The sequence below is a fragment of the Phyllobates terribilis genome, unplaced genomic scaffold (assembly GCF_046119375.1).
Source record: "Phyllobates terribilis strain yellow unplaced genomic scaffold, ASM4611937v1 Scaffold_1__5_contigs__length_1240528914, whole genome shotgun sequence".
NCBI lineage: Eukaryota > Metazoa > Chordata > Amphibia > Anura > Dendrobatidae > Phyllobates > Phyllobates terribilis.
The window spans coordinates 450,030,740-450,319,097 of NW_027362761.1; the positions used below are offsets into that span (position 1 = coordinate 450,030,740).

The following is a 288,358-nucleotide window of genomic DNA, read 5'->3' on the forward strand; positions in this document are numbered from 1 at the left end:
CGTCTGGTGTTTTGGGCTGCCTCACTCTGGCTGGCCCTGTGTCTGGTGTGTTGGACAGCTCGCCTCGGGTCTGGAGTGTTAGGCCGCCCATCTTAGGTCTGGCCCCATGTCTTGTGTGCTTGGACGCCTGCATCAGTTCTGGCCCTGTGTTTGGTGTTTTCGCCTACCTGACTCTGGCTGGCCCAGTGTCTGGTGTGTTAGGTTGCCAGCCTCGGGCCTGGAGTCTTAGGCCGCCCGCCTTTGGTCTGGTTCTGTGTCTGGTGTGCTGGGTCAACCGCTTCGGGTTTGGCCCCGTGTCTGTTGTGTTTGGCTGCCTGCCTTGGGTCTGGCCCTTTGTCTGGTGTAATGGACCGCCCGCCTCGCGTTTGGCCATGTGTTTGGTGTGTTGGGCCACCCGCTTTGGGTCTGGTGTGTTAGGACTCCTGACTCAGATCTGGCCCCGTGTCTGGTGGGTTGGGTTGCCCGCCTTGGGTCTGGTGAGTTCAGTTGCCCGCCTTGGGTCTGGTCCCATGTCTGGTGTGTTGGGCCGCCTCTGGTGTGTTGGGCCACCCACTTCAGGTCTGGCCCCGTGTCTGGTGTGTCCGGCTGCCCGCATCGGGTCTGGTCCTGTGTCTGGTATGTTAGGTCGCTTGACTTGGGTTTGGCCCCATGTCTGGTGTAATGGACCACCTACCTCACGTCTGGCCATGCGTCTGGTGTTTTGGGTTGCCTGACTCTGGCTGGCCCTGTGTCTGGTGTGTTGGGTTGCCCGTCTCAGGTCTGGCCCCATGTCTGGTGTGTTGGGCTGCCCCCCTTGGGTCTGGCCCTGTGTCCAGTGTGTTGGGCCGCCCGTCTTGGGTCTGACCCTGTTTCCAATGTGTTGGGCCACTTGCCTTGGGTCTGGTGAATTTGGCTGCCCACCTTGGGTCTGGCCCCGTGTCTGGTGTGTTTGGCTGCCCGACTTGGGTTTGGCCCCATCTGGTGTAATGGACTACCCACCTCGCATCTGGCCATGCGTCTGGTGTTTTGGGCTGCCTGACTCTGGCTGGCCCTGTGTCTGGTGTGTTGAGCTGCTCGTCTCGGGTCTGGAGTGTTAGGCCGCCCATCTTGGGTCTGGCCCCATGTCTGGTGTGCTTGGATGCCTGAGTCGGTTCTGGCCCTGTGTCTGGTGTTTTGGCAGGCCTGACTTGAGTCCAGCCCCATGTCTGGTGTGTTTGGCTGCCTGCCTTGGGTCTTGCCCCTTGTCTTGTGTAATAGACCGCCTGTATCACCGCCCATGTGTCTGGTGTGTTGGGCCCCTGTGTCGGGTCTGGAGTGTTAGGCCATTCACCTTGGGTCCAGCACCGTGTCTGGTGTGTTTGGCTGCCCTCCTTGTGTCTGGTGTGTTAGGCCGCCCTCATCAGGCTTAGAGTGTTGGGCCACCCACCTACGGCCTGGCCCTGTAGCTGGTGTCTTGGGCCGCCACCTTGGTCCTGACCCCTGTACCTGTTATGTTTGGCTGCCCGCATCGGGTCTGGTCCTGTGTCTGGTGTGTTAGGTCACCCACCTCGGATCTGGCCCCATGTCTGGTGTGCTGGGTCACCCGCCTCAGGTCTGGTGTGTTAGGCCGCCCACTTCGGGTCTGGCCACGTGCCTGGTGTGCTGGGTCACCCGCCACAGGTCTGGCCTTTTGTCTGGTGTGTTTGACTGCCCTCCTTGGGTCTGGCCCCTGTCTGGTGTAATGGACCACCTGGCTCGTGTGTTTCCATATGTCTGGTGTTAGGCCTTCCCACTCAGGTCTGGCCCCGTGTCTGGTGTGTTGGGCTGCCAGCCTCGGGTCTGGCCCCGTGTCTGGTGTGTTGGGCTGCGCGCCTCGGGTCTGGCCCTGTGCCTGGTCTGTTTGGTCGCTCACCTCGGGTCTGACGGCTGCCCACTTCGAATCTGGCTCCGTGTCTAGTGTGTTGGGATGGCCCGCCTTGGGTTTGGCCTTGTGACTGGTGTGTTGGGCCGACTCTGGATGGCCCCGTGTCTGGTGTGCTGGGTCACCCGCCTTGGGTCTGGCTCTGTGTCTGGTGTGTTTGGCTGCCTGTCTTGGGTCTGGCCGCTTGTCTGGTGTAATGGACCGCCCGCCTCGTGTCTGGCCATGTGTCTGGTGTGTTGGGCCGTCCGATTTGGGTCTGGTATGTTAGGCCTTCCAACTTGGATCTGGCCCCGTGTCTAGTGTGTTTGGTTGTCGGTCTCAGGTCTGGCCCCGTGTCTGATGTGTTGGTCCACCTGCCTCGGGTCTGGCTCTGTTTCTAGTGAGTTGGGCCATCCGCCTCAGGTCTGGTGTGTTGGGCCACCCTCCTGGGGTCTGGTGTATTGGTCCGCCCTCCTCGGATCTGGCCCCGTGTCTGGTGTGCTGGGTCACCTGCTTCGGTTCTGGCCCCATGTCTGGTGTGTTGGGCCGTCCACCTTGGGTCTGCACCCGTGTCTTGAGTGTTAGTAAGCCTGCCTTGAATCTGATGTGTTGGGCCACCCGCCTTGGGTCTGGTGTGTTGGGCCACCTGCCTCGGTTCTGGCCCCCCTGTCTGGAGTGTTGGCCCGCCCTCCTCGGTTCTGACCTCATGTCTGGTATGTTGGTCTGCCCACCTCGGTTATGGCCCTGTGTCTGGTGTGTGAGCTTCCCGCCTCGGTTCTCGCCTTGTGTCTGGTGTGTTGGGCTGTTCACCTCGGAGCTGGAGCTGGCTCTGGGCCCCCCCAAATCGGGCGCCCCATAGCGACCGCGTGGTCTGACGCTATTAAGGGCATGCCACTGGCCGCCATGCCTGATGAATAGACCTGAGTAGTCTCGAAAGCTTGCAATTTGTTACCATCTTTTCAGTTTGCCATTAAAAGGTATCAACCACTGAGGACTCGTAAATCAAAATATTTTTCTATGTACTGGTTAAAACGGTACAAAGATGTATATTTTCCCTGTATATAAAGGTAAAACTCCTAACTCATTTTATAATTCTAAGAAGCACATTTAAAGGGACCCTTTCATTTTATCTACTGTACAATATATTACCTACTGCTCTATGTACTGAAAGAAAACACAGGACTCCATACTGCCATTCCTGATGGCAGTAAACTACAACTCCAATATCAGCCCCTAATTCAACAGGAACAAAAGAGCTGACAACAGAGAATGATAGATAAGAAGGGGGCACAAATAGTGCCGTTACCGAGATATAACCAAGGTTAGAAAGTGGAATAACTTTGCTCACCTTCTATTTTTGTGAGAAGGCACAACTCATTTAGCTGACTTACGGAGTGCTGCAGCAGACACCAACCCACCGTGGGTGAGGATTAGCACCAAGGAAAAGATGAAGACGTGTCTCTAATTCCACGCACCTCCGTGTGACTGTAGCATCGGCAACTCTGCCTCCTGCTAGGCAGAGACACCGTCCCTCTCACCTTCCTGTTCAGCGCACGGCGTCCTCCAGCGCTCCTTCCCTCGCTACTGCCGGCGTGCGCTCCTTCCCGGGCACTGTGCTTAGGGCGCGCGCGCCCCCCCTCTCTTAAAGGGACCGCGCGCGTCGTCCTAAGGAGTCCCCGGCCAATAGCCGGAGGACTTCCCATATATAAGGCACCTCCTCCAAAATGGAGGTGCCCGAGCAAAGTTGCTGCAAAGCATACTCACCTCAGCTTCAGCCCTCAGGTCCCGTTGCCAGCCTGACTACCAGTCCTGTCTGCCTGCTTGTCTTCTCTTCAGCCCGACAGTCTGTCTCCTGCATGCGCCAGTCTGTCTATGGGCAAGTCCACCTGCGGACCAGGAAGCACCTGCCAGTTACCTGCCTGCTACCTGCCGTACCTGCTAGCCCGCTCACCTGGGTGCGCTCACCTGCTACCCGCCTGCTAGCCTACCTGGAGGCTCTGCCGTCACTTGCCGTGACCACCTGCCTGCCAGCCAAGAGACTCTTACCCGCTCAGCCGTCACTTGCCATGACCGCCTGCCTGCCAGCCAAGAGACTCTTACCTGCTCAGCCGTCACTTGCCGTGACCGCCTGCCTGCCAGCCAAGAGACTCTTAACCGCTCAGCCGTCACTTGCCGTGACCGCCTGCCTGCCAGCCAAAAGACTCTTACCCGCTCAGCCGTCACTTGCCGTGACCACCTGCCTGCCAGCCAAGAGACTCTTACCTGCTTTTCCGTCACTTCCCGTGACCACCCGCCTACTCACCCAGAGACTGCTACCTACCTGTTGTGTCCACCCGCTACTCCGGTCAGTCCCAGCTACCTGACCCGTGGGAGCCACCTGCTCTATTACAAGGTCGTCCCCAGTATAGCACCTGCCCCTCGGGGTCCCTCTTTGTTCCAAGGCACAGAGGTTCCACCACCCGGCCCCGTTACAGTGACGAATTAAAACGGCGGATTAATAAAATAAGCAAATTAATAACTTATTTATTCAAACATGATAAGGCTAAAAACTAGCCTTATCATGTTTGAATAAATAAGTTATTAATTTACTTATTTTATTAATCCACTATTTTAATTCGTCACACAGAGGAGTGCAGAATTAGAGAGACGTCTTCATCTTTTCCTTGGAACAGAGAATGATAGCATTTGCAACTAGATTGCTGTTACACAATGCTATCATTTGTTCACATAAATGGCAAAACTATCCAAAAATGGAGCCTCATAAAGATGTCCCAACTTGACCACCCCCTATCTAGAGCATAGGGATGGCAGAGAGGGCCAGTGCAAAGAGCTAGAAAACTTCCAAGAAACATGTATTATTACACTGTCATCCTCCTGCTATAGGGGGCATGTAAAACTCTGTGTCCTGTAAGGGTCGGTACTTCCCTGTCGCAGAGTGCATCTTCTTACAGTTACCACTGTACTTACAAGAGCTTCAATCAGCAAGATATCTTGAGTAAACAGTATTTACTTCATACTGGTTAAACATGAGATACAATTCAGTGTCACACAGTCTGTGTGCTGCTGACATAACACATTCAGGAAAGAAAGAAAGAAAACACAGGAAGTAAAAACAACCAACAATTGAGCTTTCCTCCCCTATTTACAGCAAGCATATAACTCTACACACTATCGCCATCTGCTGTCTGGTTAGTATAAAGTCCTCCTTACACTTATAATAAGTCTTAATCTGTTGTATATGCCCACACCCTTTCTCAACAGTAAGGACTTATTCAATCAAACCCAACTTTTTTATTAGTCTCTGGTGTTTATCAGCATTCAACGCCTTCGTGAAGATGTCTGCTGTCATTTCTTCAGTAGGACAATACTCTAACTTCAAGACTCCTTGTTCCTGATGATCTCTCAAGAAATGATATTTCACATCAATATGCTTGGTTCTTGGATTGACTCTTTCCATCTGAGCAAGAACAAGACATCCTTGATTGTCCTCTTTCAGTTTTGTTGGTTCCAACTGTGGTTGTCCTAATTCTGTCAACAATTGTCTTAACCATAGTACTTCTTGAGTCGCATGTGCTGCGGCAACATATTCTGCTTCTGTTGAAGACAGTGTCTAATTGACTGTTTCTTACTTGTCCAACTTATTGGTCCACCTGAGAGAAAAAAAATATGTCCACAGGTAGATCTTCTGTCAGTTGGATCTCCAGCCCAATCTGCATCAACATATCCTGTTAAAATGCAATTATCACTTGTGGGTAATTTCAGCTTAACATTGCTAGTTCCTTTCAAATAACGCATTACTCTCTTCACGGCATTCCAATCAGCTTTATTTGGTTTTGATACCTTTCTACTCAGGAGTCCTACTGCTGCTGCGATGTCTGGTCTTGTAACGGTCGCTAGATACAGTAGTTTTCCTATTGCTGTTCTGTATTCTTCATTATTTGGTAGCATATTTTTTTCACTGTTCATCTCTTTGAGATAATTAGTTTCCATTGGAGACTTTACTATTTTTGCATCCTTTAATCCAAATTTTTCTGTTATGTCTTGAATCATGTGATTTTGATTCAGTAGGAAACTTCTGTCTTCTTCTCTTTCCACCTGTATTCCTAGGTACTGTTTTACATTTCCCAAGTCTTTGATTTCGAAATGCTGCTTCAGGATTTTTAGAATGTTTTCTTTATCCCTTTCTTGTTTAAAACAAATCAAAATGTCGTCTACATATATGAGTACATAAATCCATCTATTAATCAGCCTTTTTGTGTACAAGCATGGATCAGCTTTGCTTCTTTGAAATTCTTCATTTGTAAGTACTTCCGTGATTTTGTCATTCCACGCTTTAGCGGCTTGCTTTAAAGCATATATGCTTTTCTGTAGTTTGCAAACTTTGTTTGGATTTCTTTCATCTTTGAATCCTGGAGGTTGTTCCATGTAAATGTTTTCTGTTAAATCTCCATTCAGAAAAGCTGCCTTTACATCCAGATGTCTCAGTTCCATCTGTTTCATTGCTGCAACTGTAAGTAAAGTTCTTATTGTAGTGTGTTTGCCAACTGGAGCAAATGTCTCATCATAGTCTTCTCCATATTTTTGAGAATACCCTTTAGCTACGAGTCTTGCTCGGTATCTTTCAGCTGTGCCATCTGTTTGGTATTTTACTTTAAAAATCCATTTGCATCCTATGGCTTTTCTTCCTTCTGGCAAATCTGCTAGTGTCCATGTATTTGAATCATGCATGGATTTAATTTCTGTTTCTGTTGCTTCTATCCATTTATTAGCTTCTTCTTCAGGAAGTTTAGATATGTCTTCCCAAGAGGTAGGCTCATAGATTTTTATTATGCTTGTCTTGTATGACAGACATTTTGGTGGTTTTCCTTTGTTCTCCCTCATTGAACGTCTTGGTTCTGTGTCTGTTTGTAGTTGTGATTCTTCACTTTCAGTATTTTGTTCTTCATTGATTTCTACTTCTTTCTCATCAGATATTTCTTCAGTTATGTCACTGTTGCTTTTCTCATTTTTTGTTTCAACTGAAATCATTATGTCTTCATTTAAATCTTCAATGAATGTCACAATGTTACTCACCGTAACTCTGTCTGTTTTGGGATCTAGGATTCTATATCCTTTGCAATTTTCACTATATCCAACGAATATTCCTTCCATGGATCTGTTTTGAAGTTTGGAACGTTTTTCTGTTGAAATGAATATAAAAACTTTACATCCAAAAACTTTTAAATGATTGACACTTGGTTTCATACCTTGCCACAGTTCATATGGAGTTTTCGTCAGTTTTCTGGAAAAAAGTCGGTACTGTAGATATGTAGCTGTCATTGCTGCCTCACCCCAATATTTCTCTGGTAGTTTGGAATCCGTCAGCATACATCTTATCATTTCTGTTAGAGTTCTGTTTTTCCTTTCTGCTACTCCATTTTGTTCAGGTGTGTATGGAACAGTTTTCTGGTGTTCTATTCCATTTTGTCTTAAGTAGTCATCTATTCTGTGACCTGTAAATTCACCTCCATTATCACTTCTGATGACAATTGGCTTCCTTTGAAATTTGCTGCTTGATCTTGTTACATAGTCTACAAGTTTATCAAAAACTTCACTTTTGTTCTTAATTAAGTAACTTTTGTTCTTAATTAAGTATATGACTGTGTATCTTGAGTAGTCGTCTATAAAAGTCAACATGTATCTATTGCCTCCTGATGTAGTCACTTTCATGGGTCCACATACGTCAGTATGCACCAAATCAAGTGGTCTTTCGCTTTTCATCTCACTTTCTTTTGGAATAGATATCCTTGTGACTTTGGATTTTATACAACATTCACATCTTATGGTAATTGAGCAATCTGATATCTTTAAATCTTTTGTCAATTCTTTTCTCTGTAATTCCCTTATACTGTCAGGGTGTCTATGTCCTAGACGTCTATGCCACATGTGAATACAGTTTTTGTGATCATGTGTACATACCTTCATCTGTTCCTTTGGTGTGTCAAAATGATATAATTGTTCATCTGCCTTGACTTTGGTGATCACCTTGTTTCCTGCAATAATTGCACACTCATTGTCTTTGAATTTTACTGTAAGTCCTTTTGCTGTTAAACGTTTCAGAGATAATAATCTGCCTTCCAATTTTGGAACATACAACACATCCTGTACAAGTATCTTTGAATCTTGTCCGAACTTGTTTGAACAATTTAGCATACCTTGTCTGATACCTTCTGCGGTTATTTTGCTTCCATCTGCAAGATAAATGGCTTCTTTCTTATCTAAATCAAGATCAGTAAAGAAATTCTTGTCATTTGTCATATGACTCGTTGCTCCTGAATCAATAAACCAACCAAGTGATGATTTCTTGTCTGTTACTTTAAATGTGCCATTCCAATTATTCTCACATGAATCGGAAATTGTGTTTTTTACTTTCTGTGTATGCTTTTTATGTTGTAATTTTTGTTGTTCTGCTTTCCATATGGTACAGTCTTTCTTTAAATGACCTTTTTTCTTACATCTGAAGCATTCTCTTGTCTCTTTATTATAGGGTTTTTTAAATTATGTAGCTTTAAGAGCGTTTTTACTGTCCTTTTCAGTAGAAGAATCATTTCTTTGTTCTTTTCTTCTCTGATATTCATCTATTAGTCTTGTTTTCACAAAATCTAATGTAATGTCAGTTTCTGGTCTCGTCTCAAGGGCATTTATCAAGGCTGTATATGAATCTGGTAAACTGCACAATAATATAGCTGCTACATGACTTTCTTTAATGTCTTCACCAATAGATCTTAGATGTGATATCACTTCCATCATTGAAAATATGTTCTTCTGCATGTCGTCATTTGCACTCAATCTCATACTGTAAAGCTTTCCTAATAAAAATAACTTGTGATTCAAGCTAGGTCTTTCATACAGTTTTCTTAATTCTTCCCACATTCCTTTAGCTGTTTCTTCATTTCTTATATAAATGTTTTTTCCCAGCGATATGCACTCCTGAAGGATGATGATGGAACTTGATATTCGGATTCAAAGAATTTTTATTTCAAACTAAAATACAACCGGTTTCGACTTCTTTGAGTCTTCCTGAGGTATAACATCATGCATATAAACAGATCTATCTACACACATTTTATAGCAGATATCCTTGCTTGTCATTTTGGGTGGAGACTGAAAGATCTGTTTTTCAGACACACCCAGATACTCAGATATGCAGGATTTTGCACTCTGAGGAATCTAACAAAACTCATATACTAAATGACTTTCATACAGTTTTAAAAAAAAAAAAAAAAAAATTTTTTTACACACAAATTTTTTCTTTTTTTTCTCCTTTCCTTCCTTCCTTCACACAGAAAGCATTTTCTTTTCTAAAAACACTATAAATATAATTATAATTTTACCATATATAAAATGTCTTCTAAAATGTTATTGAACATACTAAAAGTGTGATTTCATACAGAAATGTAAAATCCTGCAAAAATGTACATTAGGACAAAATTTAAAACCTTTTCTTTCTTCATATTAAAACCATTATCAAATACAATTTAGTAGAAAAAAAAAAAATATATATATATATATATACACATATATATATACATACATACACATATATACACATACATGCACATATGCATATATACACACGAAAAAATACATATATATATGCATGCACATGCATACCTGTCGACATTTGCATGTCAAATACCCTCTATAATATCATTTAATCTATCTGGGTATAATGTACCCAGACGGAAGATCCAATATGATTCTTTCCGGTTTAAATTTTGTACCCTATTAGTACAATTCTCAGGTATTTGCTCCAACGGGGTCACGGAAATATTAAATATTTTATTATGCTTCAAACATAAGTGCCGAGATAAGCTCTGTTTTAAAAACCCATTTTTGGTATTGTGCCTGTGGCCATTCATACGGGATCGTAGGGACTGGATGGTCCGACCCACGTATTGCAGGCCACAGGTACAGGTAATGACATATATTACAAAATCACTATCACATGTTAATTTTTGTGTGATTGCTATAGTTTCACCCGTACTGTACGATGTAATGTACTGAGTCATATGATTGATGATTTTGCAGGTACAACATTTTCGGGAGCCACATCGATGGACCCCCGATTTGAAAGCATCCGTTTTATTTGTCCTAGTTTTTTCTTTTTTCTTAATACATTCCTGTTCCCCATCTTTGGTCATTCTGAGATTACTAGGGGCAATTATACCCTTCACTGTTTGGCCCCTACGAAAGGTAATATTGGGTCTATCTGGTAGAAGTTTTTTCAAAAATGTATCCTTTTTCAACAAGTACCAGTATTTATTTAAAATGTTTCTTATCTCCGTATTACTACGATTGAAAGCGGTAATAAAGTTATACTGCCACCCATCTTTTTTTCTTTCCTTATTCTTATTAATTATCTGCTTGGGCTTTTCTCCTCCTTCCTTCGTTATCCCCTCCTCCACATCCTTATATTTGTTATTCTCTCTAGATAAGCACTCCTGCTGAGTTCTTGCTAGATTAGTTCTGTATGCTGCCATAATTAATCGTTTTGGATATTTCTTATCTGTAAACCTATTGATCAGAATTTTTGATTGTTCCACATAATCTTCCTTATTTGTATTATTTCTCCTAATTCGACGAAATTGGCTATAAGGAATGTTTTGCTTCCATTTTTGATGGTGTGCGCTCCGAAAATCAAGGAAGCCATTAGTATCAGTTTTCTTAAAGTACGTTTTGATTGGATTTACATGCTTTACCTCAAGATACCAAATAGGTGAGTGGATTTATACTGAGTATATACCCTTGGAATCTAACTACTACACTTAGAAGCCTGCGCTTCCTATTTTCTCTCCCTACAATCCCCTCTTGTTTCATATATATCGTGTTGTGAGGATCGCATCTGAACAGCTACAGAGGAGAAACTTCCTAAAGGCCAAGGAAGAGGACAGCAGCGGCTTATAACATGGAACATTTCACTAATCGAATTGAGAGACGTAAAAATATCCTTTCTACTTTAATCTTATCTACACCTGTAGTTAACATAAATAAGTCTAATCCTTTGGAGATTGATAATGAAACTAAGAAAAATATCTCCAGGTTATTTTTTAGCTTTGAGAAAAATATGAAAGGTGAAATTAAACACCAGCTGGACGCAGACTTTTTGAATATCTGTTTGGAGCAGAAAATTATCCCAAATGGTCTGCGGATTCATTTTAATAGCACATTCATAGAAGATAAGGAATTCACGGAAAAATGGTACAATATATTAGATGATTGTTCCTACAACCTTATGAAACTTTTAATAGAAAAACGTAATAAGTTGGCAAAAAATTTTGCGGCATTATGTGAAAGTGATCTTGGAGAACTAGTAGAGTATAGTTCTTTACCTCTGTATGAAGCACTTAATAGGGATACAAATAGAAATTTACAAACTTTTGAAAGCAATTTAATTGAGATGAAGACCAAAAAGGTTCGCAGAGATTTTTTTGACCTAAAAAAACGGGTGAATAAACATCCGGAGAAACCGCAGCCGGGGTGGAGAGTGACTAAAAATAATGAAGTTCCCACAAAACCAAAAACCTCTGGTCAGGTAAACTCCATAGGAACCGCATTAGAGGTAGATAATAATAGGTTTTTGAAAAAACAAAATGAAATAGTAAAGGGTTTGCGTACCTTTTATAATTCTAAGACTAATTCTGCCCGTATGGAGGGTTCATTTAAACCCCAAAGAACCTTTACTGCATTGGAAGCAGGGGCTATTCCAAAAATGAATATCAAAAATAACATGAATAAAAATAATAATATTTTGGAACCAGAGAAACAAAATACTAGGGTCATATCTTCCACTCCAGGTGCGATTTCTCTACCGTTACATAAGAAAAGAATTTATGGGGCAGCTAGCGAGGAGACTAGTACACATAATTCTGAGGGAGATATATCAATTATGGAGGAAGAGGAATTCAACAATTCACTCTTCTCCTTTCTTTCTCCCAATTTAGTAGAGTCTAATACAAAATCACAGGTAACAATACGACCACAGAATCACATATCTGAATTATGCTCTAACTATAGTATTTTCACAACACATAACACCACTGAATCACCTAATCTTTACACCACAGTAGTGCAAGCACCATCTCCTTCTCCAGCAAATTCAAATATATCTTTTTTAGAGATTGTACCAAGACCAACACGACCACCCATGGAGATCATTTTACCCAGTCTGGAGACTGGCTCGCTGGTAGCGTCTCCAATACAGGTACAAAAGAAGAATCTGATCACAAAGTATTTTCCTCCAACACCGTTGCAATCCTCAAAAAGAAAAGGAGGACCAGAGGTTCTAGAGGAGGGAGAAAAGAAAAAAACTCTGGTCTCCCCATAAGAAGGAGGTGTATAAAAAAGAATAATATTGAAGGGAATGTAGAGAACAGTACGATAAAATTATTTAATTTATCTAAATACCAACTCTCTAAGGCTGAAGAAGCAATTCTATCTAAGGGTCTGGGCTTCTGTCCCACACAGAGAGCCAGGCCTTTTGATTTATTCCTAGATCTAAATAAATATGTCCGCAAATTAACACTTATTAGACATTTTGCTATAATGGATCGAACAGCAGGGTGTAAAGATACGAATGAAGGAAAAACTATTGAAAAAGCTGATACCATACAACCCAGTAATAGTATACATAAAAATGTCCGCCCCAAATCCAATTTTAACCCCACTCACCACCGGGGCAGCCATTTGGATACTTTTTACGCTTTGGTATCCGAGGAATTTCGGGGATTAAATAGGACTGGAGAGAAAAACATACAAAAAGGGAAAACAGAAAACATGAGTTCTGGAGTAAGAACCAGGAATAAAAGATCTATTCAAAAAACGAATATTTCAAAGGAAGAAAAAGAAGCCTTAATAAAACTAAAGGACAATGAAAAAATCATGATTAGAGGGGCAGATAAAGGAGGGGGTATTGTCATTCAGGACCGAGATGACTATTTGGAGGAAGCATACAATATATTATCAGACGCAAAATATTATAAAAAATTAGATGTTGACCCTTCCAAAAAACATATTGAAGAATATCATAGGTTGATAGACACTGCCTTCAAACAAGACATCATAAATAAAAGGGAAAAACGATTCCTGACTAACAAAAATCCAAATACAGCCCTCTTTTATCACCTGCCAAAGGTGCATAAAGACCCTGTGAAACCTCCCGGACGACCGATAATTTCGGGTATAGGGTCACTAACCAGTCAACTGTCACATTACATCGATCTGCACTTACAGGATCTAGTTAGAAAATTACCCTCTTTTCTCCTAGACTCCAGTCAATTAATAAAAGAATGTGAACATTTTGCATGGGAAGAAGATTACATGTTCATAACCTTAGACGTACATGCTCTCTACTCCAATATTGAACACATATTGGGAATCAATTCAGTTTCACATTATTTGAATGGGATAGTAGATATGCCAGAAAATCAGAGACGATTTTTAATAATGGGTCTAAAATTTATATTGGAACATAACCTTTTCACTTTCCAGGGGCAATTGTATATACAGCGGCTTGGCACAGCGATGGGGACTCGGGTAGCCCCAAGTTTTGCAAATCTTTTCATGGGATGCTTCGAGTCCTCATCGCTCTTGTGTCAGCGCCCCCACTGTAACAACATATTATATTATCGTCGCTATATTGACGATCTAATCATTTTTTGGAAAGGTACTGAGGTTGAAGCTCGAGAATTCATCACGACATTAAATAGGAATGACTGGGGGATCACGTTTTCTGCACAGGTCAATAAAGAAAAAATAAATTTCCTCGATTTAGAAATATCCCATAAAAATAAAAAAATCAGCACTAAAACGTACTTTAAGAAAACTGATACTAATGGCTTCCTTGATTTTCGGAGCACACACCATCAAAAATGGAAGCAAAACATTCCTTATAGCCAATTTCGTCGAATTAGGAGAAATAATACAAATAAGGAAGATTATGTGTAACAATCAAAAATTCTGATCAATAGGTTTACAGATAAGAAATATCCAAAACGATTAATTATGGCAGCATACAGAACTAATCTAGCAAGAACTCAGCAGGAGTGCTTATCTAGAGAGAATAACAAAAATAAGGATGTGGAGGAGGGGATAACGAAGGAAGGAGGAGAAAAGCCCAAGCAGATAATTAATAAGAATAAGGAAAGAAAAAAAGATGGGTGGCAGTATAACTTTATTACTGCTTTCAATCGTAGTAATACGGAGATAAGAAACATTTTAAATAAATACTGGTACTTGTTGAAAAAGGATAGATTTTTGAAAAAACTTCTACCAGATAGACCCAATATTACCTTTCGTAAGGGCCAAACAGTGAAGGGTATAATTGCCCCTAGTAATCTCAGAATGACCAAAGATGGGGAACAGGAATGTATTAAGAAAAAAGAAAAAACTAGGACAAATAAAACGGATGCTTTCAAATCGGGGGTCCATCGATGTGGCTCCCGAAAATGTTGTACCTGCAAAATCATCAATCATATGACTCAGTACATTACATCGTACAGTACGGGTGAAACTATAGCAATCACACAAAAATTAACATGTGATAGTGATTTTGTAATATATGTCATTACCTGTACCTGTGGCCTGCAATACGTGGGTCGGACCATCCAGTCCCTACGATCCCGTATGAATGGCCACAGGCACAATACCAAAAATGGGTTTTTAAAACAGAGCTTATCTCGGCACTTATGTTTGAAGCATAATAAAATATTTAATATTTCCGTGACCCCGTTGGAGCAAATACCTGAGAATTGTACTAATAGGGTACAAAATTTAAACTGGAAAGAATCATATTGGATCTTCCGTCTGGGTACATTATACCCAGATGGATTAAATGATATTATAGAGGGTATTTGACATGCAAATGTCGACAGGTATGCATGTGCATGCATATATATATGTATTTTTTCGTGTGTATATATGCATATGTGCATGTATGTGTATATATGTGTATGTATGTATATATATATGTGTATATATATCTATATATATATATATATATATTTTTTTTTTTCTACTAAATTGTATTTGATAATGGTTTTAATATGAAGAAAGAAAAGGTTTTAAATTTTGTCATAATGTACATTTTTGCAGGATTTTACATTTCTGTATGAAATCACACTTTTAGTATGTTCAATAACATTTTAGAAGACATTTTATATATGGTAAAATTATAATTATATTTATAGTGTTTTTAGAAAAGAAAATGCTTTCTGTGTGAAGGAAGGAAGGAAAGGAGAAAAAAAAGAAAAAATTTGTGTGTAAAAAAATTTTTTTTTTTTTTTTTTTTAAAACTGTATGAAAGTCATTTAGTATATGGGTTTTGTTAGATTCCTCAGAGTGCAAAATCCTGCATATCTGAGTATCTAGGTGTGTCTGAAAAACAGATCTTTCAGTCTCCACCCAAAATGACAAGCAAGGATATCTGCTATAAAATGTGTGTAGATAGATCTGTTTATATGCATGATGTTATACCTGAGGAAGACTCAAAGAAGTCGAAACCGGTTGTATTTTAGTTTGAAATAAAAATTCTTTGAATCCGAATATCAAGTTCCATCATCATCCTTCAGGAGCGCATATCGCTGGGAAAAAACATTTACAAAGTGGTATTGCCTATGAAAGCTCTGTCCAGTGCTCTCATCAGCTCCCAGATTTCTGCAGCAAACTGAATGGAAAGAGGAATGGAGTGATCCACTGATTGGATTTACATGCTTTACCTCAAGATACCAAATAGGTGAGTGGATTTATACTGAGTATATACCCTTGGAATCTAACTACTACACTTAGAAGCCTGCGCTTCCTATTTTCTCTCCCTACAATCCCCTCTTGTTTCATTTCTTATATGTATTAATTGAGCATCATCCACTAATAAGCTAATGGTGGCTCTCGCTTGTCTATTCTTCTTATCCCATGTCTGATTATCTTGATCTGGTCTTTCTGTAACAATTAATTCCCATAAATCATCCTTAGATAACAATATCTCTACTTTGAATTTCCATAACTGATAATTTTCACTATTCAGTTTAGGTACTGTGAATTAGAGTTCTGTGTTACTCATCATCTTTATATAGTCTTACTTGTTTAGAGAGTTGTACTGAAGATATTCTCCTGTTTTTTTTCTTCTTGCTGATAGTTCCTGTATGTCCTGCTTGTGTTGAATTCTCTGTAATTATATCCAGCTCCTGGGATCATGAATTCCTCTGTCACTCTGTATCTGGATTTATTTCCTTCTGTTTACAGAGCTTATCTGTGTGCTCCGTTATCTGAGGTTATAAACCAGGATCCTCTTGTAGTGCAGGCCTGTAGTGTCTGGGCTTTAGTGTCTGGGTTCTGGCCTGGGCCCATAACCTGTCGCAGAGTGCATCTTCTTACAGTTACCACTGTACTTACAAGAGCTTCAATCAGCAAGATATCTTGAGTAAACAGTATTTACTTCATACTGGTTAAACATGAGATACAATTCAGTGTAACACAGTCCGTGTGCTGCTGACATAACACATTCAGGAAAGAAAGAAAGAAAACACAGGAAGTAAAAACAACCAACAATTGAGCTTTCCTCCCCTATTTACAGCAAGCATATAACTCTACACACTATCGCCAGCTGCTGTCTGGTTAGTATAAAGTCCTCCTTACACTTATAATAAGTCTTAATCTGTTGTATATGCCAACATTCCCCAGCAATATAGGAACTAATTTCTAGGGGTTTTAGCTGCCATACCCATTAATATCAACTAAACTCCTCATTTATGGAAAGGGGTTATCCTGAAAATGTCTTATTACAGAGTGTTGCTGGCAATCCATGATAAATCCAATGGATATGCTATAAGTATACCAAAGTTTAAAAGTAAAGAGCTACCTACCTGGACTCGTCCCCTTCCAGCTGTCAGGTCCTAATGACACAAGATGGCTCCAGTGCAGGACTTTATACATTCTACTCCAATTGTGATGTCATATGATGTCAATGATGTCATGTGCCTTGTGATGTCATCATAGCTGTCACTATTTTTTCAAATTTACAATAGCAAGAAAAAGTTAATTTAATTGTTTAAAGAAAAAACATGGTGAGTAATTGCACCCTGTGATTATTTTACATACTGTTATTAATATTTGGGGGTATTAGTCATGTCTTTCACCACAGCCGCATCCTGCACTGCTATTTATATACTGTTTATTATAATAATGGACAATTCACAAGCCCTGCATGTAGAATATGTAGTTAATAGCCTCTGTTGAGCGACTAGATGCCTATTAGAGCAATAACATATACTTTAGAAACACCATCTCTATTTCTGGAATCACTTGGTTGAGCCTAATACATAATACGTCATTTACCTGTTGCAGGCATATACTACGTCCAAGATCGTGTCCTATGAAATTATTTTCTCATTGTGGTGCATTATGAATGTGCATTTGATTATTGGTACTAATTTCTTGGGTGGTTCGGCAAAAATAACTTGCCTATCCAAAGGAGGTCTGACCACTGGGACCAGCACTGAACGGGTATTTTATGTTCATTAGAATGGACCACCAGTGCGCATGCTTGACCAGTTCATTCATACCCATAGAAAATGAATGGAGTGCTGTTTGATCATCCGACCTCTGGCTCCATCTTAGGCCCCCTTCACAAGCCAGTGTCTCTGGTATGTGTGGTAACAGTTTTCACATGTACCGGAGACACTTACACACGTAGACCCATTCAAATTAATGGGTCTGCGCACACGTCAATGTGTTTCCACGGACTATGTGTCCGTGGGCAAAACACACTGACGTGTTTTTTTTCCCGCAGCAGGGGCCGCAAAACGTCCCACACAAGTGCAGACTGATGATACATGGATGACAGGGAAATGCGCCATGCGGAAGAAGGTGAAGTGTGCAGGTGCAGGATATGGTCATGGGAACAGCACGTCACAGGGAACTGTGACGTGAAGGGGAGGGAAGAAATATTTTAATTAAACAAGTAGGCGGGATTTCTTCCTGTCCCCTGGACGGGAACACATGATAAGCCACAAGAAATAAAAAGCAATTTCACAGCCACAAGACCTCTAATATGGGCCATACAGATAAGTATGGATTCACATTTCTATCACCTGTATGCTCATATTAGAGGTCTGAGAAGTCCCAGGGGGTGACAGATTCCCTTTAAGGTCAGGTGAGTTTGCTGGCCAATCAAGCACAGAGATACTGTTGTTTTTAAACCAGGTATTGGTACTTTTGGCAGTGTGGACAGGTGCCAAGTCCTGCTGGAGAATGAAATTTACATCTCCAAAAAGCTTGTTGGCAGAGGGAAGCATTAATGCTCTAAAATTTCCTGGTCGATGGCTGCGTTGACTTTGGTCTTGATAAAACACAGTGGACCTACACCAGCAGATGTCATGGCTCCCCAAACCATCACTGATTGTGGAAACTTCACATTAGACCTCAAGCAGCTTGTATTGTGTGCCTCTCCACTCTTCCTCCAGACTCTAGGACCTTGATTTCCAAATGAAATGCAAAATTTACTTTCATCTGAAAACAACACCTTGGACCACTGACCAACAGTCCAGGTCTTTTTCTCCTTGGCCCAGGTAAGACATTTCTGCCATTGTCTATTGGTCATGAGTGGCTTGACACAAGGAATGCGACACTTGTAGCCCATGTCCTGGATACGTCTGTGTGTGGTGGCTATTGAAGCAATGACTCCATCAGCAGTCCACTCCTTGTGAATCTCCCCCAAATGTTTGAATGGCCATTTCTTAACAATCCTTTCAAGGCTGCGGTTATCCGGGTTGCTTGTGCACCTTTTTCTACCACACTTTTTCCTTCCACGCAACTTTCCATTAATATGCTTGGATGCAGCACTCTGTGAACAGCCAGATTATTTAGCAATGAACATTTGTGGTTTACCATCCTTGTGGAGTGTGTCAATGACTGCCTTCTGAACATCTGTCAAGTCAGCAGTCTTCCCCATGATTGTGGAGCCTACTGAAACAGATTAAGGGACCTTTTTAAACACGTAAGAAACCTTTGTAGGTGTTTTTTCTTAATTATTCTAATTTACTGAGATAATGAATTTTGTGTTTTCATTGGCTGTAAGCCATAATCATCAACATTAACAGAAATAAACACTTGAAATAGATCACTCTGTTTGTAATGATTCTATATAGTACAGTATATAAGTTTCACTTTTTGGATTGAAGAACTGAAATAAATTAACTTTTTGATGATATTCTAATTTTGTGAGAAGCACCTGTATATGGTCAGTACCTTGTTGTGATAAAGCCAACGCGAAATGCGCATCACAAGGGTCTTTCTCCAGTCTCAACAGATCACTTCACTATGGGTAAGGGAATTGCTTTATTCTAAGAGGGTTATTTAACTTGCTAATCCTATTAGGGCACACTGAAGGTGTTAATGAGATGTATTCCACCTGATACATAATTAACCCCTCTGTGTAGGATGACTCATGCTTCATATTAGGATAGCGAGGTGCTGCAGTCTGTCTGACCATTGGATTCAATTTTATTGTGGTCCACATTATGTCTTGTCACCATTTTTGGCAGATATACCTTATAACTTACATTCAATCCATGGCTACTAGATAATGAGTATACAGTCCATCAGTCAGATAGTCTTATTCCATACATCTTCCATACTTATGTTGAATAGCTCTTGAAGTCCTGTATACCCTTACGGGGACTACATTGTATTTCTTTCTTGATTGCTCCTCTATATGTTTTATAATATTTATTGTAAATTGTATTTTTGAATACAGATCTAATTATATTGAGTGTATAGCTCCAGTGTTTTTGGAGGTGTTATTTGAATATAGAGACTACTCTAACTTTAATCCAAAATTATGTTCCCAATTGGGAATAAGTACTGGGAGACCACATGGTCCAAATAATATGGTGTTCCCAATGAATAATTTTTCTGTGAATTTAATGATACTATATATGTGGGCAGTAGGTCCATCATACTATATATGTGGGCAATGGGGCATCATACTATATATATGGGGGCAGTGGGACCATAATACTATATATATATATATATATATATATATATATATATATATATATATATATATATATAAATATATATGTGGGAAGTGGGGTCATCATACTATATATGTGGGCATTGGGGCCGTTTTACTATATACGTGGGCAGTGGGGCCATTTTACTGTATATGTGGGCAGTGGGGACCATCATACTATATATGTGGGCAATGGGGCATCATACTATATACATGGGGGCAGTGGGACCATCATACTATATATATGTGGGCAGTGGGGTCATCATACTATATATGTGGGCAGTGGGGCCATTTTACTATATATGTGGGCAGTGGCGCCATCATACTATATATATGGGGCAGTGGGGACCATCATACTATATATGTGGGCAGTGGGGACCATCATACTATCATACTATATATGTGGACAGTTCGGACCATCATACTATATATGTGGGCAGTGAGACCATCATACTATATATGTCGGTGTGGCGCCCTGCTGCGCATTGGTACCACAGAACCCAGAAGGGCGCATAGATGGACTTCTCAACAAGAGGCCCTCACACATTCACACACCTCCACCCTACCACCTCAGACCAGCAGAGGGAGCCCGTTAGGGATATATATAGGGAGGGTGGAGCTAGGCAGCTCAGTGAGTTCTCAGTCAGTGTTCAGAGACAGAGAGGAACACAGCTCAGAGTTGAGCAGAGAGCGTGCTGACGCTCAGAGAGCAGCACGCTGGCTGCTGTGCTTGGGCGAGCCAAGGCCTACAGCACGTGTGAAGGCCTAGTGAGGGCCTTGAGTGGGCTGAAGGCGAGAGGAGAAGGAAGAAGTAGTGAGGGGGCAGAGGAGCATACCAGGCTCACCCCGATATATATACCGGACACCGGGTCCGCGCCTACAGGGACCCTTTACACCCAGTAGGAACCACCGGAACCCCTGGAGGACTACAGGTCCCAGGTTTACCAAACGAACGCTGACTACAGTACCAGGGCTAGGAGTCAAGGAGGTCCCAGCGTCCAGGGAGAGTGATCTCCAAGAGAAGGCCCTACCACCAGGTCAGCAGGTGCAAAGAGAGACAGTAACCAAGCTAGGCCTAGTTCCAGGCAAGTCAGAAGCTTAACAAGTAAAGTCACGGATCAGGAGACCCTATACCCGCTCACTGGGGAGAGTCCAAAAGTGTGCCCTTCGCCTGGAGTACCCTAGACCGTGCCTGCAACATCACCAGTAAAGGTACTGAAGCTTACCCCCTTGTGAGTGTCCGTCTTTCCTCTGGGACCGTCCTGCCGTCTCTCCCCTGCACCACCATCCATTACACCCCCACGCTGCCCTGGAGCTAGCTCTACCTGTGGAGAGCCACACCATCCCTGCTGCCATAACACCAGCTCCAGATGACTGCTCCGCAGCGGCGGCTCCCTCTAGCCGCAATCCACAGGTGGCATCACGAACACTTTCCCAAATCCCCCATAAATCTACCCCTTTTTACTGACCGCCCTGGGTCACGGACGGGGCCAGCCACCGTGATATCCCCCGGCAACCAGAGGCCCGGCTGCCGAGTACCCCACGGCCCAGGGGGCGCGTCATTGGCAGTGGGGACAATCATACTATATATTAAGCCGTGGCACCATCATACTATATAAGTGGGCTGTGGGGACCATCATACTACAGTGGGTAAAATAAGTATTTGATGCACTGCCGATTTTACAAGTTTTCCCACCTATAAAGAATGGAGAGGTCTGTAATTTTTATCGTAGGTACACTTCAACTGTGAGAGACAGAATCTTGAAAAAAAAAATCCAGAAAATCACATTTTATGATTTTTACATAATTAATTAGCATTTTATTACATGAAATAAGTATTTGATACAATAGAAAAACAGAACTTAATATTTGGTACAGAAACCTTTGTTTGCAATTACAGAGGTCAGACGTTTCCTGTGGTTCTTGACCAAATTTGCACACACTGCAGCAGGGATTTTGGCCCACTCCTCCGTACAGATCTTCTCCAGATCTTTCAGGTTCCCTTTAATAGGAGCTGCACAGAAGACCGTTTATGAAAAAAATTCTCATATAACATCTGACTGTTTACATGGAAGTCAGTCAGAATATTTAACAGATGGTTGAATACATATTTGTGACATTATGAATCTATGTACTGTATAAGTTTCTTTGAAGGTACGTAGAAATTCTAGCATCGCTTGCAGCATGGATAAAATCTACACATTTTTGTTTCCTTGGCAAATTAGTAAATCCAAGTATCTGGCAACTTCTCTCTATAGCAGTAAGGGCGAATTCACACATCTGTGTATCAAACACTCAGCACGCAGATGCAAAAGGTATGTACAGACAAGTGCAGAACATTGCAGTCACGTATGCAAATTCCAGATGTGATTAACTCCATGTGCAGCTCTGAGCGCTTATCCACGTAGTGAATGGGTGCAGGAGCTGCCTGCTGTTTCAATGCACTAGTCTGGTCCGTACATCAGACCAGATTAGTGCATGCTGCAATTTTTTCCAAGCAGAGTTAAGAAAATAGACCATATACACTAGCACATAGGCTAACATTGGTTCATTGTTCATGCGTGGCCCATTGTTCTGAACTGAGCCTAAGGGCTCTTTCACACGTCAGTATCTCCGGTACGAGTGGTGACAGTTTCCACATGTACCGGAGACACTGACACACATAGACCCATTCAAATGAACGGACCTGCGGACATGTCAGTGTGATTCCACGTACTGTGTGTCCGTGTGATCCACACGTAGACATGTCCGTTTTTGACAGGCAGCATGGATCACACGACCCATTGAAGTCAATGAGTCTGTACAAACAAGTACCGCACACGGATGCCATCCGTGTGACAAGTACTGGCGCTTGGGAATCAGCGGTACAGTGAGCGCTGTTCCCAAGCTCCGGGTGCTGAACGCTGCCCTCATCATTGTTCCCTGCCATGCTGCGATCAGCACCAGCAGAGGTTAGTGATGAGAGTTGTAGTCTGCTCCCGGTGTCTACACCTGTAAAAATAATAAAATAAAAAAATCCATATACTCACCTGTCCTAAGTGTCCCCCGCTGTAATCCATGCGACCACTCACGATGGGGAGAATCACTCCTGCAGCGAGTGGGCCCCGGAGCTGGGCTCATTGACCGGTGCCTTGTCACTCACTGAGTCATTCCCCCGGTGTGAGCGATCGCATGGATTACAGCGGGGGACACTTATGACAAGTGAGTATATGGATTTTTTTATTTTATTCTTATAGGTAGAGAAACCAGGAGCAGACTATGACTCTCATCATTAACCCCTGCTTGTGCTGATCACAGTGCCGGCAGGGGACTATGATGAGGGCAGCGTTCAGCACCTGGCGCTTGGAAACAGCACTAACTGTACCGCTGATTCCCAAAAGCTGGTACGTATGCTCCTGATGTGGCACATGGGAGTCAGACGTGTGCCACACAGGTGCACACGGACACGGATATCTCCGGTACGGGTTTTGCCGGTACCGTAAATATCCGGACATGTGAAACCGGCCTAAAGCCGAGTTCAGACAAGTGAATTAAAAATCGTTCAAGTTTCATCTAGAAAGCACAGACAAACACAGGCAATCCCCGCATGTTTTGTGACTGTCTAAGAGCCGTGAAACATGCGGCCTTAGGGACTCGAACATGTCACTCGAGCACCCGTGATACTCTGTGCATACCCGAGCACCCTAGGCAAACTCAAGTAACGAGCACTTGCGCTCAGCAATAGTAGTGAATAGTATATATGTTGAATTAAGATAGAAACCAGAACTAAGGGCTATCAGTGTATGAATAGTTATGCGAGTAGGCTAAAAGCAGTGATGTGAGTAATGACATTAGCTAAAAGGATCATGAAAATTGATAGGATTATAAGGACGTTTGTTGCAATACTCATAAATGTTGTCATGGTATGTCATTGCTTGCTTTGTTCTAAAATGTATACGCTCTTTGCCGCAGTATGAAGTTTCCACCAGATCGCCCACCCTTGTTGTACTTGTCTGCACACCTGTGCATGTTTGCGTGCTTCAGCTCACTGTCCTCTGTACCTGCTTTGTTGAGCTTCTCTAATAAAGCTATGTGCCCACGATGCAGAAATGAAGCAGAAAATTTCTGCAGCATTTCTGCATCTCCCTGGCAGAAAAAACGCATGCAGATTGTGCATGCTTTTTTCCAGCAGAATACATGCGGATCCACATGCGGATTCACATGCGTTTCCGCATGCAGATTGACAAGCGCTTTCCAGGCGATAGCATCACTTGGAAAGTGCTTGACAACTAGGTCACACTGTATAAATCCATGCAAACAGCATGGATTTATACAGTGTGAACCGTAAAAATTAAAACAAATAAAGCTATACTCGCCCCCGAGGCCCCGGCGTGTGTAGCAGCGCTCGTTCCTGTCTGGTTCCCGGCTGCCGGTATATCGCGAGACAGAGCGGTGAAGGGCCTGCGGTCACATGACTGTGACGTCACCGCAGGTCCTCAAGCGATGCCGGCATTCAGAGAGAAGACGCCGTACAGGTGAATATAACTTTATTTGTTATTTTATTCTTTTTTTTACAGGTACAATGGTACCCAGGTCTGGATGAGAGTCTTCTCTCCTCCAGGACTGGGTACCATCCGCACATAGAAACGCATAGAAGCCGCTTGTAGAAATGTACAGTCGCGGTTTCTATGCGTTTCAATGCAAGTCAATGGCGGGAGTTCCGCTGCGCTACCGCAAAATTAAATGACATGCTGCGGATTTTTGTACGCAGCATAAACGCTGCGGAAAAATCCGCAGCATGTGCATAGAACATGCGGAATCCCCTTGGGGACCATGGGGTGCGGATTACCTAGCGTTTAACAAGCGTTTACGCTGCGGAAATTCCGCAGCATAAACGCTTGAAAAACGCTACGTGGGCACCCATCCTTAACCTCAGTCTCTGCTTCAAAGAAGGATTTTCCACAGTGTCTTCTCGAATCTTTCATCTCTCAGTAAGGATGTTCTTACATTTCCCACTGTGTATTAAAAGACAATACTACTTTTGGTGCGTGTTTTTCTAAAAGACTTCTGTACTGAGCCTTATAATTGCATGAAAAATCGCAATCTGCCTTTTTAAGTGTGGAATCACAGCTTTCCTGCATTAAAAAACACAATGAGGATGTAATATTCAGTGCAGACAGTATTGTGTATTTTGAGGTGGACACCTGTGGAGAACAAGCAGTGGAAAAACGTGATATTTTCGCTACATGGGAAAAAGACTAAAGACTGTGTAAGGTGACAACTTGTGAGTCTCTGTGAGGGTAACACAGGTCTGAACTGACGAACTGTGCTGTTCTTACAGATGTGCTTTGTAAGATTGAATTGGTTGACTATTTGTTTTGTGATTGTCTCGTTTTATAACCCCCTTAACGACTGCCGTAACGCATTTTTACGGCGGTCATTAAGGGTACTTATTCCACAGCGCCGTTAAAATGCGTAGCTATGGAATAAGTGAATAGCGGCGCCCGGCGGCGGCGATTCCTACGGGTGTCAGCTGTGTGTGACAGCTGACACCCTGCAGTATCGGCCCCGGCCGGTCTCGATGCCGATTGGCAGGGCTGGCTCCTGGTTTTCGTGGGCCCAGGGCGAAAGAGTCTCAGTGGGCCCCTTTAATACATACCACCATTCATGATGCACAGATACGGTAGAGAAATATAGGTATACAACACAAGGCCCAGCCTGGCCCCTCATCCTTCACATATGCAAATGCGACACCCCAGGGGTCTGGTTGCCGCAGTAATAGAGATATTATGTCTGAGAGCAAGTGGGAGGTTTCTCTGGTCAGGATCCCTAAACATGCAACACGGTCCGCCCAGACCTGGGAGGGGAGGAATCTGCCCTTTTAAACTGGGTCTGGGGCGGGATTAGGGCAGTCAGAGTGAAGCTGCAGTCAGAGTCAGAGTCTGGAGAGGGAAAGGAAGAACTAGGAGCTCTGTAGGAGCAGTAGCAGAAGTCCAGGGGCTGGAGCTGAGCAGAGTTCGCCCTGGACAAGGACATTAAAACCGGACACAGGAGTCCGAGGCTGTGGGGACTGATCTACACCCAGCAGCAGAAACCAGCCGGCAGGGGATTCCAGGTTCTCTGGCCATAGAAGCCCGGAGGCTCAGTCACAGAGAAGGGACCAGCGCCGCCATCCAGGAGCGGAAGCTAACAGAAGGCCCCAGGTCACCAGCCATACGGGTGAGCACCACACGGTATACTCAGGGACGTGGGCTACTTGTAACCGCTGACAGCAAGGTAGCCAGGAAGAGTGCAGATTAACGGGGAGGCCTACAACTCCACCTGGCCAGGGGAACTCCTGCTTGCTCGCAGACTGACCAGGCCCCTTATACTAGCCAGTACTCCCGGGAGGGTCTGCCTTGTACCATCAGTAAAGACCCTGAACTGCACCTCACGTCTCTGTGATTCCTTGCCGCTCCAGCACCATTAGCACTGGGACCCTCAGACCATTACTCCCATCATCTTCCACATTAGCTGCCCTGAGGCAATACTTCTCCCGTGGGGAGTCTTCCCATACTCGGCTGCGCAAACAACATCAGCCTCAGCGGTCTGCAGCGCAGCGGCGGTCCCCACTGACCGCAATCCACGGGTGGCGTAGTCGGACACTTATTACAATACAAATAGACTGCCACTGGTTTGACCACCCTGGGCACTGACCGGGTCACCGCCACACGGAGACTACAACCCCCAGCGATCCGGCTCCGGGTATTCCCCCTGCACAGCAGCACAGCGCACAGGCCCAGGGGGCGCGTCAACTTTGGCGTAGTCGGCAGGATTTAGTGCCCGCAACCACCGGGTACTGCGTGCCTGAAAAAGAGACTTTTATACTTACCTGTGGTGAAGTTTCCCGCCGTCCGGAGTCGTTTCCCGCCATCCGGAGCCGATTCCCGCCATCAGACGCCATCTTGGACCGTTTCCCGCCGTCTTCTGCCTTCTTCCCGCCATCCGCAGCTGCTTCCCGCCTTCGGACGCCATCTTCGGGACACCGCACGGGAAGAAGAGGGGCGTGGACGCCGAAAGCGCGCGAGATCCGAAGCTCCGCTCCGCCCCACGCTCTGACGCTGCGCAAGGTCCTGGAAGGGAGGAAGAGCGACGCTGACGTCATCGGAGCGCGACGCCAGGTCCTCAACCCCGACGATCGACTGCGGAGCCGCGGCCTACGGAAGAAGAGCATCGCAAGGTAGGCCACGGTCCACTAGGGGGGAAGGAGGATGTCGGACACCGAGGGGAGCTCCACTGCCACAGCCACCGCCAGCGCAACCGCTGCAGCAGTCATGCCATTCACCATGCCCTATATCCCGGGGGCAACCTGGCTACCCCCAGTACTCAGGGGAGTCACATACCCTAAATGACTTTAGAGAAAGACTGGATAGCCTCTTCCAGGTGTACCCCCTCACAGAAGAGCAAAAAGTGAGCATCCTGGTGGCCCAATTAATCGGGGCAGCCCAAAGGGAGGTAAAGTCCTGGCCACCTGGGAGGAAGAGGACTGTCAGAGAAATACTAACCCGGCTGAAAGACACATTTGACACCCGCACCTCAGCCGAAATAAAGCTCAGATTTTACGGGTGTAAACAACGGGCACATGAGAGTATAAGAGACTATGCTCTAAACCTACAAGAGGCCCTGAGAGCCATTAAGCAGGCAGACCCTGACAGCGTGGGAAATGAAGACAAGCTGTTGACTGAACAATTTATTGAGGGTCTACTGTGCAATGCCCACCGAACCCAGTTGCGGGCAATGGCCTTACAGGACCCTGACCTGGACTTTGCACAGTTCAAGGACAGAGCCATCCGGGTGCTCCGAGAACCGGCACCAGGTGGCGCTGTGACCCACAGGCGCCCTGCTATCACTTACCACCAGGAGACGGCGCCCTTGTCTGCAGGGCCTGTGGGAGCTGATGCGCAGGCTTTAAACAGTGACCCGGCTACAGACCTGCACCATCAGGTCCAAGAGCTGACTAAGAGCGTTGCCGCGCTAACCAGAACTGTGCAGTCTTTACAGGTCTCTTCTCCGGGAAAGATCCAGCTGGCCTCCGGACCGGAGGACGTCCCGTGGCGCCGACTGAGGAGGACCCCACCGGCCAGAGGATGACCCAGCGACAGATACAACGAGGACGGACGACCCATCTGCCGCCGCTGCAATCAACCCGGACATGTGGCAAGGTACTGTCATTTAAACGGGCACAACCTGGGGTAGAGGGCCAACCCCCAGGCATAAGACCATCAGGCCCATCAAACTGGCGTGATAAATACGTAGGGGGACGTCCAATCTTGCCTGTGGTACTGGATAGCATTCCTATGAGTGCCCTACTAGACACCGGGTCACAGGTCACCACCATCCCGTGCTCTTCAAGCAGTACTGGAATGACTCGGACATAACCCGCTACCCAGATGACGACCTGAGTATCATCGCCAGCAATGGTCAGCCCGTGCCGCAGGTGGGATTCAAAGAAGTGACCATTAAGATCGGTAAAGTCGAACTGGCGGCACAAGGACTGATAATAGTGGACATAGACCGTCATGAGAGACACCCTAGAATAACCTTGGGAACTAATGTGATTGAAAATTGTCTTGCAGAGGTGATTCTCATTTTACAGCAGGTTGCCAAGAACGCCAGTTCCGGCCAGCAGCTTGTGCTCCAAAAAGAGATCCGGGCACTGATGAAGCGGCAACAGGTGGAACTATCTGGTGGTGAGATAGGTAGCGTGAGAATGTGTGACCCGTTCCCTATTGCCATGCCCCCAAAAAGTGAGATGATGATTTGGTGCCGGGCAGCTATTGGTCTAAGAGGTAGAGACTACCAAGCAATGGTAGAACCCGTCTACTCAGACAGTAGGCCCACCATTTTGACAGCACGGGGGGTGGTCGATGTACGCCATGGGAGGGTGCCCGTTCGCATCATAAATATCGGGGAGAGAGAAGTACACCTGTCCCGGTATGCCACGCTAGCCAAATTGTTCACCATAAACCAGAATTCTGTACTGGCCGTGGAACCCTTGCCTCCATCTCAACCAGAGGAAGGTAACGGCTCTAAGAAACCAATGGAGGACTGGTGTCAGCAACTGCATTTGGGTACTGACTCCACTCCCTCACACTAGAAACAGGGAGTCTATCGGGTGGTTCGAGAGTACGAGAGAGTGTTTAGTAAACACCCGCTAGACTTCGGGCGAGTAAAGGGGGTAGAACACCACATCCCCACGGGAGACCATCCTCCCATAAAGGAGAGATACCGACCCGTACCCCCGGCACACTACCAACACGCCAAGGGGATGCTTAGAGACATGAAGGAGGCTGGGGTAATCAGGGACAGCTGTAGCCCCTGGGCAGCTCCACTAGTCTTAGTGAAAAAGAAAGACAACACCATGAGAATGTGTGTAGACTACAGGAAGGTCAACCGTATCACACACAAAGATGCGTACCCGTTACCAAGGATAGAAGAGTCCTTAGCTGCATTAAAATCTGCTAACTTCTTCTCTACTTTGGATCTCACTAGCGGGTACTGGCAGGTTCCTGTAGCAGAGGCGGACCGGGAGAAGACCGCATTCACCACCCCGATGGGTCTCAGTGAATTTAACTGTATGCCGTTCGGGCTCTGCAACGCACCAGGAACCTTCCAACGGTTGATGGAATGCTGTCTGGGACACCGGAACTTTGAGACGGTCCTGTTATACCTGGACGATGTCATCGTCTATTCCAAGACCTACGAGGACCACCTGAAACACCTGGCAGAAGTGTTCGAAGCTCTGGCAAACTACGGCCTAAAGGTGAAACCCTCCAAGTGTCACCTCCTGAAACCAAAGGTGCAATACCTGGGACACGTGGTGAGTGCTGACGGAGTGGCTCCTGACCCTGATAAGATCACCGTGATTAAGGACTGGCCAAGACCCTCCAGCATAAAGGAAGTGCGGCAGTTCCTCGGGTTGGTAGGCTACTACCGAAGATTCATTCCCGGTTTCACCAAAATGGCAGCCCCTATGCAGGACCTCCTGATAGGTCAATCTCGGAAAGCCAAAAACCAGAAGCCGCCCTTCAGGTGGGAAAAGCTGGAAGAGGAGTCCTTCTGCCAGCTGAAGATGGCCCTCACGGGGGATGAAATCCTGGCATATCCAGACTACAGCCAGCCCTTTATCCTCCACACGGACGCAAGCAACATCAGGCTAGGAGCCGTACTGTCCCAGATCCAGCAGGGGAAAGAACGGGTAATCGCTTACGCCAGCCGAAAGCTACGGCCCACGGAGAGGAACCCTGAGAATTATAGCTCATTCAAGCTGGAGTTCCTGGCAGTAGTGTGGGCAGTGACCGAACGTTTCAAGCATTACCTTGCCTCCTCCAAATTCACCGTGTACACGGATAACAACCCGTTGACACACCTGGACACTGCAAGGCTCGGTGCCCTGGAACAGAGATGGATGGCCCGCCTGTCCAACTTTGAATTCACCATCAAATACCGGGCAGGACGCTCAAATGCCAACGCGGATGCCCTGTCTAGAATGCCGAACTTACCGGATGTAGGGGAAGATCCAGAAGATCTGGAAGAAGTTGAGCTCCCTGCGTTCCACCGTCATGGGATTACCCTGTATTCCCACCGTGTGAAGGACAGGCGCTCCGTGACGTTCAATCCCTTGCCCCACTACAACTGGGCGGAGACGCAAGACAGTGATCCCGCAGTCCGTTTGGTGAAGGAAATGCTGACCCAGGCCGATGCCGGTCTTGACCCAGACGCTCCAGAGGAGACCAAGCAACTGTGGAAGGAGAAAAGTAAGCTGTTCCTCTACAGGGAGAAGCTGTGCCGGAGAATGGTTAACTCTCGAACACATGAGTTGACCTGGCAGGTAGTGGTCCCAAGACGAGACGCGGCTATGATTCTGGAGGCATACCACAACGGAGCGGGGCATTTCGGATGGAAGAAGCTGGAGTTCTTGTTGCGTGAACGGTTCTACTGGGTAGGCATGAGAGGAGCCATCGAGAGGTGGTGCAGAGACTGTGGCCCGTGCCACCTGAGAAGAAAGGACCGTGCCAGCCAGAAGACTCCATTGCAGCCCATCATCACCAGACAGCCACTGGAACTGGTAGCCCTGGACCATGTGAAACTGGCTCCAAGCAGATCTGGGTATGTCTACGCCCTCACAATCGTGGATCATTACTCCCGGTTCCTGGTGGTGGTCCCGGTTAAGGACTTAACGTCTCAAACAGCGGCTAGAGCCTTCCAGCAGCACTTCTGCTGTCCACACGGGTACCCGGACCAAGTGCTGACAGACCAAGGACCAGCCTTCGAAGCGGAGGTCGTCCAGGAGTTCTGCAACCTGTATGGCTGCAAGAAGATAAGAACAACGCCCTATCACCCTCAAACCAATGGACTCTGCGAGAAGATGAACCAGGTGGTGATAGATCTGCTAAAAACACTGCCCCTGGAAGAACGCAGTCTGTGGCCTGAGAAACTGCCCGATCTGGTGGACCTGTATAACCACATCCCTGTAGGTTCCACCAACTGTACCCCGGCTTACCTAATGAGAGCAAGACCTGGTAAGCTGCCTATTGACCTGGATATGGGAGTCCTGACGCCTGAGGACACCTCGCCAGAGGCAGACTGGGATACAGAACGGCAGCAGCAGTATCGGAAAGTGCAGGAGAGCGTCGAGCGAAGTCTGTCTCAAGCTAGAGAAAGGCAAGAGAAGGCTTATAACCAGTATGCTCCCGCTGTTCCCCTGGTACCTGGAGAGCAGGTCTTGAAGAGGAAGAGGCGGCTCCACAAGTTGGACGACCAGTGGGAGAAGGACCCGTACACCGTACTGCCATCAAGCAATGAGAACCCAAAAATCTGTGTAATCAGTAAGGATGGAGGAGAAACCACAGCCATTGTCTCCAGAGACCACCTGAAGAAGTGTCCCGAGCAGCTGCAAAGCCCTGAAGAAGATCAAGAAAACCCTCAACCCGCAGAGGAAAGGGAAGAAATGATCAGTACCGTACTCGGAGACTTCCCCCGGTCTTGGACACAAGTAAACGGCGCTGTCGTGGTACCCATCCTCACCTTTCTCCAGCCAGCCCCGCAAGTGCCTACAGAGGAACCGGTAGAGCTGGAAGAGCAGCCGGCCCAAGAGGCAGAAGAGTCCACACCAGCAGTACAGGAGGATCAACCCTCTGCTAGTAGTGAGCCTGCTGTGCCCCTAGTGAGCCAAAGAGTGCGCAGAAATCTGCCCAGCTTGCCCATAACACCTCCTACACCCTGTAGTGCAGAACCAGTTAGTGAGCTCCGTAGGTCCACTAGAGTCACTAGAGGTCAGATGCCCGCTCGCTGGAGAATCTAAACCAATGCACTGTAAAGTTGACTGTTTATTGAAAAATGTTTATGGTTTATGTTTGTTGCCTGTTACTAATTATGTTTCTCAGTTACCCTGCAGATTTATTTGGACTAACAGGTTATGGACACTGGATAACCGGAACAGTTTTGTAGATAGTTGCACCTTGGTGCCTCTTGCGAAGACGGCCGCGCAAGAGAAAACCTGTCTGGCGTGGCCTACTTGCGGCCCAAAGTAGCTAGCTCCAGCCTTGCAGCCACGCCCAAGGACAACGCAAGGGGTTTGCTTTGGACAGGTCCCCTATTCTGTGCCAAGACTTCACCTTGGGTGATATGGACACCCGGTCACGGAAACGCCGTGACCTCTACAGACTAAAGCTTCTTGTAAATATGTTGTCTTGTTATTGTTATACCTTGTATTTATGTTTCTTTAAAAACGTGTTTAGTCCCGGAGTACTAAAATTTACTAGGGGGGAATGCGACACCCCAGGGGTCTGGTTGCCGCAGTAATAGAGATATTATGTCTGAGAGCAAGTGGGAGGTTTCTCTGGTCAGGATCCCTAAACATGCAACACGGTCCGCCCAGACCTGGGAGGGGAGGAATCTGCCCTTTTAAACTGGGTCTGGGGCGGGATTAGGGCAGTCAGAGTGAAGCTGCAGTCAGAGTCAGAGTCTGGAGAGGGAAAGTAAGAACTAGGAGCTCTGTAGGAGCAGTAGCAGAAGTCCAGGGGCTGGAGCTGAGCAGAGTTCGCCCTGGACAAGGACACTAAAACCGGACACAGGAGTCCGAGGCTGTGGGGACTGATCTACACCCAGCAGCAGAAACCAGCCGGCAGGGGATTCCAGGTTCTCTGGCCATAGAAGCCCGGAGGCTCAGTCACAGAGAAGGGACCAGCGCCGCCATCCAGGAGCGGAGGCTAACAGAAGGCCCCAGGTCACCAGCCATACGGGTGAGCACCACACGGTATACTCAGGGACGTGGGCTACTTGTAACCGCTGACAGCAAGGTAGCCAGGAAGAGTGCAGATTAACGGGGAGGCCTACAACTCCACCTGGCCAGGGGAACTCCTGCTTGCTCGCAGACTGACCAGGCCCCTTATACTAGCCAGTACTCCCGGGAGGGTCTGCCTTGTACCATCAGTAAAGACCCAGAACTGCACCTCACGTCTCTGTGATTCCTTGCCGCTCCAGCACCATTAGCACTGGGACCCTCAGACCATCACTCCCATCATCTTCCACATTAGCTGCCCTGAGGCAATACTTCTCCCGTGGGGAGTCATCCCATACTCGGCTGCGCAAACAACATCAGCCTCAGCGGTCTGCAGCGCAGCGGCGGTCCCCACTGACCGCAATCCACGGGTGGCGTAGTCGGACACTTATTACAATACAAATAGACTGCCACTGGTTTGACCACCCTGGGCACTGACCGGGTCACCGCCACACGGAGACTACAACCCCCAGCGATCCGGCTCCGGGTATTCCCCCTGCACAGCAGCACAGCGCACAGGCCCAGGGGGCGCGTCACAAACATGCACATATACACAGCCTAAGTGCATGCCCAAAACAGATCCATTAATTAACTGGTGCACAGGGAGGGGTGGGGGCCAATCGGGGCCAATTAACCCCTTAAATACCGCTGATCATGACAGCGGTATTTAATCCCTTAAAGACCTTGGGATTTTCCAATTTTCCATTTTCGTTTTTTTTTTCTTCCCTTGTTCCCAGAGCCATAGCGTTTTTATTTTTTGGTATGGCCATGTGAGGGCTTATTGTTTGTGAGACAAGTTGTACTTTTGAACGACATTATTGGTTTTACCATATCGTGTACGGGAAAACATTAAAAAAATTCCAAGTGCGGTGAAATTGCAAAAAAAAGTGCAATACCACAGTTGTTGTTTTTTTTTTTTTTTTTTACCACGTTCACCGAATGCTAAAACTGACCTGCCATTCTTATCCTCCAGGTCATTATGAGTTTGTAGATACCAAACATGTATAGGTTCTTTTTTACTTAAGTGGTGAAAAAAAAATCTAAAGTTTGCTAAAAAAAAATAAAAAATGGCGCCATTTTCCGAGACCCGTGGCGTCTCCATTTTTCAGGATCTGGGGCCGGGTGAGGGCTTATGTTTTGCGTGCCGAGCTGACATTTTTATTGATACCATTTTGGGGTAGATCCAATGTTTTGATCGCCCGTTATTGCATTTTAGTGCACTGCTGCGGTGACCAAAAAATGTAATTCTGGCGTTTAGAATTTTTTTCTCATTACGTGGATTAATTATTTTTTTATATTGATAGATCAGGTGATTATGAATGCGGCGATACCAAATATGTGTATGTGGTTTTTTTTTTCATTATGATTTTATTTTGAATGGGGAGAAAGGGGGGTGATTTAAACTTTTATATTTTTTTAATATTTTTAAAAACACTATTTTTTTACACTTACTGCATGCTTCAATAGTCTCCATAGGAGACTATAAGCAGCAGTTGTCTGATTGCTTCTACTGTATACAGGCGGTGAGCAGATCGTTTGTATACAGTGGAAATGCTCATGTGCTATGAGCGCCGACCACTAGGTGGCGCTCATGTGCTATGAGCGCCGACCACTAGGTGGCGTTCATAGCAATCTTTCCATGACAACCACAGGGGTCTGCTGCAGACCCGGGTTGTCATGCCCACGCATCGGTGACCCGCGATCATGTGACGTGGTCACCGATGGACGGGCTAATTCCGCGCTTCCGGCGCAGCAATGTTAAATGCCGCTGTCAGAGATTGACAGCGGCATTTAACGGGTTAACAGCCGTGGGTAGATCGCGATTCCACCCGCAGCTGTTGCAGGCACATGTCAGCTGTATAAATCAGCGCCGGAGCCCTCACTGAACCAGGAGTGATGGCCTGGGGCATACTAATACTTTAAAGGGGTTACAGGGAATCTGTCACCCCACTAGGACCTATCAGACCTCTAATATGGGCATACAGGTGATAGAAATGTGAATCTATACTTACCTTTATGCCTCATATTAGAGGTCAGTGGAGTCACTGTGCACAAGTTTCCTGCTCCACAAGGCTACACAGACTGCAGGAGTAAGAGTGCCTTCCATACAGGGTAAATTGCGCAGGCGCGGGATCCGGCTGGGAACTGCACGTCACAGAGCCCTGTGATGTGCAGGGGAGGGGGGGGGGGTATAGAAATGAAGCTAATAGGTGGGGATTTCTTGGCGTCCCCCGGAAACGAAGCTTGCCAAAACTAATTTAACAAAAAGCTATTAAGAAGCAAGTAAACCTCTAATATGAGGCATTCAGGTAAGTATAGATTTACATTTCTATCACCTGTATGCCCATATTAGAGGTCTGAAAGTTCCAAGGGGTGATAGATTCCCTTTAAGTGCTTACCAGGGGGTCGCAAGACCCCCTTAGTAACCATCGGACCCCCGCAATGAGAATCGTGGGTCCCGATGGTTACCATGGTACCCTGAGATCATGTGATGATGCCAGCAATAAGATGGGTCTCACAGGCAGAGTCAGTGAGTCAGACATGACTCACTGACAGGTCTCATGCACTGCAGTACAGATGAAGTGTATGAGATCAGCAATCAAAGTGACAATCACACGTCCCACAGTGGGACTTGGTGAAAAATTAAAAAAAAAGTTAAATAAAATGTGTAAAAAAAAACACACAAAAAGTGCACACAAATCACTAAAATCTATATCGCCGCTCAAAAAGCAGCGTTTGTGATAAAACAAAAATAAACGAGAAAACGTACACATAATTGGTATAGCCGCGTTCGGAACGACCCGCTCTATAAAACTGTCACATTATTTAGTCCATTTGGCGAATTCCGTAAAAAAAAAAACACGCCAAAAACAACGCTTTTTCATCATACTGACTCACAAAAAAGTGAATAGAAAGCGATCAAAAAGTCTTATGTAAAAAAAAATTATATCAATAAAAACGCCAAACCGTCTCGCAAAAAACAAGCCATAATATAGCTGATTCGGCAAAAAATAAAAAAGTTACAGCTCTCAGAATATGGCAACGAAAATAACTACTTTTTATAAAAAAAAAAACATTTTTACTGTGTGATAGCAGAAAAACCTAAAAAAAAAAACATATAAATCTGGTATCGCTGTAATCGCATCGACCCGAAGAATAAATCCACCTTATCACTTATACCACACGGTGAACCGTGCAAAAATAAAAATCTGAACTATTCTGGTACTGCTGTTTATTTCTTCATTCTGCCTCCAAAAAAATCAGAATAAGGCTCGGCTCACGTTTATCCTGCACTCTCCGCTGAGAGCTTACATTGGGGTTTCCATGTAAATTCACCGAAACTGCAATTCAGACAAAAAACCCAGATTGAGACACTCACTTATGAGGCTGATGGAGTCCTTTTGGACTGGTCTCTGTTCCAGTGGCGTTAGTTTAGGCTTTTTTTTAGAGCACAGGTGGGGACGACCACAGATCTGTATGTGCCTAAAAAGATGGAGACCACTGGAGCAGACGTCAAACGGGCTCCAAAGTGTCCCCATCTGCCTCTTTGTGGTGGGTGGTTCCGTTGGGGGTTTAGTCTGAATTGCATTTTTGTGGGATTTACACGGAATCCCCGTCGTAAGTGCTCAGCATAGACTGGTGATCTAGTCTTATTCTGGAAGCAATCAAACATTATGTACCCCAAAATGTTACCAATAAAACCCCTAATTTATCCCACACAAAACCAGCCCCCCCCTCAGGTCCATCATCTGTCGCTGGGACTATAGGGGGTCCCACGTTACTGGTAGAACAAAGACTCTAGAAAAGCAACATGGCTCCCGCCCCCTCAAATAAAATCCAGTGAATTCTGCACTCCCAAATCCAAATGCCCCTTCCTTCTGAGACCCACTGTGCCTAAACCACAGTAAGCGGCCACATATTTGGCGTTATTGTAGAGGGGAGAGCACTTAATTTACAGGGTGTGTGTCACCAGGAGAAATGTATGGGGGCGCTACACTTTATGGGAGCACAATGTATGGGCACTAAACTGGCATATTTGGAATTCTCCAGAATAAAGCCTGGCGTGGATGTTACATAATAGTCACTGCAGCAGTAGATGAATTCATTGAGATTTGTAATTTCTATAATGGGGTCACTTTTGTTTTTTTTCTGCTGTTCTGGCACCTTAGGGGCTCCGCAAATGTTGCCCACAAACTATTCTACCAAAATCTATGCTCCAAAAGCCAAATAGTGCTCCTTCCTTCTCAGCCCTGACGTGTGGCCTAAGGCTATGTGCACACGATGCGGATTTAATGCGTTTTTGCGGTGGATTTTCGCTGCTAAAACGCATTAAAATCACTTGTAATAGGTCTGCCATGTACTGTAATACAAATCTGCATGTGCTGTGCACATCATGCGGAAATTTCCGCTGTGGATTCGCATTGCGGTAAAAACTGCAGCAAGACCAATTCTGGACCGCATAAGATCTTATGCGATTTAATGCACAGATGGTACCCGGGTCTGGAGAAGAGAAGATTCTCATCCAACCCAGGTACCATCGTGTCTGCAAGTTAAAAAAGAATTATAAAGTTAAAAAAAATAATAATAATCATACTCACCTCTCCGGCGCCCCCGGTGTACTCCCGGCGACGATGCGCTCTCCTCGGCTCCCAGCGGTAATCTGCAAGGACCTTCGGTGAGGTCATTTAGTCAGTTGATGGTCACGCGACCATCACCTGACTGCTGACATCAGTGGTCGCGTGACCATCAGCTAAATAAATGATGTCACCGAAGGTCCATGCAGATCACCGCTGGGAGCCAAGGAAAGTGTATCGTCACCGGGAGGACACCGGGGGCCGGCGGAAGGTGAGTATGAATATTTTTTACTTTGTAATTCCTTTTTTTAAACTATTTTATGGTCACACAATATAAATCCATGCCAGTTGCATGGGGAAGCTATCATCAGAAAATGAGCTTTAGTTTAAACCCATTTTTTGGTTTAAATGTATTTCTTTTTAATTTGACAATGATTTTTTTTTCATATCACAATCTATATTAAAAATAAAAATGAGAAATCTTGCAATATCCACACTGGCCACTGGGGCTTTTTTAGACTCCAGTGGTTTCAGTAAGCAACAGATGTGCATTATGTTATTCTTGTGACAACTTTCCTTCACCACTGTCATAAACATTGCACATTGGCTAATGCTGTGACCAGCCTGGTAGTCATTAGACCTGTGTAAGTTATCAAGTAGTACTCATTATTTTAGACTCTGGTCACATCAATTTTGATCAATGTCAAACATAACCGTAATACAGACCAGGCAACCATATTTATATAGTTTGTCTTTTATTGAATATGTTTACAAGTTCAACCGAGGGATGGCAAAGGTTTAACAGCCTGATAACATAATTTGGAGATTCCGAATAAACTTTATACGGATCAAAAAAAAAATTTACACATCAATGGCAGACAGATCATGTTCATGTGATCAATGAAGTCCCAGTGCTTAGAACCACATACCGAAGGAATATCAATGTCCATCAATTTTAGCATACAAGTTTTAGGGTATATTCACATTAAAAAAAAATCCATGCACAAGGTACAGAAACAAATCCCTTTCTGATGTATGAACTGTATTTCTTGGTTGTAGAAAGTTGGGCAATAAATGTGCCACATTACAAAATATCCTTAAGAATAAATTCATCAGATTATTACAACATAATCTGCAGCCTGTCAATTCCCCCTAAGGCTTCTTTCATACGAGTGTATTTTTCATCCGTATCGCATCCATTTTATACAGATTGAAATAGGCTGCTAATGTGAACCAATTAAGCTATTCTCATGAATGTTTTTTCACCTCTGTGTTTCTGAAATATTGCATGTGCTATTTTGTTCTGTTTTACAAATAGGATATGCCAGCTAAAGTTTTTGGCGTGTGCATAAATTATGGATGAATCACTATTTGATCAGTTTTGCATGCATATTCGATTAATATTTCATCAGTCTTCAATCAGTAGTTGCATTTATTAATATTATTTTGTAGTGGCAAAAACAGATAACAAAATAATAATAAATGTGAATACAGATGTAAAAACTGATCAAATTCCTATGCATTCAATTTCATTACATGTTGATCTTGCAGGTCCATATTACAGACAGGACCGTATATGCCACTAGGCACTGAAGGTCCAGTGCCCAAAATTATAGAGAAGCTACCTGCCTTAGTCACACTGACTGGGTGCAAGTAAAGGAATTACACAGAGAATATGTATATACAGTATATATATATATATATATATATATATATATATATATATATATATATATGTATCACACACACACACACATTATACATACACACACATACTCACACACAGCGGGTGAATTAAGTATTGAACATGTCACCAATTTTCTAAGTGAATATATTTCTAAAGGTGCTCTAGACATGAAATTCTCACCAGATGTCGGTAACAACCCATCCAATCCACACAGGCAAAAAAATTAAACTATAGATGTCCATAAATTATGTCTAATAATGAGAAATGACACAGGGAAAAAGTATTGAACACGCTTACTGAAATTTAATTAATACTTCGTACAAAGTCCTTTGTTGGTGATGACAGCTTAAAGAAGCCCACTGTATAGAGAAACTAGTCGCATGCATTGCTCAGGTGTGATTTTGACTCATTCTTCCACACAAATACTATTCAAATCCTGAAGTTCTATGAGCTCCTTCTCTGAACTATGACCTTTAGTTCCTTCCATAAATTTTCTATTGGATTCAAGTCAGGTGATTGGCTGGGCCATTCCAGCAGCTTTATTTTCTCTTACTCTGAAACCAATTGAGAGCTTACTTAGCTGTGTGTTTGGGATCATTGTCTTGCTGAAATGTCCACCCTCATTTCATCTTCATCATCCTGGTAGATGGCAGCAGATTTTTATCAAGAATGTCTCAGTACATTTGTCCATTTGACCCACCTTCAATCATATGAAGTTTGCCAGTATTGTATACTGAAAAACAGCCCCACATCATGATGTTCCCACCCCCAAGCGTCACTGTTGATATGGTGTTTTAACATGGTGTGTATTATGGCATCTAAAGAGTTCAATTTTGGTCTCATGTGACCAGACTATATTCTCCTAGCATTTCACAGATTTGTCTAAATGTTATTGAGAAAACTTTAAACTTGTTTGAACATGCTTTTTGTTCAGCAATGGAGTCTTGTGTGGTGAGCATACATACAGGCCGTGGAAGTTGATTGCATTACTTATTGTTTTCTTTGAAACAATTGTCCCTGCTGATTCCAGGTCTTTCTGTAGGTTTCCACAGGTGGTCCTTAGCTCTTGGACAACTCTTCTGATAATTCTTTTCACTTCTCTATCTGAAATCTTGCGGAGAGCACCTGATCATGGCTGGTTTATGGTGAAATGATGTTCTTTCCACTTCCGGATTATGGCCCCAACAGTGCTCACTGGAATCTTCAGTAGTTTAGAAATTCTTCTGTATCCAATGCCATCAGTATGTTTTGCAATAATAAGGTTGCAAAGGTCTTGAGGCAACTTACTGGTTTTACCCATCATGAGATGTTTCTTTTGTGGCACCTTGGTAATGAGACACCTTTTTAAAGGCCATTAGTTGAACCACATTAAATTATTTTTCACTAAGTGTCAGGATTGCTTTCTAATTACTGATAGATTTCAGCTGGTGTCATGACTTTACATGGCTTTTTGCATTTCCCTTTCTTCACTTCATTCAATAATTTTTTCCTGTGTAATTTCTCATTATTACACATAATTTAATGTATGGACATCTATGGTTTTATTTCTTTGCCTGTGTGGATTGGATGGGTTGTTACCGACATCTGGTGAGAATTTCATGTCAAGAGCCTATACATTTATTTAGAAAATTGGTGACGTGTTCAATACTTATTTCACTATGTATATATGGTATATACATACAAAAGACGTCTTAATATGGGAGGGAACAGACAGTCAAATTAACAAAGCTGACGGGGGCATCTAGGGTTACCAGAAGGCTGTTAAAGAACCGGTCAAGCTAATATTACTGGCCTAAAGTTGGTTCCGGTGCTTTTCCTGCTTTGGTGTTTTACTGAGCTGTGAGACAATAGGAGCTGAAGACTAAACTGCTACCTCTACTGTAGGCAGGGCCGGAATTACACATTTCTATGCCCTAAGCCAATGCACATAATTCTGTGCCCCCCTCCCCTTAAAAAGTTGATTAAAATTTATTGATTTGAAAGTTGTCACGCCCACTTAAACGAATTTCACCATCACATGCCTTATCAGATTAAAGTTTCTTGAGAATCAAATGCTTTTCATCACGCTCATACTTTTTTCAGAAATGTTGAGAGCTTTTTCCTCATATAAATCAAACTATTCTCGCAGTTCTATCAAAAACTTTACTAGTGATTGGAGAACTTAAGCAACTTCCAAAGCATCAATTTCCACCTTTTGTACATACTAGTTCGCTTGGTGTAACCTCAGCAGCACCGTTCCCCAAAACTGTACTATGAACGTTGTTTCAATTCTTTGTAGCTTGACGAGTATACCCCTAGCTTATGCTCAAGTTCCTGATTTTTGGGTTTTGTCACTTTTAATGTATTTTAGAGCATCTATGATGGCAGTAGATATGTAGAAGTCAAGTGATATGAGCATAATGAATCACTATTGTAACAGCAAACCTGGAATTTTCCTTTAACACGTGGTTTACGCTGAGGGTGTGAGACAGAAAGCGCAAATGCTCTTTACCTGTAACTGAGCAAAACAGCCAAGCTGTAGAGATGGGCAATATATAAATGTACCCCTCAATTTACTTTATGTATATGGATGTAAATTTAAAAACCATAATTTTATATGGCCTTTTTAAATTAATAAAAAACATTTTTATTAAAACATTTGGTTATTTCTTCTGTATATACGCCCCCCCTGACTACTACGCCACAGGCCATGGCCTAGGTTAGCCATATGGGAAATCTGATCCTGACTGTGGGACACAGGTGGAAGTGGAGCAGTTAGGGAGGGGTGAGGGCTGTCTCTGTTTCAGTCTCTTCACCAACATTCATCATTGTGGAGCCAATAGCTTTACCCTGTCTGAGAAGCTGATGGCAGCAATAAGTGTATGTTTACACTACATTTTTTTCTGCAAGCCAAAAAAGATGAGTTTTTTAAGTGGAAACCGCTTCAGGAAGCACTGGCATTTTTTTGTCCTGAGGTTTATTTGTTTTTGTTTTTTCAATTTCATCAATGTTTTCCTGAAACGTTTTCTCGGGTGTTTTCTGTTAATGCTTTTTAGCTTTATTTTGCGGGTTTTTTAGCTAACAGTTAATCATAACTGATAGTTTTAACTCTTATCTTTTCCTTTACGATTGCTCCAAAGCAAGCAAATCATGATGATAATCGTGTAAATGTGCCTTTAAAAAGGAGTTTTCTGGGATTGTTGGGACAGACCATCAAGATCAGATTGGTGGTTCGTGACGGTCCAACTCTTGAACGCCGACGATCAGCTGTTTGAAGGATCTGTGTGACATGTCAGTAGGGATTGGAGGATCAGCATTGCAGCATCTTCAATATTTAGATCATGCCATCTACTAGTGCATGGTTTACTTAGTAGCAGTAGAGCAAGCAGGCGGCATTATACAATTTATTTCAATAATCTGCCCTGATGCTACTAAGGAGACAGGGGGCAGGTAGACGGCACAATGACACATTGATTATTTAAAATGTATTTACAATGGTCCCTATAGTGGACAGATGCCTCGACATTCATCCCGACTGTGCATACTTTCGGGCTCAAACCTCCTGTGACAATGGCATAAAACGTAGTGGGGTCCGAGCCTAAGTGATAGGAAACTCAAAGAAAAGCCGGGATGAAATTGAAAGTTCTAGCATTTGCTCTGTGTATCTGAAGTCAGGTCAAAGATGGTGAGAGCATAGATGGAGTACTTCTGCTAATCACATTCCATTCGAAAGGTTTTCATGGTGACTTGTCAGATGATATTATTGGTACCCCCAAGGCTTTGAGATCTGTTCTTGCCATCTGAGGGGGTTATATTTATTTTCAGCACAGCACCGCTGAGGATGGCAGTACAGTTATCTGTAAATAGCCTAAGTGCAAAATTATTAGGCATTGACAAGTTTTACAATAGACAGTTAACACTTGCATGCGCTCTGGTCACATGACTGCGCACCTCTGCTTTGGCAAATGGATGTAGCTTCTATATTCTGCGAGCTCCGTCAGGTAACTGTGTGAAGGCCACTTGTGTTTTTCCACAAATTCCAGTTCCTCAGCTGGAAGAAGCGAAAAAGAAAAGTCTAAGATTACACAGGAGATTTACCGTACACATGTCACAATAGTTATTTGTGGCTGCAGTCGCACAAATAATAAATGGTTAATATACGGTAATCCCCACGTCATACACATACATTTTTTGTGTCTTATTTTGCTTGTAAAACACCCTATGATTTTAATGCCCTTTTCTAAGCTTGCTTTGGGTGGTGTTTTTTATTCAGGCATTTATTCCATGCCACACCTAGAACATGGTTTATTTTGAATGAAAAAAATAAACAAAGCCCCGTAACCCAAAAACACACCAAAAGTAAATAAAAAGCACAAAAATGCACTGTGTTTTAAATTGCTATAATGATTTAAAGGGGTTGTCCACTACTCGGACAACCCCTTCTTAATGACTTCATTCTCCCATGTAAAACTGACTTTCTGAGGGAGAGAGAGCAGGAGATGTTCTGACTTCTTCTGAATGTCAGTTTTGATTGTAGGAAGTCAGAGTGAAGCGGCCGCTGATTAGATGCAGGGCTCTCGTGACATAATGCCACAGTCGCCAACAATGGAGGTAGGTAAAGACTGTTTTTACTTTACATGAAGGAATGTAGGAATTGAGAAAGGGTTGTCCAAGTAGTAAATAACTCTTTTAACCCTCATTGAAACGTCCGTATTTCACCTATGTGTTCTGTGTTTTCAACAGATAGATCATGAACCCATTATACTCTATGAGTCATGGATCAGACTTATTATTTGTATTCTTATACCACGATGTGAGCACTGTGAGGATTCACAAGTCTGCATTCACATAGAGCGACTGCACACTTTCGTGATAAACCTGAAAAATCTGTTTAAAGTCAATGACCATGTTAGTGCAAAGGTCCAAATCCCGTTTTTCTTTTTTAACAATACAATTTTTATTAAGGATTTTAACATATCATAATGCATAATAGATATATAAGTACAACATATTAAAGGAGCTATAAGGAGGGGCTGAATGTATACCAACTTAAACCAAGCTCAAATTCTGTGTTTTTTCTTTGTATATTTGTATATTTTGCATTCTGTGCAAGCCAGGGTGTGGCCTCCGTTCCTAGAGCTGGATAATACATTTAAGGCTTTAAATGAGAAGGTGTGTCCAAACTTTTGGTCTGTACTGTACATGATGAACAAATGTCAAAATGAGACCTAAGATACACTTTTTTGAGTACAATTAAATTTAGACTAATATACTATTCATTTGCACCAAATAGAATAAATGTCTATACCTCACTAGACACTTTTCACAAATGTCTAGAAAAGGGGTCATGGATTTGACAAGCCAAAAAAAAATGTGCTAGATTTATTGTTGGCATGCACTAGTCTCTATTCACAAATTTATGGTCCTACAGTATGTAATCCAACTACAACTTGAGGTAAGAAAAGGTAAATGTGTCAGTTACAGAAATGTCAGCAAAAAATCGGAATCAAGCCATAGTTATATACCCCACCTTCAAATCCATGTGTTTGGTTCAAGTTTTCTATCATTATCACTAATTATGTGTCAATTCTAGAACAAGTTACCTGAAAGGTCTTGGAACTCTTGCTTTTGACTGAAGATCATGTAATGTGTGGCAAGAAAGTAAAGTAGCCATGTGTAAAGACTTTCTGAGTTATGAAACTGTCAAACAAAACCAAATCAATATTAAAAGAAGTAAGCTATACCGAACATATACGGTACGTATAGTCACAGGCAATCTCTACACACAACAATCATTGATATTTAAGCTTTGTGATACTGATCGTGATTATTACTCTACGGCTCCAATTGTATGAAACCGTAAAAAGGCACATACCGCCATATTTCTTCAATTTCAAAAATATGTTTTATATTTATAAAAGGAATTGAAAGCTTTATTGCTGAGTAAGGCACCATGCAGGGCACCATACAAACGGTTCCCAAGTTAAAAAAACACACAAACAAATACCTTAGGGTATACATTGTTTTACTGGATGCATCCATATGGAACAGTGTAGCAGACACTATGTCATATAACAAATAAGGGTATACAGAAGCATATCAACAAATGGAAGCCAAAAGGACACTCTTTGGACATTTTCAGGTGACAGGGGCTTATGGATACATTGCTTCAGGAGACCTGCTCTACATACATCTTTTATTCTTCACCCACACAGTCTATAGAGATACATTGGGGAATTTCCACCTTTATCTCTTTTTTGGGGGGGGATTTATTACTCCCATTGATGAAAAGTGACATATAGGAAATGGGTCTACAACTTTTCTATAACTTTCTTCAACCATGTCTGTGCTATTATCTATTTTTCTTTAGACCACTTGTAAAAATACAGATTTTTTTTTCCTGGTGCTAGAAGCTGCTTATTTGAAATCAATAGTAATGCGCAAAGATTTACACATTCATGTGATTTGGCAGAACAAAATTTGCTTTATGTCCTGCCAGGAAATGGAGACAGTAGAATATACAATGAATAAATAACCCCGATGCATCACTTTCCATGACACTGCCTATCTGCTGTTTGTTTGTACTGGAAGCAATCATAATGACAAGTTTTACTAGCAGATCTTGAGAATCCTGAAACTGCTGCAGAAAATGTTATTAAACAGCTGAGCGATTTCCTAAGGTGATGTGCACACATTGAGTATGATGAGTTTTTTTACCTCAGTATTTGTAAGCCAAAACCAGGAGAGTACCAATCAGAAGAAAAGTATAATAGAAACACGTCACCACTTCTGTATTTATCACCCACTCCTGGTTTTCTCTTACAAATACGGAGGTAAAAAACTCCTGGCCTAACACCCAAGGCCACGTGCACATGTTCAGTATTTTTGTGAATATTTTACCTCAGTATTTGTAAACCAAAACCAGGAGTGGAGGTTTTGGGAGTTTACCATACAATCCGCACAAAAGGAAAACCTCTGCACTCCTTTGTAATGGGATCGTTTTTAACATCAGTGTATGGGCACCTGACGTCTTTTTCAGGCAGATTACGAGTGGAAGCCATCAAAAAAAGTACCACAAAACTGCTGCAAAAAATTAACATAATGCCCAGCAATGTAAAAACATCATAGCTATGCACATGTTCAGGCTTTTGTTATTTCTTTTAACCGCTTCGGTTACGGAAACGGTGATGCAGGGCGGCTTCTGCTAGGAAACCGCTTATTGCTAGTTAAAGTTTAAATTATAGACAAAAAGACATAGGCAGAGAAGCCGACACAAAGATGATGGCATAACCGCAAGCAAAGCCACTTTAGGAAAAAGATCAACAGCTTTGCCTAAGAAAAACTTGGTGAGTACCCCCAGCATTTTAAAGACGCCATGCGCACATACCCTGAGACTCCTATTGGACAGAGTAATATGGTGCACAATCTGTGTAAAAAAATCACTCATGTGAATTGTGCTATCGACTATTTTAATCTGTTGTGCACATGGACAACTGAAAAATTGGTTGTGCAAATAAACCCTGAAGCAAAATATGTTAGCCTCCGTGTAATAAACTAAAGGGGCACATTGGATTATAAGGTGTTTGGGGATTAAAAGGTTAAAGTTTAGTGTGACCAACACTGTTTGTGTTTCTGAGTTTCTTCAAGGGTTTTAGTGGGTTATCTAGTCTCTAGGCAGATAAGGAACACCTGCAGGATTTTCCAGCCAGAATCTGGGAATCCCAGAATTGGTGGATAAGCTGGAAGGAGGCGGTGATCTTTCCTATTTAACCCCTTCCTGATGGCCAGCAAAGGAGCATTGCTAACCTGAAGTTTGAAGGTCAGGATGGATGTGCTGCTGAACCAGCTGATGGAGAGAGCCTGGAGGAGAAGAGAGGCTGAGACGCTGTCTGGAGAACCTACCGATGCCCACTATGACAGACGACCCCAGAGTGCTGCTGCCCGGTCCCACGCCTGATGACATTGGACCCAAGATGAAGCAAGTACCTCCAATGGACGTCCCACAGGCAGAGTAAGGAGACCACTGACATCCTATTCCCCCCGCTGCTGGAGAAGCATCACCGTAGAAGAGGAGCAGCATCGGAAAGGATGTCTGCGTCCACGCTCAGCCCCGAAGTGACGAGGAGCCGCCAATCATCGGGCAGAAGTCCCGCCCGTCGACACCGCAATTCCCCAAGCCCGGCAACAGGAAACCGTTGCTGGGGCAACGGGGACACTGGATCACTGCCAGAGGCCAGGCTGGACCTGCAGCTTCGGTGAGTGAAGGTCCGGCCTGGCAATACATGTCCAGGAGAGGTGATGAAGATGGAGCACAGCATAGAAAAGGCTCGTCTCCTGCAGGGGCCCCTAGTTGCTGTGCCGCAGCAAGGCAGGCTGGCTCTGACCGGGGTCATGCCCCAGAGCTGCTGGTCAAGTTCCAGAAGAGGCTGCCGCAGCGTCAGAGTGAGAGGACAGTACAGGACAGGGTAAGATAACTTCAGGGCTTGCCCCTGGTTGTATTAATGATATCAATAATCCAGTATTACAAGATGTATATAAATACATTGATAGTGCCTTTGCTAGGTCTGTCCCTAGCAACGCTAGCAATGTGGTAAATGATAGTTAGTATGCTAGTTTATCCTGGCTTTTGATGATAGTTTAGTTACCATTTAAAATGTTATTATTATTTATATAACACCATTGATTCCATGGTGCTGTATATGAGAAGGGGTTACATACAAAATACAGATATGACTTACAGTAACAAATAAACGATGATAGACTGGTACAGAGGGAAGAGGACCCTGCCCTTGCGGGCTTACATTCTATAGGATGGTGGGGAAGGAGACAGTAGGTGGGGGTTTCAGCAGCTCTGGTGTTGGTGAGGTTCAGGTTTGGTGTTGGCAAGGCAGCAGCTCCAGTGGTGTTGAGGAGGCAGCGAGGTCATGGCAGGCTGTAAGCTTTCTTGAAGAGATGGGTTTTCATGTTCCGTCTGAAGGATCCGAATGTGGTGGATAGTCGAACGTGCTGGGGCACAGAATTCCAGATATTCGGCAGAAGTCTTGGAGGTGACCGGGCGAGGTGGTTGAATGAGTAATTGTGGAGGAAAGAAGGAAGTCTTGGGAGGACCGGAGATTATGTGAGGGAAAATATCAGGAGATTAGTTCAGAGATGTACGGAGGAGAGAGGTTATGGATGGCTTTGTAGGTCAGTGTTAGAAGTTTGAATTGGATATGCTGGGGAAATGGGAGCCAGTGAAGAGATTTGCAGAGGGGAGAAGCGGAGGAGAAACAAGGAGAGAGATGAATTAGTGGGGCAGCAGAGTTAAGAATGGACTGGAGAGGTGCGAGAGTGTTAGCAGGTAGGCCACAGAGGAGGATGTTGCAGTAGTCCAGGTGGGAGATGATGAGGGCATGCACAAGCATTTTAGTAGATTGAAGGTTGAGGAAAGGAGGGATTCTGGAAATATTTTTGAGCTGAAGGTGACAGGAAAAAAAAAGAGCTTGGATGTGCGGTTTAAAGGACAGGGCAGAGTCAAGGGTTACTCCATGGCAGCGGATGTCCAGTACAGGGGAAAGCATGATGTCGTTTATTGTGATAGATAGATCAGGTAGGCAAGATACGTGAGATGGAGGAAAGATGATGAGCTCAGTTAAATCCACATTGAGGAAGCGAGAGGAGAAGAAGGAGGATATGGCTGATAGACACTCTGGGATTCTGGACAGCAGTGAGGTGACATCTGGCCAGAGAGGTAGATCTGAGTGTCATCAGCGTATAGGTGATACTGTAAGCCATGTGAATTTATGAGATGTCCCAGGCCAAGGGTATAGATGGAGAAGAGTAGGGGTCCTAGGACAGAGCTTTAAGGGACACCAACAGAGAAAGGGCGGGATAAGGAGGTGGAGTGGGAGACGCTAAATGTGCGGTTGGAAAGGTATGAGGAGATCCAAAATAGGGCAAGGTCTTTGATGCCAAAGGAAGAGAGGATCTATAGTAGGAGGCAGTGGTCAACTGTGTCAAAGGCAGAGGACAGGTCTAGAAGGAGGAGTATAGAGAATTGTCTGTTAGCTTTGGCTGTAAGTAGGTCGTTAGTAATTTTGATCAGGGGCCTTTTAGTGGAATAATGGGGACAGAAACCAGATTGTAGGTTGTCGAAGAGCAAGTTAGATGAGAGATGGGAAGAAAGTTTAGCGTGAACATACTGCTCAAGGAGTTTGGAAGCAAATGGGAGCAGCGATATGGGGCGATAGCTTGACATAGCGGTCGGGTCGAGGGATGGCTTTTTGAGGATATGAGTAATTGTGGCATGTTTTAAAGCAGAAGGGAAGGTACCAGAGGTTAGTGATAGGTTGAAGAGGTGGGTTAGGGCCTGGATAAGTGTGGTAGTGAGGTTGGGAAGGAGGTGGGATGGGATCGAGTGCACAAATGGTGAGGTGTGATTTGGAGAGGAGGTGAGTAAGCTCTCCTTCAGTGATGTTGGAGAGGGATGTTATAGGGGGAAGGGTATTGGTCTAGTAGACAAAGGGGTTGTGGTGGTTGAACAATAAAGACTTGCCTTGTTTGGTTGATCTTATTTTTGAAGTGTGTGGCAAAGTCCTCAGCAGAGATGAGGGGGGGTCGGAGGGGGCAGTTGAAAGTGTTGAATAACTGTTTGAGTATTGTAGGATAAGGAAGATATGAGGGTTGTGAAGTAGGCCTGTTTAGCAGAGGTAAGGGCTGATTTGAAAGTGAGTCTTGCTTGTTTGAATGCAGTGAAGTCATCTTGCAAATGTGTTTTCTTCCATTGCCACTCCACAACCCTGGACACTTGCCAAAGTTTTATAGTGAGGTTATTGTGCCAGGGTTGTCTATTGATTCATCGCACTCTGCCATGCACGAGAGGGGCGTCCCCATTAGCTGATGCGAGAGTAGCATTGTAGAAGGAGTGGAGTGAGGATATGGATGCAAGTGGTAGAGTAGAGTCAGAGAGTGTGTGATTGTCTAGATGTGCAAGGTGTCTGCGGGGGTGTGCTAGTTGCTGGACATGGGTGACAGGAGAGGAGGGCAGGGATGAGAAAGTGAGTAGATGGTGGTCAGATAGTGGGAGAGGGGAGGTTGTGAAGTTAGATAGGGAGCAGAGACAGGTGAATATAAGGTCTAATATATGTCTGTCTGTGTGGGTGGCTGACAAGGACAACTGAGTAAGTCCAATAGATGAAGTAAGTGACAGGAATTTGGAGGCTGCTGACTGCTGGGTGTCAATGGGGATGTTGAAGTCGCCCATGATGATGGTGGGAATGTCAGCAGAGAGAAAGTGAAGAAGCCAGGTGGAGAATTGGTCAATAAAGGTAGTGACCGGGCCTGGAGGTCGGTATATGACGGCCACTTGGAAGTTGGAGGGAGAGTAGATGCAGACAGAGCGGACTTCAAAAAAGGGGAGAATAAGGGAGGGTAGAGGTGGGATTGGGTTAAAGGTGCAGTTGGTATAAAAGAGAAGACCCACTCCTCCACCATGTCTGTTACCAGGGCGAGGAGTGTGGGTGAAGTGGAGGCCGCCGCAACACAGTGCAGCAGGGGAGGCAGTGTCAGAGGGTGTCAGCCATGTTTCGGTGAGGCTCAGGAAGGAGAAATTGCGAGAGTTAAAGAGGTCATGAATCACATGGAGCTTATTGCAGACAGAGCGGGCATTCCAAAGTGCTCCAGAGAAAGGGAGCATGTAGTTGGGTGTCAGGGGGAAGGGTTTTAGGTAGCAGAGGTTGCGGTAGTTTATTTTTGGTTGGGAGCGATAGGATGGGGAATAAGTGGGAAGTGGGTGCTGTGGGGGTCCAGGATTGGGAGATATGACGCCAGCAGTTAAGAGAAGCAGAGAGAGTGAGAGCAGGTGGAAGAAGGAGAGTCGCTGGCTTGTTTTGTGTTTTAGTAGGATAGAGCTGAGGTTGAGGAGCAGGTCGGCAGATGAGGTCAGGTGGGGCGGTAAGAGGAACGGAAAGATGATTATTTCGTTAGAAGGTGCTGGGCTTTGGGGATAGAGAAGGAGACTGAGGATTAGTGGAGCAAAAACTGTAAGAGCTTATGTTATCATAGTGAAAGGATAGGTTCAAAGAAAAGCTGGGTAAATGTGATAAGCAGTGCTTACTGTTCCCTTCTGGTCTCTTCTGGTTTATTCCTTTTATAATAGTACACTTATTACAGCTACACTTGCTGCAGCTACACAAACCATGCTTATAAAGTTTGTCTAAAGAACCTTTGCCGTGTGAATTACCCCTCTCAGCTTTCATCTGTCTTCGGGCATAAAAGAAAAATTTGATGTAATGACTTTTTTTTTAGCTATTATCATTACTACCATCTGCAAAAGAGTCATTCAAGCATGATAAAAAGCCTGATGTGACAGATGATGACCGAATAAGGGGTCCTCCTAGGACATTTCATAATTGGTTTCTGTATATTTTCATCAGTAATAGGCGAGAAATTTCCTAACAATTGTTGTCTGGTTGTTTCAGCATGTCGACATGATTCTCGAGGCTTATAAGAATTTTGGCAGAATGGCTTGGTTCTTCTATGACGAGCAATTCTGTCAAAAACTTTCAGTACACAAAAAATTTAAAATGGGGGTGAAAGACGTGGGGTTATGGTAAAACCTCATGCTTCCCCAGAGAACCCCAGGTCCTTTTAAGCCTGAGGATGATACGCCACAGACAGTCAATGGTATACGTAAAAGGTTTGTTTCGCTTTTAATGATTCTTCTTGTAAATGGCTGCAAAACTGTAGATATAGACATGAATGCTCTTTTTGTGCTGGTAATCATCCAGTGTTCAGTTGTCTCATAAAGGATTAACAGCCTGAGTATTCTGCATACAAGGGAATTTGTAAAAAAATAAAATAAATAATGGTTTTGGAAAAGGTTTTTATGTACCGTCGTTCACAGGTTCTAATTTTAAATCAGTTGATGACCATCCATCCGTAGTCAGGGATAAGATATTTAAGGTATTGGAGCCCTTTTGCATTTCCTCCTTTTGTAAATTTTAGAGTCTCGCCTTTAGGTTTAGTCCCTAAAAAAGTTAGGGGTTGACCACTTATTTTTCCAAAAGGTTATTCATTAAACGACTGCATAGATAAAACAACTGCGTAGGTAAATACACGTCTATTGACAACGAAGTTGCATTATTGCATATGAACGTTTGCTACTGGTGAAAGTGGATATAAAGCAACTTTTGGCTACTACCAATTGACCTGGTTGTTTTTTCATCATTAGGTTTTCAGTTTGAGGAACAATTTTTCTTTGATAAATGCCTTCCTATGGGTTTTACATTGTCTTGTTATTATTTTGAGGTACTATCGTCTTTTCTCCACTGGGTGGTAGCAGAGGGTGAGGCTGTAGGTTGTATGGTTCACTGGATGAATTTTTAATTTGTTGGCCCGCCTGTATCCCCAGTGTGTTACAGGTAGTTGCAAAAATTAGTTTCTATAAAAGAAATTTTTGGCATCTTCACTAGCCAAAAAAAAAAATGCTTTACTGTCATGCTCATTGGACTTTCTCAGTATTGAATTTGATAGTTTGAAGTCAGTGGTCAGGCTACTTAGAGTTAAAATGGGGTAATGGTAGAAAGCTTTGTTCACTGTTAAAATATCTAAATGTTGTGTTAAAAGATTAGCAATCTCTTCTTAGGTAATTTCACTTTTGTACTTAGAATTATACCAATGGGTAAAAAGTCTTCTAAGCGTTTAGATTTGCAACCAGGGTTCTGATATCCCAGAGATCCCACATTAGGCTAACTAAGAATTTAAAAGATGATGTCTGCATGTGGTACTCTTTCTTAAAGTGATTTAACAGTCATAGTATCATTCAAGATGAATCTGTTCCCAATGTTATCCCTGTATACAGAGTTTTGGTTGTTATTGGCAGGTTACTGGTCCGCAGAAGCATGCTTTGCGGCAAAAACAAATTTTAAGCAACTTCGTTTTATTAGAACTTTTTCCGGTAGTGGTAGCTGTAGTAATGTGGGGTCAGTTTTTTAAAAACAAAAGGAATTGCTTGCATTCTGACCATATGGGTGTCGTTTTTGCCATCATTTGTTTAAACTGCAAAAGTGTTATGGTTCTTTGATTATCGTTTATTATGATTACTATATTGATTATTATTTATATAACCTTCTCAGGCACCTAGTATTATGCTGCCTGGAGTTTAATATTTGGTTAAAGGCGAAATATATTCCTGGGTGTTTATCCAGTCTTAAATGGAAAAATGTTCAGTAGCTGGTGCTAGGAGCGAACCGAGAAGGAATCCCCTTCCCCTCGGCATTTATGGGACCTGATCATGGCATAGTTTTCAATTTATACAGAAGTCCAACAAAACATGGTTAGATTATTGTTATTCATGGCTGCAGTGGTCAACGTTTTGTTATGATTTTGGTTTTAATGTATATGGTTCGGATGTGAAATCAGCTAATACTTTTATGTCTTTTTTGATTAAGGGTATTCACATTCAACAGTCGTTCAGATGCTACATGGCGTTTCGTTTTTTCAGAAAAGGTCTGATGTAAAGTCGGTGATTAGTATTTTTCAAGCAAAGCAAGCTTTGAGGGGCTTAAGGGTCACTATAAGGGTGTACTAGTGTACCGGATAACCATTGCCAAATTAAGACGGGTTTGTTTACTGATATATTATCGGTTTTGAATAAGATTTGTGTTTCAATTTTGAAGTGTTGCTATTGAGAGCCATTTTTTTTGTCACGTTTTTTGCAGCCTTGAGGATAAGTGGAGTGGTTTCTGCTAATAAATTTTCCCCTTTAGGTATTTTCTTTTCTGCCAATTTTCTTGAGCGTAGGGGCTTTAGACTTTTCATTAGGAGGTCTAAGACGGACCAAGCTGGTAAGGGGGCATGGTTGTGGTGGTCAGCGATTAATACGCAGCTATGGGCCTGTTGGACTACATGTCCATCCGACCAGTAACTGACAGTCGTTGTACATACATGTGGATAAGTCATTTACAGAAAGGTTCCAATTTAACCAAATTTAAAAAAAAGAAAAAAAAAAAGAAGCTCTTTGTTTATTGAATCTGAGCCAGTTTAAAATGTCTTCCGCATTCATTTAGGATTGGGGCTGCCACATAAACTACCAGGTTTGGTCTGGATTGTGATATGGTAAAACAGCTAGGTGGATGGGTCTCAGACAGATAGGTACAATATTTAGGTTAGGCCTCAGTTCATTTTGCCTTAATTTATGTGGTCTTAGGTGAAAAAAGAAAATATATATGTTTTAATGTCACATTTCATTTTATTAAAAAAAATGAATGGTATAATAAAAAAATGCAGAAGTGGTGCACATGTTTCTATTATACTTTTACTCTGTTTCACTCCTGGTTTCGGCTTATAAATATAGATGTAAAATATTGAACGTGTGAACGTGGCCTTACTAATTTATATCTAGGTTTCACTTAGATTTTTTTTATCACTATATTTCAAAGATATCAATAATGAATATTATTCTCTATGCCACTTCCATAAACACGTGTCTAATATTAATATTTTGACCGTGGACCGCAAGATGACATTACCTTGGCTTTCTTGAGCAGACTGACCACATTCAGGCTTGTTGATGCCAGTTCTCTGCTAGGCACGCTCTGGAGCTGAGTGGTGATGTTACACTCACATATATGCTTCAGCCTGGATACTTGATACATCTCAGAACAAATCAAAAGGGACATGGCTTGCAGAACACTGGCTGGAGGAAAAAAATAAAAAGTTAGGGGCTTCTGTCAGATCTCCAGAAGCACCCACTAGTTCATTAGGCAAATGAGGGACAGTGAATAATAAGGAAAAAGAGTAATGAATATTTAGAGGGAATCTGTCGCCACATTTGACCTATCTAAACTATTAATATGGGCTTACAGGTTGCTGCTGAAAAAAGTCATCCCTGATTTTCAATGGGATTGAGGTCTCATTGCTGGCCATTTTAAAACTGTCCATTTTTTCTTTTTCAACTATTCCTGTGTACTTTTGGATGTGTGCTATGGGTCATTGTCTTGCTGGAGGACCCATGATCTTCAACTCAAACCAAGTTTTTTTACATTTCACTCAAATATCTCTTGATAATTCTCTGATTTCATGATATTGTCAAGGCCTCCAGTACCACACGCAGCGACGCAACCCCACAGCATTATGGATTCTCCATCATGCTTAAAGGGAACCTGTCACGTCCTAGCTACTATCTACACTGCCCCCATAGCGTTGTTAGTGATGCAATGTGCATCACTAACAAGTTTTTTTCATTAAAATTAGTGGTAGTATAATGATTTTATAATCTTTGATACACTTTGTCCTACCTGCTCGTTTTCAGTCATGGGGGTGTGATTCTCACATTCAGTCATGGGCGGGCGCAGCATTCAGTCACTGCTGGCGCCGCCCATGTATTTGAATATTGCTCCCGGCAAGTGCTATTATTGTGGGGCGCATTTGTACAAGTACGGCCGCTGGTCCGGCGCCTGCACAGTGAGGCTGGAAGCTGTGTGATTACCAGCTTCACTGCGCATGCGCTATGTTCCCCGCGCATGAAGCTGTGTAGTTCCTAGCTTCACTGTGCATGTGCTATGACGCTCTATTACCCGCGCGTGTGCAGTGAGGCTGTGTGATTACCAGCGACACTGAACTACACAGCTTCACTGCGCAGGGGAACATAGTGCATGCGCAGTGAAGCTGGTAATCACACAGCCTCACTGTGCAGACGCGGGACCAGTGGCCAGACATGAACAAATGAACATGCGCCCCACAATATTAGCGCTTGCCGGGAGCAATATTCAAATACATGGGCGGTGCCAGCAGTGACTGAATGCTGCGCGCGCCCATGGCTGAATGTGAGAATCACACCCCTATGACTGAAAAAGAGCAAGTATGATAAAGTATATCAAAGGTTATAAAATCATTATAATACCAACAATTTTAATGAAAAAAAGCTTGTTAGTGATGCACATTGCATCACTAACAACACTATGGGGGCAGTGTAGATAGTAGCTAGGACGTAACAGGTTCCCTTTAATAAGGTGTTCTGTTCTTTATAAGCATCATTGAGCTGTCAGTAAACAAACTGTTGCTTTGCATTGCCAAAAAGTTCTATTTTTTAACCCTTCTAGGAGAATTGTGGTTTGTCAAGGTACTGTTTGGCAAAGATCAGTAGTTCCTTTTTATGTCTTTCTTCAGCAATGGGTTCTTCCTTGGCCTTTGCAAAATAAAGCTCCGCTTGGTTTAGTGTGTGGCATATGGTACTTGTTGAAACCATGACACCAGACTGTTCCAGGTTGGTCTTTGGATGTTTGACGTGGTGTTTTTCCCACCATTCGAACCAACCTTCGAAAACATCTCTTGTCAATTTTCATCTTTCTACCACGTCCAGGGAGGTTCTTGACAGTTCCATGCTTGGCAAACTTCTTCATAACATTGCGTACTGTTGAAACTGGGATACCAAGGTCATTGGAGATGGCCTTATACCCTTTGGAAGTCTTGTGTTTGCTAATAATAGCAGTTATGATGTCCTCAGACAGCTCCTTTGTCTTCACCATTGTGACAAAGGAACAGGGCCTACCATATGGCTTTTTAAAACACTGAAGTCATCATTCATTGGCCAATTCATGTCACATGAACACCGACAATTAATCACAGGTGAATCTCTTTTGTGATTTACCACAGGCAAGTCAAAATGTGTTTCCATACTAAATTAATGTAAAAGATGCCAATACCAGTATCACAGCAAGCTTTCGGTTTTTCTATTTTTCCCTCCCATTGTTTTTTTGTTTTAATTTATTGTTTATTATTTGGTCTTTTGTATTTAACACGAGTGCTCTGTACAAAAAAACTGTTTAACTTGATTCATTTTTTTCAGGAGATATTCCACATTATGTACTTAAACTTCATGGGTGCCAATAACGATGAACAGGACTGTAAATGACCTCTTACAGGCTCTGTGGAGGACACTGCCTGGAAGATAACTCTGCCTCTGGAGATTATTATACATGAAGGGGGAGTTACCAGTGTGATGTGTGATGGCCGCTCTCTGCTCTCCTGATCTCACTGCAGAGCTGTGTGTGATTATACCTGACACATGTGAAGGTTCTTCTCAGCTTCAGCTTCCATCTCACAGGCAGACAGGGCTGCAATATTGTTGAATTACAACAGAGAAAAGCAAAACATGTGCAAGAATACAAGTTTCAGTTCTCCTGTTCTGTGTTAGTTACTTGTCTCACTGGTAACTCCCCCTTAATGTAAAATAAGCTCTGGAGGCAGAGTTATCTTCCAGGCAGCGTCTTCCCCATAGCCTGGAAGAGGTCATTTATATGAAGTGATAAAAAAGGATTTATCAACAACAACGCATCTGATATGAGACATACAGGTAGAAATTTTTCAGCAGTCTATAACCTATATGGCCATATTAATAGTTTTATGAGGTCAAATGTGGTGACAGATTCCCTTTAAAGGGGATGTCTCCCATTCTTTTTTAGGTAAAATTGCAACATGCTTGCAAAAACAAGCAACGTTGCAATTTATCTCCTATTAAAAACCCTCTACTTGCCCAAGATTTTTAATTTGATAGTGTACAGCTCATTACCTAAGTTATCGGCCACCCTATGGACTGAGTGGTCGGTTACCTAGGTAAGGAATGCACGCTGATTGTAGGCAGTGGCACTATGCTTTGCAGGCTGCTCACAGCGTTCTGAAGCTGCATGAAAGATGGATCCAACCATTTTCAATCCCCTAGCGCTCATCCCATGTTGGGGAGGCAAAACTATCCCTTCTAGCAGCTTGGGAGAGTGCACAGTTTAGACCAGTGGTTGGACCATGCCGATAGTCTGAACTGTAAATCTTAAAGGAGTGCACCAAACCTGGCAAAACAGGAAGCCAGGGGCCAGGATTGACGTGCTTATGAAGATAGAACCTTAGAATAACCCATTAAATGATTAAATTAGTAATTCTCCCATAGTTTATTATGAGGAGCTCTCCATTGCCCATATTTTAAACTGTGCACATGTAACACAATGGCCCCAATTTATCATTGCCTTTGTGCCTGTTTTTTGTCTGTCCCTTTGTTTGCTCCCAATACATTATTCTATTTGTGCCTTTCTTTAGTCTATTTTATATGTGCTCACCTGTTTGTTTGTTTTTTTGTTTTCCACTTTGTGGGTGAAATTTAGCAACTCAAAATGTTTTCTTATGAATCTTCATTTGCAACTGTTTGAAAAGTCGCTAAATTTGGTGCAATTTTGCTCCAGTTCCTCCCTACTGTATTTTTGAGCAAGTCAGTACAGTCATGGCCAAAAGTATTGAGAATGAGGCAAATAGTAATTTTTCCAAAGTTTACTGCTTCATTTTTTGTAATGGCAATTTGCATATACTCCTGAATGTCAAAGAGTGATCAGCTTAACAGCAATTACTGTACTTGCAAAGTCAATATTTGCCCAGAAAATGAACTTTAACCCCCAAAACACATTTCAACATCATTGCAGTCCTGCCTTAAAAGGAGAAGCTAACATCGTTTTAGTGATTGATCCATTAACACAGGTGTGGGTGTTGATGAGGACAGGGCTGGCGATCAATCAGTCATGATTAAGTAAGAATGACATCACTGGACACTTTAAAAGGAGGCTGGTTCTTGGTATCATTGTTTCTCTTCAGTTAACCATGGTTATCTCTAAAGAAACACGTGCAGCCATCATTGCACTGCACAAAAATGGCCTAACAGGGAAGAGTATCGCAGCTACAAAGATTGCACCTCAGTCAACAATCTATCGCATCATCAAGAACTTCAAAGAGAGAGCTTCCATTGTTGTCAAAAAGGCTCCAGGGCGCCCAAGAAAGACCAGCAAGCGCCAGGACCGTATCTTAAAACTGTTTCAGCTGCGGGATCGGACTACCAGCAGTGCCGAGCTTGCTCAGGAATGGCAGCAGGCTGGTGTGAGTGCTTCTGCACGCACTGTGAGGAGGAGACTCTTTGAGCAAGGGCTGGTTTCAAGGAGGGCAGCAAAGAAGCCACTTCTCTCCAGAAAAAACATCAGGGACCGACTGATATTCTGCAAAAGGTACAGGGAGTGGACTGCTGATGACTGGGGCAAAGTCATTTTCTCTGATGAATCCCCTTTTCGATTGTTTGGGACATCTGGAAAACAGCTTATTCGGAGAAGAAGAGGTGAGCGCTACCACCAGTCTTGTCTCATGCCAACTGTAAAGCATCCTGAAACCATTCATGTGTGGGGTTGCTTCTCAGCCAAGGAAATCGGCTCACTCACAGTCTTGCCTAAAAACACAGTCATGAATAAAGAATGGTACCAGAATGTCCTCCAAGAGCAACTTCTCCCAACCGTCCAAGAGCAGTTTGGCGCCCAACAATGCCTTTTCCAGCATGATGGAGCACCTTGCCATAAAGCAAAGGTGATAACTAAATGGCTCATGGAACAAAACATAGAGATTTTGGGTCCATGGCCTCGAAACTCCCCAGATCTTAATCCCATTGAGAACTTGTGGTCAATCATCAAGAGACGGGTGGACAAACAAAAACCAACAAATTCTGGCAAAATGCAAGCATTGATTATGCAAGAATGGACTGCTATCAGTCAGGATTTGGTCCAAAAGTTGATTGAGAGCATGCCAGGGAGAATTACAGAGGTCTTGAAGAAGAAGGGGCAACACTGCAAATATTGACTTGCTGCATTAACTCATTCTAACTGTCAATATAACCTATTGGTACTCATAATATGATTGCAATTATATTTCTGTATGTGATATAAACATCAGACAAACACTAATAAAAACCAGAGGCCAGCAGATCATGTGAAAATATAATTTTGGTGTCATTCTCAAAACTTTTGGCGATGACTGCACTTTGGTGCAATATTTTATGACGTTTGGAAGCCAGAAGTTGCAAGAGCAGTTTGAGAGAGGAAAAAAGTAAATTTTTGACTTTGCGCTGAATTCATGAACTGCGTGCACTTTTTTGATGACTTTGGTGCAAACAACAGCAAATAGTACCACAAGACAGAAAAAGGAAAGGGACCGGAACCCCCCCCCCCCCTAAAAATTATGAATTGGGGCCTATATCTTTTATATGTGATCCCACTAAATTTGATCACTGCTTATAATCTGTTGTCTACTTTTTGGTCACTTTTGTCAATTCCAAGAATTTACTGTTCTTATTAAAAAAAAAACCTTTTTGTTAGTAATTACACTCTGCCCTATTACCTCTTTCATTAACACACTCATTGATGAGTATCACCATAGGTGGATTATAATGAGGGCAATCCGGGCGACCGCCCGGGGCCCCGAGCTTGCAGGGGGCCCACGGCTCCGGGCGGGGTGTCTAATGCCGGATTGCCCTCATTATATGTGCGGGCCGCCGCGGCACATACCGGTAGCAGTGGCGGGAGGGGGGGCCCCGGACCGCTCCCCCAGCAGCGGCCGCCGCTACTTCTTCATCGGCCGGGCCAGCACTGCAGCAGTTAACTTCCCTGTGCTGGCCCGGCCGCGTCACTGCTAGGAGACACGGCCCTGTGCGCGGCCGTGTCTCCTAGCTGTGACGTCACGCAGTGCGCGCCCGGCCTGTACTGCTACTTACCACCGGAGAGGAGAGAGAGCAGGCAGGAGGAATGGAGCCGGGGGATGGTGAGTGTGTGTTTGTGGGCAGATGTGTTTGTGGGCAGATGTGTTTGTGGGCAGATGTGTGTGTGGGCAGATGTGTGTGTGTGTGTGTGTGGGCAGATGTGTGTGTGTGGGCAGATGTGTGTGTGTGGGCAGGTGTGTGTGTGTGTGGGCAGGTGTGTGTGTGTGTGGGCAGGTGTGTGTGTGTGTGGGCAGGTGTGTGTGTGTGTGGGCAGGTGTGTGTGTGTGGGCAGGTGTGTGTGTGTCTGTGTGGGCAGGTGTGTGTGTGTGTGTGTCTGTGTGGGCAGGTGTGTGTGTGTGGGCAGGTGTGTAGGTGTGTGTGTGGGGGCAGGTGTGTGTGTGTCTGTGGGCAGGTGTGTCTGTGGGCAGGTGTGTCTGTGTGGGCAGGTGTGTGTGTGTGTGGGCAGGTGTGTGTGTGTGTGTCTGTGTGGGTAGGTGTGTGTGTGTGTGTGGGCAGATGTGTGTGTGTGTGTGTGTGTGTATGTGTGTGTGTGGGCAGATGTGTGTGTGTGTGTGTGTGGGCAGGTTAGAAAGTCTTGCCCTGTTGAACACTACCGCTGACTTGAGGCCACCACCTCTTGGTTGTCCAATGTTCTTGCTTCTCTAGGGCTCTTCTCAGATAATCATTATACCAGCTCCCCAGAATACCAAAGCTAGGGTGGGTGACCGCGAGCCCTGGTGGTGGTCATAACTGCGGCCACCCAAGGGCAATACTCCATAACAACAGTACCCTGAGGTGGTGTAGGATGTAAGGACCTATTCACACTACATCCAGCACTGCATTCAGGTCTTTACACAAGGCTTACAACTGAATCCCTGAAATTCAGGATTATGCTGTCTGAAATTAGACATCTGAAAGCAGAGCAAATGGAGCCTAAAGATTCAGACTTTAGCCTCGGTTTGCCTTTGTTCAAATCAATGGCTGTGTCAAGGCCCATCTGAATGCCATTTTTCAGGGAAGCCTGGAAAGAGGAGATGAATGCATTGCAAAATTCAGTGTGAATAGGCCCTTATATCTGGAGTCTTGATATTGATGCCACATGCATTTTACTTGTTTTTAACTTAAAAAAAATACACACACACAAATTATACACACACACACACACACTATACATACACACATACATACACACACACACTATACATACACACACAGATGTGTGTGTGGGCAGGTGTGTGTGTGTGTGTGTGGGCAGGTGTGTGTGTGTGTGTGATGTCTGTTTGTGTGTGTGTTTGTGGGCAGATGTCATTGTGTGATGTCTGTTTGTATGTATTTTTGTGTTTCAAATGTGTTTATGCGTGTCTGTATATGTTTGTGTGTGTGCATGACTGCATGCGGCCTCCTGCTGTGTATAGTTGGCGCCGTGCGGCCTCCTGATGTCTCTGGGGGGGCGCCGTGCGCCCCCCCGCTGTGTATAGATGGCTACGTGCGGCCCCCCGCTGTGTATAGATGGCTACGTGCGGCCCCCCGCTGTGTATAGACGGTGCCGTGCGGCCCCCCGCTGTGTATAGATGGCTACGTGCGCCCCCCGCTGTGTATAGATGGCTACGTGCGGCCCCCCGCTGAGTATAGATGTCGCCGTGCGGCCTCCCGCTGAGTATAGATGGCGCTGTGCGGCCTCCTGCTGTCTCTGGGGGGAGCGCCGTGCGGCATCTATACTCAGCAGGAGGCCGCACGTAGCCATCTATACACGTATACTCAGCAGAAGGCCGCACATAGCCATCTATACGGTGCCATCTATACACAGCGGGAGTCTCAGTGCTTTGCAAGAGCAGTCAATAAATTCTGCTTGACTAATTCTGAGCACCATAAAGTCTGGTTCGCTTCTAACCTGCTGTCTTCATTTTCAGCTTGCTGAATTCTAACTCATTTACTGTCATTCGAGACGATGCCTTTGCTGGTCTCTTTCACCTTGAATACCTGTAAGTGCTCCACTTAATGTCATATTTTTGATTCTGTTCTTCTTCATCTTATGGCATGTGCAATTGTATGAGCAAGTATTCATATGAATTTATGACCTACTTAAACCTTCGAGGACCTTAAATTTTATTCAATCAAATTTTTTTCCAGTTTAAAACTATGGGACATATATGTGCCTTGGTCCTCAAAGGGTTTTTAAAGGGGCTGCAAACAGAAATACGAAAAAAATAATTCAATTAGTGCTTTTTGTGTTCATTTAATTTTTATTTGAAGTCCATTTTTTTATATACCTTGAAATTAAACCCTACCCCATGGAATGAAGCCCTACCTACATGACATCTGAGAGCTACATGGATCCCGCTTGTGAGGTGCCTGTCCGTCACTACTATTCAGCTTTAGGGTCCACTCACTAAGCCATATATTCTCTCATGCAAGAGAATAGGGCCAATTATGCTAATGACACTCGGCTCAAACTCTGTCAGAGCTTCAACTGAGTGTGATCCGATTCTCTCGCAGCACAGATATGGAGAAGATGGAGAACTTAATTTCTCCATCTTCTCCATAGTCTCTGTGAGTGTTCATCGGACTGCACTTGGATGACATCCGAGTGCAGTCCAATGTTTTACGTGCACCCATAGACTTGTATGGGTGCACATGGTCCGAATATCGAATGAGATTATTTTCTCATGCCAATAATAGCAGATCTGCGCTGTCCCATAGTATAACATAGGGCCGAGTTCTATCCAATAAAACATCACATAGCATTCGGCCGTGTTATACGACAGTGTGAGTGAGCCCTTAGAGTCAAGGAATATTTACATGCAGATGATATTACTCTCCAAGTGTATATTTTTTTAAGCGAGTTCATAGTAAATGCTTTGCCTTTTTGACATGTGATCAACTAAAGAACAAGAAAGATTTAGGACCTCCCCTATACAGAAACGGAAAATAGTTTGGAGGACTTGCATGTCCTTTTTTATTTATTATGAGAAAATCATAAAAGATCCCGTTTTTTAACCATGCTGTGACTTTCTGCTCATGGAGAGGGAGAGAGCTGCCCTATTCAGAGTCTGTAATAAGACCTGCTGACAAAAGGGTTGAAGATACAGTCTAATGTGAATTAACAATGAAAAAAAGTTAATTTCACAAATGGCTTGTATTTTTTTAATATAAACTTTTTTTGTGTTTACAGCTCCTTTAAAGGGAATCTGTCATCAGGTTTTTGCCACCTAATCTGAGAGCAGCATAATGTAGGGTTAGAGGCACTGATTCCAGTAATGTGTCACTTACTGGGCTGCTTAGTGTTGTTTTGATAAAATCATTGATTTGTCAGAAGGTAATTATCACTAGATGACCAGTAAGTTCTGTAGGACCCCACCCCCATCACTGATCAGTAGATTTCTGTGTACACTGAGCATGGGCAGAAAGCTGCCAATCAGTGGTGTGGGCGGGGCTATACAGAGCGCAGCATTCAGAGAGCTGCTAGATCTGCAGCAGATAAAACGGTGATTTTCTTAAAATGACAACAAGCAGCTGAAAAAGTGACACATCGCTGGAATCAGGGTATCTGCCCCAATATTGTGCTGCTCTCAGATGAGGCAGCACAATTAATATTGTGCCAAATTAATTTCCCGTGAACTATCACATGATCTATCACAGGGGATCATGTGACATGTCACGTGATAAATCAGGTGGGGGGGGAGCCCGCCTTCTAAACTGCCCGGGGCCCTTGCTACTCTTAATCCACCCCTGAGTAGCACCACAATATCTGACTACTGATCAATAGTATTAGTTGATTTGATTTTTCAGATTATAGTTTGGTTTAGGCACCAGATGACATCTGATGGGATGGCACCAACAAACAGAAAGAACTTAGCCCAATGTGGAACATCACACAACACAGCTGTATATGTCAGTGACCGGATCCTCTGAGGAGCTATAAACCTGCTATTCTGCTGTATACATGCTGTTACGTATATTGGTAAGTATGGCTGCTTTTTCTTTATTCCCCTTCCCTAAAGCTCCTCTGTTGAACCTCTCGACAATGGAAAAATAATTGCATAGGGACTGAAAGGTGAATACATTGGGTAAGCTACTCTTATAGCTTTTCCTAATTTGGGGTTCATCTTGGGTACAGTAGCATAGGGTGTAACAGGGAGAGACCACCTATACCCTATCTTGGATTATTTCAAAGACATTTATTATACTTCAAGCTGATGTGCAGGAATCGAGTGAGATTGTATTTGTACTATTGCCCCCCTCATTTAATATCGAATGAGATGGAGATATTCTAGAATTCTTACCCATGAGGTAGTTTGCAGTTATAGCTTTTAACTGTAGAATCAGATATTAAATTATATTTTACTAACAGCTTGCCGTTTCTTTGATATGTAACCCCCTTTGACGAAAAGAGGAGCAGGAAACAATATAATCTGACTCTTTAGTGATGGAAATGAACTGCCAAGAATGATTGTGGGGCAACCAAGGATTGATATCACTGTGAAGATATTATAACTAGACAATAAGATTACACAGAACTTTTGTAGTGACCATAATGTATGTCTTACCAGGGCAGCAGGTATCTGTATAGATATATTCCAGGAAAGCAAGGAAAGAGTCTTTTGATATACACTTCACTGGAATAAGGATGCAGTTTGCTTCCATATAACTTCCTGTAAGCATGGCAGCCATTACTTCACAGCGAGCTACCAATACAGCCCGATGAGCTGGGATTTTGGTATCTGTTGTCCAAAACAGAAAAATCTAGAGTCAGTAATATGCTCTGTTATGCATACTAGTTCCACGTGTTTAAATATACTGTGGGAAGTTCTATAAAATGGTGAAAATGAAAAGATGACATATTGGATAATCAGATTTCAGCTTATTCATGCTGCCCAATCAATGGGCAGCATGAATCAAAGTCTAGCAGCATAACTGCAGCCAGGTATATTTTTCTATGAAACTCTCAAAGATTTCAAAGAAAATATAGTTAGAAGATCTAGACGGGGACTATACCTGGAGACGAGACTAGTCTGGTTTTGCCCCCTGCTAGCTTTTCCCAGTTCCGCTCCAGGAGATTGATAGGTCTCTTGCTATGGGATAGGCTGGCTTTTGAACAATAAGGCCCTGCAGTTATCTTGGTGGAAAATATTAAAGGGAATCTATCAGCAGGTATTTGCAGCATGTGGTAGGGGCTGAGACACTGATTTCAGCGATGTGTCACTTATTAGGCTGTGTGCTGTTATTTTAATACAATGAGTGTTTTATCATCAAGAGATTATCACTGTCAATGGATGCTAATTTGTCCAACCTCGCCCCCAGCACTGCTTAGCAGTTTACTGTCAATACACAATGTACATAGAAAGCTGCCCCCGCCCACACCACTGTTTAGCAGCTTTCTGAGTTCTACTAAATGCTATATCTACAACTCTGCTTGTATAACAACTGCTGCACCCAGTAAACTAAGTGATACATTCAGTTTATCAGCACTTTATCATGACTTAGCCAGTTTAACATTAAAAAAGTGGTGAAAATTCGTTTTTAAGATATCATTAGAGACCTTTATTAATCTAGGATATTTATGTAATAATTGCACTGTGTTTCTTCCTATTTAATTTGTGTTTTTTTAAATGAACTTTGTATATATATTGTAGGGGTTTGGTACTCACTCAGCTGCGGTTCAGGTAGGAACAGGAAATGTTTTCATAAAAATGTTCAGGCAGGTTTATTCTGACTTCATAAACCGCAAAGAAAAAACCTGGGAGTCTGAACTGAAACGTAATTTGATGTGCATGCAAAATGTAAATGCATGTTCACATAAGGCCACTAAACAGAGAAAAACCAAAGACAAGCAAAATACCCAAATAACTGGAAGTGAATGGATATATCGCACAGTGCAAAAAAAATGATAAATAATAAAGGGTATTTAGTTAACATAATTTTGATCAAAATAATGTAAAAGCCATCCGACCACGTCACGGTAACCCTTATGGGACAGTCCTAACTCTAATATAACCTTACCATTTGTCAAGTGACATACATATGGAAAAGGGCAGAGAGACTGAACCCCTAGTAGAAACATAGACTTGAGAGGCAGAATGAACCTTTCAGCTCAGACATGAAAGGGAACGTATCCAAAAGTTTCCTAAGGCTAAGTGCCCATGATGCAGAAATGCTGCATATTTTTTCCGCTTCTCCCTGGCAGGAAAAACGCAAATTTTACATGCGTTTTTCCTGCCAGGTAGAAGCATTTGTCAAACGTTTTTGCATGCATTTCTGCATGCGGGTTATCAAGCGCTTTTCCAAGCGATTTTAGCATCACTTGGAAAACTGCTTGACAACTTGGTCACATTATATAAATCCATGTAACCGGCATGGATTTATATAGTGTGACTAAGTAATAGTTAAAAAAAAAAAAAGAAGAATGGTAAAAAAAAGAGATTATACTTACCTTCCGATGGCCCCCGGTGTTTTCTCCACTACGTTCGGTCTGTTGTATGGGTCGCGGTGGTGTGAAAGGACCTGCCATGAGGTAATTTAGTCATGTAACAGGTCTGCTCCAGACTTGGGTATCATCCGCATATTGAATCGCATAATATCCGCTTGTGCACATGTGCTCATACGGATATTATGCGATTCAATGCAAGTGAATGGCAGAAATTTCACTGAGTGTCCGCAAAATTAATGGACATGCTGCGTATATTTCCGCAATGATAATCTGCAGCGGAATTTTCCGCAGCATGTGCACAGCACATGCGGATTATCATTGGGGACCATGGGGCACGTATTACCAAGTGTTTTAACTGTGGAAATTCCACGGCAAAAACGCTTGAAAAACGCATAGTGGGCACGCAGAATAAATCTATCCTGAAAAAACAACAAATAAGAAGTACTGTGAACAACTCCCACAGTAGAGTCTCATTTAGTTTGTCTGAACAGGGCACACCTATTGGTAAAACAGAGGAATCAGACACTGAAGGTCCCCAAACGTCAAAAAACTCATATTACAGGAAACACAATTATCCATAAAAAAATAAATGGAGAGGAGGGAGAAAGCATAAAAACCAACAGAAATTATGCAAAATATTTTCTGAGGAATCAAAAATAAATGATGTAGTTAATCTTTCCCCACTTGAGTTAATACCTAATCAATATGAGCTACTATCAAGGGGATTACATTTTGCCCCCACCAGAGATTTTGATTTATTTACAACTATTTGTGACATTAACCCCCATGTATGGCACATGTCATTAAGGGGTTAATAAATTTGTCAGAAACTTAACTTTAAAACAACAGTTCATGGAATCTGAAAATACTAATGATATTATAGTGGATACCAATGTGGAAAATATTTTTACATCATTGACATTCAATGAACACATAACATTGCAATGTCTGAATGATCTACAATTGGAAAACCTGGGTAATACTAATTGTGCAGCTACAAGTTTTAAAGTACGTAATCCACAGTATTATTCTACTCAAATACAAAATTAAAGCATGGACAGATTTCAAACGAAAATGGAAGGTGATCTAAAGAAATTGTCTGAAAGTTTATCTGATCAGAGTGTTCATCACGACAGCCCAATTACATAAAGAGTTGTATCAAATTAAAAATCAGACAAAGGAGATTCATCAGCTGTAGTGATAAACACAGCTGACTATATTGATTCGCTGAGAAATATGTTGTTTGATGAAATGATCTACCAAATATTACCTAATAATCTAACTTTTAAATGTAAAGAATGTTTAAGTTAATTGAGGATGGTGTCGTTTTTTTTTTTTTTTTTTACATCTAAGGAAGTCGACTATCTTAAGGTTCTTGATCCCATTACTCCCATTCTACATGCTCTACCCAAGACCCATAAAGAGGTTTTACCTCCCCCCATGCATCCCATAGTATCGGGTATAGCCTCTCTGGGAGAAAGGATGGGATAATGGGTTGATAGTCTCCTTCAGCCCCTTGTCCAGAGAGTACCTGGCTTTTTGAAAGATATGGGAGATGTACTTATGTCCACTAATGAAATTTTTTGGTCTACCAAATTTTCTTGGCTTCGATGTGATGTCACTGCTTTGTACACATCCATACCACATTCAGTGGTAATTTTGCTTTGGATTTCCATTTAAAGAGATATAGTAATTACTCCCCAGCTTTATAGGATTATATTTAAGAAATTGGCACATTTTTAATTAAAAAATAACTTTTTTAGTTTCAATAACAAATATTATTTGCAGATAGCTGGAGTATCGATGGGAGCAAAATATTCCCCCTCGCTCGCTAATTTGACAATGAGCTGGTGGGAGGAATGCTACGTATTTACCAGTGACAATCCATTCATTGAATCTATTCATTGGTGTGGCAGATTCATCTACGACATGCTAACAATATGTTCGTCTGATGAATCTGTCCTACCTGTCTGTCATGGGTGTATCAGACGTGACAGACAGTCTCCCTGCAGTTGTTTGCTGGAGATCTCTACGTTTGGAATTACAGACATCTTCTTAGATGAGAGGCTGTCTCTAGGACCTAGCAGCTACCTCCCTCTGGCTAATTAGCTCTCTGGCCTGGGTGTATAAATACCTGGTGTGTCTAAGAGGGAGGTACCAGCTATATTCATTACTACTTGTGAGGCTTTAGCAAGAGCAGTACTTCATCCTCTCTGGAGCTTGAGGCCGTATGCGCATTTGGAGTCATCTGAAGCTAAGCAATTCCCACCTATTTGTCTACCCTTGTTGTCTATAGAGTTTAGTGGAGATCGACTAATGCTCATCTGCTCCCATCCCTAGCCTTAGCCATATGCTAGGGAAAGTCAGGGCGAGGCACGCGTGCAGCCATTGGTGCAGAGCCAATATAGGGACGGTAGTTGAGACAGGGTGACACTAGACCAAACTAGGAGGTCTCCACTCTCCCCTTTCCTTAGAGTCTGGGCTTCCTTTCCCTCTTCCCTCTGTGTTGCACTAAGTCTTTCCCACACCTGGCGTGACACTGTAGTATCCGTTTAATTAGCGTTTTACATTTAAATTTTAAAAAAACACCATTGAATTTTTAGACTTAAAATTGATTGGAATTCCAAACCAGATAATTTCTACTGTGACACATAGAAAAAAAACTATTCTTCATGGGACCAGCCATCATCCCGCACATACCTTTAAATCTATTCCGGTAGGAGAATATATCAGGGTTAAACGTAACTGTAGTACAAATAAACTCTATGAAGTGGATTCAGAGAAAAAAATAAGTCAGAGATTAGATAAAAGAGAAAATAAAAAGTGTATGTTGAACAGAGGAAAAAAAAAAATTGCAGATAATAAGCCTAAATTCAAAACATGGAATCATAGTGGAAAACATAAACCATCTACATCCCCATTACATTGATTCTAGAATATAGTAATCAGTTCTCTTTAATGAAAAACATTTTTCATTAAGATTATTTCCCTATTAGATCTAGTTGATAAAAACCTGCAGTGATTTTAAACAAAGGGTATCATATTGCGTCAAGAAAATCACCTTCTTTAGGGAAATTATTATCGCCAAGTGACCTGAGAGAATCTAAGGTAAAAAAGACTGGCTTTCAATAAAAGTTGTTTTTTAAAGTGCGGGATGAAAGCCTGCAATATGTGCACATTTGTCAAAAAATTTCAAACCTTTTTTTAATTCCATCAATGACAAAGAACATCAAATTAAACATTTTTGATTTTCCAAACTAATTATGTTGTTTATGTCATAGAGTGTTCGCAGTGCGATTTGAAGTATGTGGGTTGTGCCACGCGGCAATTAAAAATAAGCATTAAGGATCATGTTTATGACATACATAATTATAAAAATACTAATAAAAGAATTTCACAAGCTTCAAAACATTTTATTGAACAAAACCAAAGAAATATATCTGGTTTAAAGGTTTATGCTATTGAACAAATACAAACAAGCAACAGAGGAACAGATAAAGAAGCAATACTAAAAAGAAGAAAAGCCTAGTGGATTTATAATCAAAATACTAGGTCACCACAAGGATTAAATTTGAGAAAGGATATAATGCTTCATTATTAATAAATTAAATAAACTTTAAAAAATAAGGATTGCATACATATGTGATTTGATACCAATATTTGGATGTGCATTCAATTATGGTTAATTGGAGGGGGGAACTACTCCTACATTCTTTATGACTGATCACAAATCAAATGTGTATTACTTGTTATAATATCATCTGCTTTAGCAGGTTATATATAAGTGTGTTTTCTATCAGGATTAGTCAAAGTGTTAGATCATTTAATTATGGAAATTAGACACAGCCTGTGCTGTATGGATATTCTGACTATTTAATGAACCGCATTCCAATTCCTGTAACATCTTGACTAAGGGTGTACCAACCTGAAACGCGTCAATGTTTTATTTTTTATCATGATATTTTAAATAATGTGGACTGGATTTTTGTACTCTTTCACAATGAAATAAAGAAAACTTTGGTTGCATGGAGTTGGACTGCTTTTTGTTTATTGGATTTATCCTGCGTCTAGGCACAAATGCTATCATTGGTTTTGGCTAACAAATACTGATCAAAAATAGTTCACTAAGTACCCTATATTTAATATGCAACTTTGCTTTACATTTATATATAATGATGGTAGGGTATGAGATATATTTTTTGTCTTTTGCAGGTTTTGCTTCTTTTTGCTAGTGTGAACATGCTCCTATTTCTTGCATGTGTACCATCTTAGACCTCAGTTCATATTGCTTGGTTTTTTGTCTTGTTTGCATTCTGTGCAAATTAAGGGTGTGGCATCCCCTTTGTTGAGCTGATTAGTATATATATAGCTTACCACGGGCCTAGGTGGCCTGAAGTTGGGACCCGGTCCTATTTGTCTACCCTTTTATATGCATTACTTCAACTTTGATATACAGTAAGGTTTTTAATATAGACAGTGTAGGTACCGTCCCAATTTAGGGTCACCTTGTCGCTGGTGGGACGGCTTGTATACTTTTTTTGATCAAAAATAGTTCACTAAGTACCCTATATTTAATATGCAAGTTTGCTTTACATTTATATATAATGATGGTAGGGTATGAGATATATTTTTTGTCTTTTGTAGGTTTTGCTTCTTTTTGCTAGTGTGAACATGCTCCTATTTCTTGCATGTGTACCATCTTAGACCTCAGTTCACATTGCTTGGTTTTTTGTCTTGTTTGCATTCTGTGCAAATTAAGGGTGTGGCATCCCCTTTGTTGAGCTGATTAGTATATATGTAGCTTACCACGGGCCTAGGTGGTCTGAAGTTGGGACCCGGTCCTATTTGTCTACCCTTTTATATGCATTACTTCAACTTTGATATACAGTAAGGTTTTTAATATAGACAGTGTATGTAAAGTCCCAATTTAGGGTCACCTTGTCGCTGGTGGGACGGCTTGTATACTTTTTTTGATCAAAAATAGTTCACTAAGTACCCTATATTTAATATGCAAGTTTGCTTTACATTTATATATAATGATGGTAGGGTATGAGATATATTTTTTGTCTTTTGTAGGTTTTGATATAAGAAAGGGTTGCTGAAATGATTGCCAGCAGACTGTGGCCAGAGTCAAAAAAGCATTGAAAGTGACAGCCTATGTTGCAGAAACTAATGTGTACTTCATTCAAGTAAAGCTTTTGTTTCATGTAAAACTATTTAAATGATCAAGATAGTTGCATACCTGTTAGTAAAGTTGTTGAGAATGCAATTTGTGTACGCCTTCATTCCTTCTGCCATATCAAAGAAGGGAACTTCTCTACCACAAAATGTCTCTATATTCTACAATCTTATTTAAAGGTGCACACCACCTAAACATGCTTTGTTTATCTGAACAATCTTGCAGACATGCTCAGATAGGGCATTGACCAATCACTTTCACTATAGGTCTGCAGATATTGTACATATGTAAACTATATACTGGAAAATTCTAAAACATTCTAACATATTTTTTTGTGCCAGTGAATCAGTGAATGGTGAATCAGATGCTTAAAACCAGTCATGCTGCATGACATAATGACAAACAGGAAATTGGCACTATCTCAAAAAACTCTCATGAATATTAGGTAAATTTTAACATTGACTTGTCCTTATCACAGGTGTGTTCCTGCATATTTTATTTAAGTAGTGAGGCATGTAGGCAATGCTAATTCATGAGCAAAAACCCCAAACGTAAGAGGTTAAGCAAATAAATGCGTTGCACTTTTGAATAAAAATAGTAGACCCATGTTTGCAATGCCGATGCAGAGGAAAATTTATTTAAGTTCTGAGAATTAACAGTAGAAGAGCTTCTATAAAACCACACTTACAGTAATGTATAAAAACTGCTGTTCTTAAAGGTGAACTTCATCAAGTATTTCTGTTTTGAACAATGACGTGAATAAGGGAAAATGGCACAAAAGGTGCTACAGAAACTGTAAATAGGGGCTTTGTCTCAAGTTCATCAAGACTGACATTTTTTTTTTTTTACACCAGGCGTGTGCTAGAATAAGGTGGCATTAAGAAGTCTGCACCTCTTAATGAATCCCAGGCATCTTTCAGCTGACATGCCACAGTAAGAGTAAATGTACTCTCGTCAGAGACTGGAGTTTATGTCTGCTGTAATTTATGCCACTTTTTGATGGCATAAAACCGTGAAGTTGTGCAAAAATTTTGCAACATTTCAGACAACTTTACGCCACAGTTCTGGGGAAAAATTTTTGATGAATCAGAGCTTTTGTGAATTTCCACTACTTAAGGCCCCATTCACATGCCCACCTCACATAAACCTGCACAATACAATAAAAGTCCATAAATACGCAACAGGACACGTCCAGGCACTTCTTTTGACCTGCAGATCTATAAGGTTGAAAATATGGTTTGGACCAAGCCTTGCTGTGCCTAAAAACACCGTTGGCTTCTTCTCATCGGGATTTCATTGCTCTTTGCTATCCTGATAAACACAGCATGTGGAGTTTTTCTACCCAGGAAACCTGACAGAACCATTATTAGTCAAAGGGTAGGTTCACATGACTTATTTCTCCACATCTGAGATTATTCTGATCAGAGTAACATCAGAGTGGCATCAGTTTTTCTCAGCTGTGGAGAGAGAAAAAACATTTTCTCCACCTTCTCTATTTTGTCAGTCTGCTAAAATGTTATCCAAGTGTGGTCTAATTTTTCTTATAATCCCATAGACTTGCATTGCTGACTTTGATCTGACACTTGGATCAAAAGCGGATATGTCTCTGATTTTTTCCACATACCACTCAGTGCATGGAAAATATCAAACATGTGCACAGCCCATAGAATTTCATGGGTATGAGTGCTATCCATGAAAACGACAGATAGCACTCATACGAGAAAACTGGTCGTGTGCACGAACCCAAAGGCAGCAAGACAGAGCATAACAGATTAGAACAGATCTCCATGTAATTAATCACAGCACCATCTGTGGGCTCAGCCGTCAAGATACGCAGTGTATAGATATATACAGAACATTATGTCCATGCACTAGGATACACCTTTACTCAAGGTAAGCAGTCCTAGTGATATAACATCATTGTCTTAAGTGTGAAATAGTAATTGTTATATTGATAAATGTTTCATATATTTCACTTCTCACACATTCTTTTATCAGACTTGAATCTCAATATATCCTATTATTATATTATAACTTTTAGTTTCAATGTATTATTGTTTAAAGGTTTGAAGGGGTTGCAGATGCTGATAGGATGCAAAGCAATGCCATGCGAGCGCCGGCAGCCACAGTGCCGACATTGCTGGAATAGCACCAGTCCAGGAGTTGAGTTTATGGTGTCTTCATTTTAAATGGGGAACTGATGAATTTAAGAGGTAGTTGTCCAACTAGTGAACAACCCCTTTAAATGTCAAGGCTCATCAAGTATTATTTAGTATCTTATTGACCTTGATTTCCAGTATGCTGTCTTTGAGAAAGTTCCAGATTCCAGCCACCTGTGGTTTTTGTTTTAAAAACTTAGTTCTTTTTAGTTAAATGTCTTGGCTAAGTTCTAATTATACTGTAAGCTGATTAATTATATCCATGATCATACATAGGTAATGGTATATGTGTACATAAGAATCACTGACAGACAAATAAGTTATACAAGGCAGTATGTGGTGGTCTGATGTGTCACGCAAGGTGTGGGAAAGACTTAGTGCAACACAAAGGGAAGAGGGAAAGGGAGCCCAGACTCTAGGGAAAGTGGGTAAGTGGATACCTCTAAGGCTGGTCTAGCGTCACCCTGTCTCCCCGTCTCCCCAACGTCCCTGTATTGGCTCTTCACCAATCGCTGCATGCGTGCCTCGCCCTGTCTTTCCCTGGCATATGGCTAAGGCTAGGGAAGGGAGGAGAGGAGCACTAGTTGATCTCCACAAAACACTATAGACAACAGGGGTGGACAAACAGGGGGAAATTGCTTAGACGAACTCCAGACAAATGTGCACACGTCTTTAAACTCCAGAGAGGATGAAGTACTGCTCTTGCTAAAGCTTTCACAGGCAGTAATGAATATCGCCGGCACCTCCCTCTGAAACACAACAGGTATTTATACACAGGCAGGGTGTTAATTAGCCAGAGGGAGATAGCCGCTGGGTCCTAGAGACAGCCTCTAAGAAGACATTTGTAATTCCAAATGTAGAGATCTCCTGCAACCAACTGCAGGGCGACTGTCACCTCTGACACACCTGTAACATGAAGGCTGCCTTAGAGGAAATATTTCTTTGCTCTCATTTGCTCTTGCCATCCTGAGATAACCGTGTCATCCTGACTGTAATCGCTCAGTAGAGCTTCACTTCAGGAATACCCTGCAGCGGTTTTTGGGTGGTACTTACTCACAGATCAGTGTTTTTGTGCTGTGGCCTACCTTGCTCACGGCCCTGGCTTCTGAGCTGTGTGGATTTTGTTCAGTTGAGTGTGAATACATCAATGTCAAAAACAAAAAATCAGATGGTATCGGCCCCTTAAAAGACAATAATAACAAGAAAATTATAAAAGACAAAGAAAAGGCTGATATCATGCTAGGTATGGGAAGGACTCCGCGTACGACGACGGGAAAATGGGGGAAGCCCAGCAACTAGGGAAAAGGAGAGTGGAGACCCCTAGGCAGATCTATCAACACCTTGACTCCCCTATCGTCCCTAAATTTCAGCATTCTTCGAACGCCAATTTAATAGCCAAAAGCTCCCTATTACCCACGTCATAATTTCTCTCAGCCGAAGATAATTTTTTGGAAAAGAAAGTGCATGGACGCCATTTGCCAGGGGACGGACCCCGAGACAACACAGCCCCAACCCCCACCTCCGACGCATCAACTTCTACGATGAAAGAATGAGAAGCATCGGGTTAACTGAGTATAGGTGCTGTGGAAAAACATCTCTTTAAGGAGGAAAAAGCCTGCTGGGCGGCATTCGACCATTTAGAAAGATCAGACCCCTTTCTTGTCATGTCAGTGAAAGAGATTACCGGAGGCGCTCCCGTGGATAATGATAGAGACTCCACTGTATGTTTAGTGGAAACGCTCCAATAGGCTCGCAGGTGACTGCTCAAAAGCGCATAGGTTCAAGATATAAAAATTTATTTGGAATTAAAAACCACTCAAGGGATGAGTGGTTGACATATAATAGCATATAATGGTACAACGCGTTTCTGCTCTCAAGGAGCCTTCATCAGGTGCATGTCGAGCTATACAGGGATGGAGGTCCCCATCTGTCTTCTTCACGAAGAAGAACCCTGCCGCCATGGGCGAAGATGAGGGTCTGATATGTCACTTCTCCAGGCTCTCAGCAATGAAATCCTTCATTGCTTGTCTCTCAGGGCCAGAAAGATTATACAGTCTGGACTTGGGTAGCTTAGCTCCGGGAGTCAGGTTAATAGGATAGTCATACGCACAATGAGGAGGCAAATCCTGACACCCCTTCTAAGAAAATATGTCCTCAAAACCAGACAAAAACGCAGGTAAGGTCTCCGTAGAGACCGTAGAAAGGGAAATTTTTAAGCAGTTCTCATGACAGTAATCTCCCCATTCAACAATTTCCCTGGATTGCCAATCCACTATCGGATTATGTTTCACCAACCAGGGTAGACCCAGTACAATCGGAGTGGGAAGGCCCTCCAGGACATAACAAGGAATTACCTCATAATGAAAAGACCCCACCCTCAGTCTTATATTATCTACAATCTGAGTCAGAGATCTCTGTGCAATTGGCGCTGAGTCAATGGCAAAAATAGGGGTGGGCTTGGTTAACGTACAGCAAGTAAGCCCATGAGTTCTCACAAACCCTGCATCAACCATGCTGACTCCAGCCTCACTGTCCACAAACACAGAAGTTTTCTCAGTCCTGCTCTCTAGCACCACCTCTGCGGTCAGGACAAACCAAGAACTGCATGTTGCAGACAAACACACCCCCTGATTATCCAACGCCACACTACAATGGATTAATCAAGGTTCTTTTTGCTTAGGAATCGAGGGACAGACCCCAATAAAAATGTCCCTTTTTACCACAAAAAAACTCACCCCCTTTCTCTTGCGGATTTCAGGGGAAATATGTGACCCAGTAGCTCCCCCTAATAGCATGGGTTCCTCCAACTCCATAAGTACAGGTTCACCTCCAGACTGACCCCCCAAAAAAGGGGCGTTGCCCTGAAAAGTGGGCTTAGGAGAAGGTGAAGGTGGTCTCACCCACCTATCCTTAAGGCGTCTATCCACGCGTATAGCCAATGACATGGCAGCCTCCAAGGACCCCGGGGTTTCGCAATCTGCCTAGACATCCTTCAACCTTTCTGAAAGGCCCTGATAAAATAGGCTTCTAAGAGCCGGGTCATTCCATTTGGTATCGGTTGCCCATCTACGGAATTTGAATTTGAAACTCCATTGAGCGACTCCCCTGCTGAAGGCGATGCAGCCTGGATTCAGCCAAGGAGATTCGGTCAGGATCATCATAGATGAGGGCCAGAGCCCCGAAAAATCCCTCAACTGACTGGAGACAAACAGAACCCTGTGGCAAAGATAAAGTCCAGGATTGAGGATCTCCTTGCAACAGTGAGATCACAATCCCCACTCGCTGCTCCTCATCTCCAGAGGAGTAAGGTCAAAGCTTGAAATACAACTTACAAGCTTCTTTAAAAACAAAAAACGTGTCTCTACCTCCTGAAAACCAGTCCGGGAGGGCAAATTTGGGTTCAAAATGGACCAAAATGGACCGGCCTACCCGCAGAGTCCCCAACATTAGGAGTCAACTGCTAAACCTCAAATCAACGGATAGTCACCTTCAGTGACAAACTTTGAAGCTGCTCTGCCACCACCGAAACGGGATCCATAAACAAAAAAAAATGACACACACAAAAAAAAAAAAAACAGAAAAACCCCCAAAAGTAATTTTTTTTCTTTTTTTTAAAGGCTGGTGATAATGTCATGCTAGGTATGGGAAGGACCCAGCGTATAACAAAGGGAAAAGGGGGGAAGCCCAGCAAATAGGGAAAGGGAGAATGGAGACCCCCTAGGCAGATCTAACAACACCCTGACTCGCCTATTGTCCCTAAATAGGTTCTGCACCTATCGCCAAGCAGGATATCTGTCACGGGTGTGTCAGAGGTGACAGAAAGTCACCCTGCAGTTGGTTGCAGGAGATCTGTACTTTTGGCATTACAGACATCTTCTTAGAGGCTGGCTGTCTCTAGGACCCAGCGGCTACCTCCCTCTAGCTAATTAGCTCCCTGGCCTGGGTGTATAAATACCTAGTGGGTCTGAGAGGGAGGTACTGGCGATATTCATTACTATTTAAGAGGCTTTAGCAAAAGCAGTACTTCGTCCTCTCTGGAGCTTGAGGTCGTGTGCGCATTTGGCTGAAGTTGTCTAAAGTGAAGCAATCACCCCCTGTTTGTCTACCCTTGTTGTCTATAGAGTTTAGTGGAGATCGATTAGTGCTCATCTCCTCCCGTCCCTAGCCTTAGCCATACGCCAGGGAAAGTCAGGGCGAGGCACGCGTGCGGCGATTGGTGAAGAGCCAATATAGGGATGGTAGTTGAGACAGGGTGACACTAGACCAGACTAGGAGGTGTCCCCTTCCCCTTTTCCCTAGCATTTGGGCTCCCTTTCCCTTATCCCTTTGTGTTGCACTACGTCTTTCCCACACCTGGCGTTACAATACCTTAGCCTTGGCTGTCCCTAGAGCTAGGCCTTAGGAAAGGAGGGGGAGGGGTGAGCACTAGTCAACCTCACTGCAACTAACAAGGGAAACAGACAAAGGGATGCACTTCGCTTTGAGAAGACACCAGAGAGATCACAACTACAATCCACAAAGGAACTCCAAGAAGAATCTAGCCGATTGCTAGGACTCCAGACCTGATCAGAGGAATTTACTCTATCACCAGAGATTCCCTGGTGAAACTGAGGGTATTTAAAGATCCAGCAAGGGTGTGTTAATTAGCAGCAGAAGGTGGAGATCACCGCTGGGTCATAGAGAGGGAGGGATGATGAAAGGATCAAGAAGGTGTCTGCAAGGGCAGGCGCAGCGGCAGCGACCTTATACAGCCGGATCCAGAAAGACTGTCTGTCAAACCTGATACACCCGTTACAGCCAAGATATTAAACAGATACTTTTCATCCATGTTCACCAATGAACACTGTGTTCCAGGGATCTTTCAACAAGGCAAAAATCAAAGTTCAACACATGATATAACTAGTTTAACACAAAAAGAAGTATGTCTGCGTCTGAGCAAATTAAACATTGACAAATCCCTTGGCCCAGATGACATTCATCCACAGATACTGAGGGCATTGAGCTCAGTAATTGACAAACCACTATATCTCATATTCTTAGACCCTCTTGTAACAGGGGTGGTGCCACAGGATTGGAGGATGGCTGATGTGGTACCAATATTTAAGAAAGGTAAAAAGGTGAATCCAGGTAACTACTGTTCGGTAAGTCTGACATCAGTAGTGTGCAAAGTTTTTGAGATAAGAGATGACCTGCAGAGATATATTGTAGAGAACAATATAATAAATGATAACCAGCATGGATTCATGAAATATAAGTCATGTCTAACCAACATGTTGGGTTTTATATGAGGACGTAAGTACACATCTGGATGTTGGTAATGCAGCTGATGTGATTTATCTGGACTTTGCAAAAGGCATTTGATACCATATAACAGTCTTATTTGATACCATATAACAGACTTAGGGCAGGGACACACTGCCGTATGACTCGTGCGATGATCGCATCGCACTGAATGGACTGGCCCGACTCCTCTCCTGACCTGAGCATGACAGCATGATGGATTTCTATGCAGCTGTCAAGCTCAGGTCAGGAGAGGTGCCGGCCAGTACGTGGTGTGTCTCTGTCCTTATACTGAAGCTACAGAAGCAAGGACTGGGTCATTAATAAACACCAGAGGCGTTACATCTCGCTGACTGGGCACTGGGTGACTCTGGTGGCTGTGGGGGCAAGCGAGAAAGGGGCTGCTCCACAAGTCTTGGAATCCCCAAGGCTTGCGGGACAAACCTCTGTATCTAACACTTCCTCCACTGCTTCTTCCTCCTCCATCTCTTCTCGGGCCTCCACCTGTGCCCTCAACCTGTGCCATAATAGAAACACGTTACATCAGTGCAAAGAGAATCCCACCCCCCACCTCCGTACTGCGCAGCTAGGGCTCACCGCAATCAGGCAGTGTTAAGATGAATATGCCTTGGAGATCGCAGTCATACAGTTCAAGAGTTGTGGACAGATATACAGGCTGAGTTTGAGCAATGGCTGTCTCCATTGAAGCTGGAGCCAGGTAAAGCTGTGTGCGATAACAGTGCAATCAGTGTGTAGTGCCCTACACCAGGGTAACCTCACACACGTGCTTTGCATGGCTCACGTCCTCAACTTGGTGGTACAGCAATTTGTCCGCCACTATCCCGGCCTAGATTTGCTGCTGCAGAAAGCACGGTCACTGTGTGCTCACTTCCGCCGGTCGCACCCGCGGGTCATCGACTTGCATTGCTACAGAGGTCTTTGGCCCTACCGGTTAACTGGTTGATATGCGATGTGCTAACACGATGGAAATCCACTCTGCACATGTTGCAGCGACTGTGGCAGCAGCGTCAAACCCTGATGCAGTATCTCATGTTGCGTAGCGTAGGCCAACGCAGTACGGACATGGTGCAAATCACGTTTGTAGAGTGGGCACAGATTAAGGACCTCAGCACCCTTCTGCACTGTTTCGAAATGGCTACTAAGATGTTTAGCACTGACAATGCCATCATCAGCATCACTATTCCAGTCATCTACATACTGGAGTACACTTTGAATAGCCTGCGGGAGGAGGTGGAGGTCCCAGAGGAAGAGGAAGATGCAGAAGGGATAACAATATCTCTAAGTTCCAGACTGTCGTCGCACAGGCGAGTGCCAAGGGAGGGTCGATTACATCGATCAAGGGGGGCTCGTGGTAGCAGACAAACAGTTAGTGAAGGTGCAGGAGCCGAGAAACAAATGGAGGTGATGGGAGCACAACAGTCAGGAGATGAAGATAATGATTCCCTCTCTGTTGTCCGTGGTTGGCGGGAGGGGATGGAGGAAGCAAGCCTCAGTGTTACCCTGCCACCAACACACCATGGGCTTGGAAGTCATGGAAGAACCTGACACATGAGAACCTTCTTGCTGCACTATCTGCAACATGATCCCTGTATTGTTAGACTTCGAAATAGTGCTGACTACTGGGTTGCCAATCTGTTAGATCTTGGGTCCAAGAGTAAATGTTGCCAGATGCTTCCCGCCCTGGAAAGGGATGCGCGCATGCTGGAGTATCGAAACACGCTTTTAGACAACTTTAAGAGTGGTTTTCCCCCAGACAGCAGTGAGGCACACAGTGTGCATCGCAGTTATAGACTTCCAACCCCGGGAAAGTCAATTCGTCAACGCAAAAACATTAGCAGCAGCAGTGTAAGTGGCAGAAGCAATTTCTTTGAATCATTTCACACTTTTTTTAGACCAGCCTGTACACCAGCACAACTGAGTACACTTCTGACACGTAATAAAGGACTGGAGAGGATGGTGCAAAAGTATCTCGAGCTCAATATCAATGCCATCAGGGAGGGTTTGGACCCTTTTACACTTTGGTGTTCAAAAATGGAAGAGTGTCCTGAGCTCGCCTGTCATGACTTGGAGGTTTTATCATGCCCAGAAGCCAGCATTTTCTCAGAATGTGTCTTCAGCGCCGCTGGTGGTGTCCTGACGAATAAGCGCATCCGGCTGTCCCCTGAAAGTGAAAAAGTCATGGATCTCCAAGGACTTTTGCACCCCAATCGCAGACTGGGCAGACTAGGCAATGGTGTAGTGTGCTGCATTGATTTTGCGTTATTGCAGTCTGTGACATGTTTGTCGTGGCTTCTGTGTCTGCTGTTGCTACTGCTGCTGATGTTACCAATAATTTTTTGAAATGTGGAGACTCCTGGTTGGGTCTCCATCTGGTGTGTTTCCTGCAGTGGAAGGTGTGTTGGTCCCCATTATACTATTTCTACTTTGATGAAATTGATGCCACTTTGGTGGTGTCTGCCCCTATTTTTTTGAAATGTGGAGAATCCTGGTTGGGTCTCCAGCTGGTGTGTTTCCTGTAGTGGAAGGGGTGTCGATCCCCATTATACCATTTCTACTCTGGTGAAGTTGACATCACTTTAGTGGTGTATGGCAATAATTTTTTGAAATGTGGAGACTCCAAGTTGGGCCTCCTTCATGTGTGTTGCCTGTAGCACTAGAGCTCCTAGACTGTAGACAGGCCTGCACTTATCTTCAGTCAACTACCTGTGTTACTATCCTTAAATTTTTATACCAATAATAGTCTATGAAACTGATGTTTGTGCCACCTGAGTGTGGCTGAGCAGAAAAGCAGCTTGAGCTGTTGAATGTGGTATCAGGGCTCCCAGCACAGCAGGCATACACCGATCCCTCACCCACCTCGTCTTAATTTGAAGTTAAATTCAAAGCTGTAAATGCTGGCCCAGACTCTGATATCTCATGCATGGCCCATGGCTGACTGCTGCTGTGCCATTATAAAATTTGTACCTTGGGTCAATTGAGGCCACTTTCCTTGTGTCTACCCCTAATCTGAGCTGTTTTGGCAGCTTTTGGGCCACTTTGACAGTGTTGTGTGTGCATTTGGTTTTGTATTTTGAATATTCTTTGGACATGATGATGGTAAACGATCTTGAGCTGTAACAGGTGTCCTTAGGGGGAATCACAGCATTTAAGCATTAATGGATACTTGGTCTGCAATGATAGGAGTATCCCCTCTGTTTTTTTGCACTATAACATAGTAACATAGTTTGTAAAGCCGAATAAAGACTTGCGTCCATCAAGTTCGACCTGTTAGTTCTGTAATTGCTAAAGTTGATCCAGAGGAGGGCAAAAACCCCAAATGATTTGGCCAATCTTCACCTGAGGAAAAATTCCCTCCCGACTCTGAAACCAGCAGTCAGAATAAATCCCTGTATCAACCTACTATTTTATTTTATTTTTAAGTATATGCTGAAATCTGCCTGGTATCTAGAAATGCATCCAGTCCCCGCTTGAACTGGTGTAGTGAATCCGACATTACCGTCTCCTCACTCAGTGAATTCCATATTCTCACTGCTCTTACCGTAAAGAACCCCTTCCTATGCTGGTGCTGAAACCTTTTCTCTTCCAGTCTTAGTGAGTGCCCTCTTGTTACCGTAATATCCCTCCTTTTGAACAAATCTCGGGCAAGATCTCTATACTGTCCCCTAACATATTTGTACACATTTATTATGTCCCCCCTCAACCTTCTCTTTTCCAAGCTGAATAGTCCTAGTTTTGCCAACCTCTCTGGGTATTGCAGTCCCTCCATTCCCTTTATTAATTTTGTTGCCCTCCTTTGTACCTTTTCAAGCTCATTTATATCCTTTCTATATATTGGGGCCCATAACTGAGCACAGTACTCCAAGTGTGGTCTGACCAGTGCTTTGTACAGTGGAAGAACAATGTTCTCATCCTTTGCAGCTATACCTCTTCTGATACATCCCATTACCCTGTTTGCCCTTACAGCAGCGGCCTGACTTTGGGCACTCCAATTTAGTTTGCTATCAATCAAGATGCCCAAGTCCTTCTCCATCTCTGAATTCCCCAATGATTTCCCATTCAGTGAGTACTGGTGACTTCCATTTTTCCTTCCCATATGTATGACCTTACATTTCTCCTCGTTAAACCTCATTTGCCATTTAATGCTCCACCTACCCAGCTTATCCAAATCCCTCTGTAGGTCTGCACTGTTCTCTTTTGCATTAATTGTTTTACATAACTTTGTGTCATCTGCAAATATTGATATTTTACTATTTATCCCGTTGACTATGTCGTTAATAAAGATATTAAATAACATTGGGCCTAGTACAGACCCCTGTGGTACCCTACTAGTGACGCTTACCCAATCTGAGTATATTCCATTTATAACCACCCTCTGCCTTCTATCCTTTAGCCAGTTAGCTACCCACTTGCAGACATTTTCCCCCAGCCCCATCATTCTCATTTTGTATACCAACCTATTATGTGGCACGCTATCGAACGCTTTTGAGAAGTCGAGATACACGACATCCACTGGTTCCCCCTGATCTACTCGAGAGCTAACCTCCTCGTAGAAGTCAATCAGGTTTGTTTGGCAGGAGCGATTCCCCATGAATCCATGTTGGTTCGGGATTAAAAGATTATTAGCATCAAGATGCTCCGTAATTGCCTCTTTAATGAAGCTTTCAAAAATTTTGCCCACAACGGACGTCAGACTCACCGGCCGATAGTTTCCAGCGTGACTTTTCGCTCCCTTTTTGAATATTGGCACTACATTCGCCTGTCGCCAATCAAGTGGCACAGACCCAGTCTCAACAGAGTCCTTAAATATAAGATATAACGGTCAGTCTATCACATTACTTGGTTCCCTTAGTACCCGTGGGTGTATGCCATCAGGTCCTGGTGATTTGTTTATTTTAATGTTACTGAGGCGTTTCTGTACCCCAGCTTGGGTTAGATTTGTCATACTTAGTGGAGGATTAAGTTTGTCACTTCTCATTTCTCCTGTTAGTTCGATTTCCTTTGTGAAAGTTGTCGAAAAACAATTATTTAATAGATTAGCTTTATCCTCATCTTTCTCTATGATTTTGCCTTCCTCACTTTTTATCGGTCCAATATTATCCGATTTAATCCTTTTACTATTTATATACGTAAAGAACAGTTTGGGATTTGATCTACTTTCCCTAGCAATACGTCTCTCTGTTTCCTCCTTTGCTATTTTTATTTGTTTTTTGCAGGTTCTCGTTTTTTCCTTGTAACACATTAGTGCCTCCTTACTGTTTTCCTGTTTTAATCTCTTGAATGCCTCTTTTTTGCTATTTAACGCCCCTTTTACGTTCTTGTTCAACCATATTGGTTTCCTCTTATTTCTGGCCCTTTTATTCCCATACGGTATATATCTCTCGCACTGAGTATTCAGAATTCTTTTGAAGGTTTCCCATTTACTATTCGTATTTCTTTGATTAAGAACTTTGTCCCAGTCAATAAGTTGAAGGCTTTCTTTCAGCTGATCAAACTTCGCCCTCCTAAAGTTTAATGTTTTTGTTGTTCCCTTATTGATAACCCTACTGAAGGGCATTTTGAAGTCGATAATATTATGGTCGCTATTACCTAGGTGCCCCCCTATCTGTACCTCAGTTATTCTATCAGGCCTATTAGTCAATATTAAGTCCAACACGGCCTTCCCTCTCGTTGGTTCCTGCACTAGTTGGGAGAGATAATTATCCTTAATATTTGTCAAGAACCTTTTACCTTTCTGAGATCTACAGGTTTCTGTTTCCAGTCAATATCCGGGTAGTTGAAATCCCCCATTACAATCACTTCATTATGTTTTGCTACTTTGTCTATTTGTCCTAATAGCAGATTCTCATTCTCCTCTGTTATATTTGGTGGCTTATAGCAGACCCCCAGTAATATTTTATTATTATTTTTAGTTCCCTCTATCTCTACCCACATGGACTCGACCCCCTCTTCTCCCTCTCCTATATCTTCCCTTAGTCTGGGTTTTAGACATGACTTTACATATAAGCAGACTCCTCCGCCTTTCCCCTGTTTCCGGTCCCTTCTAAATAAACTATAATCTAATAAATTTACCGCCCAGTCGTAGCTATCGTCTAGCCAAGTCTCTGTTATACTATGATATATCTAAGTGCTCACCATATAGTTTATGTCAAGAGTTGTGTGTGTCACTTTTTGAGGCACTCCCTATACACAATTTTTAAAGGTTTTTAATATATTTTTTCAATAAACTATTTACATTTTAATTATGATTGATCTCTTCTATTTCTTGGGTAAGAGACGTACACCTGAGGAATATTGGTTGTTATAGCATTGTGAACTAATACTGTGTTAACATGTTACAGCTGTAAATATATTCCTGGAGCTGGTCTCTGCTTTTATCAGTTGAATCTGACAGCCGACATTGCTATGGCAAATACAAAGATAAAAACTAAATAAAGCCTTGAAAAAAAAAAATATATTATATACAGTACAGACCAAAAGTTGGACACACCTTCTCATTTAAAGATTTTTCTGTATTTTCATGACTATGAAAATTGTACATTCACACTGAAGGCATCAAAACTATGAATTAACACGTGGAATTATATACTTTACAAAAAAGTGTGAAACAACTGAAAATATGTCTTATATTCTAGGTTCTTCAAAGTAGCCACCTTTTGCTTTGATGACTGCTTTGCACACTGTTGGCATTCTCTTGATGAGCTTCAAGTGGTAGTCACTGGAAATGGTCTTCCAACAATCTTGAAGGAGATCCCAGAGATGCTTAGCACTTGTTGGCCCTTTTGCCTTCACTCACAGGAGTATGTACTAATTAAAAGTAATATGAATAAAGGGAAAATTTCAGCTCACCCCTGAGATGTAATTCCAGTCTGGCATGCAGCACGGTGTCCTCGCTGCTGCACAGCGCCTGGGTCAATGAGGAAGTGAGATGTCCATTTTTTGTCTTTTCTACAAGTTTTTAAAAGGATTTGCCAATAAAGATTGTTTAATTTTAGTTAATTGCCCGGTGTGTTGAGCTGGATCCATCTTCACTTCCTTACTAATTAAAAGTGCTCACTACCCCATAAAAGCAGGATTTTATTTGATATGTGAAAAAAAAAATAGTATGTAAATAATACAAACTAACTAGGAGTTAAAATCACTTTTCGTAAATGGGATAAAGTAGTAGCTTAGATCTAGGGGGTTTGTTATGGTGGAGCACACAGGAGAAACAAAGGCTCTGATTCATCAAATTTGGCATTGTTCATTCTGTTCATTATGAGGGGGCGTGCTGGAGTCAAAGGCTACTTGACCATTATATGAAATCTATACATTAGTCCCCCAGTAGTGGTATACAAGCATCAAGTATAGCATACCTTATCTCAATGCGTTTCCCCTCCTGCCTTAGGAGGTTTTTCAGGAAAACCAATAGGGTTCAAAGGAAGCCCAGGGAGCACTCTGATCAGCTGCTTCCATATAAGTGTATTGTCATCTCAGTCGACGGAAGAAAATACTCTCTTTCTCTGGTGATCGCCATCATAACAGACCCTCTATATCCAAGGTACTCCATTATCCCATTTACAAAACCTGATTTTAACTCCTAGTTAGTTTGGTTTGGGATTATTTTCATATTGTTCTTTCTAATACATATCGAATAAAAATGTTTTACCAGTGACACAGCAAGCTTTAGTTTATTCAATTTTCCCTCCCATTGTTTTTTGCTTTAAATTATTGTTTATCATTTGCTCTTTTGTATTTAACACGAGTGCTCTATCCAAAAAAACGGCTTCACTTGATTCATTGTTTTCAGGAGATATTCCATATGTACTTAAACTTCATGGGTGCCAATAACGATGAGAAGGACTGTACATAACTATTTACTGCAGTTTCTGATTGGTGGTCAATGCCCGCGTGGTGTTAGTGACTGTCTACATGTGATGCTCTCCCAACTTTTATTAGAATATATAAAGGGGGCTAGCCATTTTGGGATGGACCTGGCCATAACCACACAACTTAATGTCTGTGTACTTTTTTCACTGGACAGTGCTTATTGGGCATACAGTTGCATGTAAAAGTTTGGGCACCACTGGTCAAAATTACTGTTATTCTGAACAGTTAAAGTTGAAGATGAAATGATCTCTACTTTCCTTTTTGTAGTTTTTAAAATGTAAAAGATGAAAATATATATACACTGCTCAAAAAAATAAAGGGAACACTTAACAGAATATAACTCCAAGTTAATCAAACTTCTGTGAAATCAAACTGTCCACTTAGGAAGCAACACTGATTGACAATCAATTTCACATGCTGTTGTGCATATGGAATAGACAATAGATGGAAATTATTGGCAATTATCAAGACACACTCAATAAAGGAGTGGTTCTGCAGGTGGGGACCACAGACCACATCTCAGTACCAAAGATTTATGGCTGATGTTTTGGTCACTTTTGAATGTTGGTTGTGCTTTCACACTAGTGGTAGCATGAGATGGACTCTACAACCCACAGAAGTTGCTCAGGTAGTGCTGCTCATCCAGGATAGCACATCAATGTGAGCTATGGCAAGAAGGTTTGCTGTGTCTGTCAGCGTAGTGTCCAGAGGCTGGAGACACTACCAGGAGACAGGCCAGTACACCAGGAGATGTGGAGGGGGCCGTAGGAGGGCAACAACCCAGCAGCAGGACCGCTACCTCCGCCTTTGTGCAAGGAGGAACATGAGGAGCACTGCCAGAGCCCTGCAAAATGACCTCCAGCAGGCCACAAATATGCATGTGTCTGTTAGAAACCGACTCCATGAGGGTGGTATGAGGGCCCGACGTCCACAGATGGGGGTTGTGCTCACAGCCCAACACTGTGCAGGACGCATTTGCCACAAAACACCAGGATTGGCAAAATTGCCACTGGCACCCTGTGCTCTTCACAGATGAAAGCAGGTTCACACTGAGCACATGTGACAGATATGACAGAGTCTGGAGACGCCGTGGAGAGCGATCTGCTGCCTGCAACATCCTTCATCATGACCGGTTGGGCAGTGGGTCAGTAATGGTGTGGGGTGGCATTTCTTTGGAGGGCCGCACAGCCCTCCATGTGCTCACCAGAGGTAGCCTGACTGCCATTAGGTACCAAGATGAAATCCTCAGACCCCTTGTGAGACCATATGCTGGTGCGGTTGGCCCTGGGTTCCTCCTAATGCAGGACAATGCCAGACCTCATGTGGTTGGAGTGTGTCAGCAGTTCCTGCAAGATGAAGGCATTGAAGCTATGGACTGGCCCACCCATTCCCCAGACCTGAATCCGATTGAGCTCATCTGGGACATCATTCCTCGCTCCATCCACCAACGTCACGTTACACCACAGACTGTCCAGGAGTTGGCGGATGCTTTAGTCCAGGTCTGGGAGAGATCCCACAGTAGACCATTCGCAACCTCATCAGGAGCATGCCCAGGAGTTGAAGGGAGGTCATACAGGCACGTGGAGGCCACACACAATACTGAGCTTCATTTTGACTTGTTTTAAGGACATTACATCAAAGTTGGATCAGCCTGTAGTGTGTTTTTCCACTTGAATTTTGGGGGTGACTCCAAATCCAGGCCTCCATTGGTTGATAAATTTGATTTCCATTGATGATTTTTGTGTGATTTTGTTGTCAGCACATTCAACTTTGTACAGAACAAAGTATTCAATGAGAATATTTCATTCATTCAGATCTAGGATGTGTTATTTGAGTGTTCCCTTTATTTTTTTGAGCAGTGTATATTTTTGCCTAAAATACAAAGGAAATGTGTCATCTTTAACTTTAGGCCTTTTAGAGATCATTTCATCTTCAACTTGCTTCACAATAACAGTAATTTTGACCAGGGGTGCCAAAACTTTTACATGCCACTGTAATTAGGAACTTCTGAGAGGGAACTGCCGAACTGTATATGAGGTTTTCCAACACAACCTGAATTGAGAAGCATTACTCCAACAAGTGGAAAGCTTATAAAGAAATACAATCTAAAACACTTAAAACACAAATCTAATAGTTTACAGTACCTTGTACCTGGAAGTGCAAATCTGCCAGTGACGTGTTGTTAAAAAAAAATCCAAGAGATTCCCATAATGGCAATGGCTTCTGACAGTGTAAGCCTGTACTCTATCAATTACAAAGAAAATCCATCAGAAAGGTAAATCATAAGATTTCACGTATGCTTACATATGTCGTATGTAAAACTTAGATCTTGACGTGAGCATACAGTTTTCTACAAACAATAAATAGTTAAACTCCACCTACTTTTTAAAAAGTTGGCAGAGCTGGATGAAGGTGCTCCAAGATATCGAAATAAAACAACTTATATTTCCTGTTATGTCATTCAGGATTCAAAATGTAACACCAGTGTGTGCGAGCCCTAAATCTTCAGTAATATTTATGGTTCTAAAATTTACTTATGTGTCAATCACCTCATCTAAAATTATTCTAGTCAAGCCTACTTCTAGTTTCCTTTTATTCTTATTGACAGGAAGCCTAAATATTCAAAATATCAGGAGCGTAATAAAAGTGAATTGGGGTAATGCGACTGACAAGCAAGTGGTTCTTGCAACTTGCTTGTTACAGTTGCTGTACTCTCAGGTTCACAATGCTACCCTATCCATTAGTATGGTGCTATGACGTAGCAGCGACACCTAGCAAATTTTGGTTGCACAACAGATGTCGTGGTCAAAGTCACCATGTAGCCCCCAAAAGGAGTTCAGATACAGTGGGGAAAATAAGTATTTGATACACTGCTGATTTTGCAAGTTTTCCCACATTGTATGATTTTGAAATAATTAAATTGCATTTTATTGCATGAAATAAGTATTTGATCACCTACCAACCAGCAAGAATTCTGTCTCTCGCTGACCTGTTGGGTTTCCTTTAAGAAGCCCTCCTACTTTGCACTCATTACCTGTATTAATTGCATCTGTTTGAAATCGTTACCTGTATAAAAGACACCGTCCCCACACTCAATCACACTCCAACCTCTCCATCATGGCCAAGACCAAAGAGCTGTCTAAGGAAACCACGACACAAAATTGTAGACCTGCACAAGGCAGGGATGGGCTACAGTACAACAGGCAAGCGGCTTGGTGAGAAGGCAACAACTGTTGGCACAATTATTAGAAAATGGAAGAAACACAAGATAACTGTCAGTCTTACTCGGTCTGGGGTTCCATGCAGGATCTCGCCTCATGGGGTAAGAATGATTCTGAGAAAGGTCAGGATTCAGCCCAGAACTACACGGGAGAACCTAGTCAATGACCTGAAGAGAGCTGGGACAGTGTCAAACATTACCGTTAGTAACACACTATGCCGCCATGGATTAAAATCCTGTAGGGCACGCAAGGTCCCCCTGCTCACGCCAGCACATGACCAGGCCCGTTTGAAGTTTGCCAATGACCATCTGGATGATGCAGAGGAGGCATGGGAGAAGGTCATGTGGTCAGATGAGACCAATATAGAACCTTTTGGTATTAACTCCATGCCATGTTTGTTAGAAGAAGGATGAGTACAACCCAAGAACACCGTCCCAACCGCGAAGCATGGTGGGAGAAACATCATAATTTGGGGGTGCTTTTCTGCAAAGGGGACAGGAACACTGCACAGTATTGAAGAGAGGATGGATGGGGTCATATATCGCGAGATTTTGGCCAACAACCTCCTTCCCTCAATAAGAGCATTGAAGATGGGTCGTGGCTGGGTCTTCCAGCATGACAATGACCCAAAACACACAGCCAGGGCAACTAAGGAGTGGCTCCGTAGGAAGCATTTCAAGGTCCTGCAGTGGCCTAGCCAGTCTCCAGACCTGAACCCAATAGAAAATCTTTGGAGAGAGCTGAAACTCAATGTTGCCCAGCGACAGCCCCGGAACCTGAAAGATCTGGATAAGATCTGTATGGAGGAGCGGGCTAAAATCCATGCTGCAGTATGTGCAAACTTGGTCAAGACCTACAGGAAACATCTGACCTCTGTAATTGCAAACAAAGGTTTCTGTACCAAATATTAAGTTCTGTTTTTCTATTGTATCAAATACTTATTTCATGCAATAAAATGCAAATTAATTATGTAAAAATCATACAATGTGATTTTTGGGATTTTTTTTAGATTCTGTCTCACAGTTGAAGTGTACCTACAATAAAAATGACAGACCTCTCCACTGTAGATTATATACACATAGTGGTTCCGGTCTTTGGTTATTATCGCTGTACATAGTACTAAAACAGTTTCCTACTCAAGTAAGCAATTTTTGTTCTGTTGACCATTAGGAGACTTCAACTGGCCCATTAATGTGTTTCTAGAAAACCTAGGGCTAAAAAGTGCCTATATGATCGAGAGCTATTCACTCACATTTGATATCCATTGTAGAGTTGCTATTAAACTTGTGGATTGAATTTCAGAGTTGGGAAAGTATAAGAAAGTTTAGGCGGAAATGTACGAGAAAACACTTACTCTTTCATTGATTATGCTTTTCACTATGTGGGACACGTGTGTTAATTCTTCATCATCTTTCAATTTCTCTTTAAGACGATGTTCTAGCAGTTGCCATTGTGAGGCACCTATATCAATACAACATTATTATAGGTACAAGAGTCACCAGTGAAAACAGACTGTATAAAATTTTATGTATATTATACTCTACCTTGCACACACATATACATACTGTATATATATTTTTATATATATATTTATAATATATTTATAATATACAGGGTGGTCCAAAAGTAGGTGGCCAGAAAATAATAACATTTATTTTGATTTACAGTACAGACCAAAAGTTTGGACACACCTTCTCATTTAAAGATTTTTCTGTATTTTCATGACTATGGAAATTGTACATTCACACTGAAGGCATCAAAACTATGAATTAACACATGTGGAATTATATACAGTTATATGAAAAAATTTGGGCACCCCTATTAATCTTAAGCTTAATGTTTTATAAAAATTGGTGTTTTTGCAACAGCTATTTCAGTTTGATATATGTAATAACTGTTGGACACAGTAATGTTTCTGCCTTGAAATGAGGTTTATTGTACTAACAGAAAATGTGCAATCTGCATTCAAACAAAATTTGACAGGTGCATAAGTATGGGCACCCTTATCATTTTCTTGTTTTAAATACTCCTACCTACTTTTTACTGACTTACTAAAGCACTTTTTTTGGTTTTGTAACCTCATTGAGCTTTGAACTTCATAGCCAGGTGTATGCAATCATGAGAAAAGCTACTTAAAGTGGCCACTTGCAAGTTGTTCTCCTGTTTGAATCTCCTCTGAAGAGTGGCATCATGGGCTCCTCAAAACAACTGTCAAATGATCTGAAAACAAAGATTATTCAACATAGTTATTCAGGGGAAGGATACAAAAAGCTGTCTCAGAGATTTAACCTGTCAGTTTCCACTGTGAGGAACATAGTAAGGAAATGGAAGAACACAGGGACAGTTCTTGTTAAGGCCAGAAGTGGCAGGCCAAGAAAAACATCAGAAAGGCAGAGAAGAAGAATGGTGAGATCAGTCAAGGACAATCCTCAGACCACCTCCAGAGAGCTGCAGCATCAACTTGCTGCAGATGGTGTCACTGTGCATCGGTCAACTATACAACGCACTTTGCACAAGGAGAAGCTGTATGGGAGAGTGATGCGAAAGAAGCCGTTTCTGCAAGCACGCCACAAACAGAGTCGGCTGAGGTATGCAAAAGCACATTTGGAGAAGCCAATTTCTTCTTGGAAGAAGGTCCTGTGGACTGATGAAACCAAGATTGAGTTGTTTGGTCATACAAAAAGGCGTTATGCATGGCGGCAAAAAAACACAGCATTCCAAGAAAAACACTTGCTACCCACAGTAAAATTTGGTGGAGGTTCCATCATGCTTTGGGGCTGTGTGGCCAATGCCGGCACCAGGAATCTTGTTAAAGTTGAGGGACGCATGGATTCCACTCAGTATCAACAGATTCTTGACAATAATGTTCAAGAATCAGTGACAAAGTTGAAGTTACGCAGGGGATGGATCTTTCAGCAAGACAATGATCCAAAACACCGCTCCAAATCTACTCAGGAATTCATGCAGAGGAACAATTACAATGTTCTGGAATGGCCATCCCAGTCCCCAAACCTGAATATCATTGAACATCTGTGGGATCATTTGAAGAGGGCTGTCCATGCTCGGCGACCATCAAACTTAACTGAACTGGAATTGTTTTGTAAAGAGGAATGGTCAAAAATACCTTCATCCAGGATCCAGGAACTCATTAAAAGCTACAGGAAGCGACTAGAGGCTGTTATTTTTGCAAAAGGAGGATCTACTAAATATTAATGTCACTTTTCTGGTGAGGTGCCCATACTTATGCACCTGTCAAATTTTGTTTGAGATTGCACATTTTCTGTTAGCACAATAAACCTCATTTCAAGGCAGAAACATTACTGTGTCCAAGAGTTATTACATATATCAAACTGAAATAGCTGTTGCAAAAACACCAATTTTTATAAAACATTAAGCTTAAGATTAATAGGGGTGCCCAAACTTTTTCATATAACTGTACTTAACAAAAAAGTGTGAAACAACTGAAAATATGTCTTATATTCCAGGTTCTTCAAAGTAGCCACCTTTTGCTTTGATGACTGCTTTGCACACTCTTGGCATTCTCTTGATGAGCTTCAAGAGGTAGTCACCGGAAATGATCTTCCAACAATCTTGAAGGAGTTCCCAGAGATGTTTAGCACTTGTTGGCCCTTTTGCCTTCACTCTGAAGTCCAGCTCACCCCAAATCATCTCGATTGGGTTCAGGTCTGGTGACTGTGGAGGCCAGGTCATCTGGTGTAGCACCCCATCACTCTCCTTCTTGGTCAAATAGCCCTTACACAGCCTGGAGGTGTGTTTGGAGTCATTGTCCTGTTGAAAAATAAATGATTGCCCAACTAAACGCAAACCGGATGGAATAGCATGCCGCTGCAAGATGCTGTGGTAGCCATGCTGGTTCAGTATGCCTTCAATTTTGAATAAATCCCCAACAGTGTCACCAGCAAAGCAACCCCACACCATCACACCTCCTACTCCATGCTTCTCGGTGGGAACCAGGCATGTAGAGTCCATCCGTTCACCTTTTCTGCGTCGCACAAAGACACGGTGGTTGGAACCAAAGATCTCAAATTTGGACTCATCAGACCAAAGCACAGATTTCCACTGGTCTAATGTCCATTCCTTGTGCTCTTCAGCCCAAACAAGTCTCTTCTGCTTGTTGCCTGTCCTTAGCAGTGGTTTCCTAGCAGCTATTTTACCATGAAGGCCTGCTGCACAAAGTCTCCTCTTAACAGTTGTTGAAGAGATGTGTCTGCTGCTAGAACTCTGTGTGGCATTGACCTGGTCTCTAATCTGAGCAGCTGTTAACCTGCGATTTCTGAGGTTGGTGACTCGGATAAACTTATCCTCAGAAGCAGAGGTGACTCTTGGTCTTGCTTTCCTGGGGCGGTCCTCATGTGAGCCAGTTTCTTTGTAGCGCTTGATGGTTTTTGCAACTTCACTTGGAGACACATTCAAAGTTTGCCCAATTTTTCGGACTGACTGACCTTCATTTCTTAAAGTAATGATGGCCACTCGTTTTTCTTTACTTAGCTGCTTTTTTCTTGCCATAATACAAATTCTAACAGTCTATTCAGTAGGACTATCAGCTGTGTATCCACCTGACTTCTGCACAACACAACTGATGGTCCCAACCCTATTTATAAGGCAAGAAATCCCACTTATTAAACCTGACAGGGCACATCTGTGAAGTGAAAACTATTTCCGGTGACTACCTCTTGAAGCTCATCAAGAGAATGCCAAAAGTGTGCAAAGCAGTCATCAAAGCAAAAGGTGGCTACTTTGAAGAACCTAGAATATGACATATTTTCAGTTGTTTCACACTTTTTTGTTAAGTATATAATTCCACATGTGTTAATTCATAGTTTTGATGCCTTCAGTGTGAATGTACAATTTTCAAAGTCATGAAAATACAGAAAAATCATTAAATGAGAAGGTGTGTCCAAACTTTTGGTCTGTACTGTATATATAAAATTATATTTACTAACACAAGCATAACATTGACAATTACATTTTATTCTGAACAATAATACAAAAGCCCTTAAATTTTATCAACGCAGGTGCTCAAACTGGTTTCCATTACAATTTGCACAGGTTTGAAGTCTGCCTCTTACGTTTCGACAAACTTTTAGTAGTAGTAGTAGTCTCCGCAACAGAAATTTCCACAGTAGAATGGATAGGATGTGTTAAATCCACGTGGTTCAATGAACACATGCGGATTTAACTGCCTGATTAGAACGCAACGATTTGGACGCAGTGAATATATGCTGTATCCAAAGCGCTACTACTTCCTGATCGTGGGAACGTAGCCTTAAACACTGAAGTCATCATTCATTGGCTAATTCATGTCACATGGGCACCAACAATTAATTACAGGTGAATCTCTTTTGTGATTTACCACAGGCAAGTCAAAATGTGTTTCCATACTAAATTAATGTAAAGAGTGCTAATACTATTGACAGCAAGCTTTAGGTTTTTCTATTTTTCCCTCCCATTGTTTTTTGTTTTAAATTATTATTTATCATATGCTCTTTTGTATTTAACACGTGTGCTCCATACAAAAAAAACTGTTTCACTTGATTCATTTTTTAAGGAGATATTCCACATATATGTACATAAACTTCATGCGTTCCAATAACGATGAGCAGGACTGTATGTTGTATCTTATTGTGCTGGAGAAAGCAATTTCAGTTAAAGTGTGGAAAAAAATCAATAAACGTTACTTTATATTTGCACCGAGGCCTGTGCTAAAATTAGTGCCTAACTGTGAGCCGAAATCCCTGCAATATTTATATATAGATAGGTGTGTGTATAATATATAGATATAATTTTTAAGGTGGCTAATGGTGTCATAGTCGATGGGAGGTATATATCACAGAGATGGCTGTCATCTGTGATGTAACCCGGAGTGTTGCTCTAGTGCACGTAAGCACTTAGAGGACTGATTGGTGCACCTGGGACCGGGTTACGGGTAGTTTGGAGAGTAGGGCAGGTCCAACTACCCACATACCTCACCTCTGGGTGTGGGTAACCACCTATAAAATGGAGGCCATTGTTTGGCACATGGTCTGTGTGTTAGTACGGAGAAGGCCTCCTGTGTGTTCTTGTCTCCAGACCGAGCCAGGATACTGGACGCTACCCAGCCTGTGTGCCCACAGAACTGGCTAAGCAGAGACTTTGCTTAAAGGACACTTTACTTTGTTTGCCTGAGCAAAAGGCTGTTTGTATTCCTTTTTGGTTCATAAAGTAATAAACCGACAATGGACTTTTAAAGGAACCCGCTTTCTGTTTGCCGTCGCACCCAAGTAAGTAAAAACCCTACAATAAAAAGGCTTGAAAAAGGTTCTATGAACCAAAACGTCGCCATTTGGGCTCAATAAAGTTCATTTTTTTCAAAGAACTTTTCTTTTTTCTTGGAGTGCTGCCTACTATTATATTATCTACTATACTACAATATGGACAGATTGTTTGGACGCCTGGTAACCACTGTGAGTAGCTGTTAAATGGTGCTGTTCCAATCTTCATATCTTCAAACACAGGTTAAAAATAGCTTTGTTTTTCTGAAATCTTACATTAAACATGAAGATTCCTAAACATAATCAGGATAAAACCTCTTCACACCAATAAGTAAAACAAAACTTCATAAAACTGCACCAGTAGTTTTCAGCAAAGGTCATGGCCCATGACCTTTGCTGAAAACTACTGGTGCAGTTTTATGGGTAGTTGATAGTTGAGATCTATTAATGGATGTTTCATGGTGGATACAAAGATGCAAGAATAAATTGGTTCACACAAAATGACAAAGTGAAATAACACGGTAGACTTAAATGGGTTGGCCACTTTGTTTTTTTTTTTAAAGTATACTATGATGGAACATGATTTTGTGCTACTTAATAATATATAATTATATATAATTGCAATAATGGCGCTGGTAGGCTAATCACTATAGCAGCTGCGAACTAGAGACAATTACCACTAATTGTCAGAATTAAAAGTAGAACCATTGATAAGAATTAGTTAATTCGTGCTAGTATAGTGGAAGAGACTCGAGGCAAATGGGTTAAAAAATAATAAATTTAATTTTGATATTCGTTAAAAGATATAATATTAGCACTGATTACAATGATAAAAAATGATCACTTGTAGCTGGCGTGTTTCTAGCGTAGTAAATAAACCAGTGAGCTCTGAGACGGGGAACCTATAGGGGAATAGGAAGATCAATTTATTAGACCCAGCTAAAGGGTTAGTGATATTACAGTAAGCTAAATATATATAAACATATACCTGGTTCAGTAGCAAGTATGGTACCAGGTACGGTAGCTAAGGAGCCCCTTGACCGTTCTATGCAGAAGTTGAGCCAAGTGTGGATAGAAATACAAGAGGTTAATCAATGTGATAAAATCTGGAAGAACTATCAAGAAAGGTAAATACCTTTTATATAATTAATCCTGGTACGGGAGCGATTTTTAATATATATATGGCTAGCATAGATTAGTAGGACAGACAGTTTGCATGTGGTTAATGGTCCCGCATTAAAGTTCTTATCGGGTCCAAGAAGGGAGTAAGGAGGTCCTGGAGGGTCCTTCTTACAGCTGGTAGAGGTTTAGGGTAAATGAAGATGACAGGGATGGTTAGCAAAGTTAGGCATCGATTATACTAGCTAAAAAATGTATGTGTACAGTACATATACACCATACCTATCGTGTATGCCTAAAGATATTGAGGTAAATGTCAGGTAGTACCAATAGAGGTCCGGGCTACCCTGTGGGAAGATTAGGCAGGTAGTCGGCTTGTATTATATCTGATGGTAAGTCGATGCTGCTAGGAAAGTCCAAAGGTGTTGTTGGAGATTTCCAGGTGTACTCACATTTGCGGAGGAGAGGATTTTCTGGCCACCGGAGCGAGTGCGGAGTCCCGGCCGGTGACTGCCGCTACTCGCGTGCTTCCGGGTTTGTGCGCACACTGCTCAATGAGAGCCTGCTAGGATATGTGTGACGTGGTAGCACGTGACACACACGTGATCCGAGCGGTACGGTAGCTGAGTAGGGCTGAATTAGGACCGGTTCCACTATACTAGCACGAATTAACTAATTATTATTAATAATATATAAGTATTACACATTCTCCTCCTGCACTTGTTAGTATAGCATTCCTTACAGACTGCTCAGCTCTACTGTCCACAAACTGTGTGCTGGTGCAGGAAGATGTGACCAGAGAAGTCCATCAGCCTCCTCCAATTGTAAAACACCTCACATGGGAAAAGGGTTTTTGTATTGGAGGAGGCTGACATTCTACTTTTGTACAACAAAGCCAGGTTTCATACAATAAGAGTAGGCTTAACCTTTTGCATCTGCAGATCAATCTGACAATCAAACAGTTTTTGGCAGAATTCTGGAGTAAAACTGTTTGAAATGTCATAAAACCTTTATGCAACTCATCGCAAGACAAAGGTGGGAAGATGAACAATACATTGCCGGCAGTAAAAAAAAGCATTTCTAACTGCATTATTCATGTTTGATTTTTTTCAGCTGATGATGCAACCTGCTGATCATTATCCAAAAAACCCAACCGTCTTGACTGATCATTCATTGATTGGGAATTGGTTAAAACAAACAATCATTTGTTTCACCAAACAGCTATTGATTGTGACCAAAACAAACAATCACCTATTTTTGCCAACTATCATCTTACATGGATGGGGGTCTTTACACTTACTATACACTGGAAAATGCACTAACAAAATAAACACCTATGAGGCACTTTTTGAAAATTGGCCACTGGGTTAATACCTGCAGAAAAATAGAACAATCTAAAAAGCAGTGTACAGTATGTTGACGACTGCATAATATCGTATTGACTAACCACAAACATCTATTTATAAAACCAGAATAAAATGTAATGAAAAGCACAATAACAACCTAAATCCCCCTGATCATTATGAGCCTCTCCTGTGGGACATTAACCTATTGGGAGGTGACATGTCTTATAATCCCTGTCCATCAATTAAGTCTAGCTGCTCTTCCAACAGGAGTCAATAAAGACTGGGATACACTTACCTATGTATGTAACTCCCATACTCCAAACATGACCACCAATCTATCGACTTCTATGGTCACAGGCACCGGCCTGAATATGCAAACAGGGGTCAACTGTTGAGTATTTATGGCATATTTTGTGAACATGCCATAAATTCTTACGATGGCAATGCTCCCGTAACATTGTGTGTGTGAATGCAATCTCAGGGAACATCCAATGTATAACATTCCCATTCACATTTTTCCATAGAAGTCCAAAATCGCCATTACAATAATAATAAAACCACACATAACGCTTTATATAATCAGTAGAGAGGTAAATGGATAACTGTGGTACCTGAGTAAATGAACTGAAGGATGTCAGGTAAACATTTATAGAAGAGAGGGTCTCTAACAATGACTCTTACTGGAGAATTCTTAGCAGAGACTGCAGGCTCCCGGTACACTGAGAAGAGGGTTTGGACTGACTTTTGTGAGCTGGAGTCAAGCACATCTTTCACAGATATCACACCAAACAGCAGCCTAAATACGGAGCTCACACTACATAGCACGACTCTGTGAGCAGAAGATATCGGACTCAAGTCAGCAGTGCAGAAGACCACATCCACGCACTGGCAGTGATCCAGCAGCTTTTTAATATCAGTAATATATCGCGAGGGCTCATTGTTCAAGACAGGCATCTTTTCTGTAAAAAAAAATAATACATAGAGCTTATAAGTAACATCAGTTCTCCTAGTATATAATATTTCTTTTGTAAGTAATACTGCATTAATTAAAACATTAATGGTCAGATTTTCTCAGAAACAGTGCCGCATTATCTATGACACTGCCCTTTATTGCAGCTCAGTCTCATTCAAATGAATGGAACTGAACTGCAAGCCCAGACTGTTTAAAGAGGACCTGTCAACAAGCCAAAAGTGACCAGTTTTAGCTCTTTGTTTATTCCTGTTGCTCCCCTGAGTATTACGGTACTTAAAAAAATCTTTCATATGACTCCAGAGATATGAGCCTTTTTATAGTTAGTGCTAATTTTATGGTCTTTACCAAGGGAGCTGCGTTCACAGGATAATAATGCAGTACAGTCTAGAGACACGCCCCAGAGAATCCTGTGAGCCACGCCCCCTTGTAAAGACCATCAAAAATTAGCACTAAATAAAATGACCCATATCTCTGAAACAGTATGGCAGATTTAAAAATGAAAAGCCAAAAAAATACTTGGGGGAGGAGAAGAAATAAAATAAGAGAAAAAATATAGTCATTTTTGATTTGGTGACAGGTCCTCTTTAAAAAGCATAACCTATAAAAGATGGATACTGGATGTGGAAACTTTATAGGGATGTAATCCATATAAGTATACATACAGTGGGGAAAATAAGTATTTGATACACTGACGATTTTGAAAGTTTTCCCACCTACAAAGAATGGAGAGGTCTGTAATTTTTATCATAGGTACACTTCAACTGTGAGAGACAGAATCTAAAAATAAAAAACAGAAAATCACATTGTATGATTTTTACATAATTAATTTTCATTTTATTGCACAAAATAAATATTTGATACAATAGAAAAACAGAACTTAATATTTGGTACAGAAACCTTTGTTTGCAATTACAGAGGTCAGACGTTTCCTGTAGTTCTTGACCAAGTTTGCACACACTGCAGCAGTAATTTTGGCCCCCTCCTCCATACAGATCTTCTTCAGATCTTTCAGGTTTTGGGGCTGTCGCTGGGCAACATTGAGTTTCAGCTCCCTCCAAAGATTTTCTATTGGGTTCAGATCTGGAGACTGTCTAGGCCACTGCAGGACCTTGAAATGCTTCTTACAGAACCACTCCTTAGTTGCTCTGGCTGTGTGTTTTGGGTCATTGCCATGCTGGAAGACTCAGCCACGACCCATATTCAATGCTCTTACTGAGGGAAAGAGGTTGTTGGCCAAAATCTTGCGATACATGACCCCATCCATCCTCAACACGGTGCAGTCATCCTGTCCCCATTGCAGAAAAGCACCCCCAAAGTATGAGGTTTCCTTTACCGTGCTTCACGGTTGGGACGGTGTTCTTGCTGTTGTACACATCCTTCTTTTTCCTCCAAACACGGTGAGTGGAGTTGATACCAAAAAGTTCTATTTTGGCCTCATATTACAACATGACCTTCTCCCATGCCTTCTCTGGATCATCCAGATGGTCATTGGCGAACTTCAAATGGGTGCAGACATGTGCTGGCGTGAGCAGGGGGACCTTACGTGCCCTACGGGATTTTAATCCATGACGGTGTAGTGTGTTAATAACAGTAATGTTGGAGACTGTGGTCCCAGCTCTCTTCAGGTTATTGACCAGGTCCTCATGTGTAGTTCTGGGCTGATTCCTGACCTTTCTCAGAATCATCCTTATCCCACGAGGCGAGATGTTGCATGGAACCCCAGACCGAGGAAGATTGACAGTCATCTTGTGTCTTCCATTTTCTAATAATTGCACCAACAGTTGCCTTCTCACCATGCTGCTTGTCTATTGTCCTGTGGCCCATCCCTGCTTTGTGAAGGTCTACAATTTTGTCTGTGGTGTCCTTAGACAGCTCATGGTGGAGAGGTTAGAGTGTGATTGAGTCAGTGTGTGGACTGGTGTCTTTTATACAGGTAACAAGTTCAAACAGATGCAATTAATACAGGTAATGAGAGCAGAGTAGGAGGGCTTCTTAAAGAAAAACCAACAGGTCTGTGAGAGTCAAGAGTTCTTGTTGGTTGGTAGGTGATCAAATACTTATTTCATGCAATAAAATGTAAATTAATTATGTAAAAATCATACAATGTGATTTTCTTTTTTTTTTATTTTTAGATTCTGGCTCTCACAGTTGAAGTGTACCTATGATAAAAATTACAGACCTTTCCATTCTTTGTAGGTGGGAAAACTTGCAAAATCAGAAGTCTATCAAATACTTATTTTCCCCACTGTATAAGTAAAGTACAGTATACATGTGAAAAAGTACATTGTTTGCTGGAAAGTGCAAGACTGAAGATATATGACAACAGTGATCTTTCCTATAGTAACAGATACAGTTCCATGGAAAATGAGGATAAAGTAGAGAGATACTTTACCAGGTTGTCGCAGTTTGGGAGGATAAACCTTAAGGTCTTCATGCTTCTTTTTGCTTTTAGTTACAGCTGATTTTCTGTCCATAGCCTGCCTTACAAAGTATTCCAGCTGCAAATCAAAGTAGAAGACAAAATGGTGACATTTGGGAGAAGCTCCTGCCTATGAAGATGCCCTTTTTTACTAGAGATGAATAAGTGATCTGGTTCAAGTCTTTTTGATTGGCACATTGGTTTTTCTCTAGGTTAATCAAGGCAGTAATTATGAATTTGCCTCTTTTGTATTAATGATGAGTGATTCTTGTATGGAAAGTAAAACTAGGTTTTACATATGGTCCTAAGGCCTTGACTACCCAGTGCCATTTTGTAGGCATTTGTATAATGATCACACAGTCTCATTATCACATAGGGTCTGGCCCAGACTAGACAGCAGCTCTGACAGCAATGAATATATGGTCGGCACTCAGGACAGTTTTCTGTTGCTCCGTGTTACACAATAGATCCAATGCACATAAAATAAATAACCACGGCACCCGGTGGAACTCTTCTGTCTACATGAATACTAAAAGCTGAATTTTCAATAACACCTTCTCCTTGATTGAACAGCGGGTGCCGTGGTTATAGCAACCTGATAGTGTGATGGTTGTCAGCTGGAACGCTTTTTCTGAGTGCCATCAAACATACTCATTACTAATTGATTCAAGTGTATTTCAAGAATAGATCTCTGGTTTTCTCTCTGCAAATCTTACAAATCATTTGCTAACAATTTGGTTAGAAATTGGCTTCATTTTAGCTTAGAAATCTTGCTTTGAGGCTCCATGGTTTAGGTTGTCTTGTACTGCAGGTTAAGAAATAGTCGGCAAGACATGTACTTTTCTAGAAGGCAATTGCACAGCTAGTGTGTGTTTGATAGAGCCCCAAAACATGGCTCAGTGTGGTGTGAGCAAAATCTGACTATTCTTGAAAAGCACAGACCATACTAATACAATGTCACAAGTCGGCATTGTGGTATGTAATGATCTGATGGACATGTAAACCTTAACACATAACTCTTTCTATTTTTCCCTTGCTTCCTAATGCAAATTTTGGCAACTTTTTAAATCATTTTGATTAAAAATGTTCCACCATTTTGCTGCAGAGTGTCTGTAAGTCCTTTACTCAAGCTGGTAGATGTGCAAAAATGTTACAAAATCTGTCAGAGATCCAGCTTTTGATAGTTCTCTCTACTCTCTGCTCCCTTCCCCCATTGTTAGAAAATCCAGCAGGGATGGGAAGGGAGTTGTGCACAAATATCACTGGTGTGGAGAGGGGGGAAATTAACTACAGTCTCAAGGAGGGCAGAAAAACAGCTGTACATAATGAAGAAAGCACATGAAGAGCAAATAAGTTCAGTACAGGATAGAAGCTGTGCTGTTACATGTGCTATTGAAGGCTGTACCCTGGATACTACAAACCTCAAATTCAGCCAATATTACTGTTAGAGACAATCCCATAACAGAAACATCTGAAAAATAGATCTGCAATATTTATATCAGGGACTTTAAAAAGAAATGAATAAATGAATAAAGATTGCTTGCTCAAACTTAGTAATTGTATCTTTAGTAAATAAAATATCACTGACATGTAAAAATTATTTTTTCCAAATCAAAAAAGGTGTTCGTAGCCATTAAAGGAATACAATCAACAGGGTTTTGCTATCCCATCTAAAAAAAACATGATGTAAGGGCAGAGACCCTAATTCCAACAATGTATCGCTTACGGGCTGCTTGATGCAGTTTAATAAAATCCCTGTTTTATATGCTTCTGATCTACCAGTTCTCAGAATTCGGTGCTCTGTATAACCTCGCCCACAGCACTGTTCGACAGCTTTCTGTGTACACTGTGCATAGGCAGAAAGCTGCCAATCAGTGCTATGGGCGGGGTTATACAGTGGTGGGGGTGGGGTTATACAAAGCTCATGAATATGGAGGACACCGTGACATCAGGTTTACTAGGCTTCTAGTGATAACCTCCTGTTGATAAAACAGTATAAAAATGGCCAAAGGGAACCAGCAAACAATTTTGAGAAACAGATTACACAGTTCTATTGTTGCAATTTATTAAATTGGACAGGTTCCAAACAACAGTGAGTAAACAAAAAAAAAATAAAGGTCACATAGACCTGATTGGCCAGTGGTCCTTTTCTTGGTCAATCCCAGAGCTGGACTGAGCTTGTTTTCTTGGAATTCTATTCTAATTAATTTTCTAAATAAAATGAACTGCACTGAGTTCTGTTTGAAATGTTTCTTCATTTGGCTCAGTGCCCTGTCATGTTTTTTTCTCAGGTACAGAAGTTTGATGAGGGAGCCTTCACAAATAGTTTTGGTTTGCAAAATGGATTAATATTCTCCTTATAGTGAGTTGTCTATTCGATCACAGTAAACATTTTGAAAAACTCTATACACTGCGAACGTACCAGTGGTTCAAAGAATGTCTTAATATAGGTGCAATGAGACACATGTATTTCTAGGTATGTACCACCTATGTCCTTGGAAAGTTGAATCAGCTCTGAAGCAGGAACACTTTTCTCTCTGAGTGAGGTGCACATGGGGCAGGTGCATGGAGGCTCAGCTAAAAAACAAAACAAAAAAAACAACAACATATATTAGCCCATCAATGATGACTGTTTCTCTGTCTGTATTTTAATATTTGAGAAAGTAAGAATGAGATTTTTGGTTCTAACATATCTTTTGCAGCCCACAAAACACATGTAGTCATCCAGTTCTTCTTTATATAACGATTACATACATACAATGCAAAAAATAACTATTTGATACTCTGCCGATTTTGCAAGTTTTACCACCTACAAAGAAAGGAGAGGTCGGTCATTTTTATCGTAGGTACACTTCACCGTGTTTGGAGGAAGAACCTGAAAGATCTGGAGCAGATCTGAATGGAGCAGTAAGTCAAAACCCCTGCTGCAGTGTGTGCAAACTTGGTCAAGCACTAAAGGCAACGTCTGACCTCTGTAACTGAAAACAAAGGTTTCTGTACCAAATATTAATTTCTGTTTTTCTATTGGTATCAAATACTTATTTCAAGCAATAAAATGCAAATTAATTATTATGTAAAAATCATGCAGTGTGATTTTCAGGATTTTATTTTTAGATTCTGTCTCTCACAGTTGAAGTGTACCTACGATAAAAATTACAGACCTCACCATTCTTTGTAGGTGGGAAAACTTGAAAAATCGTCAGTGTATCAAATACTTATTTTCCCCACTGTATTTTCAAGTTGAACTAGACTTTCCTGAACAATTTTTTTATCTTGGAAAAGAATCAATGAACCACTAACAGCCAGGCTCTCTGCTATGACACTATAATAAGGTTTGGCACACCGTAAAAAATATAAATGTACTGTACGTGTCAGAGACAGAATATCTATAAGATATCTTTTATATAACAGGTGTAACGGGTCTGGGAGGTGGAACCTCTGAGCTACTATACAAAGGGGCAGTCCTTGTAAGGAAGCGAGTGGCTCCCAGGGAAGGCGGGCAGGTAGACACGGCAAGTGACAGGAACAGTCTCTGGGTAGAAGGGCAGGTGGTCACGGCAAGTGACGGGGAAAGTCTCTTGACAGGCGGGTGGTCACGGCAAGTGACAGCAGGGTAAGAGTCTCTAGACAGGCAGGTGGTCATGGCAAGTGACGGCAAAGCCTCCAGGTAGGCTAGCAGGCGGGTAGCAGGTGAGCGCTCCCAGGTGAGCGGGTAAGAGTCTCTCGGCTGGCTGGCAGGTGGTCTCAGGCAGGTATCAGGCAGGTGTCAGGCAGGTATCAGGCAGGTATCAGGCAGATGCTGCCTGATCCGCAGGCGGACTGGTCCATAGACAGACTGGCGGATGCTGGTAGACAGACTGTCGGACCGCAGGGAATGCAAGCAGGTAGACAGAGCTGGAAAACAGACTGGCAATGGGACCTGAGGGCTGAAGCAGAGGTGAAAGGCTTTGCAACAACTTTGCTTGGGCACCTCCATTTTGGGGGAGGTGCCTTATATATGGGAGCTCCACCGGCAATTGGCCGGGGACTCCTTAGGACGGCGCGCGCGGCCCCTCTAAGAGAGAGGGAGCGCGCGCCCTAAGCTCAGTGCGCGGGAAGCAGCGAGCACTGCCAGCAGCGCGGGAAGAGGACGCCGAGGACGGAGCAGGGAGGTGAGGGGAACGGCGTCCCTGCCTAGCAGGAGGCAGGGACGCCGACGCTACAGTGCCCCCCCTTTTTTAGGACAGAGAGAAATTTATCAAGGATGAGCGGGGCATGGATGTTCTCCCGGGGTTCCCACGTTCTCTCTTCAGGACCAAACCCCTACCAATCCACTAGAAAAAAGGTCTTTCCTCTTACCCTTTTGGTGGCCAGAATGCTCTCTACCTCAAACTCGTCTTCAGCGGAAACCGGAGCAGGAGGCGTACCTGTAGACTTGGAAAAAGAGTTAAGTACCACAGGTTTGAGGAGAGATACATTGAAGGAGTTAGGGATCCGCAAGTTGGCCGGGAGTTTCAATTTATAGGCCACCGGGTTGATTTGTTTGATAACTTCCAGTGGGCCGATGAACCGAGGCCCTAACTTGTAGGAAGGAATCTTGAGCCGGACACATTTAGACGAGAGCCAGACTTTATCTCCAGGATGGAATTGGGGTGGATCCAGACGTCTTTTGTCAGCCTGTTTCTTCATCCGCTCGGAGGACAGAAGAAGTGTGGATCTGGTACTTTCCCAAATGGAGGAGAATTCGCTAACAAGAGATTCCGCGGCCGGATTATCCACCGAGGCGGAGACGGGAAACGGGATCAGAGGATGTTGACCGTAGACAATAAAAAACGGGGATTTGGAGGAAGACTCGCTCTCGTGATTATTATAGGAAAATTTGGCCCACGGTAAAAGATCCACCCAGTCGGAATGGTGGGCATTAATAAAGTGCCGGAGGTAACAGGTTAGAAGTTGGTTGATTCGCTCTACTTGACCATTGGACTGTGGGTGATAAGCAGAGGAGAAGTCCAAGGTGACCCCCAGCAATTTACACATGGCTCTTCAGAAGAGAGAGGTGAACTGAACTCCTCGGTCAGATACGATGTGGAGAGGGAGACCATGAAGACGGAAAATGTGATGGATAAAGTCTTTAGCCAATTCAGATGCAGACGGAAGACCCGGCAGGGGAATGAAGTGAGCCATCTTAGAGAAGCGGTCAGCGACCACCCAAATGACCGTACAACCAGCAGAGACAGGGAGATCCGTTACAAAGTCCATGGCTATATGCTGCCACGGGGCAGCAGGTATGGGAAGAGGCAGAAGGCGGCCGGCTGGCAGATGTCTAGGAACCTTGTTGCGGGCGCAGGACGCACAGGCTGAGACAAAGTCTATTACGTCCTTGTGCAGGGTAGGCCACCAGTAATGCAGGGTAATAAGCTGGAGGGTCTTTTTCTGGCCAGCATGGCCAGCTAGCTTAGACGAATGTCCCCAGTGTAGGACTTTCTCACGATCAGGTACTGTTACGAACGTCTTACCGGGTGGAAGACGATTTAGATCCACGGGAGCCACCAGCATTACCTTGGCGGGGTCGATGATGTGCTTTGGCTCCTCCTCTAGATCGGAGAACAAAAAGGATCGGGACAAGGCATCAGCTTTGATATTTTTGTCTGCCGGGCGAAAATGAAGAATGAAATCAAAGCGGGCGAAGAACAAGGACCACCGGGCTTGGCGCGGGTTAAGTCTTTGGGCACTCTGGAGATAAGCCAAGTTTTTGTGATCCGTGTAGATAATTACCGGGTGAAGAGCCCCCTCGAGCAGGTAACGCCACTCCTCCATTGCCAACTTAATGGCTAACAATTCTCGGTCTCCTATAGAATAATTGAGCTCAGATGAGGAGAAGAGTTTGGAAAAGAAGCCGCAGGTTACCATTCTTCCGGATGACGACTTCTGGGTGAGCACCGCTCCAGCTCCGGAGGAGGAAGCGTCTACTTCTAAGAAGAATTGTTTGTTGCTGTCCGGACGGTGCAGCACAGGAGCGGAGGAGAAAGCTTGTTTCAAAGACAGGAAGGCCTCCTCTGCCTCGGGCGGCCATTCTTTGGGATTAGCGCCCTTACGGGTTAGCGCAGAGATAGGGGCAGTCCGGGAAGAGAAGTGCGGAATGAAGAGGCGGTAGTAGTTGGCGAAGCCCAGGAACCGCTGGATAGCCTTCAACCCCTCTGGTCGGGGCCACTTCTGGATGGCAGAAAGTTTCTCAGGATCCATTCGTAGACCGGTCTGAGAGATGATGTAGCCCAGAAATGGAAGCGAGGTCTGCTCAAAGAGGCACTTCTCAAATTTTGCGTAGAGGTTGTTTTGCCTGAGCCTGAGCAGGACCTGACGAACGTCCCTCCGGTGTGTAGGGAGATCCGGAGAGAAGACCAAGATGTCGTCCAGGTATACCACCACGCAGGAGTAGAGAAGGTCACGGAAGATATCATTGACCAACTCTTGAAAGACGGCGGGAGCATTACAGAGACCGAAGGGCTTTACGAGGTATTCATAGTGGCCGTCCCGGGTGTTGAATGCCGTCTTCCATTCATCCCCCTGACGGATACGAACCAGGTTATAGGCCCCACGGAGATCCAGCTTGGTGAAGATTCGAGCACCCCTCAGACGGTCAAATAATTCAGGAATGAGCGGAAGGGGGTATTTATTCTTCACCGTGATCTGGTTAAGGCCTCTATAGTCTATGTAGGGACGGAGTGAGCCGTCCTTCTTTTTAACGAAGAAGAAGCCTGCTCCCGCCGGGGAGGTAGATTTCCGGATAAATCCCCGGGCCAGGTTCTCCTCGATATATTCAGACATGGACCGGGTCTCAGCAGCGGACAAAGGGTAGATACGCCCTCGGGGCGGAGTAGCACCAGGTACCAAGTCGATAGGGCAATCGTATGGTCTATGAGGAGGTAATGTCTCTGCTTCCTTTTTATTAAAGACATCAGCATAAGACCAATAGGGTACTGGCAGGCCGGGTAGATTGGCTGGGGGAGCTGAAGGACGGCAGGATGAACGGGAACTAAACAAGTCTTATGGCAGTCCTGTCCCCAGCGAAGGACTTCACCGGTCTGCCAATCAAGCACGGGAGCATGTCTCTGGAGCCAAGGTAGGCCAAGCAAAAGAGCATGAGAGAGTCCAGGTAGAACATGGAAGAAGATGCTCTCAGAGTGCAGCATTCCCACCTGCAGAGTAATGGGTTCGGTGATAAGTTGAATGGGATGCGGTAAGAGACCCCCGTCCACGGAGGCGACAGATAAGGGTTCGGCCAGAGGTTTGGTGGGAATGCGGTATTTCTCTACCAGGGACTGGGAAATGAGATTTCCGGCAGCTCCAGAATCAAGTTGAGCTAGTTCAAAGTAACGGTTCTCCCCGCAGACGATAGAGACCGACAGCATCAGAGATGGAGAGGGTTTATTCTTGTCTAGGACGACCTCTCTGAGCGATCCTAGACACAGGCGTTTCCCAACCTCTCCGGGCAGGAACGGATCCGGTGCTCCTTACTGCCACAGTAGAAGCAGCTCCCCTCGGCACGGCGTGACTCTTGACGGGTTTTGACCATCTTGGTCTGGTCGACCTGCATTGGCTCAGGTGAGTGCGCCTGGGGAGTAACAGAGGAAGTGACGGGATTCTGGAAGGTAGGAGCAAGGCGAGGAAACCTCCTCTCACGGGTGACCTCTTTGGTACGCTCCTGGAACCGGATGTCAATCCGGGTGGCAAGTGTTATTAAGTCGTCGAGAGTGGTAGGAATGTCCCGACCGGCAAGTTCATCTTTAATCCGGCTGGATAGACCCTCCCAGAAGACGGACACCAGGGCGTCGTTATCCCAGGCAAGCTCCGAAGCAAGGGTACAGAACCGTATGGCATATTGGCCCATGGTGAGACTCCCTTGACGGAGGCGTAGCAGAGATGAGGCGGAAGAGGTCTTTCGTCCTGGTTCGTTGAAGACTTTCCGGAAGGCCACGAGAAAGGCGGGCAGTTTGGACACCAGGGGGCTCCTCTCTCCAAAAGAGGATTTAGCCAAGCCAGCGCCTCCCCAGTGACATGATGAAGGCCACTTTGGCTCGGTCGGTGGAAAACTGGTGTGCCAAAAGTTCGAAGTGCAGGGTGCACTGGTTAATGAAGCCCCGTGCCTGACCGGGATCTCCATCAAAATGAGGCGGGGCGGAAAGGCGGGGATCGGGAAGGGATGCCATGGTATTGATGGGCAGCGGCGCTGCCGGGGTAGTAGTTGTGCGAGTAGAAGCAGCTCCCGACGAGGCAGTCAGTGTGTCCAGGCGGGAGTGAACACTACGCAGGTGGTCCAAGATGGAGTCATGTTGGGACCTCTGACGGGAAAGTTCTTGACATAGGTCCGAGAGCAAGGGAGCTTGGGTGCCACCGGGTTCCATGGCCCGAGCAAACTGTAACGGGTCTGGGAGGTGGAACCTCTGAGCTACTATACAAAGGGGCAGTCCTTGTAAGGAAGCGGGTGGCTCCCAGGGAAGGTGGGCAGGTAGACACGGCAAGTGACAGGAACAGTCTCTGGGTAGAAAGGCAGGTGGTCACGGCAAGTGACGGGGAAAGTCTCTTGACAGGCGGGTGGTCACGGCAAGTGACAGCAGAGTAAGAGTCTCTAGACAGGCAGGTGGTCATGGCAAGTGACGGCAAAGCCTCCAGGTAGGCTAGCAGGCGGGTAGCAGGTGAGTGCTCCCAGGTAAGCGGGTAAGAGTCTCTCGGCTGGCTGGCAGGTGGTCATGGCAAGTGACGGCAGAGCCCCCAGGTAGGCCAGCTGGCAGGTAGCAGGTGAGCGCTCCCAGGTGAGCGGGTAAGAGTCTCTCGGCTGGCTGGCAGGTGGTCTCAGGCAGGTATCAGGCAGGTATCAGGCAGGTGTCAGGCAGGTGTCAGGCAGGTGTCAGGCAGGTGTCAGGCAGGTGTCAGGCAGGTATCAGGCAGGTATCAGGCAGGTGCTTCCTGATCCGCAGGCGGACTGGTCCATAGACAGATTGGCGGATGCTGGTAGACAGACTGTCGGACCGCAGGGAATGCAAGCAGGTAGACAGAGCTGGAAAACAGACTGGCAACGGGACCTGAGGGCTGTAGCAGAGGTGAAAGGCTTTGCAACAACTTTGCTCGGGCGCCTCCATTTTTGGGGGAGGTGCCTTATATATGGGAGCTCCACCGGCAATTGGCCGGGGACTCCTTAGGACGGCGCGCGCGGCCCCTTTAAGAGAGAGGGAGCGCGCGCCCTAAGCTCAGTGCGCGGGAAGCAGCGAGCGCTGCCAGCAGCGCGGGAAGAGGACACCGAGGACGGAGCAGGGAGGTGAGGGGAACGGCGTCTCTACCTAGCAGGAGGCAGGGACGCCGACGCTACAACAGGGATTAGAAACATTGGTCCTAATTCACCAAAGTCACTTTCCTGTTTTGTTTTGTATTGTTTGGTATTAGTTGCCATTTTCAGCACCAAAATCCGCACACGATTCATAAATATGGCGTAAAGTAAAAAATGGTCTTTTCTGTTTGACTGTTTTTGTGAATTTTTGGCACCAAAAGTCACTTGATTTACAAAATGGTGCAAAAATTACTCCAAAATGCTGGCATGCCAAAAATATACTCAAGTAGACTTGAGTGGAGTTGCGCTCCAAATTGATGAATTAGATGAAAACATCTTAAATTGCAAAACTCCGCCCACAAAGTGGAAAAAAAAACAAAAAAAAAAAACAGGCGAGTACATATAAAACAGACTTAAAAAAAGAGATGTAAATAGAATAATTAAATTCGGTGCAAACAAAAAAGGTGCAAAACACACAAAACTAGACAAAAAACAGACACAAATGCAATGATGAAATTGGGGTAAAGTCTGTTCTCTCTGTATGGCCTATAGCTAAATAATTACAAGTAATGGTCGGTTACCAGTGCTATAGAGTGAAAAGTGAACACAGTACAGTTACCTCCATTGACTCACAGGTAAGGTCTTTTCTTCTCTATTCGGCCCAGATCTCCATTTGAGTCACAACTCATCTCTGCACACAATCTCCCCATCCTGCTGCTGCCATATTGAGTGGTGTTCCCTTTGTGTCCCACATTTTACCAATTGTTTTTTAAAAGTGGGTTAACACAAACACAGGGCATACATAAAAATGTCATTGTTGAAGCCAGTGACTAGTCACTTGATTGATGGACAAAATTTTTGTCTTGGGAGGGGCTACCAACTAGATTCAAGGAGTAAGTAATGCTTATTTCTTTATTTTAGAACATTTTTTACTCATTCCATGTTTACAAATTCCCAGAAAACGCCTTTAACAATCATCTATATTTTTTCTCAGACTGCATTTCTAAAGATATAGTGAAGCAATTACGATCATGAAACACTTACTCAGCAGGAACCACTGATGTGCTTGATTAACGCTAACAAGAAAATTTAGAGTTTGTTCTGCCAACACAATTCTTCCAAATTATATTATACAAATAACAAATTACAGAAAAATATGCTAGTAACATGGACGATTACTTTCACCCTTCCCTCCTCTTCAATGTGTTCCAGGGGAGCATCAGCGTTATCATTATGTTCTTAGCTGTTTATGGGCTTATAAGGGTAGAGTGATGCAATGGGATGCCAATTTTTTTCTTTTTTCTCTGGACAGCTTCTCAAAAAAATGATGGATAATATTTTTTTTTATGGACACATTAACAGACCATAATAAATCATTAAGATTAGAAGTGATACATGTCTACAGACCATAATTCAGATATGAGCAGCATTCTCTGTAAACTGTAAAAAGGTGAGAAATAAAGTAATAAAAATCTGTACAAGTCTCGCCAGTTGAACCCCTTACTGACATCTGCCGTAAATGTACAGCGCAAGTCGGTAGCTGGTGGATGTAACGGACTCATGGGGTGAGCTCGCCCCATACCTGTCAGATAAATGCTGCGTGGTTCCAGACAGGACCAGCCATGGGTGGAGCAGATCTTTCAAAGTCTGATCTTTGAAAATATAAAAATAATGAACCCAATCGGAAAAACACCGTAACCAGAAAAAATTTTAAACAACAAAATTCAGGTTTTTTTTGGGTCACCACAATACTGCAAAAGGGTGCTGTATGAAGTGATCAAAATATCATATCCATCCCAAAATAGTATCAATAAAAACGATGTCTCGCCCTGGAAAATATGAGCCCTCATACAGTTTCACCAAAGAATGAAAAAGTTACTGGTCTTGTAAAATGGTGGCACAATCCAAAAAATTTTTTCCCAAAACTTAGATTTTTTCATATTTTATTGTTAGGACATTTTTACCACACAATGTATACTGTAAAAACAAATGCTCAAAGAACAATGTCAGAATTGCGTTTATTTTTTCAACGCCCTTGGAATGTTTTTCTCGTTTTCCAGTATACTATGTAGTAAAAATGAATGGTGTCATTGAAAAGTACAACTTGTCCAGGAAGAACCAAGCCCTTATATGTTAATGTGTACAGAAGAAAATATGTGGTATAGCTCTTGGAAGAAGGAGAGGAAAAAAAACAAAAATTGGCCATGTCAGGAAGGAGTTTAAAAAATAAAAAAATCACGGACACATCAATTTTTTTTATGGACAGGAGAAATAAGTGCCCTATTTTTACCGGCTGTCCTGGAATTTGTGGTTGGCAACCCTGTATACACTGCGGACACTGTAGAAGTATGCAGTTGTAGGCCAGAACTCCTCAAGTCCTAGGATAACATAACCCTTGACCCTTGTAGCTATGTCATCACAATGAAACCTTGTTTATTATCTATTTATTCAAATCTGAATAAAAAAAGGTAATTTTAGTTTTATTTTACATATGGAGCACACCAAGAGCCAATCTCTATTTTCTCCAGTATCTTTACTGTTATAACTTGTTTAAGGTTTTGGTCACCATCAGACGTAGTAAACCATAGGTGGTCTCTAAGGGGAGAAACCAAAAAAATAAAAAGAAATCCATCAGTTAGATCAATCTTTCAAAAACCACATATATGGGTATGCAGGTGTATGGAATGTAAATCAATCAACAACTTTATATCTTTGGCATTCCCAAGTAGTATGGCGTTAAAATCTTTGAAATGGTCAATAAATTATTGTGTAACTCAGAGTGGTGCAAAAAACATTACGACTTTTGGCATTTTCAGGTCTCCATTTTGGCAAAGCTGGGGCAAGACGGCTGTGTAATGGGAGTGTGACGCCACTGCTCATCTAATTCATGATGAGTACCAGAAATCCTACTCCTGTCTTTGATTTAAGTAAGATTTGTGGCAATGCATGCTGTTCCTGATTCATGTGTGCTTGCATCCCTTAATGATTCAAGAGCATCTGATTCTACCACTCCCCCTTGTAAAGATGTGCGGTTGTGGGTTGTAAGTAATCACCTAGGCAGATTAACGATGCAGCAATATTTTATTGATCACAGCCATGGTAATAAGCAATTCCAGGTAAATGGCAAAAAAACAGTTCTCTCAGTCCTCAAATTCCCAATCTGGGTTCAGTAGTTCCACTGGCTTTGTATCAGGCCATAGACACTGTCTCCATCCTCTTCCTTCAAATCCTTCCACCCAACTCTCCTAAAACATGTCTGTCCTTTCTTCCACTGGGCTCAGTCCCCTCCCAGGTCAGAAGTGATCACACCCTCCCCCTTAAACATTCACTGTTCACTCAATAATGAAGAATATTCTAGAAGGGTTCATCTGAGATTGCATGTAAGATCCCTTGTGGGGACGACTCCTCTGTGTCTGCAATCTACACACACATAATGAGATTATTGGCTATTGGAACAATGGTTAGATACTGCTGAGATACAGATTAGTGGAATGCTGGACAATTTACAAGTGAATCTAGTGCACATACTGACAAGTTAGCAGAGCTATATAAAACATAACAAGTAAATCACTAATAAAACACAATAATAAAATTAACAAAAATGGTGGTCTGTTGCTGGAAAAGTATCATAGTCTTTAGAAAATGGGCAGCTCCTCACACCCATCATCAAGACTTGCGTGAAAGTCACTAATCTTGCTGAAATGGGACCTTAGTGTTTAAATTTTCATGCAAACTGTCACGATTCCAGGACTCACTGTGTCCTGGACGCAGTGAGTGACAGCTCAATCGCCCAATAGGATCTGGGTCGTGCTGAGCTGTCAGCATTGTGAGTGACAGCTCAGCCGTCCAATCTGAGGCAGGGGTGTGTTGAGCTGTCAGTATTGTGAGTGACAGTCCAACCACCAATCAGGGCAGTGACATGCTGGGGTTCTTCCACATGTCTCCCTTTTTGGTTGATTACCTAGCTATTTTGCTGGCTGTCAATAACTGGCTATTTAATGGCTGTCAGATTATAGCCCATCATAGAATTAGCTCAGCAGTGTGTGTGTGCCTTGTTTTCCAGTGCTCAGTTTCTGATCTTTTGATGCCCGACCTTGGACTTTGCCTAGCCCCTGTCTTGATATGCTACCTTCCTAAAGTTCTGACCTCGGAACGTGACCTGACTGTGCCTTTGTCTTATCCCTCTGTTTATGATGAGTTCTCTTGGTATCTGACCCTGGACCTCTTGACTACCCTCTCTCATGGCTTATCCGTGAATAGTGATTCAGTCACATAAACAAGGCATTAAGTGCTCTATGCGTGGCAACATATCACTTAGATTACTGGGTGCAGCAGTTCTGACACAATTAGATTTTTTAGATTTAGCATGTAGCAGAGTTGAGAAAGCTAACCCCGCCTACACCAGGCTCTTTATTTACATAGTCTATTGACAGAGAGCTGCTTATCACAGGAGGGAGTGGAGTCGGACTAGCAGTAACATGCGCATCATAACTGGCAATGATAATGTCCAATAATGATAATAATTATTTCTATAGCACCAACATATTCTGCAGCACTTTACTGTCTGTACAAGTCCCCTCTAAAATGTAAAGACATTACAGAATAACACATAATTCAACAGATACCAAGGGCCCTGCTCACAAGCTTACAATCTATGAGGAACTAGGGGAGACATGAAAGGTGAATGGTAAAAAAGGTACCTGTATTGTATGGTCCAGCCATCAATATGATAAATAGCATATTCTCGTGCTGCATGAACTGGTTACCAGCCAGTATGTGTACAAGTTTAAAGACAGAGCTATTAAGTGCAAGAGGGTGTGTAAACAAATGCTATGCGGGTCCTGATTTTGAAGAAAATTTTGTATGCACAAAATGGGGATAGTTAGATAAGTGAGGTATAGCGTTAGGCCAGTGTAAAGAAATACGTTTTTTTAGGCCACGCTTAAAACTGTGGATATTGGGAATTAATCGAATTGTCCTGGGTAGTGCATTCCAAAGAATTGGCGCAGCACGCGAAAAGTCTTGGAGGATGTTATTGAGGATGTTAGTCTTAGGTCATTAGCAGAACAGAAGGCACGAGTAGGGTGGTAGACTGAGACGAGGGAGGAAATGCAGGGTGGTGCTGAACCGTGGAGCTCTTTGTGGGTGAGAGTAATAAGTTAACATTTAACTCTGTAGCAGGTAGGAACCAGTGCAACGATTGGCACAGGGTGGAGGTGTCGGTGTAGTGGTTGGAAAGGAATATGATCCTGGCTGCTGCATTCAGGATGAATTGGAGAGGGGAGAGTTTGCTAAGAGGGAGACCGATTAGTAGAGAGTTGCAATAGTCCAGATAAGAATGAATAAGAGCTACAGTAAGAGTTTTTGCTGAGTCCAAGGTAAGGAAAGGTTGAATTCTAGAGATGATTTTGAGGTGTAGGTGACATGAGCGAACGAGTGACCAGATATGGGGAGTGAAGGAAAGATCGGAGTTAAATATGACCCAAGACAGCAGGCATGTTGCTGGGGAGTAATGGTAGAACTACACACGGACATTGCCATATCAGGCATAGGTAGGTTAGCGGAGGGAGGAAACAGAAGGAGTACAGTTTTTGTAAGATTCAGTTTTAGATAGAGGGAGGATATAATGTTAGAGACAGAGGAAAGACAATCATTGATATTTTGTATCTAAGGGGTAACATTTTTCCTTGCGGAGAGAGACATGTTAAGCATGTCACGGTGAGGAGACTTTTAAAGTCGCAATGATCCTCTGGGAAATATGCAAATTGTCTCTTCAGAGAGGAAGAGGACCAGAACTCTAGTGCCACCTACAGGAAGTAGCAATCCTAAAAGTCAATAGTGACCCTTTAACAAGCCTTATCACATGACTTAGGATATAAGCCAAAACAAGAAACTCAAATTGCAGACACTGTGTTTCAGGGTACTTCCCCTCGTGATATTTTGTAGTAATTCAGGGGTGATGTCAGGAGACGATGTGCACAATTGGGTGTCATCAGCATAGAGATGGTACTGAATCCAATAGGGGCAGTATATAAGAAGATGAGGAGGGGACCTAGGTTGATCTTTGAGGAACCTCGACGGTAAGGGGAAGAGGAGAGGAAGAGGAGCCAGCAAAAGATACAGTGAAGGAGCGGTCAGAGAGGTAGAAGGAGAACTAGGAGAGAGCGGTAATTTGAGGCCGATAGAGCGGAGCATAGTGAGGAGGAGCTGGTGATCCACAGTGTCGAATGCTGCAGTGAGATCCTGGAGAATCAACAGGGAGTAGTGGCCATTAGATTTAGCTGTTAGTAGATCATTAGAGACTTTAGTGAGGGTAGCTTTAGTACAATGTAAGAAACGGAAACCAGATTTTAAAAAGGTCAAGAAGAGAGTTATCTGAGACATAGCAGATTAGATGGGAGTGGAACAAGCGTTGCAGGAGTTTTGCGATGAAGGGAAGATTAGAAACAGGTCTGTAGTTAACAACGTAGTTCTGGTTGAGGGATTTTTTTTAAGTAATGGATGTTTGCTGGCATGTTTAAATGAAGAAGGAAAGATACAAGATGAGAGACAGAGGTTAAATATTTTAGTTAGGCGAGTGGTGATGGCCGGGGGAAGGAACTGAAGGAAATCTGAGGGAATAGGGTCACTGGTGCAGGTAATAGGATGAGAAGATGCAAGGAGCCTAGTCACTTCTTCCGTGACCGGTTCAGAGACAGCAAGTGAGCTAAATGCAGTGTGGAAGGGAGGACAATGCATGATATTAGGGGATTGGGAGAATATTTCCTGTCAGATATGGTCAATTTTTTCTTTGAAGGTTGGTGATGGGGGCCTGTACTCTTGGACTGAAGAGGGAATGAAAAGAGTCAAAGAGTCGTTTAGGATTGTTGGATAGTGCGGTAATAAGGATGTTGAAGTAGGTTGATTTGGAGAGGTGAAGGGCAGAGTTGTATGTTTTAAGGATAAACTTATACTGGATCAAATCTACTGCCAGATTGGATTTTCTCCACAGACATTCGATGCACCTGGAGCACCGCTGGAGAAAATGTGTTTGCAGCGTGTGACAGGGTTGTCGCTGTCTGTGCTGAGTTGTTCTAAATATAGGAGGTGCAGCTTCATCCAGGGCACTTTATAATGAAACATTGCAATGTTTCAGTGCAAAGGCAGTACATGAGAGGGAGGAGATATGGGCCAATGATGTCTGCAAATTTTTCATAAGTTTCTGGAATTTAACCCCTTTGAAGCCCATGACGTATTAACACGCGTCAGTGCCCTGGGCTTTAAGAGCCTGACCCGTATTAGTATGTCATGGCGATCACGTGCGCACACAGGCTGTGCGGGCGAGATCGCCGCCGGGTGTCAGCTGATTGTCACAGCTGACACTCGGTACTATGTGCAAGGAGCAATCCCGCACCGCTCCCGACACATTAACCCCCGCAATGCTGCGATCGAAGTCGATCACAGCATTGCGGTGGCTAAGGGGAGGTGATCAGGATACTCACCTCCTCTTCCGGCCTGAAGTGCTGTCTGCCGCGGCTTCCCAGATGTTGCCATGACGACCCGATGTTGTCATGACAACATCTGGGTCACCAGACAGCAGGAAGATTTTTTGGCCATGCGCAGTACATGACCAAACTATCTTCTCCCTGTGAAGCACTGACAGCCTGCATGGCACAGGGATGGTGCTCCATCCCTATGCTATGCAGGCAATCAGAATAAAAAAAGTGAAAGTCCCATAGTGGGACAAAGTAAACAAATAAAAAAACTGTCAGAAAGTGAAAAAAAAAATTGCAAAAATATTAAAAATAAAAAAAATAATCCACCAAAAATAAAAATATAATGTACCCATCAATAAATATTATTATGAAAAAAAAACAAAAAACAATAAAAGTACACATATTTGGTATCGCCGCATCCAGAACGACCTGACCTTTGGAGTTGGGCCAAAAAATGGCAAATGGGGTTCAATGCCGATAAATGTAAGGTCATGCACATGGGAAAGAAAAACAGCAGTCACCCATACATATTAAATGGGAAACCGTTGGGGAAATCTGACATGGAGAAGGACCTGGGCGTCTTGGTTAATAGCAAATTAAATTGGAGTGCCCAGTGTCAGGCAGCAGCTGCGAAGGCAAATAGAGTCATGGCATGTATCAGAAGAGGAATAGGGGCATATGATGAGAACATTGTTCTTCCTCTGTATAAAGCGCTGTTAAGGCCGCACTTAGAATATTGTGCACAGTTCTGGGTTCCGGTACTCAGGAAAGACATATTGGAGCTAGAGAGGGTACAAAGGAGGGCGACTAAGGTAATAAAGGGAATGGAGGGACTAGAATACCCAGAGAGGTTGTCAAAATTAGGCCTATTTACGTTGGAAAAGAGAAGGCTTAGGGGAGACCTCATAAACATGTATAAATACATCAGGGGGCAGTACAGAGATCTTTCCCATGACCTGTTTATACCAAGGATGGTGACAAAGACGAGGGGGCACACTATGCGTCTGGAGGAAAGGAGGTTCCTGCACCAGCATAGAAGGGGATTCTTTACAGTCAGAGCCGTGAGACTCTGGAACTCTCTGGGAGAGGAAGTGGTGATGTCCAACTCACTTAATGAGTTCAAGAGAGGCCTGGACGCCTTTCTTGAGAACAATAAAATTACATCTTATGCTTAGTGATAGTTAATTAATCCAGGGATTTAATCTGACTGCCAGATTGGTGTCGGGAAGTGAATTTTTCCTCAATGATGTAAATTGGCCTATAAAGCATGTTTTTTTTTTTGCCTTCCCCTGGATCAACGCTGCGGAATAGCTGCAGTGCACAAGAAATAGGCAGAACTGGATGGACGCTTGTCTTTTTTCGGCCTTATAAACTATGTAACTGACCTTTAAAATTGTCCCACTAGTTAACCCCTTCAGTGAACACGGTTAAAAAAAAAAAAAAAAAACGAAGTAAAAAACAATGCTTTATCATCATACCACCAAACAAAAAATGGAATAACACGCGATCAAAAAGACGAATATAAATAAAAATGGTACCGCTGAAAACTTCATCTTGTCCTGCAAAAAACAAGCCGCCATACAGCTCCATCATCTGAAACATCAAAAAGTTATAGCTCTCAGAATAAAGCGATGCAAAAAGATAATTTTTTCTATAAAATATCTTTTATTGTGTAAAAGCGCCAAAACATAGAAAATATATAAATGTGGTACCGCTATAAAGGAACTGAGCCGAAGAATAAAGCTAACTTATCAATTTTACCACAAGCGGAGTAGAATAAAAAAATTAAAAAAAAAACAATTCCTGAATTGTTGGTTTTTGTTTATTCTGCCTCCCAAAAGCTGGAATAGAAAGCGATCAAAAAATGTCACATGCCGGAAAATGGCACCAATAAAAACGTCAACTCATCCCGCAAAAAACAAGCCATCACATGACTCTGTTGGCAAAATATGGAAAAATGATAGCTCTCAAAATATGCAAAAACTAGATTTTACAAAATATGAGTCTTTTAGTGTGTGACAGCTGTCAATCATAAAAACCCGATATGATTCTGGTATCTCTGTAGTCACACCGACCCAAAGAATAAAGTCATCTAATCACTTATGCCACACGAGGAATGGCGTAAAAAATAAACACTAGGGCTGGGGTTGAGGTTAGGGTTGTGCTAATGTTAGGGTTGGGGTTGTTTTTTTTTTCAAAAGTAAAAAAAAAAAGATGACGATATGGCAACTAGTGTTGAACGCAAGTGCTCGCTACTTGAGTTTGCATCGGGTGCTCAGGTATGCATTGAGTATCGCGGGTGCTCGAGTCTCCGCCCCATATGCTTCGCGGCCAAAAAAACCTTGCGGGGATTGCCTGCCATGCACGAGCGATCCCCGCATGTTTTTTTTTGGGGGTGTCTAATAACCGTGAAACATGTGGGTGGGGACTCGAGCATTTCACTTGAGCACCCGTGATACATGGTGCATACCTGAGTACTCGATGCAAACTCAAGTAGTGAGCACTTGCGCTCAAGACTAATGACAACTTATTCAATATGATGACCTAATGTTATCAAATTCTGTGTCGTACCTCTGGGTTCAAAATGTTAACTATACCCCTTGATAAAATCCTTGAGGGGTGTAGTTTCCAAAATGGGGTCACTTGTGGGGGGTTTCCACTATTTAGGCACATCAGGGGCTCTCCAAATGTGACATGGCGTCCGCTCTCGATTCCAGCCGATTTTGCGTTCAAAAAGTCACACAGTGCTCCTTCCCTTCTGAACGCTGCCGTGCGCCCAAACACTGTATTTTCCCCACATATGGGGTATTGGCGTACTCAGGAGAAATTGCACAAGAGTTTTTACGGTCCATTTTCTCCTCTTACCCTTGTGAAAATAAAAAAATGGGGGTTAAAACATCATTTTTGTTGAAAAAATTTTCACGGCTCCATGTTATAAACTTCTGTAAAGGACTTGGGGGTTCAAGGTGCTCACCACACATCTAGATAAGTTCCCTGAGGGGTATAGTTTCCAAAATGGTGTCACTTGTGAGGGGTTTCCACTGTTTAGGCACATCAGGGGCTCCCCAAATGCAACATGGCGTCCGCTAATTATTCAAGCAAATTTTACATTTAAAAAGTCAAATGGCGCTCCTTCCCTTCCGTACCCTGCCGTGCGCCCAAACAGTGGTTTTCCCCCACATATGGGGTATCTGCTTACTCAGGAGAAATTGCACAACAAACTTCATGGTGCAATTTCTCCTGTTACCCTTATGAAAATGCAAAAGTGGGGGCTGAAAAACATTTTTGTGGGAAAAATGTGAACATTTTATTTTTACGGCTCAATGTTATAAACTTCTGTGAAGCACCTGGGGGTTCAAGGTGCTCAACATACATCTTGATAAGTTCCCTGAGGGGTCTAGTTTCCAAAATGGTGTCACTTGTGAGGGGTTTCCACTGTTTAGGCACATCAGGGGCTCCCCAAATGCAACATGGCGTCCGCTAATTATTAAAGCAAATTTTACATTCAAAAAGTCAAATGGCGCTCCTTCCCTTTCGAACCCTGCTGTGCACCTAAACAGTGTTTTTTCCCCACATATGGGGTATCTGCGTGCCCAGGGGAAATTGCACAACAAATTTTGGGGTCCATTTTTTCCTGTTATCCCTGCGAAAATAAAAAAAATTGGGTCTAAAGTAACATTTTTGTGAAAAAAGTTAAATGTTAATTTTTTTCATCCACATTCCAAAAATTCCTGTGAAGCACCTGAAGGGTTAATAAAGTTCTTGAATGTGGTTTTGAGCACCTTGAGGGGTGCAGTTTTTAGAATGGTGTCACTTTTGGGTATTTTCTGTCATAAAGACCCCTCAAAGTGACTTTAAATATGATGTGGTCCCTAAAAAAATGGTTTTGTAAATTTTGTTGGAAAAATGAGAAATCGCTGTTCAACTTTTAACCCTTATAGCTCCCCAATAAAAAAAAATGTTGGTTCCAAAATTGTGCTGATGTAAAGTAGACATGTGGGAAATGTTATTTATTAACTATTTTGTGTGACATATCTCTCTGATTTAAGGGCATAAAAATTCTAATTTTGAAAATTGCAAAATTTTCAACATTTTCGCAAAATTTCCATTTTTTTCATAAATAAACGCAAGTTATATCGAAGAAATTTTACCACAATCATGAAGTACAATATGTCACGAAAAAACAATCTCAGAATCAGGAGGATCCGTTGAAGCGTTCCAGAGTAATTACCTCAAAGTGACAGTGGTCAGAATTGTAAAAATTGGCCTGGTCATTAATGTGCAAACCACCTTGGGTTGTAAAGGGGTTAATGGCATGTATATAAGTGTGGTAAGTGGGGGTGTCCTGAGTGATGAGAGAATGAAAGAAGGCTGTGGTCAGCAAGTGGGGGAGGGGGAATTAGTAAAATCATACACTGAGCAGAGTCGGGAGAAGATCAGGTCAAGAGTATTCCAGTCTTCATGCGTAGGAAGTTAGGAAGCAGTGAAAGGCCGAAGGAGGAGGTTAAAGATAGAAGGTGAGTGTTAGATTGGGATAGGGGATCCCCAATGGAAATGTTCAAGTTCCCGATGATGAGAGTGGGGATGTTACAGGATAGAAAATGTGGCAGCCAGGTGGCAAAGTGATCCAGGAACTGACTGGAGGGACCTGGAGGGCGATACACAACCGGCACTCGCAGGGAGAAGGGCCGGAAAAGTCTGACAGTGTGAACCTCAAAAAAGGGAAGATAAGTAAGGGTACTGGGAAGACAACCTGAAAAATACATTTCGTTGAAACCAACACCTCCACTTGGTCTGCTGTCAGGTCTGGCGATATGGGAAAAATGTAGTCCACCATACAAGAGATCAACAGCGGCGGTGGTGTCCGACTGCTGGATCCAGGTTTCTAAGAGCTAGAAGGTTATGGGAATTTTAAAGGAAAAAAAGTCATGAATGTAGGAAAGTTTGTTACAGGCTGACCGTGAGTTGCAGAGGGCACAGTTAAAAGAGGCAGAATACATGCAAGGAACATTTATGAGATTCTCAGGGTTTCTGAGTGCAGCAGAGGAGGGGTTAATCTTACTATTACAAGAAGTGCTGGGATTATGAGAGATATCTCCCGCGACTAGAAGGAAAATATAGAGAGCGAGCAAATGGTTAAGAGTGTCTCTTGTGTTGTATGGTGGGAGTGAATGGATCTGTGCGGTTTAAGGTTGTGAGAACTGTACATAGAAGTAGAGAGAAGAGCGGGGCTGATATTGATGGAGTACACAGAGTGAGTGAGAGGGCGATAGATGTGAGTGATTGCAGCAGCCAGAACATAAATGATACAAATACATACGATGAATACTTTATGCAATGCAGATGACCTGGAAACAAGTTTCTTTTAATGTCTTACCTGTCTCCTGCCCTGTCCATCTGTCATGTTTAACTGCCCTGGCACATAGAAAAATATAGCACAGGATAAAATCTTCACAAGTGCATTCCCCTTAGATCTGTCTAAATATACAGGAAGGTTTGTTCTTAGATTTATCACTAATTTTACTTGTTACAATTAATCAACTAAATTTCAGTCAGCAGAAGACAATAAAATGCAGAGACAAACAAATAAGCTTGCAGACCAACATGGATCATAAAACTGTTTGAGCAAGTGAGATGACCTTACAGCATCAGGGAACAAACTCAATAAGATGATTCAAATGTATACCATAAAATACAGGCTTGCAAAGATGGAAGGGAGGGTGCAGGCTTTAAAGGGATAAATGCAGCAGATGAGTGAAATATATACCTGTATGAAGAGAAGAGACATATCCAAGAGATAAAACCTTCACTGTAAGTAAACAACAGCACACAGCTTGATAGGTGACACCTTGTTGAATTCTTTATTTTAATCACTACCTCATGCTGTCCTCAGAATACATAGCAAAAACCTGCTAAGAGATTCCCTTTAAGGCTATGTGGCCACGATGCAGAAATGCTCAGGATTTTTTCCTGAGCGTTTCTGCATCTCCCTGGCAGAAAAAACGCATGCGGATTGTACATGCGGATTGTACATGTGTTTTTCCTGCCAGGGACATGTGGATGTGAAGCGTTCTTCACATGCATTTCCGCATGCGGGTTGACAAGCGCTTTCCAAGCGATTTTAGCATCACTTGCAAAGTGCTTGTCAACTTGGTCACACTATATAAATCCATGCAAACGGCGGTACACTGAAGGACCTGCCGATGTCAGCATCGCGTGACCCGTCACATGACTATGACGTCAGCGCAGGTGCTTCAGTCCATCGCGATCTACCGGCATTAAAGGACGAGCGCAGCGGGGGCCTTCAGAAGGTAAATATAATCTTTATTTCTTATTTTATTCTTTTTTTCACAGTTTTTATGGTACCCGGGTCCGGAGGAGAGTCTCCTCTCCTCTAGACCTGGGTACCATCCGCACATTGAACGCGTGCATTCCGCATGTCCTTATCTAGTGAAGTGGAATGCATGCGTTCTAATGCAAGTCAATGGCGGCAAAAACGTAGCACTTCCACAAAATAATTGGTAATGCTGCGTTTTTTTCCGCAATGATAATCCGCAGCGGAAATTTCCGCAGCATATGCACAGCACATGAGGATTATCATTGGGGACCATGGCAGGCCTTCTACCATGCATTTTTTAAGCGCTTCTGCAGCATTTTTGCCACTGCGGAAACGCTTAAAAAACGCATCGTGGGCACACAGCCTAAGTGGTCTCCCAGGCCCAGAGTACTTACACCTCATTTGCATATGAATGAAGATTGCAACAAAATCTGCTGCTTTTTTCAGAAAAGTGTAAAGCCACACATAAAAAGATTGTATTGGCTGTAGAAATGACATCATGTTTACAGCACATGTCACCACTGCAACAAAAGCCCTGAGCTCAGTGGCTCATGTCATTTATATCAGCAGAGCTCAGTAATTGGCTGCAGAGGTGATTTCGCTGCAGTCGTTAAGGCACCACTGCAGCCTAAACACAGACACCGGAAAAACAGCGGAGAGCTGGCGCTGGATCAGCAGGGATGCCGGGAGTCAGAGCCCCACAAATGTAATTTCAATATCCTATCTAATAGATAGGCCACCAACTGTAAACTCTCGGAAATACCTTTAATGATATATGGTATATCATTATACAGACACGCATATATACACAACTCTGTGACCATTCTTGACTGACCCAGCCAGAGCCCTGACCTAAACCCAATTGAGTATCTCTGGAGAGACCTGAAAATGGCTGTCCACCAACGTTCACCATCCAACCTGACGGAACTGGAGAGGATCTGCAAGGAAGAATGGCAGAGGATCCCCAAATCCAGGTGTGAAAAACTTGTTGCATCATTCCCAACAAGACACATGGCTGTACTAGCTCAAAAGGGTGCTTCTACTCAATATTCAGCAAAGGGTCTGAATACTTATGACCATGTGATATTTCAGTTTTTCTTTTTTAATAAATTGGCAAAAATGTTAACATTTCTGGGGCTTCTTCAGTCAAGATTGGGTGCAGAGTGTACTTTAATGAGAAAAAAATGAACTTTTTAGAATTTACCAAATGGCTGCAATGAAACAAAGAGTGAAACATTTAAAGGGGTCTGAATACTTTCCATACCCACTGTAAATTATTCCATTAAGTCCAGGTCAAAATAAACTAAATGGAACAGAGTCTCTCGTCATATCATGTATGATTTACAGTTGAGAAAGCTGCAAGTTCGATATGAGGTTTGGTAAATATTAACCTCACATACACTTTGACCCAAAGACCTTAAGGTATTTATGATGCCTTATATCTATGTAATAAGAGAATACGCAAAACATTACAGATAACTATGCATATTTTTGACACATTTTTCCCAGCAATATTTACCCCAAATCAAATGGTTCATAAGGAAGCATTTATGGTGGATGGGGCCAAAAAGATTGACATGTTTCTGCATACAAATAGACATTAACAATGTGATACAAGAAATGAATATTTAACAGAAACTTGTCAGCAGTTACACCACAAATGAACCAGCTAAAAATGTCAACATAGTACGGTACTTCTTTTCAAAGAGCTATGTTTTACTCTGGAGAGGGGGAGGGTTGGCAATGGTTCGGTTGCCCTTGTTGCATTATCCTTACAGGCACATAATTTCAAAAGATAAAAAAAAAGTAAGTACTACATTGTTTAACAAAAATATAAAAACATAACACCTCTAAGAAATGTTGTTGGTAGTGCACAAGTCTCCCGGATTTCTGGCTGGATGCCCTGGATCTCCAGATGAGTGCTACTTTGAACTGTATTGGCATCAACATGACACTAATACATTTGGATCCTGTGGGGAACAGGAAGTCATAGATAGCCTCACCACTCTCCATTCAGTAAACTTTTGGCTGCTGTAGGTTTACAGCCTACAAGACATCAGCGTCCCGGGGCATGCTACACAGTAACGCTATTGCATTGCATAGCCTGTGTCAGCCCGCTCTCTGCGCGGAGGAGAATACTTGGTAAAGTGAGTATAAACTTTATTTTTTTGTTGGGGGTAGCACAAATACGGCAATTATTACTTTTGGAGGGGCTACTCAGGAAGCATCATTTGTTTTTTCGGGAAGCATTAATAGTTTCTAAAAGGGGCACTTGTGGGCATTATTTGTTTTAAGGGGAACACAGGCACTATTGTTTTAAGGTGCCACTCAGGGGTCATTCCTACTTTGGCAGGGGGTGCAATAATAGCCTTGCCCACTCCATGGTACTGGTGGGATGTGCACTCCAGGTGGTGGGTGTCTAGGGGAGTGCCAAAAAGCTATTCTTTCTTGGCAGCTGATTGAAACTTATTTTTTCTGATGACAAAAAGTCCCCCTACCTCAATAATGATAGTTGCATGGGGAATCAAGTTAGATTTTTTCAGTGTTTCATTTCATTACAGTATCTTTGGAGAGAAGGCATTATAGGCTTTCTGCTGTAACACAAGCCTCAAGTATTTGCATTGATCAGCTACCTGCATCATTAAAAATGGCAGTAAGATACAGCAAGAATTATACTTCTTACCTTCTGTTTTAACACCAAATGCTAAAACCATCACTGGTACAGTTCGTTGATTCAATATCTGTTTTAACAATGGAGCAAAATTGTTCTTCAGCTCCAGAAATAAAGGTTTGTTGTAGACGTTAGACTTTAATAGAATGATATCTCCTTCTGTAATTGTGGCCAGAGAGCTTTGCAAATCACTGGCAAAAGTACCCTAGAAAAGAGTAAGCATATACTATTCAACTGGACTTTATTAGAATGCTTTCTGTATGCATAAGCTTTTTTTTATGTGGTTAAATAGGTATAGTGTTCTGTCCTAACGAAAGGCTTCCTCTATAATGTTGGTAATATTTCTATATGTACTATTTGCCTCAGTCACATTGAAATTTTCAGTGTCACAGTCGGGTGGGGATTACCACAACAGAAGGGGGGCTTATTCCTAAGTGCATATACCAGATATGTAGAGACTAACCAGCCACAAAGAGCAATGACTAGCCACACCAGAGGGGTCTGCAAAGTAATGTGCGAGTATGAAAATAGTGCCATGCAAGACAGCTAGGAGACTGGTACCTGTGTGGGGGACTGGGTGCGTGGCAAGTGTGAAGAGTAGGAGTTTGCAAAAGGTCAGGCAAGCTAATGCAGGACACTGCTGCTAAGAGGCAACTGTGAGAAGAGGGACTATGACAAGCACTGCGAGTGTGTGCTGAGCTATACAATGAGTACCACAGAGACTGTGCCAGAATGCAGAGGGGGCTGCTGAAGAGATTGCCAGCAGTATAAGTAAAGCGCCATAAGGCCATGCGCCCACGCAGCGTTTTTGTAGCGTTTTTGCAGCGTTTTTACGGCTGCGAAAACGCTGCGAAAATGCTTGTAAAACAGTCTGCCATGCAAAGCAATGTGAATACGGATGTGCTGTGCACATGATGCGCTAATTTGCGCGCCGAACTCGCATTGTGTTGCAAAACGCAGCATGACCATTTCTCCGGCGATTACGCTGCAAATTTGCGGCCATTGAGGAACATTGAAACGCAGCAAACCCGCAGGTATATGTGGATTTGCTGCGTTTCAATTAAATTCAATGGCCGCGAATTTGCAGCGTAATCGCGGTGCGTTATGTACCCGGGATGAAGAGGAGACTACAACTCCTCTTCATCCCGGCTACCACGCGGTGAAAAAAATAAATAAAAAAGTTAAAAATAAACAAAACCTGTATATTCACCTCTCCGGCGGCCCCCAGTCTTCTCCCGGCCACGTCCTCTCTCCTTGGCGTCCCGCGGTGTACTGTCAGGACCTGCGGTGATGTCATTTAATCACCTAATGGTCACGCGACCGCTGACGTCGGCAGTCAGGTGATGGTCGCGTGACCATCAGCTGACTAAATGACGTCACCGCAGGTCCTGACTGTACACTGCGATACACTGAAGAGAGAGGACGGGGCCGGGAGCAGACTGGAGGAGACCGGAGAGGTGAGTATACAGTTTTTTTTTTTTTTTTTTAACGTTTTAATTCTCTTTTTTTTTTACTATAGATCCTGCATTTAAAGCATCAGTTGTTCACACATTATAAATCCATGCCGGTTGCATGGATTTATATTGTGTGACCAACTTGTCAAGCACTTTTCCAAGTGATGCTCAAAATCGCTTGGAAAACTGCTTGAAAAAACGCATGCGAAAACGCATGTAAAAACGCTGAAGAAAAGCTTGTCTCTGGCCGAAAAAACGCATATAAATCTGCATGCGTTTTTTTCTGCCAGAGAGAGGCAAAAACGCTCTGCATCAAATCTGCTACATGGGCACATAGCCTAAGGCTGTGTGCTCACGATGCGTTTTTTAAGCGTTTCCGCAGTGGATTACGCATCACTGTATATGTAGATGCGCATTCCACGCGTTCTAATGTGCGGATGGTACCCAGGTCTAGACGAGAGGAGACTCTCCTCCGGACCTGGGTACCATAGAAAACTGTATAAAAAAAAGAATAAAATAAAAAATAAATATATACTTACCTTCTGGCGGCCAGCGGTGCGCTCCTCCTCGCATGCCGGCAGTTCGCGATGGACTGAAGGACCAGCGCTGACGTCATAGTCATGTGACGGGTCACGCGACGCTGACGTCGGCAGGTCCTTCAGTGTACCGCTGCCGGCAAGGGAGAACGGAGTGAAGCAGGACTCCGCGGGCCATCAGAGCGTAAGTATATATTTATTTTTTTATTTTTTTACCATTCTTTCGGTCACAGTATCTAAATCCATGCCGTTTGCATGGATTTATATAGTGTGACCAAGTTGACAAGCACTTTCCAAGTGATGCTAAAATCGCTTGGAAAGCGCTTGTCAACCCGCATGTGGAAATGCAAGTGAAGAACGCTTCACTTCCGCATGTCCCTGGCACGAAAACGTATGTACAATCCGCATGCGTTTTTTTCTGCCAGGGAGATGCAGAAACGCTCAGGAAAAAATCCTGAGCATTTCTGCATTGTGGGCACATAGCCTAAATGTTAATAAAGCATCTCAAATGTTGAAACAACATCTGTGTGTATTTGCATCCTTTTACAGTCCTTGAATGTGGAATCACTGCCACCAAGAAAGACTAGATTGTGTTTAAAGGGGTAGATCACCAACATTCAAAACAACAAAAAAACACCCCATGGCCTATGCACTATGCTTTACAAAAGGAAAACATTGCAGTTAGGTGTGTAGCTTCAGGATGTGCTCGTGTATGGGTTTAAACTCAGGATTCATCTAAAAGCTTTGGCTTTCCTTTAGCAAGAGTATTTAAGATAAAGGATTATGCCAAAACATTGAATCATTGCCCTGGGCAAAATAAACTTCCTTTTGATTTGTTTTGCTTTTGATTACAGTTGTTGATCAACTTGTAAGAGGGATGCAAGGATGGTGTTGTGCACCTCTTTAAATACACCAAGATGTGTGGGCATCACCAGCTTTCTGGTCTGACTCTGCCCAGGTCAACATTTTCTCAGGGATATAGGCTGTGACTGGGGCTTTTCACTCATCCTTTGCACAGCCCCACAAATAATTGACACCTCACTCTGGGATGCTGGCCCCCACTATTTGGTGCTAATATGGGTAAGTCATCACTTGATGCTTTTCTTTCTACATAGGGATTTTTACCTGATTGCTAAGAAATCTATTGAGACTAATTTACACTATACTCTGTGGATGGCTAACCTGGTATTGTAGGAAGCAGATGTGATTCGATGCTTGCATCATAGTCTTACGCTGAGTCTCATCACCTGTCTTTACTTGAACAATCCTCTTTGTCCTACCTCCATTTTTAACATTGTATGGTAAAATGTATTTTTTTTATATATATATTATACTAATAAAATTTGAATGATTTTATATTTCTTGTAAGTGTTTTTTTTGGATACCTAGTATCCAAATATAGGTCAGTATAAAAGATATAACCCACTGCACTTTATGATATTGTGAATGGGGGGGACGGAATATTATATGTCTCCAGCCAATATGAATTATATATGTGTCAGGAATTCCAACACACACAGAACGACGACACTGGGGAGATCACGCAATATCCCGCCGTTCCGTCACGCTGTCAGTATTTCGTCCGGAATCGCGAGCACACGATCCAGATTACTCGCTACGTGGATACCAGTGAGCGTATGGCGTCACACCTCGGGGATTCCAATGCATGGAATCCATGTTTAACACCCTCCGTGCAGTCACTGTTAGCTTCACGATAGCCCAATTATTATTATTATCTGCCACCACCAGCCGAGTTTGAAATATAATACAGGACTGGCCGGATGCCTGTGTTTTGGTATGGTATATGGCTTCAGGGGAGGGAATGATTACAAGACAAAAGAAACAGACCTATTACATTTTATATTTAATCCAAAATGGAGGCAGTGTTTAAGAAAAATATATACAAAGATGTTACAAAGGAGACATTAAAATACATAAGCAGTTGCATAAAATAAACAGGATAAAAGAAGACAATTTACACTACACAGTTCGCAGGGACGAATCAGCATAGGTGGAGGAGGGGCTCCCCAGTTGATTTGAGCGTTATCGAACGCGACCCGTTGCTTATAATTCTTATTCCCCCCTGGCAATGAGTGTTTCTGTACTGTCCATGAGTTCTCTTATACCTAAGGGGAGATCTGGCCACACGCCCCCTGTGGTGACATCATGTGGGCCGGTCTCCAGCCTATACACTTTTATTAAAAACGCTAACTTCTGCAATAACTCATCGCTCGTTGATCGCAGAAGCGTGAAAACAACGCCATTTTTTACTTTATGATTTTATCTTCAGTTAGAGACCACACACCGCATAGCTGCAGTCTGCTATTCTGGTGTTTTTGCATTGCAGCTCCCTGATTTTGCTTACAGCCCTGGAAAACTACATATACATTCCTGGGCTGATTTGGTCACTAAACATATGGGTCCCTTTACTGTCAGATGTATGGAACTCACAATATTTCATATTTCATTTTGGAGTCGGCGCGGCTAGAAATTTCTGTTAAACTCTCTTTGAAGCTTGTGAAAGCAACTTTCCCAGTTACACACGAATTAGTGCAACCCTGCCAGTAATTACCCCCCGCGTGTGCCAGGGACAAGATGCTTGCTTCTAAATGAAGTTATAACACTCCTTGGCTGGCCTTTGTTTGTGTAAGACATTTCTCAGGCGTGTGTTAATTGGGGCTTTTGTGCTGAGCAGAAGGTTAATAAGGGAGGGGGGTGAACATCTAAGTCAGGCAGATATGGAAGAAAATTTTCCTGACATTAACCCCTTTACGACCTTGTCAGTAATAGTACGTAGCTGCGCCCTGGGCCTATAGGGTCAGCTACGTACTATTACGCGAGCTGCAATCATGCCCGCACAGAAGTGGTGTGGGGCGATCACCGCTGGGTGTCAGCTGATTGTCACAGTGCTATGTGCAGGGAGCAGTCCCGAACCGCTCCCAGCTCATTAACCTCTGCAATGCTGCGATAGAAGTCGATCGCAGCATTGCGGTGGCAAGGGGGGAGGGGATCGCTATACTCACCTCTCCTGCCGGTGTCCAGTGATGTCTGCGGCGGCTTCCGGATGTTGTCTTGCCGACCCGATGTCGTCATGACAACATCCGGGTCACCAGGAGGCAGGACGTTACTTTGGTCATGCGCAGTGCATGACCAAAGTAACGTCTCCCCTGTGTGCAACGCTGACAGGCTGCATGGCATAGGGAGCTGCCACTCTCTGTGCCATGCAGCCGATCAGGCTGCAAAAAGTGAAAGTCCCGTAGTGGGACAATGTAAGAGTAAAAAAAAAAGTAGAAAAGTGAAAAAGAAATTTTTTTTAAAAAATATAAAAAAAAAAAAATGAAAAAAATAATCCCCAAAAAATAAAAATATATTGAACCCATAATATTTATTTATTATGAAAAAAAAATAAACCAATAAAAGTATACATATTTGATATTGCCGTGTCCGGAACGACATGACCTATAAAACTGTGCCATTAGTTAACCCCTTTAGTGCACACGGTAAAAAAAAGAAATAAAAAAAGAAATAAAAAACTAAGCAAAAAACAATGTTTTATCATCATACTGCCAAACAAAAAATGGAATAACACGCGAAAAAAAGACGAATGTAAATAGAAATGGTACCGCTGAAAACGTCATCTTGTCCCGCAAAAAAACAAGCCGCCATACAGCTCCATCATCTGAAAAATAAAAAAGTTATAGCTCTCAGAATAAAGCGATACAAAAAAATATTTTTTCTAGAAAATAGTTATTGTGTAAAAGCGCCAAAACATAAAAAAAACAATATAAATGCGGTACCGCTGTAATCGCACCGACCAGAAGAATAAAGTCGTCTAATCACTTATACCACACGAGGAACGGTGTAAAAAAATAAACTCTAGGGTTAGGGTTGTGTTAGGGTTGTATTAGGGTTGGGATTTTTTCAAAAGTAAAGAAAAAAAAAATGATGACGATATGGCAATCAGTGTTGAGCGCAAGTGCTCGCTACCTGAGTTTGCATCGGGTGCTCGTGTATGCACTGAGTATCGTGGGTGTTCGAGTGACATGTTTCAGTCTCTGCCCCATATGCTTCACGGCCAAAAAAAAACGTTGCTGGGATCGCCTGCCATGCATGAGCATGTTTTTTTTTAGGGTGTCTAACAACCGTGAAACATGCGGGGCAGGGACTCGAGCATGTCACTCAAGCACCCGTGATACATGGTGCATACCCGAGTACCCGATGCAAACTCAAATAGCGAGAACTTGTGCTCAAGACTACAACCCCTGGCAAAAATTATGTAATCACCGGGCTCGGAGGATGTTCATTCAGTTGTTTAATGTTGTTGAAAAAAAGCAAATCACAGACATGGCACAAAACTAAAGTCATTTCAAATGGCAACTTTAGGGCTTTAAGAAACACTAAAAGAAATCAAGATAAAAAATGTGGTACTCAGTAAGGGTAATTTTTTTCAGATCAAGCAGAGGGAAAAAATTATGGAATCACTCAATTTTGAGGAAAAAATTATGGAATCACCGTGTAAATTTTCATTTCCAAAAATAACACCTGCATCAAATTAGATCTGCTCGTTAGTCTGCATCTAAAAAGGAGTGATCACACCTTGGAGAGCTGTTGCACCAAGTGGACTGACATAATCATGGCTCCAACACAAGAGATGTCAATTGAAACAAAGGAGAGGATTATCAAACTCTTAAAAGAAGGTAAATCATCACACAATGTTGCAAAAGATGTTGGTTGTTCAGTCAGCTGTGTCTAAAATTTGGACCAAATACAAACAACATGGGAAGGTAGTTAACCCCTTCGCAACCTTGGGTTTTGTCGTTTTTGCTTTTTCATTTTTTGCTCCCCTTGTTCCCAGAGCCATAGCGTCTTTATTTTTTTGACAATATGGTCGTGTGAGGGCTTATTTTTTGCGGGACAAGTTGTACTTTTCAACGCCATTACTAGTTTTACTATATCATGTACGGGAAAACGGGAAAAAAATTCCAAGTGCGGTAAAATTGCAAAAAAAGTGCAATACCACAGTTGTTTTTTATTTATTTTTTTTTACCACGTTCACTGAATGCTAAAACTGACCTGCCATTCTTATTCTCCAGGTCATTATGAGTTCATAGACACCAAACATGTATAGGTTATTTTATATTTAAGTGGTGAAAAAAAATTCCAAAATTTGGTAAAAAAAACTAAAAAAAAATAGCGCCATTTTTCGGGATCTGGGGCTAGGTGAGGGCTTATTTTTTGCGCGCCGGGCTGATGTTTTTATTGATAACATTTTGGGGTAGATCCGATGTTTTGATAGCCCGTTATTGCATTTTATTGCAATTTTGCAGCGACCAAAAAACGTAATTCTGGCGTTTATAATTTTTTTCTCGTTGCACCGTTTACCGATCGGATTCATTCTTTTTTTATATTGATAGATGGGGCGATTCTGAACGCGGCGATACCAAATATGTGTATGTGGGGGTTTTTTTTTTATATTTTATTTTGAATGGGGCGAAAGGGGGGTGATTTAAACTTTTATATTTTTTTTATATTTTTAAAAACATTTTTTTTTCACTTACTGCATGCTTCAATAGTCTCCATAGAAGACTAGAAGCAGCAGTTGTCTGATCGTCTCTGTTACATACAGGGGACCAGCAGATCCCCTGCATATAGCAGAAATGGTCCTGTGCTATGAATGCCGACCACTAGGTGGCGCTCATAGCGACGAGATCATGACAACCACAGGCGTCTGCTGCAGACCCTGGGTTGTCATGCACGCCCATCGTTGACCCACGATCACGTGACGGGGTCGCCGGTGGGCGGGGCTTATGACGCGCAACCCGGAAGCGCGCGTTAAATGCCGCTGTCGGAGATTGACAGCGGCATTTAACATGTTAAAAGCCGCGGGTGGATCGCGATTCCGCGGCTGTTGCGGGCACATGTCAGCTGTAAGAATCAGCTGACATGTGCTCGGTTCAGTGAGGGCTCAGCGCAGCAGCCCTCACTGAACTGGGGGTACGCAAATGTGCGTACTAATACGGCAAGGGTTGGAAAGGGGTTAAAGACAAACATACTGGTAGACCAAGGAAGACATCAAAGCGTCAAGACTGGAAACTTAAAGCAATATGTCTCCAAAACAGGAAATGCACAGCAAAACAAATGAGGAACGAATGGGAGGAAACTAGAGTCAATGTCTGTGACCGAACTGTAAGAAACCACCTAAGGGAAATGGGATTTACATACAGAAAAGCTAAACATAAGCCATCATTAACACCTAAACAGAAAAAAACAAGGTTACAATGGGCTAAGGAAAAGCAATCGTGGACTGTGGATGACTGGATGAAAGTCATATTCAGTGATGAATTGCGAATCTGCATTAGGCAAGGTGATGATGCTGGAACTTTTGTTTGGTGCCGTTCCAATGAGATTTATAAAGATGACTGCATGAAGAGAATATGCAAATTTCCACAGTCATTGATGATATGGGGCTGCATGTCAGGTAAAGGCACTGGGGAGATGGCTGTCATTACATCTTCAATAAATGCCCAAGTTTACATTGATATTTTGGACAGTTTTCTTATCCTATCAATTGAAAGGATGTTTGGGGATGATGACATCATATTTCAAGATGTTAATGTATCCTGCCATAGAGCAAAAACTGTGAAAACATTCCTTGAAAGAAGACACATAAGGTCAATGTCATGGCCTGCAAATAGTCCGGATCTCAATCCAATTGAAAATCTTTGGTGGAAGTTGAAGAAAATGGTCCATGACAAGGCTCCAACCAGCAAAGCTGATCTGGCAACAGCAATTAGAGAAAGTTGGAGCCATATTGATGAAGAGTACTGTAAGCTGTTATTAAAGCCAGAGGTGGTGCAACAAAATACTAGTGATGTATTGGAGTGTTCTTTTGTGTGTTTGTTTTTCATGCTTCCATATTTTTTTCCTCAGAATTGAATGATTCCATAATTTTTTTCCCTCTGTTTGGTCTGAAAAAATTACCCTTACTGAGTACCAGTACCACATTTTTTATCTTGATTTATTTTAGTGTTTTTTAAAGCCCTAAAGTTGCCATTTGAAATGACTTTAGTTTTGTGCCATGTCTGTGATCTGCTTTTTTTTCAACAATATTAAACAACTGAATGAACATCCTCCGAGCCCGGTGATTCCATAATTTTTTGCCAGGGGTTGTATTGACAACCTATTCAATATGATGACCTAATGTTATCAAATTCTGTCATATCTCTGGGTTCAAAATGTACACTATACCCCTTGATAAAATCCTTGAGGGGTCTAGTTTCCAAAATGGAGTCAATTGTGGGGGGTTTGCACTATTTAGGCACATCAGGGGTTTCCGAAATGCGACATGGCGTCCGCTCTTGATTCCAGCCAATTTTGCGTTCAAAAAGTCACACAGTGCTCCTTCCCTTCTGAACCCTGACGTGCGCCCAAACAGTGTATTTTCTACACATATAGGGTATTGGTGTACTCAAAAGAAATTACAAAACAGTTTTTAGGTTCCATTTTCTCCTTTTACCCTTGTGAAACTAAAAAAATTGGGGCTAAAAGATCATTTTTGTGGAAAATTTTCACGCCTTCATGTTCTAAACTTCTGTGAAGCACCTGGGGGTTAAGGGTGCTCACTACACATCTAGATAAGTTCCCTGAGGGGTCTAGTTTCCAAAATGGTGTCACTTGTGGGGGTTTTCCACTGTTTAGGCACATTAGGGGCACATCTGCTAATTATTCAAGCAAATTTTACATTCAAAAAGTCAAATGGCGCTGCTTCCCTTCTGAACCCTGCTGTACGCCCAAGCAGTGGTTTTTCCCCACATATGGGGTATCGGCTTACTCAGGAGAGATTGCACAACAAGTTGCATGGTGCAATTTCTCCTGTTACCCTTATGAAAATGCAAAACTGGGGTCTGAAAAACATTTTTGTGGGAAAAATGTGAAGCACCTGGAGGTTCAAGTTGCTCACCACACACCTAGATAAGTTCCCTGAAGGGTCTAGTTTCCAAAATGGTATCACTTATGGGTGGTTTCCACTGTTTAGGCACATCAGGGGCTCTCTAAATGCAACATGGCGTCCGCTAATTATTCAAGCAAATTTTACATTCAAAAAGTCAAATGGCGCTCCTTCCCTTCTGAGCCCTGCCACGTGCCCAAACAGTGTTTTTTCCCCACATATGGTGTATCTGCGTGCTCAGGGGAAATTGCACAACAAATTTTGGGGTCCATTTTTTCCTGTTACCCCTGCAAAAATAAAAAAATTGGGTTCAAAAGTAACACTTTTGTGAAAAAAGTTAAATGTTCATTTTTTTCTTCCCCATTCCAAAAATTCCTGTGAAGCACCTGAAGGGTTAATAAACTTCTTGAATGTGGTTTTGAGCACCTTGAGGGGTGCAGTTTTTAGAATGGCGTCACTTTTGGGTATTTTGTGTCATAAAAGCCCCTCAAAGTCACTTCGAATGTGATGCGGTCCCTAAAAAAATGTTTTTGGAAATTTTGTTGGAAAAATGAGAAATCGCTGATCAACTTTTAACCCTTATAGCGCACTAATAAAAAAAATCTTTGGTTCTAAAAATTGTGCTGATGTAAAGTAGACATGTGGGAAATGTTATTTATTAACTATTTTGTGTGACATATCTCTCTGATTTAAGGGCATAAAAATTCAAATTTTGAAAATTGTGACATTTTCAAAATTTTCACCAAATTTCCAATTTTTTCACAAATAAACGCAAGTGATATAGAAGAAATTTTACCACTATCATGATGTACAATATGTCACGAAAAAACAATATCAGAATCAGGAGAATCCTGTGCTAACGGACCAGCAAGCACAGCGCCTCATAAAGCAGCTGGTGTCTGCCGACCTGCAGTAAATTAGAAAGACCTGGAGATGCACTTTACATAATAAAGACGTTCATTATGTTACTGCCAATCAAAACACTGCTTATGAAAGGTTTCTCTTATTGGTCTAATAATATCCTATTAGTTAAAAAAAAATTAGAATCACATGTTAACACCTAACCAGATGTTACCATGTAATCCTTTTCTTACAGAATGAGAACTGTCTAGACTGACAATCTTATCAAGTATGCATTGCAGAATTATTGTCAATGAACACTCTTCAGATTAAACTTTCTGCAAATATGAACCCATTGCTTAGCCTTATTTTTCTGTTATTACAGACTGCATTTTGGAATGAAGCGTTGGCGATAACCTTAGAAAATGCACAATGAAACTATTATGTGAAAATGGTACCACAGAAGTAAGCGCGTGTCTAGATGAGTATTTCAGTAATCTAGTATGTTACAGGACATTCCTGTGAAGGACAATACGTTGAAGGACATACATTCTTATGATTAGTTCACAGACAACAATGTCCAATTTATATATGAAAAGGAAATTAAAATAAATTAAATAAATTAAAATAAAAATGCAGTGGTTTCAACTTCCTCTCTGGCAGAAGGGTTAGAAAATCTCATGGCAGTGTCCAGATAACTATAAAAGTTTATCGTACAATTGCACTGACAATCTTTGACAAATCTGAAGTCACACATCATTTAGGGTTTTGGTTGCATATTTCCCTGCTCTACTACATTTCAGTCTTCCAAAATACATAGTTATCACCTTTTGTGGGGGTCATCTGCAAGTGTACAAGGACATTAAGCATAATTTTCCCCTTTTACCAATCTTGTGCTTTGTTATTGAAAATATGTGCCATAGAAAATATTAATAGCCCTAGAGAGGAAGACAAAGAGAAGTGAATCATCATAATTAACATGCATGCAGTCCTTTTACAGAATGTTATGCGGTTTACAGAACAAAAGGGACAGAACTATTACATTTTATATTTATTCCAAAACGAGGCAGCGTTTTAAAAAAAATATACAAAAGATTTTACCATGGGGACAAAACAACACATACAATTACAGAAAATAAAAGGGATTAACAAAAGAACTTACTACGCTGCTTGCAGAAATGAGTCAACTTAGCCAAAGGAGAGTGCTTCGATTGGGGCTGTTCAGTGAACGGGATTCATGCATACTCGATGATGTGTTTCTCTGTACAGGAACACAGATCATAATTCAGCTTGATCTTTCATTAGCACCTGAGTTCCACCCATACCCCGCCCCGTGATGACCTCACATGGGCGGGTTGTGGGTTGTTCCCAGCATTTTAGGATTTTATGGAATTCTCAATTTCTGTGAAAATTCCTCTCCGGATGATTGCAGAAGTTCAAGATTGCCCCCATATTTTTTTTTTCAGGATTCTATCTGTACGCAGAGACCAAACATGACATGGCTGCTGTCAGTTATATGTCCGCTATGGATTTGTGGCTTATAGGCAGGGGTTACGGTTCTGAAAAAATATGTATATTCTTCCTTGGTACTGAAAATGTATGTCTCATCAAAATCGGATTTATACAAACTTCGATAGTCAATATTTTCTTTCGGAGACATTAAGCCTGCCAGAGATGTGTTTGTAAAGGAATGTGTATACTGGGTGACAATAGCTATCTATAAATGGTGTGAGATATTCACTTTAATCCTCTCAATACTTAAAAAGCCTTTTCCTGTCTTAACTATTTGTCAAATCTGTACTCTTTGTCCATGCACAATATACATCCTCGTTCAGTCACGTGGGCACTGCCGGGGTCCTTCACTTCACAAAGGGGCTGTATGCATGTTAATTAGGATGGCTCACTTCTCTTTGTCTCCAATCTATACATCGCAGTCTTACTCATTTCCCATATGTTAAACGGTGAACTTCATATAAAGGCAGCTAAGATTGTAAGCGTTTGTCTCCTGCTGCAATCCTGTGTGACAGAAAAAGGAGGGAAGGGGGAGAATGTCCCTCTCTAGTGTGGCTGCAGAGCTGTTAATATTTTCTATGACACATTTTCTATGACATGCTTTATATCCCACAGTTTTACTGCAAGACCTTCAACATATAGCAGGCAATAGTCTCTGTGCTATTCACAGATTACAGACTGCTATAAACTGCAGCCTGTGGCTGTAATTGACTACACAGATAGTCTGAAAAAACTAGTGTTGGGCTCTGTATTTCCCATCATCATATTCAACTTTTGAGGAATATATTGTACACTACTGAACAGTATTAAATTGTACTTATGATTACTTAAAGGGTATTCTCAAGTTGTCTCTTGAGCTGTTCAGAGCAATGCAGTCTCTTTACTTCCGGGTTTCTGGCAGGGTAGGCTCTCCTCCATGAGTGACAGCTCTGCTGAATAGTGGAACTGTTGTATTAGTAGAACTATAAATCTCAGCACTCATTATGCTTTAACACATCCAGCCATCTGGACTGGGTGCATTGATATCACTATATTTACACTATTTGCAGCAAAAAAGAGGTAGATAAAACATAACTTTCATTAAATATATACTAAAAAAAAATTGAGCCACATAAGATTAAAAATAGATAATCATCAATTTCAAATGGTAAATTGTATCCTATAACTATATAGATATCACTCAGGCAAAAGGTATATCAATAAGACAATCTATAGATAAAAAACAAACACAGAAGTCCAGGATAATGGAACCTGCAACATGTATAGTATGTAATCTTTAATGACTTGTTAGGAGTCAGTACGCTAAATAAACAGAAGTTGATAGTAGTCAAGCCCCATGCAAGTATATATCACCCCAGGTCACAAAACTACATATGTATGGGTTGAATATGAAGTGGTGGCAACCGAACAATGGTCAAGTGTCACTCGGCAACACCCCTACCCAAACACCATAATCAAGGATGAGATATACATCAGTCAAAAAGAAGGAACAATCTCACCCATTTAGTTTGTCCGTATGGCGGGATCAAATGATGCCCGGGATGTCAGAATCATCCAGAAGCTGGGTGAACCCTACATGTCCCCAAGTTCTGATGTCTGAATGTCCCTAAGGTACCATTGACTCACGTCCTTACAAAGGCAGTCCACAGCTGTCCTTGTGGAAAAATATGCTGTAGGAGTTCCCTATGTGCTTCCAATGCATTTCCTCTGCTAGGATTCAATCGGGTGAACTGCTTTCAAATTGAACAATCCATAGGACATACAAGTGCTTCTCACTAAATTAGAATATCATCAAAAAGTTAATTTATTTCAGTTCTTCAATACAAAAAGTGAAACTCATATATTATATAGAGTCATTACAAACAGAGTGATCTATTTCAAGTGTTTATGTCTGTTAATGTTGATGATTATGGCTTACAGTCAATGAAAACACAAAAGTCATTATCCCAGTAAATTAGAATAATTAACAAAAAACACCTGCAAAGTCTTGTGATGCATTTAAAAAGGTCCCTTAGTCTGTTTCAGTAGGCTCCATAATCATGGGGAAGACTGCTGACTTGACAGATGTCCAAAAGGCAGTCATTGACACACTCCACAAGGAGGGTAAGCCCCAAAAGGTCATTGCTAAAGAAGCTGACTGTTCACAGAGTGCTGTACCCAAGCATATTAATGGAAAGCTGAGTGGAAGGAAAAAGTGTGGTGGAAAAAGTGTGGTAGAAAAAGGTGCACAAGCAACGGGGATAACCGCAGCCTTACAAGGAATGTTAAGAAAAGGCCATTTAAAAATTTATAGGAGATTCACAAGGAGTGGAGTGCTGCTGGAGTCAATGATTCAAGAGCCATCACACACAGACATATCCAGGACATGGGCTACAAGTGTCACATTCCTTGTGTCAAGCCACTCATGACCAATAGACAACGCCAGAAGCGTCTTACCTGGGCCAAGGAGAAAAAGACCTGGACTGTTGCTCAGTGGACAAGGCGTTGTTTTCAGATGAAAGTAAATGTTGCATTTCATTTGGAAATCAAGGTCCCAGAGTCTGGAGAAAGAGTGGAGAGGTACACTATCCAAGCTGCTTGAGGTCTAGTGTGAAGTTTCCACAATCAGTGATAGTTTGGGGAGCCATGTCATCTGCTGGTGTAGGTCCACTGTGTTTTATCAAGACCAAAGTCAGCGCAGCCATCTACCAGGAAATTTTTAGAGCACTTCATGCTTCCCTCTGCCGACAAGCTTTTTGGAGATGGAAATTTTATTCTCCAGCAGGACTTGGCACCTGTCCACACTGGCAAATGTAGCAATACCTGGTTTAAAAACAACAGTATCATTGTGCTTGATTGGCCAGCAAACTCGCCTGACCTTAACCCCATAGAGAATCTATGGAATATTGTCAAGAGGAAGATGAGAGACACCAGACCCAACAATGCAGACGAGCTGAAGGCTGCTATCAAAGCAACCTGGGCTTCCATAACACCTCAGCAGTGCCACAGGCTGATCGCCTCCATGCCACGCCGCATTGATGCAGTAATTGATGCAAAAGGAGCCCCGACCAAGTATTGAGTGCATTAACTGAACATACATTTCAGTAGGCTGACATTTCGGATTTTAAAAACATTTTTCAAGCTGGTGTTATAAAGTATTCTAATTTACTGAGATAATGACTTTTGTGTTTTCATTGACTGTAAGCCATAATCATCAACATTAACAGAAATAAACACTTGAAATAGATCACTCTGTTTGTAATGACTCTATATAATATACGAGTTTCACTTTTTGTATTGAAGAACTGAAATAAATTAACTTTTTGATGATATTCTAATTTAGTGAGAAGCCCTTGTATGTTCCACTATCGTGCCCTGGGTTACTACATCAATTTACTCTATCTATATATAGATAAAGCGCATGGATATCTTTATTATTATAAGATACAATTTACCATTTGAGATTGATGATTATCTATTTTTAATCTTATATGGCTCCATTTTTTAGCATATATTTAGTAAAAGTTATGTTTTATCTACCTTTTACTTTTTTGCTGTGAATAATATACAAACCGTGAGCTGTATTTTACATCAGTCGGATTAATCTGTTGCTATTTATTCACTACATTTTACACATATAGATAACAGCGCATTTAAACAAGCACCCAGCTCAGAATAGCAAAATTAGGAGACCTGCTCTGGGAGCAGCCAATGGTGGGGGCTGATGATTTTGCAAGATTTAGGAACTGAACTGAGAGAGAGGGGAGGGAGGTCAGCAGCTAACTGCTGTATACAAATCAATGGGCTAGAGCAGTGATTTTCAACCAGTGTTCCGCGGCACACTAGTGTGCCGCGACACATGGTCGGGTGTGCCGCGGGGAAAGTTCCCCAAACTATGGTGCCCCCTGTGTTTTGTTTCCCGGCAATGCGCTCGATGCGCAGTCACGCCTTCTTACAATGTAGGAGACGTGTACAATAACACATGCGCAAGCTTTGAACCTCGCGCGACTTAATGACGTCACCGAGGCCGGCGCGTCATCCTGAGAGCGGAGAGACTCTCGCATTTGCCCGCTGCCAAGGTAATGCACGCCAATAATGCTGACTATATGAGCTTTTGCCTGAGTATATGAACTGTTGGCAGAATACTCAGCATATGAGCTGGTACTTTTAGTACTCCAGCAGTATACTGCATATAACAATGAGAAATGTAAAATGAGAAATACTATAGTCATGAGGCTGGAGTACTACAAGTACCAGCTCATATGCTGAGTATATGAGCTGGCACTTGTACTCTGGCCTCATGGCCATAGTACTTCTCATTGTACCCCTTTATATTGCAGTATATGAGCCACATAATAATCAGCACCATATACTGTGGCACTGTACAGTGCACATCACCACAGTATATGATGCTGATAATCATGTGCTCATATACGTGGGACTGTATTTATGAGGTTACATGGGATTGAATATATGAGGGGGTTATCCTTTTTTATTTCACTTTTTTAAAATAAATAATTTATTGAAAGGACCTCTGCCAGGCATACTTCACTCTTGAGGGCTAAAAAAGTAGCTCTTGTGGTGGTAAGAAGCAAATTTAAAACCCCCAAGAGTGAACTCTGTGAGAGTTGTATGTATGGAATAATAAATGATATTAGTACCGTTCTTCAGCAGTCATGTCCTGCTTGAATTGACTCTAGTGGCGTAGCACTTGGCAGCCGGCTCTATTCTACTTATAGAGAAAGCTGAGTGCTACGTCACTAGTGTCAATTCAAGCAGGAAATGCAGACCGTAGTAATATAAGTTATTATCACACACATACAGCTCTCGTGAAGTTCACTCTTGGGGGGTTTAAATCAGCTTCTTGTCACCACGAGAGCTGATTTTTAAGCCCTCAGGAATGAAATATGCCTAGCAGAGGTCCTTTAAGTGTGGCAGATAATGTAATACTCTTCTATTTTAGTGTGTGGCTGCGCACACTATCTCAGCAGTGATGGAGAAGTATTTGAGAATGGAAAAGGCAAATGCCGAACAGGACCCTGGATACAATTCTAGCCCAAATGAAGGCCCTAGTATGAGAGTTCGACAAAAGAAAAAAGACAAGACGGTGAGCTCAAGGCACTACAGTGAAAGCTATCTTTCATTTGGATTTACTTCCACTGGAGATGCGACAGCACCAACACCACTGTGCTTGGTGTGTGGTGAGAAGCTTTCCAATAGCGCTATGGTGCCAAGCAAACTTAAACGTCATCTCCAAACGAAACACCCTTCCGTTCAAAATAAACCGATGGAGTATTTTGTACGCTTACGTACAAACAATGAGAAAGGGGCAACTTTTTTGAGAAAAAGCACAAAGGTAAATGAGAGAGCCCTCAAAGCTAGCTACCTTGTTGCTGAACTCATAGCTAAATCAAAAAAGTCCCACACTGTGGCAGAAACATTAATACTACCAGCTTGTAAAGCTATTGTAAATGAGATGCTTGGCCCTGAAGCAGCTAAAGAGATAGCTAAAGTGCCTCTCTCTGATAACACAATTGCCAGACGGATTGATGACTTGTCTGCGGACATTGAAACAGTTGTTTTGGAAAAGGTGCGCATCAGTAAGAAATTTGCCTTGCAACTTGATGAGTCGACGGATATCAGTGGACATTGTCAGTTGTTGGCCAATGTGCGTTTTGTGGATGGTGAAGCCATTAGAGAAAACTTCCTATTTTGCAAGGCACTGACAGAAAAATCAACAGGAGAGGCAATATTCCAAGTCACATCGGAATATCTTGATAAAAGTGGACTTGCATGGGAAAACTGCACAGGTGTCTGCAGTGATGGAGCCGCAGCCATGGTCGGGCGCATCAAAGGCTTTGTAAGTAGGGTTAAAGAAAGAAACCCAGATGTTCTTGCTACCCACTGTTTCTTGCACCGTGAGGCCCTCGTTGCAAAGACCTTACCAGCAGATCTAGCTCCTGTGTTGGATGATGTTGTGCGCATAGTGAACTTTGTGAAGACGCGACCTTTGAGATGTCGCTTATTTGCGTCTTTGTGTACAGAAATGGGAGCGGAACATAAAATCTTATTGCTCCACACGGAGGTCAGGTGGCTGTCACGCGGCAAAGTGCTGGCCCGTGTGTATGAGTTGCGAGAGGAACTTAAAATATTTCTTACAAACGAGAGGTCCGATTATTCAAAGCTGCTTGCAAGTGATGAGTGGTGTGCAAAGCTGGCATACCTGGCTGATATATTTCAATATCTGAATGAACTAAACACACGGATGCAAGGTCGAAATGAAAACCTGCTTACAAGCACTGATAAAATGAACGGATTCCGTTTAAAGGTGCAGCTCTGGCAACAACATGTGCAGGGTGGCAACCTTCAGATGTTCCCACTCACCGAGAAACTGCATGATGACAATACTGCTGCAATGTGCGAAGCGATTGGCAGACATTTGAAAACTCTTGAGGAGAAGTTATCGTTCTATTTCTCTTCAGCCTTCACAGAATGCCTTGACTGGGTTAGGGACCCATACAGCTCATTATCCGTTGCTGGAAAGGACATGACTTTAAAGGACCAAGAGGAACTCATTGAACTGAAGCAAGATCGCGGTTTAAAGCTAAAGTTTGCTGATTTTCCTTTGGACAGTTTTTGGTTATCTGTTGCCAAGGAGTTCCCCATTCTGGCCAACAAAGCTATTTTGACATTGCTCCCATTTTCAACCACATATCTATGTGAGCTGGGCTTCTCAAGCTTGACTGCGATAAAAACTAATAACAGGGAGAAACTGAGAACTGTTGAGGAAGAGCTTTGTGTGTGTCTTTCCACCATTCCTGCCAGGATATCCCTTTTGTGTTTATCGAAACAGGCCCAGGTTTCACACTGAGTGAGTAAAATAAATTTAGAATCTATATTATTAACTATATGTATAATATGACTGTTTTAGTGTCATTTTGTGCTATTTTGGTTGGTGGTGTGCCCCAGGATTTTCTAAGTATAAAAAGTGTGCCGCGGCTCAAAAAAGGTTGAAAATCACTGGGCTAGAGAGATGACTGTTATGTTAAGAATGTAACTACTGTATACTCTTGGCCAGGGTTTGTCCAGGCTCTAGTGGTGGAGCTTCATGGAAATCAGTTGTACACTACAGTATGTAAGATAAAAGCTTTCATTCCAAGATAATTACAGCAGATAAAAAAGCAAGTCAATTACAAACTTGCTTATTTTCATGCTGTCATGTCTAACTAATTAAAGGTAATTATTAACTTGAGAATTCTCTTTTTTTCCCCACAAAATAATGCAAAACATGGATGATTCATACATATTGTGTTTATGTTGAATACTATTTTTCAATTCAGCTGTGCCAGAAAACCAGCATAATACTGTAACACTAATAAATCTCTAAGTATATAATGTAAAGTGTTAGAATGAGCATTTTAAAAAGGTTATTCCCATCTCAACCTTTCATGGCTGAAATAAGAATAACTCCATTTAGGTTCCAACCATTGGAGCTGGAGCTATGGAAACAACAAAGAGCATGTGGATTAAATGACATTGCAAATTACATTATCTATTTTGAGTTCCACTCACAACTGTGTCAGATGCTCTGTTTTGAGCCTTTGCTTTAGATTGCACGCTGCCCTCTCATATTTGTGGACACCTCAGTAGAACCCTACGGACCACATTAGAAGTCAACGGGGTCCATTAGGTGCCGTTGGTGTCCTCATGCAATGGATCTGCTAGGTCGCTTGTTGGCTTTTTCCAATAACAAGTGGCTGTGATATTATCAGCATTGTGAATGTAGTGTATATTACATCACTAAATAAATTGTAAACTGTGTGTTTAAAGTGTGAGAATGCTTAATGGAAATTCATAACTAAATTTGAAATATATTTTTTATTCATTTTCAGCACTTACCCAGTCCTGACACTCATGCACACAAATTTCCACACTGTCCAGAATATTGGTTCGGTAGACCCTAAAAGCTGAACGGTTATCCTCTATGTGCAAGCCATGAGATTTGCTTCCAAAATAGTAAGAGATCAGATTCACATTTTCTTCATTCTCAAATAATGCAGTGTTCTCATTCCCGAATGAAACAATCTGAATAACTGACCTGAAACAAATATACTAGTTACTGATTGAGTATAAATATTAAGGTTGATCAATCATAATGTATAATGAAAACTGTAAATAAAAGAACGTGTGGAATCTTCTCTGATTTTACAAAATACATCACATTAAATTCGCTGTTTTTGTATCACACTGATCAGTCATTAAAGGATATATTTTATCTGTAAGTACACCTATTTCCAGTTTGAAGTGGGTATACTTTCAAAGGAAAGTCAATAAAGCTAGATTAGGTGCGTTTAGAGCAAAGCCTCCATGACTCTTCAGCTAAGAGGCTCCAAATCCTCAATTTATGTACTTAGTGTGCAGCAATTAAACTGCATATTTTACAAATTGCTAATCCCATCATTAGCAGTTTCTGAAATATGCAGTTTTATTGCCGACCGCTAAGTGTATTATTTGATATAAGGACAGCTAAAGAGCTTATTAAATGCAACTAGTGGTGGTATGGAGAAGTAAAACATAACAGGTTACCATTAAAACCACTGATAGATGAATAATATTGATTATCTTTTGACAATGGCACCTACCAAAGGGTGGAATATGATAGGCTGCAAGTGTTAGTTAGTTTTTGAAGTTGATGATGATGCAGGAAAAATGGGCAGGCATAAGAATCTGAGCAACATTGACAATGGGGTGATTCTGGTATGGAATGGTTAGTAGTACCATTGAAAGGTAGCCAAGAAAGGCCACCTGGTAAACTTGAATAAAGTTGATGGGTGCTTAAGGCTCAAGTGGGGATTGAAGGCTGGTCCTCACACAGGCTACTGTAGCACAAATTGATGAACAAGTTAATGAAGGCTATGATACAAAGGTGTCAGAACACACATTGCATCACAACTTACTATGAATGGGGATGTGTAGCTACAGACCAGTCAGAGTCCTGAAGTTGTCCCCTGTTTACTGTTAAAAGAGGCTACAGTTAGCAAGTAAGCCTCAGAACCAGACCATGGAGGAAGGTTGGCCTATTCTAATATATCAAATTCTAATTTTCATCACATGGGGCTGCGTATTTTACTTGTGAGAAACATGGCACCAGGATGAAATAAGCTAGTGGAAGCTTTAGGCAGTTCTGCTGAGAAATCTTGGACCCTGAAATTCACGTCAGTGTTACTTTATTGCACTCCATCTACCTAAATATTGTTGCTGACTAAGTACATCCCTTTATGGCTATAACATTCCCTAATGGCAGGAAAATATTCCCTGCCACTGTGCAAAAGAAGTTGAGGAATGATTTTAAAAACATCACAGGAAGTTCAAGGTGTTGACTTGGCATTCACATTGTTTATTAGGGCACTCAATGTGCATAAATATTTTTATTGGACAATCATTAGCATTTTTGCCATCTAGGGCACAACAAGGAGACACTACCACTTTCTTTGGGACATTATTACTCTCTAGAGGGCTCACATGGGCATTACTTTGTATGGCTATGTGCCCACGATGCAGAAAATTTCTGCAGCATTTCCGCATCTCCCTGGCAGAAAAAACGCATGCAGATTGTGCATGCATTTTTCCTGCCAAATACATGCGGATTTGAAACGTTATTCACATGCGTTTCCGCATGTGGATTGACAAGCGCTTTCCAGGCGATTTTAGCATCACTTGGAAAGTGCTTGACAACTTGGTCACACTATATAAATCCATGCAAACGGCATGGATTTATATAGTGTGACCGTAAAAGAATGTTTAAAAATAAAAAAATAAACCTATACTTACCTTCCGATGGCCCGGGGTGTGCTGCTGCGCTCGTTCCTGGCTGCCGGGATATCGCGGGACACTGCACTGAAGGGCCTGCGGTCACATGACTGTGACGTCACTGCAGGTCCTTCAGTCCTGCCCGCAAGCACAGGGAAGGAGACCGGGGGCCGTCGGAAGGTGAATATAAGCTTTATTTTTTATTCTATTCTTTTTTTTACAGGTACAATGGTACCCAGGTCTGGATGAGAGTCTCCTCTCCTCCAGAACTGGGTACCATCCGCACATTGAAACACATAATATCCGTGTGTACAAATGTACTGACACGGATTATATGCGTCTCAATGCAAGTCAATAGCGGCGATTACACCGCGCTTCCGCAAAATTAATGGACATGCTGCGGATTTTGAGCGCAGCATAAACGCTGCGGAAAAATCCGCAGTATGGGCATTGACAGTGCGGCTTGTCATTGGGGACCATGGGGGGCGGATTACCAAGCGTTTTTGAATCGTTTACGCAGCGGAAATTCCGCAGCATAAACGCTTGAAAAACGCATCGTGGGCACGCAGCCTTAAGGTCACAATGATGGAAATTATTACTATGTGAGTTTACAGAAGGGTCAATATTACTGTATGGGAGTGTAAGGAGACAAGACACTGTGGAACCAGAACAGCGAGGAGGAGTGGCAGAGGGGAGGAGTTTGATCAGGACTCTGAGTACAGCTTTGTCAGGCAAACGAGCTGAGGAGAAAAACAGCACGTGTGCAAGTTCTGAGGTGATTCTGTCACCGAAGAGAGAGATGGGAGGAGCAACAGCAGCGTCCGGAGCTCCTGTCAGGAAGAAAGGTGCCGCTTATCCGCCCAGCCCAAACGTCGACGGTCAAGCCCCGAAGATCCGAGCGATGCCAGTCAATGTTTCCAGCCCAGACGTTGACGGTCAAGCCCCGAAGATCCGAGCGATGCAAGTCAATGTTTCCAGCCCAGACGTTGACGGTCAAGCCCCGAAGATCCGAGCAATGCCAGTCAATGTTTCCAGCCCAGACGTTGACGGTCAAGCCCCAAAGATCTGAGCAATGCCAGTCAAGGTTCCTCACCGGGGGACATCGATCGACAGAACGGGAACAGGTTGCGGTGGCACGGTTCTCAGATGTGTGCGCCAGTGACAGGACATCGCAGAAGCTCCGGAGGTGTCAGATCAGAGATTCATGGTTGGGTCGGCGACCAGGAAAGACGCGCGAGACGGGCTGTTACCTCTAACAGGGACATATGGTACTGGGCATGGATAGAGGAAAAGATAGTAGTCAGACGGGGACTAACAGACGCCAGAGCGGCATCGCGAAAGTAGATAGAGAGTTACGGGGGAAACTAGCAGCGAGTTGTGATAGTAACAGAGTGTTGCCAAAGCTTTAAAAGACTGCCCCTTGTCCACTATAGTTAATACAGTTCCCCTTTCCTCCAGTAGATAATTTTCAACTACCAGCCCCTGAATTCTACTGTATTCTGATAATTTATTCTGTTATGTGATTTCCTGCTTATTTTACTGTCAGACATTGTAAAGAAATTGTTACCATATAATACGTGTTTTACAATGAATATTAGTTGCTAAATAAAATAAATATACTTTTGTTCCGCCTGCGATCAGCACGAGCAAGGGACAGTTTTGAGAGTAGTATTCTGCTCCTGCTGTGTCCTGGTGTGAAAATAAGAATAAAATCAAAAAATCCTTATACTCACCTGTCTGAAGATGTTCCCAGTTGTAACCCATCTGACCACACACACCAAGAAGCCAAGGAGAATGACTCGCTCCAGCAAGCGGGCCCCGCAGCTGCGCTCAGCGAGCGGTGTCCTGTCACTCACTGAGCTCAACGCAGCTCCAGGGCTCGCTCACACTGATGTGTGAAAGAGGCCTAACTCTGCTGCCTCATTATGGTGAATGGATCCATCGGGGGTTCATCTGAATTACGTAAGAGCTGTGTATATGGAGTCTGCATACTATTCTAGAAAATCTGCGCTCCAAGAGACAGATAGCGCTCCGTCCCTCCCGAGTCTCACCGTGTGGCTAAGCAGAATTGTGCAGCCACATATGGGGTATGTCTACATTCAGCAAGAATTGTGTGACAAATTTTGGTGCTATTTTTACCCATTTCCCAGTGTGAAAATGTAAAATCTGGGGCTAAAACAAAACTTTGGTGGTAAAAATGTAATTATTCTTTCTTCACCGCCCAATGGTGTAAAATTCTGCGAGGCACATGTGTCAAAAGTAGTTTTTGACAACATATAGGGTATCTACGTGCTCAGGAGAAATTGCACAACAAATTTTGGGGTCCACTTTCTACTGTTACCCTTGTGAAAAAAAGTTTACTTTTGGCTAAAATAACATTTTTGTGGAAAAAATTAGATTGTTTTTTATTTTTACAAGTTACCGTTATAATTTTCTGTGAAGCACCTGGGGGGTTCAAGGTGCTCACCACACATCTAGATAAATTCATTGGGGGGTTCTAGTTTCCAAAAAGGGGGCACTTGTTGTGCATTCCCACTGTTTAGGCACATCAGGGGCTCTGCAAACGAGACATGACGCCCACAGACTATTCCATCAAAGTCAGCATTCCAAAACGTCACTCCTTCCAAGCCCTGACATGCGCCCAAACAGTAGTTTTCTCCCACATATGGGGTATCAGCATACTCAGGAGAAATTGCCCAACAACTTTTGGGATCCAATTTTTCCTGTTACCCTTGTGAATATAGAAAATTGGGGTTAAAAGATCATTTTTTTGTGGAAAAATAGTGTTTTTTTTTTTATTTCCATGGCTCTACGTTATAAACTTTTGTGAAACACTTGGTGTTGAAAGTGTTCACCACACAACTACAGTACAGACCAAAAGTTTGGACACATCTTCTCATTTAAAGATTTTTCTGTATTTTCATGACTATGAAAATTGTACATTCACACTGAAGGCATCAAAACTGTGAATTAACACATGTGGAATTATATACTTAACAAAAAAGTGTGAAACAACTGAAAATATGTCTTATATTCTAGGTTCTTCAAACTAGCCACCTTTTGCTTTGATGACTGCTTTGCACATTCTTGGCATTCTCTTGAATGAGTTCCCAGAGATGCTTAGCACTTGTTCGCCCTTTTGCCTTCAGTCCAGCTCACCCCAAACCATCTCGATTGGGTTCAGGTCTGGTGACTGTGGAGGCCAGGTCATCTGGCGTAGCACCCCATCACTCTCCTCCTTGGTCAAATAGCCCTTACACAGCCTGGAGGTGTGTTTGGGGTCATTGTCCTGTTTAAAAATAAATGATGGTCCAACTAAACGCAAACCGGATGGAATAGCATGCCGCTGCAAGATGCTGTGGTAGCCATGCTGGTTCAGTATGCCTTCAATTTTGAATAAATCCCCAACAGTGTCACCAGCAAAGCACCCCCACACCATCACACCTCCTCCTCCATGCTTCACGGTGGGAACCAGGCATGTAGAGTCCATCCGTTCACCTTTTCTGCATCGCACAAAGACACGGTGGTTGGAACCAAAGATCTCAAATTTGGACTCATCAGACCAAAGCACAGATTTCCACTGGTCTAATGTCCATTCCTTTTGTTCTTTAGCCCAAACAAGTCTCTTCTGCTTGTTGCCTCTCCTTAGCAGTGGTTTCCTAGCAGCTATTTTACCATGAAGGCCTGCTGCACAAAGTCTCCTCTTAACAGTTGTTATAGAGATGTGTCTGCTGCTAGAACTCTGTGTGGCATTGACCTGGTCTCTAATCTGAGCTGCTCTTAACCTGCGATTTCTGAGGCTGGTGACTCGGATAAACTTATCCTCAGAAGCAGAGGTGACTCTTGGTTTTCCTTTCCTGGGGCGGTCCTCATGTGAGCCAGTTTCTTTGTAGCGCTTGATGGTTTTTGCAACTGCACTTGGGGATACATTCAAAGTTTGCCCAGTTTTTCGGACTGACTGACCTTCATTTCTTAAAGTAATGATGGACACTCGTTTTTCTTTACTTAGCTACTTTTTTCTTGCCATAATACAAATTGTAACAGTCTATTCAGTAGGACTATCAGCTGTGTATCCACCTGACTTCTGCACAACACAACTGATGGTCCCAACCCCATTTATAAGGCAAGAAATCCCACTTATTAAACCTGACAGGGCACACCTGGGAATTGAAAACCATTTCTGGTGACTACCTCTTAAAGCTCATCAAGAGAATGCCAAGAGTGTGCAAAGCAGTCATCAAAGCAAAAGGTGGCTTCTTTGAAGAACCTAGAATATAAGACATATTTTCAGTTGTTTCACACTTTTTTGTTAAGTATGTAATTCCACATGTGTTAATCCATAGTTTTGATGCCTTCAGTGTGAATGTACAATTTTCAAAGTCATGAAAATACAGAAAAATCTTTAAATGATAAGGTGTGTCCAAACTTTTGGTCTGTACTGTAGATAAGTTACTTAAGGGGTCTAGTTTCCAAAATGGGGTCACTTGACAGTGTGAGGCTGGGTGCCCACGTAGCGTTTTTCAAGCGTTTATGCTGCGGAATTTCCGCAGCATAAACGCTTGTGAAACGCTAGGTAATCCGCACCCCATGGTCCCCAAGGGGATTCCGCATGTTCTATGCACATGCTGCGGATTTTTCCGCAGCGTTTATGCTGTGTACAAAAATCAGCAGCATGTCATTTAATTTTGCGGAAGCGCAGCGGAACTCCCGCCATTGACTTGCATTGAGACGCATAGAAACCGCGACTGTACATTTGTACAAGCGGCTTCTATGCATCTCTATGTGCGGTTGGTACCCAGTTCTGGAGGAGAGGAGACTCTCATCCAGACCTGGGTACCAAAGAACCTGTAAAAAAAGAATAAAATAACAAATAAAGTTTATACTCACCTTTCCGAAGGCTTCTCTCTGAATGCCGGCATCGCTTGAGGACCTGCGGTGACGTCACAGTCATGTGACCGCAGGCCCTTCACCGCTCTGTCTCGCGATATGCCGGCAGCCGGGAACCAGACAGGAACGAGCGCTGCTGCACACGCCGGGGCCTCGGGGGTGAGTATAGCTTTATTTGTTTTAATTTTTACGGTTCACACTGTATAAATCCATGCTGTTTGCATGGATTTATATAGTGTGACCTAGTTGTCAAGCACTTTCCAAGTGATGCTATCGCCTGGAAAGTGCTTGTCAATCCGCATGCGGAAACGCATGTGAATCCGCATGTGGATCCGCATGTATTCTGCAGGAAAAACGCATGCACAATCTGCATGCATTTTTTCTGCCAGGGAGATGCAGAAATGCTGCAGAAATTTTCTGCTTCATTTCTGCATCGTGGGCACATAGGCTGAGAGTTAACTATGTGTGAGGACAGCCCATAGTGGGTGGGCACGTTAGGAATCTCTGGGTAGTTTCCACAAGCAGGAAGTGAGTTCAGTCAGAAGTGTGCTGTACTCCAGAGAGCTGACAGGCTCTATGGTGGCTGCTAGGGTAGACGTGGGCCTAGTATCCCTGACAGTGGATCGCCAAAGAATCTCTCCACATGAGTCCCCTTAACCGACAAGTCATCAGGGGCCTGGGAACACATTCTGTCTGCGAGGTTGCTGAAGAAGTCAGGACTCAAGCTCTAGGAGGTAGAGTGAATTGGGATCCAGATATACTGTCCTTGGTGTGGAAGAGTCTCTAGGGCTAGAGAAGAAGGCAACTGAGATGCTTCACCTAAATTGGGAACCAGGGCTAAAGTTGTATCTGGTACCTATGGGAAAGATGACAACCCGTTGAGCCTTATCCTTTACACCTGCTGGTAAATACTGCCAGTTACCAAGTAAAGTTCTAGATGTTGTTATGAAATGTGTCCTCTGAATTGATTGCTGCCTTGGTTCCAGAAGAGGAGTTCCTGGAGTCAGAAGAGACCGGCTGTCAAGAAATAAGTGGGAGACACCACATACACAGCAGCACACCAGAGGGAGGACACACTTTGTCTGTGGAGTGCCAAAGCGAGCATGGGCTACAGCTTGCCCACGACTACCTCGTTTGGGCACCTTACAAAGAGACCTGAATAGTCTCAAAATCTTGCCATTTGTTACCATCTTTTCAGTTAGCTATTAAATGGTATCAACCACTGAGGACTCTCAAATTTTAATATATTTGTAACTAAGGGATGGAATTAATTTCTCTTTGTTCAGCTCTAATAATTCAGATACCTGCACTAACAAATGGAAATCCAGTGGCTGAGCATGCATGTTTATTTACCATTATTACCAGATGGAAATGAAGAAAAGGGGTTGTTATGTTCATCTGGATCCTCATACGTCCTGATTGTTCAGAGGATCAAGATGGATTGTTCAATTAGTAGCATCTGTCTAAAGCTGCGGTGGCACGGCGGTAGATTCTGTCATATAAGAGAATCAGGCCGATTATGCTAATGACACTCGACTAAAACTCTGTCAGGGGTCATATTAGTGTGATCAGATTCTCTCACATGTGAGAATCTCAACACGGATGCGAAGAAGACGGAGAACTTAATTTCTCCATCTTCTCCATTATCTGAGTCCACGGATGTCAGACTGCACTCGGATGACATCCGAGTGCAGTCTGATGTTTCACACGCACCCATAGACTTGTATGGGTGCACATGGTCCAGATGCCCTCACAGCATGCTGTGATTGTATTCTCATGCCAAATTGGCATGAGAAAAATAATAACAGATCTGCACTGCCCCATAGTATAACATTGGTCCAAGTGCTATCTGCTTATACGGCAGCGTGAGCGAGCCCTAACAATCATTTACTGAATATGGTCGGCTTAAAGTGGGTAAATCTACTGTAGTGCTGCACGATTTAGCATCGGAAGTGAGCGATGCCCACAAACCTGTCAAGAAACATGAACTATCAGCAGGTATCATGCATGTGTGCTATTCTAATGAATAGGACACGTGCACTGTCCCTGCAAATTATGCATATATCTCGGCAGGTGTGTGGGTTCGTAACATCATCAGCATTGCTAACTTTCAATGTGCAAGTGAGCAGTGCCAGTTAAAGCCTTTAAAGGGATCCCATCACAGAGAGAAATTCTATTTACCAGCAGATATAGTGGTAATCTGCAGGTAAACAGTGTTTAACTCATACATAACCAATTTACTGGAAGTGCAGCTACAGGGAGAAAATTAAGTTTTATTCTCCCTGTAGGCGTTGCTCCAGCAAGCCAGCTGCACAGGATTTAAGGGGAACCTGTTAAATAAGTCCCTCCACCAGTACACTGCTCACTGACCTGTCAATCAGCCAGGAGAGGGTAATTCTAGTTAGAAAATATAGCTCAAGTCTGAGAAGCTGTAAGTGCATCATCACTCACACCCTAAGGAACTTCCAGACACCTATTAACAAAAACTTCAAAATGCGATTTCTCCCTGCTATAGCATTTTTTTGGGGTCATAAAGGTATTGACTAGCTTATCTTTTAAAGGGCTACACAGTTATATAAATGGTTTGAAGAGTAAAAGTTCCTGACCGGTTCCCTTTAATCATTACCCCTATCTACAAATAGTGTTTTTCAAGGTGACTGGTTCCTTATTTTAAGGAGAGGAGCTTTTCCCAAAGTCTCCACAATCTTGATTTGGCCCTGCTTATCCTCCAGCTGAAATAGTATGGGAAAGCTAAATATTAAAGGAGGAGTTGTAAATGTTTGGCTGTATACCAAGTGTCATACAGCTGCCATCTTGCTTACTAACTTATTTTTACATCCAGTGAAATTAAACAAAGACATGATTTTTTTCATTAAAATGTAACCTTGTAGCCGAACAACCCACCACACATCTCTATATTGGTCTCTTCTTTGGATTATCATATATTCATAGTAATCTTTGATTAAGATTAAAATCACTTCTTCAGATCCTTTAGGCTACATTACCACGATGAGCTTTTGGTGTGTTTTTGACACTACAGAGTTCTGCTGTATCAAAAACGCAGCGTCTTACAGTTCCAGCAGAGTGGATGAGATTTATACAGATCTTTTTAACAATACTTTTTATTGAAGTATAGAGATCTTATGCCCACTGTGCTTTTATTTTACTTTGCGTAAATTGACCTGCGGTGTGTTTCATGTCAATTTCTCTTACATTTCCATGGCAGAAATGCATCAAAAATGTATATAATCCGCACCTAAGTGTGTCAGTAAAGTTTTGTCAAAGCCTAATACCGAGAAGTATCAAAAACAGCAGCTTTATTTAAAGCATGACATGCCAAAGAAACAAAAAACACAGGTTCAAAAATGGGATGAAAATATATGTTAAAAAACGTAATGAAAAAAACACACAAAAGGAACCGAATTTAAGTAATAGGTGCAAAAATGGTGCAGAAATACTAGTGTCAAAAACTCACCAAAATCTCATTGTGGGAATGAAGCCTTAAAGAACCCCCCCATCATAGCAGCAATCATTTGGCAACACCCAGTCAAGTTGCACACTAAAAAGCTTTATATTTTTTTCTGTGCTGTCAAAAAAATAAACAGTATCCAGGTTTATCCATCTTTTTTTAGAAAACAAAAGGTCGATACAATACAGTTGAATCGTGTTGGAGAAGTATTGGGATCGCAGCCCCCTTCGCTGACTATAGCTCTATACACAATGTATAATACACAGCACAGAGGCAGTAGTAAGACACCAGCATTTTATGTCAGCACAATCCCCTTTGCATTGGACTGAATACTAACAGCAGACAACCCTGAAATGCAGATGTGTCAGTGATCACCTACATTGCTGTAGATCAGCAGCAGCTCGTCACATCGCTCCCTGGAACATGCAGGCTGTGGTGTATGGGAGTGGCGGGCACAGGGGATGTGTGGGTTAATTTTCAGCTAGCTGGGTGCCCCAGCCCAGGCTGCGGCGTTGCCTTCCCCAACGTCATGAGTTCAGCACAGTGTCACTGCCAGGATGCACCGGAGTCCTGGGAAGCTGCTGGTATGAATGCCTGTAAACAATACACTACAAGCAGCATGTTGTGCTGAGGCGGGAGCTGTGCCAGGCCTGCAAGTCAGCTGCTGTCATGTACAATGGAAGTGTTCAGAAAGGAATAAAGCAGCCAAGCGTTCCCATTCTGTGTGCAGGGCCAGGATTTGTGGTGTGGCCATATATAGCCGCCATCCAGAGTGCAAGTTTAGTATTATAATAATAATGATAATAATAATAATTTTTTATTTTTATAGCGCCAACTTATTCCGCAGCACTTTACAATTTTTGGGGGGACCTATACAGACAATACAGAATAAGCATATCTCATATCGAAAGGAGTGAGGGCCCTGCTCGCAAGCTTACAGTCTATGAGAGTATATGGACACTTCCCACTTTAGGCCTCTTTCACACGATTATTTGACATCCATATTTCATCCGCTTTAGGCCATGCGCACATGTTGAGTATTTGGTCAGAATTTTATCTCAGTATTTGTAAGCCAAAACCAGGAGTGGAACAGTCAGAGGGAAAGTTTAATAGAAACACGTCACCACTTCTGTATATATCACCCACTCCTGGTTTTGATGTAAAATACTGAATGTGTGAACGTGGCCTTATTCTGTATATATATACACTGCACAGTACCATTTTCCTGTCCTGTATACTGTGTGTAATCCTCAGTATCAGTATTATTCTGTATATATCCACTGTCAGTACCACTTCTCCTGTCCTGTATCTATACACTGCAGAGTACCACTCCTCCTGTCCTGTATCTATACACTGCAGAGTACCACTCCTCCTGTCCTGTATATATACACTGCACAGTACCACTCCTCCTGTCCTGTATATATACACTGCGCAGTACCACTTCTCCTGTCCTGTATATATACACTGCACAGTACCACTCCTCCTGTCCTGTATATATACACTGCGCAGTACCACTTCTCCTGTCCTGTATATATACACTGCGCAGTACCACTTCTCCTGTCCTGTATATATACACTGCACAGTACCACTCCTCCTGTCCTGTGTATATACACTGCGCAGTACCACTTCTCCTGTCCTGTATATATACACTGCACAGTACCACTCCTCCTGTCCTGTATATATACACTGCGCAGTACCACTTCTCCTGTTCTGTATATATACACTGCACAGTACCACTCCTCCTGTCCTGTATATATACACTGCACAGTACCACTTCTCCTGTCCTGTATATATACACTGCACAGTACCACTTCTCCTGTCCTGTATATATACACTGCACAGTGCCACTTCTCCTGACCTGTATATATACACTGCACAGTGTCACTTCTCCTGTCCTGTATATATATACTGCAAGGTACCTCTTCTCCTGTCCTGTATATATACACTGCACGGTACCACTTCTCCTGTCCTGTATATATGCACACACTGCACAGAACTACTCCTCCTGTCCTGTATATATACACTGCATGGTACCACTTCTCCTGTCATGTATATATACACACACTGCACAGAACCACTCCTCCTTTCCTGTATATATACACTGCACGGTACCACTTTTCCTGTCCTGTATATATGCACACACTGCACAGAACCACTCCTCCTGTCCTGTATATGTACACTGTACAGTAACACTTCTCCTGCCCTGTATATATACACTGCACAGTACCACTACTCCTGTCCTGTATATATACACTGCACAATACCACTCCTCCTGTCCTGTATATATACACTGTACAGTACCACTTCTCCTGTCCTTTATATATACACTGCACAGGGACACTTCTCCTGTCCTGTATATATGCACTGAACAGTGCCACTTCTCCTGTCCTGTATATATGCACTGAACAGTGCCACTTCTCCTGTCCTGTATATATACACTGCACAGTGCCACTTCTCCTGTCCTGTATATATACACTGCACAGTACCACTTCTCCTGTCCTGTGTATATACACTGCACAGTACCACTTCTCCTGTCCGGTATATATACACTGCACAGTACCACTTCCCCTGTCCTGTATATATACACTGCACAGTACCACTTCCCCTGCCCTGTATATATACACTGCACAGTGCCACTTCTCCTGTCCTGTATTTATACACTGCACCGTGCCACTTTTCCTGTCCTGTATGTATACACTGCACCGTGCCACTTCTCCTGTCCTGTATGTATACACTGCACATTGCCACTTCTCCTGTCCTGTATATATACACTGCACAGTACCACTTCTCTTGTCCTGTATATATACACTGCACAGTGCCACTCCTCTTGTCCTGTATATATACACTGCACAGTACCACTTCTCATGTCCTATATACATGCACTGCACAGTACCACTTCTCCTGTCCTGTATATATACAGTACAGACCAAAAGTTTGGACACACCTCATTTAAAGATTTTTCTGTATTTTCATGACTATGAAAATTGTACATTCACACTGAAGGCATCCAAACTATGAATTAACACATGTGGAATTATATACTTAACAAAAAAGTGTGAAACAACTGAAAATATGTCTTATATTCTAGGTTCTTCAAAGTAGCCACCTTTAGCTTTGATGACTGTTTTGCATACTCTTGGCATTCATGGGCTTCAAGAGGTAGTCACCAGAAATGATCTTCCAACAATCTTGAAGGAGTTCCCAGAGATGCTTAGCACTTGTTGGCCCTTTTGCCTTCACTCTGCAGTCCAGCTCACCCCAAACCATCTCGATAGGGTTCAGGTCTGGTGACTGTGGAGGACAGCTCATCTGGCGTAGCACCCCATCACTCTCCTTCTTGGTCAAATAGCCCGTATACAGCCTGGAGGTGTGTTTGGGGTCATTGCCCTGTTGAAAAATAAATGATGGTCCAACTAAACGCAAACCGGATGGAATAGCATGCCGCTGCAAGATGCTGTGGTAGCCATGCTGGTTCAGTATGCCTTCAATTTTGAATAAAACCCCAACAGTGTCACCAGCTAACCACCCCCACACCATCACACCTTCTCCTCCATGCTTCACGGTGGGAACCAGGCATGTAGAGTCCATCCGTTCACCTTTTCTGCGTTGCACAAAGACACAGTGGTTGGAACCAAAGATCTCAAATTTGGACTCATCAGACCAAGGCACAGATTTCCACTGGTCTAATGTCCATTCATTGTGTTCTTTAGCCCAAACAAGTCTCTTCTGCTTGTTGCATGTCCTTAGCAGTGGTTTCCTAGCAGCTATTTTACCATGAAGGCCTGCTGCACAAAGTCTCCTCTTAACAGTTGTTGTAGAGATGTGTCTGCTGCTAGAACTCTGTGTGGCATTGACCTGGTCTCTAATCTGAGCTGCTGTTAACCTGCGATTTTTGAGGCTGGTGACTCGGATAAACTTATCCTCAGAAGCAGAGGTGACTCTTGGTCTTCCTTTTCCTGGGGCGGTCCTCATGTGAGCCAGTTTCTTTGTAGCGCTTGATGGTTTTTGCAACTGCACTTGGGGACACTTTCAAAGTTTTCCCAATTTTTCGGACTGACTGACCTTCATTTCTTAAAGTAATGATGGCCACTCGTTTTTCTTTACTTAGCTTCTTTTTTCTTGCCATAATACAAATTCTAACAGTCTATTCAGTAGGACTATCAGCTGTGTATCCACCTGAGTTCTGCACAACACAACTGATGGTCCCAACCCAATTTATAAGACAAGAAATCCCACTTATTAAACCTGACAGGGCACACCTGTGAAGTGAAAACCATTTCCGGTGACTACCTCTTGAAGCTCATCAAGAGAATGCCAAGAGTGTGCAAAGCCGTCATCAAAGCAAAAGGTGGCTACTGTGAAGAACCTAGAATATAAGACATATTTTCAGTTGTTTCACACTTTTTTGTTAAGTATATAATTCCACGTGTTAATTCATAGTTTTGATGCCTTCAGTGTGAATGTACAATTTTCATAGTCAGACCTTCCCTGCACATCATCCCGCCCCACATTGGCGATCGCTGTCAATTCTCACCAGATAGCCAGCCACTGCCTTTTTTTGTCACTAATGTTTAAAAAAAAATCCACCTCTCCCTTTTCCCACATTCCCCAATTGCAGTTTTGGCACACTTTTTTTGGAGCGGCGCCTTTTACGTGTGCCCGTCTCATGTCCACAGTACTCTGAAAGGTATTTCAATATTCAGTATTTCTGCTCAGAGTCTGAGTACCCCACTCCCCAATTGCATTCTGCACTAAATATTTGGGCTCACTTTTTTTTTCCACTGCAGTTGCAGTGCTCTGATTGATTTTGCTGATCACAGTCTGTGCCAAGGGACTTTATCTTTTTTTTTTCTATAAGTACAATAAGGCTATGTGCGCACGGCCCTATTTGAAGCAGAAATTTCATGTGCGTTTCCGTATCTTATTGACAGGAAAAACGCATGCGGATTTTCCACGCTTTTTTGAAGCGTTTTTTAAAGCGTTTTTGTACATCAATGAATGCTTTTTGGAGCTAAATAAAGTTATTTGGTGGGACATTGCTTAAACCTTGGATTACCATCAGAGCAGGGGTGAGTATATTGGTTAATTTGAATGATTAAAGAATGTGTCTGTTGGATTTCAAATGAAGTCTTTACTCTGTGTCTGTGTTTATTTAACTCTTTACTTTACTTTAATTAGGTTTGGTCATGAAAAGATCTGATTGACACCTTGACATCACCAAACAAAAGAGGTAGGTGTCAGCTAGTCCCATTCACCCAATCTTCATTAGCATTTCTATTCATGTAATTCATGTGGCTGCTGTGAGCTGCTATTTTTAGCCTGGGAAGGTGCCATTTGCAAGCATGGTCCCTAGCCATAATTAACAGCTCACAGCTGTTTCATTAGCCCCTATGTCTCCCCGATCAGCACTCTGCAGCGCTTTGGACGCAGCATGTTTTTGTTGCGTCTAAAACGCGGTGTTCTAATTCCACCCTTTTGTCGGTACATGTGAATCCACAGCATATAATGACACTTCAATCGGTCAAAATCTGCAGCGGAGACTAACGTGTCCGCTTCAGAAATTGACATGCTGCGTGTGAGTTTGGGTACGTTGCCATGGTCAGGAGCTGCTGCAGGTTTCGGCGCTTATGCCTTGAGGAAGGCATAAGCGCTGAAACGCGCGTCGGGGATACACACATTATGCAGATTGTGCAGGCTCTGCCCTTCCCCCTGAGGTAAATATGATTGACTATAATTGGATATGATGTGAGGGTAGGCGATAGGTTCACTTGAATAGGGGCATCTTGGATACATATAGATTGCTCTTCCTATATACCCACATTTATTCTCTCTGCTATACAATGCTTTTTGTGCAAGAGGGATTTGATAAAAGAGAAATCTGCACTTTGCGTGATACTTGCTTGTTTTTAATCATGTTTTTATTATGTATGTATTTTTTGCATCTAATAGTCTCTCCAGACTTTCTGTGGCTGTATGTTTAATAAAGATTTTTTCATATTTTCAGTATAATAGGCTATATATCGTTGTTTTGTGCTTCGGCTCCCTCTTGAATATAGTTAAATTGACGATTAGCCTCTTTGTATACATCCAATGAGTAAGTTGCAGTATGGATAGTATGTATATATATTACTTTATATTTTTTGTAGTATGCAACTTGATACTCTATCCTAATTATCCCGTTTGTCTTTCAGGACTGCAGCATGTCAAATTCTCTTGCAGAGTCGCTAGTCTGCGCAACAGAAATTTGACCACTAGAAAGTAATGAATGTGGTAAATCCACATGGTTCAGTGAACACATGTGGATTTACCTGCTTTCAATAGAATGCAGCGTTTTGGACGCAGCAAAAAATATGCGTCCAAAATGCTGCTACGTCCAGATCGTGGGCACAGAACCTAAAATAAAATAAAAAAATGGCGTGGGCTCCCGCGTCATTTTTATAACCAGCAGCGGGAAAGCTGATAACTGGGGGCTGATATTAGTAGCCGCGGAAGGGGCCATTAGCCAACAATGTTCCCTGGCTATAAATATCAGCCCGCAGCTGTTTGTTTAGCCTTTACTGGCTAGATTACAGGGAGACCCCAGAAAAAAATTAAAGTGGGGTCCCTCTATAAAATCTAACCAGCAAAGGCTAAACAGACAGCTGCAGGCTGATATTAATAGCCAGGGAAGGGGCCATGGATACTAGCCCCCTCCACGGCTATTAATATCACCCCTCAGCAGTCCCAGAAATGGCGCATCCATAAGATGCGCCAAATCTGGCACTTAGCTTCCCCTCTTCCTACTGCCCTGTAGTGGTGGCGAGTGGGGTAATGGGGTTGGGGTTCACGTTAGCCTTGTATTGGTGGCTGACGTGAAGCCCAGGTTAGTAATGGGGGCGTCTATAAGATGCCCCCTTTACTAACTGCGTAGTAAAGTGGTCGCCGCTTTTTCAATAAAAGACACTGCCAGAATAAATTATTTTAATGAAATAAAAAACACACGGTACAGTTTTTTTTATTACCCTCCGTCTGCGAAGCCATCAATCTTTTGAAAAAACGTAAAATAACAAACAACCATATCCCTCACCTGTCCGTTCTGAGGTGTTCAACCCACAAAGGGACATCTGTATAGATGAATCTCTAATTCATTTCAAAGGGAGGTTAAAATTCCGACAGTACTTGCCCAGTAAGAGGGAAAGGTATGAAATTAAAATTTACAAGTTGTGCGAGAGTACCTCAGGGTACACCCACAGATTAAGGATTTACGAAGGGAGAGACACTGAGGTTGACCTCCCTGAATGCCCCCTTGTCTTGGGAGTAAGTGGAAAAATTGTGTGGCAATTGATGCACCCACTGCTGGATCAGGGTTATCACCTCTACATAGATAATTTCTACACCAGCATTCAACTCTTCAAGTCCCTCTCTGCCACAAGTACTATTGCATATGGCACCGTGAAAAAAAAAATCAGAAAGGCTTCCGTAAGCCACTAATTTGGCAACTGCTCAGAAAGGGTGAGGGCAGAGCCCAATGTAGTGACAACCTGCTGGTGGTCAAGTATAAGAACAAGAGGGATGTCCTCATCTTGACCACATTACAACGTGACAACAGCTCCCCTGTCAGTGTCCGATGTACCACAACAGAAGTCCCAAAGCCAGATTATAATAAATGTAATTACAATAAATTCATAGGGGAATGTAGATCATTGAAATCAGATCTTTGAACCATACACTGCCATGCAAAAAAACAAAAGTATGGCACAAAAAATCTTGCCGTGCACATTGTACAAATGGCACTGTACAATGTTTTCTGCTGCTTCATTGTGCAGGAAATAAGGGGACCTTCCTCCAAGTTCAGGAGGCAGTTATCAAGGCACTAATGTTTGACAGCCTGGAAGGTTAGAGTCCAAGTACGGCCACATTCACATGTTCCATATTTGATTAGTATTTTACATCAGTATTTGTAAGCCAAAACCAGGAGTGGGTGATAAATGCAAAAGTGGTGACATGTTTCTATTATACTTTTCTTCTGATTTTTCCGCATCTGATTTTGGCTTACAAGTACTGATGTAATATACTGACCAAATACTTAACGTGTGAATGTGGCCTTCTTCTGAAACTGAAGATGCCCATATTTAACTAGGACAAAATTTTCTCTGTGAGGTTCCTCAAACTGAGAGGAAGGGAATAATACAGAAATGGTGCAGAGCATGCTCCAAAAGGGGAATACAAAAGGACACAATTTACTGTTGTGAAATCTGCCCTGAGAAACTTGCCTTTGCATTAAAGCGCACCTGTCAGCAGGATTATGCTTAGTAAACCACATACACTGTCAGGTGGGCGACATTACACTGATTAAAATGATACCTTCGTTGATGAAATCCATCCTGTGGTTCTTGTGTAATCTTTACTTTCAGTTTGGAGATAATGATATGCTCATGCTCCGGGGCGGCCTGTGGGGGGTGCTTCTATCTGGTGCTCTGCTTGAATATTCATCTGTATGCTCTTATGACAGCTCACTGATCGTTCAGTGACCTGCCTCCTATTTTACATAATGCATCTAGTAGTGCGACGCTAGGTAAAATAGGAGGCAGGTCAGTGAAGGCACAGTGAGCTATCATAAGAGCATACAGATGAATATGTAACCAGAGCACCAGATAGGGTCCACCCCACAGGCCGCTACGGAGCACGAGCATATCATTATCTCAAAACTGAAAGTAAAGATTACACATGAACCACAGGACGGATTTCATCAACCAAGGTATCATATTAATCAGTGTAATGTCGCCCACCTGACAGTGTATGTAGTTTACTGAGCACAATCCTGCTGACAGGTGCGCCACACATTCATGAATTTTTTAAATTTTGTTTCATCCTGTTAACACAACACCTTTTTATAGCCTGATGTACTCCACACAACTTATACATACCACCACATTATAAATTCATACACCAGTAAAACTGCAAGCATTATTATATTATTAGAATTATGTGCCTGTATGAATTCCTTGAGGGGTGTAGTTTGCAACAGGGGGTCAATTGTGGGGGTTTCTGCTGTCTTGGCATGTCAAGAGCTCTTCAAAAGCACCATAGCCTCAATCTTTTCCAGCCAAAATTGCACTCCAAAATTCAAATAGCATGCCTACTCTTCCGAGTGCTGCTGCCTACTCAGGAGAAATTGCACAACAAATTGTGGTGTCCATTTTCTTCTGTTACCCTTGTGAAAATGAAAAATTTGGGTTTAAAGCAACATTTTTGTGGGAAAAATTAAATCTTTCATTTTTTCCTTTCACATAACTTAAATTCATGTGAAGCACCTAAAGGGTTAATAAACGTATTGAATGAAGTTTCAAGCACTTTGAGGGGTGCAGTTTTTAAAATGGTCTCACTTTTGAGTATTTTCTGTTATATAAGCCCCTCTTCAAATTTGATATGGTCCCTAAAAAAAAATAGATTTTGTACATTTTTGTTTGAAAAATTTATGATAAACTTTTAACCCTTCTAACTTTTTAATAAAAAAATATGTTTCATAAATGATGCTGATGTAAAGTAGACATGTGGTAAATGTTATTTATTAATTACTTTGTGTTGTATATCTATCTGCTTTAAGGGCATAAAAATTCAAAGTCTGAAAATTGCAACATTTTAAAAAAAAATTGCCAAAGGATTTTCCAAGCCTGTCCATAATCTCTCTCCCCCATATATCTGTAAACCAGGGATCTAAAACTCGTCTATTTATATGGCCCGCATATAGAAAAAATGTGAATCTAAAGGGCCGCATTCTTTGCAAAATGATATGAAATTTTTAATGATACCATATTGTTTTTTCTATACACCTTTTGGATCCTTTTTTGAACATTTTGGGCTTTTTTATTTTATTCTTTTAAATGGCATTCATTTTATGGGCTATGGTACAGTTTTACAGTTTTTACAATTTTTATTTCCTTTTTGTGTCCCCTAATTGGCCACATACCGTGATTTTCTTTCTTACAATTAGCACCATATAGTAATTCTGACCAATTTCTTATAGTAATGTCCCCATCTTGTAGTAGTTTCCCCATCTTTAGTAATGTCTCCATCCTTGTCCGCATCTTGTAGTAATGTCCCCCATCTTGGTCCTCATCTTGTAGTAATGTGCCCATCCTGGTCCCCATCTTGCAGTAATGGGCCCATCCCGGTCCCCATCTTGCAGTAATGACTTCGCCGGCCCTCAGGACCAGGCCGCAATCATTACGGGGGCTCCGGTGCCTGCGGGCTGCATTAAGCAGCCTCAGGGGCTGCATTTGAGACCCCTGGTCTAAACTAATCTCCCAATTCCTCCCCACATGTCCTCATAAGACCTCCTTCTGTCCTCTTCTCTCATATGTTCCTCACCCAATTACCTCCAAAACTTCTCACAGTCATCTCTAGAGATGAGCGTTGTTCGACTAGAACTGTTCGCCAATCTCAAATTCGAGCTGTTTTGGGCGGTGTTCGAGTTGTTCGACGAACCCGAACGATTTGCAAAAAATTCGGCTGTTCGAGGTTATGTTCGATAACTGTTCGTGCACCAAAAGCGTGTCCTGCATGTCTGGCGCTATTTAGAGCACCAATCATGCAGGGATTGTCTGCCACTCACTGTAATGCCACAGCCATGGTGGTTGTGGCATTACAGTGATTGCCCAAATCGATGGGAACAGTGCCAACAGTGAAACATGAAAAGCCGGCAATTCAGCAGCGGCATACACCTGTACCCGACAATTTAGAACCGAAAGAATAGAGCTTCACGCATAGATTAGATAGATAGAAACATGTCAGACACATATATACGAAGTACAGTGAAAGTGCTGCTTACTGTACTTGTCATTTAGCGTAAAGGATTTATCAAAAAAAATAATAGTGTTTTCAGGCACCGTCTCTTTAAAAAAGCCGGCCGGCAATTCAGCAGCGGTACCCGACAATTTAGAATAGAAGGAATAGAGAATCACACATAGATTAGATAGATAGAAACATGTCAGTCACATATATAAGAAGTGCAGTGACAGTGTTGATTACTGTACTTGTCATTTAGTGTAAAGGATTTATTTAAAAAAATAATAGTGTTTTCATGCACTGTCTCTTTAAAAAAGCCGGCCGGCAATTCAGCAGCGGTACCCGACAATTTATAACAGACAGAATAGAGCTTCACACATAGATTAGATAGATAGAAACATGTCAGTCACATATATATGAAGTACAGTGATAGTGTTGGTTACTGTACTTGTCATTTAGTATTAAAGTAAAGGATTTATTATTAAAAAAATTGGCGTGGGGTTCCCCGTAATTTTAGGCTCTAGCGGAGGTTAAGCAGACGGCTGGGGCAGATGTTTGAAGCCTGGGAAGGGGGTAATACCCACGGAGCTTCCCAGGCTACTAATATCAGCCCCCAGCTGAATACATAGCCTTTACTAGCTATTAAAATGGGGGACCCCCCAAAAAAAATGACGTGGGGTCCCCCCTAATTTAATAGCTAGCAAAGGCTAGGCAGACAGCTGGGGGCTGATATTAATAGCCCAGGAAGGGAGCCATGAATATTGGCCCCCTCCCAGGCTAGAAACACCAGCCGTCAGCCGCCCCAGAAATGGCGCATTCATAGGATGCGCCAATTCTGGCACTTAGCCTCGCTCTTCCACGCTGCCCTGGTGCGGTGGCAGGGGGTAATAGGGTTGGGGTTGATGTCAGCTTATAATGCCAGCTGACATCAAGCCCAGGTTAGTAATGGAGAGGCGTCTATAAGACACCCCCATTACTAACCCCATAGTCAAAGTTAAAAAAAACACAAACACCCAGAATAAAGTCCTTTAATTGAAATAAAGACACAATCCTTTATTGTTCTAAATTAAACCATACTTACCGTCACGCCCATTCCAGCTGAAGCCAACGATCTCCTGCAATAAAAGAAAAATAATAAAGCAACCTCATCCTTACCTTTCCATGGTTCCCACGACAGCTTCAGCTCTGCTACATCGAGATGACAGGCTGGACCGCAGCAGAACGCTGCCATCCAGCCTCTCATCCCGCAGACACTGAGAAGCGCAGGCTTGCTTGCGCTGCTCAGCGTCTCTCTGTGACGACATCCAGATGAGCCGAGTTCATGTCCAATGAACTCATCTCACCTCATGCACGTCACTGACAGCGTGGGAAAATTCTCAAGCTGAAGCGGTGAGTGCAGGAGAATTCTCCCACGCTGTCAGTGACGTGCATAAGGTGAGCTCATGTCCAATGAACTCAGCTCACCTCCTGCACGTCACTGACAGCGTGGGAGAATTCTCCTGCACTCAGCGCTTCAGCGTGAGAATTCTCCCGCTGAAGCGCTGAGTGCAGGAGAATTTTCCCACGCTGTCAGTGACGTGCATAAGGTGAGCTCATGTCCAATGAACTCAGCTCACCTCCTGCACGTCACTGACAGCGTGGGAGAATTCTCCTGCACTCAGCGCTTCAGTGTGAGAATTCTCCCACGCTGAAGCGCTGAGTGCAGGAGAATTTTCCCACGCTGTCAGTGACGTGCATGAGGTGAGCCGAGTTCATTGGACATTAACTCGGCTCATCTGGATGCCCTCACAGAGAGACACTGTGGAGCGCAAGCAAGCCTGCGCTTCTCAGTGTCTGCGGGATGACAGGCTGGATGGCAGCGTTCTGCTGCGGTCCAGCCTGTCATCTCGATGTAGCAGAGCTGAAGCTGTCATGGGAACCATGGAAAGGTAAGGATGATGTTGCTTTATTATTTTTCTTTTATTTCAGGAGATCGTTGGCTTCAGCTGGAATGGGCGTGATGGTAAGTATGGTTTAATTTAGAACAATAAAGAATTGTGTGTTTATTTCAATTAAAGGACTTTTTTCTGGGTGTTGTGTTTTTTTTAAATACTTTACTAGAAATTCATGGTGGTCATGTCTAATATTGGCGTGACCCCATGAATTTCGGGCTTAGGGCCAGCTGATAATGCCAAGCTGGCCCTAACCCCTTTATTACCCAGTGAGCCACCGCATCAGGGCCCTGGATGAGTTGGGTACAGCGCCAGAAGATGGCGCTTCTATGAACGCGCCATTTTCCGGGGTGGCTGTGGACTGCAATTTGCAGCGGGGGTGGCCCAGAAAGCTTGGGCCTCCCTGCGCTGCGGATTCCAGCCCCCAGCTGCCTAGTTGTACCTGGCTGGACACAAAAACAGGGCGAAGCCCCACGTCAATTTTCTTTAAATTATTTCATGAAATAATTAAGAAAAAAAGGGCTTCCCTATATTGTTGTGTCCGGCCAGGTACAAATAGGCAGCTGGTGGTTGGGGGCAGCCCGTTCCTGCCTGCTGTACCTGGCTGGACACAAATATAGTGCGAAGCCCCACTTCAATTTTTTTTAAATTATTTCATGAATTTCCTGAAATAATTTAAAAAAATTGAAGTGGGGCTTCGCACTATATTTGTGTCCAGCCAGGTACAGCAGGCAGGAACGGGCTGCCCCCATCCACCAGCTGCCTATTTGTACCTGGCCGGACACAACAATATAGGGAAGCCCTTTTTTTCTTAATTATTTCATGAATTTCATGAAATAATTAAAAAAAATTGAAGTGGGGCTTCGCACTATATTTGTGTCCAGCCAGGTACAGCAGGCAGGAACGGGCTGCCCCCAACCACCAGCTGCCTATTTGTACCTGGCCGGACACAACAATATAGGGAAGGCCTTTTTTTCTTAATTATTTCATGAATTTCATGAAATAATTAAAAAAAAAGTACGTGGGGCTTCGCCCTATTTTTGTGTCCAGCCAGGTACAACTAGGCAGCTGGGGGCTGGAATCTGCAGCGCAGGGAGGCCCAAGCTTTCTGGGCCCCCCCCCGCTACAAATTGCAGTCCGCAGCCACCCCGGAAAATGGCGCGTTCATAGAAGCGCCATCTTCTGGCGCTGTACCCAACTCATCCAGGGCCCTGGTGCGGTGGCTCACTGGGTAATAAAGGGGTTAGGGCCAGCTTGGTATTATCAGCTGGCCCCAAGCCCAAAATTCATGGGGTCACGCCAGTATTAGACATGACCGCCATGAATTTCTAGTAAAGTATTTAAAAAAAACACAACACCCAGAATAAAGTCCTTTAATTGAAATAAAGACACAATTCTTTATTGTTCTAAATTAAACCATACTTACCATCACACCCATTCCAGCTGAAGCCAACGATCTCCTGCAATAAAAGAAAAATAATAAAGCAACCTCATCCTTACCTTTCCATGGTTCCCACGACAGCTTCAGCTCTGCTACATCGAGAAGACAGGCTGGACCGCAGCAGAACGCTGCCATCCAGCCTGTCATCCCGCAGACACTGAGAAGCGCAGGCTTGCTTGCGCTGCTCAGCGTCTCTCTGTGACGACATCCAGATGAGCCGAGTTCATGTCCAATGAACTCGGCTCACCTCATGCACGTCACTGACAGCGTGGGAAAATTCTCACGCTGAAGCGCTGATTGCAGGAGAATTTTCCCACGCTGTCAGTGACGTGCAGGAGGTGAGCTGAGTTCATTGGACATGAGCTCACCTCATGCACATCACTGACAGCGTGGGAGAATTCTCCTGCACTCAGCACTTCAGCGTGAGAATTTTCCCACGCTGTCAGTGACGTGCATGAGGTGAGCCGAGTTCATTGGACATGACCTCGGCTCATCTGGATGCCGTCACAGCGAGACAGTGAGGAGCGCAAGCATGCCTGCGCTTCTCAGTGTCTGCGGGATGACAGACTGGATGGCAGCGTTCTGCTGCGGTCCAGCCAGTCATCTCGATGTAGCAGAGCTGAAGCTGTCGTGGGAACCATGGAAAGGTAAGGATGAGGTTGGTTTATTATTTTTCTTTTATTGCAGGAGATCGTTGGCTTCAGCTGGAATGGGTGTGATGGTAAGTATGGTTTAATTTAGAACAATAAAGAATTGTGTCTTTATTTCAATTAAAGGACTTTATTCTGGGTGTTGTGTTTTTTTTAAATACTTTACTAGAAATTCATGGCGGTCATGTCTAATACTGGCGTGACCCCATGAATTTTGGGCTTGGGGCCAGCTGATAATACCAAGCTGGCCCTAACCCCTTTATTACCCAGTGAGCCACCGCACCAGGGCCCTGGATGAGTTGGGTACAGCGCCAGAAGATGGCGCTTCTATGAACGCGCCATTTTCCGGGGTGGCTGCGGACTGCAATTTGTAGCGGGGGGGGGGCCAGAAAGCTTGGGCCTCCCTGCGCTGCAGATTCCAGCCCCCAGCTGCCTAGTTGTACCTGGCTGGACACAAAAATAGGGCGAAGCCCCACGTACTTTTTTTTTAATTATTTCATGAAATTCATGAAATAATTAAGAAAAAAAGGCCTTCCCTATATTGTTGTGTCCGGCCAGGTACAAATAGGCAGCTGGTGGTTGGGGGCAGCCCGTTCCTGCCTGCTGTACCTGGCTGGACACAAATATAGTGCGAAGCCCCACTTCAATTTTTTTTAATTATTTCATGAAATTCATGAAATAATTAAGAAAAAAAGGGCTTCCCTATATTGTTGTGTCCGGCCAGGTACAAATAGGCAGCTGGTGGATGGGGGCAGCCCGTTCCTGCCTGCTGTACCTGGCTGGACACAAATATAGTGCGAAGCCCCACTTCAATTTTTTTTAATTATTTCATGAAATTCATGAAATAATTAAGAAAAAAAGGGCTTCCCTATATTGTTGTGTCCGGCCAGGTACAAATAGGCAGCTGGTGGATGGGGGCAGCCCGTTCCTGCCTGCTGTACCTGGCTGGACACAAATATAGTGCGAAGCCCCACTTCAATTTTTTTAAATTATTTCAGGAAATTCATGAAATAATTTAAAAAAAATTGACGTGGGGCTTCGCACTATATTTGTGTCCAGCCAGGTACAGCAGGCAGGAACGGGCTGCCCCCAACCACCAGCTGCCTATTTGTACCTGGCCGGACACAACAATATAGGGAAGCCCTTTTTTTCTTAATTATTTCATGAAATAATTTAAAGAAAATTGACGTGGGGCTTCGCCCTGTTTTTGTGTCCAGCCAGGTACAACTAGGTAGCTGGGGGCTGGAATCCGCAGCGCAGGGAGGCCCAAGCTTTCTGGGCCACCCCCGCTGCAAATTGCAGTCCGCAGCCACCCCGGAAAATGGCGCGTTCATAGAAGCGCCATCTTCTGGCGCTGTACCCAACTCATCCAGGGCCCTGATGCGGTGGCTCACTGGGTAATAAAGGGGTTAGGGCCAGCTTGGCATTATCAGCTGGCCCTAAGCCCGAAATTCATGGGGTCACGCCAATATTAGACATGACCACCATGAATTTCTAGTAAAGTATTTAAAAAAAACACAACACCCAGAAAAAAGTCCTTTAATTGAAATAAACACACAATTCTTTATTGTTCTAAATTAAACCATACTTACCATCACGCCCATTCCAGCTGAAGCCAACGATCTCCTGAAATAAAAGAAAAATAATAAAGCAACATCATCCTTACCTTTCCATGGTTCCCATGACAGCTTCAGCTCTGCTACATCGAGATGACAGGCTGGACCGCAGCAGAACGCTGCCATCCAGCCTGTCATCCCGCAGACACTGAGAAGCGCAGGCTTGCTTGCGCTCCACAGTGTCTCTCTGTGAGGGCATCCAGATGAGCCGAGTTAATGTCCAATGAACTCGGCTCACCTCATGCACGTCACTGACAGCGTGGGAAAATTCTCCTGCACTCAGCGCTTCAGCGTGGGAGAATTCTCACACTGAAGCGCTGAGTGCAGGAGAATTCTCCCACGCTGTCAGTGACGTGCAGGAGGTGAGCTGAGTTCATTGGACATGAGCTCACCTTATGCACGTCACTGACAGCGTGGGAGAATTCTCCTGCACTCACCGCTTCAGCTTGAGAATTTTCCCACGCTGTCAGTGACGTGCATGAGGTGAGATGAGTTCATTGGACATGAACTCGGCTCATCTGGATGTCGTCACAGAGAGACGCTGAGCAGCGCAAGCAAGCCTGCGCTTCTCAGTGTCTGCGGGATGAGAGGCTGGATGGCAGCGTTCTGCTGCGGTCCAGCCTGTCATCTCGATGTAGCAGAGCTGAAGCTGTCGTGGGAACCATGGAAAGGTAAGGATGAGGTTGCTTTATTATTTTTCTTTTATTGCAGGAGATCGTTGGCTTCAGCTGGAATGGGCGTGACGGTAAGTATGGTTTAATTTAGAACAATAAAGGATTGTGTCTTTATTTCAATTAAAGGACTTTATTCTGGGTGTTTGTGTTTTTTTTAACTTTGACTATGGGGTTAGTAATGGGGGTGTCTTATAGACGCCTCTCCATTACTAACCTGGGCTTGATGTCAGCTGGCATTATAAGCTGACATCAACCCCAACCCTATTACCCCCTGCCACCGCACCAGGGCAGCGTGGAAGAGCGAGGCTAAGTGCCAGAATTGGCGCATCCTATGAATGCGCCATTTCTGGGGCGGCTGACGGCTGGTGTTTCTAGCCTGGGAGGGGGCCAATATTCATGGCTCCCTTCCTGGGCTATTAATATCAGCCCCCAGCTGTCTGCCTAGCCTTTGCTAGCTATTAAATTAGGGGGAAGCCCACGTCATTTTTTTTGGGGGGTCCCCCATTTTAATAGCTAGTAAAGGCTATGTATTCAGCTGGGGGCTGATATTAGTAGCCTGGGAAGCTCCGTGGGTATTACCCCCTTCCCAGGCTTCAAACATCTGCCCCAGCCGTCTGCTTAACCTCCGCTAGAGCCTAAAATTAAGGGGAACCCCACGCCAATTTTTTTAATAATAAATCCTTTATTTTAATACTAAATGACAAGTACAGTAACCAACACTATCACTGTACTTCATATATATGTGACTGACATGTTTCTATCTATCTAATCTATGTGTGATGCTCTATCTTTCTGTTCTAAATTGTCGGGTACCGCTGCTGAATTGCCGGCCGGCTTTTTTAAAGAGACAGTGCATGAAAACACTATTATTTTTTTAAATAAATCCTTTACACTAAATGACAAGTACAGTAAGCAACACTATCACTGTACTTATTATATATGTGACTGACATGTTTCTATCTATCTAATCTATGTGTGAAGCTCTATTCTTTCTGTTCTAAATTGTCGGGTACAGATGCTGAATTGCCGGCCGGCTTTTTTAAAGAGACGGTGCATGAAAACACTATTATTTTTTTTGATAAATCCTTTACACTAAATGACAAGTACAGTAAGCAACACTGTCACTGTGCTTCTTATATGTGTGACTGACATGTTTCTATCTATCTAATCTATGTGTGATGCTCTATTCCTTCTTGTCTAAATTGTCGGGTACCGGTGTATGCCGCTGCTGAATTTGCCGGCCGGCTTTTTTAAAGAGAGTGTCTTCTGAGCAGTTTGTGAGCTTTTGGACACCTTTGCAGGTGTTTTCTATGTGTTTCTATGTGTTTTTGTTTGCCTGCCATTGGTTTTAACGGTGTTCGACGGTGTTCTAAGGTGTTCGACGAACAGTTCGACGAACAGTTCCTCGAACATCCCGGTGTTCGACGAACCGAACCCGAACACTACGGGGGTGGCTCAACACTAGTCATCTCCCATCTCCTTGAACTCAGTGCCTCAACACGTCCTATTATCTCTCATATTTGGAACATTCAAATGGAACCCGAAAACATATCTATTTAAAAACGCCTACAGCCTGCAATAACCCCATTGCTAACTCAATACTATTGGAACCGCTGCAACCGCCCTGACCTATTGCATCCTTCCCCAATACAATGTACCAGTCTTACAGTCTGTCTAATTAAAAGATTATATATACAGTATATGTTATATATGTAACCCTTTTTCACATGTACAGCACACTAGAATTAAGACAGCACAGATTTAGCATTAAAATTCATAAAGAATAATGGATTTGCACTACGTATTTAGGTGGGAAATCTAATCAGTCAGAGGCTACATCTGCTTTTGAACAACCTGCTTGGTTTATATTAACACCTTCACAACATAAGACATACATTTACATCATGTGTCGTGTTCCTGACTTTGTTGCGGGCTTGCACGCTGAGTTCCCATATTTCCTGGCAGCTGATGGCTTGATGCAATCAGCCATTATGTGCCTTTAACAGCTCATTAAATGCCACTGTCAGTCTTTGACTGCGGCATGTCACACGTGCAGGCAGGTGGGTGCGTCATTCCACGCGCCCATAGGCACGCCTCTGACATGATCGCGTGACATCTATGGGGGGTGGCCATGACAGCTGGAGGTCTGCTGAAGATACCCATGCCTGTCATGATGATTCTCCTGTGAAAGCCAGCCTGTATCTGTATGTATAGCACAAGCGATCAGACGATCACAGCTTCAAGTCCCCTAAGAGGACTATTAGATACACTAAAAAGTTAAAAGAATTTTTTAAAAAAAATATAAAAATAAAATACCACAGAATTTCAAATCCCACCCATTTTGCCCCATTAAAAAAAAATATATATCTAACACTAGCAAGGATGTAGTCGAGAGTATTAAATGTGTCTAACAAAAGAAAACCTCATCCAATAAAATTAAATAGTTTATTGATACCTTGTTAAAAAGGAACTTCAATAATGTTCCCGATCAGGACTAGCCCAAAGTGGGAGGGGGTAAGGTGAAGAGACAGAGACAGTTTCCTGTCAGGATGTTAAGCAGGTCCCACTGTGCAGTAAAAGCGGACCTATGGTCTGACTAGTGAACAGAGCCGCTTGACGTGGGTGTTCCTGATGCGAGGGGAGACCGAGGCAGTGGATAGCATGATCCTAAGTAAAGAGAGAGAGGGAAAGAGAGAAGTGACAAAAGGGCAGAGTGATACTCTGGAGACGGGTTCTGGGACTGGACGCCTAGCAGTATGGCCCCAGGTTTATAACTTAGAGAGATAACAATCCAGGATGGAACAGAGAACGTGAGATAATGAGTTCCCTACCGAAGTCATCGGTAACATGCGGCCACATAGACGAAGTCTACACACCCAGCCAGGACCCTCACCTTCATGTTACGTGCCAAGGCGTAAGAGATGAGAACCTCGTCCACGGCTACCGCCTTGTGCCACGTTACACCTGATGAAGAAATCCGAGTACTCTCACAAGCCATCTATGTGTTAGCATTCTTTCAGTTAACCATTTAAACGTATAAATTACTGAGGACTCTCACTTGAGATGATTATTGTATCTACTGGTTGGCGCGGCATAAAATATATTTTTTCTGGTTTATAGTTAAAGGGAACCTGTCACTAGGAAAAAACGCTATTAGCCTGCAGATATGGGGTTAATATGCAGGTTAATAATGTTACTAACCTGCCCGGCCCCTGCACATAACCGAATGCTGCTGGGAGAAAATCAACTTTATTCCCACCAACAGCATTCGGTTTCTGTCATGGGGGCAGCGACGGCGCGGGTTCAGTCACCGCTCTGAGAATACACAGCATCTGCTGTAACCGTGCCCCCGGCCCTGACTGACACTGGCTCAGCAAAGGGCGTTTTTTTCTGGTGACAGGTTCCCTTTAACACATAAATAACATTAATAAATACAATTAAAAATATAGTTGTGTCTTCTTGCATAGTTACTAGCACATTCTTTACAACACTAGAATGGTATGCATCTTAATGGAAACAGTATTCTATAGCTCTCTGTTAATGTTTGTTAAGGTTTCCAATAGTCAGACCTTTCAACATTAAGGGGAAATCAATACAACTCTACAAAGACTGCACAAAGCCTTCGTTCTTTATGGAAAATTGTACAAGACACTGAGGTGACTAATAATATTATAACCTACGAGACATTTACATAGAGGTCAATGTACATACTACCTCCATTTAGGAAGCAATGTCACCCAATATCTCTCCTTCAGCAATGCTTCTTATAAATGACATAAAATAAGGGCTTTAATAAGATATATCAACATCATGTTAAACATCCTGCAAGACTGCTTTCTAAAGTTCAGATAACCATCACCTTCAAGAAGGAGTAGGATTAAAAAAATTTAACAGCACCATGGAAAATTATTTTTCTCTGCTAAATATGCCAATTGTTGAGATGGGTTAACGTGTGCTATAGAGTTTTCTACCATGTGGGACTGTCAAGGTAAAATATATATATTATAGAAAATCAATTAGTTTCTTTTAATAGATTACCTAATTAGTGTGAATCAATATACCGATGATGGAATAATCTGTGTATGTATGTATGCAAATGTGTATATGCACATGGATTATGTTAATAGTTAATAAATATATAACTAACAGCTTCTATTCTTATTGTAGACACGAACAACTAAATGATTTCCTGGGAATCACGTATGCATGTGCATGGCTGATAACAGAGAGATTCATGTCGAGATGGTGCTGAGAGACAAACTCACCCCTCCCATCGGAATTCCTAAGGTCAAAAGATACATGGATGAACAAATTACAGTGTGCCGAGTTATCAGAAAAGAGCAATACATTTTACTAATCCCACCTAGAAGGAGAATACTATTTAATCCCATGTCTACATAATAAAGTATGCCATTTGCGTGGTTCAGTCTCTGAGGGAAGTTTTTCAACCAGATTAGCAGATTTGGTTAATTAGCTTCTTTGCATGCACTCGGACATCTTTAATTTGGAGGAGAGCAGTTACCTAGTGTATCTTAAATTGGTGAAACCTCCACAAATGGTGCCGTGACTTGGATCACACTCGAGGGGAACTCTAGGTCTCGGAGTGCCCATCACCGGACCACCTACGGACGAGCCGGGACTGCTCAAAGCGAGAGCCTGATCAACTCTCATCACTGAATACGGTAAGTCTGCAGATTCAATGAATCCGTAATGCTTATTCGTATTTTGAGCAGTCTCTGGTGAGTTTGTGGTGTCTAGATTGGCCCATAAGGACAGCCCGTGCAACTGGGCGGGTCCCCGCTGTGTGATTCCAAGAACTCTGGTGTGTATTCGCTCCTGGCTAACTGCTGCTCTGTGGTATCTTAGGCGTCCCGTCCCATTAGAACGATATTTGTACGCAGGTGCGTACACGTATACACTTGAGAATTTAGGAAAATTTCTTTGTTTATAACACAGGCACGCAGGGAGTGACGTTGTTGCTGATAAGTCGTGCATTAAGTCGTCATTAGGACGTGGGCGCGCGGGGCCAACCAATCCTCTATTAAGTCGTGTATTAAGTCGTGGGACACGCGGGGAGTGAAGTTACTGATAAGTCGTGTATTAAGACGTCATTAGGACGCGGGCACGCGGGGTTAACCAATCCTCTATTAAGACGCGGGGAGCCAACTGCATCGTGAAGTCGTATATTAAGACGTCACTAGGACGCGGGTGCGGTGTTCAGTGCTTCATTAAGTCGTAAAAGAATCAATTCAGGACTTGGTAGGAAGTGTAGGGACTTGTTACAATTCTACTTGTGTATCAGCTGCCTGGTCTGATCATAAGTCTAAGGGGACGGAACGCCTGGAGCCAAAATCATGAAAAAACTAAAGACGTTGTTTGTGTCGCAGGGGTCGCTCGATCAGGAGCGACAGGACCCCAAAGATATAGTTGCTAGAGGAGAAGGAAGGAAATATGTAGAGAAAACCAAAAGAGTAATGTCATTGTGTGGGTTGTACCCTGGGGGGGTGTAGATTACAGTACGAGATGTTGAATGCAGCAATTTGTGAAAACGGGAAAGCTGGAAGATAATGGGTTGTTGCAAAGTGAATACATGTGGAAAAAGGCTGCGCTGAGTTTATCGAAAGAAGGGAAAAGTATGTGCAGAAACTTAAACAGTTAACTAAAATATGCGAGCTACCAGATAACGCCAGTTACAGTCGCTAGAATGGCAAGAAATTATGAAGAAGAAAAAGGGCAAGCTATAAGATGAAGGATTGTTACAAACAGCCTTGGCTTGGTATAGAACAGCAGAGAATTTGTCAAAAGAAGGGTGGGTGGAGGACAATAAGGGAAAGACGCCATGTTATGTGTATTACAAAGATACTGCTCTCCAGCCACCGCCCGATAATGGCGGACAGGGGAGGATGGACCTGTACAAATTACAGTCAGCATAATCCTGATAATAGAGATACTTGTCTTGCATGCGGGGCACCACGTCCCAGACCTCACACTGTTCCTCCCCACCATGCCTCTGTCACCGCCCTATAATAGCGGTGCAATGAATTGTTGGGTGTGTTCTAATTGTGGCCAGCAGAATCTATTGTCAGCAGATTATTGTGTTGTATGTCACACGCCCCGTCCAGGAGGCCCACCCCTCGCTACTACCCAAGCCACTCCTAGTGCCCATCCTCATCCTGCAGCGGCCATGTTACTACACCCATTGCATCACCTCCGGCCTCTGACCAGATGTCAGTGTGTGTGCTCCTTACCAGTGGAACGCACCCTTCCTGTAGTGTGCTTCCTTCTGGTGGTGGAAATCTTGGCGCACCCTTCCTGTAGTGTGCTTCCTTCCGGTGGCGGCCATCTTGGCACACCCGGGATACAGGCCGCAATACACACTACACCCGGAATGTGTATGATGAAGATCATCATGATCAGTGTGTGACACAACTTAGAGCTACAATCAACAATATTCTGAACTATGTTGGAACAAGGAACCTTACTTCTATTGCTCTTCCTGCTATAATTTCTGGAATGTATGGATTTCCTATGCAAGCCTGTGCCCAAGCGATAGTCCAAGCTATATGGGAGTATAGAAGATTAACTATGTTGGAGGAGTTAAACTAATCAGCAATGACTATCATAAATCTCAAATTCTCACCCGAGTTGTGGAAAGTGCCACAGCTAGATCGGACTCACTCAACCGCCAGATGACCTGAGAAGATAACCCGAATGAACTATTTCCTGGACAAACTAGCTCACCTCCTGTTGCTATGTTGCCAGTATCTCCCTCAACATCTTCTCAGTCAGAATCTCCTTTGCCAGATTACCAAAATAGATATGTGGCATTCACACCTTCGCAAGTTTATCCAGTGATTAAACAACTACCTGACCCAGACAGACACCCTATGGCGTTCTACAGAAGAATCAAACAAATTCAACAAACGTATTCAGCCACTTGGAAAGATCTTCATGAAATCACTAGCATTAAAGCGGGAGATGCCTTCTGGCCAATAATTCAAGTAGCTCTGAATGACAGCCAAGTGACAGACAAGGAGACTTACCAATCAGGAGGAGCTTTTTGTCAACAACTTCAGCAATTGGCCAAGGAGCAGCTCACAGACTCATCTACCAGTGTATCGGACTGTACTCAAGAATCGGGAGAATGTCAAAATTTTTTACACCAGAATCTATACTCTGTTCAAGGATCAAGGGTTCGATGAAGGTCAGAGGATCCAAACAGAATCTGCTAGTCACTTCATTTGTTAGGGGACTCAGAGAGGAAATCTCAGCGAAGCTTACAGACTCCAGGCCAGAATACTTGGACATGTCCCCGCGAAAGGTACTCCTCATTGCTAAAACTATAGAGAAACAATTGAATGCTGTACCAAGGCCTACTCCAGAGCCTACTCGAGCACCGACTCCTGTTCCTGCTCCTGCTCCAGCTTCTCTAGCTGCAGATAATCAACAAGGACAGTTGCCATATCCCCCAAGATACCCACAACAACTATACCGCTCAACCCCACGATGGATGGGTCCTCAACAAATGTACAGAGGAACGAGTTTAAGACTAAGGGAACCAATCTGTCACCGTTGTAACCAACCAGATCATTTCAGAAGAGAATATCCAGAGAATAGAGGGGATCCTTTCTATGGCTCGATGCCACTCTCCTACAACCCCCAATTTAAAAGAAGAGATTCTCCACGCTACCAAGGAAATCCACTGTACTCCCGCCAAGAGTATAGACAGCCATCACGGCAGCCACCACAGAGAGAGTATGAGACAACGCCAAGAGAACCTGTGCAGAATTACAGATACCAGCCACCGCAACAGATGTACCAAAATAACAGGGACCCACCACGCCGGTTTGCGGGGGAAGATCAGAATTACCCCGCATAGGACAGTGGCAAACCCGTGCTCACCTTGACCTCAGTTGAAAACGTCCCCACTAAAATCTGGACTAATTTCTACTGTCAAAATTGATGTAGAGGACAGAACTTTACCTTTATTAATAGACACGGGTGCAGCCAGGTCAGTAATACGGTCAAGAGATTTTCCCTATGAATCTCTTATATCTGATGATTTCCTTTCATGTGTGGGAGTGGATGGAAAACCACGCTCATCCCGACTAACATTTCCATTGCCTATTGGGAAAGAACAGAAGCTGCTGGCCAGATTGCTCGTTTCAGACACCTGACCGCTTAATTTGTTGGGAGCGGATCTACTCCAGAAGTTAAATGCTCAGATATCATATGATGAGAATGGAATGCATCTAGATGTCTCTGCTCTGTTATCATTAGAGGAACAAACAAAGGTACATGCCCTCCCATTGTGTGTCATCCAATTTGCAACAACCGCCATACCACAGCATTATCTTGACTGCATACCACCCGAACTCTGGTCTCAAGGTCCTGATAATATAGGCCGGCTGCCTGTCCCGCCAGTCCAACTTTTCCTGAAAGAAGGTGCATGGATTCCCAGACTCCCACAGTACCCACTGAAAGCAGCCCAAGAATTGTCATTAATGCCCAGATCCAAGAATTACTCAAGAAAGGAGCATTAATTCCCTGTGTTTCTCCTGCTAATACTCCATTGTTTCCAGTGAAGAAGAAAACTGCAAGAGGAGAACCGGATAAATTCAGGATGGTGCAAGATCTGAGAGCTGTGAATGCAGTTACAATCCTGGAGACCCCAGCGGTGCCAAATCCACAAACAGTACAGACCAAAAGTTTGGACACACCTCATTTAAAGATTTTTCTGTATTTTCATGACTTTGAAAATTGTACATTCACACTGAAGGCATCAAAACTATGAATTAACACATGCGGAATTATATACTTAACAAAAAAGTGTGAAACAACTGAAAATATGTCTTATATTTTAGGTTCTTCAAAGTAGCCACCTCTTGCTTTGATGACTGCTCTTCGGCGATGTACTGTCTTGAACCCCTCCACTCTTCTTCCTCTGTCAAGGGGGGACTGCCCTGAAGACTTAGGGGGGTCCTCAGAAGACCATGAATACCCTGATTCGAGTGACCATGATTGCCTTGAGGTCATGAAGGCAGAAACCTCTCACCTACCTACTGTCTCTGAGCAGCCACTGCCTGAAGCGGATCTGATACTGTATATAGACGGGTCCAGATACGCAGCTGAATATGGAACTTACCATACCGGATATGCGGTGGTGTCTCCACCAACGGTTGTTTCTGCTGGACCACTGCCATCTTATATGTCAGCTCAAGAGGCTGAACTGTATGCTCTGACCGAAGCCTGCAAGTGGCGCAGAGAGTCGAGTGGCCAATATCTACATGGACTCAAGGTACAGATTCGGGATTGCCCACGACTTTGGCCTGATATGGGCCCTGAGGGGCTACAAGACTGCCAGTGGAGCGCCAATCCGAAATGCAGCGGCAGTGAGAAGTCTGCTAGAAGCTCTGAAGTTACCTAGGCAAGTGGCTGTGATCAAAATTAAGGCTCATGGGAAGCCAAGGGGAATCATCTGGCTGACATTACAGCAAAAGCAGCAGCTATCAAACCAATATTTCCATAGTAGAGGTGTCGGGGGGTACGGAGGTGTTTGTGCTCACCAGAAGTCAGAGACAACGAGGTGATGAGGAAGACACGGGAATGAGAAATTTGGGGTTGGAAGAAGAAAAGGAGGAAGATGAAGAGGAGCAAAGACTGGAAGAGAATCCAACACACAGGACTTTAGTGGACCGGCAGAATGAGGTAACCTAAGAAGAAAAACAAGGATGGATCGGACGGGGAAGAACGTTTTGTAATGACGTAATCTGGAGAGTGGGAAGAAGAATTTGTCTGCCAAGAGCACTGTATCCTGCAATGGTTCAGTGGGCTCATGGAAAGGTTCACAGAGGGAAGAATCAGATGATTTCAGCTATCAATAAACTCTGTAACGGGTCTGGGAGGCGGAACCTCTGAGCTACTATACAAGGGGGCGGTCCTTGTGAGGGAGCGGGTGGCGACCAGGCAGGCAGTCACAGCAGGTGACCGGGACAGTCTCTGGAAGAACGGGCAGGAGGTCACGGCAAGTGACCGGGGCAGTCTCTGGATGAACGGGCAGATGGACACGGCAAGTGACCGGGGCAGTCTCTGGGTAAAGGGTTGGTACGACCTGTGGCGGCTGATGGTAGACGTGAGCTCCCAGGTGAGCAGGCGAGAGTCTCTGGATAAACGGGTGGTCACAGCATGTGACGGCGGAGCCTCCAGGAAGACCAACAGACAGGCGGCAGATGAGCACTCCCAGGTGAGCGGGCAGAAGTCTCTGGACAGGCGGGTGGTCACAGCACGTGACGGCAGAGCCTCCAGGTAGGCTAGCAGACAGGCAGCAGATGAGCGCTCCCAGGTGAGCGGACCGGAGTCACTGGACAGGCAGGTGGTCACAGCACGTGACGGCGGAGCCTCCAGGTAGGCTAGCAGGCAGGTAGCAGATGTGCGCTCCCAGGTGAGCGGGCAAGCTGGTCCATAGACAGACTGACAGGAGTTGGAAGGCAGACCGTCGGACCTCAGGCAAGCAGGCAGGTAGCTGATGTGCGCTCCCAGGTGAGCGGGCAAGCTGGTCCTTAGACAGACTGACAGGAGTTGTAAGGCAGACCGTCGGACCTCAGGCTAGCAGGCAGGTAGCAGAATTTCAGGCAGGAATAAGACAGCAAGCTGGCAGGAATCTGGCAGGTATCTGGCAGGTAACTGGCAACGGGACCTGAGGGCTGAAGCAGAGTAGTGAACAGTGCAACAACATTGCTCGGGCACCTCCATTTTGGAGGAGGTGCCTTATATATGGTGAAGTCCTCCGGCCATTGGCCGGGGACTCCTTAGGACGGCGCGCGCGGCCCCTTTAAGAGGGAGGGAGAGCGCGCGCGCCCTAAGCACAGTGGCCGAGAAGGAGCGCGCGCTGCCAGCAGAGCGGGAGGAGGACGCCGGGCACGGAGCAGAGAGGTGAGGGGAACAGCGTCCCTGCCTAGCAGAGGGCAGGGACGCCGGCGCTACAGTACCCCCCCCTTTAGGCCCCCCCTTTTTTAGGCCAGACAGAAATTTAGCAAGGATAAGAGGGGCATGGATGTTCTCCCGGGGCTCCCACGTTCTCTCCTCAGGACCAAACCCCTTCCAATCTACTAGAAAAAAGGTCTTTCCTCTTACCCTTTTGGTGGCAAGAATGTTCTCTACCTCAAACTCATCCTCAGCAGAAACCGGAGCAGGAGGCGTACCTGTAGACTTGGAAAAAGAGTTAAGTACCACAGGTTTGAGGAGAGATACATGGAAGGAGTTAGGGATCCGTAAGTTGGCCGGGAGTTTCAATTTATAGGCCACCGGGTTGATCTGACTGATGACCTCCAGAGGACCGATGAACCGAGGCCCTAACTTGTAAGAAGGTATCTTGAGTCGGACATATTTAGATGAGAGCCAGACTTTATCTCCAGGACGAAATTGTGGAGGATCCAGGCGTTTTTTGTCAGCGTGTCTTTTCATCCGTTCGGACGACTGAAGGAGTGCGGATCGGGTACTCTCCCAAATGGAGGAAAATTTGCTAACGAGAGATTCCGCAGCCGGGTTGTCCACAGAGGTGGAGACAGGAAAAGGAATCCGAGGATGCTGACCGAAGACTACAAAAAACGGGGATTTGGAGGAGGATTCGCTCTCGTGATTGTTATAAGAGAACTCGGCCCATGGTAGGAGATCCACCCAGTCTGAATGATGGGCATTAACGAAGTGCCGGAGGTAACTGGTCAGGTTCTGATTGATCCGCTCCACTTGACCATTGGACTGTGGGTGGTAAGCGGAAGAGAAGTCCAGGGTGACGTCTAGCAGTTTACAAGTGGCTCTCCAGAAGCGTGAGGTGAACTGTACCCCACGATCCGACACGATGTGGAGGGGCAGGCCATGAAGACGAAAGATGTGACGAATAAAGTCTTTAGCTAGCTCGGGTGCAGACGGGAGGCCTGGCAGGGGAACGAAATGAGCCATCTTGGAGAAGCGGTCAGCGACCACCCAAATGACCGTACAACCGGCAGAGACTGGGAGGTCAGTTATAAAGTCCATTGCTATATGCTGCCAGGGGGCAGCAGGTACAGAAAGCGGAAGGAGGCGACCGGCTGGCAGATGTCTCGGAACCTTGTTGCGGGCGCAGGACACACGGGCAGAAACAAAGTCTATTATGTCCTTGTGCAGGGTAGGCCACCAGTAGTGCCGGGTAATAAGCTGGAGGGTCTTTTTCTGACCGGCGTGGCCAGCCAGTTTAGACGAGTGACCCCAGTGAAGGATCTTCTCCCGATCAGGTACTGATACGAACGTCTTTCCGGGAGGGAGACGATTTAGACTCACGGGAGCCACCTGCATTACTCTGGCGGGATCGATGATGTGTTTCGGATCTTCCTCGAGATCAGACACCAGAAAGGATCGAGACAAGGCGTCCGCCTTGACGTTTTTGTCAGCCGGGCGAAAATGAAGAACAAAATCAAAGCGAGCAAAAAACAAGGACCACCGGGCTTGGCGCGGGTTAAGTCTCTGGGCATGCTGGAGGTAAGCCAAGTTCTTGTGGTCAGTGTAAATTATTACCGGGTGAAGAGCCCCCTCGAGCAGGTAACGCCACTCCTCCAATGCCAGTTTGATGGCCAATAACTCTCGGTCTCCTATGGAATAATTGCGCTCTGAGGAGGAGAAGAGTTTAGAGAAGAAGCCGCAAGTTACCATCCTCCCGGAAGATGATTTTTGAGTAAGTACCGCTCCGGCTCTAGAGGAGGAGGCGTCAACTTCCAGGAAGAACTGCTTGTTGCCGTCCGGGCGATGCAAAACCGGGGCGGAAGAGAAGGCCTGTTTTAAGGAAAGAAAGGCCTCCTCTGCTTCGGGCGGCCACTCTTTGGGATTAGTACCCTTACGGGTGAGCGCGGAAATTGGGGCAGTCCGGGAAGAGAAGTGTGGTATGAAGAGGCGGTAGTAGTTGGCGAAGCCCAGGAACCGCTGAATGGCCTTCAACCCCTCCGGTCGAGGCCATTTCTCGATGGCAGACAGTTTCTCTGGATCCATTCGTAGGCCGGTCTGAGAAATAATGTAGCCCAAAAACGGAAGCGAGGTCAGCTCAAAGAGGCACTTCTCGTATTTAGCGAAGAGGTGATTCTGCCTGAGCCTGAGCAGGACCTGACGAACGTCCCTCCGGTGAGTCTGGAGATCCGGAGAGAAGACCAAGATGTCATCCAGGTACACCACTACGCAGGAGTAGAGAAGGTCCCGGAAGATGTCATTGACCAACTCTTGAAAGACGGCAGGAGCGTTACAGAGACCAAAGGGCATTACCAGATATTCATAGTGACCGTCCCGGGTGTTGAATGCCGTCTTCCATTCATCCCCCTGACGGATACGAACCAGGTTGTACGCCCCACGGAGGTCCAGTTTGGTGAAGATTCTAGCCCCCCTCAGACGATCAAATAACTCCGGAATGAGCGGAAGGGGGTACTTATTCTTCACCGTGATCTGGTTAAGGCCTCTATAGTCTATACAGGGACGGAGAGAGCCGTCCTTCTTTTTGACGAAAAAGAAGCCTGCTCCCGCCGGGGAGGTAGATTTCCGGATGAATCCCCTGGCCAGATTCTCCTCAATATATTCGGACATCGACCGGGTCTCAGCAGCGGATAATGGATAAATACGCCCACGGGGAGGAGTAGTACCGGGTAACAGGTCGATAGGGCAGTCGTATGGTCTATGAGGGGGTAGTGTCTCTGCCTTCTTTTTATTAAAGACATCAGCATAAGACCAATAAGGAATCGGAAGTGCAGGTAGATTAGCTGGGGTAGGAGAAGGACGGACGGGATGGACGGGAACCAGACAGGTCTTATGGCAGTCCTGTCCCCAGCGAAGGACTTCTCCGGTCTGCCAGTCAAGCACGGGTGCATGTCTCTGGAGCCAAGGTAGACCTAGCAAGAGGGCGTGAGAGAGTCCAGGCAGAACATGAAAGGAGATACTCTCAGAATGCAGCATTCCCACCTGCAGAGTAATGGATTCGGTGATGAGTTGGATGGGGCGTGGTAAGAGACCCCCATCCACGGCAGCATCAGACAAGGGTACAGCCAGAGGTTTGGTGGGGATGCGGTATTTCTCTACCAGGGACTGTGAAATAAGATTCCCGGCTGCTCCAGAGTCAAGTTGGGCTAGTTCGAAATAACGGTTCTCCCCGCAGACGATTGAGACTGACAGCAGCAGAGATGGAGAGGATTTATTCTTGTCTAGGTCGACCTCTCTGAGCGAACCTAGACACAGGCGTTTCCCGACCTCTCCGGGCAGGCACGGATCCGGTGCTCCTTACTGCCACAGTAGAAGCAGCTCCCCTCGGCACGGCGTAAGTCCTGACGGGTTTTGACCATCTTGGTCTGGTCGACCTGCATAGGCTCAGGAGAGTGTACCTGGGGAGAGACGGAGGGAGTGACGGGTTTCTGAAAAGTAGGAGCTAGACGTGGAAACCTCCTCTCACGGGTGACCTCTTTGGCACGCTCCTGGAACCGTAGGTCAATCCGGGTGGCAAGAGTTATTAGGTCATCGAGAGTGGTAGGAATGTCCCGACCGGCAAGTTCATCTTTAATACGGCCGGACAGACCCTCCCAGAAGACGGATACCAGAGCGTCGTTATCCCAGGCCAGCTCCGAGGCAAGGGTACGGAACCGTATGGCATATTGGCCCACGGTGAGACTTCCCTGACGGAGGCGTAGCAGTGATGATGCGGATGAGGTCTTCCGTCCGGGTTCGTCGAAGACTTTCCGGAAAGCCGTGAGAAAGGCAGGCAAGTCGCACACCAGGGGGTCTCCTCTCTCCCATAGAGGATTTAGCCAGGCCAGGGCCTCCCCGGTGAGATGGGACATGATGAAGGCAATTTTGGCCCGGTCAGAGTTAAACTGGTGGGACAAGAGTTCAAAGTGCAGGGTACACTGATTTATGAAGCCCCGAGCCTGGGCGGAGTCGCCTCCGAAGCGAGGAGGTGCAGAAAGCCGGGGTCCGGGGTAGGATACCATGGTATTAGTGGGCAGCGGAGCTGCCGGATTGCGAGTCATGGCACTGGCGGAGGTTGCTGGCGGAGCAGTCAGAGTGTCCAGGCGAGAATTGACATTCCGCAGGTGACCCAGGATGGACTCCTGTTGGGACCTCTGACGGGACAGTTCATGACACAGGTCCGAGAGCGAGGGAGCTTGGGTGCCACCGGGTTCCATGGCCCGAGCAAACTGTAACGGGTCTGGGAGGCGGAACCTCTGAGCTACTATACAAGGGGGCGGTCCTTGTGAGGGAGCGGGTGGCGACCAGGCAGGCGGTCACAGCAGGTGACCGGGACAGTCTCTGGAAGAACGGGCAGGAGGTCACGGCAAGTTACCGGGGCAGTCTCTGGATGAACGGGCAGATGGACACGGCAAGTGACCGGGGCAGTCTCTGGGTAAAGGGTTGGTACGACCTGTGGCGGCTGATGGTAGACGTGAGCTCCCAGGTGAGCAGGCGAGAGTCTCTGGATAAACGGGTGGTCACAGCATGTGACGGCGGAGCCTCCAGGAAGACCAACAGACAGGCGGCAGATGAGCACTCCCAGGTGAGCGGGCAGAAGTCTCTGGACAGGCGGGTGGTCACAGCACGTGACGGCAGAGCCTCCAGGTAGGCTAGCAGACAGGCAGCAGATGAGCGCTCCCAGGTGAGCGGACCGGAGTCACTGGACAGGCAGGTGGTCACAGCACGTGACGGCGGAGCCTCCAGGTAGGCTAGCAGGCAGGTAGCAGATGTGCGCTCCCAGGTGAGCGGGCAAGCTGGTCCATAGACAGACTAACAGGAGTTGGAAGGCAGACCGTCGGACCTCAGGCAAGCAGGCAGGTAGCTGATGTGCGCTCCCAGGTGAGCGGGCAAGCTGGTCCTTAGACTGACAGGAGTTGTAAGGCAGACCGTCGGACCTCAGGCTAGCAGGCAGGTAGCAGAATTTCAGGCAGGAATAAGACAGCAAGCTGGCAGGAATCTGGCAGGTATCTGGCAGGTAACTGGCAACGGGACCTGAGGGCTGAAGCAGAGTAGTGAACAGTGCAACAACATTGCTCGGGCACCTCCATTTTGGAGGAGGTGCCTTATATATGGTGAAGTCCTCCGGCCATTGGCCGGGGACTCCTTAGGACGGCGCGCGCGGCCCCTTTAAGAGGGAGGGAGAGCGCGCGCGCGCGCCCTAAGCACAGTGGCCGGGAAGGAGCGCGCGCTGCCAGCAGAGCGGGAGGAGGATGCCGGGCACGGAGCAGAGAGGTGAGGGGAACAGCGTCCCTGCCTAGCAGAGGGCAGGGACGCCGGCGCTGCAAACTCTATATTGCAACCGAGATCTCAGTTCTTGCTACAAACTATACTAGGAGCTGTGAGATTTGTAACACTTGTAATCCCGGAAGAACAGAACATGTGCCAAAGAAAAAACTGGCAAAGTCACAGTATCCTTTCCAGAGAATCCAAATTGATCATACGTAATTACCCAAGAGTGGAAGATATGAATATGTTTGGTGGTGGTGGATATGTTTTCCGGCTGGACAGAAGCATACCTAGTAGCCAACATGACTGCTAGAACTACAGTGAAAAGGCTTCTGGAAGAACTTATCTGCAGATTCGGGATTCCAGAAGTGATTGAAAGTGATCAAGGACCCGCCTTCACTGCAGAAGTTGCCAAATCAATCTGGGAGATGATTGGGGCGGATTTGGGCCTGCATTCTCCTTATCATCTTCAAAGTAGCGGCAAAGTTCAAAGGATGAATACCACTTTGAAAAACAAAATTCTTAAAGCCTGTAAAGAATTGTCACTTCCATGGCCAGAGGTGCTGCATATTTCCCCATACTCAGTCCGAAATACCCCGAGACAACCCACAGGGCTCACACCATTTGAGATCTTGTTTGGGGGGCCACTTGGAATGGGTCGATATTACCCACAGCAGCTTAGTTCGGGGAATGATAAGCTTGTGAATTTTGTTCTCGGACTTGCTAAAGAGTTAAAACTAACACATGCTACAGTGTACTCTTCTATTCCAGACTACTACAGCATCCAGCCTGGAGATTTTGTCTGGATAAAGAATCATGTGCGAGGCACACTGGATGCCAGATTTGAAGGGCCCTACCAAGTGTTGCTTACATCACCTACGGCTGTGAAGGTCGAAGGCCGAACATCATGGGTCCACGCATCCTATTGCAAGAAGTTGGTCTCAGACCCACAACCCTGATGTTCCTTTGTCTGATGACAGTACCTGGAGGGGGAAGCCTTTGTTACGGTAACACATGCATTCCAAGCAATTATTACTAAAGAGAATGATATTTCAGTTTTCTCGTACAACACTTCCTTGAATGTGGTGACATGAAGATTAGGATTAGACTGGAGGGCAAATGGACTGGGGAATGTGCCTTAACTAAAGCAATAATGTCTGTTTACCTTATATCTGAGTCCCAAGAATCCAAAAAGGAAATAAAGGCTGCGTTTGCAGGTACATACAGGGCCAAGAGAGAAGTTAACCCCAAAGGCAGTTTTGACCCACATATATATATTGATGTTCTCGGAGTGCTTAGGGGGCTGCCAGACGAATTCAAGGCCCGAGACCAAGTGAAGGCGGGATTTGAGTCCATAATACCCATAATAACCGTTAACAAGAACATAGATTGGATAAATTACATATATTATAACCAACAAAGATTTGTCAATTACACCAAAGATGCCTTACAAGGGATAGCTGACCAACTAGCACCCACATCTACCATGGCCTTCCAAAACAGAATAGCTCTGGATATGTTACTTGCAGAAAAATGAGGAGTATGCAAAATGATAGGTGAGCATTGTTGTACTTATATCCCAGACAATACCGGCCCCGCAGGGAAAGTTACTAAGGCTCTCAAAATCTATGAACAAACAGTTCCCCTTAGAACAAAAGTGTTGTACCAGAGAGATTACCAGAAGTAAATGAGTTTGTAAAGTTAATATCCATATTTCTGTGTTAGGGGTGGCCCTCGATTACCCAGTCACTAGATCTTTTAGGGTTTCCATCCCTTTCCTGTAGGTCTTCGTATGAGTTAGATTTAGGAACGTCGGTGGGTCCGTCTAAAAGGGACGGGGCGCCCGTCACATCGTAGGGTTCCAGAATAGCCTTAACATAGGGTCAATTCTTCTCCCCCTCTGATTTTTAGCATATGGATATTAAAAGCAAATAATTGATTTTAGGGGGGTCTGTCAAGGTAATATATATATATTATAGAAAATCAATTAGTTTCTTTTAATGGATTACCTAATCAATGTGAATAAATATACCAATGATGGAATAATCTATGTGTATGTATGTATGCAAATGTGTATATGCACATGGATTATGTTAATAGTTGATAAATATATAACTAACAGCTTCAATTCTTATTGTAGACACAAATAACTAAATGATTTCCTGGGAATGACGTATGCATGTGCATGGCTGATAACAGAGAGATTCATGTCGAGTTAGCAAAGATGGCGCTGAGAGACAAACTCACCCCTCCCATCGGAATTCCTAAGGCTTTACTAAGGTCAAAAGATACATGGATGAACAAATTACAGTGTGCCGAGTTATCAGAAAAGAGCAATAAATTTTACTAATCCCACCTAGAAGGAGAATACTATTTAACCCCATGTCTACGTAATAAAGTATGCCATTTGCGTGGTTCAGTCTCTGAGTGAAGTTTTTCAACCAGATTAGCAGATTTGGTTAATTAGCTTCTTTGCATGCACTCGGACATCTTTAATTTGGAGGAGAGCAGTTACCTAGTGTATCTTAAATTGGTGAAACCTCCACAAGACTATAGCTCCATAGGTATATGCGGATTTGCTGCGTTTCAATTAAAGCCAATGAGTGGGAAACGCTCCGGAAACGCAGTGCGGGTGGTACCCAGGAAGGGAGAGGAGGACTACAACTTCTGATAACAGCGAGAGCGGCGCTGCTGAGGGGAGCAGTAGTTCTCCTCAGCACAGCCGGGAACCACCGGCAGTGAAAAAAAAAACCTTCATACTCACCTGCCCGGCGGCCCCCGGCGATGTTGTCTCCTCGGCGGCCGGCGATATACTGCGAGAAACCTGAGCTTCACTTCAGCTGCCAATACAATGCTGACGTGAACCCCATCCCCATTACCCCACTAGCCACCACTACAAGGCAGTAGGAAGAGTGGAGGTTAAGCGCCAGATTTGGTGCATCTTATGGATGCGCCATTTCTGGGACTGCTGAGGGGCGATAATAATAGCTGCCAAGGGGGCTAGTATTCATGGCCCTTTCCCTGGCTATTAATATCAGCCTGTAGCTGTCTGTTTAGCTTTTGCTGGTTAGATTTTATAGGAGGACCCCACGTCAATTTTTTTCTGGGATCCCCCTGTAATCTAGTCAGTAAAGGCTAAACAAACAGCTGTGGGCTGATATTAATAGCCAGGGAACATTGTTGGCTAATGGCCCCTTCCTCGGCTACTGATATCAGCCCCCAGCAGTCGGCTTTCCCTGTGCTGGTTATAAAAATGACGCGGGAGCCCACGCCATTTTTTTTTTATTTTAGGCTCTGTGACCACAATCCGGACGTAGCAGTGCTTTGGACGCATATTTTTGCTGCGTCCAAAACGTTGCATTCTATTGAACGCAGGTAAATCCACATGTGTTCACTGAACCATGCGGATTTACTGCATGCTATACATTCTAGTGGTCAAATTTCTTTTGCAGAGACTAGCAACTTCGAAATAGAATTTGACATGCTGCAGTCCTGAAAGACGCGCCGCATGTCAGTGTCCATGGGTGATTCGCAGCCTCTGATGCTCGCATAGTGGACATGGGATTTCTAGAGATCCCATCCACTATGCTGTAATATCTGGACGTTGCGGATTTGACGCTGTATAAACATGCAGCATCAAACCTGCAAGAGGCTCCTGACCGTGGCCACGCATGCAAATTCACCTGCAGCATGTCAATTTCTGTAGCGGACACTCCAGTCCCAACTGCAGATTTTGACTGATTGAAGTGTCATTACATATGGTGGATTCACATGTACCGACATCAAAAGTGAGGCACTAGAACACCGCGTTTTGGACGCAACAAAAATACACTGCGTCCAAAGTGCTGCTGAGTGCTGATCGGGGGGACGTAGCAGCTAACGAAACAGCTGTGAGCTGTTAATAATGGCCAGGGACCATGTTTGCAAATGACTCCTTCCCAGGCTAAAAATAGCAGCTCACAGCAGCAGCATAAATTACATGAATAGAAATGCTAATGAAGATTGGGTGTATGGGATCAGCTGACACCTACCTCTTTTGTCTTTTGTTTGGTTATAACAAGGTGTCAATAAGACCTTTTCATGACCAAACCTAATTAAACTAAAGTAAAGAGTTAAATAAACACACAGACACAGAGCAAACACTTTATTTGAAATACAACAGACACATTCTTTGATCATTTAAATTAACAAATATACTCACCCCAGTTCCTTCTGCAGGTAATCCAAGGGTTTAAGCAATGTCCCAACGAATAACTTTATTTAGCTCCAAAAAGCATTCATTGATGTACAAAAATGCTTAAAAAAAGTATCAAAAAACGCGTCAAAATCGCACTGAATTTCCGCAGCGTTTTTCCTGCCAAGGAGATGCAGAAACGCTGATCGTGCACACATAGCCTTAGAAATTAAAAAATATACATGAGGTGATAGTCAAACAAGCAGCTAAGGGTTGCAACATTGTCCTGACAACAAAGAACTTTTATGTCTCTATAGTCCAGCGTGAATTGTTGATAATAATAATAATAATAATTTTTATTTCCATAGCGCCAAAATATTCTGCAGTGCTTTACATTTCAGAGGGTACAGACAATAAAGACATAACAGAGTAGTCCACGTATACACCACATTCCAAGTTATTCTACAAATTCTATATTTCTCTGATTTTCTTAAATGGTCATTGCACATGAGTCAGTATATTGTTTAAATCATCAACCGTTAGAGTGTAAATTACATTTTATTGAACAAATCTCCCAATGATAAGTTGTTGTTTTTTTTTCAAAACTTAAAAAAATCATCATGCACTGTTCCAAATTATTATGCATAAAAGAGTTTCCAAACATGTTATAAACTGTAAAGAACTGAAAATTGTCATTTGCTGAATTTGCAGTATTATACTTTTCACTCAAAAACATCTTCACATGCCAAGTTGCCTATTAACATATACTCATATTTGGAATCACCTTCAAAATTATTGCAGCCATTGAAATTGTGAGTTTTTGGATAGTTTCTGCTTGATTTTTTAAACTTCATGTGTGTCTGGGCCCACTGAAACCGTTTCTGCTTGTGAAAACTGTTTAGGGGTGGCCGAATATTAGGTTTACGCACAACTGAAAGCCTCTGGAGGATCCTACACCTTGATGTTCGCAAGACTCCAAAGGCACCAGCAGCTTCAAATGCCTGTTTGCTGCTTTGTAATGGTATTGCTTGAAACCTGTGAATTGCTTAATAATGTGGAACACCCTTCTAAAGTAGTTTTCCTTTTATTGGGCTCACTTGGCAAACTAATTTCCACAGGTGTTTTAGATTCATTTCAGTAATTCAAAGAGCCCTGAAACACAATACCATCCATGAATTTATTTGAAAAACAAAATATTACAATTTTATGACACTTAAATCCAATTTGCATAACAATTTGGAACGCGATGTATGCCAGACACAGGTACTTTCATAAATTCTTTAGCCCAAGTATATCATTTAAAATGAATTTGCTTTATGTACCCACAGCATGTACAGTACAGACCGAAAGTTTGGACACACCTCATTTAAAGATTTTCTGTATTTTCATGACTTTGAAAATTGTACATTCACACTGAAGGCATCAAAACTATGAATTAACACATGTGGAATTATATACTTAACAAAAAAGTGTGAAACAACTGAAAATATGTCTTATATTCTAGGTTCTTCAAAGTAGCCACCTTTTGCTTTGATGACTGCTTTGCACACTCTTGCCATTCTCTTGATGACCTTCAAGAGGTAGTCAACGGAAATGGTTTTCACTTCACAGGTGTGCCCTGTCAGGTTTAATAAGTGGGATGTCTTGCCTTATAAATGGGGTTGGGACCATCAGTTGTGTTGGGCAGAAGTCAGGTGGATACACAGCTGTTAGTCCTACTGAATAGATTGTTAGAATTTGTATTATGGCAAGAAAAAAGCAGCTAAGTAAAGAAAAACGAGTGGCCATCATTACTTTAAGAAATGAAGGTCAGTCAGTCTGAAAAATTGGGCAAACATTGAAAGTGTCCCCAAGTGCAGTTGCAAAAACCATCAAGCGCTACAAAGAAACTGGCTCACATGAGGACCCGCCCCAGGAAAGGAAGACCAAGAGTCACCTCTGCTTCTGAGGATAAGTTTATCCGAGTCACCAACCTCAGAAATCGCAGGTTAACAACAGCTCAGATTAGAGAACAGGTCAATGCCACACAGAGTTCTAGCAGCAGACACATCTCTACAACAACTGTTAAGTGGAGACTTTGTGCAGCAGACCTTCATGGTAAAATAGCTGCTAAGAAACCACTGCTAAGGACAGTCAACAAGCAGAAGAGACTTGTTTGGGCTAAAGAACACAAGGAATGGACATTACACCAGTGGAAATCTGTGCTTTGGTCCGATGAGTCCAAATTTGAGATCTTTGGTTCCAACCACCGTGTCTTTGTGCGACGCAGAAAAAGTGAACGGATGGATTCTACATACCTGGTTCCCACCGTGAAGCATGGAGGAGGAGGTGTGATGGTGTGGGGGTGCTTTGCTGGTGACACTGTTGGGGATTTATTCAAAATTGAAGGCATACTGAACCAGCATGGCTACCACAGCATCTTGCAGTGGCATGCTATTCCATCCGGTTTGCGTTTAGTTGGACCATCATTTATTTTTCAACAGGACAATGACCCTGAACACACCTCCAGGCTGTGTAAGGGCTATTTGACCAAGTAGGAGAGTGATGGGGTGCTACGCTATATGACCTGGCCTCCACAGTCACCAGACCTGAACCCAATCGAGATGGTTTGGGATAAGCTGGACCGTAAAGTGAAGGCAAAAGGGCCAACAAGTGCTAAGCATCTCTGGGAACTCCTTCAAGATTGTTGGAAGACCATTTCCGGTGACTACCTCTTGAAGCTCATCAAGAGAATGCCAAGAGTGTGCAAAACAGTCATCAAAGCAAAAGGTGGCTACTTTGAAGAACCTAGAATATAAGACATATTTTCAGTTGTTTCACTCTTTTTTGTTAAGTATATAATTCCACATGTGTTAATTCATAGTTTTGATGCCTTCAGTGTGAATGTACAATTTTCATAGTCATGAAAATAAAGAAAAATCTTTAAATGAGAATGTGTGTTCAAACTTTTGGTCTGCACTGTACATCACTCTTTTCTCAGTCTCCTGCTCAGCTTTCTACTGCTGCTAGGAGCTCCCAACGGTGCTTACAAGCAGAAACTGTTGCAGTGTGCCCAGACATATATAAAGACCAGTATTAAAATAGTCTTGTTTACTGATGAGTGCCATTGATGACTTGAACGATTCCACTCCTCAATGTGTCTGGGATGCAGTTACTGACAGCTCAGCCATCAAATTTGGTACAGGGGCGTTCTGAAGCTGTCAATACTTTGACAGCTCAGTGTCCAGTCTGGTGCAGGGGCGTGCTGAGCTGTCAGTGTTTTGATTGACAACTCGCCCATCCAATCTGAGACTGGGAGGTGCTGTCTCCAGGTGTTCAATATCCCAGGTGATTACCCTGCTACTTAGCTGGGCTGTTAGTCCCAGACCTCTGCCAGACATAACTTCAGCTAAGTGTGTTTGGCTTTCTCTGTGCTTTGCTTGATGATCTTTCGTTGCCTGACCTTGGACCTCGTTCTGACCCTCCGTCTGTTTAACCCCTGTGTTCTGATCCGCTATCCTCTTGGTATTTTGACCTTAGACCGTTACCTGACAACGCTTTTGTCTGTTCCCTCTGTTTATGATGTACCCTCTTGGTTTTTCACCTCGGACTCCTTGACTATCCCGACTCAACACTTGTCCATAAGAAGTGACTCTGCGTCACACACTCCCATCAAAATGTTTATCCTCTTAATATATTGCAGTCATCATATTATATAGCATTGTGCACTTAAAATCGCTCATTTTGCCTTTCTATCCATCTAATTCTTCTCTTTTCCATTAGGTCTATGACATCACATGATTAAAAACTGACTAGCTGAATTCTTCTAAGCTCTATGTAGAAAAGGGGGTACATTTTCCCTGTATGACTCATAGGTCACTGCAAAAGTCAATGGCAAGTGGGAGGGGCGAAGCAACTGGGTTAGGAGTTGAAGTGGGGAATGATTTTTGCAGGGACAAGAGACTTCCTGTTTCTACATAGAGCAGAGAAACGAGAAGAATTGTTCAAATTCACGGGGACCTTTGAATATCATAAAATTCTACACAAATGCCATTCTCATTGAATCGATTCGCTCATCTCTAATTGAAGTCCATAGTCTGCAATAATTCGGACCTTCTTTACTAGATGTGATATATTTGTTGCTCACTTCAGTTCTGCCAGGTCTAAAAAAAATGGCTGCTTGCCATAGCCAATTGTACAAACTGGTAAGAAGCATGTCAGTTATGAAGTTGACAAGGAACTGAAATTTGTAAGGTGGCAAATTGACTAGCTAGTAGTGATGGGCGAGCACTAAAGTGCTCGGGTCGATCAAATCGTAATACTTGGGTGCTCGACCCAAGCAACGAGACCAATGTAAGTCAATGAGAAACTCAAGCATTTTTCCGGTGGCCACCCCCTCGTCCGGATGTCTGGAGGGGGCCTATAAATTGGACAAATCGATGGAAACAGTGCTTAAATGATATGGGAACAGCATGGGTAAGACCCCTGGAAGCATCTCTGACTCCCAAGTCACTGCTGTGAACAATGTTGTCAGAATATTACGCCACTTTTATGGACTCACAATAAAACATACAAAAACTAAGCCAAAATGGATTTTCCCGGAAAAAATGTTAAGGAACATTCTTTCCAGGGTAATGACTTGTATATAATGCAAAATAAATAACCGAAAACAAAAATGCTCCTCCACACATTGGCCTGTGTTCACACTTAGCGTTTTTGATGCATTTTTGCACTTTTGCATTGCTTTCAACAATGAAAAATACATTCACCAGTAAATGTAATTTAAATATTTTATTACCTTATCTGGCCATGTGGTGGGTGAGACATGATCAGACACATACTGTTTCATTTATGAAGGAGGGACTATGAAAGTCACAGAGCCTATTTTAACAAGGCCATCAGGCAGCCCTTACTATTGTTAGAGGGCCAGCAGTCAGCCCACTAACAATAGTGAGGGACATCAGCTGGCTATCCTTTGTTGTTTTCATTATAAAGGAGTGGGTCTCCTATACTGTTATTACATATGCAGTGACTGCAAGGGCTGCCGAAAATTTGAACGCACTCCAATACCCCTTTGAAGAGACGTAGAGTAGGGCCTCATTAAAAAATTGTTTCCATTATTAAGGAGTGGGTCTCCTATAGTGGTAAAACCCATGCAGTGACTGCAAGGGCTGCCAAAAATTTGGACGCACTCCAATACCCCTTTGAAGAGACATAGAGGAGGTGCTCATTAAAAAAATTGTTTCCATTATTAAGGAGTGGGTCTCCTATACTGGTAATGTCCATGTACTAGTGCACAAGTGCATGGGCTGAAAATCATTTACCTCTGGGGGGGGGGTATACATGAACATACTGTATAACATACAGAATGTTAGAGGTAGGCCTCTAAAAATATTTCCAATGGGCATCATAAACACCCTTAAAAACAATTATGTAGGTATTGCATCATGGTTACCCTGGTGATATGGTGGTGGAGGATGAGGAGAAGGAGAAGTAGAAGGACAACATAAAATAGACAAAATCCTGAAGCGTATACCCATGTCTGGGTGTGAAGAGGTGCATGGGAATAGACTCCCCCAAAAAAACCCCACTGGATTTGACTTTATGTTCTGCTGCTATCATCCGGTGGTGTTGAGAAGTCTGACTCAATCCAGCCATTGTTTATTTTGATAAGAGTGAGCCTGTCAGCATTTTCAGTTGACAGGCCGATGCGCCTATCAGTTATAATGCCCCCGGCGGCACTAAAAACCCACTTTGACAAAATGCTTGCAGCAGGACAGGCCAGGACGTAGAGAGCCAGCTCATGCCATGTGTCCAGCTTGGATGCCCAATAGTTATAAGGCACAGAGGAATCACGGATGATGTTGGTACAGTCAGCAAGGTACTCCTTCAGCATCTTCCAAAACTTTTCCCTCCTTGTCAGAGTACCCCGCTCATCAGCTCCTAGGCACTGGGAGGGTCTGAGAAAACTGTCCCAGATCTTTGACAGTGTCCCCTGCCTCTGCTGCATTGTATTTGTGTCTCCCTTGCCTGTACTCCTTGGTTGTCCAACAAACTGTGACCTCTGTTGCCAGCGTTTTCAGATGGGAATTTTTTAAATAATTCTACAACAAGGGCCTTCTGGTACTGCAACATTTTATTAGACCTCTCCACCATGGAAAGGAGAGATAGAAAGTTCTCCTTGCAGCGTGGGTCTAGAAGTGTGACCAACCAGTAATTAGTGTTGGCCAAAATGCATACAACGTGAGGGTTACGGGAAAGGAAGCGGAACATAAAGTCAGCCATGTGTGCCAGACTGCCAACAGCCAAGATTTCCTTGTCTTGACCAAGAGGAAGACTGTCCATGCTCTCCTTCTGGTCCTCCTCCTCATTCTCCCTCTCCTCAGGCCATCCACACTGAACAGATGGTATGACTGTTGTGTGGGTAGTACCATCTGTAGCGCAGGAAATCAGCTCCTGTTCCGCCTCCTCTTCCTCTTTCTCCTCATTATGACCCAATCTGCGTTGAGATGAGATAAGGCTGCGCTGTGTGGCATCACCCTGCATAGTTCCTTGCTCCATCTCATCGTGCTCCGCCTGCAATGCCTCCTCTTTAATTGTGAGTAGCGAGCGTTTCAGTAGACAGAGAAGCGGCATGGTGACGCTAATTATAGCATCATCGCCGCTCACCATCTTGGTGGAGTCCTCAAAGTTTTGGAGGACAGCACAGATGTAAGACTACCCCACTCATCAGCTCTTATGTGCGGAGGCTAACCTGAATTCCGAGGAGTGTGTTGAAGCTGGTAATCAACAACTGCCCTCTGCTGCTCACAAATCCTTCCCAACATCTGCAACGTTGAGTTCCAATGCGTGGTGACATCGCAAACAAGTCGGTGAGCTGGAAGCTGCGAACACTGCTGAAGCACGGCGAGGGCGGCGGAAACTGTAGGTGACTTTCTGAAATGGGCACACACATGGCGTACTTTCACAAGCAGCTCAGGCAGATCCAGGTAGGTTTTGAGAAACCGCTAAACCACTAGGTTGTGCACATGGTCCATGCATGGTACATGTGTGAGGTTGCCAAGCCTCAGAGCCGCCACCAGGTTCCAGCTATTGGCAGGGGCGCCATTGGGCGGCCGGAATGACGCGCTTCCGGCCGGCACATCTTAAATCCCGCTGTCAGAGATTGACAGCGGGATTTAACTGGTTAACAGTTGCGTTTGGAGCTCCAATTCACAGGTAGCTGTTAAAGGTACATGACTAGTGATGGCGGAACAGTACCCGAACCCCATTCATATGAATGGAGGGCCCGAACATCCATGGTTTTCCACGTTGTCATCTGCGTGACAGAGTGGGAAACAGGGTCTCTGATCGGAGTGAGATCGTTACCGCCGGTCAGAGCGCTGCGGGCTCACCCTGTCAGATGTCAGCGTGAGCCTGCAGCTGTGACTGTGACCAGCGGTAAAAAGCTTACCGATGGTCACAGGTGTCGGCTGATGAGAGTACTACTCCCATCAGCCTACACCTGCTGTCGCTGATAACAGCGAGAGGAGGCACCGCTGATGGGAGTAGTCGTAAGCCGACGCCTGTGCTCAAAATAAAGAAAAAAAAAGTTACAATTAATAAATAAATATTGAAATAAAAATAAAAAAACACTGTTATTCTCACCTTAATATCTAATCCCTGAAGCTCTTGTCCCCTGTAACATAGTAACATAGTAACATAGTTTTTAAGTTTGAAGGAAGACTAAGTCCATCTAGTTCAACCCATAGCCTAACATGTTGATCCAGAGGAAGGCAAAAAAACCCATGTGGCAAACACTAAGCTCCACATTGGGGAAAAAAATTCCTTCCCGACTCCATACGACAATCAGACTAGTTCCCTGGATCAACGCCTTATCAAGGAATCTAGTATTTATAACCTGTAATATTATACTTTTCAAGAAAGGCATCCAGGCCCTTCTTAAATTTTAACAGTGAATCACTCATTACAACATCATGCGCCAGAGATTTCCATAGTCTCACTGCTCTTACAGTAAAGAATCCCCATCTGTGATTATGATTAAACCTTCTTTCCTCCAGACGTAGAAGATGCCCCCTTGTCCCCGTCTCTGGCCTCAGAGTAAAAAGATCAGTAGAAAGGTCTTTGTACTGTCCCCTCATATACTTGTACATAGTAATAAGATCACCCCTAAGCCTTCTTTTTTCCACAGTAAATAACCCCAAGTGTAATAACCTGTCTTGGTATTGCAGACCCCCCAGTCCTCTAATAACCTTGGTCGCTCTTCTCTGCACCCGCTCTAGTTCAACTATGTCTTTCTTATACACCGGAGACCAGAACTGTACACAGTATTCTAAGTGTGGTCGCACTATTGACTTGTATAGAGGTAAAATTATGCTCTCCTCATGAGCATCTATGCCTCTTTTAATGCATCCCATTATTTTATTTGCCTTTGCAGCAGCTGCCTGACACTGGCCACTAAACGTGAGCTTGTCGTCCACCAATACACCCAGGTCTTTTTCAGTTACAGTTTTGCCCAGTGTTTTACAATTAAGCATATAATGATACATTTTATTTCCTCTGCCCAAGTGCATTACCTTACATTTATCCCCATTAAAGCTCATTTGCCATTTATCAGCCCAAGCTTCTAGTTTACATAGATCCTCCTGTAATATAAAATTGTCCTCCTCTGTATTAATTACTCTGCAGAGTTTAGTGTCATCTGCAAATATTGAAATATTACTCTGTATGCCCCCTACAAGGTCATTAATAAATATGGTAAAAAGAAGGGGCCCAATACTGACCCCTGTGGTACCCCACTGTTAACTGAGACCCAGTCTGAGTGTTTTCCATTAATAACCACCCTTTGTTTCCGGTCACTGAGCCAATTCTTAACCCACACACATATATTTTCCCCTATCCCCATTGTTCTCATTTTATGTATCAACCTTTTGTGTGGAACCGTATCAAAAGCTTTTGAAAAGTCCATATACACAACATCCACTGCATTTCCTTGGTCCAGTCCAGAACTTGCCTCCTCATAAAAACTGATCAGATTAGTTTGACAGGAACGGTCCCTCGTAAACCCATGTTGATATTGGGTCATGAGGTTATTCTTCTTCAGATACTCTATTATAGCATCTCTTAGGAAACCCTCCAGGATTTTACCCACAGTAGAGGTTAAGCTTACCGGCCTATAATTTCCAAGTTCAGTTTTTGTCCCCTTTTTGAATATTGCCACCACATTTGCTATACGCCAGTTGTGTGGTATAGACCCTGTTATTATGGAATCTTTAAAGATTAAAAATAATGGTCTATCAATGACGTTACTTAATTCCTGCAGTACTCGCAGGTGTATCCCATCCGGACCCGGGGATTTGTCAACTTTAGTGATTTTTAGACGCCGCCGTACTTCCTGCTGGGTTAAGCAAGTGACATTTAATTTAGAATTTTTGTTATCACTAATCATGTTTTCTGTCATGCGATTTTCTTGTGTAAATACGGTTGAAAAAAAATCATTTAGCATATTGGCTTTTTCCTCATCCTCATCCACCATTTCACCCAGACTATTTTTAAGGGGGCCAACACTATCATTTTTTAGTTTTTTACTATTTATGTAGTTAAAGAATATTTTGGGGTTATTTTTACTTTCTCTGGCAATGATTCTCTCTGCCTCAATCTTTGCTGCCTTGATTTGTTTTTAACATAATTTATTTAATTTTCTATATTTATTTAATGCCTCATCACTACCTACTTGCTTTAGTTCTCTAAATGCTTTCTTTTGTCACTTATTGCGCCCCTTACAGCTCTATTTAGCCATAGTGGTTTCCTCCTATTTCTAGCATGTTTATTCCCAAAGGGTATATATTGTGCACAGGTCCTATTCAGGATGTTAATAAATGTCTCCCATTTGCTTTGTGTAGCTTTATGTTTCATGATATCGTCCCAGTTTATTGCACTAAGATCATCTCTCAACCGTTGGAAATTAGCCTTCCTGAAGTTTAGTGTCCTTGTAACCCCTCTACTACATATCTTATTAAAGGTTACATGAAAACGTATTATTTTGTGATCACTAATACCCAAGTGACCCCCAACTCGTATATTTGATATGCGTTCTGGCCTATTGGTTAATATTAGGTCTAGCAGTGCCCCCCTTCTTGTTGGGTCCTGAACCAGTTGTGAAAGGTAATTGTCTCTCATAGTTGTCAAAAACCTATTACTTTTGCTTTAACTACATGTTTCTGTCCCCCAATGTATTTCAGGGTAGTTGAAGTCCCCCATAATAATGACTTCTCCTTGAGTCGCTGCTTCATCTATTTGCTTTACGAGGATATTCTCCGCTACTTCCATTATTTTTGGAGACTTATAACAAACCCCTATCAGTAATTTATTATTTTTTCGCCCTCCCCTTATCTCCACCCACAGGGACTCTACATTTTCATTAGATTCATATATATCCTCCCGCAAGACAGGTTTTAAGGATGATTTTACAAATAAACACACTCCCCCCCCTCGCTTGTTTGTACGGTCATTTCTGAACAGACTATAGCCCTGGAAATTAACTGCCCATTCATGGCTCTCGTCCAGCCACGTCTCAGATATCCCTACCATGTCATAATTATTTTCCAACAAAATTAATTCTAATTCCTCCATTTTGTTGGTGAGGCTTCTTGCATTAGTGTACATGCATTTTATGTATCTCTCTGTACCTCTATTCCTTCTTACTTTATTGACTGTTCTAACCCCACCCCTAATTTCTTTATTTGTGCCCAGGTCACTATCTGCACTATCTTCCCCACCTATAAAATGAATACCCTCCCCCCAATCCCTAGTTTAAACACTCCTCCAACCTTCTAGCCATTTTCTCCCCCAGCACAGCTGCACCCTCCCCATTAAGGTGCAGCCGGCCCCTAGCGTAGAGTCTGTAGCCAACTGAGAAGTCGTCCCAGTTCTCCAGGAACCCAAATCCCTCCTTCCTACACCCGTTCTTGAGCCACTTATTTATCTCCCTAATCTCTCGTTGCCTCTCTGGCATGGCACGTGGTACCGGTAGTATTTCAGAGAATACCACCTTGGAGGTCCTTGCTTTCAGCTTGCAGCCTAATTCCCTGAAATCATCTTTAAGGACCTTCCACCTACCTTTAACTTTGTCATGTGTGGCAATGTGCACCATGACCGCTGGGTCCTCACCAGCCCCTCCCAGTAATCTGTCAACCCGATCAGCGATGTGCCGGACTCGAGCGCCAGGTAGGCAGCACACTGTTCGACGATCCCTGTCTTTGTGACAGATTGCCCTATCTGTTCCCCTAATAATTGAGTCCCCTACTACCAGCACCTGCCTACCCTGCCCTACTCTCCTATTTCCCTCTTTACTGGAGCTGACACTCCTCCGGCTTTCAGGGGACATGCCTTGCTGCAGCAGTGCTACCCCTGTACCGTCACTCCCCTCATCTGCCAACTCTGCAAACTTATTGGGGTGTGCCAGATCAGGACTAGCCTCCCTGGCACTCTTCCCTCTACCCCCCCTTCTAACTGTCACCCAACTAACGGCCTCACTGTCCTGCAGCTCCCGACTACCACCCTCCCCCACATCTACCCCAGTGAGCTGCTGCTCAGTGAGCAGCAGACTCCTTTCCATGTTGTCAATGGATCTCAGTGTTGCCAGCTGCTCATTTAGATCCAGTATCTGGGCTTCCAAACGCACAACTTGCACACATCTCGGGCAGCAGTAAGCAACCCCGACCGGCTGTTAAAGGATTGCATACATGTGGCAAGATGTACACTGGATAGCGTTGTCAATAATGGAGCTCATTTCCTAATGGGGATTGCAATAGACAGAATGTTAAGTAAAAAGAAAAGCAAAGAATTAATGAAATACAGACAGCAATTCAGTCCAAAGTCCTCCCTTCCAAACTCCCTGAATCCAAGTCACTGAAAAACAAGTCACACACTTACTTTCGTTCGCACTTACGCTCTGTTCGCACTCAGCTCGTTCACACTCGCAGATTAAGAGATTTAAAGAGTTTTTTTTTTTTCCCTTTTCCAGCAATGCACCCTTCACCTCAATGCACTTCCAAAGGACTGGATGCCCAACCAGCTGCCCCTTATAAACCCTTAATTATGACCCCTTCCCCTTAATTAACCCCTTGTGAGTAAAGCTACACCTCAGGATTTTAGTGCAATGTAGTTAACCCTTAAATACACAGGTAGTAAACTAAGAAACTAAAACTGTAGTGAGAAAATAGGTTTTAAAAAGCCCAATAAAACTAAACAGGTAGAAAAGCACTCAGCAGGTCACAATGCAGCAACTCACCACAATTCACACAGGTATTTTCTGCAGGATTCACAAATACCTCTTCACTGAAAAACAAGTCACACACTTACTTTCGTTCGCACTTACGCTCTGTTCGCACTCAGCTCGTTCACACTCGCAGATTAAGAGATTTAAAGAGTTTTTTTTTTTTTTTTTTTTCCCTTTTCCAGCAATGCACCCTTCACCTCAATGCACTTCCAAAGGACTGGATGCCCAACCAGCTGCCCCTTATAAACCCTTAATTATGACCCCTTCCCCTTAATTAACCCCTTGTGAGTAAAGCTACACCTCAGGATTTTAGTGCAATGTAGTTAACCCTTAAATACACAGGTAGTAAGCTAAGAAACTAAAACTGTAGTGAGAAAATAGGTTTTAAAAAGCCCAATAAAACTAAACAGGTAGAAAAGCACTCAGCAGGTCACAATGCAGCAACTCACCACAATTCACACAGGTATTTTCTGCAGGATTCACAAATACCTCTTCACTGAAAAACAAGTCACACACTTACTTTCGTTCGCACTTACGCTCTGTTCGCACTCAGCTCGTTCACACTCGCAGATTAAGAGATTTAAAGAGTTTTTTTTTTTTTTTTTTCCCTTTTCCAGCAATGCACCCTTCACCTCAATGCACTTCCAAAGGACTGGATGCCCAACCAGCTGCCCCTTATAAACCCTTAATTATGACCCCTTCCCCTTAATTAACCCCTTGTGAGTAAAGCTACACCTCAGGATTTTAGTGCAATGTAGTTAACCCTTAAATACACAGGTAGTAAACTAAGAAACTAAAACTGTAGTGAGAAAATAGGTTTTAAAAAGCCCAATAAAACTAAACAGGTAGAAAAGCACTCAGCAGGTCACAATGCAGCAACTCACCACAATTCACACAGGTATTTTCTGCAGGATTCACAAATACCTCTTCACTGAAAAACAAGTCACACACTTACTTTCGTTCGCACTTACGCTCTGTTCGCACTCAGCTCGTTCACACTCGCAGATTAAGAGATTTAAAGAGTTTTTTTTTTTTTTTTTTTCCCTTTTCCAGCAATGCACCCTTCACCTCAATGCACTTCCAAAGGACTGGATGCCCAACCAGCTGCCCCTTATAAACCCTTAATTATGACCCCTTCCCCTTAATTAACCCCTTGTGAGTAAAGCTACACCTCAGGATTTTAGTGCAATGTAGTTAACCCTTAAATACACAGGTAGTAAACTAAGAAACTAAAACTGTAGTGAGAAAATAGGTTTTAAAAAGCCCAATAAAACTAAACAGGTAGAAAAGCACTCAGCAGGTCACAATGCAGCAACTCACCACAATTCACACAGGTATTTTCTGCAGGATTCACAAATACCTCTTCACTGAAAAACAAGTCACACACTTACTTTCGTTCGCACTTACGCTCTGTTCGCACTCAGCTCGTTCACACTCGCAGATTAAGAGATTTAAAGAGTTTTTTTTTTTTTTTTTTTCCCTTTTCCAGCAATGCACCCTTCACCTCAATGCACTTCCAAAGGACTGGATGCCCAACCAGCTGCCCCTTATAAACCCTTAATTATGACCCCTTCCCCTTAATTAACCCCTTGTGAGTAAAGCTACACCTCAGGATTTTAGTGCAATGTAGTTAACCCTTAAATACACAGGTAGTAAACTAAGAAACTAAAACTGTAGTGAGAAAATAGGTTTTAAAAAGCCCAATAAAACTAAACAGGTAGAAAAGCACTCAGCAGGTCACAATGCAGCAACTCACCACAATTCACACAGGTATTTTCTGCAGGATTCACAAATACCTCTTCACTGAAAAACAAGTCACACACTTACTTTCGTTCGCACTTACGCTCTGTTCGCACTCAGCTCGTTCACACTCGCAGATTAAGAGATTTAAAGAGTTTTTTTTTTTTTTTTTTTCCCTTTTCCAGCAATGCACCCTTCACCTCAATGCACTTCCAAAGGACTGGATGCCCAACCAGCTGCCCCTTATAAACCCTTAATTATGACCCCTTCCCCTTAATTAACCCCTTGTGAGTAAAGCTACACCTCAGGATTTTAGTGCAATGTAGTTAACCCTTAAATACACAGGTAGTAAACTAAGAAACTAAAACTGTAGTGAGAAAATAGGTTTTAAAAAGCCCAATAAAACTAAACAGGTAGAAAAGCACTCAGCAGGTCACAATGCAGCAACTCACCACAATTCACACAGGTATTTTCTGCAGGATTCACAAATACCTCTTCACTGAAAAACAAGTCACACACTTACTTTCGTTCGCACTTACGCTCTGTTCGCACTCAGCTCGTTCACACTCGCAGATTAAGAGATTTAAAGAGTTTTTTTTTTTTTTTTTTTCCCTTTTCCAGCAATGCACCCTTCACCTCAATGCACTTCCAAAGGACTGGATGCCCAACCAGCTGCCCCTTATAAACCCTTAATTATGACCCCTTCCCCTTAATTAACCCCTTGTGAGTAAAGCTACACCTCAGGATTTTAGTGCAATGTAGTTAACCCTTAAATACACAGGTAGTAAACTAAGAAACTAAAACTGTAGTGAGAAAATAGGTTTTAAAAAGCCCAATAAAACTAAACAGGTAGAAAAGCACTCAGCTGGTCACAATGCAGCAACTCACCACAATTCACACAGGTATTTTCTGCAGGATTCCCAAATACCTCTTCACTGAAAAACAAGTCACACACTTACTTTCGTTCGCACTTACGCTCTGTTCGCACTCAGCTCGTTCACACTCGCAGATTAAGAGATTTAAAGAGGTTTTGTTTTGTTTTTTTCCCTTTTCCAGCAATGCACCCTTCACCTCAATGCACTTCCTGTAAAAAAATCAAAAATCAAAAACACCATAATACTCAACTTAATGCCTAATCCCGAATGCCATGCCACCTTCAAAAGAGAAAAATAATAAACCACCATAATGCTCACCTATTCGCCGCAATCCATACTGTCCCACGATGCAGCCGGCTACACACTGTCAGGAGCGTAATCGCTCCCACAGTGTATTGCGCTGAGTTTATGTGAGAGAGTTCTCAGGAGTTCATCAGCTGATGAAGCTTTTTACTGCGGGTCAAAGTCACAGCTGCAGGCTCACTCTGACATCTGACAGTATGAGCCTGCTTCAATCTAACCAGCGGAAACGATCTTATCTCCAATCAGAGCCCCTGTTTTCCGTGCTGTCATGATTAAATCAGCTGTCAAGTACGGGGAAAGATGCGGGCTCAACGTGTTAGTCCGTTTCAAATGCAGGGACACGACACATGATGTAAATATACTGTACGTCTAATGTCATGAAGGGGTTAATGCAGCGAAAATACTCAACATCAAAAACTGACGAAAAATTAAGCGTGGGCACATAGCCATATTCTTCAAAAATAAAAAGGTTAAATTATAAAAAAACAACTATATTCTGGAGTACCACTTTATAGTAGAAAAAATATTAGTTGATTTTTGTCTATTAAAGATTAGACGCTTCAGAAGTGACAGGCGAGCGAGCTGTCCTTGATCTCTAGAGCAGAGTTTAGATTTTCTCTTTACATTACAGCTTTTAAGCAAATAACAAGAATAAAATGAATAGTCAGATTCTCAGAAATATTAGTGACTCTCCATTTTCTTTGCAGTACATTTTAGGGCAAACAAGAGTAAAATAAAATAGTCATTATATACAGTACAAAGTACAGTATTTGGAAGAGTCAACTTATCTGCTGTAGTTCAGTAGCTGCTACTTATTCCGCAATAAACATGCAAAGTCTTGGATAATACTTCACTGCTGTAACCAAGTACCAGTTGTACTACTTGATGATACAGCAATGGTAGTAAATGAGTCCATCTGTCCATTTAATTTAAAATTAGAAAAATGAAAAGTTCAAGTCTAAATTTATTATTGAAAAGGTTAACATTGTTTCTTCTTTTCAATTTTTTTTAATTTTTTATTGGCGAGAAAAACAATTTTCAATTTAAATACTTCAGGAAGTATACAGGATCAAATATGGATTCCGCTACAGTAATAGCCTGAAGTGTAAATACAGAAACATTTTAGTGGGTCAGGGAGATCTATTTAGTCATTCAAATATATCTAATGGGTTTTATTATGTTGTTGAACTTTGCTAACACAATATGAATTAAAGGGAATCTGTCAGCACGATCCAGCCCCCAAAAATGTTTTTTTGGTCATGTTGCTCTCTGAAAGATAATGTCATCCACACCTTTACTTATGTAATAGCTTCCTCCCTGATTGAAAAATTGCGTTTTCATTCATATGCAAGTGGTGTTTAAACAGGTTGTCCAATACTTTTAAAACTCATTTTTAAATAAAGTAGCCCTTCTTATAAGATAAAAAACATAGATATTCATTTCCCGCATCAGAACCGTTCCAGCGATGTCGGTGCACGGTCTCCCAGGGCTCACATGATATTGCTATGCCACGTGAGCCCTGCAGCTAATCAGCACCTTGTATTGGGCTGCTGTGCACTCACTTCACTCAGACAAACCTAGGACGACAAATGGAATTAATGATAATGCAGCTGTCCCATATTAGCCACCGACTGCTGTAAGGTGCTGGTATCTGTTATTTCTATTTTACAAGAGGACTTCTTTACTTAAAAAGGGGTTGTACAGGTAGTGGAACCCCTTTAAGTGCTCTGGGAGTGTCATAGTATTTCCAAAATCTTGGCCTCTCTGGCTCTATTCCTCACCCAACACCATGTTCCTCTGCCTGACTGACAGCTCACTGGCTTGACTACACATTCAGTGAGCTGTCAGTTGAGTAAAGGAAGTCGAGGATGCATGGGGAATAGAGCTAGGGAGGCATTGGCTTGGCAAGTGCTTAGACACTCCCAAAGCACTGAAGCCTAATTTGTATATGTAGTAAACCAGTGCTTTTTTTGTAGTCATGGTGAAAGAGATTGTATAAGAAAAGATGTTGATGACAATATCTTTCAGAGAACAACATATCCATCTAAACAGTTTGGGGGACTGGATCATGCTGAGCGATTACCTGTAAGGAAAAAAAAACTACATAATGAGTACTTATTCAGGCAACAATGATTTTTCTCATACGTAAAAACAAGGAGCATTGTTCATCTCTATTTTTGGGGGGGGGGGGGGCGGACGGAGCAGTGTGTCTGTATTTACCATCAATTTTGGATGCTAGTTTGCTCAGTTTTACCATCAGTGTCTCATCAGTGTTTTTCATGTATAGAGAAATAAATAATTTACAAAGCTCCTCCTATTGCAATGTTACTGACAGAAAGCACACGGACAGCAAACTGATGCCATCCGTGTGCTGTCTATAGTTTTCACGGACCTATGGATCAAACACAGACATGTCAACATTATTTTTTTTGTGAACATCCCCATAGACTACAATAGGCAATGTGTTCTTTCTGTGAAAAACTCAGATAAAACAAATACTTGATTTACGGATGGCTGAATGAGGCCTGATCTGTGTAGGGGATATTTATACAAGAAAGACTTTGGAGATAATCAGAGCTTCACCTGAGTTCCTATATATGTTCTGAAGATGTTTTTTAAAATGTAAAATTTCTTCAAAATTGTAATGTTGTCACCGCATGAAAGATTTCTTCCTCATCATATCAGATAATCTACTGAGTGAAAATAGACCCTTATGCTCATGGCTGCCAAGAACAACCCATTAGAGGATTGAGAATATTCTCACATGGTTGATTGTTGTGAAAAATCTCAAGGTCCCAGCACAGCCCACCCGTTTGCACTATGTGTGCACTTTCTGTCATTGGTCTTCTTCCCATTACGTCCACTGTTTCTTAAAAACATATCTTTAACTTGTATGTTATTTTCCTGTGATGCATTTCCATTATCAGGTTACATACACAGCTTTGAAAATGGAAAGGCTCACACCAACTAGCTTTTCATAATTGGAATGCCCACAGCATGTGTGGAAAAGTCAGACAGCAAAATTTCACACCAGAACACAAATTGTGGTCAAGAATTTGTACTTTATTGAACCTTCAGAGAAACACTTGTGTGTGTTATCCTCCTATTATAGCTCGCCTATATGGTTTTTGTGTTTTGTTTGTTTTTGAACGCCACTTTACATGGATTCCTAAAGGTTTATCTGCTCTAATTCAATTGCGCTGTTGCTACAGATTTACTTTTTGCGCATCCTACCATGTTCCAAAGATGCCCAGTTGAGATGCGGACACTGTGCAGGTCATATGAGTAGACTGATCACATGTCATGTTTCGGTAACAAATTCCAGATGACATGAACTTTGCGACATGGTGTATGTCACCACTGAAAGGATGAAAATATGTAAAAATGTAAGAATTCCCACCACATTACACCCGTACACAAGTGAATATTGTTAATACAGGGCAAGTCATGCGGTTTACGCTATTTTTTTTTACTTAGAAACAACTTTCCTTAATCAATTGTACAGTTTTGGTAAGACTGTGCCAAAGTTTCACCCAAAATAGTTAAAGGGAATCTGACAGCTGATATATGCTACGCGATACACAGGCAGCATGTATCAGACACTGGCTGCATGATTCCAGCCAGGCATGTGTAACGCTGCAGCGTTTCAGAGAAAAAGATAGTTCAAAAACCACCAGGGGTAATAGGTTAGGCTCATATTAGAAAACACATTGTCCCTAATAGAAAGGGTATTAGGGATGCAAATCCAAGCAGACCCTAAGAATTGTTTACCGGGATACTTAGGAGAATCTGTTGACTTTGAGTCTCCATTAGCAATCGGTTTATTATTATGATCTGCTACAAGCACTAAGGAAAGAAAGGAGATCTGTCCCTACAATAGAACTAAGCTAGATCCCTACGATGTAACGGGGAACCTGATCCTGCGAGCAGACCCGCTAAAGTCCTCGGCTAGTCTGTACGAAGACCTATAGATGCAGGGAGGGATCCCTACAAGAACTAGGGACTGGGATAAAGTTGGACACCTCCTAGCAGAAATTGTAGCAGTAAAAGACAAACACACAATATAGAACATAAAGGTCCGAAGACCTAGCTAAACTGACTGAGAAAGGTAACTAAGCACCAGGCTAGCTTAAGAGTAGAAATTACAATGAAGTCCAGCAAGGCCAGGAGGGCGGAGCAGGATTAAATAGGCCAAAAAGGTCATGTGACCAGCAAGATAGAAAAAACCTAACAGGAGAGTTCTAACAGTACCCCCTCTTCTATGAGGATCCTCCGGATCCCCTAGGCCCAGGCTTATCAGGAAACCTCTTGTGAAATGCTCTGACAAGTCTGGAAGCAGAAACATCATCCGCCCTCACCCATGAGTTATCCTCGGGTCCGAAACCCTTCCAAGCGACGAGATACTGCAAACTCCCTCTATACCGTCTAGAATTTAGGATGCGGGAAATTTCGTATTCCCCGTCCTCCACCACCGGAGGAACAGTGGCAGAGGCGTCTCCATCCGACACATAAGCTCTTTTGAACAGAGAAACATGAAACACCGGATTAATCTTCCAGGAGGTAGGAACCGCCAACCTAACAGCAGATTGGGTAACTACCTGAAGCACTTAAAGGGCCCTACAAACTTGGGACCCAATTTTTTAGAAGGAATCCTCAACCGCAGATTCTTAGAGGACAACCAAACCATGTCACCAATAGAAAACAAAACCTCTTGCCGTTTTCTATCAAAGTACCTCTTAGATTTTTTGTTAGCCTCCTGAAGATTACCACGCACATCCGTCCAAACTCTCTCCAAATCACCGGAAAAACTCTCCTCCTCAGGCACAGCCGATACCAATTTGGAGAATGACCCAAAAGACGGATGTCTCCCAGAACAACAAAAAAAAGGCGAACAACCAGCAGAAGAGGATGTATGGTTGTTAAGAGCAAACTCAGCAAGTGGCAGAAACTCAGACCACCCCTCCTGATTGTCTGCCACAAAACAACGCAAGAACTGCTCAACATCCTGATTCTTCCTTTCTGTCTGGCCATTAGACTCAGGATGATATCCGGATGAAAACGACAAATGAACTCCCAACCTGTCACAAAAAGCACGCCAAAAACGAGCCACGAACTGAGGCCTTAGCGAGTGTCTTAGCGCAAGGCAGTTTGATGAAGGGAACCAAGTGACACATCTTGCTAAAACGGTCCACGACTAGTGTTGAGCCACCCACGTAGTGTTCGGGTTCGGTTCGGTTCGTCGAACACCGGGATGTTCGAGGAACTGTTCGTCGAACTGTTCGTCGAACACCTTAGAACACCGTCAAACACCGTTAAAACCAATAGCAGGCAAACAAAAACACATAGAAACACATAGAAAACACCTTCAAAGGTGTCCAAAAGCTGACAAACTGCTCAGAAGACGCTCTCTTTAAAAAAGCCGGCCGGCAATTCAGCAGCAGCATACACCGGTACCCGACAATTTAGACAAGAAGGAATAGAGCATCACACATAGATTAGATAGATAGAAACATGTCAGTCACATATATAAGAAGTACAGTGACAGTGTTGGTTACTGTACTTGTCATTTAGTGTTAAAATAAAGGATTTATTAAAAAAAAATTGGCGTGTGGTTCCCCGTAATTTTAGGCTCTAGCGGAGGTTAAGCAGATGGCTGGGGCAGATGTTTGAAGCCTGGGAAGGGGGTAATACCCATGGAGCTTCCCAGGCTACTAATATCAGCCCCCAGCAGAATACCTAGCCTTTACTAGCTATTAAAATGGGGGACCCCCCCAAAAAAATTACGTGGGGTCTCCCCTATTTTAATAGCTAGCAAAGGCTAGGCAGACAGCTGGGGGCTGATATTAATAGCCCAGGAAGGGTGCCATGAATATTGGCCCCCTCCCAGGCTAGAAACACTAGCCGTCAGCCGTCCCAGAAATGGCGCATCCATATGATGCGCCAATTCTGGCACTTAGCCTCGCTCTTCCCACTGCCCTGTAGCGGTGGCAGTGGGGTAATGGGGTTGGGGTTGATGTCAGCTTATAATGCTAGCTGACATCAAGCCCAGGTTAGTAATGGAGAGGCGTCTATAAGACACCCCCATTACTAACCGCATAGTCAAAGTTACAAAAAAACACAAACACCCAGAATAAAGTCCTTTAATTGAAATAAACACACAATTCTTTATTGTTCTAAATTAAGCCATACTTACCATCACGCCCATTTCAGCTGAAGCCAACGATCTCCTGCAATAAAAGAAAAATAATAAAGCAACATCATCCTTACCTTTCGATGGTTCCCAGGACAGCTCCAGCTCTGCTACATCGAGATGACAGGCTGGACTGCAGCAGAACGCTGCCATCCAGCCTGTCATCCCGCAGACACTGAGAAGCGCAGGCATGCTTGCGCTCCTCAGTGTCTGGCTGTGACGGCATCCAGATGAGCCGAGGTCATGTCCAATGAACTCAGCTCACCTCATGCACGTCACTGACAGCGTGGTAGAATTCTCCTGTGCTCAGCGCTTCAGCGTGAGAATTTTCCCAGGCTGTCAGTGACATGCATGAGGTGAGCTCATGTCCAATGAACTCAGCTCACCTCATGCACGTCACTGACAGCGTGGTAGAATTTTCCTGTGCTCAGCGCTTCAGCGTGAGAATTTTCCCAGGCTGTCAGTGACATGCATGAGGTGAGCTCATGTCCAATGAACTCAGCTCACCTCATGTACGTCACTGACAGCGTGGGAAAATTCTCCTGCACTCAGCGCTTCAGCATGAGAATTTTCCCACGCTGTCAGTGACGTGCATGAGGTGAGCTCATGTCCAATGAACTCAGCTCACCTCATGCACGTCACTGACAGCGTGGGAGAATTCTCACGCTGAAGCGCTGAGTGCAGGAGAATTTTCCCACGCTGTCAGTGACGTGCATGAGGTGAGCCGAGTTCATTGGACATGAACTCGGCTCATCTGGATGCCGTCACAGCGAGACACTGAGGAGCGCAAGCATGCCTGCGCTTCTCAGTGTCAGCGGGATGACAGGCTGGATGGCAGCTTTCTGATGTCCAAAAGCTGACAAACTGCTCAGAAGACGCTCTCTTTAAAAAAGCCGGCCGGCAATTCAGCAGCGGCATACACCGGTACCCGACAATTTAGACAAGAAGGAATAGAGCATCACACATAGATTAGATAGATAGAAACATGACAGTCACATATATATGAAGTACAGTGACAGTGTTGCTTACTGTACTTGTCATTTAGTGTAAAGGATTTATTTAAAAAAATATTAGTGTTTTCATGCACCGTCTCTTTAAAAAAGCCGGCCGGCAATTCAGCAGCGATACCCGACAATTTAGAACAGAAAGATAGAGCATCACACATAGATTAGATAGATAGAAACATGTCAGTCACATATATAAGAAGTACAGTGACAGTGTTGGTTACTGTACTTGTCATTTAGTGTTAAAATAAAGGATTTATTAAAAAAAAATTGGCGTGTGGTTCCCCGTAATTTTAGGCTCTAACGGAGGTTAAGCAGATGGCTGAGGCAGATGTTTGAAGCCTGGGAAGGGAGTAATACCCATGGAGCTTCCCAGGCTACTAATATCAGCCCCCAGCTGAATACCTAGCCTTTACTAGCTATTAAAATGGGGGACCCCCCAAAAAAAATTACGTGGGGTCTCCCCTATTTTAATAGCTAGCAAAGGCTAGGCAGACAGCTGGGGGCTGATATTAATAGCCCAGGAAGGGTGCCATGAATATTGGCCCCCTCCCAGGCTAGAAACACCAGCCGTCAGCCGTCCCAGAAATGGCGCATCCATAGGATGCGCCAATTCTGGCACTTAGCCTCACTCTTCCCACTGCCCTGTAGCGGTGGCAGTGGGGTAATGGGGTTGGGGTTGATGTCAGCTTATAATGCCAGCTGACATCAAGCCCAGGTTAGTAATGGAGAGGCGTCTATAAGACACCCCCATTACTAACCGCATAGTCAAAGTTGCAAAAAAACACAAACACCCAGAATAAAGTCCTTTAATTGAAATAAACACACAATTCTTTATTGTTCTAAATTAAGCCCTACTTACCATCACGCCCATTCCAGCTGAAGCCAACGATCTCCTGCAATAAAAGAAAAATAATAAAGCAACATCATCCTTACCTTTCGATGGTTCCCAGGACAGCTCCAGCTCTGCTACATCGAGATGACAGGCTGGACTGCAGCAGAACGCTGCCATCCAGCCTGTCATCCCGCAGACACTGAGAAGCGCAGGCATGCTTGCGCTCCTCAGTGTCTGGCTGTGACGGCATCCAGATGAGCCGAGGTCATGTCCAATGAACTCAGCTCACCTCATGCACGTCACTGACAGCGTGGTAGAATTCTCCTGTGCTCAGCGCTTCAGCGTGAGAATTTTCCCAGGCTGTCAGTGACATGCATGAGGTGAGCTCATGTCCAATGAACTCAGCTCACCTCATGTACGTCACTGACAGCGTGGGAAAATTCTCCTGCACTCAGCGCTTCAGCATGAGAATTTTCCCACGCTGTCAGTGACGTGCATGAGGTGAGCTCATGTCCAATGAACTCAGCTCACCTCATGCACGTCACTGACAGCGTGGGAGAATTCTCACGCTGAAGCGCTGAGTGCAGGAGAATTTTCCCACGCTGTCAGTGACGTGCATGAGGTGAGCCGAGTTCATTGGACATGAACTCGGCTCATCTGGATGCCGTCACAGCGAGACACTGAGGAGCGCAAGCATGCCTGCGCTTCTCAGTGTCAGCGGGATGACAGGCTGGATGGCAGCTTTCTGCTGCGGTCCAGCCTGTCATCTCGATGTAGCAGAGCTGAAGCTGTCGTGGGAACCATGGAAAGGTAAGGATGATGTTGCTTTATTATTTTACTTTTATTGCAGGAGATCGTTGGCTTCAGCTGGAATGGGCATGATGGTAAGTATGGTTTAATTTAGAACAATAAAGAATTGTGTCTTTATTTCAATTAAAGGACTTTATTCTGGGTGTTTGTGTTTTTTATTTAACTTTGACTATGGGATTAGTAATGGGGGTGTCTTATAGACGCCTCTCCATTACTAACCTGGGCTTGATGTCAGCTGGCATTATAAGCTGACATCAGCCCCAGCCTTATTACCCCACTGCCACCGCTACAGGGCAGTGGGAAGAGCGAGGCTAAGTGCCAGAATTGGCGCATCCTACGGATGCGCCATTTCTGGGGCGGCTGGTGTTTCTAGCCTGGGAGGGGGCCAATATTCATGGCACCCTTCCTGGGCTATTAATATCAGCCCCCAGCTGTCTGCCTAGCCTTTGCTAGCTATTAAAATAGGGGGACCCCACGTCATTTTTTGGGGGGTCCCACATTTTAATAGCTAGTAAAGGCTAGGTATTCAGCTGGGGGCTGATATTAGTAGCCTGGGAAGCTCCGTGGGTATTACCCCCTTCCCAGGCTTCAAACATCTGCCCCAGCCGTCTGCTTAACCTCCGCTAGAGACTAAAATTATGGGGAACCCCACGCCAATTTTTTTTTTAAATAAATCCTTTATTTTAACACTAAAGGACAAGTACAGTAATCAACGCTGTCACGGTACTTCATATATATGTGACTGACATGTTTCTATCTATCTAATCTATGTGTGATTCTCTATTCCTTCTATTCTAAATTGTCGGGTACCGCTGCTGAATTGCCGGCCGGCTTTTTTAAAGAGACGGTGCATGAAAACACTATTATTTTTTTTAATAAATCCTTTACACTAAATGACAAGTACAGTAACCAACACTGTCACTGTACTTCTTATATATGTGACTGACATGTTTCTATCTATCTAATCTATGTGTGAAGCTCTATTCTTTCTGTTCTAAATTGTCAGGTACCGGTGTATGCTGCTGCTGAATTGCCGGCTTTCCATGTTTCACTGTGAGCACTGTTCCCATCGATTTGGGCAATCACTGTAATACCACAACCACCATGGCTGTGGCATTACAGTGAGTGGCAGACAATCTCTGCATGATTGGTGCTCTAAATAGCGCCAGACATGCAGAACACGCTTTTGGTGCACGAACAGTTATCGAACATAACCTCGAACTGCCAAATTTTTTGCAAATCGTTCGGGTTCATCGAACACCGCCCAAAACAGCTCGAATTTGAGATTGGCGAACAGTTCTAGTCGAACACCGCTCATCTCTATCCACGACCACTCAGATGACTGTGAAACCCTCAGAGGGGGGAAGGTCAGTAATAAAGTCCATAGCCAGATGTGTCCAAGGTGCACTAGGAACCTCCAGAGGGCAAAGCAACCCCGCTGCAGGAGTATGTGAAGACTTAGATCTAGCACATACCGTACATAGACGCACCCACTTAATGACTTCCTTCTGCCATCCAGGCCACCTAAAACTGCGACCCACAAGTCTCTTGGTCTCAGAAATTCCTGGACGACCTGCCAACCGAGACTCATGACACTCAACAAACAAATCTCTCCTAAAGGTCCTAGGCACAAACAACCTCCCATGGGGAGTGTTAGATGGGGCATTCTCCTGTGCTTTAAGAATCTCATCTTCCAAAACGGAGTCCAATGCAGCAATCACAACTAGAGATGAGCGTTGTTCTACTCGAACTGTTCGCCAATCTCAAATTCGAGCTGTTTCGGGCGGTGTTCGAGCCGTTCGGCGAACACGAACAATTTGAGAAAAATTCGGCTGTTCGAGGTTATGTTCGATAACTGTTCGTGCACCAAAATCATAACTGGATTTTTTCTCAGTAATGATGAAAATTAATGTTAATACGCAGTTTGAGTGTACAGCGGGGTGGGGGGAGGGGCAGGGGATGGATCTCTGCAGGAACAATGAAGATCTCCATTTTTTTTTTTCTTTCCCGCATTTGCAGTGGGGAGGTGCAATCTGTCAGCCTATCAGCAGCGCACACACGGAGCGAAGTGCTTTTTTTCACACAAGCAAGGGCATGTGTCATTGGCAGTGTATGTCACATGTCCTTGCCCTATAAGACCAAGCCATTTTCCCCGTCGCCACCATTTTCTCACTGCTGCAGCTGCGTGTTAGACGGCACCGCTGTTGCTGTGTGCGCTATACCTTGTTAATTTCAAGCCAATTTTCGCACAAATATACAGATAGCTTGGGAGTAGGGAATAGTTGTGATTGCAGTCCTTTTAAGGACTAGGTTACAGCATTTCCTACGACTTTTATCAGGGAGGTCTGTGCTCTTAAATAGATAGGTTGTGGGAGTAAAGACTAAATGTAATTGGAGTCCTTTTCAGGACTAGGTTACATCAGTTCCTATCAGTTTTTGCCAGGCAGGTCTGTGCCAGTGCTGTGCAAGTTTTTTTCACAGCATTTGGCTGAATCTAGCAAAGCTAATCCTTTTTGGCCTATTGCAGAGTGTGTTAGTCAGTGGAGTAGCCTATCTGTGTTGCAAGATATACCACCTGTGTATAGAATACCAATTTTTTTACTGCACCTAGTGAAGTAAAATCTTTTGGGCATAGCATCATTCTATTAGTCCATCTATACTGACCTCCATCAGGTTGCAAATTAAAACTAATTTTTATCTGCATCTACAGTACCTCTGAAAAAATATTTGGGCTTCTACCTGTGTGTGGGACTTGTTGTATTAGTCCATCTATACTGACCTCCATCAGGTTGCAAACTGAATATATTTTTTTCCTGCATCTACCTCTGAAAAAATATTGGGCTTCTAGCTGTGTGTGGGTCTTGTTCTATTAATCCATCTATACTGACCTCCATCAGGTTGCAAACTGAATATAATTTTTTTCTGCATCTAGCTCTGAAAAAATATTTGGCCTTCTAGTAGTGTGTCGGACTTTCTCTATTAGTCCATCTATACTGACCTCCATCAGGTTGCAAATTAAAACTAATTTTTATCTGCATCTACAGTACCTCTGAAAAAATATTTGGGCTTCTAGCTGTGTGTGGGACTTGTTGTATTAGTCCATCTATACTGACCTCCATCAGGTTGCAAACTGAATATATTTTTTTCTGCATCTACCTCTGAAAAAATATTGGGCTTCTAGCTGTGTGTGGGTCTTGTTCTATTAATCCATCTATACTGACCTCCATCAGGTTGCAAACTGAATATAATTTTTTTCTGCATCTAGCTCTGAAAAAATATTTGGCCTTCTAGTAGTGTGTCGGACTTTCTCTATTAGTCCATCTATACTGACCTCCATCAGGTTGCAAATTAAAACTAATTTTTATCTGCATCTACATTACCTCTGAAAAAATATTTGGGCTTCTAGCTGTGTGTGGGACTTGTTGTATTAGTCCATCTATACTGACCTCCATCAGGTTGCAAACTGAATATATTTTTTTCTGCATCTACCTCTGAAAAAATATTGGGCTTCTAGCTGTGTGTGGGACTTGTTGTATTAGTCCATCTATACTGACCTCCATCAGGTTGCAAACTGAATATATTTTTTTCTGCATCTACCTCTGAAAAAATATTGGGCTTCTAGCTGTGTGTGGGTCTTGTTCTATTAATCCATCTATACTGACCTCCATCAGGTTGCAAACTGAATATAATTTTTTTCTGCATCTAGCTCTGAAAAAATATTTGGCCTTCTAGTAGTGTGTCGGACTTTCTCTATAAGTCCATCTATACTGACCTCCATCAGGTTGCAAATGAAAACTAATTTTTATCTGCATCTACAGTACCTCTGAAAAAATATTTGGGCTTCTAGCTGTGTGTGGGACTTGTTGTATTAGTCCATCTATACTGACCTCCATCAGGTTGCAAACTGAATATATTTTTTTCTGCATCTACCTCTGAAAAAATATTGGGCTTCTAGCTGTGTGTGGGACTTGTTGTATTAGTCCATCTATACTGACCTCCATCAGGTTGCAAACTGAATATATTTTTTTCTGCATCTACCTCTGAAAAAATATTGGGCTTCTAGCTGTGTGTGGGTCTTGTTCTATTAATCCATCTATACTGACCTCCATCAGGTTGCAAACTGAATATAATTTTTTTCTGCATCTAGCTCTGAAAAAATATTTGGCCTTCTAGTAGTGTGTCGGACTTTCTCTATTAGTCCATCTATACTGACCTCCATCAGGTTGCAAATTAAAACAAATTTTTATCTGCATCTACAGTACCTCTGAAAAAATATTTGGGCTTCTAGCTGTGTGTGGGACTTGTTGTATTAGTCCATCTATACTGACCTCCATCAGGTTGCAAACTGAATATATTTTTTTCTGCATCTACCTCTGAAAAAATATTGGGCTTCTAGCTGTGTGTGGGACTTGTTGTATTAGTCCATCTATACTGACCTCCATCAGGTTGCAAACTGAATATATTTTTTTCTGCATCTACCTCTGAAAAAATATTGGGCTTCTAGCTGTGTGTGGGTCTTGTTCTATTAATCCATCTATACTGACCTCAATCAGGTTGCAAATTCAAAATAATTTTTTTCTGCATCTAACCCAGCCAATAGTTTTGGCCTAATACCACAGTTTGGCCACTCAGCTCTGCTCGGTTACCATCCATTGTTTTTTTGTGCAAACAACTCCAGAGTTGTGAATTAGTTAACCACCAAAATGAGTGGAAGAAGGCCTGCTGCTGGTGGAAAGGGGAATAGGCGTGTTGGGAAGGGGAAAAAAGGTTGTGTCCGTGGGGTAGGTGTTAAAGCAACAGTAACATCTGCAGAAGAAAGACCATCTTCCAGCCAAACTAAAATGTCTACTTCTTTTAGCAGACAATGTGATAAGATCCCTTTCTTACGGCCACGCCAATCGCTGCAAATTCCAGATGAGGCACAAAAACAGCAGGTGCTTCAACGGATATCAAGTGCTCCTTTAAGTGGGCTCTCCTCCACATCAACTTCAACATCACAAATACTCCAGTCCTCAAAGGTGTCACCCAAATCGCACTTGCTTCCTCACAGCTCCCAAATCTCCAGCTGCCCGTCTGAGTATGAGGTAGAACAGATGGTTGAGTCTGCAGAGCTGTTTACTCATACTATAGCCTGGGAATCAGAGGTCGACTCCAGCGCTTCTGTGAATCCAGACGAGGAAATGATCTGCACTGATGCCCAGAATCTTTATGAGTCGGATCCAGGACCAGACGCAGAAGGTTCTGACCATAATGTAGACCCTCATTCCCAAACTGTAACTCCTGTTGGTGGAGACAATGAGGAAGACGATGATAAGACTCAAATACCTGATTGGAGCGACAACTTTAGTTTTTTGTCAGGGCAGGAACAGGTTGGCTCTGAGGACGACGGGTGTGATAACGCACAGGGTGATGATGATGAGGTCGGAGATCCCACTTACTGTCAACCCACAGTCAGCCAAGAGATGAGGTCAGCAGAGGAGGTGGAGGAAGATGCTAGTGACGACGAGGTCAGGTTGCGCCTTCCTGGACAGAGACGTAGTACTGGAAGCACGTCAACAACTGCATCCTCAAACACAACTCTGCCTCTCACCACAAGTCGTGGTGGCTCTTCAGGTCGCATGGGTGCTAAGCCTTGCATAGCCTGGGCATTTTTTCAGATCGATAAAGATGACCCAACTCGTGTTATCTGTAACATTTGTCAGCAAAAGCTAAGTAGAGGCCAAAAAATACATAGTTTGAGTACTTCATGCATGAACCGGCACATGGACATGAAGCATAAGTTGCAGTGGGAAGCTCAGTGTGCTACAATGCGGCCTAGCCGGCCGGGCCAACCACCGTCTGCCATATCTTGTGCATCCGCGGCCTCTTCATCCTCTGTGACTGGGGGGACAGCAGTCACACCTGTTTTGGGGCGCAGACCTGCCACCTCTTTACCCGCAACAGCCAGCGTGATTGGCAGGTCATCATTTTCTTTGGAGGTGGTAACACCAGCTGGTGTTGAGCGCTGTCCGACATCGATAGCACCACCTTTGGATCAAGGCAACCTAACATGTCCGCCTGCATCTTCCTCACAGACCGGCAGTTTGCCGGGGACACCCTTATCAACCCCGTCTAAGCACAATAGCCAGCCCTCGGTCCCTCAGATGTGGACAAGTAAAAGACCATTTCCTCCTAGCCATGAGAAAGCTAAGAGGTTGAATTTCACCATCTGCAAGCTCTTGGCTACAGAAATGCTGCCTTTCCGCCTGGTGGACACAGAGGATTTTCGAGACCTTATGTCCGTCGCAGTGCCCCAGTACCAGATGCCCAGTCGGCACTACTTCTCAAAGAAAGGTGTGCCTGCGCTCCACCAGCATGTCGCACATAGCATCACCGCTTCTTTGAGAAACTCTGTGTGTGACAGGGTGCATTTCACCACAGACACTTGGACGAGTAGGCATGGACAGGGGCGTTACATGTCGCTGACTGGGCACTGGGTAACTATGGTGACAGCAGGACAAGGGGCTGCTGTCCAAGTCTTGCCGTCCCCACGAGTTGTGCGTCAATCCTCTTTATGTCAAAGTTCCTCCACTGCTTCTGCCTCCTCAACCTCCTCTCGGTCTTCCACCTGCACCCAAAGCCTGTCTGGTCATGCCACAAGCTTTCTAACTGCGCAGAAGGGATCCTGCACACCTCCTTACTATGCTGGCAGTAGGGCTCAACGTCATCAGGCGGTTTTTACATTGAAATGTCTGGGAAATGTGAGTCACACAGCTGAGGAGTTGTGGTCAGCTCTGGAGAACCAATTTCATGAATGGTTGTCTCCACTGGACCTGAAACCAGGGAAGGCCGTGTGCGACAATGCTGCAAACCTGGGTGCGGCCCTTCGCCGGGGCAATGTCACACACGTGCCTTGTATGGCTCACGTGTTGAACCTGGTTGTCCAGCAGTTTTTAGCCCACTATCCCAGACTAGATGGCCTTCTGCAGAGGGCACGGTCGCTGTGTGCTCACTTCCGCCGTTCGCATCCCGCAGTTCAGCGACTTACATCTCTACAGAAGTCGTTGGGTCTGCCACTTCACCGGCTAAAATGCGATGTGCCTACCCGGTGGAATTCAACTCTGCACATGTTGCAGCGACTGTGGCAGCACCGACAAGCCCTGGTGCAATACGTTCTGACGTATAGCCTGGGCCAACGAGATTCAGAGGTGGGGCAAATCACGCTGGAGGAGTGGTCTCAGATCAGGGACCTATGCACCCTTCTGCACAGTTTTGAAATGGCGACGAAGATGTTTAGTGCTGACGATGCCATTATCAGCATGACTATTCCGGTGATTTACATGCTGGAGCACATGTTAAACAGAATTCAGAGTCAGGTGGTGGCACAAGAGGAGGTGGAGGAAGTAGAGGAGGAGGAGTTGTATGCGGAAGGGCTAACATCTGCAAGGTCCAGACGGTCGGCAGCACCAAGGCGGCAGGCATGTGAGGGTGGGGGAGATGGTTTTACCAGGGCGCATGGTAGCAGCCAAACTAGTGAGGAAGGTGCAGGAGCCCAGGAAGAAGTGGAGGACGAACTGATGGAAGACTCATCAGATGAGGGAGACCTTGATCACATTTCTGTTGTGCGAGGTTGGGGGGAGAGGACAGAGGAAGGAAGCATGATTGTTACCTCGCCACCAACACAACAGGGACTTGGTGCTCCTGGATGCGCAACACACATGAGTGCCTTCTTGCTGCACTACCTGCAACATGACCCTCGAATTGTGAGAATTAGAAATAATCCTGACTACTGGGTTGCCACACTGTTAGATCCCCGGTACAAAAGTAAATTTGCAGAAATTATTCCTGCCATAGAAAGGGATGCACGCATGCAGGAGTATCAGCAGAGACTGTTGCAGAATCTTACATGTGCTTTTCCACAAAATACCAGTGGTGCACGTAGTGAATCTCACAGTTCCAACTTGCCAACCGTGGGACCGTCAAGTGTTCAGCACTCAAACCGTAACAGAACCACAGTATCTGCTGGTAACATCAATTTTGCGGAATCATTTCACCACTTTTTTAGCCCATCCTTTGCAAGGCCACAGGAGACAAGAAGTCTGACACATAGTCAACGCCTAGAGACGATGGTACAGGAGTATCTCCAAGTAAACATTGAAGCCACGACTGTGTCACTGGACCCTTGCTCTTTTTGGGCTTCCAATCTGGATAAATGGCCGGAGCTAGCCACTTACGCCTTGGAGATCTTGTCATGCCCCGCAGCCAGCGTTCTGTCTGAACGTGTGTTCAGCGCTGCTGGTGGTGTGCTGACAGATAAGCGCACGCGGCTCTCCACTGATAATGTAGACAGACTCACGTTCATAAAGATGAACAAATCATGGATCCGAAACGACTTTTCTACCCCTGTGTCATCCTGGGGAGAGTAAAAGCTTGATGATTGGTTAAAATCACCCTACCAACCGTTTTAAGCTTTCAAATTACTAATCATGTTTATCTGTATCTTGACTGGAAAATAATTTGGGCTTTGTAGCAGTGTGCAGCACTGATCCTATTAGGCCATCTATACTAAAGCTTCACCAGATTTAAAATTAAAAATAATTTTTAGCTGCATCTAGCCCGGAAAATAATTTTGGGGCTCCGAGATGCGCAAGGCACATAAGTGCCTTCTTGCTGCACTACCTGCAGCATGACCCTCATATTGTCAGAATTCGAAGTAATCATGACTACTGGGTTGCCACACTCTTAGATCCCCCAAACTTTTCGATCAACCTTTTCATTTTAATAAAGACCAAAAAAATGGTCATTTTTGAAATTATAAGCATTAGCAGGTTGTTAGAAACTGAAATCAAACAGTTTTCAACTCAAAACTTTATTCTAGGTGATGTTACATTTTCACATAGGACCCCTTGTTCGAAAGGAGCTTCTGAACTCTCTCGTCCATTGAATTTGTCAGGTTTTGGATGGTTTCTGCTTCAATTGTTTTGCATGAGGACAGAATACCCTCCCAGAGCTGTTGCTTAGATGTGAACTGCCTCCCGCCATCATAGACACTCCTTTTAATGATGCTCCAAAGGTTCTGAATGGGGTAGAGGTCAGGGGAGCATGGGGGTCACACCATAAGTTTGTCCCCTTTTATGCCCATATCAGCCAGAGATGCAGATGTTTTATGTGCAGCATGAGATGGTGCATTATCATGCAGAAAAATGATCTTGCTGTGAAATACACGGTTCTTCTTCTTGAACCATGGCAGGAAGTGCTGTTTGAGAAAATCCACATACATTATGGAGTTCATCTTTAGCGCCTTCAGGGATCCTAAAGGGGCCGACAATCTCTCTCCCCATGATTCCAGCCCAAAACATTACTCCACCTCCTCCTTGTTGGCGCTGTAGCCGTGTTTGCGTGGGGTGTCCATCAACCAGCCATCCTCCACTCCATCCATCTGGAACATCGAGCGCTGCACGGCACTCATCCGTGAACAAAACAGTTTTGAAATCAGTCTTCATGTAATGTTTGGCCCACTGGAGCCGTTTCTGCTTGTGTGAAGTGGATAGAGGAGGTCGACAGGATGGCGCATGCACAGCTGCAAACCTCTGAAGGACCCTGCATCTTGTTGTTCGGGGGACGTTGGAGGCACAAGCAGCTTCAAAAACTTGTCTGCTGCTATGACAAGGCTTTTTTGCCGCTGCTCTTTCAACCTGACGTAATTGCCTGTAGGAAAGAGTCCTCAATTTGCCCTTATCAGCACGCACACGTGTGTACTGTGAATCAGCTACATACTTCTTGATTGCCAAGACACTTCATCCTGATCATCGCACAATGTTGATTGTAGTCATGCCTTGACCTAAACACTCCACAGTTTGTTGCTTCTCAGCAGCCGACACATCCTTTTTCTTTCCCATTTTGGCAGAAAATGTAGGCTGCTTAATAATGTGAGAGAGCCTTCTTAAGTAGTCTTGCCTTTCATTGGACACACCTGCCAAACTAATTAGCACAGGTGTCTGCAATTGCTTACAGTGATATAAAGAGCCCTGACACACATCACCATCAATGAGTTTAACTGACAAACAAACAAATTCTTCCCTTATCACTCCTAAACACTTTTTGCATAATAATTTGGAACGCAGTGTACATGTGCTTTTCCACAAAACACCAGTGGTTCACGTAGTGAATCTTACAGTTCTAACTTGCCAACCGTGGTCTGTATGGAGTTGTTCAATAAAGGGCCCAAAATTAAGATAACATAGATGGGAGAGGTCTCTATGAATAGGAATTCCTAAGTATTTGATACCCTGTGAGGGCCAGGCAAAGGGAAAGTTGGACTGGATGGAATCCTATATGGATTTGGGGAGGGAGACATCGAGGGCCTCAGACTTCGCTGCATTGATTTTAAAATTTTACCATGTAACAAAGTGATCTATTTCAGCCATAACAGCATGGATGGATATATGTGATTGAGTGATATATACTAGGACATCATCAGCAAATAGAGAGCACTTGTACTCGGTGCCTCCCACCTCAATCCACCTAATATTGGGGTTATGGCGAATTGATGAGAGCAGGTGCTCCGTCACTAGGATGTATAAGAGAGGGGACAGAGGACATCACTGCCTTGTCCCATTGGTGATTGTGAAAGGTGATGAAAATGTTCTGACGCACCCCCTGGGCCTTGGGACACCCGGAGCCGGACCCTTTTTGGTGGATGCTGGTGGTTGTAGTCTTCGTGGCGGCGACCCAGTTCCGTGGCTCAGGGCGGTCAAACCAGTGGCGGAACTATTTATGTGGTTTTGATGTTTAAATGTCCGACTACGCCACCCGTGGATTGCGGTCAGAGTGAACCGCCGCTACAGGGAAGACCGCTGAGGCTGGTGTTGTGGGTGCAGCAGAGCGTAGCATAATTCCCCACGGGAGGAGTATAGCCTCAGGGCAGTGTATGCGGAGGATGGGGGGGATGGTGCAGGGCAGCAGCAGTAACGACACGGAGTCAGTGATGCAGTTCAGGGCCTTTACTCACAGTTCTTATTATCCAGACCACGTCTGCAGGTAACGGCTGCCCACGTCGTACTGTGCTCACCAGGTGAGGGGCTCAGACAACTCCCAGATAACTTTGGAGCACTTCACAGGACCCCCTTTGTGTGTCCTTTGTCTGGCCTTTCTTACCAACACTTCTGTCCGGCTGCCTCGGGCCTCCTCTTGGTAAACTTGGCGCCAGTTTCCCTGACCCTATGTGGTGCCTTCCTAGTGGGTGTAGCGAGGGGCTGCGCCACATAAAATGTCAGAGCCTCCGGTTTCTAGCTGAGGGTCGTTTCCTGCCTCCACTAGTTCGGGGACCGGTCTCCCCCTTTGGCCTGACCCCTCTACGCAGGTGGATTCGGGCGTGCGGTGGCGACTCGCCCGTCCGCACCCCTGGGATCCCTTCATTCCTCGTTCCTGGAGCCTTCTCCGCTCCTCTTCCTTCCTTCTCCCTCTTCCAGGCCTGGGCCTCTGTTACTAGGCCCGCCTCCGGAGCAGAGCTCATGCAGAGCCCCTGCTCCCTGCCACTTCTGCTCAGACTTCTCTGCACTGAACTAAGATGGTGCCCACCTTTTATACTCCCTTCTCAATGCACCCAGGAACTGCTTCCTCCCTGCTCGTGCACTACAGGGTTCCCCTTCCTCAGTGTTCCCTCCCCCCACTCCAGCCAGGGACAGGGACTGTCGTGCCCATCTCAGGGGCATATTGGTCGCCCTGCCCCACAGCAATGTGGTGTAATGCATGCAGGTGTCGGGTCCTGATCCACACTCCATCCTTACCTGAGAGTGAGATATCACACCTCTGGGTGAGGTGCAATACGTCTGTAGCAACCGAGCCCTCAGGGTGCTACAGTTCCATTTATCTTCAGCCTAGGTGACGTATTGCGATACAGGGCCGTGATTTTGGCTATAAAAGGGTCCCCTAGACCCCTACCCCAAGCTTTTTAAGAGAATCATATATGGCGTGCCAGGAGACTCTATGGAATGCTTTCTCAGCATCCAACGAGAGTATCTAATTACAAATTTTTAACTGCATCTAGCCCAGGAAATACTTTGTGCCTAGTAGCAGTGTCTGCTAGTCAGCGGATTATCCCGGCTGTTAAGCAAGCTGCACCACCTGTAGTTTAGACACTTAATTTTTTCAAAGGAAATGCTTCGGGACCATGGGATACTTAGTGAAGAGCATCAGGAGGCACCCCAAGGCATAGGGGCTGGGACTGGCAGTAGGATGCCTTGCGGTGGACAGCCGAGCTCGATCCTTATAAAAGCTTTTTAACTGCAGCAGCTTTAGTGGACGCTACTGGAGCTGGAATTACCGCGGCTGCTGGCATGAGACTTGCCCTCCAATAGATCCTTGTAAATGGATTTAAAGTGTATTCATTCAAATTAGAGAGACAATTTAAATTAAAAAGCTTAGAGCTGCCTCCACCACAGGGGGGCTCGCTCGACCCACCAGCGGACAGGCACCAGTATTGGGAGAGGGGGGCTGGCCGTCAGGGTTCACCGCGGCTCTGGCACAAACCCGGCGACACGGAGGTGGCACGGGCAGGAGCGGACTGGCCGTGTCGGCTTCTCACTTTTTGGATTTTAGAAGGGCATGACATGCCTATATCTGTGTCCCCCCCTCCTTTTACTCCTCCACCTCTTTTATTTTCGCATGACTATATGTACTTGTCACTTTTCCATGTGTTAGTTATGTCTTCTGAGCAGTTTGTCAGCTTTTGGACACCTTTGAAGGTGTTTTCTATGTGTTTCTATGTGTTTTTGTTTGCCTGCCATTGGTTTTAACGGTGTTCGAAGGTGTTCGACGAACAGTTCGACGAACAGTTCGGCGAACACACGGATGTTCGACGAACCGAACCGAACTCGAACACTACGGGGGTGGCTCAACACTAATCATAACACCTTCTTGTAAAATGCTCCCCTCCTCCTCAGCACCGACCATGGGAGAAAAGCTGCGAGACAAAGCATCAGTTTTAACATTCTTGGTACCCGGGATGTAAGTAACGGAAAAATTAAACCGCGAGAAAAAAAGTGCCCACCTAGCCTGACGGGCATTCAAGCGCTTGGCAGCATCAAGATAGATCAGATTTTTATGATCAGTGAAAACCTGAATGGGAAATTCAGCACCTTCCAAGAGATGACGCCCGTGTTCAAATGCGAGTTTAATAGCCAGCAATTCCCGATTACCAATATCGTGATTAAGTTCAGTCTCAGAAAATTTTTTTGAAAAAAAAGCACAGGGATGTACTCCATCCTTGTTTTTCTGAGACAACACCGCACCGACCCCCACCGAAGAAGCATCAGCCTCAACCAAAAACGGCTTAGTCACATCAGGCTGCATAAGGATGGGAGCAGAGCTGAACCTCTCCTTTAGAAACACAAAAGCTTCAATGGCCTCAGTAGTCCACTGAACAGCATTAGCACCTTTCCTGGTGAGATCGATCAGTGGTTTGACAATAATCGAAAATTTTTTAATGAATTTTCTGTAATAATTGCCGAAACCCAAAAACCTCTGTATCGATTTCAAACCAATAGGCCTAGGCCATTCCTGCACAGCTTGAACTTTTACCGGGTCCATCTCAAAGCCCTCGCTGGAGATAATGTAGCCCAAAAAACTAATTCTCTGTACAGCGAACTCACATTTCTCCAGCTTAGCAAAAAGCGAATTGTCAATTAATAACTGTAATACCTCACGTACGCTCCGCCAATGAGACTCCAGATCCGGTGAATAAATCAAAATGTCATCCAAATACACAACCACATTTTTGCCGATCAAAGGTCTAAGGATGTCATTAATAAGATTCTGAAAAAATGCTGGAGCATTGGTAAGACCAAAAGGCATAACCAGATTCTCAAAATGACCAACAGGAGTGTTAAAAGCAGTCTTCCATTCATCACCCTCCTTCATGCGCAACAAATTGTATGCCCCCCGGAGATCAATTTTAGAGAACCACTTGGTCCCCACTAACTGGTTAAACAAATCAGGAATCAATGGCAGTGGGTAAGGATTGCGTACAGTAATTTTATTAATCTCACGAAAATCCAGACAAGGACGTAAACCGCCGTCCTTTTTTTTAACAAAAAAAAATCCAACAGCCACAGGAGACTTGGAAGGCCTAATGTGACCGGCGGCCAAGCTTGTCTGTATGTATTCCTCCAAAGCCTTTCTCTCAGGAATAGTAAGATTAAATAAACGACTTTTAGGAAGAGTCGCTCCAGGGACAAATTCAATGGTACAATCATAGTCTCTATGGGGAGGCAAAATTTGTGACTCCTCCTGAGAAAAAACTCTCCAAAAATCCTGAATAGGTACAGTTAATTCCCCTTTTTCCACCGCAGCAATACGTCCGTTACAACACTTGTCATAACACTTAGGGCTCCAGGACTTAATTTCATTGGTAGACCAATCCAGTACAGGATTGTGCAATTTTAACCAGGGTAACCCCAAAACTACTGGAGAAGGCAAATTATTTAATACTACCAAATCCAAATTTTCTTGGTGAGTACCATTAATAGTGAGGGGAAATTCACAGACCTTGTGAGTAACACTCTTCAAGGGGGAGCCATCGACAGAAACCACAGCAATAGGGGATGACAAAGGTTTGGGTTTTAATTTAAGTTTTTCCAAGAATCACCCATCAATCAAATTCAGAGTATAACCACAATCCACAAATACCCGAAATTCAATTAATTCTTCCTGAGCAGCAGTAGTAGCAGAAAGAAATACCCCTTTAGTATTTAAACAGGCTATACGGGCGTAACTGACCTTTTTTTTTTCTTTGTTCATACGAAGCACACAGTTCTTAATAAAATGGTCAGATTTCCCGCAAAAAAGCACAAACCTTCAGAAGATCTGCGGTCTTTTTCCTGAGAGCGGGGTGCCATCGCCCCAATCTCCATTGGCTCTCCAATGTCAGTACAGACCCTCTCAAGACTCGGAGCTGACATGGCAGAGGATTTACTCTCATTAACCCTTGCACGCAGTCTCCTGTCCACCCGTATAGCTAATTGCATTGCCTCCTGCAAGTTTCCAGGTGTGGGATAAGCAATCAGCAAATCCTTAACCCTTTCACCTAGCCCCGCAAGAAACAAACTTTTCAAAGCTGAATCGTTCCACCCCACCTGGGCAGACCACCGACGGAAGTGAGAACAATATTTTTCCACATTACCTGATCCCTGCCTCAAACGTCTCAATTCAGTCTCAGCTGATGAGACACGATCAGGATCATCATACAACAAACCCAAAGCAGAAAAAAAACTATCCACTGATCTAAAGCATGGATCACTAGGTTGGAGAGAAAAGGCCCATCCCTGAGGTTCTTTGCGCAAAAGTGACATTATGAACCCTATGCGCTGTGATTCATCACCAGAGGATCTGGGTCTCAAACGAAAATACAACAAACAAGCATTTTTAAAGGAAAAAAATTCTTGTTGATCACCAAAAAATAAATCAGGCAAACGTACCTTTGGCTCCACAAAATGTGCTCCAGAACAGCTACTCACGTGTTGTTGGAACTCGGCCACCTCCAGAGAGAGTCCCTGCAGGCGTTGAGCCAAATCCTGAACCGACACCATGATGGAAACTAGAGGTCTTTCCTTAGAGATATTTTTGGGCTGGACTTACTGTTATGATCTGCTACAAGCACTAAGGAAAGAAAGGAGATCTGTCCCTACAATAGAACTAAGCTAGATCCCTACGATGTAACGGGGAACCTGATCCTGCGAGCAGACCCGCTAAAGTCCTCGGCTTGTCTGTACGAAGACCTATAGATGCAAGGGAGGGATCCCTACAAGAACTAGGGACTGGGATAAAGTTGGACACCTCCTAGCAGAAATTGTAGCAGTAAAAGACAAACACACAACATAGAACATAAAGGTCCGAAGACCTAGCTAAACTGACGACATTTGACATAAGTTTACGTCATGGACGGGAAGGGGTTCCCGCAAAATCACGTAAACTTTCTTCAAGGCGATCATGCGGACACAGGAGTAGCAGCCACATGATCGCCGCGGGTGCTCGGCTTAAGTGAAAGCTGATCCTAGGCTATCAGTGCCAGGAGCAACCGCCCTGGGCCAATTAACCCCCAAAATGCCGCGATCGATTGCGATCACAGCATTTAGAAGACTTGGAGAGGGAGGGGGCTGAGAGAATGGTCTAAAGAACCTACTGTCAGTTCAGCACTAACAGGTACTGTATAATGCATTACAGTGCTGATGCATTGTAATGCATTATACGAGCGATCAGTCAAATAAAAGTTAAAGTCCCGTAGAGGAACTAAGTAAAAGGAAAAAAAATTGTACATTTTTTTTTTAAATCGTAAAATTAAAATAAAAGAAAAAAATATTAAGCTAATAAATAGGTATATTTATGTAAAAAAAATTTGGTGTTACCACATCCGGAACAACCTGACCTATAAAACTGTCACACTATTTAACCACTTCAGTGAACTGTGTAAAATTTTTTATAAAAAAAATGTGGCAATAAAACTATACTTTTTCATCATACTGCCAAAAAAAGTGGAATAAAACCTGATCAAACAGATGAATATAAATAAAAATTGTATTGCTAAAAACAACATCTTGTCCCTCAAAAAACAAGCCACTATACAGCTTTGTCAGCGGATAAATAAAAAAGTTATAGCTCTCAGAATATAGTGATGCAAAAACAATTATTTTTTCTATAAAATAGTTTTTATTGTGTAAAAGCGTCAAAACATAAAAAAAAAAGTTTTATCACTGTAAACGTACTGACCAGAAGAATAAAGCGGTCTTATCACTTTTACCATTCGGTGAACAGCATAAGAAAAAAAAAACAATACCTGATTGCTGGTTTTTGATTATTCTGCCTTCCAAAAATCGTAATACAAAGCGATCAAAAAATATTATCTGACCAAAAATGCAAAAAAAGAGCATGGACCACACGTCCAAAAAATCATACATTTCATCTAATGCCTCTTGGCAAAAATATATATAACTGAACATGAGGTTCTTAGTTTAACATTCTGATCAGACTGTATGAAGCCCACTGCCACTTCATGGAAAGCCTCAATGAACAAACAGTGGCCCACCTTATGAAACTGAACAGATCATGGTGCCTGGTCGTGAGTGCCAGACCATGGATCGATTGTTGCCTACTCGTACAATAAACATATTGACAAAGGAGAAAACATAAGTATAGCGGCATAAAAAGCATTATTTTATTCAATAAAGATTACATAACAACGTATACAAAAGTCACATCACAGGATGGGTGATATAAAGTGCAAGGTGCCAGGCATAGGAGGGTCACAAATGGTGGGTCATAATAAATATACACATGTGTATGGCTCTATGTAGTTATTAGTGGTGAGTGTGGGAATATGTACCATGGGAATCACCTTTTCATGATATGCTGCTCAGTGCTAATGGAAACCTGTTGGGCCAAGGTATGTAGGTAATCCCACTTCCCACATGGCACACCCCCCTGACCTGATAGCATCGCAGGTAACACTCACCCAAAGGTTCGAGCTATAAGGCTCAAGCAACTGTGACCCCCTGACAGTCATGGTAAAGACGACAGCGCACCCCGACGCGCGTTTCGCCTATCTTTCTCAAGAGGCGCATGTCTTTGAACGCCAGAAGGACCTTCTATATAAACGCCCCTAATGGGTCACGTGACCAGGGAATTCAGGAAGGCCTGTGGGAGTTTGATGGCGCGTACGCCCGGGGCCCCGCCCCCCGCCGCACGAACCCAGGCCGTCATGCCCCCGGCACGCGCCCGTGAGCGCGTCATAGGACGCACCCCCAAGGGCGGGTCAAGGACATTGAGACAGCCGGACCCGAGCACGGGGGAGCGGAGGACCGTGGTGCACGCGCACAACCCCAAGGTGGGTGGCCGTGGCAACAGCCACCGCATTCCCAACATAGAATTCTATGATTCTATGATATGCGGGAGAGGAGGAGAATCGCATTAGGGGGGGTCCGCTACGTTAGCCCTATTATAGTGAAAAAGTACTTAGAAGGCACAAATTACTGTTTGCAGGTAGATGTGTGTACATGCATATAGGCAAAGGTGCACATGCATCAGCCCCATATTCAGTGGGCAAAGAGGACAGCGCAGAGCCTCCACAAAAGGCAAAAGGCATGCACATAAGACACAGAAAAATTGTAATAAAGATATAGGGTGAAGTCCGCAGTCCATGAACATCAGGCATGTAAGAGAGAAGGGCATCTCCTGATCATCCTCCAAATCAGTCAGGTCATCTTCCCAGTTCTATATCCAGGTCAAGGTCAGGCACGCAAAGGCTTGTTGAGATAATGGCACTAATTATACAAAGTAAAGGGAAAACATAAGAAAATTATAAAGAGGAATAAAAACAACAAGCTAAAAACATCACCACAACCGGATATGAATCCCAGACAGGGAGCAACGAGAGAGCATCAAAAGCAAAAAATTGTAGCTAAAGGAAAGATGAAAATCCCTAACTTTCATTTAGGCCACGCAGGGCCATGGTGTCCAGAGTGATGATCCATCTGGCCTCTTTTTGAGCCAAAAGCTGTTTGGCATTCCCTCCCTGGGAGCCCAATTGTACCAGGTCTATGCCATGCCCTTGCAAGGTGCGTGGGTCACAGTTGTGAACCGCTTTAAAATGACGTGGTAATGTTTTGAGCTCCCGGGGATCAGTCACTGATTTGGCTGCGCCAATGTCCCGCACATGTTCCCACACTCTAATCCTCAACTCTCTGGTGGTTAATCCAACATAGATCTTTTGGCAACCACATGTGGCGTAATACACCACATGGGTTGAGCTACATGAGATAAATTTTGAGATTTTGAAAGCGCGGGAACCATCAGATGAAATAAAAGACGTACAGCGAAGGACATTGGCGAACACCATGCAGTGACCACAGGGAAAAGAGCCCACCATGGGTCCGCGTGAACCAAAGGGATTGGATGGAGGGGGGACATAATGGCTGGAAACGAGGAGATCCCCAAGATTATTGGCACGTCTGGCCGTCATCAGTGGGTAATCACCCACGTGATCCCTCAGGGAGGGCTCCGTGCTGAGAATGTTCCAGTTTCGGGAGAGGACCCGTCTCATGGTATCCCACTCATGGTTGAATGTGGAGATGAAGTGGGTCCTCTCAGGAGTCTGTTGTTGATGCCGTTGGGCGGGGTACAAAAGAAGACTGCGAGGTGTGCTGCGTGCCCTACCATAGCCCCGGCCGATGCACCTATTGCTATACCCCCTCTGTCTAAACCGATCAGTCAGATCTGCAGCCTGTCTTTCAAAGTTAGAGTCGGTGGAGCATATACAGTACACACAAAAAGTTTGGACACACCTTCGCATTTAAAGATTTTTCTGTATTTTCATGACTTTGAAAATTGTACATTCACACTAAAGGCATCAAAACTATGAATTAACACATGAGGAATTATATACTTAGCAAAAAAGTGTGAAACAACTGAAAATATGTCTTATATTCTAGGTTCTTCAATGTAGCCACCTTTTGCTTTGATGACTGCTTTGCTCACTCTTGGCATTCTCTTGATGAGCTTGATGTCTTACCCGTAGGAACTGTCCGACCGGGGCAGCCCTAATCGTTGATGAGTTATGTGCAGAGGTAGCATGAACCAAAGAATTAACCACAGTGGGCTTTCTGTAGACGTCAGTCTGGATGAGGGCGTGTGAGTCCACCTCCAGAGTGACGTCCAGAAAGTCCATGCACTGGTGATGATAAGAATACGTGAGTTTGATCCCCCACGTATTCATAAGTTGCCTCATGAACTCATCGAGTTCCCCCACCACCCCACGCAAAAAGAATAAAACATCATCAATGTATCTGAGCCACGTCACGACCTGGTCTGCGCCCCGCATGCCCTCATCACCAAAAATATCCCTCTCCCATGCTCCCCGGAAGAGGTTGGCATACGAGGGCGCGCAGGCCGCCCCTATGGCCGTGCCGCGTCGTTGCAGATACACTGTGTCTTTAAATAAAAAGTGATTGTGGCAGAGGACGAAGTGGAAGAGCTCAAGGATGAACTCACGCGATGGGCCATCCAGGTCGGAGGTCCCCAAGAAAAGGAGGACCGCTGCAAGGCCCAGATCATGGCTGATGCAGGTGTAGAGGCTTTCAACATCGGCCATGACCATGATAGTACCAGCCTCCAAAAGAACACCATCAACCCTAGTCAGGACGTCCGTCGTGCCTTTCGTGTACGATGGGAGTGTCTCCCCCAGTTGTCTCAGGTGGCTATCGATATATTGGCAAATGGGGCCACATAGACCACCCAGACCAGACACAATGGGACGTCCCGGTGGGTTGACGGCGTCCTTATGTATTTTTGGAAGCAAATAAAAAGTGGCTGTTTTAGGGAAGCGCACAGTTAGAGCCTCCACAGTCCTCTTATCTATCGTCCCCCGCTCGCAGGCATGGGCAGCAGCAGAGGAGGAGGCTGTTGGGTTGTAAGATAACTTAGAGTAGGTCTTCCTATCTCTGAGTTGGCGTAAAGCCTCCCTCTCATATTTCTGTTAGGGCCACAGGACGATATTCCCTCCCTTGTCAGCCGGTTTGATAACAGTATCATGGATAGATGGTAGTTGGTGTATCGCCGTGCGTTGTGCGAATGTCAAGTTGTCAAATCTTATCAGTGTAGGGAGTTTTTTCACCACTTCACGCCAGAGCCTGTTTTTGCCTTCATGACCGGGCCAATTTTTTAAATTCTGACCACTGTCACTTTATGAAGTAATTACTCTGGAACGCTTCAACGGATTCCCCTGATTCTGAGACTGTTTTTTCGTGACATATTGTACTTCATGATAGTGGTAAAATTTCTTCGATATCACTTGCGTTTATTTGTGAAAAAATCGGAAATTTGGCAAAAATTTTGAAAATTTAGCAATTTTCAAACTTTGAATTTTCATGCCGTTAAATCAGAGAATCACACAAAATAGTTAATAAATAACATTTCCCACATGTCTACTTTACATCAGCACAATTTTGGAACCAACATTTTTTTTTGTTAGGAAGCTATAAGGGTTAAAATTTGACCAGCGATTTCTCATTTTTCCAACAAAATTTACAAAAACATTTTTTTAGGGACCACATCTTATTTGAAGTGACTTTGAGGGGCCTTTATGACAGAAAATACCCAAAAGTGATACCCAAAAGTGACACCATTCTAAAAACTGCACCCCTCAAGGTGCTCAAAACCACATTCAAGAAGTTTATTAACCCTTCAGGTGTTTCACGGGAATTTATGGAATGTGGAGCTAAACAATGAACATTTAACTTTTTTTCACAAAAATGTTACTTTAGTCTCAATTTTTTTATTTTCACAAGGGTAACATGAAAAAATGGAATACACAATTTGTAGTGCAATTTCTCATGAGCGCGCTGATACCCCATATGTGAGGGAAAAACACTGTTTGGGCGCACTGCTGGGTTCGGAAGGGAAGGAGCGCCATTAGACTTTTTGAATGTAAAATTTGTTTGAATAATTAGCAGACGCCATGTTGTGTTTGGAGAACCCCTGATGTGCTTAAACAGTGGAAACCTCCCACAAGTGACACCATTTTGGAAACTAGACCCCTTAGGGAACTTATCTAGATGTGTGGTGAGCACCTTGAACCCCAAGGTGCTTTACAGAAGTTTATAATATTGAGCTGTAAAAATAAAATTTTCACATTTTTCCCACAAAAACGTTTTTCATCCCTTAATTTTGCATTATCATAAGGGTAATAGGATAAATTGCACCATGAAATTTGTTGTGCAATTTCTCCTGAACACGCCGATACCTGTAGCATCAGCGTCTCTGCCTAACAGGTCCCTCTCACCTTCCTGCTCCTGGCGCGGCGTCCTCCAGCGCTCCTCTCCCCACTGCTGCCGGCGCTTCTTCTTCCCCGGCACTGTGCTTAGGGTGCGCGCGCGCTCCCCCTCTCTTAAAGGGACCGCGCGCGCCGTCCTAAGGAGTCCCCGGCCAATAGCCGGAGGATCTCCCATATATAAGGCACCTCCTCCAAAATGGAGGTGCCCGAGCAAAGTTGTTGCACAGTTACTTATCTCTGCTTCAGCCCTCTGGTTCCGCTGCTAGCCTGACTCCTCGTCCTGCCTGCCAGCCTGTTATCTGCCCGTTACCTGCCGAGCCTGCTCACCTGGAGCGCTCACCTTTCACCTGCCTGTTACCTGCCTTGTCTGACTGACTTCTCACCTGGGAGCACCCGCCTGTCTCCTGCTGTGCCCGTCAGTCCGCTCACCTGGGAGCACTCAACTGTTACTGGTCTGTTACCTGCCTGGCCTGTCAGCCCGCTCACCTGGGAGCACCTGCCTGTTACCTGCTGTGTCCGTCACCCCGCTCACCTGGGAGCACCCGTCTGTTACCTGCTCGCCTACCTGGAGGCTCCGCCGTCACTTGCTGTGACCACCTGCCTGGTAAACCTAGAGACTACTACTTGCTCTGCTGTCACGTACCGTGATCACCTGCCAGCTAACCAGAGACTTCTGCCTGCTTGCTGTGTCCATCCGTCATACCGGTCAGTCCTAGCCATCTGACCCGTGGGAGCCACCTGCTCTCTTACAAGGTCGTCTCCAGAGTAGCACCTGGTCCCTCTGCCCGGATCCTCCCTGGTCACGGAGTCATTAGCCGCCATCCGATCAGGGTCGGTTCGGGTTGATACTTAGTCACGCCCCTCTGGGTCCCTCCTTGCACCACGGCACAGAGGTTCCACCACCCGGACCCGTAACAGTTTGCTCGGGCCATGGAACCCGGTGGCACCCAAGCCCCCTCGCTCTGTGACCTATACCACGAGGTCTCCCGTCAGAGATCCCATCAGGAATCCATCCTGAACCACCTGCGGAATGTCAACTCCCGCCTGGACACACTGACTGCTTCACCAGGACCCGCTTCTAGTTGCACGACTCGCACCCCAGCAGCTCTGCTGCCCACCAATCCCATGGTATCCGGCCCCGGTCCCCGGCTTTCTGCACCGCCTCATTTTAGCGGAGACCCCGCCTTGGCTCGAGGTTTCATAAACCAGTGCACCCTGCACTTTGAACTCTTGGCACATCACTTTATCTCCGACCGGGCCAAAGTGGCATTCATCATTTCCCATCTCACTGGGGAGGCACTGGCTTTGCTAAATCCCCTGTGGGAGAGAGGTGATCCCCTAGTGTCCTACCTGTCGTCTTTCCTCACTGCTTTCCGGAAAGTCTTCGATGAACTGGGACGTAAGACCTCATCAGCCTCCTCTCTGCTACGTCTCCGCCAAGGGAGTCTCACCGTGGGCCAATATGCCATACGGTTCCGCACCCTCGCTTCTGAGCTTGCCTGGGATAACGAGGCCCTGGTGTCCGTCTTCTGGGAGGGCCTTTCCGGTCGGATTAAAGACTAGCTCGCCGGTCGGGACATTCCTACCACCCTGGATGATCTGGTCTCGCTGGCTACCCGGATTGACATCCAGTTTCAAGAGCGCACCAAGCAGACCACCCGTGAGAGAAGGTTTCCCCGCCTTGCTCCTACTTTCCAGAGATCTGTCTCCTCATCTGTCACTCCCCAGGCGCACTCACCCGAGCCCATGCAGATCGACCAGACCAAGATGGTCAAATCTCGCCAAGAGTCACGCCGAGCCGAGGGGAGCTGTTTCTATTGTCGCAGTAAGGAGCATCTGATCTGTTCCTGCCCGGAGAGGCCGGGAAACTCCAGTGTCTAGGACCTCTCGGAGAGGTCGCCCTAGACAGAAGTAAGCCCTCTCAATCCCTGACTTTGTCTGTCTCTATCTTCTGGGGAGATAACCGTCATTTTGAACTCGCCCACCTGGATTCTGGAGCTGCTGGAAACCTCATTTCCCAGTCCCTGGTTGAGAAATACCGTATTCCCACCAAGTCTCTGGCTGAACCATTGTCAGTCGCCTCCGTGGATGGAAGACTCCTTCCGGTGACCATCCTGCTTGTCACAGAACCCATAACCCTGCAGGTGGGAATGCTGCACTCTGAGAAAATCTTCTTCCATGTGCTACCCGGACTCTCTCACTTCCTATTGCTAGGCATATGAACCCGTGTTGAATTGGCAATCCGGTGAAGTACTCCGGTGGGGGCCGGACTGCCACAAGATCTGCCTGGTTCCGGTTCGTCCGGTCCGTCCACCACCTACCCCAGCTAATTTACCCGGTCTTCCGGCTCCATATTGGCCCTATGCTGACGTCTTCGGTAAAAAGGAAGCAGAGACATTGCCACCTCATAGGCCATATGATTGCCCCATCGACCTGGTACCTGGCGCCACTCCACCCTGTGGCCGTATTTACCCGTTGTCTGTGGCCGAAACCCGGGCCATGTCTGAGTACATTGAAGAGAATCTGGCAAGGGGATTCATCTGGAAGTCTACCTCCCCGGCTGGAGCCGGATTCTTCTTTGTCAAAAAAAAGGATGGCTCGCTACGCCCCTTTATTGACTATAGAGGACTTAATCAGATCACGGTAATGAATAAATACCCCCTGCCACTCATCTCCGAATTGTTTGACTGCCTTAAAGGCGCCAGGATCTTTTCCAAGCTGGATCTTCGTGGAGCATATAACCTGGTTCGTATCCAGCAAGGAGACGAGTGGAAAACGGCATTCAATACACGGGACGGTCACTATGAGTACCGTGTGATGCCCTTCGGTCTCTGCAATGCTCCCGCCGTCTTCCAAGAACTGGTCAACGACATCTTCCGGGATCTTCTTTACTCCTGCGTGGTGGTATACCTGGACGATATCTTGGTCTTCTCTCCGGATCTCCCCACACACCGGAGAGACGTTCGTCAGGTCCTGCTTAGGCTCAGGCAGAACCACCTCTATGCTAAATACGAGAAGTGCCTTTTCGAGCAGACCTCTCTTCCATTCCTGGGCTATGTTATCTCCCAGACAGGCTTTCGAATGGATCCAGAGAAGCTCTCTGCTGTCCTTAAGTGGCCCCATCCGGAGGGGTTGAAGGCGATACTGCGATTCATGGGCTTCGCCAATTACTATCGTCTCTTCATTCCACACTTCTCGTCCCGGACTGCTCCCATATCTGCACTCACCCGCAAGGGGGCAAATCCCAAGGTATGGTCGTTCGAAGCTGAGGAGGCCTTCCTTTCCTTAAAGCAAGCCTTCTCCTCTGCCCCAGTTCTGCACCATCCTAACTGCAATAAACAAATCTACCTGGAGGTTGGTGCCTCCTCTTCCGGAGCTGGAGCAGTACTTACCCAAAAATCTTCTTCCGGCAGATTGGTAACCTGCGGCTTCTTCTCCAAAATCTTCTCCTCTTCTGAGCGCAACTACTCCATAGGAGACCGAGAATTGCTAGCCGTCAAATTGGCGCTGGAGGAGTGGCGCTACCTGCTTGAAGGGGCTCTATACCCGGTGATCATTTACACAGATCACAAAAATCTGGCATATCTCCAAAATGCCCAGAGACTTAATCCGCGACAGGCCCGGTGGTCTTTGTTTTTTGTCCGCTTCGACTTCATCCTGCATTTCCGCCCGGCGGACAAGAAAGTCAAAGCTGATGCCTTATCCCGATCCTTCCTGTCCTCCGATAAAGAGGAGGAGCCTATGCACATCATCGACCCCTCCAAGGTGATGAATGTGGCCCCCTTGGATTTGACTCGTCTTCCACCCGGCAAGACTTTTGTAGCGGTTCCAGACCGTGAGAAGGTTCTTCGCTGGGGTCATTCTTCTAAACTAGCTGGCCATGCCAGCCAAAAGAAGACCTTCCTGCTCATTACCCGGCATTACTGGTGGCCTACCCTGCGTAAGGATGTGGTAGACTTTGTATCTGCCTGTTCATCTTGTGCCCGCAACAAACTTCCCAGACACTTACCAGCTGGTCATCTCCTGCCACTTCCCGTACCTGTTGCCCCATGGCAACACATCGCTATGGACTTCATTACCGATCTCCCTGTTTCTGCCGGGTGTACAGTCATTTGGGTGGTCGCGGACCGCTTTTCTAAAATGGCCCACTTCATTCCCCTGGCTGGTCTCCCGTCTGCATCTGAGCTGGCTAAAGACTTTATCCGCCATATCTTCTGTCTCCATGGCCTACCCCTCCACATCGTGTCGGATCGTGGGGTTCAGTTTACCTCACGCTTCTGGAGAGCCACATGTAAACTGCTGGATGTCACCCTGGATTTCTCCTCCGCTTACCATCCTCAGTCCAATGGTCAAGTGGAGCGGATCAATCAGATCCTTACCAGTTACCTCCGGCACTTCGTTAATGCCCACCATTCTGACTGGGTGGACCTCCTACCATGGGCCGAATTCTCGTATAATAACCACGAGAGCGAATCCTCTTCCAAGTCCCCATTCTTTATAGTCTATGGCCAACATCCCCGGATTCCGTTTCCCGTCTCCGCTTCTGTGGACAGCCCTGCCGCAGAGTCTCTTGTCAGCGAATTTTCCACCATTTGGGAGAGTACTAAGTCCGTACTTCTTCAGTCCTCCGAGCGGATGAAGAGATATGCTGATAAGAGGCATCTGGATCCGCCTCAATTCCGTCCGGGAGACAAGGTTTAGCTCTCCTCCAAACATGTGCGGCTCAAGATACCCTCCTACAAGTTGGGTCCTCGTTTCATCGGCCCTTTCGAAATCCTCAAGCAAATTAATCCAGTGGCCTACAAGTTGAAACTCCCAGCCACCTTACGGATTCCCAACTCCTTCCACTTATCTCTCCTCAAACCCGTTGTCTTTAACTCTTTTTCCAACAATCCAGGTACTCCCCCTGCTTCGGTTTCCGCTGAGGACGTCTTTGAGGTAGAGAGTATTCTGGCCACCAAGAGGTTAAGAGGAAAGACCTTTTTCCTGGTAGATTGGAGGGGGTTTGGTCTTGAGGAGAGAACTTGGGAAACCAGCGAGAACATCAACGTCCCGCTTCTCCTTGAAAAATTTCTTTCAGGCCTAAAAAAGAGGGGGCCTAAAGGGGGGGGAGTACTGTAGCATCGGCGCCTCTGCCCCCTGCTAGGCAGAGACGCCATCCCTCTCACCTTCCTGCTCCTGGCGCGGCGTCCTCCAGCGCTCCTCTCCCCACTGCTGCCGGCGCGTGCTTCTTCCCCGGCACTGTGCTTAGGGTGCGCGCACGCTCCCCCTCTCTTAAAGGGACCGCGCGCGCCGTCCTAAGGAGTCCCCGGCCAATAGCCGGAGGATCTCCCATATATAAGGCACCTCCACCAAAATGGAGGTGCCCGAGCAAAGTTGTTGCACAGTTACTTATCTCTGCTTCAGCCCTCAGGTTCCGCTGCTAGCCTGACTCATCATCCTGCCTGCTAGCCTGTTATCTGCCCGTTACCTGCCGAGCCTGCCAGCCTGCTCACCTGGAGCGCTCACCTTTCACCTGCCTGTTACCAGCCTTGTCTGACAGACCGCTCACCTGGGAGCACCCGCCTGTCTCCTGCTGTGCCCGTCAGTCCGCTCACCTGGGAGCATTCACCTGTTACTGGTCTGTTACCTGCCTGGCCTGTCAGCCCGCTCACCTGGGAGCACCTGCCTGTTACCTGCTGTGTCAGTCAGCCCGCTCACCTGGGAGCACCCATATGTTACCTGCTCGCCTACCTGGAGGCTCCGCCGTCACTTGCTGTGACCACCTGCCTGGTAAACCTAGAGACTACTACTTGCTCTACTGTCACGTACCGTGATCACCTGCCAGCTAACCAGAGACTTCTGCCTGCTTGCTGTGTCCATCCGTCATACCGGTCAGTCCCAGCCATCTGATCCGTGGGAGCCACCTGCTCTCTTACAAGGTCGTCCCCAGAGTAGCACCTGGTCCCTCTGCCCGGATCCTCCCTGATCACAGAGTCGTTAGCCGCCGTCCGATCAGGGTCGGTTCGGGTTGATACTTAGTCACGCCTCTCTGGGTCCCTCCTTGCACCACGGCACAGAGGTTCCACCACCCGGACCCATAGCAATACCCCATATGTGGAGGCAAACCACTGTTTGGGCGCACGGCAGGGTTTGAAAGGGAAGGAGCGCCATTTGACTTTTTGAATGTAAAATTTGCTTTAATAACTAGCGGACGCCATGTTGCATTTGGGGAGCCCCTGATGTGCCTAAACAGTGGAAAACCCCACAAGTGACACCATTTTGGAAACTAGACCCCTTTGGGAACTTATCTAGATGTGTGGTGAGCACCTTGAACCCCAAGGTGCTTCACAGAAGTTTATAATATTGAGCTGTAAAAATAAAATTTTCACATTTTTCCCACAAAAACGTTTTTCATCCCTTAATTTGTTGTGCAATTTCTCCTGAGTACGCCGATACCCCATATGTGGGGGAAAACCACTGCTTTGGTGTATGGCAGGGTTCGGAAGAGAAAGGAGCGCTATGTTGGCTGGGATAGGTTGCAGACACCATGTCACATTTGAAGAGTCGCTGACATGCCGAAACAGCAGAAACCCCCACAAATGACCCCATTTTGTAAACTACACCTCTCAAGGAATTCATCTAGGGAAGTAGTGAGTATTTTTCAATTTTTAAATTTATACCATTGGGCAGTGAAAAAAACATAATTATATTTTTACCACAAAAAAATGTTTTACCCTCAGATTTTACATTTTCACACAGGGCAATGGGTAAAAATGGTGCCGAAATGTGTCACACAATTTCTTCTAAAAGTGGCAATACCCCATATGTGGCTGTATCGTACCGTTTAGCCATACGGCGAGATCTGGGAGGGACGGAGCGCTATTTGACAATTGGAGAACAAATTATTAAAGAATAGGCATTTGGATTTGGGAGCACAAAATTTTCTGAATTTCTTTTGGGGGGCAAGGGCTATTTCGCTTTTCCAGAGCCTTTCTGCTACCAGTAACTTGGAATATTTTAACAGATGATGGACCTGAGTGGGGACTAGCTTTTTTTGAGGACTGAGTTGAAGCTTTTATTGGGAACATTTTACGTAACATTTATCCGGCGCTCTAGGCTGAGCACTTACATCGGGGTTTCCATCTAAATTTCCAAGTGATGTAATTCAGATGAAACCCCTGCGGGATCCATTCACTATAATTAGGCAGCAGAGTTACTCTGGACTCTGTCTGGCCTCTGTTTAGCGGTGTCCTTTTTTTCAGAAGTGCACAAAACTGTGGCCAACCGCACTTTTTTGCACGCCTAAAAAAACTGACACTGTGGGATCACAGGCCAGATGGCATCCACAGTGGCCTATATCTGCCTCATTACAGGGAATCTTCTGTCATGGGTTCCGTCTGAATCACGTATTTCAGAGATTTACATGGAAACTCTGGTGTAAGTGCTCAGCTCAGAGCGCAGGATAAATGTGAGCAGAGCCTTACTGCGATCTTTGGGAGACATAATAAACAAATCAGTAGCAGGTGAAGAATTGGTTTTATTTATTTTTTACGCCGTTCCTCGTGCGGTATAAGTGATGAGATTACTTTATTCTTCGGGTCGGTGCGATTACAGAGATACCAGATTTATATCGGGTTTTTATGATTGACAGCTGTCACACACTAAGAGATGCTTTTTTTTGCAAAATCTAGTTTTTGCATCGCCATATTTTGAGAGCTATAATTTTTCCATATTTCGGCCGACAGAGTCATGTGACGGCTTGTTTTTTGCGGGACGAGTTGACATTTTTATTGGTACCATTTTTCGGTACATGACATTTTTTGATCGCTTTCTATTCCGTTTTTTGGGAGGTAAAATTAACAAAAACCAACAATTCAGGAATTGTTTTTTGAGTTTTTTTTTTATGCCGTTCTGCGTGTGGTAAAAGTGATCAGGCAGCGTTATTCTTCGGGTCAGTACGTTTACAGCGATACTACACTTACTGTGTATTTTTTTATGTTTTGGCGCTTTTACACAATAGAACAATTTTATAGAAAAAATATTTTTTTTGCATCTCTTTATTCTGAGCGCTATAACTTTTTTATTTTTCGGCTGATGGAACTGTATGGCGGCTTTTTTGCAGAACAAGATGACGTTTTCAGCGGTACCATTTTTATTTCCATTTTTCTTTTTGATCGCATTTTTTCCACTTTTTCTTTGGCGATATGATGAAAAAGCATAGTTTTTTGCTCTGTTTTTTATTTATTTTTATTACGGTGTGCACAGAAGGAGTTAATTAGTGTGACAGTTTTATAGATCGGGTTGTTTCGGACGCGGCGATACCAAATATGTGTACTTTTTTTGTTTTTGCATAAATATACGAATTTATTGGTTTAATATTTTATTTATTTATTTTTATTTATTTTGTGATTTTTTTTTAACAGAGTGAAAACATTTTTTTGACTTTTTTTTACATTTTTACTTAGTCCTGTATGAGACATTAATTTTTATTTTTCTAATCACTGATGTCATGCAATGTAATAGACATGTATTACATTACATGACATCTTTGCTGACTGTTTTTACCGTCAGTGTGTCCTGCCAGGCTTCAGCTACAGGCTGAGCCTAGCAGGACACCACATATGGCAGATCTGGAGGCGGTCATGTAACCTCCAGCTGCCATAACAACAAAAGGCTCTGGAAGATATCAGGGGGCCGTCGGAGAGGTAAGTTGACGACCCCCTCTCCTCTCACTATCTTCTATATGCCGCGATCACTATAGATCGCAGCATATAGAAGATAGCAAAGGGCTAACATCATTGAGACCTGATCCAATCAGGTCCTGATGATGTCCCCTATCAGAGCTATCGCTCTGCACCGGAATCGCAGCGCTTGCAGGACCCTGGGGGTCCTGAGCGCTGCGGGACCACCAACCGTTTTTAAACGTCGGCGCTGCACAGAGCCCAGGCAGCGCCGACATTTCTGTACAGTGGGCGGTCCTGAATCGGTTAAAATCTTCCGCAACTAAATGTACAAAAATCTCCACCGCCGGACTCAGAGACAAGGGAGGGAATTTCGTCGATTTCGGAAGCCTTGATTGTGGTAACCCACCTGTGGGGGGAGCCCTCTGCTCCTGGAGGAGATTCTCCAAATTCTGTAAGGCCTCCCTCTCTGCTGCCACCATGGAACTGGCATCACCACCCGACCTGGAATGAAGTTTTTTCAGTATTAATTTGCGAGCAAACAGATGGAGGTCCTTGAGGGCCGTAAAATAGTCAAATGCATTAGTAGATGCAAATGAGAGGCCCAAGCTTAGGACCTCCATCTGAGTCTCGGTCAAAATATGGGTGGTCAAGTTCACAAGACGGAGCCCCCCCCGGGGGTCACCAACCTGAAATGGGGTAGTGCGTTTCCTCCTGCCATTTTCCTAGTCACGGAAAACCTCGTAGTGGGTCCTAAAATTTCCTGCCTAGAAGGAGCGGCGCCGTGCGCCAACCACCGCCACAGAGACAATGCATCAGCAGGGTGGGCGACCTGGAGCCTCACAGCACCCATGCTGCAAGACAGGCAGGAAATGTTAGGACCCACTATGAGGTTTGCTGTGACGTGGCAGTGGGCTTCATACAGTCTGATCAGAATGTTAAACTAACAACCTCATGTTCAGTTACATATATTTTTGCCGAGAGGCATTAGATCAAATGTATGATTTTTTGGAGGTGCGGTCCATGCTCTTTTTTGTATTGGTACCAATAAAAACTTCAACTCGCCCCACATAAATATAGAAAAATTATAGTTCTCAAAATATGGTGATGCAAAAACTTTATTTTGCAAAAAAAAAAGCGATTTTTAGTGTTGTGACAGCTGCCAATCATAAAAACATATAAATATTTTTCCATTTTCACAGCTCAAAGTTATAAACTTCTGTGAAGCACATGTGGTTCAAGGTGCTCAGCTCACCTCTAGGTAGGTTCCTTGAGGAGTGTAGTTTCCAAAGAGGGGTCAATTGTGGGGAGTTTCCACTGTTTAGGCACATCAGGGGCTCTGCAAACGTGACATGGCGTCCGCTATCTATTGCAGCCAATTTTGCGCTCCAAAAGTCAAATGATGCTCCTTCCCTCCCGAGCCCTGCCATGTAACCAAACAGTAGTTTTCCACCACATATGGGGTATTAGCTTACTCAGGAGAAATTGCACAACAAATTAGTCCATTTTCTCCTGTTACCCTTGTGAAAATGAAAAATTTGGGGCTAAATCAACATTTTTAAGGAAAAAAGTTAAATTTTCATTTTTTCTTCCACATTGATTTAATTTATGCGAAGCATCTGAAGGGTTAATAATCTTATTGAATGTGATTTTAAGCTCGGGAGCCAAGATCTAAATCTGTGCATGCGCCACCTTCAGCGGCCATTTTCCCGAAGCAGACTGCAGGGCAATCAGTGGGAAAGTGCAGGGACGCTCAATGCCGCCATTTTCTGACAGCCCAGGGACCGCAGCTTTGCAGCTCACGGTCAGTATACGATGAACACAGAAAGCGGTGGTGTGGGTGGGGACAGCTTTCTGAGCTCTGCTACATGTCACATCTAAAATTATTGTCACAACTGCTGCATCCAGTAAACTAAGTGATACATCGTTGGAATCAGGGTCTCTTGTCCTACATTATGCTGCTCTCAGGTGAGGTAACAAAAACCTGCTGACAGATTCCCTTTAAGAAGACTTCTACTTGGAGTGAAAACTGGGCACAGAGTGTACATGCTGGGGTTAGAGTAGGAACACAAACTTGAACATGGTTTAGTTAGGGGCTAGTTTCCCACCACCTTAGTGCATATGATCGACCACAGCTCCATTTACATGCTGCTCTTCAGAGCTCCGGTTCTCGGGATCGTGGGGGTCCCAGCGGTCAAGTCCTCCTGGGGTTGGAAAGTTATCCCCATATAGGGGATTACTTGGGATAACCCATTTAAACAGGTTTTCTAAGATTTATTTTTATTTGCCCTGTGGTAAAGCGACTTGCATGGCTCTCCAGAGCCAGACACAGGACACACGGTTCGGTTTAAACTCCGCCCCTCCCTTATAATGCCCCATGCTGGATGTCACCCCCCCCTTATAATGCCCCATGCAGGATGTCACCCCCCTCCCTTATAATGCCCCATGCAGGATGTCACACCCCCCTTATAATGCCCCATGCAGGATGTCACGCACACCCCCTCCCTTATAATGCCCCATGCAGGATGTCACCCCCTCCCTCCCTTATAATGCCCCATGCAGGATGTCACACACCCCCTCCCTTATAATGCCCCATGCAGGATGTCACACCATCCCACCCCACCCCACCACATAATACCCCATACCCCATGCCTCCATACAATAAAAAAAAAAAATCAAATACTCACCTCACTTCTCACCTGCTGCCGCTGCTCCGGACTCCTCACCCGCGCCGGCGTCTTCCCTCTCTGCGCTGTGACGGCTCAGGAGAGAGCGCGGTGGAAAGACGTCACCGCGCCCTCTGACCTGAAACGTCACTGTGCAGCAGCCGTGGAAGAAACAGGACCTGCTGCGGAGGCACGGGGAGAGGTAAGTATTGCGCCGGGTGCCAGGACCCTGAGCAAGTTGGGAGCGGGCGCTGGCACCGCTCTCCTCCGCTCACGGGTCCCATAGCGCGGCAGGGTGCCCGACGGCGAGTGGGCCCCCACGCCTGCTCAGGGCCCCGGCACTTGCCCGGGTGCGCCGGGTGCTGACGCCGGCCCTGACTGAGGTGTATACCCAGTAAACAGGTCAGAAGCATACCTCCCAACTCTTGAAGAACAGAAAGAGGGAGAAATTCTGCGGTGCGCATAGTGTGCCACGACAAATTTTGGCCACGCCCCTGGCCACACCCCAAATCCACACCCATTTACTATTATCTTTCTCCCCTGGCAGGAGGAGTTGTCAGAGGAGCGCTGGTAGTGAGGAAAATTCAGCAGACGCCCAAGAGTGCAGGGTGCAGACCTAAATCCAGGACTGCCCACTGTATCCAGGATAGTTGGGACTAGAGATAAGTGGATGGATTCCCAGATCTCTGGTCCAGCGTCCAGATCAGTGCTACCTGGCGGCTGGATGGAGGTGCGACGTCATCTGTGCGTTCTGCAGATGTTCGCACCAAACTACACAAGAACAATCTTCTCCCCTTTATTTGATGCGTTTTGGTGCAGATATGAATCCGCATTTTTTAATGTGCTTTTTTTAGTACAGAAAAGCTTTGATTTTACCCTTAATGAAGTATCTACATTTTTTTTAGGCTCCACATACAAGCGTCTGAAGATGCTGCTGAACTCTGCGGTGGTGAACTACTCAGCGAACACACGAGTGTGCACCCGCGAGTTAACAATACACGCTCACTCATCACTACTCTGCGGTTTTGGAGCATTTCTCTCTATAGGCTTGTTCTGAAAAAAATGCATGAAGAAAAAAAATGCTGATGCATTTTTAAGCGCAGAATCAAACTTTTTCTGTACTATTAAAAAGCGTTAAAAACTCTGTTTCACATCTGCCCCAAAATCGCATCAAATAAGCGGGAAAACGCATAAAAGAAATGCAGAAAAACACACAATCATCAGAGAAGATTGTTATTGCGTTGTCTGGTGTGAACACGTGCAGGAAAAAAGAAGCAGAAAGAACGCAGCATTTACGCTACACGTGAACACCGTGTCAGCATTAGTTTTATTACATTTTTATAGGTTTAATAGAGAAAAATATCGATCACGCCATTTTTTTACGTCATTTACCGATCCCCAAAAATAATCTGATTGCTGTGTTCTGCGTGTCGTTACGATTACAGGGGCACCAAATATGTCCATGTTATTTGCTTATTTGTGATCCTTATTTTTTGCAAAACACATTAAAAATGACAATATTTTTCTATATTATTTTTTAGCAATTTTATAGGCTGAAAAAAATCTCTTATTCTGCTGTGTACAATGTATGTATACAAATACATTCATTGTACACAGAGTGTATCTCTATAGATCTACAGATCTCTCTGTACCCTAGACAGAGCCTGCAGTAAAGATCAAATAGACAGAATTCTACCTGCAGCAACATTGTAGCTTGTGGCTCTGCAGGTTAAGTGTCTTTGTCAGTAATGATTTAAGAGTGTGGGTTCAAGACCAGGGACTCACAAAAGGTAAAAAAAACATTTTTGTAATTGCTCATAAATTTACTACTTTTATTTAAGGGACCAAAAAAATAATTTTCTTCTGCTCAGTATACAGGCACCATAAAAATACATTGTTATATACAATGTATTTCAATGGTGATGTATGAGCTGCTTCTGGAGTCATTTACTGCATTGTAGAGCCAACTATGAAGGTCTGAGGGAAACCACTGCTCCTGCTGCCTCACTCATTGGGACAAGCTACAGTAAGCAACACTTGTTTCCCTAAGTGTTATTATTGCTCTTCACTGACTGAGGGCCCCTCCCAGACTGAACAATGGCAGTGGGGGTGACACAGTATGGGAGTGGTGTTGGCATATACAACAGATTAGGACTTATTATAAGTGAAAGGAGGACTTTATACTAACCAGACAGCAGATGGCGATAGTGTGTAAAGTTATATGCTTGCTGTAATGAGGGGAGAAAAGCTCTCAATTGTTGGTTGTTTTTACTTCCTGTGTTTCCTTTCTTTCCTGAATGTGTTATGTCAGCAGCACACGGACTGTGTGACACTGAATTGTATCTCATGTTTATCCAGTATGAAGTACATACTGTTTACTCAAGATATCTTGCTGATTGAAGCTCTCACAAGTACAGTGGTGACTGTAAGAAGATGCACTCTGCGACAGGTTATGGGTAGAGATGAGCGGTGTTCGACTAGAACTGTTCGCCAATCTCAAATTCGAGCTGTTTTGGACGGTGTTCGAGTTGTTCGACGAACCCGAACGATTTGCAAAAAATTCGGCTGTTCGAGGTTATGTTCGATAACTGTTCGTGCACCAAAAGCGTGTCCTGCATGTCTGGTGCTATTTAGAGCACCAATCATGCAGGGATTGTCTGCCACTCACTGTAATGCCACAGCCATGGTGGTTGTGGCATTACAGTGATTGCCCAAATCGATGGGAACAGTGCCAACAGTGAAACATGAAAAGCCGGCAATTCAGCAGCGGCATACACCGGTAACCGACAATTTAGAACCGAAAGAATAGAGCTTCACACATAGATTAGATAGATATAAACATGTCAGCCACATATATACGAAGTACAGTGAAGGTGCTGCTTACTGTACTTGTCATTTAGCGTAAAGGATTTATCAAAAAATATAATAGTGTTTTCATGCACCGTCTCTTTAAAAAAGCCGGCCGGCAATTCAGCAGCGGTACCCGACAATTTAGAATAGAAGGAATAGAGAATCACACATAGATTAGATAGATAGAAACATGTCAGTCACATATATATGAAGTACAGTGACAGTGTTGGTTACTGTACTTGTCATTTAGTGTAAAGGATTTATTAAAAAAAATAATAGTGTTTTCATGCACCGTCTCTTTAAAAAAGCCGGCCGGCAATTCAGCATCTGTACCCAACAATTTAGAATAGAAGGAATAGAGAATCACACATAGATTAGATAGATAGAAACATGTCAGTCACATATATATGAAGTACAGTGACAGTGTTGCTTACTGTACTTGTCATTTAGTGTAAAGGATTTATTAAAAAAAATAATAGTGTTTTCATGCACCGTCTCTTTAAGAAAGCCGGCCGGCAATTCAGCATCTGTACCCGACAATTTATAACAGACAGAATAGAGCTTCACACATAGATTAGATAGATAGAAACATGTCAGTCACATATATATGAAGTACAGTGATAGTGTTGGTTACTGTACTTGTCATTTAGTATTAAAATAAAGGATTTATTATTAAAAAAATTGGCGTGGGGTTCCCCTTAATTTTAGGCTCTAGCGGAGGTTAAGCAGACAGCTGGGGCAGATGTTTGAAGCCTGGGAAGGGGGTAATACCCACGGAGCTTCCCAGGCTACTAATATCAGCCCCCAGCTGAATACATAGCCTTTACTAGCTATTAAAATGGGGGACCCCCCAAAAAAAATGACGTGGGGTCCCCCCTAATTTAATAGCTAGCAAAGGCTAGGCAGACAGCTGGGGGCTGATATTAATAGCCCAGGAAGGGAGCCATGAATATTGGCCCCCTCCCAGGCTAGAAACACCAGCCGTCAGCCGCCCCAGAAATGGCGCATTCATAGGATGCGCCAATTCTGGCACTTAGCCTCGCTCTTCCACGCTGCCCTGGTGCGGTGGCAGGGGGTAATAGGGTTGGGGTTGATGTCAGCTTATAATGCCAGCTGACATCAAGCCCAGGATAGTAATGGAGAGGCGTCTATAAGACACTCCCATTACTAACCCCATAGTCAAAGTTAAAAAAAACACAAACACCCAGAATAAAGTCCTTTAATTGAAATAAAGACACAATCCTTTATTGTTCTAAATTAAACCATACTTACCGTCACGCCCATTCCAGCTGAAGCCAACGATCTCCTGCAATAAAAGAAAAATAATAAAGCAACCTCATCCTTACCTTTCCATGGTTCCCACGACAGCTTCAGCTCTGCTACATGGTGATGACAGGCTGGACTGCAGCAGAACGCTGCCATCCAGCCTGTCATCCCGCAGACACTGAGAAGCGCAGGCATGCTTGCGCTCTGCAGTGTCTGGCTGTGACGGCATAAAGATGAGACGAGTTCATGTCCAATGAACTCGGCGCACCTCATGCACGTCACTGACAGCGTGGGAGAATTCTCCTGCACTCAGCACTTCAGCGTGAGAATTCTCCCACGCTGTCAGTGACGTACATAAGGTCAGCTGAGTTCATTGGACATGAATGATCTCACCTCATGCACTTCACTGACAGCGTGGGAGAATTCTCACGCTGAAGTGCTGAGTGCAGGAGAATTCTCCCACGCTGTCAGTGACGTGCATGAGGTGCGCCGAGTTCATTGGACATGAACTCGTCTCATCTTTATGCCGTCACAGCCAGACACTGCAGAGCGCAAGCATGCCTGCGCTTCTCAGTGTCTGCGGGATGACAGGCTGGATGGCAGCGTTCTGCTGCGGTCCAGCCTGTCATCTCGATGTAGCAGAGCTGAAGCTGTCGTGGGAACCATGGAAAGGTAAGGATGATGTTGCTTTATTATTTTTCTTTTATTGCAGGAGATCGTTGGCTTCAGCTGGAATGGGCGTGATGGTAAGTATGGTTTAATTTAGAACAATAAAGGATTGTGTCTTTATTTCAATTAAAGGACTTTACTCTGGGTGTTTGTGTTTTCTTTTAACTTTGACTATGGGGTTAGTAATGGGGGTGTCTTATAGACGCCTCTCCATTACTAACCTGGGCTTGATGTCAGCTGGCATTATAAGCTGACATCAACCCCAGCCCTATTACCCCCTGCCACCGCTACAGGGCAGCGTGGAAGAGCGAGGCTAAGTGCCAGAATTGGCGCATCCTATGAATGCGCCATTTCTGGGGCGGCTGACGGCTGGTGTTTCTAGCCTGGGAGGGGGCCAATATTCATGGCTCCCTTCCTGGGCTATTAATATCAGCCCCCAGCTGTCTGCCTAGCCTTTGCTAGCTATTAAATTAGGGGGGACCCCACGTCATTTTTTTGGGGGGGTCCCCCATTTTAATAGCTAGTAAAGGCTATGTATTCAGCTGGGGGCTCATATTAGTAGCCTGGGAAGCTCCGTGGGTATTACCCCCTTCCCAGGCTTCAAACATCTGCCCCAGCTGTCTGCTTAACCTCCGCTAGAGACTAAAATTAAGGGGAACCCCACGCCAATTTTTTTTAATAATAAATCCTTTATTTTAATACTAAATGACAAGTACAGTAACCAACACTATCACTGTACTTCATATATATGTGACTGACATGTTTCTATCTATCTAATCTATGTGTGAAGCTCTATTCTGTCTGTTATAAATTGTCGGGTACAGATGCTGAATTGCCGGCCGGCTTTTTTAAAGAGACAGTGCATGAAAACACTGTTATATTTTTTAATAAATCCTTTACACTAAATGACAAGTACAGTAAGCAACACTGTCACTGTACTTCATATATATGTGACTGACATGTTTCTATCTATCTAATCTATGTGTGAGGCTCTATTCCTTCTTGTCTAAATTGTCGGGTACCGGTGTATGCCGCTGCTGTATTGCCGGCCGGCTTTTTTAAAGAAAGCGCCTTCTGAGCAGTTTGTCAGCTTTTGGACACCTTTGAAGGTGTTTTCTATGTGTTTCTATGTGTTTTTGTTTGCCTGCCATTGGTTTTAACGGTGTTCGACGGTGTTCTAAGGTGTTCGACGAACAGTTCGACGAACAGTTCCTCGAACATCCCGGTGTTCGACGAACCGAACCGAACCCGAACACTACGGGGGTGGCTCAACACTAGTTATGGGCCCAGGCCGGAACCCAGACACTAAAGCCCAGACACTACAGGAGCGCACTACAAGAGGATCCTGGTTTATAACCCCAGATAACGGAGCACACAGATAAGCTCTGTAAACAGAAGGAAATAAATCCAGATACAGAGTGACAAAGGAATTCATGATCCCAGGAGCTGGATATAATTACAGAGAATTCAACACAGGCAGGACATACAGGAACTATCAGCAAGAAGAAAAAACAGGAGAATATCTTCAGTACAACTCTCTAAACAAGTAAGACTATATAAAGATGATGAGTAACACAGAACTGAAATTCACAGTAGCTAAACTGAATAGTGAAAATTATCAGTTATGGAAATTCAAAGTAGAGATGTTGTTATCTAAGGATGATTTATGGGAAGTAATTGTTACAGAAAGACCAGATCAAGATAATCAGACATGGGATAAGAAGAATAGACAAGGGGGAGCCACCATTAGCTTATTAGCGGATGATGCTCAATTAATACATATAAGAAATGAAGAAACAGCTAAAGGAATGTGGGAAGAATTAAGAAAACCATATGAAAGACCTAGCTTGAATCACAAGTTACTTTTATTAAGAAAGCTTTACAGGATGAGATTGAGTGCAAATGACGACATGCAGAAGCACATATTCTCAATGATGGAAGTGATATCACAGCTAAGATCTATTGGTGAAGACATTAAAGATAGTCATGTAGCAGCTATATTATTGTGCAGTTTACCAGATTCGTATACAGCCTTGATAAATGCCCTTGAGACGAGACCAGAAACTGACATTACATTAGATTTTGTGAAAACAAGACTAATAGATGAATATCAGAGAAGAAAAGAACAAAGAAATGATTCTTCTACTGAAAAGGACAGTGAAAACGCTCTTAAAGCAACAGAATTTAAAAAACCCTATAATAAAGAGACAAGAGAATGCTTCAGATGTAAGAAAAAAGGTAAATTAAAGAAAGACTGTACCATATGGAAAGCAGAACAACAAAAATTACAACATAAAAAGCATACACAGAAAGTAAAAAACACAATTTCCGATTCATGTGAGAATAAGTGGAATGGCACATTTAAAGTAACAGACAAGAAATCATCACTTGGTTGGTTTATTGATTCAGGAGCAACGAGTCATATGACAAGTGACAAGAATTTCTTTACTGATCTTGATTTAGATAAGAAAGAAGCCATTTATCTTGCAGATGGAAGCAAAATAACCGCAGAAGGTATCGGACAAGGTATGCTAAATTGTTCAAACAAGTTCGGACAATATTCAAAGATACTTGTACAGGATGTGTTGTATGTTCCAAAATTGGAAGGCGGATTATTATCTGTGAAACGTTTAACAGCAAAAGGACTTACAGTAAAATTCAAAGACAATGAGTGTGCAATTATTGCAGGAAACAAGGTGATAACCAAAGTCAAGGCAGATGAACAATTATATCATTTTGACACACCAAAGGAACAGATGAAGGTATGTACACATGATCACAAAAACTGTATTCACATGTGGAATAGACGTCTAGGACATAGACACCCTGACAGTATAAGGGAACTACAGAGAAAAGAATTGACAAAAGATTTAAAGATATCCTATTGCTCAATTACCGTAAGATGTGAATGTTGTATAAAATCCAAAGCCACAGGATATCTATTCCAAAAGAAAGTGAGATGAAAACCGAAAGACCACTTGATTTGGTGCATATTGACGTATGTGGACCCATGAAAGTGACTACATCAGGAGGCAATAGATACATGTTGACTTTTATAGATGACTACTCAAGATACACAGTCACATACTTAATTAAAAACAAAAGTGAAGTTTTTGATAAACTTGTAGACTATGTAACAAGATCAAGTAACAAATTTCAAAGGAAGCCAATTGTCATCAGAAGTGATAATGGAGGTGAATTTACAGGTCACAGAATAGAAGACTACTTAAGACAAAATGGAATAGAACACCAGAAAACTGTTCCATACACACCTGAACAAAATGGAGTAGCTGAAAGGAAAAACAGAACTCTAACAGAAATGATAAGATGTATGCTGAGGGATTCCAAACTACCAGAGAAATATTGGGGTGAGGCAGCAATGACAGCTACATATCTACAGAACCGACTTTTTTCCAGAAAACTGACGAAAACTCCATATGAACTGTGGCAAGGTATGAAACCAAGTGTCAATCATTTAAAAGCTTTTGGATGTAAAGTTTTTAGATTCATTCCAACAGAAAAACGTTCCAAACTTCAAAACAGATCCATGGAAGGAATATTCGTTGGATATAGTGAAAATTGCAAAGGATATAGAATCCTAGATCCCAAAACAGACAGAGTTACGGTGAGTAACAGTGTGACATTCATTGAAGATTTAAATGAAGACATTATGATTTCAGTTGAAACAAAAAATGAGAAAAGCAATAGTGACATAACTGAAGAAATATCTGATGAGAAAGAAGTAGAAATCAATGAAGAACAAAATACTGAAAGTGAAGAATCACAACTACAAACAGACACAGAACCAAGACGTTCAATGAGAGAGAACAAAGGAAAACCACCAAAACGTCTCTCATACAAGACAAGCATAAGAAAAATCTATGAGAGTACCTCTTGGGAAGACATATCTAAATCTCCTGAAGAAGCTAATAAATGGATAGAAGCAACAGAAACAGAAATTAAATCCATGCATGATTCAAATACATGCACACTAACAGATTTGCCAGAAGGAAGAAAAGCCATAGGATGTAAATGGATTTTTAAAGTAAAATACCAAACAGGTGGCACAGCTGAAAGATACCGAGCAAGACTCGTAGCTAAAGGGTATTCTCAAAAATATGGAGAAGACTATGATGAGACATTTTCTCCAGTTGTCAAACACACTACAATAAGAACTTTACTTACAGTTGCAGCAATGAAACAGATGGAACTGAGACATCTGGATGTAATGACAGCTTTTTTGAATGGAGATTTAACAGAAGACATTTACATGGAACAACCTCCAGGATTCAAAGATGAAAGAAATCCAAACAAAGTTTGCAAACTACAGAAAAGCATATATGGTTTAAAGCAAGCAGCTAAAGCGTGGAATGACAAAATCACGGAAGTACTTACAAATGAAAAATTTCAAAGAAGCAAAGCTGATCCATGCTTGTACACAAAAAGGCTGATTAATAGATGGATTTATGTACTCATATATGTAGACGACATTTTGATTTGTTTTAAACAAGAAAGGGATACAGAAAACATTCTAAAAAACCTGAAGCAACATTTCGAAATCAAAGACTTGGGAAATGTAAAACAGTACCTAGGAATACAGGTAGAAAGAGAAGAAGACGGAAGTTTCCTACTGAATCAAAATCACATGATTCAAGACATAACAGAAAAATTTGGATTAAAGGATGCAAAAACAGTAAAGTCTCCAATGGAAACTAATTATCTCAAAGAGATGAACAGTGAAAAAAATATGCTACCAAATAATGAAGAATACAGAACAGCAATAGGAAAACTACTGTATCTAGCGACCGTTACAAGACCAGACATCGCAGCAGCAGTAGGAATCCTGAGTAGAAAGGTATCAAAACCAATTAAAGCTGATTGGAATGCCGTGAAGAGAGTGATGCGTTACTTGAAAGGAACTAGCAATGTTAAGCTGAAGTTACCCACAAGTGATAATTGCATTTTAAACCTCCGTCAGGGGCAATATGTTTCATAACGAGTTTAGGGGCATTGCGCCGGTCAGGCACAGGCTAGAAAATTGGCTATATTTTCCTTTTTTTTAAATTTCAATGCTCTAAAAGTGATCAGTTACCTTAATAGGAATGTAATAAATGAGAATACACATAATCACACAGCCTTTAAAGTTAGGAAGGTACTGGGAGGAGGGTGTTTCCCAGACAAACCACTGAAAATAGAGAAATGAAACTAAGTGAGCTGCGCCTGTCAGATCAGTTGCCCCCGAAGGAGGGTTAACAGGATATGTTGATGCAGATTGGGCTGGAGATCCAACTGACAGAAGATCTACCAGTGGACATATTTTTTTTCTCTCAGGTGGATCAATAAGTTGGACAAGTAAGAAACAGTCAATTGTGACACTGTCTTCAACAGAAGCAGAATATGTTGCCGCAGCACATGCGACTCAAGAAGTACTGTGGTTAAGACAATTGTTGACAGAATTAGGACAACCACAGTTGGAACCAACAAAACTGAAAGAGGACAATCAAGGATGTCTTGTTCTTGCTCAGATGGAAAGAGTCAATCCAAGAACCAAGCATATTGATGTGAAATATCATTTCTTGAGAGATCATCAGGAACAAGGAGTCTTGAAGTTAGAGTATTGTCCTACTGAAGAAATGACAGCAGACATCTTCACGAAGGCGTTGAATGCTGATAAACACCAGAGACTAATAAAAAAGTTGGGTTTGATTGAATAAGTCCTTACTGTTGAGAAAGGGTGTTGGCATACACAACAGATTAGGACTTATTATAAGTGAAAGGAGGACTTTATACTAATCAGACAGCAGATGGCGATAGTGTGTAAAGTTATATGCTTGCTGTAATGAGGGGAGAAAAGATCTCAATTGTTGGTTGTTTTTACTTCCTGTGTTTCCTTTCTTTCCTGAATGTGTTATGTCAGCAGCACACAGACTGTGTGACACTGAATTGTATCTCATGTTTATCCAGCATGAAGTAAATACTGTTTACTCAAGATATCTTGCTGATTGAAGCTCTCGTAAGTACAGTGGTGACTGTAAGAAGATGCACTCTGCAATAGGTTATGGGCCTCAGTAAGGAGTGTCTTAGGGTCCCCTGTCGTACCAATGCCAGGCTTGATTGGTGAAACACCAGGATTCTCTGTGCAGCTCCACTAATCAGGACCCGATACCAGATGCAGGAGAACCGCCTTGGAAGAGCCGGAGCACAACCAGTGTTAGGCTGCATGCACACGATCCATAATAGCAAAATTTTGGATGCAGTTCATCTGTGCTGCGTCCAAAACGCTGCGTTGTATAGTAGAAGCACAGTGGATGGGATTTATAGAAATCTCATGCCCACTGTGCTTCTATTTGACACCATGTAAACTCACCGGCGGCGCGGATTTATGAGCTGCAGCATGTCATGCTAGTCTCCGCAACAGAAATTTCCCCAATAGAATGTATTGGATGCTGTAAATCCACATTGTTTAATGAACACATTCGGTATATCTGCGTGTTCAAACGCAGCGAAAATACGCTACCTCCAAAGCGCTGCTATCGCCTGATCGTGGGCACATAGCCTTATATAGCATAGTGCCACTGTCTCCTGAGGAGTGGTGGGGGAGGGGGTGTCAGCTCTGCTACAAATTTGCAGCAAATTGCAAGCACCTCTCTGCTATCCACATATGCAAGTACTCCTCTCTGCTATGTGTGGCACCCCAGGGGTCCGGTTGCCACAGTGGCATTACCTCCCTCACAAGGGGTGATGCCATGCCTGGAAGCAAGGAGGGGTCCCCTAATCAGGTTTACCAGCATACACCACTTTCCTGGCTCCAGACCAGAAAGGGGAGCTCCTCCCCTTAGCAACTGGAATTTGGAGGCGGGGTTAGTAAGGGTGAGTTGAGAGGAGTTGAAGACAGGACCGCTACGAGGAAGGACCTGGGGAAGGGAGCTGTGTACAAGCTCGCCCCAGAGGAGAGAAGCGCAAAGGAACCGGACACCGGAGTCCGTGGTTGTGGGGCACTTAAGGCCCAGCAGCCGAATCCGGAGGACAGGAGACTGCGGGTCTCCTCACCCCACCAGACGCCCAGCGGCACAGCAGCACCATAGGGCCCAGCACCGCCACATGGGAGCTGACACTTAAGGAAGGCCCAAGCTGCCTGCCATACGGGTGAGGAAGTGACGTTTTACTCAGGGACGAGGGCCGCAGTGTAGCTTCAAGCAGCAGGGCCAAAGAGAATAGCGCAGAGGGAAGGCCTACAACTCTACCTGGCGAGGTGGATCCCCAACTTGCTTCCAGGCCACCCAGACCTCTACTACCAGCTAGTACCCGTGCCCCGGTCTGCTTAACAAACCGCAAGTAAAGATAAGAGGAAACCGCCATTAAGCTGTGGACTGGTCATTATCTGCACCATCACCTGCATTACACCGCATCAACAACATCCACCTCCACAATTCTACATATACTGCCCTGGAGCTTAGTTCTGCCTGTGGAGAGCTGAACCAACTCTACTGCGTCACCATCAGCTCCAAAGGATCTGCACCGCAGCGGCGGCCCCATATAGCCACATACCACAGGTATTTCCCCTTTTACTTTCCCTTTAATTGACCGCCATGGGTCACTAACCGGGTCACTGCCACCGTGACATCCCCAGCACCGACCGGCCGGGCTACCGAGTACCCAGGGGGTGCGTCAAATTGGCCTCACGAACAGGATTCGAAGCCCGGTATAACCGGGTACTGTGTGCCATAGACTTTACTGAACTGTATCATCACATCATTTGCCATCAGTTGAGGGGAAACAGGAGGCCCCGATCTGGAACTGCCGGGTAAGCGATCCCTCCCGCCTGCAGAGCAGTATACTGGTACGTCAGCAGAAACCCAGGACCTGGCTGAGGTTCACTAGGGAGGAGAAAGATGCCCAACCTGGGAGAGGATTCAGCCGCGGGTGCAGCCGCCGCCACTGTAATGCCGTTATCAATGCCATATATACCGGGGGCGGCGTGGTTGCCCCAGTACTCAGGGGAGTCGCACACCCTGAGCGAATTTGGGGAGAGACTGCGCAGTTTGTTTCAAGTGTACCCCCTGTCTGAGGAGCAAAAAGTCAGCATCCTCATAGGCCAGCTAATCGGTGCAGCCCAGAGAGAGGTGAAGTCCTGGCCGGGCAAGGACAAAAGCACTGTTAAGGAAATACTGGCCCGGTTGAAGGATACCTTTCACACCCGCACAGCAGCAGAGATTAAAATGAAGTTCTACGGGTGCAAACAAAGGGTGCAGGATAGTGTACGGGACTATGCTCTAAACCTGCAGGAGGCGCTGCGAGCCATTAAACAGGTAGACCCCGACAGTGTGCGAGACGAGGACAGATTGCTAACTGAGCAGTTTATTGAGGGGCTCCTGTCTAACCCTCACCGGACACAGCTGCGCATTATGGCTCTGCAAAACCCTGATCTGGACTTTGCGCAATTTAAAGACCGGGCCATCCGGGTGCTGCGAGTATCAACCCCAAGTGGCACAGCACCCCTCCGGCGCCCAGCTATCACATACCACTAGGAGGTGGCGTACTTTTCCCCTGAACCTGTGGAGGCTGACGCGCAGACCCTAGATAATGACCCCTTTGCAGATCTACGCCTTCAGGTCCAGGAGCTGACCAAAAGTGTGGCTACACTAACCAAAACCGTACAGTTACATAGTTACATAGTTTATAAGGCCGAAAAAAGACAAGCGTCCATCCAGTTCAGCCTATTTCTTGTGCACTGCAGCTATTCCGCAGCGTTGATCCAGGGGAAGGCAAAAAAAAAACATGCGGTATAGGCCAATTTACATCATTGAGGAAAAATTCACTTCCCGACACCAATCTGGCAGTCAGATTAAATCCCTGGATTAATTAACTAAGCATAAAATGTAATTTTATTGTTCTCAAGAAAGGCGTCCAGGCCTCTCTTGAACTCATTAAGTGAGTTGGACATCACCACTTCCTCTCCCAGAGAGTTCCAGAGTCTCACGGCTCTGACCGTAAAGAATCCCCTTCTATGCTGGTGCAGGAACCTCCTTTCCTCCAGACGCATAGTGTGCCCCCTCGTCTTTGTCACCATCCTTGGTATAAACAGGTCATGGGAGAGATCTCTGTACTGCCCCCTGATGTATTTATACATGTTTATGAGGTCTCCCTTAAGCCTTCTCTTTTCCAACGTAAATAGGCCTAATTTTGACAACCTCTCTGGGTATTCTAGTCCCTCCATTCCCTTTATTACCTTAGTCGCCCTCCTTTGTACCCTCTCTAGCTCCAATATGTCTTTCCTGAGCACCGGAGCCCAGAACTGTGCACAATATTCTAAGTGCGGCCTTACCAGCGCTTTATACAGAGGAAGAACAATGTTCTCATCATATGCCCCTATTCCTCTTCTGATGCATGCCATGACTCTATTTGCCTTCGCAGCTGCTGCCTGACACTGGGCACTCCAATTTAATTTGCTATTAACCAAGACGCCCAGGTCCTTCTCCATGTCAGATTTCCCCAACGGTTTCCCATTTAATATGTATGGGTGACTGCTGTTTTTCTTTCCCATGTGCATGACCTTACATTTATCGGCATTGAACCCCATTTGCCATTTTTTGGCCCAACTCCCCAATTTATCTAAATCCTCCTGTAGCTGTGCCCTATCCTCATCTGTATTAACTACTTTACAAAGTTTAGTATCATCTGCAAATATTGCTATTTTACTATGCAACCCTTCCACTAGATCATTAATAAATATATTAAATAATATAAGGCCCAAGACTGACCCTTGAGGCACCCCGCTAGTAACCCTGACACACCCTGAGCTTACTCCATTGATAACCACCCTCTGCTTTCTATCACTCAGCCAGCTATTTACCCACTTGCACACATTATCCCCCAGACCAAGCATTCTCATTTTATATACCAACCTTTTGTGTGGCACGGTATCAAACGCTTTGGAGAAGTCAAGGTATACAACATCCACTGACTCTCCCCGATCCAGCTGTGAGCTCACCTCCTCGTAGAAGGCGATCAGGTTTGTTTGGCAGGAGCGATCCCTCATGAATCCATGTTGATATGGAGTTAGACAGTTATTATCATTAAGATATTCTACAATAGCATCTCTAAGAAATCCTTCAAACAATTTACCCACAACAGACGTTAAGCTGACTGGTCTATAGTTCCCAGGGTCACTTTTAGACCCCTTTTTGAATATTGGTACCACATTTGCTTGGCGCCAGTCTAGTGGGACAGTCCCTGTCCATAAAGAGTGCTTGAATATAAGATACAGCGGTCTGTCTATCACATTACTTAATTCTTTTAGTACCCGGGGGTGTATGCCATCTGGGCCTGGTGACTTGTCTATTTTAATATTATTTACTTTATCACTCTGCATTTCCTCCGATAAATTGTTTTCTTTTGTGAAAACAGTGGAGAAGAAGCTATTGAGTAGGTTTGCTTTACCCTCATCGCCCTCTATGATTTTACCCAGGTTATTTTTCAATGGGCCAACTCCATCAGTTTTAATCCTTTTACTGTTTATATAGTTAAAGAACAGTTTGGGATTCGTTTTGCTTTCATTGGCAATTAGTCTCTCTGTCTCCTCTTTTGCTATTCTTATTTGTTTCTTACAGATTTTGTTTTTTTCCCTATAAGATATTAGCGCTTCCTCGCTGCCTTCTTGTTTAAGTTTACCGAAAGCCCTTTTTTTGTTTTTCATTGCCCTCTTGACTTCCTTATTTAGCCACATTGGCTTCCTCCTATTCCTAGCCCTTTTATTCCCATAAGGTATGTACCTTCTACAGTGACTATGTAGGACTGTTTTGAAAATTTCCCATTTTCTATCCATGCTCCTATTACTAAAGATACTATCCCAGTCTATAAGGTGAAGGGCATCTCTTAGCTGATCAAACTTTGCCCTCTTGAAGTTCAGTGTTTTTGTGACTCCCTTGCTGGGCACCCTACTGAAGCACATGTGGAATTGTACAATGTTGTGGTCACTATTTCCCAGGTGCCCCCCGACCTGCACCTCAGTTATTCTGTCTGGCCTGTTAGTTAATATTAAGTCTAAAAGGGCCGTCCCTCTAGTTGGTTCCTGCACAAGTTGTGACAAATAATTGTCTTTGATAATTGACAAAAACCTGTTTCCTTTCTGAGATCTACAGCTTTCGGTTTCCCAGTCTATATTGGGGTAGTTGAAGTCCCCCATAATAATCACCTTGTTATTTTTTGCTACTTCATCTATTTGTCTCATTAATAGACTTTCCGTGGCTTCTGCTATATTTGGTGGTTTATAACAGACTCCTATGATAATTTTATTATTGTTTTTTGCCCCATGTATCTCCACCCATAAGGACTCGACCTCCTCATTTCCCTCCCATACATCCTCCCGTATTGTAGGCTTTAGACACGTCTTTACATATAGACAGACTCCACCCCCTTTCCGACTTCTTCGATCCCTTCTAAACAGACTGTAACCCTGTAAGTTAACTGCCCAGTCATAGCTTTCATCTAACCATGTCTCGGTTATTCCCACTATGTCATAGTTACCTGTAGATATTTCTGCTTCCAGTTCATCCATCTTGTTTGTCAGGCTCCTGGCATTTGCTAGCACGCAGTTTACACGATTTTGTTTTGTTCCAATCTTCTCCCTGTGGATTGTATTAGAAATTGTCTTACCTCCCTTCCAAGTATCTTGTCTTGGACCTTCTTTGTCGCACTTCATATCTTTCATTAGTATGTTCTCTGGTTGCATGTTCGTGTCCGGTGTTTTTCTTCCCATCCCCTCTTCTTCTAGTTTAACGCCCTCCTGATGAGTGTTGCCATGCAAGTGTCTCCAAAGGAAAGAATCCAGCTGGCTTCCAGTCCAGATGACATCCCGTGGCGACGACAGAGAAGAATTCAACCAACCAGAGGGAGAAACAGCGATCACTACGACCAGGACGGACAACCCATCTGCCGCTGCTGTCAAAAAGCGGGGCACCTCGCATGATTCTGCAATTTAAATGAGCAACCTCTGGGGCAGAGGGCCAACCCCCAGGAGTAAGAAGAAAAGGCCCACAAAGTTGGCAAGGCAAGTACGTGGGCGTACGACCGGTCCTACCTGTCGTGCTTGATGGCATCCCAATGAACGCGTTACTGGACACTGGTTCCCAGGTGACAACGATGCCATATATCCTTTTCAAATGATACTGGACTGATTCAGACATTACCCGCAGTCCAGATGAACATATTAACATCTATGCCAGCAATGGTCAGCCCTTGCCTCAGGTGGGGTATGAAGAGGTGACCATAAAGGTTGGCCGAGTAGAATTGCTATCACAAGGGATGATAATTGTTGATATTGATCGCCGAGAAAGCCATCCTATGATAACTATAGGCACCAATGTGATAGAGAATGGTCTTGGGGAAATTATTGTTTTGTTGCAACAGGTTGCAAAGACTGCCAATTCCAGTCAGCAGCGAGTTCTGCAGAAGGAGATCAAAGCCCTGATGCAAAGACAACAGGTAGAGCTGTCTGGTGGAGAAGTCGGCAGTGTGAGAATGAGTGATCCATTCCCCATTGCAATGCCCCCTAGGAGTGAAATGTTAATATGGTGTCGGGTAGCAATAGGTCTCTGGGGTCAAGATTATCAGGCCCTGGTAAAACCCATGTACTCTGATAGTAGGCCCACCATCTTGACAGTCAGGGGTGTAGTCGATATCCGCAAGGGAAGAGTACCAACACGCATCCTGAATTGTGGGGAGAAAGAGGTCCATTTACCCCGGTATGCCACCCTTGCTAAGCTGTTCACTGTCAGTAACAATGCAATAAAGGCAGTGGAACCCTTGCCTTCGTCCAAACCGGCAGAGGATAATGGCTCCAAGGGGCAGGTGGAGGATTGGTGTCAGAAGCTACAAGTAGGCACTGACTCCACCCCTTTGCAACAAAAGCATGGGGTGTACCGGGTGGTCCAAGAATATGAGCTAGTCATTAGCAAACACCCACTAGACTTTGGGCAGATAAAAGGGGTCCAACATCATATCCCCACAGGAGATCATCCGCCTATTAAAGAGAGGTACCGGCCTGTACCCCCAGCTAACTATCAATGTGCCAAGGGAATATTACGGGAGGTGAAGGAGGCTGGGGTGATCAGAGATAGTTGTAGCCTCTGGCCAGCTCCATTAGTCCTCGCTAGAAAGAAAGATGGTACAATGAGGATGTGTGTTGATTATAGGCAGATTAACCGCATTACACATAAGGACGCCTACCCATTACCCAGAATTGAGGAATCATTAGCTGCACTGAGATCTGCTAATTATTTCTCCACTTTAGATCTCACCAGTGGGTATTGGCAGGTTCCCGTGGCAGAGGCGGACAGAGAGAAGACCGCGTTTACGACACCAATGGGCCTCTGCGAGTTCAACTGCATGCTATTCGGGCTCTGCAACGCCCCGGGAACATTCCAGCGGTTAATGGAGTGTTGCCCAGGACACAAAAACTTCGAAACCGTTCTGCTGTACCTAGACGACGTAATCGTCTACTCAAAGACATATGAAGACCACCTGGAGCACCTGGCCGCGATGTTCGAAGCCCTATCTGATTATGGCCTGAAGGTAAAGCCGTCCAAGTGCCACCTGTTGAAGCCCAAGGTGCAGTACCTAGGTCATGTGGTAAGTGCTGAAGGTGCAGCACCAGACCCTGAAAAAGTCACCATGATCAAGGACTGGCCAAGACCCTCCACTATCAAAGAAGTGCGGCAGTTCCTCGGGCTGGTAGGCTACTACAGGAGATTCATCAAGGGTTTCACCAAGATAGCGGCACCCATGCAGGACCTCTTAGTGGACCAGTCCAAGAGGGCCAAGAACCCGAATCCTCCATTCAACTGGGGTAAACCAGAAGACGAATCCTTCACTCGACTGAAAGTGGCTCTTACGGGAGATGAAGTCCTGGCCTACCCCGACTATGGGCAACCCTTCATACGCCATAAGGATGCCAGTAACGTGGGATTGGGAGCGGTGCTGTCCCAGGTACAGCAGGGCAGAGAGAGGATGATTGCCTACACCAGCAGGAATCTCCGGCCCACGGAAAGGAACCCCGACAACTATAGTTCCTTTAAGTTGGAGTTTTTAGCCATAGTCTGGGCTGTAACAGAGCGCTTCAAACACTACCTCGCCTCCTCCAGATTTACAGTCTTCACAGATAACAACCCGCTGACCCACCTTGAAACGGCAAAGCTTGGTGCCCTAGAACAACGATGGATGACTCGACTGTCCAACTACGAGTTTACCATCAAGTATCGGGCAGGGCATAAAAACGCTAATGCTGATGCGCTGTCCAGGATGCTCAACTTGCCAGATGGGGGAGAAGACCCGGAAGAGCTGGAGGAGATAGAGATACCCGCTTTCCATCGTCACGAGGTGACCCAGTGCTCCCACTGTGTGAGGAACAAGCGCTCCGCCAACAGAGGCCACGTTTAACCCATTGCCCCACCATGGATGGGCAGAGACGCAGGATAGCGACCCTGCTGTCCACCTAGTAAAGGAGTTGCTGACACAAGCTGACTCACACCCTAGTCCAGATGCTTCACAGGAGACCCAACAGTTGTGGAAGGAGAAGGGCAAGCAGTTCATCTACGAGGGAAAGCTGTGTCGAAGAAGCATCAACTCCCGGACACACGAATTAGTCTGGCAGGTGGTAGTTAATGGTCTTAGAGGCATACCACGATGGAGCAGGACACTTTGGGTGGAAGAAGTTGGAAGTCCTGCTACGAGAGCGATTCTACTGGGCTGGCATGAGGAAAGCAATTGAGAGATGGTGTCGAGAATGTGATCCATGCAACCTGAGACAGAAAGACCGTGATAGCCAGAGGGCTCCCCTGCAGCCCATAATCACCAAACAACCACTTGAACTGGTAGCCTTGGACCACGTCAAGCTAGCTCCAAGCCGGTCAGGCTATGTCTACGCTCTCACCATAGTAGACCACTACTCTCAGTTCCTGGTAGTAGTGCCAGTGAAGGACCAGACGGCTAAGACGGCAGCCAAAGCATTTCAACAACACTTTTGTTGCCCGCACGATTACCCTGAACGAGTGCTTACCGACCAAGGCCCAGCCTTTGAAGCAGAAGTGTTTCAATAATTCTGTAACTTGTACGGCTGCAAGAAAATAAGGACGACGCCGTATCATCCCCAGACCAACGGGTTGTGCGAGAAGATGAACCAGGTGGTAATAGACCGGATGAAGACATTGCCCCTTGAAGAACGTAGCCTGTGGCCAGAGAAGTTACCAGATTTGGTGGACCTATACAACCACATCCCAGTGAACTCCACCAACTGTACACCCGCTTACTTGATGAGAGCAAGACCTGGCAAGTTACCCATTGACTTAGACATGGGAGTTTTAAGACCTGAGATGACATCACCAGATGCTGACTGGGATATGGAGCGGCAGCAACAATACCGCAAGGTGCAAGAATGTGTAGAGAGAAGTTTGTCCCAGGCGAGACAGAGGCAGGAGAGAACTTATAATCAGCACGCACCTGCAGTTCCCTTGTCACCTGGAGAGCAGGTACTCAAAAGGAAAAGACGACTTCACAAATTAGATGATCAGTGGGAGGTTGAGCCATACACCGTCTTGCCTTCAAATTTTGACAACACCAAGGTATGTCTCATCAGTAAAGATGGAGGAGAGACTTCAGCGGCAGTCTCAAGAGACCACCTGAAGATATGCCATGATCAATTGAGACACAAAGAGGAACACCAAAACAGTCCCCAGCACACAGAAAAGGTGGAAGAAACGGTTCAAACCATCCTTGGAGAATTTCCCCGGTCTTGGACACAGGTGAACCAAGCAATCGTGATACCTGTCCTGACCTTTCCCCAAGTAGCCTCACTGGAAGCCGCAGAGATTCTAGAACAGCAGAGAGATCAGTCGGCCCCAGCAACAGATGCCACAACCGCAGTGGAACAAGTGAATCTACCCCCTGCTAGCGGTGAATCTGTCATACCCATGGTGAGTTAAAGAAGTCGTAGAAGACTACCAAGCCTACCGGTGTTACCTCAGACTAACCGTAGTGTAGTCCACACTGAGTCCACCACACCAGTGGTAGACACTAGCGACCCGGGTAGGTCATTGGCAACAAATGTACTGCGTAGATCAACCCGTAGTACCATAGGTCAGCTCCCTGCCCGTTTTAGGGACTAAAAAGTAGTAAAATAATGGTATATGTTATATAGTTGCAACCGTTAAGTATGAGAGCCTACAGAGACTTCCTGTAAGAACTTTTAAATAATCCTGAGTATATATAGTTATTACATTTATGGACAAATGGACCACAGGACTAGGTGTGGTCAGGACAATGTTGAATAAAGCCATGCCCAGGGATGATACACGAAGTGGGTTCAGGCGGTTCCCACCAACCAAACTTCAGGTATCCGGAAAAAGACAATTCCCGAATAGAGGCGTAAAGACTAAGCGCAGCAATGACTGCTCTCAATTCTAGTTTTGTTTTTGTTATTCTGCAATTTTTGCCTTTTTGAGACCTTGTTAATTGTTTGTAATATGAATCGTTATAATTGTTAATTCAAAAGGTGTTCATAGTCCGGGAGTACTGAATTTAACTAGGGGGGAATGTGGCACCCCTGGGAGTCCGGTTGCCACAGTGGCATTGCCTCCCTCACAAGGGGTGATGCCATGCCTGGAAGTAAGGAGGGGTCCCCTAATCAGGTTTACCAGCATACAACACTTTCCTGGCTCCAGACCAGAAAGGGGAGCTCCTCTCCTTAGCAACTGGAATCTGGAGGCGGGGTTAGTAAGAGTGAGTTGAGAGGAGTTGAAGACAGGACAGCAATGAGGAAGAACCTGGGGAAGGGAGCTGTGTACAAGCTCGCCCCAGAGGAGAGAAGTGCAAAGGAACCGGACACCGGAGTCCATGGTTGTGGGGCACTGAAGGCCCAGCAGCCGAATTCGGAGGGCCGGAGACTGAGGGTCTCCTGGCCCCATCAGACGCCCAGCGGCACAGCAGCACCATAGGGCCCAGCACCGCCACGTGGGACCGACACTTAAGGAAGGCCCGAGCTACCTGCCATATGGGTGAGGAAGAGAATAGCGCCGAGGGAAAGCCTACAACTCTACCTGGCGAGTTGGATCCCCAACTTGCTTCCAGGCCGCCCGGACCTCTACTACCAGCTAGTACCCGTGCCCCGGTCGGCTTAACAAACTGCAAGTAAAGATAAGAGGAAACCGCCATTAAGCTGTGGACTGGTCATTATCTGCACCATCACCTGCATTACACCGCATCAACAACATCCACCTCCACAATTCTACATATACTGCCCTGGAGCTTAGCTCTGCCTGTGGAGAGCTGAACCAACTCTGCTGTGTCACCATCAGCTCCAGAGGATCTGCACCGCAGCGGCAGCCCCATATAGCCGCATACCACAGGTGGTGTCACGAACATTATCTCTAAAAACTTTATTTCCCCTTTTACTTTCCCTTTAATTGACCGCCCTGGGTCACGGACTGGGTCACTGCCACTGTGACATCCCCAGCACCGACCGGCCAGGCTACCGAGTACCCCACGGCCCAGGGGGCACATCATATGAACATATGCATGTACTCCCCTTTTTACAACAGATAAGAAATAGCAGTGCGCATAATGTGTGCATAGCAGAGCTCTGTAGGTCTATCTATGTCTATGTATCTCTATTAGTGATGAGCGAGCATGCTTGGATAAGGTGTTATCAGAGTATCTTGGGCATGCTCAAATAATATGTTTGCCTCCCTGCGACTGCATGTTTTGCAGTGGTAGACAGATGCAACACATGCAGGGATTGCATGAGTCGCAGGAACTCGAACATATTATCCAAGCACGCCCAAGATACTTGGATAACACCTTATCCGAGCATGCTCACTTATCATTAATCTCTATCTATCTCATATCTCTCTCTCTCTTACTACTCAGGCCATATACCCTTCTTCATTCGCAGTACCTTAGCCTATGTTCACATGTATCCTGTGCTCCACACTGAGCACTTGCATCAAGGTTTTTATCTGATTCACAGAAAAAGCGAGATTGGACACTGGACTGGACTAATACACTCACTACATTACATGAATGTACACACACATTTAATAAAAAAAAACATACATGGGAGTGCTTCTTTAAAGGGAGCATGTCACATCATTTCAAGCATCTAAACTGTCCCTAGTACGTTGTTAGTGATTCAATGTGCATCACTAACACTTTATATAGTTATATCATACCTGCTCATTTAGTTATAGGGGTGTGCTTTATTTCTGTTCAGTCATGGGCGCTGCCATCCACTCAATTTGATTAATTTCCCGGGTTGTACTGGTCACTAGAATCCTGCGCTTGTGCAATGTGGCGCTTGGAGCCGCTCTTGCGCAGTGCGTAGTGTGGAGCCGGACACCCTTGCGCAGTGTCGATCGGGAAGCTACTCACTGAGCTCAGCGCAGTCCGGGGGCCCACTTGCTGCAGCGAGTCATTCTCCTCTGCTCCTCAATGTGTGCGGTCGCCTCAAGCCACTGCAAACGCTGATGAAATGTCAGTCAGATGGAGTACAGTGTGGGACCTTATGTCAGACAGGTGAGTATTATGGTTGTTTTTTATTTTTTTTTTACACGGGACAATGGCTTCAGGGAATTAGGTGTAAAGGTGAGTATAGTTTTTACACATGCTGGACACAGCGGGGGCAGAATACAACTCTCAACATTCTCTCTTGCTCGCGCTGATCGCAGCGCCGGCAGGGAACAATGATGAGACTTGCCTCCATCTCTGATTCCTAGGCGCCGGTATGTGTCACACTGATGACACACGGATGTTTTCCATGTGTCATCATTGTCCACATGTGGGAGATGTTTTGCGTCCCGTGCTGCTGGTAAAAAACGGATATGTCAGCGTATTTTGCCCATGGACACACAGTCCGTGAAAACACACTGACATGTGCGCAGACCCATTCATTTGAATGGGTCTATGTGTGTAAGTGTCTCCAATATATGTGAAAACAGTCACCACACGTACTGGAGACCCTGACATGTGAAAGAGCATCAGACATGTTTTAGCACCTGCCTAACTCACCAATAGGGGGCATCAGTATTAAAAGTGTCTAGGGCAGGATAAACTTAAATATTGCTTGCTGCGTTAATTATTGCTCAAATGGAGTGCATATACTTACTTCATTCTTTACATGGAAGAGAGTGAAATCGACAGTGCAAGTGGGAACTGATCATAATGTGCAAAGGGAATTAAATTGGTAGTACACTTTACACAAATATGTCCCCAAATACTTTCATAAATATAAAATAACATACCCTGCAGGTACTCGCCTTCCCCGGCTCCAATACTAGTTACCTGCTACTGCTTCAGTACCAACTACAGTGAATATTATATCTTTAGCCAATCACTGAGCATACAAACAGCATTGGCAGATCTGGTAACCTCAGTGATTGGCAGATTAGGTGAGCTCAGTGATTGGCATCAGTGGTGATGGGCGCATTAGTCACGACATTACAGCTGCAGTCAGTACACAAAAATTTGAGCAGGAGTGGGAAGCTGGAGCTGGACCCATGGAAGATGAGTACCTGCTGTATATGTGATTTTATATTTATTGCATAAAATGATCTGTCAGATCTCTTGTGTTGTGTAGTATATAGCAGGTGTGTCCTGTGTGGTGTAGTATATAGAGGATCTGTCGGCTCTCCTGTGTGGTGTAGTATATAGAGGATCTGTCAGCTCTCCTGTGTGGTGTAGTATAGAGAGGATCTGTCAGCTCTCCTGTGTGGTGTAGTATATAGAGGATCTGTCAGCTCTCTTGTGTGGTGTAGTATATAGAGGATCTGTCAGCTCTCCTGTGTGGTGTAGTATATAGATGATCTGTCGCCTCTCCTGTGTGGTGTAGTATATAGAGGATCTGTCAGCTCTCCTGTGTGGTGTAGTATATAGAGGATCTGTCAGCTCTCCTGTGTGGTGTAGTATATAGAGGATGTGTCTGCTCTCCTGTGTGGTGTAGTATATAGAGGATCTCTCCTGTGTGGTGTAGTATATAGAGGATCTGTCAGCTCTCCTGTGTGGTGTAGTATATAGAGGATCTGTCAGTTCTCCTGTGTGGTGTAGTATATAGAGGATCTGTCAGCTCTCCTGTGTGGTGTAGTATATAGAGGATCTGTCAGCTCTCCTGTGTGGTGTAGTATATAGAGGATCTGTCAGCTCTCCTGTGTGGTGTAGTATATAGAGGATCTGTCAGCTCTCCTGTGTGGTGTAGTATATAGATGATCTGTCGGCTCTCCTGTGTGGTGTAGTATATAGAGGATCTGTCAGCTCTCCTGTGTGGTGTAGTATATAGAGGATGTGTCTGCTCTCCTGTGTGGTGTAGTATATAGAGGATCTCTCCTGTGTGGTGTAGTATATAGAGGATCTGTCAGCTCTCCTGAGTGGTATAGTATATAGAGGATCTGTCTGCTCTCCTGTGTTGTGTAGTATATAGAGGATCTGTCAGCTCTCCTGCGTGGTATATTATATAGATGATCTGTCAGCTCTCCTGTGTGGTGTAGTATATAGAGGATGTGTCTGCTCTCCTGTGTGGTGTAGTATATAGGTGATCTGTCAGCTCTCCTGCGTGGTATAGTATATAGATGATCTGTCAGCTCTCCTGTGTGATGTAGTATATAGATGATCTGTCAGCTCTCCTGTGTGGTATAGTATATAGAGGATCTATCAGCTCTCCTGTGTTGTGTAGTATATAGAGGATCTGTCAGCTCTCCTGTGTGGTGTAGTATATAGAGGATCTGTCAGCTCTCCTGTGTGGTGTAGCATTTAGAGGATGTGTCTGCTCTCCTGTGTGGTGTAGTATATAGATGATCTGTCAGCTCTCCTGTGTGGTACAGTATATAGAGGATCTGTCAGCTCTCCTGTGTGGTGTAGTATATAGAGGATCTGTCAGCTCTCCTGTGTGGTGTAGTATATGGAGGATGTGTCAGCTCTCCTGTGTGATGTAGTATATAGAGGATCTATCAGCTCTCCTGTGTGGTGTAGTATATAGAGAATCTATCAGCTCTCCTGTGTGGTGTAGTATATAGAGGATCTGTCAGCTCTCCTGTGTGGTGTAGTATATAGAGGATCTGTCCGATCTCCTGTGTGGTGTAGTATATAGAGGATCTGTCAGCTCTCCTGTTTGGTGCAGTATATAGAGGATCTGTCAGCTCTCTTGTGTGGTGTAGTATATAGAGGATCTGTCCGCTCTCCTGTGTGGTGTAGTATATAGAGGATCTGACAGCTCTCCTGTGTGGTGTAGTATATAGAGGATCTGTCAGTTCTCCTGTGTGGTGTAGTATATAGAGGATCTGTCAGCTCTCCTGTGTGGTGTAGTATATAGAGGATCTGTCAGTTCTCATGTGTGGTGTAGTATATAGAGGATCTGTCCGCTCTCCTGTGTGGTGTAGTATATAGAGTATCTGTCAGCTCTCCTGTGTGGTGTAGTATATAAAGGATCTGTCCGATCTCCTGTGTGGTGTAGTATATAGAGCATCTGTCAGCTCTCCTGTGTGGTGTAGTATATAGAGGATCTGTCAGTTCTCCTGTGTGGTGTAGTATATAGAGGATCTGTCAGCTCTCCTGTGTGGTGTAGTATATAGAGGATCTGTCAGCTCTCCTGTGTGGTGTAGTATATAGAGGATCTGTCAGCTCTCCTGTGTGGTGTAGTATATAGAGGATCTGTCAGCTCTCCTGTGTGGTGTAGTATATAGAGGATCTGTGAGCTCTCCTGAGTGGTATAGTATATAGAGGATCTGTCAGCTCTCCTGTGTGGTGTAATATATAGATGATCTGTCGGCTCTCCTGTGTGGTGTAGTATATAGAGGATCTGTCAGCTCTCCTGTGTGGTGTAGTATATAGAGGATGTGTCTGCTCTCCTGTGTGGTGTAGTATATAGAGGATCTCTCCTGTGTGGTGTAGTATATAGAGGATCTGTCAGCTCTCCTGTGTGGTGTAGTATATAGAGGATGTGTCAGCTCTCCTGTGTGGTGTAGTATATAGAGGATCTGTCAGCTCTCCTGTGTGGTGTAGTATATAGAGGATCTGTCAGCTCTCCTGTGTGGTATAGTATATAGAGGATCTGTCAGCTCTCCTGTGTTGTGTAGTATATAGAGGATCGGTCAGCTCTCCTGTGTGGTGTAGTATAAAGAGGATCTGTCAGCTCTCCTGTGTGGTGTAGTATATAGAGGGTCTGTCAGCTCTCCTGTGTGGTGTAGTATATAGAGGATCTGTCAGCTCTCCTGTGTGGTGTAGTATATAGAGGATCTGTCAGTTCTCCTGTGTGGTGTAGTATATAGAGGATCTGTCAGCTCTCCTGTGTGGTGTAGTATATAGAGGATGTGTCAGTTCTCCTGTGTGGTGTAGTATATAGAGGATCTGTCAGCTCTCCTGTGTGGTGTGGTATATAGAGGATCTGTCAGCTCTCCTGTGTGGTGTAGTATATAGAGGATCTGTCAGCTCTCCTGTGTGGTGTAGTATATAGAGGATCTGTCGGCTCTCCTGTGTGGTGTAGTATATAGAGGATGTGTCAGTTCTCCTGTGTGGTGTAGTATATAGAGGATCTGTCAGCTCTCCTCTGTGGTGTAGTATATAGAGGATCTGTCAGCTCTCCTGAGTGGTGTAGTATATAGAGGATCTGTCGGCTTTTCTGTGTGGTGTAGTATATAGAGGATGTGTCAGCTCTCTTGTGTGGTGTAGTATAAAGAGGATGTGTCAGCTCTCCTGTGTGGTGTAGTATATAGAGGATCTCTCCTGTGTGGTGTAGTATATAGAGAATCTGTCAGCTCTCCTGTGTGGTGTAGTATAGAGAGGATCTGTCAGCTCTCCTGTGTGGTGTAGTATATAGAGGATCTGTCAGCTCTCTTGTGTGGTGTAGTATATAGAGGATCTGTCAGCTCTCCTGTGTGGTGTAGTATATAGATGATCTGTCGGCTCTCCTGTGTGGTGTAGTATATAGAGGATCTGTCAGCTCTCCTGTGTGGTGTAGTATATAGAGGATGTGTCTGCTCTCCTGTGTGGTGTAGTATATAGAGGATCTCTCTTGTGTGGTGTAGTATATAGAGGATCTGTCAGCTCTCCTGTGTGGTGTAGTATATAGAGGATCTGTCAGTTCTCCTGTGTGGTGTAGTATATAGAGGATCTGTCAGCTCTCCTGTGTGGTGTAGTATATAGATGATCTGTCGGCTCTCCTGGTGGTGTAGTATGTAGAGGATCTGTCAGCTCTCCTGTGTTGTGTAGTATATAGATGATCTGTCAGCTCTCATGTGTGGTGTAGCATTTAGAGGATGTGTCTGCTCTCCTGTGTGGTGTAGTATATAGATGATCTGTCAGCTCTCCTGTGTGGTATAGTATATAGAGGATCTGTCAGCTCTCCTGTGTGGTGTAGTATATAGAGGATCTGTCAGCTCTCCTGTGTGGTGTAGTATATAGAGGATCTGTCGGCTCTCCTGTGTGGTGTAGTATATAGAGGATCTGTCAGCTCTCCTGTGTGGTGTAGTATATAGAGGATGTGTCTGCTCTCCTGTGTGGTGTAGTATATAGAGGATCTCTCTTGTGTGGTGTAGTATATAGAGGATCTGTCAGCTCTCCTGTGTGGTGTAGTATATAGAGGATCTGTCAGTTCTCCTGTGTGGTGTAGTATATAGAGGATCTGTCAGCTCTCCTGTGTGGTGTAGTATATAGATGATCTGTCGGCTCTCCTGGTGGTGTAGTATGTAGAGGATCTGTCAGCTCTCCTGTGTGGTGTAGTATATAGAGGATGTGTCTGCTCTCCTGTGTGGTGTAGTATATAGAGGATCTCTCCTGTGTGGTGTAGTATATAGAGGATCTGTCAGCTCTCCTGAGTGGTATAGTATATAGAGGATCTGTCTGCTCTCCTGTGTTGTGTAGTATATAGAGGATCTGTCAGCTCTCCTGCGTGGTATATTATATAGATGATCTGTCAGCTCTCCTGTGTGGTGTAGTATATAGAGGATGTGTCTGCTCTCCTGTGTGGTGTAGTATATAGGTGATCTGTCAGCTCTCCTGCGTGGTATAGTATATAGATGATCTGTCAGCTCTCCTGTGTGGTGTAGTATATAGAGGATCTGTCGGCTCTCCTGTGTGGTGTAGTATATAGAAGATGTGTCTGCTCTCCTGTGTTGTGTAGTATATAGAGGATCTGTCAGCTCTCCTGCATGGTATAGTATATAGATGATCTGTCAGCTCTCCTGTGTGGTGTAGCATTTAGAGGATGTGTCTTCTCTCCTGTGTGGTGTAGTATATAGATGATCTGTCAGCTCTCCTGTGTGGTATAGTATATAGAGGATCTATCAGCTCTCCTGTGTTGTGTAGTATATAGATGATCTGTCAGCTCTCATGTGTGGTGTAGCATTTAGAGGATGTGTCTGCTCTCCTGTGTGGTGTAGTATATAGATGATCTGTCAGCTCTCCTGTGTGGTATAGTATATAGAGGATCTGTCAGCTCTCCTGTGTGGTGTAGTATTTAGAGGATGTGTCTGCTCTCCTGTGTGGTGTAGTATATAGATGATCTGTCAGCTCTCCTGTGTGGTGTAGTATATAGAGGATGTGTCTGCTCTCCTGTGTGGTGTAGTATATAGAGGATCTCTCCTGTGTGGTGTAGTATATAGAGGATCTGTCAGCTCTCCTGTGTGGTGTAGTATATAGAGGATGTGTCAGCTCTCCTGTGTGGTGTAGTATATAGAGGATCTGTCAGCTCTCCTGTGTGGTGTAGTATATAGAGGATCTGTCAGCTCTCCTGTGTGGTATAGTATATAGAGGATCTGTCAGCTCTCCTGTGTTGTGTAGTATATAGAGGATCGGTCAGCTCTCCTGTGTGGTGTAGTATAAAGAGGATCTGTCAGCTCTCCTGTGTGGTGTAGTATATAGAGGGTCTGTCAGCTCTCCTGTGTGGTGTAGTATATAGAGGATCTGTCAGCTCTCCTGTGTGGTGTAGTATATAGAGGATCTGTCAGTTCTCCTGTGTGGTGTAGTATATAGAGGATCTGTCAGCTCTCCTGTGTGGTGTAGTATATAGAGGATGTGTCAGTTCTCCTGTGTGGTGTAGTATATAGAGGATCTGTCAGCTCTCCTGTGTGGTGTGGTATATAGAGGATCTGTCAGCTCTCCTGTGTGGTGTAGTATATAGAGGATCTGTCAGCTCTCCTGTGTGGTGTAGTATATAGAGGATCTGTCGGCTCTCCTGTGTGGTGTAGTATATAGAGGATGTGTCAGTTCTCCTGTGTGGTGTAGTATATAGAGGATCTGTCAGCTCTCCTCTGTGGTGTAGTATATAGAGGATCTGTCAGCTCTCCTGAGTGGTGTAGTATATAGAGGATCTGTCGGCTTTTCTGTGTGGTGTAGTATATAGAGGATGTGTCAGCTCTCTTGTGTGGTGTAGTATATAGAGGATGTGTCAGCTCTCCTGTGTGGTGTAGTATATAGAGGATCTCTCCTGTGTGGTGTAGTATATAGAGAATCTGTCAGCTCTCCTGTGTGGTGTAGTATAGAGAGGATCTGTCAGCTCTCCTGTGTGGTGTAGTATATAGATGATCTGTCAGCTCTCCTGTGTGGTATAGTATATAGAGGATCTGTCAGCTCTCCTGTGTGGTGTAGTATATAGAGGATCTGTCAGCTCTCCTGTGTGGTGTAGTATATAGAGGATCTGTCGGCTCTCCTGTGTGGTGTAGTATATAGAGGATCTGTCAGCTCTCCTGTGTGGTGTAGTATATAGAGGATGTGTCTGCTCTCCTGTGTGGTGTAGTATATAGAGGATCTCTCTTGTGTGGTGTAGTATATAGAGGATCTGTCAGCTCTCCTGTGTGGTGTAGTATATAGAGGATCTGTCAGTTCTCCTGTGTGGTGTAGTATATAGAGGATCTGTCAGCTCTCCTGTGTGGTGTAGTATATAGATGATCTGTCGGCTCTCCTGGTGGTGTAGTATGTAGAGGATCTGTCAGCTCTCCTGTGTGGTGTAGTATATAGAGGATGTGTCTGCTCTCCTGTGTGGTGTAGTATATAGAGGATCTCTCCTGTGTGGTGTAGTATATAGAGGATCTGTCAGCTCTCCTGAGTGGTATAGTATATAGAGGATCTGTCTGCTCTCCTGTGTTGTGTAGTATATAGAGGATCTGTCAGCTCTCCTGCGTGGTATATTATATAGATGATCTGTCAGCTCTCCTGTGTGGTGTAGTATATAGAGGATGTGTCTGCTCTCCTGTGTGGTGTAGTATATAGGTGATCTGTCAGCTCTCCTGCGTGGTATAGTATATAGATGATCTGTCAGCTCTCCTGTGTGGTGTAGTATATAGAGGATCTGTCGGCTCTCCTGTGTGGTGTAGTATATAGAAGATGTGTCTGCTCTCCTGTGTTGTGTAGTATATAGAGGATCTGTCAGCTCTCCTGCATGGTATAGTATATAGATGATCTGTCAGCTCTCCTGTGTGGTGTAGCATTTAGATGATGTGTCTTCTCTCCTGTGTGGTGTAGTATATAGATGATCTGTCAGCTCTCCTGTGTGGTATAGTATATAGAGGATCTATCAGCTCTCCTGTGTTGTGTAGTATATAGATGATCTGTCAGCTCTCATGTGTGGTGTAGCATTTAGAGGATGTGTCTGCTCTCCTGTGTGGTGTAGTATATAGATGATCTGTCAGCTCTCCTGTGTGGTATAGTATATAGAGGATCTGTCAGCTCTCCTGTGTGGTGTAGTATTTAGAGGATGTGTCTGCTCTCCTGTGTGGTGTAGTATATAGATGATCTGTCAGCTCTCCTGTGTGGTGTAGTATATAGAGGGTCTGTCAGCTCTCCTGTGTGGTGTAGTATATAGAGGATGTGTCAGCTCTCCTGTGTGGTGTAGTATATAGAGGATGTGTCAGCTCTCCTGTGTGGTGTAGTATATAGAGGATGTGTCAGTTCTCCTGTGTGGTGTAGTATATAGAGGATCTGTCAGCTCTCCTGTGTGGTGTAGTATATAGAGGATCTGTCAGCTCTCCTGTGTGGTGTAGCATTTAGAGGATGTGTCTGCTCTCCTGTGTGGTGTAGTATATAGATGATCTGTCAGCTCTCCTGTGTGGTATAGTATATAGAGGATCTGTCAGCTCTCCTGTGTGGTGTAGTATATAGAGGATCTGTCAGCTCTCCTGTGTGGTGTAGTATATGGAAGATGTGTCAGCTCTCCTGTGTGATGTAGTATATAGAGGATCTATCAGCTCTCCTGTGTGGTGTAGTATATAGAGAATCTATCAGCTCTCCTGTGTGGTGTAGTATATAGAGGATCTGTCAGCTCTCCTGTGTGGTGTAGTATATAGAGGATCTGTCCGATCTCCTGTGTGGTGTAGTATATAGAGGATCTGTCAGCTCTCCTGTTTTGTGCAGTATATAGAGGATCTGTCAGCTCTCTTGTGTGGTGTAGTATATAGAGGATCTGTCCGCTCTCCTGTGTGGTGTAGTATATAGAGGATCTGACAGCTCTCCTGTGTGGTGTAGTATATAGAGGATCTGTCAGTTCTCCTGTGTGGTGTAGTATATAGAGGATCTGTCAGCTCTCCTGTGTGGTGTAGTATATAGAGGATCTGTCAGCTCTCATGTGTGGTGTAGTATATAGAGGATCTGTCCGCTCTCCTGTGTGGTGTAGTATATAGAGTATCTGTCAGCTCTCTTGTGTGGTGTAGTATATAGAGGATCTGTCCGATCTCCTGTGTGGTGTAGTATATAGAGCATCTGTCAGCTCTCCTGTGTGGTGTAGTATATAGAGGATCTGTCAGTTCTCCTGTGTGGTGTAGTATATAGAGGATCTGTCAGCTCTCCTGTGTGGTGTAATATATAGAGGATCTGTCAGCTCTCCTGTGTGGTGTAGTATATAGAGGATCTGTCAGCTCTCCTGTGTGGTGTAGTATATAGAGGATCTGTCAGCTCTCCTGTGTGGTGTAGTATATAGAGGATCTGTGAGCTCTCCTGAGTGGTATAGTATATAGAGGATCTGTCAGCTCTCTTGTGTGGTGTAGTATATAGAGGATCTGTCAGCTCTCCTGTGTGGTGTAGTATATAGAGGATCTCTCCTGTGTGGTGTAGTATATAGAGGATCTGTCAGCTCTCCTGTGTGGTGTAGTATATAGAGGATCTGTCAGCTCTCCTGAGTGGTATAGTATATAGGGGATCTGTCAGCTCTCCTGTGTGGTGTTATATATAGAGGATCTGTCAGCTCTCCTGTGTGGTGTAGTATATAGAGGATCTCTCCTGTGTGGTGTAGTATATAGAGGATCTGTCAGCTCTCCTGTGTGGTGTAGTATATAGAGGATCTGTCAGCTCTCCTGTGTGGTGTAGTATACAGAGGATCTATCCGCTCTCCTGTGTGGTGTAGTATATAGAGGATGTGTCTGCTCTCCTGTGTGGTGTAGTATATAGAGGATCTGTCAGCTTTCCTGTGTGGTGTAGTATATAGAGGATCTGTCAGCTCTCCTGTGTGGTGTAGTATATAGAGGATCTCTCCTGTGTGGTGTAGTATATAGAGGACCTGTCAGTTCTCCTGTGTGGTGTAGCATATAGATGATGTGTCTGCTCTCCTGTGTGGTGTAGTATATAGAGGATCTGTCAGCTCTCCTGTGTGATGTAGCATATAGATGATGTTTCTGCTCTCCTGTGTGGTGTAGTATATAGAGGATCTGTCAGCTCTCCTGTGTGGTGTAGTATATAGAGGATGTGTCAGCTCTCCTGTGTGGCGTAGTATAGAGAGGATGTGTCAGTTCTCCTGTGTGGTGTAGTATATAGAGGATCTGTAAGCTCTCCTGTGTGGTCTAGTATATAGAGGATCTGTCAGCTCTCCTGAGTGGTATAGTATATAGAGGATCTGTCGGCTCTCCTGTGTGGTGTAGTATATAGAGGATCTGTCGGCTCTCCTGTGTGGTGTAGTATATAGAGGATCTGTCAGCTCTCCTGTGTGGTGTAGTATATAGAGGATCTGTCAGCTCTCCTGTGTGGCGTAGTATATAGAGGATCTGTCAGCTCTCCTGTGTGGTGTAGTATATAGAGGATGTGTCAGTTCTCCTGTGTGGTGTAGTATATAGAGGATCTGTCAGCTCTCCTGTGTGGTGTAGTATATAGAGGATGTGTCAGCTCTCCTGTGTGGCGTAGTATAGAGAGGATGTGTCAGTTCTCCTGTGTGGTGTAGTATATAGAGGATCTGTAAGCTCTCCTGTGTGGTCTAGTATATAGAGGATCTGTCAGCTCTCCTGAGTGGTATAGTATATAGAGGATCTGTCGGCTCTCCTGTGTGGTGTAGTATATAGAGGATCTGTCGGCTCTCCTGTGTGGTGTAGTATATAGAGGATCTGTCAGCTCTCCTGTGTGGTGTAGTATATAGAGGATCTGTCAGCTCTCCTGTGTGGCGTAGTATATAGAGGATCTGTCAGCTCTCCTGTGTGGTGTAGTATATAGAGGATCTGTCAGCTCTCCTGT

General features: G+C 43.9%; 1 protein-coding gene and 1 long non-coding RNA gene across 2 annotated transcripts; one reads left to right on the plus strand and one right to left on the minus strand.

The window, feature by feature from the left end:
• Window positions 1-38,519: 38,519 nt before the first annotated feature.
• Window positions 38,520-160,095, minus strand: RHOBTB3 (Rho related BTB domain containing 3). Its single transcript, XM_073678284.1, has 12 exons — window positions 159,860-160,095; window positions 149,214-149,412; window positions 129,058-129,250; window positions 105,684-105,838; window positions 103,235-103,340; window positions 100,481-100,828; window positions 92,487-92,593; window positions 90,056-90,155; window positions 65,527-65,700; window positions 54,957-55,123; window positions 45,051-45,147; window positions 38,520-43,498 (listed from the first exon to the last, which is right to left on the minus strand). Coding segments are annotated over exons 1-12 (1,764 nt in total). The 5' UTR covers window positions 159,862-160,095; the 3' UTR covers window positions 38,520-43,382.
• Window positions 160,004-180,918, plus strand: LOC141265336 (uncharacterized). Its single transcript, XR_012320076.1, has 4 exons — window positions 160,004-160,064; window positions 164,412-164,549; window positions 164,659-164,710; window positions 180,727-180,918. It is a non-coding gene; the product is annotated as an uncharacterized lncRNA (long non-coding RNA).
• Window positions 180,919-288,358: the final 107,440 nt, after the last annotated feature.

Excerpts from the sequence above, each read along its gene's own strand:
- RHOBTB3 (XM_073678284.1), bottom strand. Across the intron at positions 103,341-105,683 it reads AGACATTCTTTGAACCACTG|CTGGAATACTTTGTAAGGCA; the intron begins GTACGTTCGCAG and ends TTTGATTTGCAG. Across the intron at positions 43,499-45,050 it reads AGAGTTCCAAGACCTTTCAG|CTGAGGAACTGGAATTTGTG; the intron begins GTAACTTGTTCT and ends CGCTTCTTCCAG.